The sequence below is a fragment of the Camarhynchus parvulus genome, chromosome 23, assembly GCF_901933205.1.
Source record: "Camarhynchus parvulus chromosome 23, STF_HiC, whole genome shotgun sequence".
In the NCBI taxonomy this organism is placed as follows: domain Eukaryota; kingdom Metazoa; phylum Chordata; class Aves; order Passeriformes; family Thraupidae; genus Camarhynchus; species Camarhynchus parvulus.
The window spans coordinates 1684412-1957713 of NC_044593.1; the positions used below are offsets into that span (position 1 = coordinate 1684412).

Genomic DNA, 273302 nt, shown 5'->3' on the forward strand with positions numbered 1-273302 from the left:
CCAGCCCTGCCCAGGATCCCGGCGGGATGGGGACCTGCGGATCCGCCGGTGACACAGAAAGGGGCCATAAACCCAAGCTCGCCCATAAATCAGGGCTGGGAAGAGCCGGGGCGGGCTGGGGGCTGCGGGCTGGCTGCAGCCCGTCCCTGCGGCTGCCTCTGCCAGGGATGCAGCCAGCCGGGCCTTCCCCGCCCTCCTCCTCCTCCTCCTCCTCCTCCTCCCCGGGGCGGAGGAAGGCAGCGGCCGCAGCTGGCACTGCAGGCGGTGGCCGGGCTGCTCCGGGGAGTCTGATTTCCAGCGCTGTTTATTAATAACCCCTCTCCGCCCCATGCTAAGCCCATGTGCAGCGCAGAGCCGGCGGCGCTGGGCTCCAGGGGAGGAAGGTAAGAGCCCACCCGGGCTGGGCAGGAAGGGGCCGGGGTCCTCCGGGGGGGGTGCGGGATCCTCGGCGAGGTGGGGCAGGGATGGGGTGGGGGGGTCGGGGGTTCAGCGTTCCTGGATCCTCAGGAATGAGCAGGTATGGGGGGGGAAGGTCCCTCTGGGGCACGCAGGAGTTTTTGGGGGCTCTGGCATGAGGGACAGAGCTCTCCTGGCCCTCTGGGCAGGCAGGACACGGTGCCCTCCCCTCCCGTCCCGGCCGTGCCAAGCGGCTCCAAGAACTTCCAAAAACAAGCACGGGCAGCGGGGAGGGCAGGGAAAATCGGGGCAGAGGAGCCTTTTCCCCACCTTTGCAGGGGCTGCCCCTTCTCCAGCCGCCCGGCCGCCGAGTCCGAGGCTGCGATGTGTCAGCAGTGCCGAAAACTGCCTTATTAGGAGAGAAACTATCGGGGAAAATCAGTTCTTTGCTCAAAGCCGTTGCTCCGAGCCGAGGGCTGCCTGTGAGTGCCAGCCTGCGCTCATTCCTCAGGGAATGACGAGACATGAGCTCAGCAGCTTGGCCGAGAGGTGAGAGCATCCTCGCACCGATCCCACCGGCTCCTGGCGGCAGCAGGAAAACCCCGGCTCGTCCCCGAGCTCTGTCAGGTCCATCCTACCCCAAGCAGCAGCCGGGAGAAGGCAGAGAGGGGGTTTGGAGGTGGCAGCCGCAGGTGCCGTGCTGGGGACAATGCCGGGATCGGATGACTCGGCAAAGCGGCTCCTGCTGCAGGCGCTGCCGCTCGCCCCGGGCTCTGCGTGTGGGGTTTGCTCCGTCTCAGTCATCCCGGAGCCTGCCGGGCTTCCAGCAGCGCATTCCCGTGCCGTGAGGTTATGGCACACCGAGAAAATCCCGGCCAGTTTTCCAGGGAGGGCTCGCACGGGGCAGGTCGGTGCCGCTGGGTGGGTTGGTCCTGACAGGAGCAGTTCTTGGGTTTGGGGTCTGCGTTTGCATCCCTCGCTCCTCCTCCGTGGCAGCCAGACACGTTAATAGGGTTTTAATGGGGTTTTCTTTCCTTGTTTTCCGGGCCCAAGTTGTCACCAGAGCGTCGTGTGGGTGACACAGGGATGGTCACAGCAGCAGGGCCATGGTGGGACCGCCTGGCTCGGGGGTCTCTCAGGGTGGGGAGGAAAGGCTGAGACCTGTTACACTCACTGCTCTGGTTCACATCCCCTCTCCTTCCCAGGGACCTGATGGCACAGCCCGAGCCCCCTCCAGAGCTGCAGCTGGATGAAGCCAGAGCATCCCCAGCCCCACAGGCAGCAGCTGAAGGAGCTGCTCCACACCCAGAACGTGCTCACAGCCCGTTGGATCCAGCAGGGGATGGATCTAAACCCCTGCACAGGGGCAGCCCAGACTCCAGGCGGGAGCTGCAGGCTGCCAGCAGAGATCCTTCCTTGGAGATAAACACACCAGGAACTCAGCTGGATGAGGGTGCAGCCGGGGCTGGGATCCCGCTGGATGTGGATGCAGATGGGACAGGAATCCCACTGGACATGGATGCAGACGGGGTAGAGATCCCACTGGATGTGGATGAAGGTGGGACAGGGATCTCAGTGGACGAGGACACAGCAGGAATTCTGCTGGATGTGGATGAAGGCGGGACAGGGATCCCACTGGATGAGGATACATCAGGAATTCTCCTGGACATGGATGAAGGTGGGACAGGGATCCCAGTGGATGAGGACACATCAGGAATTCTCCTGGACATGGATGAAGGTGGGACAGGGATCCCACTGGCCATGGACACAGACAGGGCAGGGATCCCAGACAGTGCAGATGGGGCAGGGATCCCACCGGACATGGACACAGAGGGAGCAGGCGGCCCTGTGGGTGCTGATACCCCAGAGCACCGGTGCCTGAGCCTGGAAGAGCTGGGGAATTATTTCCAGGAGTGCATCGAGGTGGTGGAGGAGCTGGAGAGGGAGAGGGACAGGCTGATCTCGGAGCTGGCGCAGCTGCGCGAGCCGGCGCTGCAGGAGATCCGCCATGCCCACGAGGAGATCCAGGCGGCCTGCAGGCTGCTGGCCAAGGTGGAGCTGGAGAGGGACAACCTGCGCGATGAGATCCGCCAGATCAAGCAGAAACTCTTCAAGGTGACCAAGGAATGCGTGGCCTGCCAGTACCAGCTGGAGAGCCGGCGGCACGACCTCTCCCAGCACGCCGCCTACCAGGGCGAGCTGCAGAGCCAGGCGGGGCAGCTCTCGGGGGAGCTGTCCCAGCTGAAGGAGACCTGCGAGAAGGAGAAGGAAGTTCTGAGGCAGCGCCTGGAGGCTCCTCCCTGCCGCCAGGACAACCTGTACCTGCAGGAGAGCCGCAGGCTGTCGCTGGAATTCGAGAGCTTCGTGGCCCAGAGCCGGCGGGGGCTGGAGGAGCACTACGAGCCGCAGCTGCTGCGGCTGCTGGAGCGGCGTGAGGCCGGGGCCAAGGCTCTGCAGGAGATGCAGGGGGAGATCCAGGGCATGAAGGAAGCCCTGAGGCCCCTGCAGGGCGAGGTCAGCCGGCTGAGGATGCAGAACCGCAGCCTGGAGGAGCAGATCGTGCTGGTCAAGCAGAAAAGGGATGAGGAGGTCGTGCAGTACCGGGTACGTCAGCTCCATCCTCTTGGGAGAGTGGGAGCTGTGCTTGGATCCAGGATTTGATTGTAGGGCCCAGGGAAATGGGGTGGATGAGGATGGGGAGGATGTGGAATATCTCCTGCTGGTTGGAATCAAAGTTATCCCACAGCCTGGCACGGGCCGGGTGAAACACCAGCTCCCGGGCATGAGGCAAACCCAGAGATGTGGTGGGGCTTCACCCAGCTTGGAAAATGGGTTTCTCCTGAATATATTCACTTGGTTTTGGCCCCTCAGAAATGGCTCCAGGGATGAGGTGGAAGGGATGGGGGATTTCCTTCCCAAAGCTCAGCGATGCTGCTGGGCACAGGCACCAGACACTTCCCACAGCTCCTCTGAGCACAGGGCTGAGCCAAGAAAAGCCACTTTTAAATACAGGTGGCTTTTCTTACAAATCCCTCTCCTGCTGGGGCAGGTTCTGCCCTTCCTGCTGCCAGCAAGGGTCTCACCCACGTCCCCACAGCCCCAGGCCAGGCTGCCTCCTGGGAGGGTCATTTGGCTGGGCCAGGCGTCCCCTTGGCCTGAGGGACAAGGCAATCCAATATCTCCAAGAGCACATTTGGCAAAGAGGCTCCACAATTAATCTCCCCCCTTTCAACACTCTCTGTTCTCGGCTCGCAGTCGCTGCCTCCTCCCAGCAGTTTCTGGAAGCTGCCATTGCCCTTCCAGCACAGCTCCTCCCTGCTGGGATGGGGATCAGAGCCCCCAGCACCCACACCATGGCTTGGCCTGGGGTTTTTAGGGTCTTTTGGATCCTTTGTGTGCCTCTCCACATTTTCCTTTGCCCAAATTCCTCATTTATCTCCTTCTGACTCACGGGTTTATACAGCCCTGGCAGCTTCTCAAAACACACACCAAGTGGTTCAGGGGACAAAACCAAGCAGCCAGGAGAAGCCTAAGGACAAAACACAGCCCAGCCCAGCCTAAATCCCCACCTTTGTGTTAAAACAAAAGTTTTTTTTGCAGAGGTTTTTAAAGAGGGTGGTCGGGCAGGGGCAGCCTGGCTGTGCTTGTCCCGAGCAGCAGCATGCACAGGGAGATCCCTGAGGAGAATAATCAGCCCTGCACTCATTTTGCCCCTGCAGGAGCAGGTGGAGGAGCTGGAGGACAGGCTGAAGGAGCTCAAGAACGGGGTCCAGCTCCAGCAACGCAAGAACCAGGAGCTGGAGGAGCTCAGGACCAGCCTCCATCGGGAGCTCTCCATCTACAAGTGAGTTTGGGTCTCATCCCTGCGGGGCAGAGGGGCTGGGAGGAGGAGAGGGATGGTGGGGAGGAACCCACAGTGGGGTCACAGGGCTCAGGGACACCACACGCTCCTGCTCCTTGTCCCCAGCAGCAATTCCAGCTCCTCTGCACAACAGCAAAGAGGGATTTGCTGGAAACTCCCAGGAGGAGTGGAGTGGCTTCCCAAGGAGCAGGTGTGGCAGTTTAAGTGGTGGTTTCCTCAGGAAGATGTGGAGAGGAGCTGAGGTTTGGCTTTGGGAAGCCGGGCTGGGGATGCTGGAGCTGTTCTCTCCTGGTTTTACTCAATGAGTGATGTGCAATGTGAATTTCTAAAGCTCCAAAAATGTCCGTGAGTTTGTGGATTGTTTTACTCACCCAGCTTGGAGCTGCTGTGTTATTCCAGCCTCATCTGGACACACCCTTAACCATTTTTGCAGCCTCACTGCTCCTTCAGCATTCATTTTCCCCCTTCTCCACCCAAATATCTCAGGAGGACATTCCCTAGCCCAAAGGTTTTTTATCCCAGCACAGGGATGAGCTCTCAGCCTGCAAACTGCATTTAGGATTCAGCCCAGACCCCAACACCACACTGCCCTTGCAGCCTGGGGTTCTCCTAAATCACAGCCCAACATTTAATCCCAAATACAGCAGTGGAGCCTCTTAACTCCTGGATTTACAAATTGCCATCCCTGGAGGTGATGACACCTTTAAATGAGCTTTCACATTTGCTCTGGGGAGCTCAAAGTGCAGCTCTGAGCTGCCTTTTCCATGAGCTCCCCTCAAAAATGACATTTCCTTCTGTTAAATCCTGTGTGCCAAGGGCTCTGGAAGGAGGAACACCATGGACTGAGCCCCTTGAAGCGTTTCCCAATTCCTTTTTCTTCCATATTATGAAAATAACTTTTTCCCCCTCTTTTCTCCAGCCAAAGCACTGATGTAAATATTCCACAGCCTGAATTTCCTTTCTCCCCTCACAGGAGCTGCTTAGAAATCTACGGGCACCTCTGCAAATCGGAGGAAAAAGCAGAGCAGGACTCTTAGAACCACAGAATTTTCCTCTTTGTAGCAAAAACCAGTGGACAGAGGATCCAAGGGATGTCTCCTCATGCTGCTTTACCCTGCCTGATGTGCAGCAGCTGCCTGGAGCTGGGAATTCCAACCCTTTCCCTGGGTATTTCCCCAGGTGCTGCTGCTGCTCTTGTAGTAAAACTGCTTTTCCCCAGAGGAGCAGAGCAAACAATCTTTGTCCTGAACAAAGGATATGGATGAGGAATAACTGATTGATGTTTTGCTGTGTTTGGGAAAATCTTGTCTTGTTCAAGCCTGCACAGAAAGTTCTGGAAGCTGGTGTTTAGGGGGTTGACTTTTAAAGTTTACATGCAAGAGAAGCTTTCTCCTTTGAAGAGGATTTTCTTTTGTATTTCAAGAGTTTCTGCTGTACTGGGACATGCTCCACAGAAATGAGGTGGTGGGGAAGAGGTTTCCACTTTATATCGAGTCTCACACTGAAAATAAAAGGTCAGAGTTTAAGGAGCCTTTTCACTCTCAGAGCTGCGTCTCAAAAGCCCAAATTTGTCTGTCAAACTGAGGTGTTTGTGTTAAAGTCCTGCTGCAGGATAACAAAAAACACTTGTGGAAAGGGCTAAAGGCAGAGTTAAAATGCAGAAAGCAGCAGGGCTTGAGGGGAAGAACAATTGTTCGAGTGCCCGTTAATTTATTTCACAAAGCAGCAGAAATGAGAAGGGGAGAAAGAACCGATTTGATGTCTTAAAAATTAAAAAATATCTCTACCAGCACCCAACCTCATGGACACACATAGGCAGAGACCACCCTGAAAATACCCTCAGCAAAGCAGTAAATGCAGAAAAAACCACAAAACTCCTCAACCTTGGCAGTGTTTATGTAGAAAAATTTTATTCCAACTGAAGAACTTACACGGCATTAGTCACGAGGAGATGGAGAGAACAGGCTGCTGGTGGCACTGGACACCCGAGTGGAAGACGTGCAGGACCTTGTGGTCAAGGACTAAACTCCTAAAAAAAGCTGAGTTTATCCACATTTCACTTGTTTTCCACCAGCTGCCAAGGCTGCTGAGGGCACTGGGGTCACCCATTGGTACAAACAAACACCTTTTACGACTTGAGGGCTCCCCCAAGTTTCAAAAACCATTTCACAGAAAGGAAAGAAACATCATGTGAAAACACAGCTCAAGAAACACACAACAGAGCAAAAAACATGGGAGGTGAGAGAGGCTCTGCAGGAATAGCTAAAACCAAATTGCTGGCACCCAGCAGGAGGGAGGAAAGGGAAAGGAAGGAAGGAATGAAAAACCCAGAACTGCCAGGAGAGACAAAAAAAAAAAAAGGAAAAATTTCAGTTCAAGTCAGAACTTGCAAGTCTTGTATCTGCAAAGGCAGAAAAAGCCACAAAGTACAGATAACTAAAGGAATTCCAAGGTTTCTGAGTTGTACTGAGGAGGACAAGACCTTCCACACCATTTCTGAGCTGTCAGGGCATTAACACTTGGATCATCTCTGTTGGCTCAAGCCCACTGGGGCAGCTCTGCCAATTGAACTTTTGTTTAAATTAGGCAAAAGCCTGTGGCTGCAGCAAGCAAAAGAGAGAAAAAAACCTAATCCCAAGCTTGCTGTGTGATGAAAGCAGTAAAAAAGGGACAGCCAGAGCAATAAAGAAGGCAGCTGTAGGAATTTTGGAGCCACAGCAGGGACCTGGCTGAGGGGGCTGAGCCTTTTATTTTTCTTTTTTTTTTGGGTGGTGGGTTCTCAGTGTGTGGGTGGAAAAGCCTGTGATGGGACCTACAGGGGGATGGCTGAACACAAAGCCAACGTGTGTGTCTCAAAACCAGTGTTAAGTCAATCTCAGGGCTGAGAGGGAAGAGAAGGAGAAAGACTAAAACCAGGGGGAAGTTGCCATCTAGGATCCTTGACCTTCTGGATCCACGCTTCCTTCGGGATCTTCATCGTTGTAGATGTTCTCTGCCTGCAAGACAGGGATGGAGACACTCAGGGAGCATTTCCCACCTCTCTGGACAGGATTCCACCCCCAAAAAGTTCTGGGCATTTTTTTAATTTGCAGATATGGATCACCCATCCCTGGTTTACATTAAAACAGCAACACAAACAACCTTATCTATAAATGTAAGAGTGAAAAAATGTCCTGTGAAAAGGGATTTGCTAAAGGAGAGTCAACTGCAAGACTCACAAAAGAGTTTCAAGTATTTGTTTTACTCAGCAGCACTTTCTAGAAGAATTACACAGAAAGCAGCCAAGAACAAAATTTAGAGATAAACAAAAAAAAAATTAGGAAAATGGTCTTGTCAAAGGTCAAGATTGTTTTCCAAAACCTTCAAAAGCTGGGAATGTAGGGGCCAGCAAACTGTTCCTGTTCACCAGCACCCTCTTCATCTTTGGAGAATGAAATCTCAAATATTCTTTAGGACAATAACACAGAAACCTGAATTTCATCCTTGGTTCTCAAACACAGAAGGGAAAAATTTCCTTCTGCACCAGCACTTGCTTTTTTCTTAACATAAAACTTCTCCTGAGTATTTGGAAACCATTGCTCTGGCCAAATCTAAAGGGGATTTCACTGCTACAACCTGGGGAATTCTGAGGGCTGTAAATAAAAGCAGGAATGCTGAAATCCAGGAATTTCAACACCATCACCCAACCCAAAGAACTCACCATTTGCCAGACTTGCATGATATTATCTTCTGATACAGAACAAATGACCCAGGGCTCATTGGGATTCCAGGAGAAATCCGAGATCTTTGCAGTGTGACCACCATGGATAAACTGGGATTGGGGGGAAACAAAAAGGGGAACGGTTTGAAATTTGCACTGCAGGGTGAGTAATAAGTGAAATTAATTAATGAGAGTGAAAAGACTCACCAAGAGCTCTGGGGGACCATCCTCAGCATCCTCAGGGGATTGCTCCTCTCCAATTTTACTGCAAAAAAAAAAAAAAAGGTGAGGGTTGGGGTTTTTTGTTTGTTTGTTTGTTTTTTAAGGTGTGATTGTTAATTAATCAGTAATTAATCAGTAATATTTTGAGGAATTTGGGATTTACCTCAAGTCCCAAACGTTTAGCCTGCGGTCTGTGCCACTGGAGGCCAGGATGGTTTCATTATGAGGAGACCACTGAACCTGCAGACAGGGATAAATTCAAAAGTTTTTTTAATTTCTTAAATTTATTTTAATTTCTTAAATTTATTTTAATAACATACTTATTTATTAAATTTAAAAGTGAGTTTTAAGAAGCTGTAATATTCCCCAACACTTCATTTTGTACCCTAAAAGCTCTACAAGAACTCAAATTGATACCAACACAAATCGTGTAAATAACATTTATCACAGGAAGAACTGTGACTATTCACACACAAAAAAAGGTATTTCACCAGAAAGGTGCCACCTGGAACTTGTCCTCTAACAAAACCCACGTGTTTCCCAGTGCAAACAGCTCCCAAGGGTATTGGCTGCTCCTTATCTTAATCAGGATTGCACAAATAGAACCCACAGACTCCTTCAGCAGCAGGCACAGCTCTCACATGAAAAGAAATCACTGTAATTAAGCTTAACTGCCCAAAAGCTCACATTTACTGCTTCTGCTGGAGATAAAGCTCCCCAGAACACACCACTTATAATAGGATCACAGGATTAGGAAGGAACACAGAATTCTGCCCACTAATGTGGCATTTCAGGATTCTGTAATTTTATTTAGACATAACACAGTCTGAACTGATAATCCCTCCACCAAAAAAAAAAAAAACCTCTACATATTTTTCCTCTGATTAAGGCACGAGTTGGAGATGGAAATATTTAATCTGCTAAGCAGGTGCTGCCCATGGAGTGAACATTCTCTATTTCCAGCAGCAAAATCAGCAATTATCTTTTGTCAGAGAGTGTTAAAGCTTCCTGCAGGACCAGGCTGAGGAGATGCAAACACTGCAGCCATTTCCCTGGGCCTCCTGCTTCAATCTGCTGCCATGAATAATTTAATGCACTCTGCACTGCTACCATTTCATCCTCCTGTTGTGGTTAAAGCTCCAGAGCATTTCCCTGATCCCTTTCTGGACTCTGGGAGCTCTGCAGGTCCACAATAACAACACCCAGAAAAATATAAGCAGATAAAAGAATAAAATATGAGTTTGTAAGTGTAAAAACATTGTGGAAGAACTACTATCCTTTTCCAGGCTGCTGAGTAGAACTATGTCTGTGAGGATAAAAGAGAAATGCTTTTTTTATACCTGAAATATTTCATCTTTATGTGATTCAAAGGAATGCAGCTTCAGTTTTAGGTTCCTCAAGTCCCATAGAGCAACAGTCTAGGAAAAAAAAATATAAAAATATTTTGTTGAAGTAACCAACGTGTACATCCACCCCAGAAAGTGAGCAAGGATGTTCCAAGATGCAGGCAGCAGTACCTTATCAGCTGATCCCGTGGCCAGGATAAACTCACTGTAGGGGTTGAAGGAGAGGCAGTTCACCTCAGCTGTGTGAGCATCCACGGAATGGCTGGGTTTGGAGGTGTTGTTTGACCGGGTGTCCCAGCTGGGAGGGGAAAACATGGAATTAACAAAAGGTTTGTGCCTCATTTCACTCATTATGGGGGCACTGGGGTCACCCATTGGTACAAACAAACACCTTTTATGACTTAAGGGCTCCCCCAAGTTTCAAAAACCATTTCACAGAAAGGAAAGCAACATTACGTGAAAACACAGCTCAAGAAACACACAACAGAGCAAAAAACATGGGAGGTGAGGGGCAGAAACAACTTGTGAAGGGGTTCCCCCACTTACATCATGAGTTTCTGGTCATCAGCAACAGATCCAAAGAGAGATTCATGGAGCAGGTGCCAGGAAACATCTTCCACCACTGCTGTGTGTCCCGTGAAAATGGTCTTGGCATCCACCACTTTGCCTTCTTTGGGAACAGCACTGATATCCCACAAGCAAATGGTCTTTAAAACAAGAAAAATGTAAAAATTTACATCTTCAGACTCTCTCTCCCTCCTCCCCATCAAATCCAGGGTGTATCCCACAAACGTTTTAAAACAAAAAAATTGTAAAATTTCTCTCCTCCTTCCCCACCTCCCAGGGTGTATTCCACAAGCAAATGGTCTTTAAAACAACAAAAATGTAAAAATTTACATCTTCAGACTCCATTTCCCTCCTCCCCATCAACCCAGGGTGTATTCCACAAGCAAATGGTCTTTAAAACAAGAAAATGTAAAAATTTACATCTTCACACTCTCCTTCCCTCCTCCCCATCAAACCCAGGGTGTATCCCACAAGCAAATGGTCTTTAAAACAAGAAGAATGTAAAATATTACATTTTTAGACCCTCTTCACCCCCCAAACCCAGATGTTTTTGCCCCTCCCAGGGCACAGGAGGTGCAGCTTTGCCCCAGGGACTCACGTGGTCATCAGAAGCACTGAGCAGGTGCCCGCTGAGGTTGGGGTTCCAGGACAGCCCATACCCCTCCTTCTGGTGCCCACGCAGGCGCAGGTCGGGGTTGCACTCCCCAGAAGGATCTGCAACAAGGCAGGGTAAGGACTCCAGGGCCTGGAATCATCCTGGAATAGCTGGCATTAAGTTTATTAAATTTACTTTAACCCAGCAGCCATCTCCATGCTTTGGCCTGAGTTCCAGCTGCAGCTCAGCTGTTACTGCTCAAAAAACTCAGAAATACAAAGTGGGATATTTTTCTTTCTCTCATCATCTCCAACTGCACTTCTTAAGTGAAGAAGGCACTTCTGGTCCTCCCCACAAGCAGCAAAAGGAATTATTTTAAACAATCTTGATGAGTTCATAGGTAAAGGACTGTTAATATATTTACAGGATAGCAGGGAACAGCTCAGCTAAGTATCAAAAAATCCACCTTCTACCACCTGAAATACCTCACAGTGAAGTGATAAAAACAGTGGAAGTGCAGGAAAAATTTCCTTTCCCAAGGATGCATTTGGATATATCTGTTTAAACCTCATACAAAATAACCTCTTGAACAAACACCCACACATCCCTAAAATCCCAAATAAGGGGCAACCCACACCATTTTTAACTCTTTTTTGACCTTTGGGGGATGAGCTGGCTGCTCTCTGAGCACAGACCTGGCTTGGAGGGGTGTTTGGTGTAATCAAAGACCAGGACATCGCTGGAGGGAGTCTTGGTGGCAATGATGCAGGGGTTCTGGGGCATGTAACGGGCTCTGTTCACCTCTCCCTCGTGGTTTATCTTGATCTCAATTTCAATTTTTCCACTTACTGAGCCAAAGCCTCCAAACTCTAGGAAAAAGAGAGTTGTGAATAATAAAGTCAGTTTTAGAACAAGGCACAAAGAGTTGGTTCAAGGTTTGCTACCAAGCTCTCAGAATAGACAAAGTTGTGGTAAAAACAAATTGCAATTTTAAGACTGTGATACAATTTGTTAAAGCTGCCTTGCCTTTATACATAAAATAGCTTAATAATCCATAAAACTGCAAAATTTGGGAAAAAAGAATGGGTATTGGATTATTTTAGAATTAATTCAAAATATTTTTGAGAAATACTGAAATAAACACATATTTGTTAGACAAGCCTGTGTGCACAAACAACTTTAAGAAGCCCAAAGATCAAAATACTCATTGCACAACCCAACCTTGCTGTAAAAAGCAGAGCAAACATTGGATCATTAAGGACTTTCACCAGGTGGAAAGACTGATTCAGCCAAGCAAACAGGAGAAATGTCTAACTTGGGACAGCCACAAAGATTACAAAGCATCAACTTCAAGTCTGATACATGGAATAAAACATAATTAAAACATTTCACCCTAAAGGGGTTGGGACAGCAATCAGGCAGCAGAACTCACAGAAAAATGGAGAATGTTTGAAATGTTACACTCCTCTGAAATAAAAAATGTTCTTTTACATGAGTTTGTGTAAAAACGTTTTGTGTGACTTTACATAATGCAAATGTGGTAATAAAAATACCAATTAAAAGCACTGTGTGGGATTCAAGGTCAGCTCCTGAGAAATAGAGAAGGGAGAGGTTTTCCCAAACACAAATATTTTTGCAATTAACCTCTACTGTCTGTTTTCATAATCAGAAATATTAGATTAGTAACACATTAAAGAAACAGAGAATTTGTCTCTTAAGGAGGCACCACTTAGAAATGATTTTTTTTTAGAAGTAAAATCTGAACTTTGCTGCCTGAACTTTAGGGAAAGACAAATTTTCTACTGAGAAAAGAAGGGGAAAATGGTTCAAATCCTCTTTTTTGGGCTCTTACCTCCTTTCTCACTGTCATAGTGGGAAGCATCAAACTGGGCATCGTCGTTGGGCAGCTGCACACTGGCAATCACCAGGTGGTTCTGCTCATCTGAGGTGTGGGTGCCCAGCACCAACCTGTGGATGCTGAAATCTTTGCCTTCAGGTCTGCAGGGGAAGAGGAACAGAACAGGGATCACAAAATCTCCTCCCTGTGAGGATAGGGAGGTGCTGGCACAGGAGAAGTTGTGGCTGTCACATCACTGGAAGTGTCCAAGGCCAGGCTGGCCAGGGCTTGGAGCAACTTGGGATAGTGAGAGTGTCCCTGGATGAGTTTTATGGTCCCTTCCCACCCAAAGCAGTTTGGGATTCTGTGATCTCAACCTAACAGTCAGCCCAATGCTGGATTTGCTGTTTATTCTGCTTTCAAGGGGTCCCTTCACCTTGTGACATCAGGAAGCCACTGAGCAGTCAGGCTGGGCCACTCCAGGGCATGGGTCATCACCAGGTCATAGAGGAAAGGGGTGTTCTTCTTCCATATCTTGTACTCCTCGTTGATCACACGCTCTTCCACGGCATCATCAAAGGCTGCTGAAGTGGTTTTTCAAGAAATACATACAATTAATTATTTATAAATGGATTTACAGGCACACAGCACTGTGGGCAGGCAATGGGTTAGAGTCAGTACATCAATCAAACCCTGGTTTGCTATTTGCTCTGTTGGAGTAGTTACTAAATGGTTAAAAATCCCCTGTTGCACATAATAATAATTTTTTTCTGCATACATGGCTGGGAATTAATAACAACTAAGTCAAATTTCATGCCTGGAAGTGTCCCAGGACAGGCTGGACAGGGCTTGGAGCAACCTGGGATAGTGGAAGGTGTCCCTGGCATGGCAGGGGTGGGATGGGATGAGTTTTCCTTCCAACCCAACCCATTCTGGGATGATTCAATGATGATGATGATGTTAGAGCAGCACAATAAAATCCTGAGACTCAGAGCACAGGGAGGCAAACCCCAGACTTGTAACGATGTTTAAACACAGCAGATCCAACAACTGCTGTTAACAGACCGGTCTGGGCACAGCCTTGAACTACTTATTCCCAAAATCCAGTTTCCCAAGGCTCCTTCTTCTGCCTTGTCACTCTCAAACACTTTCTCAGCCCATCTGTCACCAGCCTCCGGTGCAGAGAAGGCGACGGGCAGAGCTGGGGGAGCTCACTGGCAGAACGGGGACACTCCTGTGGAAACGGGGACACCCCCAGGCAAAGGGGGACGCCCCCAGGGAACCGGAGCTCGCCCACGGGAGGGGAGAACCCCCGCGGGCCCGGAGCTCCCCCATGGAACGGACGCGCCCCGGCCGAACCGGGGCACCCTCAGGGCCGGTGCCACCTCTTTGCCCGCCCGCTCCTCCCGCAGGGCACGGCCCGGCTCTCCCGGCCGCACAAACCCCTCCTAGGCGCACAGGGCCGGGTAGAAGCCCCCGGCCCGGGCCGCTCTCCCCGCTCGGTGCCGCGGGCGCGGGGAGGCAGCGGCGGCCATGACCGGGGGCCCCTCAGGCCCCGCCCCCGCGCGCCCCCTGGCGGCACCGCCCCGCTCCCTTCACACCGTACCGACCGCCGGTGGGGGGGGGCACCCCACGCCTCACGGCGGAGGCCGCGCCGCCCATACGGAGCCTTTACCTTCCTTGTCCGCCATGGCGGGGCCGCGGGGCGCTCGGCGGGGCGGGCTGGGTGAGGCGGGCGGGCGGTTCCGGCGCTCCCTGCTCCGACCCCTCCGGCCGCGGCTCCGTCTATTGTTTCCTGCCCCCGCTGCGTGCGGCTCCCGGCGCCGCGCACCCCTTCGCGCGCCAACGCCGCCCAATCAGCGCCCGCCGCCGGGAGGCGCTGGCCAATCGGAGGAGGGCAAGGAGGCGGGGACGGGAGCGCGCGCGGCGGTCACGTGGGCGGACTCCCCGAGGGAGCCGCCATTTTCCGGAGAGCCCTCAGCGCGCTCTTAAAGGGGCCGCGCCCCGCGCTGAGGGCGGCGGGGTCTCGGTTCGGTCCCGGTTCTCGCTCCCGGTCCCCGGTTTGGAAGAACTGGTGGTTGTCGCTCCTCCGGTCACCACAGACGTGGGCAGAGCGTATCGGGGCGGGGCGGACCGGACCAGTGCGTGTGTGGGCCGAGGCCTCCCTCCAGGGCCGCCCTGACAACATCGGGGATCCTTGGCGTTATTAATTCTCTGTAATCACGAATATTTTCCCTTTTTCCACACTTCAGTGCCGCGGTGAGTTTTAGAGGTGGAGTATTTGCTGGTTCTGCTCGGCTGCTGAGGGTAACTGTCCACAGCTGAGGCTTAACAGGTTTAAAGTCAAATATCAAATCAATTTCTGTGTTTATTCCTCAAGGAAGTTCTCAATTCCTGCCCGAGTTCTCAATTTCGGACTTCTCTTTCTAATGCACATAGATTTTAGCTGGAATTAAAAATTGGAAATGCTACATCTTGTTTCTAAGCCTTAGAGTAAGAAGCAACTCCTGCGTAAAAGTTAAAGGGTGTTTGTAAATTATTTGTGATGTTTGGGTTCAGCTGTGGATGATTCGTATAATGCACAAAAAAATTAAAGAATGGTTATGATGTCGGGAAATCTAGAGAGGAAAATTAATTAACCTGAAGTGACTTGGGTTTTTCAGTTTGTTGAATTTACAAAAGAACAGGAAAACAGCAATTTGTGAGAATCTGACTTTTCAATGGGGGAGTTGATACAGTTTCTTATGTTTGTCTGCTTTATTTAAAGGGGTTTTAAAAATTATTTTAAAATTAATTTTAAAAATAATTAAAAATTTTAAAAAATAATTTTTATTTAAGTTTTAAAAAATATTTTAAAATTTATAAAAAATCAGCCAGAAAAGGAACACAGGAAACCCCTGGCACTTGGGTGACAGCTGGATTTGTGCTTTGAGGTTTGGAGGTTTAAATGTAATCCTTGTCCTAAGAGAACACAACTTTTTTTCCTAAGAAAAACTCTCTGTAAGGTTTTTGGGGGCACTGACACTTCAGGTGTGTGATGTACAATGCGCTGAGCACCTTAAAAAAAATTAATTAGAAAATTAACCTGAAGCATGCAAGTTAAATTCACTTTTACAGCTGTTCCCATCAGCTGTACTTTATAATTTGTGAATGAATGGAATGCTCAGTGTACACAAGGAGGAAATAACGCAATTCTCCCCAGAAAAGGCCAAGGTCCACAATTCCCATGAGGAACATTTTCCCTTGGCTCTGCTGAGTGAACAAACATCATGGATTGAACTCCCAACTTCCTCACTTCCCAGTTTGACACAAACCAGCTGAAATGACACGAATTTAACCCTGAGAGGAACCCTCCCTGTTCTCCACAGGTTGAATCACTCCGTGGGGAAACCAGGAAGGGAGAGAGGAGAATTCTGGCTCTGCCCAGCAGCAGGAAGGGAAGGATTCAATCCCTGTGGAGCCCTCAGCCATGGCAGCTGAGGACAGGGATTACAACCTGACCCAGGAGCAGAAAGCTGTGAAAGACAAGTACCCCCCTCTCTGCAAGAAATATGAATGTGAGTATTTTAATTTTTTAAATTAAAAATTTCAACTAAAATTTTATTTTTATTTCTTTTATTTTAAAATAATTTTAATACAATTTAATTAATTTTAATACTTTTTTAAAAATGCTGCGTGGGTGTGGCAGTGCTGTTGAGAGGGCAAGGAAGATAACAGGAAATTTAGAAATGAGAAACCAATTTTCTTCATTGTGCTTGTCTGGTATGGGCACTTGAAAAAAAAATAAATTACCCAAGTCTCACCCTGAAAACTTTTCCTCTTCTGAGCCATTTCTTAGCAATTGTTCTGCCTCTGGTGTAGGAAGGGACATTCAGAAGTGTGCTGGTTTTGTGTGTGGTGTTTTTACTCTACTTCAAGATGATTATCTCCTTTCCCCACCCCTGATATCTCCTAAGAGGATGGGGGTGGCAGCCCAAGGGCCAGCTCAAGGCAGGGGACATTCCCTGCCTGGTTTTTGTGTCACCAGTGCCTGTCTGGAGGGACAGCCTCTGTTATCTCTGATAGAATTTATATTTTTAGGCTGTGTTCAGGTCTTTATTTGATAGAAGTGCAGGAATTGTGACACATCACAACAGCCATGCAGTTTCCACAACTGCAGGAGGTTTTATCCCTGTTTTGCATCCAGAGGAATTTGTTTGCTTTAGAGACTGTTGTTGAGAACCCTTAAATAGTGTGTGATCTCTTGAAACAGCACCAGAATAATTTTGCATTTGAAGTGAGTATTTCCCAACTTAGTTCTGCTGGAAGTTTGCATTTTCTTTCATTCCTCTGAATAAATAGAAATGAGGTTCATGAGATGTGAATCGTGCTTCATGAGGAAAGTTTGCCTTCTATTTTATATTTCATTCTGTTTTAAATTCTTCTCTTTGCATAATGGCTGCTTTTGGGTGTGGACAGGTAGATTTCCTCACTGAGCTGGAAATATTTGCAAATCTCATCCTCTGCATGAATAACTTCTAGTCCTGTAGACTTTCAGCATAAACTCTTTACTCCTGGTGAAAGTTTCTTTTTGTTGCAGTTAACTTGTTGGGTTTCAGCAGCCTGCACTGCCATAATCACATTAAACAGGGTTTTTTTGGCAGAAATAATCCAAAATTCCACCTGGGCTAAATTTTTCTAATATACTACAAAATAGATTTATCACATCTACAGATGAATGTAAAAATGTTCTGTTAGAAAATCAGGTATTTATGTTATTTCTTTTTTAATCCTCATGTTATAAATACTTTTGGTGACATCATTGCTTTTCTTTTTGCTTCCCCTCAGATTTGGATCACACAGCAGACGTGCAGTAAGTGTGGGCAGCTGGGATTTCTCAGGGTGACAAATAGATTATTTCTTACACTGCTTTAAGCCTGGACTAACAGCCAAGGACACTTTGCAGATGTGGAACTCTGAAATTTCACTCACTGGCTGCTTTGATATGGTCAATTTTGTTGCTGCTTCTGGGACACCATAGAATTATGTTTGGTTTCTTTTTTAGTATTTCAGTGGTGCTTCTGTGGTATTTGGAAATGTCTTTTGAAATCTCCTTTTAAACAAAATTTCTTCTGTGTGGTTTACTTGTATAGACACCAGTTAGCCACATTAGGAAAGAGCTTCCTTGGTGACTGATAAAACATTTATTTTCCATATTCTCCCAAGAAACTCTTCTGACAAACTTCTCCCTTTGGAAAGATGAGGTGGCTTTTTGCTTATTCCATGTTCTGCTTTCTCACCTGCATGTGACTTTGGGGCTGTTTCTTTTTGCTGTGATCCAGAATTTTATTGCAGTGATTATTCCACGTGTGTTTTGATTCCAGTGGTTGTTCCACATGTTTTTTTGATTCCAGTGACTATTCCTTGTGTTTTTAGGCTCCATGCCTGGGGGGACACGTTGGAAGAAGCCTTTGAGCAGTGTGCCATGGCCATGTTTGGCTACATGACAGACACAGGCACTGTGGAACCTGTGGATACAGTGGAGGTAGAAGCAGAAGGTGAGTACTGCACTTCTTCCATGGAGAGCTAAAAGAGGGAGAAAAGCACCAAAAATCTCAATCTTTACACATAGCCTTAGTGCAGCTAATTAAAATGTAAATAAGCATCGTTATCTGAATCTCCTGTACATCTCAGGTGCTCTTAAAAATGTTTTTTGGTTTTTGCTGAGACAATCTCTGCTTCAACCACACAGGGCATGACCTGTTGTCTCTTCTCTTCCACTTCCTGGATGAGTGGCTGTATAAATTCAGTGCTGATGAGTTTTTTATACCCAGGGTGAGTGTTCTGAATTCAGCTTTTTCCATTTCTAGGACAAAGTTGTTCCCTGATAATCCCAGCTCTGAATGCAGTGGTATTTTAGGGGAAAAAGGAACACAAAAAATACAAGGCCAGGCTGGATGGAGCTTGGGGCAAGCTGGGCTGGTGGAAGGTGTCTAAACAGTGGGAAATAACCTTTGTAAGTGGGATTTACTGGGAATTTCTGCCTGAAGGTAGAAGGTGTGACTGACACACTTCTCCTCCCACTCTGCAGGAAGTGAAAGTGCTTCACATCGACCGAAGGCACTTCAAAATAAGATCAATTGGGTGAGCTTAAACCCTTGGCTGGAAATGGATTGTGGAGTTTTCTTGCTTCCTTTGAGGCTTTAAATGAAAATCTCACTCTCCTGTGCTCATCACTGAAACTAATTATAGCATTTGGGAAATATTACCTAAATTACAACACCTCTCTTGTATTTTTTTTTTGCCTTTACAGGTGGGGAGAAGAGTTCTCTTTAGACAAACACCCACAGGTAGGCAGTGGTTCCTCTTTTCCATTTTAGGGGGAGAAGGTGTGGTGTCCTTTAAATCAGACCTCTAAATTCTGCACAGATTGAAATAAAAATGTGGGTGAAGTACCACTGAACTCAGGATCACTTCCTGCATGGTTTGGTGAAACTGTCCCTGAAACTGAGCATGACATTTCCTCAAAACTCAACAAATTAACTCAATTGGCTTCCTTTTTGTGATGGTGATAACACAGAAAATCAATCTATATTTAGAATTTATTGGTACAGATTTCTGCTTAGTTTTTGCTTTTTTCTTCTTTCTTTTTTTCCTAAAGAATTGTTAGAAGCAAAATCTGATGTCTTGCTCTGTGTCATTTTTAGCAGAGCAAATCTTGATGGTCTGTCAGAGGTAAGAGAAGGGATTTGTGATATTAAGAGGAAATAAAATACGAGTTTCCTTTTCACTATTTGACCTGGCCATTAGTGTGGTAACTTCCTTATTCATCAGAATAAATATAGCTGCAGCTTTTTTTTGGGGGGAAAAAATGGATAGCGTGAGAACTGGGGGTTCTGAACTGGTAAAAGGGATAAAATTTATTTCCAAATTCTGGTTTGTGTCTCTTTTCTAGGGCACAGAGGTCAAAGCCATAACTTACTCAGCAATGCAGATCTGTGAAGATGAAAAGCCAGAAGTCTTTGTCATCATTGATATTTAAAGCAAGAACGGTGTGGTTGAGTGGATATTGGTCATCATCTGGCAAAAGCCCCCTAAAATTGTAATCCCTGTGGAAAAAACTCAGGAATTGGCCAGTTAAAATCACAAATTGAAGGGAGTAATGGCAGGGAATGTCAGACTGTTTTCACTGAGACAGAGAATAAGAATTATTTGAGGTTTGGGGGGATGGAGAAGGAGAGGTTTGTACAGGTTGGAGGGGTCCCAGGAATGCTGGCAGCTTTTCAGGCTGGTACACGTGCTAGGGGCTGTATGAAATACAGAAATTGGTGGAGCTGATAACTAAAATACTCCCTTTTTGCAGCGTGGCAGGAGATAATGTTCATCTAGATTGATTTCGTTTGCATATTTCATGTTCTAATTCTGAGCTGACATCCCTCCCCCATATTACATAAATCCAAAATAGCTGCAGTGGCTCAGATGTAATGTGGGGGAAAAAAAAAATCTGAGTGCTTAAAATTAGACACTTAAAAAATGATGCCAATTAAACAAACAAACCACCACATCTTTTAAGCTGCTTTAAAAAGAAGTCGTGCCAGCAGGTGGTGCTGAATTGCTGTAAATAAATTGCCACGTGAAATCTTAAAACATGTGACTGTGTACCTGAAATCCTCTTATCACCTATGATAATTCCAAAAAGTTGGCAGCTTTGCTGCTGTGGTGGAAGGGAATGGAAAGGGATGTCCCAGGTTCTCCCTGGGTTCACTCTCAAATTCTGAAAACTGAGTCTTTTTTAAAAAGCGTGGTTTGGATCAGCCTAATTTTCTTTTAAAAAGAACAATACAGACAATCCTTAAATGTCAAAGGATTATGGACTTGACTGAACGAAAATGAATCAAAAATAATCAAAAGTGTGTTGTTTTTATTTTAAATCACAGGATGGCAAATGTGCATTGCCTGCTGTTTTAATTTAATTTAAATGTGAGGAGCATAGGCCTGGCCTGCTCTGTTACCATAAATGCTCCAAGTGCCTCACTTGTGGTGTCTCATCTTATATAGTTCTGGTTTGATTTCCATGCTGTAAAGACTGAGGGATAAAACCTCTCTCATTTTTTAAGCAAGCCTCAATGCCAAAATAAAACTTGGACTGAAACATTAATGTCTTTGTGAGTGATCTTGACTGGTCAATTCAGACAGAAATGAATTACACTTGTGCTTTGTCCCCTACTAAGGTCAGCAGACTCTTTTTTTATCAGTAGGAATGGCAACATACCAGTTTAATGGTACAAAATAAATGTGATTTTGACAGCTTGGGGTTTCACGCAGAGTCCCAAGGGCAGTGAGGGCACAGCCGCCATTGCAGCCCCTCAGGGGCTGTTCTGCAACCTCATTGGCTGGCTGGGTCACGTGACTTTGCTCGGCCAATCGGGCGTCGAGTTGAGGCGGCTTGCGTTCTCCACAGCCTGAGGGGGCTGAGGGGGGATGGACGTGGACTGAGGGTCAGTGGTGTGGGGAGATGGACACGGACTGAGGGGCAGTGGTGTGGGGAGATGGACACGGACTGAGGGGCAGTGGTGTGGGGAGATGGACACGGACTGAGGGGCTGAGGGTCAGTGGTGTGGGGAGATGGACACGGACTGAGGGGCAGTGGTGTGGGGAGATGGACACGGACTGAGGGGCAGTGGTGTGGGGAGATGGACACGGACTGAGGGGCAGTGGTGTGGGGAGATGGACACGGACTGAAGGACTGAGGGTCAGTGGTGTGGGGAAATGGACACTGGCTGAAGGGCTGTGGGTGAGCAACTGAGGGGAGCTGGGCAAGGATCTGAGCCAGGTCTATGGGGAAATGAGTGAGGACCTGGGGCTATGGGGAGATGGGCAAGGAACTGAGGGGAGATGGGTGTAGGAGCTGAGGGCAGCCTTCCTTTAGCCCGGCTCTCTAAAACATGAGAAAATAAATTTATGTAGTTAAATTTTAACTTTGCAGACAAACGCTGAGCTGCCCCAAGATCAGTCTCAGGCTATAGTAACACACTGAAGTGCTCTACTTATTGAAATGCTGACAGGAGCTTGCTAGGAAAACATTTGGAATTAACTAAGTGTTATTCATCTATTTTTTTTTCAATATTTATTAAGTACTTACTATAAAACAGGCCTTAAATTCACCTTGTTCCATTTGCACAGCTGTGGCAGTGGCAAGTTTCAGCTCACAGTGCTGCTCTCCCAGGGCTTTACAGGAGGCCACTGGAAGTGGGTCATTAAAAAACACCCTTAGACTGCAAACCCTTCTGGGGGTGCCAAAGGATCCTGCCGATATAGGAAATTCATGGATAGAGTGGTGAACTACTTGGAAAAGACCTGCATTGGTGGTTACTAAAGGTACAAATCTCAAGGAGAACTGAAAAAGGCTGGAGATTGGGGGAGCATTAGGGAATTATTACAGAAGCTTGCCCCATTCTCACTTTTGCCAAGGTTAATGGCAGCTGTTGGAGGCAGAACCAGGATGTGCATCAATGTGGCTGTTCTCAAATTCTCTGTGGGGAATTTCTGCTTTCTTGGCAGGAACCTCAGGCTACAGATGCTGCTAACAGGAAAGGAAACCCAGCATCAAATGAGACATGAGACCAAACAGTGGCTCTTTAGCAGGAGTACCCACTGGGAATGCCATTCTCTGCTCTCAGGCAGAAGGTTTCTTCTGTGCACTCCTTGAGCTTTTCTATTTTAATAATTTAATAGTGAGCATTTTTAGTTTCTCTACCAAATGCAGGTTTCTCTGATCCAAGTGACTGGGGAAATAAATATTACTACAAAAGCTTAAAGAGACTCCAAAACTACAAGAGTTGCTTAACCTCTGAGGGAAATTGTGCTATAAAAATGTTTTTATGCTGTTAAGCACCCTAAAATTGTACAAGCAGGAGAGCCTTTCCAAAGTAGCTCCATGATCTTAAGTCACAAATGTCCCACTGAAATTCAAGAGACTTGGCCTCTTTATTCCTAGAGTAAGACAGATGGGTTTTAGCAAATCTTGCATCAATCCTGGGGAAAAAAAAATGGAAAAAACCTGACAACTGCACTTCCAGTGACTGCACTTTTATTTCCTTGGAACCACGTTGGTGTATCTTTCTATAAAATTCACAGTACAAAAAAAAAAGGCAAATTCATACTATCCAAGTGCACTACAGATGCTCTGGTCACCTACTCTACTCTGGCCGTGGGAGTTCCTAAATCATGCTTTTCTCAACCATAAGAAGCTGTAAAGTTCACTGAGAAAACAAAGGTAAAAAGCTTCTTCAACAGGAAGAACTCCACTTGTTTCCCTCGCTCCTTTCTTAGGAGCTTTCTGATGTGTTATGTACAAATTAATTACAGGGAAAAAAAAATGGTTTAACATTTCTCAGCTGCTCACCTCACTAAAAGTTTTTCCAAAGCAAATTAGCAATATTTGGTTTTTAAAAATCTGTATTGTACAGAACCTTCACAGAACTGTAAACTGGTTCACACTTCCACGACGAGCAGGAGCTCTGAGCAAGTCTTTGATTAAATATAAAACAATTCTTCTAAATAATTTCCAGATAATAAGTGAGCAGCTGGACTTCAATGTTCCTTGTGGGTCCCTTTTAACTCAGGCTATTTTATGATCCTCATTTCTGGACGATTTAGAAGCAATTACACTGTTCCATGTCTGCAAAACAACTTGTTTTAGTCCAAATGTTGCCTCTCAGAACAGAATTTTAACAATACTTCATTTTATTAAAAGTAGTATTACCAGCATTGTCATTTAATCTTGAACACAACAATAACAAATCCACAAAGCTCTACCTAAGATTTGGCTTCACCTTTTCCTTCACCTCATCCGGAATATCATCACTGTTGTGTCGGACAACCAAATCATAGGGCTCCTCCTCCCCTGTCTCTTCCTCTGACTTCTGCTCCTCCTCCAAATCCCATTTGGGGCGTTTATTTCCCGTGGAGGAGGCGGGAGAACGTTCAGCTGGATTGAAATCCTCGGGGATGCTGTCGAAATTGGCTTCTGCCAAGCACTTGTGGCACAGTCTGTACCGCCGTGTCCCCTGCTGCACCACGCAGCCCGTCAGCTCCGTCACCTGCCGCTTGCACTTCCTGCAGATCAGCTTGCCAGCCTGGTGGATCTGAAAGGATTTAACATTCGTGTCAGGATCTTTAGCTTGTCAGAAAAAAAGTTAGAAAGTCTCTTTTCCCAGCCCGGCGCTTGAAGAAGGAGTCAGAGCTCTTCATTTCTCACTCTCAAGGTTGTTTATTGTATCTTATCCATAAAATTCTTTCTCCTGCCCTGCCGAGGTCTGCTCAGCAGGACAGTTCCAGGCACTCTGCCTGCCCCCAGGGCAGTGTTGTTATCTTTTTATACTAAAAACTACATGTACAATATTTACAGTTACTTCCCAATACCTATCACCTATGTTAGACAGTGAGCTTCTACTCTAAACCAATCCAAAAGTGCCACCATCACAGCAGAAGATGGAGGCCAAGAAGAAGAAGAAGGAGAAAGGCTGGACACACCCAGTTCCCTCCATCTTGCCTCCTGAACCCCCATACCAAAAACCCCAAAATCTACTTTTCCACCCCGTGATAACTTCACTATTATTCTACCTAAACTGTTGTGGCTTGCAGATCTTCATCTAAGGTTGGTAACTTGCTCCATGGGTCATAATCAAAACCACAGGGGCATTTTGGGCTCTGTGCCAGGGTCTCTGAGACCCCTGGCAGGGGTCTTGGCTGCTCAGTACAGCCAGAGGGATGTACTGGGTTCCAACACATTCAGACATTCACCCTTCATCCATTTATTTTAGACCATAGAAATTGTCACAGAGAGCAGCACAACTTTCCCAGGTGGCATTCCAGGCAAGGCTGTGAGAAGCTCAGAGAACAGAATGAGTAAACAATTCTTAACTTGCTGCACCCGTGGAATGTGCTTTGGAGATTTGTTTACCAAAGGGTGATTTCTTAATTAGCCAATGGTGATGGTGTTTTAATTAGAGGACCAATTAGGTCCACCTGTAGATTATGAGCCTTCTGTAAATGCATGGCGTCTTTGTCAATTATTACCCGCTCCTGGCTTGTTGGGCTGACAGAAAATATGCTGAATTGTGCTAAAAAATCAAAATTTAAATACAAATTGCCACATTAAATAATGAATAATTAAATCATGAATAATTAAACTATGAATAATTAAATAACAAATAATTTAATAATAATAATGAATAATTAAATACTTCAAGCTGACACACTGCTTCTCTGCTGTTGAGTTTGGAGATGCCTACACAGCCGCCACCACCGAATTAATTCACACTTTCACAGCGAGCAGAGTCTTTGCTGAACAACTATAAACCAATTCTCCTAAACGCTTAACCTCTGAGGGAAACCGTGCTATCAAAAAGGTTTGAAGGGGTTTTCCTACCGTTTGGAAGTGGTTGCGGAGGTGCTCCAGGCGGGTGAACCTCTTCCCGCACGCCTCGCAGGGGTAGGGCCGCTCCCCGGTGTGACAGCGCAGGTGGCGCTTCAGGTCCGCCCGGCGCTTCACCGTGTGCGTGCAGAACGGGCACTTGAAACGCATCCGGGGCAGGTCACCTGCAGGGACAGGCCACACGGCACAGCTTTATTCCTGTGCTTTCATCAGTTTGCAGCTTCAAATACGTCACAGCTCGATTTTTCTTTAAATAGGAAAAATCCCCAGTATTTGGGATATTTGGATTATATTATATATTATGTTAATATTATATCATATTATGTTATATTATATCATATAATATCATATTATGTTATATTATATTATATCATATTATATTATATTATATTATATTATATTATTATTATATTATATTATATTATATTATATTATATTATATTATATTATATTATATATATTATATTATATTTGGTCACACATATTATATTATATCAGATTACCTAGACAACACAGCACATTTTATTTACTTTATCATTTCCGCTTATATGTAATGAAATTTTCTTTAAATAGAAAAACTGGATATTTGATTATATAATTACTAATATTATATTATATTATATTATATATATATATTATATTATATTATATTATATTATATTTAATATTATATATATATATCATATTAATATTAATTATCTAATAATTTATATATTATAATACATATTATATCATATTATATCATATTATATTCATGTGGGTGCAGAACACGCACTTGAAACACATCCAGGGCAGGTCACCTGCAGGGACAGGCCACACTGCACAGCTTTATTCCTGTGCTTTCATCAGTTTTAAGTTTAAAATACATGACAGCTCAAATTTTCTTTAAATAGGAAAAATCCCCAATATTTGGATGCTTATATATTATATTATAATTATATTATGCGGGTGCAGAACAGGCACTTGCAACGCATCCAGGGAAGTCACCTGGCACACAGCAGAGCTTTCTCACTGCACTCTCATCGGTTTTCAGCTTAAAATATGTGACAGCTGAAATTTTCTTTAAAGAGGAAAAATCCCCAATATTTGGATGCTTATATATTATATTATAATTATATCATATGGGTGCAAAATGGGCACTTGAAACGCATCCAGGGCAGGTCACCTGCCACACAGCAGAGTCTTCTTGCTGTACTTTCATCAGTTTTAAGTTTAAAATATGTGACAGCTCAAATTTTCTTTAAATACAAAAAATTCCCAATATTGGGGATATTTGGATGCTTGTATATGCATTCTATTATATATAGCATACAACAATACATAAAATACAGGTTTTGGGGGATGTAGGAAATGGATTTATGGAAAATTTTCAAAGTTTGATAGAAGGTTTACATAGTATGTATTTGTATGTAAACTTTGAGATAAGAAATGTTGATTTAGAAATGTTATGGAATAAGACATTGCTGAGAGAGAAATTGAACTAAAAATAAGTTTTAAAAAATTGTTTTATAAATAAGGGGGATATAGATTTGTTAAATACATATCTTGTATATCCCCCAGCTTGCATTTTTATTCTTATTTCACATGTTAATTGACCACTTGATAGCGTTTTCCTCCTGACAACATTTTTTAGATATAAAGGTTATCATAAATATGCAGCTGTTTATACATAGCCATCATATCTGACTCTTCCACCAGCTAATGGTTCATGGCTTTGACATTTATAATCTCTGTGTGATATATAAAGATGTCTTTAGAATATGCAGTTATGATCTACAGATCTGTTCATTTCCAAAGGAATGCACATGGGAATAAACCTGTCAGCTTTGTGCCACCCTCTCAGGCAGGTGATGGCAGAAGTTTGGGCTGGTTGGACCCCAAAACGCAACATCCCAGCAATGCCAGCACCTCTCATGTGAAGGATTTGGATTGGGTTGAGGTTAAACACTTCTGTGATTGCCAGATATTGGAGAAACTCAGTCCTTCAGGTCCCCAAGCCAATTACAGCCCTTAAGGCTTCATTAAACTCCACTTGGGCCCAAATAATCAGGCATGTTTTGGTTGAAATGTACGGAATACCTGAGTCAGTCCCATTCCAATTCCCATGCCCTGTTCTGGCTTCAAAATCTTAGTGTTAGCACTAAAACTGAGCAGATAAAAATCACCTATCATTCCGGGCAGGTTTTTTGTTTCCATGCAGCCATACCAATTCCTTCCAAATCACCACCTGAACTCTCCCAAATAAAACCAAACTTTTCCAAGTGGTTTCTATTGTTTACCTTCATTCCAGCTACTCATTACCCCTAAAATTGTGGGCATTGAGGTGTACAGTTCTTCTGCCTTTAACTCCATGAACTCAGGAGTTCTGGAAAGTTCTTGTTCTAACTGAGCAACCGACCACCTCTTGGCTGCGGCCTCCGCTCCGGGATGATATCCAAAGTCATCCTGATCCACCTCGTTCTCGGCATCAAACTCGGCCTCCTCTCCGCTGCCCTGGGAGATGTGGGTGGGATCCGAGGCTCCGGCTCGCTCGGCTCTGTCCGATTTGCACCCCCCAGCTCCCGGCTCTGCGACAGCCCCAGGTGCTTGCGGCGCTTCCTCGTGGAGCTCTGTTTCCTGCCTCTTTTGGACAGCTGCGTCTCTGCCCGCTGCAGGATCACCTGCGAGGACAGGTAGCTGCTGTAACTGCTCCAGGAGTTCTCGTTCCCGTTGGGTTTTTCATCCGGGATCGAGTAGGAACGCCGCGGGTTGCTCTTTGCTTTCCTTCTGGAGCGATAAAGAGCCGGGCGGGCAGGGGTGGGTTCAGTGCTCGCACTTTTGGCCGAGAGGCTGAGGTAATGATCCTTTTCCTTTTCATTAATATCCAATGAGGACTTAATGAAGGTCTTGCAGACATTGAGGATATCTGTCATCTGCAGATAGCTGGCAGCTGACATGACTTCGATCACATTCTGACCCGTTAAAGACAATATCCCTGAATACACAAAGTCCAGGATGACCATGAACGTCTCTGGAGAGAAGACCTCAAACGTGGCTATTGTTGGCTGACTCGTCTCCTTCGAGCTCTGCGAAAGGAGCATTTTGAAGTAGCCACTGCTGGCAAAGAGCACATTGCGATGGGCTTTGAAGACCTTGCCCTCCACCAGGATGTTGCAGTCACAGAACAAGTCCTGCTTCCGCTGCTCGTTCAGCTGCTCCAGGAGGTGAGACTGGTGGGAAGAAATCTCCATTCCAGGCGGGGAGTAAGAGGAAGGTTTGCTGTAAAGCAAAAAATATCATCATTATCATCTAAATTAATGATGCTCAATCCTAATTTAAAGAGATGAGCTCTCTTTTAAAAAGCGCTATCACATTCCCAAAGTATCTCCAATCTCCCTGCCGTCGCTACTCTGCATAACAAGAGAGAAGAAACTTAACTCCAAAAGAGGTGAAAAAATGTCCCAGCGGGATTACTCCGTATCCCAAAAGAAGGAAAATTATGTCGTCCAAGCCATGATGGTTCTCAGACTCTGCAAAAGAACTCGGCCCTGGCGCCCTGGGCAGAGCCGCGGCTGACGCGGGCGCACGGCGGGCGCAGCCTCCGCACCGGGACCGCTCGAATGCGGCGGCAGCGCCCCGGGGTCGCCGCCCTCCCGTCCCGAGCCCCCCGGCATTGGCCGCGGCCGCCGTCACTCACCCGCCCGCCCGGCCGAATTGGCCGCTCGCTCCCCGGCAGCCCGGGACGCCCGACGGCGCCGGTGCCGCTGCGCCAGCGCGGAGGCGCCTCCCGGTCCCGGTCCGCTCTCGCCTCGGGGACCGCAGCGCCCGCCTGTCCCGGCGGGCTGCACGCTGCCCTCCGCCCGCACGGACCGCCCCGGGCCGGGTGTGCCGCCCGCGGGAACGGAGCCGCGGCCCCGCTCCGCCAGAGCCCGCCGTGTCCCCGCCCGCTGCCGGGCGCCTGTGGTTACCCCGGCCGGTCCCGGTCCCGTTTCGGTCCCGCCGTTCCCGTTCGCCTCCGCCGGCAGCGCCCCGCCGCCCCCTCTCGCCGCCGCCCGCCCCGCGCAGCCCCTTTGTGTCCGCGCCCGGGGCTGCAAATGGCGCCCGCCGGGGGACGCGGCAGCGCCGGCACCGAGCGGCTCCGGGCGGCACCGAGCGGCTCCGGGCGGCACCGAGCGGCTCCGGGCGGCACCGGGGCACCCGCGGCCACTGCGGAGCCCCGCGCCCTCCTCACCGCCGCCCGCTCGCCGCCGCCGCCGCCCGCCCCGACGCCCGCCCGGTCCTTCCCATCCGCGCAAAGCAGAACGGCCACTCACCGGCGGGGAGCTGCGGGCGGCTGCCGCCGAGCCGGGGGGAGCGGGCGGTGGCTGCGGGATCCCCGGCCCCGCCTCGGGGCTCGCCGTGCCTCCAGGCGCCGCGCCGCTGCTCCCGCAGCCCCGAGCCCTGCGAGCCCGAACGGCACCGAAACAAAAGGTATTTGCTGACGTGGGCGTTGGACAGAGACGCCCGAGGGCTGGGGACACAATTAAAGGGGCAACGCAGCGATTGCAGCCGCAGCCCGGCGCCTGCCTCGGCCCCAGCGCCCCGCGGCCGCCGCCGCTCTCCGTTCCCCACACCCACATGCTGCTCCGCTCACACCGGGCTTTGTTGTTGCCACCTTTGTGTGTGTTTGTGGAGGGAAGGCGCCACCTGAACGGGTGAACGGCAGAAATCCGGAGCTCCGCGGTGTAGGATTAATGATGTTATCTCGATTTCGCAGCATTTTTATAACGGGATTTTTGTATTCAAACAATGAGGGTAATCCCAAAGCAAAGCGCTGCACGGAGGAGTGCAGTACACAGATTGTCCTGTTTTCCCTTCTGGGTGGAAAACGGAATTCAGGATGCCTGTTAGAAGGCGAGACACTTTCAAATTGGTGCCTGCTAGATGAGAGTCTTTCAGTATTTTCAGTCTCATTCCTGGAGATCATGGAATAATTTTGAGAAGGAAGCTCTGCAGTCATCGGTACAGTCCCCTCCTCAGAGCAGCCTGCAAGAGCCTGGCAAAGAACAATTCCCATTTCCACAGCAAGCGTCGGGTGAGATCTTCAGTAGTGGTTAATTTATTCCAGCAGCTAAGCCAGGATAGGGAAGGCTCTTTCCAGCCACTCCTCCCAATTTTCCTTACAAAATCTCTTGTTCTGTGTTCTTGCTCTGTTTAAAATTCTTGATGCACCGACTAAGCCTCCTCTTTGCATTTCATGAGTTAAAATAGGATGAAAGGTTACGCCTCCAGTGTAGAAAGGTTTTAAGTTAAACAGTATAGAAAATATTTAACTAAATGATATTATAAGCTTTTCTTAGTGGCTTATCAACTTAAACCCATCACTCAACAGTGTTGGCACGAATTTGTACCTAATGGAAAAATTCTGCAAGGCAAGGGCTGGAGGATTAGAACATCTTTTTCTTCAAAACTCAATCTTTTGGGCAGAATTGGAGATTTTTTTCCTTCTATTTCATTTTTGTACTTGTTGCCTCCAACCAACAGTAACTGAAATATAAGAAAGGTAGACATTGGCATGGCATAACTCTGACAGTGACCAGATGCTTCAGGGAAGAAATGTTAATTCCATCATTTTATATCCAACAGAATTATGTGGGTTTTTTTTTTTTTTTCCCTTACCACTGAAAACTTGAGATGGATCCCAAAATTCTGGAGGGTGGAAAATTCTGCAGAGCCAGGAGTGAGGCAAGGATACCTGTAGCAGTCAGAGTCAGCCCTCTGTGAGATCCGTGGGCTTTCAGGTATTTTCAAAGCCACCCTAAATCAATATTTTTGGGGTGCTTTTCTTAGGTCAGTTCTTTAGAACTGGAATAGAATCCAAACTACAAGAGGTTGGAAAGGGAGATTCATTCAGAAGTCAGTCTTCGAGATTTTTTTTTTTAAGTGGGGCTACCCAACTGTTTAACCTTGAAGATAAGGACAAATTACATTTTTTGGATAGCAAATATGGATGTTTAGGTAATTTAATGGCAATCAAAACATGAAAAAGGGACATGATGTCAAAGAACTAATCAAGCATCACACAAGTCATAGGTTTTTTGGGGCAGAGAGAATTCTGTAAGAAACACCTGAAAAGGAAGAGAGGGAATTTTTTAATTCAGTGTTTCAGCCTTTGAAAGGATGGGAAGATATTGTCAGAAATAAGGATATTTGAGACATTGATCAGAGGATGATGAACTTTGTGTTCACTCTTGACTGCGGTTTTGTGAATACAAAATAAACACAAACCAAGCAAAAATAATCACAGAATTCTTAGAAAAGACCCCCTAAGAACAAGTCCAGCACTAAACCCTGTCCCTAGGAGACATAAAGATGAAAGAAATACAAGGAAATAAATAAATTCAATGGGAACATCCCTGTGTGGTCTTTACTTTCCTCCTTGAAAGGAAATGTTCCTTGAGCTGATGAGGGGCAAGTGATGCTCACAGAAATATGAAAAAGACAATCAGAGGCAATGGAAGGAGACAAAAAGAAAAATACTTTCATTTAGAGAAAAAAAAAAAAGAAAGAAAATACATGAGTGTAAAATGAAGGACGTGGAAAACAGAAGGCACTTAACATTTATCTTGTCTTGCAATACAAAAGGAAGGAAACAACGACCAAAATTAAGACAACAAATGTAAAAATGGTAACTTTTAAAAACCAGAAAAACATCACTGACTGTGGGAATCGCAGCCTTGAGCTAAACCTCCAAGCTTAATATGATACTTGAAAAAATGACTACAGATATCTAGTTATGCTAATGAGAATAACAACATATAAATCCAAAACAAAAGCCCTTATTTGCCCAGCAAATCAACAATTAATCTGTGTTTAAAAAGTAAAAGTCTTCCTATGGATAGATTGCTCCATTTGCCCTTTTAGAGCCACTTCAGATCTCGTCCTGAAGCATCTGCTCCTCAGTATTGTTAGATTTATGATCTCTAATTAAATTGAGTATTGATCCAAAAATCCCTTTGCTTCTAAAAACACCCCCACTATTAAGAAACACTTAATAGTCTGACCTTTGCAGCTGGCAGTTAAGATTTCAGGTCTGGAGAGAACACTTTTATTTTCCCCTCCCCTTCATCCATCCCCAAACAAACCCAGCCCAATTCCAGCCACGTTTTTACCCTGGGACAGCAGGCACTGATACCTGGGATTTGTTGTCAAACTGTTTAATGGAAAGGCAAAGGGAAACATCTATGAAATCTGAGCAAAGTTACTCCATATCCTTTGAAATATTTCTTGTCCTGTGTATTTGATTTAGTCCAGGTTGCTCAGGAATATTTCTTAAGCCATTTAATAACAGGAGTTTTAATTTTAGGAGTTTAAAAGCTCCAAGAAATTAAATGTCTGTTTTCACATCAAGTCCATTTTTGGGCTGCTGACCAAGTGTCCCATAAAATCAAGTGTAAGTCTTGTTTAAGATGTTTTCATCTGGGTCACCACAAAGATTTTTAAGTTGCTCCCTCCCCAAACCTAAGCCAATAAATGATAATTTTTGTAGGAACAATAAAACACCATTTCTTGTGTCCTTGGGATGCTTCCCATGAAAAGGAGGGTGCCTCATGCTTACACTGAATTTAACACGAAGTTCTCAAGTTGTCATTTGTTGGTCAACTGCAGCCTGGAATGAAAATTCTGCACTCTCTGGTCATGATGATACAAGAAAGTTATACAGTTTTTACACAACTAAAAATAAAATAGTGACTTTTTAGCTGTCCCTGGGAAGGGTTATGTAGTATATATTACATATACATATATATTTATATATATGTATGTGGGATTGTTGTGTAAGAAACCCCAGGGTTCAGCCAAACATGCTTACAAAGCTGTAAAAAAGAAAAAAAATAGAGATAGAATTTTCTAAGTCTACAGCCATTGAGTTCCATGATCCCAAGAGCTGGAATAACACTCAGGTGTGTCCAAGGAATGCAGAGCAGCAGGACCCCAGGAGCATCTCCTGCTCCCCTTCTGTTGACAGTGCTGGGTAAGAAAAACTCACCAAGCAGCAAAACCAAGCTTATTTTGTTAGAGAAGTAAAATTTCTTCATCCTTACTCATCTCTGTAGCCTAATTGTGGGTGAAGTGACACAAATATGGTGTCTAGAACTTCCAGTACATGTTGGTTTTACTGGTACAAACTGGAAAAGGTGCACAGAATTCAATATCCTGAGCTGGAGGGGACCCACAAGGATCATCCAAATCCAGCTCCTGGCCCTGCACCCCAACAATCCCACCATGTCTGGGCACTTGTGAGAGGTTTCAAAATATAAAAAAAGAGTATTTTAATAGTGTTGTTAGAACAGCCCAGTCTGAGATCCTAATTTTGAGACTAAAACATCTACTGCCATCAATTAATGATCCAAATTTAAATCAGTTTGTCTCTGATGTGTTAAGCATTTGTGTGCTTATTTTCTTTGAAAGAAATAAGTCTTGAACATATGATCTACTAAAGATTCATCTCATCCTAATAAATTTTACAGAAATCCTTTTCCAGACAAAAGTGCCAAAGCATTTTAAATGCTCTTTCTTAATTAGCTGCTGTTTTCCTTATCATAACAAGAAGATTTCATGACATTTCGTGGATAATTCTCTTCACTTCTGAACACTCAAGAGAGGTTGTCTGGTCTGGGGGGTTTATAATTTGTGATATAAACCCCACCTCTCTACAAGTGTAAAAAATGGGCAATTTACAATAATCTGTGACTTTTTAAAAGTATTTAAACCTCCTTGCAAGAGGCTTTGTGACGTGCCCCATTGCCTACAATAAAAATTATCCACGTAATTCTGCGGTTTCCTTGTTTATCCATAATTTCAGGATGGATCTTTTTGACCAAACAACTCGTGGGGGTTCTGCTATAAAAATTATCCACTCATACTGCAGTTTCCTTGTTTAGCCATAATTTCAGGATGGATCTTTTTGACCAAACAACGCATGGGGGTTCTGCGAACAAACCAGCATGGCCTCAATGACGTGTCCATAAATACATGCAAGTCTGGACCTGTTCAACCACGTGTCTCTGTAGGATCAGCTGGCAGAGGGCATTTGCTCACAGTACATCCTCCCTCTTCCACAAAATTCCCAATCCTCGTCTTCCAACTACCTAATATTTGGTTTCACTTCCTTCTCCTCCGCTTCATCCTCGCTGTCATCCACCTGCTGGATGACCAAGTCGTTCGAGCCATCCTCCACGATTTCCACGTCAGACCTGTTGTCCTCTCCGTAGTGCCACCTGGAATCCTTGTCCCCATCCTGGGGGAACTCCAGAGGCGCCTCAGCCTCCAAGTCAATGCGGATGCTGTCGATGCCAGCCTCGGCCAGGCACTCGTTGCACAGTCTGTAGCGCCGGGTGCCCTCCTGCACCACCTGGCCCGTCAGCTCCGTCACGTGCCGCTTGCACTTCCTGCAGATGGGCTTGCACGCCTGGTGGATCTGGGGGAAGCAGAAGGCGTGGAGTTGTGCTGAGATTTCAAGATTCACCTCAGAAACCTCGTTCCTCCCATGATGATTCCCTGCTGGGTATCAGTCACCTCTCCTTTCCCCTCCCAGCACTGTCTGTCACTCCTGGAATTCCAGAAGGGAGTGATTGGCAGATCCAAAGGATGCCCTCTACCCCCTGGGAGCATTGGGCCATCCAGGTGTCCTTTGTCCCTTTGTCCCTCCCCTCCTGTCCCTGCTTGGTGGCTCCCGCCCCTTCCCCTGCCCCCTCTCCCCCGGGTTCAAAGGAGCAGCAGCCACGGGCTCAGGGAGTTCTGTTGGAGCTGGTGCTGCATTCAGAGGCCTGTGGGCCAGAATAAAGCTCTGGATCCAAACCCTCCATTAGAACCGACTCCTTTCCTTCACCATCGCCTTAAAGCTTCTCTGCCACAGGGAAACCTGAGGAGCAGCCCCTGGTATGGGGGGAAGCTCCATCCCAGCACCACCAGAGCTCCTGCAGGCCTGGACTTGTCTGCAGTGCCCAGTGCAGCACCCAGCCAGCCCAAAGTGTCTGTGGGGTGAAACACCACACACCAGCCAGCCCAAAGTGTCTGTGGGGTGAAACACCACACACCCATAGAGCCCAAAGTGTCTGTGGGGTGAAACACCACACACCAGCCAGCCAAAAGTGTCTGTGGGGTGAAACACCACACACCAGCCAGCCAAAAGTGTCTGTGGGGTGAAACACCACACACCCATAGAGCCAAACGTGTCTGTGGGGTGAAACACCACACACCAGCCAGCCAAAAGTGTCTGTGGGGTGAAACACCACACACCCATAGAGCCAAACGTGTCTGTGGGGTGAAACACCACACACCAGCCAGCCAAAAGTGCCTGTGGGGTGAAACACCACACACCCAGCCAGCCAAAAGTGTCTGTGGGGTGAAACACCACACACCCAGCCAGCCCAAAGTGTCTGTGGGGTGAAACACCACACACCAGCCAGCCAAAAGTGTCTCTGGGGTGAAACACCACAGTTGCTGCTATTTGGTTCAGCAGCAAGGGCCAGAAAAGCTCAGGCACGTCCCGTCCGCAATACTGGCAATATTCCAATAGAGAACTTTGTTTCTTTCTTATGACCAATGGGCAGTGAATGTGTCTGTTAAGTAAATGTAAATATCTTGAAAAACTCTAAAGGCAACGTGTTGCTATAATAAATCTCTCTTATGCACCCCTCTGATGGAGTCTTGGTGCTTTGCGCCATGTCACGCTCCATAGGGACAGACTGTCACTGCCGTATTTCCTGAAAAATAAAAATCCCTTCACCAGGATTTCTTCTCCCGGGAAGTTGAGAAGCCTCAGAGAAAAATGAAAACAATAATTATCTGCTCTGCTTCTCCTGTGTTTTGCTGCTTTGGAATGTGGTTTGGACATTGTTTAGCAAGTGGTCATTGTTTGATTGGTTTCATGTGAATTGTTTTGACTTAATAACCAATCACTGTCCAGATGTCTTGGACTCTGAGGAGAGAGTCATGAGTTTTTCATTATTATCTTTTAGCCTTCTGTCTGTATCCTTTCTCTATTCTTTACTATAGTTTAGTATAATTTTCTTTAATATAATATAATATCATAAAGTAATAAATTGGCCTTCTAAGAACATGGAGTCAGATTCACCATTTCCTCCCTCCTACGGGGGACTCGGAAAATACCACACACAGCATTGCCTCAATTTGAGAGACATCAAACACGGAACTGCACCAGCCCAGGCACAGCAATTGCCCACTGGAGCTCTCACAGGCTGCAGAGAGCAGAACCTCTGCAAGCCATCAATTAGCCAACAAATTCCTCCCCTTTCCTGCAAATTATCCTTCAGTTCAACTGCAACCAAACCAAATTAACTTTCTATTCCCCCCTTCTTTACGGGAGTCATTAGATCAACCAGATACACTCACACTGTGTCTAATTAGCTAGATTTGCACGTTAAATAAATCATGCAGTTGCTAAAAATACTCACGGTTCGAAAATGGCTGCTGAGGTGATCCAGCCTGCTGAATCTCTTCCCACACGCCTCGCAGGGGTACGGCCGCTCTCCCGTGTGACAGCGAAGGTGACGCTTCAGGTCAGCTTTTCTCTTCACCACGTGGCTGCAGAATGGACACTTGAACCTCATCCTGGCCAGGTCATCTGTCAGAAGATAACGGGATTAAAAAAATTCAAAATTGCGTCGTGTAATGCTGTGGGAAAAGGTGTTTTATGAGAAGAATAGCACATCACTTTTATTGAAATAATATTCACGGGTTGTTTGGAGCACAAAGGTTTTGTGTTTGCCTGTAGATTACACAGGAGTGCAACAAAGGAGGAGTGGACCATTGGCTGTATTAACACAGGCCTGGTAAAGGCAGCCTGGACAGGGCTTGGAGCAACCTGGGATAGTGGGAGGTCCTTAAATGAGCTCTAAGGTCCTTTCCAACCCAAACCACTCTGTGATTTCATGAAAACGAGCTTAAAAATATCCCAACTTATATTTATTTTTAAATTTCATACCCCAGCTACTTCAAGAACTCGAAATTATTTCAAGATCATGAGTTCAACCACTCCGATCATACATTTCTGGACAATACATCTGTCTTTTTGGCAGCTGTGCTTTCCTATTGAGCAAGACCTATTTTCTCAGAGCCAGAAGAGAGGATTCACAGGGGTCTCAACCCCACTCACCTTCAGCCCAGTTGCCCATGACTCCCAGGATGGAGGGCATGCTCCCGTACTGCTCCTCAGCTTTGGAGGACTTGGATTTACTGGAGGAGCGGGGTGACTCGTGCTCCTGCTGGGACACAGCCAAGCCCCTGGGCATCACCTCAGCCCCCTGGCTGAACTGGTAGCCCACATGAGGAGCTTCCACCTCGGTGTCAATGTGGACTTGCTCCTCGGGCGGCGCGGCATGGCCGGCGGGCTCGGCAGCCCTGTCCTCCAGCTTGCTTGATTTATAGTGGGGGATGTCTGAAGGCTGCTGCAGCCCCAGGTGCCGGGATTTCTTGATGGAATCCTGCCGCTGCTCGTGTTTGGACAGCTGCTGCTGCTGCTGGGCATTTCTTTGAGAGCTGGGGTAATAGTTGAAATTGCTCCAAGCGTTGCCGCCCATCATGCAAGTCCCAGGGTCTGGGCTGGAGTGGGGATGTGGGGGGCTGCTCTCTGCCCTCCACCCTCCGCTGTACACACAGGAGCGCTCCACGCCGTTGGAGCTCACATCTTTGTCTGACAGGCTGAAGTAGCGATCCTTCTCCTTCTCACTGATGTCCAGCGACGACTTGATGAAGGTTTTACACACGCTGATCACATCGGTCATCTGCAGATAGCTGGCGGCTGACATGACTTCGATCACATTCTGACCAGTGAGGGACAGTTTGCCTGAATACACAAAATCCAGGATAACTGTGAAGGTGTCAGGAGAAAAGGCCTGGAAAGTGGCTGTGGTGGACTGACTCGTCTCCTTCGAGCTCTGCGAAAGGAGCATTTTGAAGTAGCCACTGCTGGCAAACAGCACATTGCGATGGGCTTTGAAGACCTTGCCCTCCACCAGGATGTTGCAGTCACAGAACAAGTCCTGCCTGCGCTGCTCATTTAGTTGCTGCAAGAGGTGAAACTGATGAGAAGAAATCTCCATCCCAGAAAAGGTGAAATGAAACGTTGCTCTAAAAAAATGAAGAAAATTATTACACTCTTGATTTCAATGCCGTGTAACTCAGCCAAAAATGTCAGACCCAATCTTACGGCTGTCTTTAAAAATAAACTAATTTCTTTAAATCTACAAATATATTTAAACCACGGTACGCTCAACCATGGATTCATTTTCCAACAGCACAAGAGGGATGACAAAGCCAAGCCCGCGTTATTTGGCACGGACGGGTGTGCTCCAGCCGGGAGCATCCCCGTGCCCAGGATGCGGGGCTGGATGCGGGGCTGGAGCCGTGCCGCCCGCTGGAGCTGCGCAGCCTTCAGGCAGCTCCGGCAAGACGAGGAGCCAGGAGAAGCTGCGGCTGCGACCGCGGCCGAGCCTCGAACCGGCGCTTCCGCCTCGCCCCGCTCCGCCCGGGCCCCGCCGCCGCCGCCGAAAGCTCCGGGAGCGACGCTGGGCGGCAGCGCCCCGGCCCCCGGCCGCCGTCACTCACCGGCCGGTCCCCGGCAGCCCGGGACGCCCGACGGTGCCGGAGCCGCCCGGCCCCGCTCCCGCCTCGGGGACCGCAGCGCCCGCCAGCCCCGGCCGGGCTGTGCTGCCTTCCGCCCGCTCGGAGCGCCCAGGGCCGGGCGCGCCGCCCGCGGGAACGGAGCCGCGGCTCCGCCAGAGCCCCCCGTGTGTCCCCCCGCCCGGTGCCCGGTGCCCGGCGCCCGGTGCCGCTCCCGGCCCGCCGCCCGCAGCCCCCTCCGCCTGCAGCGCCCCCGCTCCGCCGCCCGCCCCGCGCAGCCCCTTTGTGTCCGCGCCCGGGGCTGCAAATGGCGCCCGCCGGGGACGCGGCAGCGCCGGACCAGCGGCTCCGGCGGCACCGAGCGGCTCCGGGCGGCACCGGGGCACCCGCGGCCACTGCGGAGCCCCGCGCCCTCCTCACCGCCCTCCTCGCAGCCGGGCTGGCTGCGGGGCCCGTTCCGCCCCAATCCCAGCGCCCTGCCCGGCCTACCGGCGTGCGGGAGCCGCCGCTCACCGGCGGGGAGCTGCGGCAGGCTGCCGCCGAGCCGGGGGGAGCGGGCGGTGGCTGCGGGATCCCCGGCCCCGCCTCGGGGCTCGCCGTGCCTCCAGGCGCCGCGCCGCTGCTCCCGCAGCCCCGAGCCCTGCGAGCCCGAACGGCACCGAAACAAAAGGTATTTGCTGACGTGGGCGTTGGACAGAGACGCCCGAGGGCTGGGGACACAATTAAAGGGGCAACGCAGCGATTGCAGCCGCAGCCCAGCGCCTGCCTCGGCCCCAGCGCCCCGCATGCTGCCCGGGAGGGGATGGGATGCCCTAGATGCCTCCTTTTCACACCTTTATCTATAGCAGGGGCCTCGATGACCCAAATCCTTCTCCTTTCTCTTGCAGCATCCTCCAAAGGAGATGTGACATCTTCTTTTCTCTGTTGGTATCTGTTATCTTCTGAAGAAAGCATGGCTGAAAGCGAAACCTGAACCTCTCACCTTCTCTCTCTCGAAGTTTAGTATCTTTCTCCTTCCTCTTCTTACCACCAGGGTCTTTTCCGTGATTTTGACGCCCTAGTTATTTTTCATAAATATTTATTTTCCCATGGAAACCATTCTTCCTTAACCCAGCCCTTTGTGGCGTTTTTGGCCTTCCGTTCTCTAACTTCAGACATTCCACCTTGAAACAATTTCTCTTTCTTTCCCCAGTGTAGCAAAATTGACTAAAGACGTTATCTAAAGATAACAATCCAAAGACTCTTTCCTTTGAGCATTAGAACCATTCTCCCACTAATTCATATACATTTATTCCTCTTCAATTTATATCCATTCTATATATATATGTATATGTAATAATATTATTTTCCAGCTTAGTTCCCCATTTTTCATAAATTTTATTAGTTTTGTAGATTCTCCTTTCAAACCCAGGCCTAAAATCTTCATGAGACCCATTCTGCTTCTGTGAGATTCTAAATTAACCATTCTTGAACATGAAACAACTGGAATTCACCCCAGCTTCTCACAGCTCTTATCACTGAGGAATAAAGAATACAATCAACTAAACAGTCACATTGTTTAATATATAAACCAGAACATTTATTTGTAGTATCAGGTTTTAATCCCATTTGAATTCATTCCTTTAAAGTTTATTTTTGCCTATCAAGCCAAGGAAGTAGCAGCTTTTTTAATTTAACATGGAATCACAGAATCCCAGGACGGTTTGGGCTGGAAAGGACCTTAAAGACCATGGGCAGGGACACCTTGTTGCTCAACATTCTACATTTTTTTTTTCCCCCACATTTCTGCCCAAATTATTTCATCAGCTGAAAGCTTCCCTTGGAAAAGAATTATCTGGAGGTATTTGTTCTGTTTGACTTGCCTGGGTGGTGCTTTCAGTCCTGTCAGTGGGGCTTTGTATCAATGTCAACAGGAGCTCGAGGGTTCTCCTTCTGCCAGGAACAGGCAAGAGAATTTAAAAAATATGGGAGGAAAATTTCAGTGTTATCTGGAGTAGCTTAATTAGAATTTTTGCAGATGCTTTGCTCAGAGCACCTCCTGCTCACTGCTGTGCTGTGGATCACAGGCACAGAACAAACTTTGCTTTTCTCATCCATGGGGCCGATTTGTGCACAGTAATGCATCCCAAACAAGCCCAGACATCAGAGAGGTTTTTTTTTGTTTTTTTAGGTTGTGTTTCTAAATTTTAGAGCTAATTTCAGCTGAGAAAGTTCCACTTGAGGTGTTGTTTGGAGAGTTTATGCAGAGGGAATGTGCTTGGCAGCTGTGTGAAGGAGGTGAAGGAGCTGCTCCTCACAGCCAGAGTGCAAAGAGCCTGCTCTTCAGAGAATAATTACGCTAAAAAATTACATTTTTCTTGCTCATAGAAAAATTAACATACATTCCTCTTTGGGTTTGGTAACCAAATAGGATGAACAATAATAATATATAATGGTATAATGTAACATATTATAATAGTTTAATTAACAGTGGCACCAATTAGAAGATTTCAGTTGTCCTCAAAATAAATATTCCTCATGAATCACAGCCTTCAGTGATGGTGCATCTTCTAACTTTAATTATCCAGGGATATTTTTTACCAAGGAAAACTCAAGAGCCTGTACTAGCACAACTTAAGGAACTGTTCAAAGCCTTGAAATGAATTAGGAATGAGATTACAGTTTTCATGTGATCACTGCCAGCTTGGGATTTTTGGGTTTTCTTCGTTTGTATCATCATCCCTGTCCTCAGCTCTGCCAAGGACCAAACCAGGAGAGTTGAATCACCCAGGGTTTGAGCTGCACCTTTGTGTTCCAGCACGAATCCAAACCTCGAGTACAAACCACGGAGTACCAGGGCATCTCTTCCTTTTCCCAAAGCGAGCAGGAAATCAGAATGTCCTGTCCTAAACCCCCAGGCCAGGGAGGAATTTTCCCTCTGGCTGCACAGTCCAGTTTAGGAAAAGGCTGAGGTTTGGTGGAACCCCAAATCCTGTTCCAGCAGGACAATTAAACCCTCGCTAAACTCTTATCTCACCCAATTTCCCGGAACACCCAAATTTGCATACAGCTCACCTTGATGGCTTAGGGCTGGACCCAAACAATTCTCCTCCCCAAATCATTCCCGAGTTCTCTGACACGCTCTGACCTCTGCTCTCCTCCTCCTTCCCCCACAAAAAATCCTTTTCACCAAGGGTGGGGAGAACCACCCTCATCCCCTCTGAGTTCTTCAGCATCTCACATCTTCCATGGAACAAAAAAAAAAAAAAAAAAGGAGAAATTGTCTATTTGCAGCGAGATTTTTGGTCAAATGTTCAGTATAATTTAAATTTTTCTGGAAGGGATATTTGGGATGTTGTCCTCCCCACATGCATCTCCTCCTAGCTGGGATCAGTGTCTGCTTCCCAGCAAGAAAAATGAGAAGTTTAAAAAGTTGAATTAACATAAAACTGCAAAGACTGTTAAAAAACCAAGCCAGTGTTAATAAAATAAAATATTTTCTAAAAATCTCAGTTGGCTGGGGTTTAAGTGAACAGAATCCTTTTAGTCCTTTCCTTCCAAAAACCTGATTTTTCTTGCAATCTAGCTGTCCCCAAAAGTTGATATGTTGATTTTTAAACCAAATTAATGAAATGGAAACATTAATTATTTAATTTTAATGCCAGAAATTGAAACGTGAGCCTCAATCTAGACACTCTCAGGTTTACTCAGTCAACATTTGAAGGGTAAAAAAAAATCAAAGCAACCCTCTCAGAGAGTTTTATTTTCTAGACAATCAAAAAACTCCAGAATGCTCCAAGATCCACAAATATAGTTCAGTCACTTCCACAAATAAGGGTCAGTTTATAAGAATTTGTCATTGTTACTGGACTAAAGGACTTCAGTTATGAAACCGTCTTACAAAACATCAGGAAATTCAACGACCACATTTGGAGGATTTACAAGGGTTTTGCACCAAGAGGTTAAATGCACTACAAACACCAGTGCAGCATGTATTCCTTCAGTGAAATACAGTGCATTTCTGTGCAAAAATACATTAAAATGTGTATTCCTAAGCAAAGTCAAGTACAACGAGCTAAGTTTTAAGATATATCATCTTCACGGCCTTCAAAAACCTTTGAGAAAGAGATTCTATTAGAAATAACTCCCCTAAAAAGATGATTTTTGACTCTTCATCAAGCACCACAGGAAGGTTTTTTTTCCAAACAGCCAACATCATTTTCTCAAAGCTTGTAGAGGCTGGATCTACAAATGGAAGATTTCAGGAAAAAAAACATCCAGAAAACGAAGTGGAAAAGCACAAGGAAACGGATTTACATGAACACCCCGGCCACAAGCATGTGGATAAATAAACTCCATCCTCTTCTACATCCAAGGGCTGAAAAGACTCCACGGAAAACAAAACAAAGCAGCACAAAATGACAATTGAACAGGAACCACCGAGTTTGGTGGAAGTTTCCCTGTGGAAAATCCTCCCCCCCCCCGCCCCCTGACAGCTCCATTCTCTAGGCACAAACACACAAGGACAATCTCTAAGACCAAAGACAGCAGGGTGAAGGAAAATAGAAGTCTCTGCAGCCATTCCTGCAGCTTCCAAAGGGTTCGTTTTCCCTGCTCCAGGTGTCTCCACAGGCTCGGTCAGCAGAGTTCAGCCACACCAGGAACTTCCCAGCCTCGTGGAGCACGAGCCAGAAGCAGCTCAGCTGATCCTCCAGGTCTTGTGGCTTCTACCGGTATTTACAATGAGGTGGAATCTTCATGATTCTAAATGTTAATTTGATCCCTATTTACATTCCTGCCCCACTTCTATCAGTGAGTTTCCCCCAAAAAAATCTGATTTAGCCATGGCTCTCAAGGCAGAAAGTCCCTCCTTTATCGCCGTGTGGTTTTGGGTGGACTCACCAAAAATCCAGCAGTCCCAAAGACAAGCCCTGGGAGGCTGGAAGGCGCTTTTCCAAACATTCCAGCAAGGTTTACAAACCCCACATTTTGCTCGAGAGCTCCAAAGAGCCAAAAGCACAGCAGGATTTTCAGATTTTCAGATTTTCACCACTCCAAAGGTGGCACCACCACGAGCTGTCCCTTCCATGTCCCTTAATTCAGATTGACTGAACCAGGGGCTCTAGAGCAGGGAATTCTGTAAAGCTCTTGTCCTGTGCTCCAGCTCCTACAAACTCCAATTTCCAGCTGACCTGGAACAGGAATGACTGAAACTCACCCAAATTAAGGGACAGAAAACAAACCCAGCACATTACGTGGTGACACTCATCAGGAACTTAGAGCAGGCCACTCCAGAAGAAGTCTCTTCACCTTCTGCTCTCTGCAGCAGCCACCAATAAAGTGAATTCTTGAAAAAGAACTTTGATTCTTCTTTCCTCATCCTACCTGGTGTGGCAAGGAACCCTTGGCTGCACTTGTGAGAGCAGAATCACCTCTCACAAATAAATCTGACAGCACAGTGGGGCACTGGCACTGCTGGATGAAGCAGAGGGAGAAGCTGAATTGTTCTTTTTCAACGTGTACAAGAAAAGCACGAGGTATGCAGAACAAACCCTGGTTAAATCAGAAGGCTCTTGGGGTTTTTTTAGGTTTGCCAAGTGGAAAATCTTTACACCAAAAAACCCTCAGGGAACAGCACCAAGTGGGAGGAACTGCTCACTCTTTGTCAGCCAAATCTGTCTAAAAATTCTGCTCCAGCCAAAAAGACTCATCAAATTTGCCTTTTCGTGAAACACTTAGGAAGAGCAGAGTGAAGACGCATGAACAGTCTTATTTCACAGTATATTTCAGTTTTGTCCCTTTGTCAGGGAACAGGAGGTCACCCCTAAGCAAACAGGCTTTCTGGTGGTGCTGGGTTTTCTTCTAAAGCTTCCCAGCCTGAGTTTTGATAGCTCTTAAAAACTTGCTGCTGGAAAGGTGACAAAATCTCACCTCCTTTGTAAAGCTTTAGCTGCCCCAGCAAAGAAACAGGAGGTCCACAGTGGAGGTTTTTTTAAAAAAACAAATATTGGATAAAATCACCAAACATAAATCATGAGAGGATCCCTGAATTTGAAAAGAAATTCCAGGAAAAGAGGAAGAAAATTATTCCAAAAGGGCATTCAGAGCTCTTTTATAGCATAGCTCAGGTATTTCACTGCCCCTCAGCTACACCAGGTGTGGGTCTGGTTGTTCAATCTGCCACAGTCAGAATTGCTGCCTGACAGCTTTTAATTCTTATTGTAAAAAGCTGAAAAGAATTTGGGCTTTTCTCTGAGTCCTGGCCACTAAAACACCATTATTTGTGCTTAATATTTAAGCCAAGACTGCTGACTTCTGAGTGACATTAAAGACACAGCTGAAGATCTACAGCCTGAGCTCTCAGGAGAGGAAGATGCAGTAAAAATTCAGAAAGAAAAGCTTGATTTATAAATTATTGCAATTAATTACGTGAAATAGATGGATTCTTCCTGTCTATCCTTTCAGCAGCAGCATATTTTTGTGGGTTTCTTTTTTTTTTTTGTTATCCTGTTTTTTCTGCCCTGGTTTCCAGGTCAAACCCTGTCTCAGCAAACATTTATGGTTCATAATTAGATAACACTGTCCTAAGACAGAAGGATCACAGATTACCTTGGAAAAGTCCCAAGGTAAGAGATGTAAACCACATTTTTGTCATCTTCAGAGAAAGGTGGTGTCCCTTTCAGATCAGGGATTAAGGACCACGACTCATTATTTGAAAACACCCGTCCCCAAAAACAACCCAGAGGTGTTCCACCTGCAAACCCAAAACCAGCAGGCAGAGAAACTGCTCAAGTCCAACCTCTGTGAGCCCCAGACTGAAGATTCTTCACAGATTTCTGGTGCACAGCACTGAAAACTTAAAAAGTATCAAAAAATCCAGTTCTCCTCGCAATTTAATGAAACCCCAGAATAATAAAAACCAGCACAGTGTCACTGATTGAGCAAATGTGCAGTTTTCTGTCACAGACACTGCCAGGGAACCTCTCAGTGCTCCCCCTCTCCTCTCACTGCTACATCAAAGTCTCTCTGTCTGACAAACTCCTGTGGATTTCCTGCTTGTCATCGCCATCCTCATCCTCAGCTGGGTCATTTTCCTCTCCAGACTCCACATAGATGGGCCAATCATTGTCAGCATCTCCTTTTTCCTGCCCTTCTGAGGCCGTTTCCACCAGGCTGAGGTTGATGGGCAGGGAGTCCTCGTGGGTGGTGGTGACACAGGTGCAGCTGTCACAGAGCCCGAAGCGCCGCAGCCCCTGGGACAGGCTGTTGGTGAAGGTCCTCCTGCAGCCCTTGCAGATGATGGGCTTGTTGGAGCGATGCACCTGCAGGGAAAACAGCAAATTTGGGGGGAAAAAGGCAATTTGATGCTTTGGAGAGATTGCCACGACAGGGAAACTGCTGAAGGGCAGGGGAATGCCCATTGTGATTCTGCCACAAAATATTTGGGTGACCCAGGTGTAAGAATCATGGAATGGTTTGGGTTGGATGGATCTTAAAGCTTGTCCAGCCCATGGACACCTTCCACAATTCCAGGTTGCTCCAAGCCCTGTCCAACCTGGCCTGGGACAATTCCAGCAATGGGGAATCCACACCTTCACCACCCTGCAGAATTCCTTCCCAAAATCCAACCTAACAGATTGGGAAAATAAAATGCCCCAGGGACAGGCTGTTGGTGAAGGTCCTCCTGCAGCCCTTGCAGATGATGGGCTTGTTGGAGCGATGCACCTGCAGGGAAAACAGCAAATTTGTGGGGGGAAAAAGGCAATTTGATGCTTTGGAGAGATTGCCACAACAGGGAAACAGCCACAGTGCTGGCTCTGCCTGGATGCTCCAGGATGGAAGCAAAAGAGACCTTGGTCATGAGATCTCACATTTTTATAAGTTTTGGTCCATTTGCATATTCAAGTTAATGATTCAATTACAGCTTCATCCTTATTCAGCCCACATGGTTTCTGCTCTTGGGCCTGAGATTTGGATCATTTGTCCTTGGTCTCCAGCTGGAGCAGGAATTGTTTTGTCTCCTACTCTGTGCAGAGAGCTCACCATCTGTGGTATCCACATGTCCTCTGAACAGAGAGAAGCAGAGAAAAGAATGATCCAATCAATTCCTATCTCATCTGCTGCTCCTGTGTTTTGGCGCACGCGTGGAACGCGCTGGAAGGTTATTTACCTGAAGGAATTTGGTGATTGCATTCTGCTGAGGGCTGTTTTGTTTCCTTGGCCAATCACTCACAGCTGTGTCCTGACTGTCAGCAGACAGCCACGAGTTTTTCAGTAGTAAGTATGATATAGTGTAGTATAGAACAGTATATAGTGTAGTGTAGTATAGAATAGAACAGAATAGAATAGAATAGAATAGTATGGTGTAGTATATAGTGTAATATAGAATAGAATAGAATAGAATAGAATAGAATAGAATAGAATAGAATAGAATAGAATAGAATGGTATAGTACATAGTGTAGTGTAGTATAGTGTAGCATAGTATAGAATAGTATAGTATAGTATAAAATAGTAGTAATATAGTAATAGAATGGTACAGTATGGTATGGTATAGTATAGAAAAGAATAGTATAAAATAGTATATCACAGTGTAGCATAGTATAGTATAAAATAGTAATAGTATAGGAATAGTATAGCATAAATAGTATAAAATAGTATAGCATAGTGTAGTGTAGTATAGAATAGTATCTAGTGTAGTATAGAATAGAATAAAATAGTATAATACAGTATGTAGTGTAGTGCAGTGTAGCATAGTATAGAATAGTATAGTATAAAATAGTAATAGTATAAAATGGTATGGTATAGAATAGAATAGTATAAAATAGTATAGCATAGTGTAGTATAGTGTAGAATAGAATAGAATAGAATAGAATAGAATAGAATAGAATAGAATAGAATAGAATAGAATAGAATAGAATAGTATGGTATAGTCTAGAGTGTAGTGCAGTGTAGCATAGTATAGAATAGAATTGTATAAAATAGTAATAGTAATAGTATAAAATGGTATGGTATGGTATAGAATAGAATAGTATAAAATAGTATAGCATAGTAAAGTATAGAATAGAATAGAATAGAATAGAAGAATAGAATAGAATAGAATAGAATAGTATGGTATAGTCTAGAGTGTAGTGCAGTGTAGCATAGTATAGAATAGAATTGTATAAAATAGTAATAGTAATAGTATAAAATGGTATGGTATGGTATAGAATAGAACAGTATAAAATAGTATAGCATAGTATAGTATAGTATAGTATAGAATAGAATAGAATAGTATGGTATAGTCTATAGAGTAGCATAGCATAGCATTGTATAGTATGGTATAGTATCTCTCTTTAATATAGCTGTAATATAATAAAATATAGTTTTGATAAGGCCACTGTTCAGCACTCCAAAGCCTTGCAGCCAGACGCCCATCACTTCCCAGATTTGGGGTCGCCTTGCAGTTCCAATAACCATCCCCTAGCACCAGCCCCAGACCCACCCACTAAAGAAGCGGCAAACCTAAAACCCGAGGCAGCCTGCCGAGCCTGCCACGGCCTGTGACCCCTCAGGTGGCGTGCAGGTGCGCAGGGTGTGGCAGTGACTCACGCTGAGCGCGTGGCTGCGCAGGTGCTCCTGGCGGGTGAAGCGCTTGCCGCAGGTCTCGCAGGGGTACGGCCGCTCCCCGGTGTGCGAGCGGATGTGCCGCTTCAGGATCCCCTTCTGCTTGGCCGTGTAGGGGCAGAACGGGCACTTGTGCAGCTTGATGGGCACCACCAGCACGTCACCTTGGGGACAAAACACAGCCTGTGAGCTCGGGCACCCGCTGAGCTGCTGCTCGGCCTCCTCGTGCTGCTCGCTGCAAGTCTGGGGTGGGAGCTGCATTTTCCCTCACCTGGGGGTTCCTCGGCTGTGCCCTTGCAGAATTCATGCAGCTGCAGTGCCCTGGAAAATCAGCCTGTCTGTTGTTCAAGACAGCAAAACATTCGTTTTATTTTAGGAAGCCTTTTAGTTAAGTACCGATAATCTGCTTCTAGTCAAGTGGGGTCTCTGCTCCATCTCAACCACTTCCTTTTTTATTTAATTATTAAACCATTAGCATCAGAAACTAAAACCTTTAACATGAACTGCAGGCAGAAATAGCACATTTTGGCTATTCCTTTTTTTTTTTAAATTATTCAACCATTAGCATCAGAAACTAAAACCTTTAACATGAACTGCAGGCAGAAATAGAACATTTTGGCCATGTCCTTTCATATTTATATATGAAAACATGACTCTGTTTTTACTGTCTGTTGGGAATAACGAGGTGAAGGATTCCAATATATTTCCTGACAATATTTTACTGTTCCAAAAACCAAACCACAAGTAATACACAATTTATGGAGTCAGGTGCAAGAACAGAATTAAATTTGAGGATCCCATTTTACAGAAAGGTGGGCATTGCCAAGCTTTTCAGCACCAGCTCCCCTTCCAGGAGACAGGTGGAGATGTGGTGCCAAAGGATTAATTTTCCCTGTTCCAGGCCTTGATTGAGGGAAATGTTTTGTGTGTCAAGCAGGTGAGGCTGCAGAGCACTCTCTGTATTAAAGTTTATCCAACCCACTATCAAAAAAGGTGTGTCTGGTATTAATGACGTGAGTGAGAGTCTTGGAGCTTCCCAAGGGATTGCAAATCCCTGCTGGGCATTTAGAACTTCATTTAAACCCAGTTTTTAATCCTGCCTTGCTTCCAGTGCTCTACAGGTGCCAGTTTTCCCTCCTTCTGTTGTGAAGGATGACTGGAACAGAGGTAGAGACTTGAAAAAAAAAGTGAAATTTATCTCATCTCTTAACCTGAGCGCACCATTCTTCTACCAGGAGTTTGTATTTCTCATTTCTGGTGCCTTGTGAAGAAGCTGAGGCAGCAGCACCACTGAAAGCTGAGAAACTCCCACTCTCCTCACTGCTACCAAGTCCTGTTTTAGCACAGAAGCAGAAGGAATGGAAGGTTTGGTTTCTTTTCCCTCACTCCCACTCAAACCCCATCTCTCGCTAACATTTCTGATACACTGTCAGGACTCCTGATGTTCCCTATCAAACTCTGGAAGCATTTCCCTTTTAATGACTCATGAACAGCCTGGAGATGTTGAGAGAGGAAAAAGAGAAGCGGAATTTGTGTGTTGGATGTTCTTGCCTCGGCACACATCAAAAGGCACCAGCGTGAGTGGTGACAGCCCTGCTCTGAGAGTAAACCTGCAGTTGTGATTTTATCAGTGCCCTGCTCGAGAGGATTTGTCACTTTTTATTGGCTTTAAAGTCACACAGGCAGCTTGAGCTGCAGATGACAGGAAAATAAATTTGCTGGCGACAGTCAGTGCCAGCCCTGTGGCATTTGTCACATCCCCAGCACCTGTGGCACTCACAGTGTGTCAGAGCCACCTCCTGTCCTCACAAAGCTGTTTGGACAAGGCACTTCTGAAAAACCAGATAAAATGCCCAAATCTTTATTGTCCACATCAGGAGGAATGCACGTGGGCATGGTTTTCCTGAGAGTGCTGCCAGGAAATATTCCTGAGATATCCCAGCTGGTGCTGGGCTCGGGGCAGCTGGAAAGTGAAAAAAGCCTCATTTTTATGCCATACCACAGAACTGAAAGCTTTCAGTGCTCCTAAAGGACTTGCAGGAATCCCTCAGTGTTGGATAAAACTGATTGCTGCCCTCTGAAGTTGCAAACAGAGCAGCACTGGCAGGAGCTGGCATGGGATGAGCTCCTCCTGCTGCACCAGGTCCTGCAGCAGATCCCTCCTGCGGCAGCTCAGCTCCTCTTGGATTGTTCTCTGACCACCAGGAGGGAAAAATCCTTTTTCAAAACATTCAACGAGGTCCCAGTGAGTTTGTTTATGAAAGAATAATCACCCCAAGTGGAGCGTGGGGTGATTTGGGAGCTGCAGAGCTGTCAGCAATACTCACCTGCCACGGGCTGCACCAAACAAACAAGTACAGCTGCTTTCAAAGTGCACAACAAGAGTTTATTTCACCGTGCCAAAAATTCAGCAAAATATTCTTGGACAAGAGTAACAAAAGGAGCCCAACAAAGCCGTTCCCTGCTGCACCCCTGAGTCCTCTCACCTGTGTCCTCACCATACCAGTCGCTGTGAATGTCCACCATGGAGCTCATGGGCACTCCAGCATCCTCAGCCCTACCCTCAAATCCCCGGACCAAGTGATGCACCACGTCCTCCTTCCTCGGGGCCGAGCTGGTGCGCAGCAGAGCCTCCAGGAACTGCTTCATGTGCAAATTATTGCAGGCCAGCTCCAGGGGCTGCCCCTCTTCCACGGGCTCCAGCGCGGCCGCCGCCGCGGGCGCGGGCTCGGGCTCAAACTCCACCTTGGGTTCCACCCTCCTGCAGCCATCGGGGGAGCCGCTGCTCTGAGGGTCCCTGGCCGCCACCTCCAGCGGGTGACAGCCACTGCAGTCCCCGCAGGGAGGGTCCCGCTGGCATTCCAGAACCTTCTCCTGCACGGAGGACACGGAGGCAGCGCCCTTGGAGCCCGCGGAGGGGCCCTCCCTGGCCGAGGTGCCGCTGTCAGCCTGGTAGAACACCACGGCCTCCCTCTCCATCTTCCTGCAGATGTCCAGCGAGGACCTGATGTAGCTCTTGCAGAAGTTGACCACGTCGGTCATCTGCAGGTAGCTGGCTGCAGACATCACCTCGATGACGTTGTCGCCGCACAGATCCAGCTTCCCCGAGTAGAGGAAATCCAGGATGACGGAGAAAGCCTCGGAGGTGACGATGTCGAGCGAGGCCGTGCTGTGGCGCCCGCTGTCCTGGATGTAGTGGATGAGCAGCGCTCGGAAGTAGCCGCTGTTGGCGAACAGGATGTTCTTGTGAGCTTTGAAGATCCTGCCCTCCACGATGATGCTGCAGTCGCAGAAGAAATCCCGCTTGCGCTGCTCGTTCAGCTCCCCCAGCAGCTTGGTGTAGTAGGACTGAACCTCCATGGCTGCGGGGACAGACAGAGGGTCAGTGCTGGGACAGGGGACAGCGGGACACCGGGACAGGCGGAGACACCGGGACCACGGGGACACCGGGACAGGCGGGACACCGGGACCACGGGACACCGGGACAGGGGGGACACCGGCACGGGACACCGGGACCACGGGGACACCGCCACTGCCACCCCTTCCCAGCGCTGCGGGGACACCGGGACAGGCGGAGACACCGCCAAGGATCGTCCTGCCCGGCCCATGGGATCCGTCCCGCCCGGTACCGAGGGTCCCGAACCCCGCCAAGGACCGTCCCGCCCGGTACCGGGGGTCCGTCCTGCCCGGTACCCACCGGATGTCCCGGAACACCAAGGACCGTCCTTCCCAGTACCGGCATCCCCTAGAACGCCAAGGGCCACACTGCCCGGTCCCGGGAAGCCCCGCCGCGCCAAGGACCGTCCCACCCGGTACCGGGAGCCCTCCCTGCTGTAAGCACCGCCCTGCCCGGTACCGGGGTGCCCCGGAACGCGTCCCCGCCCGCCCCGGGCAGCGCTCGGTGCCCAGCGCTCACCTCCGCCCGGTCCCGCTCCCGGCCCCGCTCCCGGTCCCGCCCGGCCGCCGTAGCCGGGCCGCGCCCCCGGGGCGGGGCAGGAAATGACGTCAGAGGACCGGCTCCAGGGCGGGGCCCGCGGGGTGAGGGGTCGGTAAATATTGGTGACGTCACACCGCCAAGATGGCGGAGGGGTGAGCGGGGCCCGGTCGGGGGGCGGCGGGACCGGGGGGGGAACGGGAACGGGACAGGGACCCCATGGGCAGGGGGGAACGGCGGGAGCGGACCGGGCAGCGGGGCCGGGCCGGGGCTGCGGTTTGGAGGGTGGGAGCTGGGACCGGGGTCTGGGATGGAATCTGGGGTTGGAATTTGGGGTTGGGGTCTGGGGATGGAGTCTGGGTTTGGGGTCGGGGTGTGGATCTGGGGTCTGGATCTGGGTCTGGGGTTGGGATCCGGGATCGGGGTCTGGAGATAGAATCTGGGGTTGGGGTCTGAATTTGGAGTCGGGATCTGGGATCTGGATTGGGGTTGGGGTTGGGGTTGGGGTCTGGATCTGTGCTCTGGGATCTCTGTACGGGGTTGGCATTTGGGTCTGGGATCAAAATATGGGATCGGGATCTGGTTCTGGATCTGGGGTCGGCATATGGGATCAGGGTCTGGGAGCTCGGTCTGGGATCCTGGTTTGGGGTCGGGATCTGGCTCTGGGCTCAGGCTCTGTGTGTGTGTATGGCCTGTGCTGACCCCGTGCCTGTCCCTTGCAGGGAGGATGGCGGCTGGTGGCGGAGCTGGCTCCAGCAGAGCTACCAGGCCGTCAAGGAGAAGGTGAGAACCGGTGGGAACCGCCGGGAACCACCGGGAACCACCGGGAGCGGGAGGGCGGGGCCCGCGGGCCGGCCCCGGGAGCCCAGCGAGGCTCCGGGAGGGTCTCCCCGAAGCGGGATTGGGGTGGATTTGCTGGGGATCGAGCGAACCCTGGGTCATGCTGGGCTCTGTCATGCAGAGATCACCCCCGGAGCAGGGGGGTTGTGCTTCCAGCCTGGCTCTGTGGTGTGTAACTTCCTGCTGTGACAGCGTTGCCTGTGGTAATTATAGACAAAACTTAAAGCCAGGCTTCTCCCAGCCTGTGTTTTTCCTAGTCCTGGCTTCAGAGCCTCCTGGAATGTGTTTTGGGCAGAGCAGATGCTGTTGTTGTTCAGGTTATTCTGGTTTTATGCATTGCCCAGCTTGGGGTGAGGGCTCAGCTGGGCTCAACTCTCCCACCTGAATTTTCGTAACGTGCTGGGAGCAATCCCAGCTTTGTTGGGGAGCCAAAACCCTGCAGAATCCATCCTCTGTCTCCTTGCAGTCCACGGAGGCTTTGGAGTTCATGAAGAGGGACCTGGCTGAGTTCACACAGGTGGTGCAGCACGACACCGCCTGCACCATCGCCGCCACGGCCAGCGTGGTCAAGGACAGGCTGGCAGTGAGTAGGGGCTGGGAGAGCTTCAGCACCCCCCAGTGCCACCCCTGCCGTGGCAGGGACTCCTTCCACCCTCCCAGGCTGCTCCAAACCCCGTCTGGGATAACTCCAGGCATGGCACAGCCACAGCTTCTCTGGGAATTCCATCCCAGCGCCCTCACAGGGGAGAATTCATTCCCAATGTCTCATCTAACACCACTTCCTACAGATTAAAGCCATTCCTCTTGTCCTGTCACTCCTTGTGGTTCCCTCTCCACTGTGCTGGGCAGGGGGACACTGGCAGTGTCACTGTAGGGGGACACAGACTCTCCACATGAGCTGTGAGCCTCAGCCCTACACAGCTGCTGCTGGGACAGCCCCACCCCACACCAGGCAGCCCCAAACCTGGCTGTGCTTTTCCCACAGAGCCCCAAACCTGGCTGTACTTCTCCCACAAAGCCCCAAACCTGGCTGTGCTTTCCCCACAAAGCCCCAAACCTGGCTGTGCTTCCCCCACAAAGCCCCAAACCTGGCTGTGGTTCCCCCACAAAGCCCCAAACCTGGCTGTGCTTCCCCCACAAAGCCCCAAACCTGGCTGGGCTTCCACCACAAAGCCTCAGCTCAGTTCCCCTCAGGTGCCTCCCACATCATCCTTCCTGAAGGGGCAGATCCTGCTTCCTTAAGGATCCTGCCCAGAAATCCTGGGATGTTACTGAGCCTGTGCTGCCTCTTCCCTTGAAGAGGGCAGAAGGCTCAGGTGCCACTGAGAAGGTGAGGAAGGGCCTCTCTGACTTCCTGGGGGTCATCTCGGACACCTTCGCTCCCTCTCCGGACAAGACCATTGACTGTGACGTTATCACCCTGATGGCAACACCCTCGGGTACCACTGAGCCCTACGACAGTGCCAAGGTCAGTGTGGCACCCTGAGCCCTGTCCCTGGCCCTGCTGCTGTCCCTCCCCTCACAGCTGTCCCTGTGTGTCTCCTCCAGGCTCGTCTCTACAGCCTCCAGTCCGACCCCGCCACCTACTGCAACGAGCCTGATGGTATGGGGGGGTCACGGGGTCCAGGGTGCCCCTCAAGGGGGTTTGGGGGCCAGGGTGCTGTCCTAGGGGGGTTCAGGGAGTCCAGGGTGCTGCCCTTGAGGGTCCAGGGGCTCCTGGGTGCTGCCCTAGGGGGTTTGGGGGCCAGCTGGAATTCCCTGAAGCCTTTGGCCAGCAGGACTTGGCAGTAGAAGAGCAGATCTGGCTCTTACCTCAAGGACCAGCTTAGGCTGAATTTCCTAGCCCAATTTAAACTGGGCCTTGAGCTGGCAGAGCAGTTCTGAGCCCTGTGTCTCCCTCCTCTTCTGCCCCAGCATGTCTCCAGTGAAACCTCCCCAAACTCAAGGGTTCTTATCCCTGTGCTTGTCCCAAACAGGCCCTGCTGAGCTGCTCGAGGCCTGGCTGGCTCAGTTCAGCCTGGAGGAGAAGAAAGGGGAGATTGCAGAGCTGCTGGCCACCAGCCCTTCCATCAGGGCACTCTACACCAAAATGGTGAGGCCCTGCCTGGGCAATTCCTGACGTGGGGAATGCTGCAGGAAAACCCCGAGCTGTTTGTGGGATGGAAACTATGGGAAAATGGATGGAATAAAATGGGAGCTGCAAGCTTTGGGAGGAGAGAGGAGCACAACTCTCCCTCTGAGAGGCACAGCTCTCCCTCTGAGGGGCTCATCCCTTTCCCTGATCCCTTTCCCAGGTGCCTGTGGCTGTTTCCCACCTGGAGTTCTGGCAGCGCTACTTCTACAAACTGCATCGCCTGGAGCAGGTGGGTCAGGCTTGGGGGGTCCCTGAGGGGCTTTTCCTGGGAAAACTGAGATCTGGGCTGAGCCTTGGAGTCAGTGGTGCCTGGGGGAGGAAGGGGACTGGGCGTGTGAGCAGCTGCTGTGTTGGATTCCTGCAGGATGAAGCCCGGAGGGAGGCTCTGAAGCAGCGAGCAGAGCAGAGCATGCAGCAAGAGGAGCCAGGCTGGGAGGAGGATGAAGGTGGGACAGGTTTTGGGGCTTTCATGGGGTGGTGGCTCCTCCTCACTCCCACAAATCACAGTGGGCAGTGAGGGGGCAGCTCTGATCTGTGCTCTGTGGCCAGTGGTGGGATCTGAAGGAATTTCTAGACTGTGTCAGGGTGGTTGAGGTTGGAAATCAGAAAATGTTCTCCCCCCTGAGGGTGCTGGCACTGCCCAGGCTCCCCAGGGAATGGGCATGGCCCCAAAACTGGCAGAGCTCCAGGACAGGGCTCTCAGGGATGCCCAGGGTGGGATTTTTGGGATGTCTATGGAGGGCCAAGGGTTGGACTGGGTGATCTCTGTGGGTCCCTCCCAGCTCAGCACATTCTGTGATTCTGTGAAATCCAGCTCAGCACATTCTGTGATTCTGTGGAATCCAGCTTCCAGCCCAGCTGCTGCTGAAACATCTCTCACTTCTCTTCTGCCTCCCTACAGAGGAGTTCTTGGGGATGTCCCCCCTGCCTTGTGCAAACATCACATTTCCAGGAGCAGCACAGAAAGCACCCAGCTCAGAGGGAAACCATCCTGCTGCCCCCAAGGTTCCCTGTGGGGAGAGCTGGGCTGTGCTGCCCCCAGAGCTGGGGCCAGGGGAGCAGAGCCCCTCGGAGAGCAGCGAGAGCGTGTCCCTTGTGACTCAGATTGCAAACCCTGCCCCTGTGCCTGCCACCCAGCTACAGACTGCAGCTCCAGCCCTGGAACTCTCCCAGAGGCTGGTGGAGGCCACCTTGGAAGAGCAGAGCTCCCTGCCAAAGCCCCCAGAAGCTGCTCAGCCTTGTGCACCTGGCCAGCCATCGGCAGCATCCTCGGAGCTGGCAGCTGGAACAGAGCCCAGAGAGCTGGAGAGCAAAGGGCAGGGCAGGACAGAGACTCTGAGGGAGGAAGGACCCACAGACCTGCGAGTCTTCGAGCTCAACTCGGACAGTGGCAAATCCACCCCCTCCAACAACGGCAAGAAAGGTTTGTGTGGGGCTGGGAGGGGCAGCTCCTGGGGAAAGCTCTGGGTTTATGGTGCTGAGGGAGAGGAAAGGGAAGGGAATCAATGATCTGCTGGCTGAGCAGTGTGAGACGGTGTGCACAGGGGTCTGAGGGCGAGGGAAGAGATGAGGATCTGACTCCATGTTTCAGAAGGCTTGATTTATTGTTTTATGATATATGTTATATAATATTTATCATAAATATTATATATTTATGATGAATATAATGTAATGTAATACAGTATAATGTAATATAATATTACATTATATAATATTACATGATATACTATTACATTGTATTATATCACATTATATTGTATCACATTACATTATGATATATATTATATTATATCATTATATGATATATAGCATATTACTTTATTATATATATGACATTTATGATATATATTACATATTATATTAATATATATTATATATTATTTATTATATACTGTATATTATATTATTTATTATATATTATTTTGTTATGATATTATGATATTTTGATAATTATGATAATTATTATTATAATTATTATGATATTATGATATATTTTATATTAACAATTCTAACAGCTGATAGTTTTGTAACAATGACTTTCTCCAAAACTATAGTAAAAGAATAGAATAAAGGATTTCATCAGAAGGCTGGCTAAGAATAGAAAAAGAATGGAATGATAACAAAGGTTTGTGGCTTGGACTCTCTGTCCGAGCCAGCTGGATTGTGATTGGCCATTAATTAGAAACAACCACATGAGACCAATCACAGATGCACCTGTTGCATTCCACAGCAGCAGATAACCAATGTTTACATTTTGTTCCTGAGGCCTCTCAGCTTCTCAGGGGAAAAATCCTAAGGAAAGGATTTTTCAGAAAAGATGTCTGTGACAGAGCGGAACAGACCTTTGATCCCTGGCTGCCAGGAAAGGCTGTGCTCCTTGCAGGGGATGTGGTGATTCCTCCCCTCTGCCTGTCATCCCTGCTGGCACAATGACAGCCCCCATATCAAAATCCCTCCTGTCATTCCTTATCTCCTGCATTTTCTGTGTGCCTGGAACCTGACACATCCCAGTTCTCCCAGGCCAGAGGAGAAAATCTTTTAGCATCCACCTCTCCCACTGGTTCTGCACCAGCCCTGGCTGTGAGGGGAGCAGGCTCAGCCCGTCCCATCTCTGTTCCTGGGAATGTGGAGCCTCTGAGCCCTGGGAATCCCAGGGCTTTGGGGCCAGCTCTGCTGGCTCAGTGGGGACGTTTGTGCTTGCAGGCTCCAGCACGGATATCAGCGAGGACTGGGAAAAGGACTTTGATCTGGACATGACAGAGGAGGAGGTGCAGCTGGCGCTGTCCAAGGTGGAAATGTCTGGGGAGGTGAGTCAGGGGAGGCAGAACTGTCCCCCTAAAAGCAGCAGCAGCCCCTCAGGGTGTGGTGTTTGTGAGGGTCCCCAGGATGAGGGGAGAGATGAGAATCTGACTCCCAAGTTCTCAGAAGGCTATTATATTATGTTATATAATATTATATAATATTATATTATATTAATAAAATAAATAAAATAAATATGGATATTACATAATATAATATTTATTTTATTTATTTAATATATTATATTATATTATATCAATAAAACATATATAATAAATATAATAAAATAAAGAAAATAAAATAAATATAATATACTATAATATACTATAATATACTATAATATACTATGATAAATATATTATATTATATTATAGTATAGTATATTATAGTATAGTATATTATAGTATATTATATTATATATAGATATCATATAATGTAATATATTTATTGTATTATATTTATTGCATCCATTATATTTATTATATTTATTATATTATATTTATTATATTCAACATATTATATTTTTTTATTATATTATATTTATTATATTGAATGCTATACTAAAACTATACTAAAGAAAGAGAGACATCAGAAAGTTTAACAAGAATGAATAATAAAAACCTGTGACTGACTCAGAGAGTCTGACACAGCTGATGGTGATTGGTCATTAAGTGAAAACAATTTACATGGAACCAATCAAACATTCACCTGTTGGTAAACAATGTCCAAGCCATACTCCAAAGCAGCAAAACAAAGCAGCAGCAATCAGGTAATTCTTGTTTTCATTCCTCTCTGGGGCTTCTCAGCTTCCCAGGAGAAACCACTGGGCAAAGAGGATTTTTCAAAAAATACCATGGTGACACTCAGGGTGCAGAGGGGGTCTGGTGGGGTGAGTGTGCAGCTTTCCCAAGGGGGAATCTGTTGAGTTACAGAAATAACCAGTTGAAACCAGCTCAGAAATGGATTTCCTCTTGTTTGCAGCTGGAAGATGAAGAGTGGGAAGACTGGGAATAAAGCAGCTGCTTGCAGTGTGTGTCACAGGCTCATTCCCGCCATCGAATGTGAATTGAATCTTGGACCAGCTGTTCCTTTGTGTGTGACTGTGCTGGGGTTGCACTCCCAGCCTGGAGGAGTTCCCATTCCTGCAAAAACCTGGGGGCAACTCAAGTGACCCCTCCAGCTCCAGGAGGAGGAAGCAGGAGGTCACTGGCACACAGGAGCCCAACTTCTCCATAGGTCCTAGAGACTGGCCAAGCCAAAACTGACCCTGAGGAGGCAGAGTGAGGGGTCCCTGGTGCCAGCTGGGCCCTCAGAGCCCTGCCAGGTGTGCTGGGTGCTGCCAGGCTGCCAGCTGGCTCCTTCCCTGCTTGTGTGTGCGCGTGGAACCCTCAGCTGAGAGGCTCCTGGACGTGGCTGTGCCTGCTCTGCTCGCTGCTCTGCAATTCCCACCCAGGGAGGGCCTGAGGGCTGGAGGTGCTGCACAAAAAAGCACTTGGCTCGTGGCTTTGACCCTGGAAGGAGCCAAACCCCCTGCCAAACCCTCAGCTTCTGCCTGGCTTTTTGTCTTGGAAGCTTTTTCTCATGGAAATTCCCATTTCCAGCAGTTCCTCGAAGAGCCAAGGCCTGCTGCTCTCCCCCTTTGCAGCTGCACCACCTTCCTGCTCTGGGTTTTGTGTCTTTCTAGTTAAATTCTCCAAGCCAAATCCTCGTGGCTTGCTCTGACTGCTGGGCTGGCAGTGGTTTGGGTCAGCTGGGGACAGAACCCCAATGTTGGTGGCACTGGTTTGGGTCAGCTGGGGACAACCCCAGTGTTGGTGGCACTGGTTTGGGTCAGATGGGGACAGAACCCCTGTGTTGGTGGCACTGGTTTGGGTCATACAGACCCCTGTGTTGGTGGCAGTGCTGGACAAACCCCAGTGTTGGTGGCACTGGTTTGGGTCAGACGGGGACAGAACCCCTGTGTTGGTGGCACTGGTTTGGGTCAGACGGGGACAGAGCCCCAGTGTTGGTGGCACTGGTTTGGGTCAGATGGGGACAGAACCCCTCATGCTGGTGGCCACTTCAGCCCTTGCAAAGGTCCAACCTGGCCCAAACACCACTTCAACCTCAGCTTGGCCAGCCTGGGGGGGACAGAGGCTCCCAAATCGGGGTGTCCCTGCTGGCTGAGGCTGTGTGTCCCCATCTGAGCCCTGTCCCACCCGTGCCAGGCCCTGCAGCCACCACGAGCTTTGGGTTCCTTCACTTCAGCCCCTGGCACTGCTCGCTGCACTTCCTTCGGCCCCACTGCTCCTTTTTTGGGGACAGTTTCATGTCACAACAGGAGATGTTGCTCATGCAGAGTTTTATCCCAAGGGGACAGCGCTCTCCCTGGCCTTTGGGGTGCTGAGGTGACACTTTCTGCCTTTGTCCTGCCCCTTCCAGGGCTGGGGGTTTCCTGCTGGCTTTGGACAGCACTAAACGAGGTGCACTTGGAAGAGTTGGGGTTTTGGGGTTGGGTTTTCTTTCTTTAGGTGGGAGCATCCCTGTCCTGCCAAAGCCCTGGGTCCAGCAGAGCCTCTCCTTGTTGGGCTGGGATTGTGGTGGGGACACAGGGGACACCAGTGGGGACCTGGGGCTGCTGTGAGCCCCAGCTGATCCCACAGCAGAGCTCGAGGGTGCAGCATCCGTGTCACTTTTTCCCTTCTTTAGTGGAATTAACCGTGGGGTTGGTTGTGCAATATTCTCTGTTCTTGAACTATTCCGCATCTCCCTGAGCCTTTTCTAGCTGGGGTGACAGACCAGGAACAATTCTAACAGCTGGTGGTAGTTTTATAACAATGACTTTCTCCAAACCTTTTACAGACTTGCAGTTAACAGCAATTAAAGGAGTTCTCAGAGTCTCTGCCGTGTTCTCATTTCCTCCGGGGGGGGGATGACACAAATTTTCCTTTCCTCCCATTTCCCTCAGGACAGGGAAAGGAGCCCCCACTGCCCCAGGCTCCTCAAGCTCTGAGTGACCCCATAAAACCAGCCAGTCCTCAAACTGTGACCCCATAAAACCAGCCAGTCCTCAAACTCTGCCCCCCCTTTTCAGGGCTCTGTGTGACCCCATAAAACCAGCCAGTCCTCAAACTCTGCCCCCACTTTTCAGGGCTCTGAGTGACCCCATAAATCCACCCAGTGTGCCCCAGAGCTCATCTCTGCCTGGCACAGCTCCCAGGGTGGGTGACAAGCACCACCCCAGTCCCTCCCGGTGGGGACATTCAGGGTTCCAGGGGCTGCTGGCACGGCAGGGTTTGGTCCCGAGGGTTTCTCAGGGATTTGCCTTGGGGCAGTGCTGGGCTGCAGCAGCTCCCTCCCCTTCCTGCAGCCAAGAGAGGGGACACAAGTGACAAAACCCGAGTGACCGGACACGAGTGACAAAACCCGACCGCCCCTGCAGTTCCTCCCGCGCTCGCTGGGGGCATCCTAACGCCGCGGCCACCCCGCACTCCGCGCTCACAGGTTTGGCCCCGCGCGGCCGCCGTCCGGCCCGCGCCCCGCCCGCCGCCGCCATATTTTGGCCGCCGCCGCCACCACCGGAGCCGCCGCCGCAGCCGCCGCGATGGGTGAGGGCCCTGAGGGGCGGGCGCGGCCCGGGGAGTTCCGGGCACGGCCGAGGGGATGGGGTGGAGCCGGAGAAGCCGCCCCGAGGCCGGGCAGCGCGCACGACCCGTCCGCGCCGCGCTGCCGCCGCCCTCGCCTCTCACCGGCGTCCCGGGCGCTGCCGGGGCTGAGGGCGGCGGGGCCGGCGCGGCCGCTGAGTCATCCCGGGGCCGCTCCTGGGGGCGGGGGGGTCTTCGGGGGCTCTCGGTGAGGGTGGCCCGGGGGTTGTGCCCGCTTCGGGCAGCGCCGGCAGCGCCTTTGGGGAGCTGCGGGGGGAGCCGGGGTGGGATACCCCGGGTTTGGGGGGATACCCCGGGTTTGGGGGTGCCAGGGTGGGATACCCCGGGTTTGGGGGTGTTCAGGGTGAGTTACCCCGGGTTTGGGGGTGTTCAGGGCGAGATACCCCGGGTTTGGAGGTATTCAGATTGAAATACCCGGGTATGGGGGTGCCAGGGCTGCAGTGCCCAGGTTTGGGGGTGTCAGGGTTGTAAGAATTCGGGTTTGGGGGTGTTCAAGGTGAGTTACTCTGGATTTGGGGGTGTTAGGGCTGTAAGACACCGGGTTTAGGGGTGTCCAGGCTGCAATGCCCGGGTTTGGGTGGTGGGAGCTGTAAGAGTTCGGGTTTGGGGTTTCAGGGCTGCAGTGCCTGGATTTGGGGGTGTCAGGGCTGTAAGAACCCGGGTTTTGGGGTGTCAGGGCTCCAAGACCCTGGGTTTGGGGTGTGAGAGCTGTCAGAGCCCGGTTTTGGGGTGTCACTGCTGTCACTTTGGGGTGTTTGGGGCCTCACGTGGCTCTCAGATCCCTGCCCCATTTAAATTCTCCCCCAATGCTGGAGTTCAGTTCTGAGCTCCCGCAGAGCTCGGGGTTCAGGGGAGAACCCCACAAACCTCTCCTGGGTTCTGGTAACCCAGAGGGGCTCTGGGTGTTGGGATTTTTATTAAAATCCAGCCTGAGCCCTCAGTGCCACCCTGGGTGACACCACACCAATGGCATCTGTTGCAGGCAGGTCTCTGTCCCCTGCAAATAAATCCCAGCTCTGTATTTCCTCTTCAAAAAGTGTTTTAATTCCAGCAGCTTTTAGTTTTGATGTGCCTCATGTGGGAGGTTCCAGCTCAAGGAGGAGAGGTGGATTTTGTTTTATTTTATTCTTATTTTTTTGAGGATTCCTGTGAGGATCTTGTGGAAATAAAGATTAAAATGTTTCATTTTCCACCTGCAATGTTGTCTTTTAACCAAAGCTGCTTCAGAAGCTTAATGGCTTTAAAGTGGCAAGTTTAGGTTGGGTTTTGGGAAGAAATTCTTCCTTGTGAGGGGTTGGGATGGATTTTCCAGAGAAGCTGTGGCTGGAATTATCCCAGGCCAGGTTGGACAGGGCTTGGAGCAGCCAGGGACAGTGGAAAATGTCCCTGCTCATGGCAGGGGTGGCACTGGATGAGTCTTTAGCTCCTTCCAAGCCAGGGAAGCTTCAAAAATGCTCTGTGATCATTTAAAAATGATCATTTTAAAATGATCTTACTTGTCAGAATCTCACCAGGAACTTTTCTTCCCCCTCCAAACCCTCCTGTGGTGCTTCAGGAGAAGTCAGTGACCAGCTCTGTGTGTGGCTCCTGCACCTCCCAGCCCTGGACAGCTTGGAAAAAAAATTAATTTATGGCTTCAGATGTAAAACCTGGAGTGGCAGCTCTGAGGAGAAAATGTCCTGAGGCCTGGTGGGAATGTCTGGAAATTCTTGGGGCAGTTTTATGTGGAGCTGAAAATTTTAGTTGTATGTTTTGTGTGGAGCTGAGAATTTTAGTTGTATGTTTTGTGTGGAGCTGAGAATTTTAGTTGTATGTTTTGTGTGGAGTTGAGAACTTTATGCACAGGAGCTTCTCCTTCTATCCACCCCTGTAAGAGTTGAATCTCCCCTTGTTTGAATTATCCTCGTGTAACTTTATTATTTTTAAACAAGCTAAGGCTGTTTTTTTTCATTATTTTAATTGAATGATATTGTTGGAAATTGTTATCAGTTCATTCCTTGTTTGCCATGCAAATGACCCCTTTAAATGCCTTTTTTAGTGCTGTTTAACCCACGGAGCAGTGTTAATGCTCAGTTCTCAATAAAACCCCCGTGGCTGATGAATTTCACAGTTAATTGGCTGCTTTGCTTTGTTCGCTTTAGTTCAGCAGAGCAAACATGAACTTTGGCAAGGGGGAGAGTTTGATCATTAAAATCCTGCAAGAGTGAAAGTCCTGATTCCTTCAGGCTTTCAGTCCTGCTGAGCTCCAGGTAAATCTGCTTAGCAAATCACACAGTCCTGCTTGTTTCTGAGGCAAAGCACATGTTGGGAAGGATGGATTTATTGGAATTTCATTTTCCTCTGGAGTTATCTCTGCTTGGTTTTAATCTGGAACTCTCCTGGCTCCAGTTTGAGTGGATGGAGTTGAAGTTTTTCCCTGTTTTAGGGACTGTTCTCAGCTCACACTTGTGCTTGGTCAGTCAATTTTTGAGGGAAATCAGAATGGATAAACCAGCTTGGAGAGAACTTAAAGCCCTCAAATTTTGGGATGAAAAGATCCAATCAGGGGTAGGAAGTTTTGAGAACTGGACTGAGGAGTTGCTGGGTTCTTTTTCCAGCAGGGCAGGGACATTCCAAAAGGATTCCTGTGATCATTTTGAAATGATCATTTAAAATGATCTTGCTTGTCAGGATCTCACCAGGATCCTTATAATAATATCTCTTAATATAATGCTATATTACATATATATAGATATATTATAATATATCCTAATAATCTTCTTTTAACCCTGGGACACGAACCAGCTTGAAGAGAACTTAAAGTCCTCAAGAAAAGATAAATCAGGAGTAAGAAGCTTTGAGAACTGGACTGAGGAGTTGCTGGGTTCCTTTTCCAGCAGGTCAGGGACATTCCAAAAAGGATTCCTAATTTTGTTTTAACCCTGGGACACGAGCAGCAAACTCTGCCTGCCACGGAACTTCCCCCAAAGAGAACTTTCTGCCTGTCCCTTCCCCCTCTCAACGCTGCACATTCCAGGCTGATATCACATCCCCGCCTGCCAGGGGTTATTTGACAGCATTTTTTTTTTGTGGTGTAGCTGATCTTCTGTTTAGTTTCGGTTGTTGTGTCTTCTGAGCAAACAAAGTGAAATTTTCCTTTTATTTCCTTCTATTAATTCACTGCAGAATTATTGGTGACACTAAAGAAAAAGTGGTTTTGACTGATTTGTACCAGCAGCTCAGAGCTGTTGTTTTACACATTAATTCAACTATTTTTATGTAGTTATTAATTTGATTTGTATTTAAGTAGTAAACAGGTTAGTTGTGGTTATTTGATAGGATTTTTTTTTGGTGTAGCTGTTCTCCTGTTTAGCTTTGTTTGTTGTGTCTTCTGAGCAAACAAAGTGAATTTTTTCCTTTTATTTTTTCCCTTTTATTTTTTCCTACTAATAACTACTTCTGTAGTTATTAATATTCAATAATATTTGTATAGTTATTTGATAAATATAGTATATAGGTTAGTTGGAGTTATTTGGCAGGATTTTTTGTGATGTAGCTGTTCTCCTGTTTAGCTTCATTTGCTGTGTCTTCTGAGCAAACAAAGTGAATTTTTCCTTTTATTTTTTTCTCTTAATTCACTGCAAAACTATCAGTGACAGTAAAAAAAGGTGGTTTTGACTGATTTCTGCCAGCAGCTCAGAGCTGTTGTTTTACACATTAATTTAACTATTTTTATGTAGTTATTAATTTGATTTGTATTTAAGTAGTCCAGATGATTTAGTCTTCTTTTTCTAGGGTTTCAATTCACTTAATAAAGTTGTCCCGGACACACTTTTCTTTCTACAAGAGTTCTCTGGAGATGTTAATGATGGGAGGATCCTCTGGGATTTCAGGGAATTGAGATAGATGAGGAATGAGGTGAAATGCAGCACTTCATTCCATTTATTTTACTGCAACTTGTCTAAATTTGTCTAGGAGTTTAAATTCTTTAAAATAAATTTTAAAGTTTAAAATTTTAAAGTTTAATAAAATAAAGAAATAAAATAAATAAATTTTATTTTACTTTAAAGTTGAAAATAAATTTGTCTGGGAGTTTAAATTGTAAATCACCAACTTTATCCCATCCCAAGGGAAAATTTGAGTGGGAAGGTCCTTTGGAGGTCGCCTGAGAGCTGGGAAGGTCCCCATGGGGCACTAATTGGCAGATTTAGTGCTGCTGGAGTTCCTCAAGTGGATTTATTTCCACTTGCATAATTCCCGGGGCAGGGAGCAGCTGTCAGCCCTGCTGGGTGCTCAGAGCCACCTTGGGAAGGTTCCCTGTGGAATATTCCTGGGATATTCCCCCTGGGATGGGACATTTTGGCTCCAAAAGAGCCGGGTCAGGTCTGGCAGTGCCTCAGCAGCACAAGCCCTGCAGTGACTCAGCTCCCAGGGCTGCAGCAGTGAAGAAAAATTTGCTTTCAACATTTTCTTGTCTTGAAAATAAAAAATTCCCCACCCTGGAGCATCCAGAAGGTGTTAAAGTTACAATTCTGGAATTGCAGTTTCCTGCTGAAGCTTGTGCTGCATTTACAGGGATTTGAGGGCCCTGCTGAACCTTCCAAGTTAAACTTTCACCTAATTTTTCCTTTATTTTAAGTGGGAAACACCTTCTCATCCTCCAGTTTATGTGTGGCAGCTTGGGCTTGTATTTTTGACAGCTGGAGGAATTTTTTCCCCTCGGTGAAGACAAAATCCTTCAGTGACTCAGCTGCCAGGGCTTCAGCAGTGAAGAAAACATTGAAAGCAAATTTTTCTTGTCTTGAAAAAAAATTTAAATTTTTCTTGTCTTGAAAAAAATTTTTTAAAGAGTCAAGCTTGGATTTCCCAACCCAGGAGCATCCAGAAGCTGTTAAAGTAACAATTCTGGAATTTCATTTTCCTGCTGAAGCTTGTGCTGCATTTACAGGGATTTGATTTGAGTGCCCTGCTGAGCTTTCAAAATCAAAATTTCACCTCGTTTTTCCCACTTAAAAGAAAGGAAAAATCTTCTCATCCTCCAATTTTTGAGTGAGGCAGCTTGGAATTGTAGTTCTTTGACAGCTGGAGGAATTTTGGAATTTTTTCCCCTCAGTGAAGACAAAATCCTGCAGTGACTCAGCTCCCAGGGCTTCAGCAGTGAAGAAAACATTGAAAGGAAATTTTTCTTGTCTTGAAAAAAAAAATTTAAAAAGAGGAAGGCTTGGATTTCCAAAAGGAGGATTAAGATTCTTAATTTGTTTGGAGAACTGAGCTGTCAGCTCTTCCTCTTCCCTGTGGCTGCATGAGGCACAATGGGGTGGAAATACAAATAAAAACATAACAGTGGTGCTTAAATACATCTTCTGAATGCAAATTGACACCTGGCTAGTGTATGGTCAGATATAAACCCCTAAAACCTGTAGATTTCTCTCTTTTTTGGTGTCTTTTTAGCTGCTTTTGGGAAAGCAAAGAACTGAAAGTGTTTCGTTCCCTCACTTGTTAAAATACTAATTTTTTTCCAGTTTTTTTCTCTCTCCTTAGTAATGAAAAGTTGGATATTTGTATTTAGGTGTTTTTTTCCTTGGGTTGGCTGTGAACTTTCGGGTCTGACACTTCTCCATTGATCTTGGAAGGGCTCCAGAGTGGCTGGAGGTTGTTGATAAGTGGGACTGAAACTTTCTGTGAGCCACAGGGCTGAGGGTGCCTCAGGCATGAAATGAGGAGGAGATAAAACTGCAAACTTCCTCCTTGCAGCTGGGAAAAAACCAAAAATACTGCTTTTCAAATGAGTTCTGAAGGAGTAGCTCGGTTCAGAGCTGGTTGAACCCCTGAGGTTTATCCTGAGCAAGGCAAAAATGTGCAAATAATGTCAGAAATGGGAGAGTTTGGGGAGTTCCTGCCATGCTCAAAGCAGGGGGGACAGCTGGGGCAGTCCATCCTCAGTTACAGCTTGGCCCTGGCTGCCTTCAGCTGTGCCAAAAACTGGAGTGTCCCTTCCCTAGCTGGGAGGGAGAAAATACAAGACTGAGAGGGAAATTCTGTAGGAATCAGGTTGGAATTGCTGCATTTGTCAGAAATAGGTCAGGTCCTGAGCACCTGGTGGGACACAGGGGCTGTCCCTCACCTGCAGCTCTGCTCTGGGGTTGTTATCAACTCCATTCCTTCACTCTGCTCTCTGGGAAGAAATAGCTCAGAAAAATGCTGTGCTGCTAGCAGGGAAATAGGAATTGCTGCTGCAAACCAAGGAGTAAATAAAGATATTCCACCTGGTTATCCCATGGGAAGGACACGCAGAGGCAGTGCAGGAGCCCTGAGGCAGAATTGCAGAATTCCTCCTGTTTTCACAGAAAACTATCGAATGAAGAGCTACAAGAACAAAGCCCTGAACCCCGAGGAGATGCGCAGGAGGAGGGAGGAGGAGGGGATTCAGCTGAGGAAGCAGAAACGGGAGCAGCAGGTAACTCACCCCCCTCAGCAGGCTGGGTCGGCTCTAACTGCTGCAATCTTCAGTGTTCTGTCCTTTAAAATTTGTGTGGAATCATTTTTCCTATTTTGACTGAGATCTTGCAGCAGGTAATTCACGTGGAGAGGTTGGGTCGGCTTTAACTGTTGCAATCTTCAACATTTTGTCCATTAAAGTTTGTTTATAGTCTTTATTTTTTCTGTTCTGACTGAGATCTTTGCAGGTAGCTCACCCCCCTCAGCAGGCTGGGTCAGCCCTAACTGCTGCAAACTTCAAGGATATTTAAAGTTTGTTTATAGTCTTTATTTTCTATTTTGACTGAGATCTTGCCGGTAACTCACCTGGAGAGGCTGGGTCGGCTTTAACTGCTGCAATCTTCAACATTCTGTCCATTGAAATTCGTTTGTAGTCTTTATTTTTTCTGTTTTGACTGAGATCTTGCAGGTAACTCACCTGGGTCAGCTTTAACACAGCAATTTTCCAGGATCTGTGCATTAAACTTTGTTTGGAGTAATTTTTCCTGTTCTATCTGAGATTTTGCTTTTTTTTTCTCTTTTTTTTTTTTCTGGGCCCAGCTCACATGGAGGGCTTTCCAAGCATTTTGTTCTTGGGCTACTCAAGTTGTTTTTTTGTTTGGCTTGGGGGTTTTTTAATTTTGTTTTCGGGGTTTTTTCCCCACAGATCTTTGATTTTAAAAGTTGTGTTGGATTTTTCTTTTTTAGATATAGTTAGTAAATGGGATTATTTCCTGGAGAAACAGGAAGAGCAAGTGAAAGTGTGGCCTTAACCCTGGGTGCATTTCTTTTTTGGAAGCACGAGGTGATTCCCAAGTGATATGTGTGGAACTAAATATTTCCTTTATTAGCACCTTATCCAAGCTACTTTTTCGCCCAATTTTCCTGATTTTGGTCAAATTCTGCACTTGCCTTCCCTGGTGGCTCAGTGATTTAGATATTTTCATATCTGAGGGCAACAATTAACACTTAGTTTGTGTACCAGACCGGCCCTGGGAGTGCAGAGCTGCTATTAATGACCCCTTTTTATTCAGATTACTTCAGTCCAGGAGGGATCTTGGTTGAGGAACAAGAAAATCGAGTTGTGGAGCCTGTTCATGGTTATTTTCTAATAACAATCCCTGTGTTCTGCTCCTCACCAGCTCTTCAAAAGAAGGAATGTGGAGCTGATCAATGAGGATGACTCCATGTTTGACACTCTCCTGGTGGATTCCTATGTCACGTCCACAACGTGTGGGGTAAGATGCAGATGTAATTAATTAAATTTAATTTAATGTTTTGGGGCCCTGCAGAGATTCCCAGAGAAGCTGTGGCTGCTCCATCCCTGAAATTATCCCAGCCTGGATGGGGTTGGAGCACCCTGGGGTAGTAGGAGGTGTCCCTGTCCTTGGACAGGAACTGAATTATTTTTAAGCTCATTCCAACCCAAACCATCCTGGGATTCTGTGCTTGCATGGAACTGCCAAAGTCCAGTGATTTTATTCCTTTACCTTCGAGAATGTTTAAGTTGGTGCAGGCAGCTGGAACAGCTATGAGCCCTTAGCTAAAATGCAAAGAGGAGATTTGTTCCTGAGGGGAAAAATTTATTCCTGAGGGGAAAATTCATTCCTGAGGGGAAAATTCATTCCTGAAGGATGCAGAGGGACACCAATAGAGCCATGAGCCTTGCAAAGCTGAGCCCATGCCAGGAAATCCTCATCCCACAGCTCACTCTGATTTATCAAGGGTTATTCCCAGCTGCAAAATCCTCCTCCAATGTCCTTTTATTCCATTTTATCCCATCTTTCCCTTTTATTCCATTCCCCCAGCATTGCAGATGTGAACTGGGGGATTTCTGCTGTGCTGGGGTGCCCAGGTTTGAATCTTTGGATTTCTGGCTAAGCCCAAATTGTAGGATTTGTGATGCCTGGAGTAATCCCAGTCTGAAATGAAACCATTTCTGTTTCCTCTGCCTCTTTTCAGGAGGGATTGATCACAGGAGAGATGGTGGAGATGCTTTTCTCAGATGACCCTGACCTCCAGCTAGCAACCACTCAAAAATTCAGGAAATTACTCTCCAAAGGTAAAAATAACTCATCCCTGCCCAAGATCCAACAGAGGGATTTGTGCACGAAACTTTGCATGTTGGGGGGAGAAAATATCCATAATTGAGAAATGTGATAATGTTTTGTATTACTGATCATTCCCAGTTGTGATTTGTACAGAAAATAATTCTGCCAAGCTGCCCTGATGAGTTCAGCCCAATTTGAGATAATTTAATTAACATTTCAGTCTTGTTAATCCCCTGCATGAGGCTTGTTCACTGCCTGACACTGCCTTGCTGTTTCAGAGCCAAATCCTCCAATAGATGAGGTGATAAACACTCAGGGAGTGGTGGAGAGGTTCGTGGAATTCCTGAAAAGAAGTGAAAATTGCACATTACAGGTAAAGGAGATTCTGTTATCAGTTCTTCAGGGTGTGGAGCTGTTTATCCTGTGAACCCACAGGTGCTGTGAGGGGAAAATGATATTTTGAACCCTAAAAATGCAGGGTATGTGATCTGTGGGAGAAGACAAAACTAGTCTGTAATGCTCAGGCAAAAAAAGAATTGTAAATTGCTCTGAATTAAATTATTGAAAAAAATTAATTCTGTCAAAAAAAATTAATGCTGTCAAAAATATAATTTAATTTTGGCAAAATCACCTAATTCAGCTGATTTTATTCCTTTGTTTTTCTGAATCAGGCTGACTTTGTTCCTTTATTTTGCTGGATTGGGCTGCTTTTATTTATTTTGCTGGATCAGGCTGTTTTTATTCCAGGCTGATTTTATTCCTTAATTTTTCTGAATGAGGCTGGTTTTATTCCTTTCTTTTTCTGAATCAGGCTGCTTTTATTAATTTATTTTTCTGAATCACACTGATTTTATTCCTTTATTTTCTGGATCAGGCTGATTATATTCCTTTCTTTTTCTGGATCAGGGTGGTTTTATTCCAGGCTGATTTTATTCCTTTATTTTTCTGAATCACACTGATTTCATTCCTTTATTTTTCTGAATCACACTGATTTTATTCCTTTATTTTCTGGATCAGGCTGGTTTTATTCCAGGCTGATTTTATTCCTTTATTTTTCTGAATCACACTGATTTCATTCCTTTATTTTGCTGAATCAGTCTGATTTTATTCCCTTTATCCCTTTTTGCAGTTTGAGGCTGCCTGGGCCCTGACAAACATCGCCTCAGGCACCTCCCAACAAACCAAAATAGTCATCGAGGCTGGGGCAGTTCCCATCTTCATAGAGCTCCTAAACTCTGACTTTGAGGATGTTCAGGAGCAGGTAAGGACCCCTCTCCACTTTGGGATTTTGGGGAGAACAACATATTCAAAATGCAATGTTTAAATGGAGTGATCCCAGCTGCCTGGAGTTGCAGGAAGATTGCTTTTTCAGCACGCTGCCTGTGTCTCCCTGTCAGAAAATGAATGCTGAAGCTGCTGCTGTTTCTTTTCAGGCTGTCTGGGCGTTGGGGAACATTGCTGGAGACAGCTCTGTGTGCAGAGATTATGTCCTGAACTGTGCCATTCTCCCTCCCTTGTTAATGTGAGTAGCCATGAGCAGCTCTGGGAGTGTCCTTGTAGCAGGGAGCAGGGTTGGAGGTGGGCCACGGATTGCCTGGGGGTCAAACCTGCTTCAGAGGGGTGGGATTGTGTGGAGAATATTCCCTACAGAGTCCCTGGGAATCAAACCTTTGGTTTTGAGTGGGATTTTGTGGATAATATTCCCTACAGAGTCCCTGGGAATCAAACTCTGTGAGGATTTTGTTCCTACTATTATCCTGACAGATCCCTGGGAATCAAACCTGGTCTGAGTGTTTTGTGATAACCCTACAAGTCTGGGAACAACCTTTGGTTCTGAGTGGGATTTTGTGGAGAATATTCCCTACAGAGTCCCTGGGAATCAAACCTCTGGTTCTGAGTGGGATTTTGTGGAGAATATTCCTGACAGAGTCCCTGGCAATGTGGGATCCTTGTGAATCAAATCTCTGCCTCAGAGGAGTGGGATTTTGTGGATAACATTCCTTACAGATTCCCTGGCAGTGCTGGGATTTCTGGGAATTAAACCTCTTCCTCAGAGGAGTAAGATTTTGTGGATAACATTCCTGACAGAGTCCCTGGGAATCAAACCTCTGGTTCTGAGTGGGATTTTGTGGAGAACATTCTTTACAGGTTCCCTGATAGTGTGGGATCCTTGAGAATCAAACCTGTGCCTCAGAGGAGTGGGATTCTGTGGCTAAAATTCCTTCATGCTGCTCTGGGGTGCTGCTGCTCCTCCTGGAGTCACAGGGTGTCCCTCAGCTCCTGCTCTCTGCTTGGGCTGTGGATTTTTGGGGTTGGAGCAGGATCAGGTCTCTCACACCACCTCCCTCAGCGTGGTGTTGATGTAGTTGTGTCAGGCCTGGGCTCTTGTTGCTCTGACAAGAATTAATTCCCTGACGAGAATTAATTCCCTGACAAGAATTAATTCCTTGACAAGAATTAATCTTCATCCCACCCTGGAAAAGTGAGGTTTTGTCCCAAATAGTTGATTTTGCTGCTCCTGGTGTCAGCCTGACTGCTCACCCCACAGGGCTCAGGCTGAGCAGTTTGTGTCACTTGGTTTGTGTTGGTGACTGGGAGTGTCCTCCTGGGCTGAACTGGAGCTAAATGGTTTAGTTTTAATTCTTTTGGTTCCCTCTGCTTCCACACCAAGGCCAATAATCCCTGCTAATTCTGTGTTCAGGCTCCTCACCACGTCCACCAGGCTGACAATGACACGAAACGCTGTCTGGGCCTTGTCAAACCTGTGCAGAGGGAAGAGTCCTCCTCCTGAATTTGATAAGGTGAGAAGAAATGCTCTGTTGGCAGCCAGGAGGTGGGGAAAGACCCAGTGAAGAGGTTTGGCTGGGTTATTTTGGGCTGTTGAACTCGAGGAAGGCACAGCATGAGGTTTTTCCTGCTGGGGTTTTTCCTGCGTGTTTCATTTTTCCCAGCCTTTCTGCTGCACCCTTCAAATAAGGGACAGGGCCAGGCTTCCCTAGAAAGTTTCTCTAAACCATTTTCTTATGAACTCTGGAATTTTGAGACTTCAATTACAACCAGCTACTATTCTGAGACCTGGAAATGCTAAAAAGCAGAATCCTGTGAGCTGTGGTATCTTCCCTGTCCAGGGAATCTAACTAAAGGTCCTGCTGGCTTTTCAGGTATCTCATCCTCCTTTGGCAACACAAAAATGTTTTTAAAAAAATGCAAACGTGATTTAAGTGAAACCTCAAATATCAAAGCTGGTGGGGACAAAGTGTTGTTGATTGTCAGCCATGAAAGTTCTTGATTTTCAAATCTGTTCAGGCTGCATTAGGATGTCCTGGGGATCAGTATCAATTGGACATTGCTGATATCAATCTATAAACAGGAAAAGAAAACAGGATAAAACAGTTCTCTCTGCATTGTTTGCAATACAGTCTATTCACTTTGCATACACTTCTGAAATCTGTCTAATTAATCACAGAAGAATTGAAAACTTAAATTATTCCTAGGGACTTTTCTTGTTTGGGTGTTTTGAACAAATGTTTATGAGCTTTTCTCACTGAATTCCTGAACTGAAGAGCTCAAGAAAGAAGATGCTCCTGTGGTGAGGGGTGAAATCTGAATTGAGTGTAAATATAAACCCACTTAAAAATGATTGAGATGAACTTTGAGAGTCAGAAATGGAGCAGAACTCTTTAATAGGAGCTCCCACTGTAACTCCTGAGTGTAAATTAAGTGTAGCAACTAAGCTGAGGTGGCTTTGGTGAGGGGTGAAATCTGAATTGAGTGTAAATATAAACCCACTTAGAAATAACTGAGGTGAACTTTGAGAGTCAGGAATGGAGCAGAAGGAGCTCCCAAAGCTCAGTGTAACTCCTGAGTGTAAATTAAGTGTAGCAACCAAGCTGAGGTGGCTTTGGAGCTGTGCAAGAAGGGATCTGTGGCCATGCAGGGCTTGCCCTGAGCAGTGAGCACGAGCAGGTATCTGATCCTCCTTTGGCAACACAAAAATGTTTTAAAAAAAGTGAAAACGTGATTTAAGTGAAACCTCACATATCAAAGCTGAGAAGCCTTTGGCAAGGGGTGAAATCTGAATTGAGTGTAAATATAAACCCACTTATAAATGATTGAGGTGAACTTGGTCTGAATATTGAGAGTCAGAAATGGAGCAGAGCTCCCAAAGCTCAGTGTAAATTAAGTGTAGCAACCAAGCTGAGGTGGCTTTGGTGAGGGGTGAAATCTGAATTGAGTGTAAATATAAACCCACTTAGAAATAACTGAGATGAACTTTGAGAGTCAGAAATGGAGCAGAGGGATCTCCCAAAGCTCAATGTAACTTTTCAGTGTAAATTAAGTGTAGCAACCAAGCTGAGGCGGCTTTGGAGCTGTGGCAAGAAGGGATCTGTGGCCATGCAGGGCTTGCCCTGAGCAGTGAGCAGGAGCAGGGGGTGTTTTCCTGCAGCTGTGGAGCTCCTGGCCTGCTGACTAACCCTGGGTGGTGGCTGTTGTTGCAGGTGTCCCCCTGCCTGCCAGTGTTGTCCCGATTGTTGTTCAACAGTGACTCTGACCTGCTGGCAGACGCGTGCTGGGCTCTGTCCTACCTGTCCGATGGTCCCAACGAGAAGATCCAGGCTGTGGTGGACTCTGGGGTGTGCAGGAGGCTGGTGGAGCTCTTAATGTGAGTGACAATCCATCTCAATCCATCTAAATCCCACCAAACCTCCCCTGCACACGGGATCCAGGCACCCGAGCTGGCCCACGAGGGTCTGGAGCAGGTTCACAGCTGGAATTTGCTGGCTTGGCTTCCTGAGCTGAAGATTTTCTAGTTCTGCTCTACACTATGAAAAGATATCTGTGTTGGTCTCAATATCTGCCCCAAAAATGACAAATTCACTGATAAAACAAATATTATCCCTATAAATTTCTGAATTCAGCCAATTCTTGAGTGTGGGCCAACTGCACAGACAACTGGGAAGAACTTTCTCCTTTTCCAGATTTCTTAAAAGATTGCAGAGTGTTGTGTGCTCTCAAACTTTAAATGGAAGCCTGGTTATGAGGGAAATAAAAAACAATGGCTAGGAGAAATCAGCTTGGCTTTGTTTCTCCAAAATCTCTGTGAAAAAGGGGATGGAGTCAGGATGCAAAGGGTCAAACTGTGCTGCAGTTTTCAGTTTTATGCTCAGCTTACCCTGTGTTCAGTGTGGCATGGGGTGGAATCCTAAGGAAATCATGCAGATGGGATCATGGGGAGGGAGCATGGTGAATATCCCAGTGATCTGATGGAGCTGGGTTTGTCTCTGCACACTTTTCCTGCAGGCACAACGATTACAAAGTGGCCTCTCCAGCTCTGAGAGCCGTTGGCAACATCGTGACGGGGGATGACATCCAGACCCAGGTGAGAGGAGAGGAATTCCCTGCAGGGAATGCAGTGCCTGCCACTGGGATCTCACCTGTGCTTCCTTTCCCCCCAAAGGTCATTCTAAACTGCTCAGCCCTGCCTTGCCTCCTCCATCTATTGAGCAGTCCCAAGGAATCCATCAGGAAAGAGGCGTGCTGGACCATATCCAACATCACAGCAGGGAACAGAGCACAAATCCAGGTACAGTCTTCTCCAGCCTGCCTGCAGTGATCCCAAATTCCAGGCTCAGCATTAAGGATTTGCAGCTTTTTCCTTTCCCTGACCCTTAGAGGTTGGATTGGTTAATTTCTCCTATTCTGGATCCATTTGCAAATTTACTGCTGCCAAATGAGCTCAAAAATGGGAATAAAAATTGGGAATGGCAGCAGCAGATGGACTGAAGCCCACAGGGTGGATCATTGGAATTAGAGGAGATACAGCTCCTATTTGTCCATCCTCAATCCTTTGGAAGAGCTGGAGTTCCTTGATGTTTAATTATCCTTTTCCTGACCTCCATAGGGAACCAGAAATTTGAGCATTGCTGCAATTCCAGGGTGCTGGTTATGGAATATCTGCTTTTAATAGGATTTGGCTGAGGAACAAACCCTTCAGCTTGGGAAGTTCTTCACATGGGGATATGGAAATGGAAGTTTGTTTCAGGAAGCCTTGTGGGAAGTGCAGTGATCCCACATTCCAAGCTCAGCATTAAGATTTTGCAGCTTTTTCCTTTCCCTGACCCTTAGAGGCTGGATTGGTTCACATCTCTTATTCTGCAGCCATTTGCAAATTTGCTGCTGCCAAATGAGCTAAAAAATGGGAATAAAAATTGGGAATAAAATTGGGAATGGCAGCAGCACATGGATTGAACCCCAGAGGCTGGATCACTGGAATTAGAGGAGATACAGCTCCTGTTTGTCCATCCTCAATCCCTTGGAAGAGCTTAAGAGCTCCTTGCAGTTTAATTATCCTTTTCCTGAACCTACACAAGCAGAGCTTTGAGATTCCCCCAGTGCTGCTGCAATTCCAGGGTGCTGGTTATGGAATATCTGCTTTTAATAGGATTTGGCTGAGGAATAAACCCTTCAGCTTGGGAAGTTGTTGACATGGGGATATGGAAATGAAGGTTTCTTTCAGGAAGCCTTTTGGGAAGTGCTGCCAATGCCAAGGCCTCTCCTGCCCTCTCTTCCCAGGCAGTGATTGATGCCAACATTTTCCCGGTGCTGATCGAGATCCTGCAGAAAGCAGAATTCCGTACCAGGAAAGAGGCAGCCTGGGCCATCACCAACGCCACCTCAGGAGGGACCCCCGAGCAGATCAGGTATTCCTGAGCCTCTGCCTCACTTCCTGGGAGCTTTGCCTGCAGGGGAATTGCCAGGCAAAGGAGGAATTCGGAGGGAATCCGGAGAGTAACTGAGCCAGGCAGAGCTGGGTTGTAATTTGTGATTTCCTTCTGGATAAGGATAATTTAATCCCAAATTTTCTCCATCCTTCTTTGGGTAGTTGAGGCTAAATGTCCAAATTTAATGACAGATAAAATTCCAGTGTGGACTTAATTTGAGCAGCACCTGGATTTCACATGTGGCAGTAGAATAGTTGAGGAAGTTGAGGCTAAATGTCCAAATTTAATGACAAATAAAATTCCAGTGTGGACTTAATTTGAGCAGCACCTGGATTTCACATGTGGCAGTAGAATAGTTGAGGAAGTTGAGGCTAAATGTCCAAATTTAATGACAGATAAAATTCCAGTGTGGATTTGACTTTTTGAGCAGCACCAGGATTCCAGAAGAGGTAGTGGAGGCTAAATGTCCAAATTTAATGACACATAAAATTCCAGTGTGGACTTAATTTGAGCAGCACCTGGATTTCAGAAGTGGCTCCTTTCCTTAAAAAAATATAAAATTCTGAAAATAGGGTTGCATGCAATGCAAATAAATGGATCAAAATGAACCTTGCAGAGCAGTAAATGTGTATTTTGAGGTAAATTTACTCATTTTAGTTGGACTCATCTCCTTTGCTTTCCCATGGAGCGAAGGTGATGCTCCTGGGCAGGCAGTGATGCTGGTGCTGCTCTCTCCCTGCAGGTACCTGGTGAATTTGGGCTGTATCAAACCCCTGTGTGACCTGCTGACTGTCATGGACTCCAAGATAGTTCTGGTGGCCCTGAATGGGCTGGAGAACATCCTGAGGCTGGGAGAGCAGGAAGCCAACCAGAGTGGGACCGGGATCAACCCCTACTGCAGCCTGATTGAGGAGGCCTATGGTAGGTGGGGCTTTGGGCACTGCTTGGGTGATTTTCTGCTCTGTCCAAGGGTTTATTGTATTCCAAAATAGCTAATATTTGTTCCAAAATTTTTCAAACTCATCTGAAAATACTTGGAAGTAAAAACTCTGACCTGGAGGCCAAGCTGAAAATGGTGGCTTGCATCAGGTGGGAATATGAAGCAGAAATGGGCTGAGCTAAGTAAAAAGTGACAGTTCTGGGTCTAAAATTGCTCTGAATCTACCCAGTTTTACACTTTAAATCCAGAGAGACTTTGCTTTTCCCCGGAGTGACTTAATTTGGTGCTGATGGATTTTTTTTTTTTTTGGTCCTGCTCTCGATGCTTTGAGGAGGAACAAGTTCCTATTTTGGTCTGAAGCTCCCTGAGAGCTGACAGTGCCTGCTTCGCCCTCTCATTACTCTGAGTGTCCTTATTCTCCCTGGAAGGACAATTCCTGGAATTCCTGAGGCTGCAGTGTGCCTGGCTGTGCTCACTGCACTGAACTGGGGCAGCTGCAGCCTCCTGGGACACCCCCTGTAGCTCCCAAATCCCTCATTTTAAATCCCACTGGAATTTGGGATCAGCCTGCAGCTGGGAGCACATCTGGATCAGCTAAACCTGAGATCCAGAGCTTTGGCACAGCTGGGTTTGGGTGCTCACAGGGGTCCCAGGATGAGGGAAGAGAGGAGAATCTTGACTCCGTGTTTCAGAAGGCTGATTTATTATTTCATTATAAATATAATATTATATATATATAAAATATACCTTAATAAATAATATATAAATAATATATTTATATAAAATATATTTATATATAAATATCTATAAAAATTCGAAATAATAATTATAAATAATATTATATATCTTAATAAATAATATATAAAAATTATATATGTATATATAAAATATTTTATATAAATATTTATTAAAATTTACAAATAATTCTATATAATATTATATATAATATATCGTAATAAATAATATATATAAATTATATATTTATAGAAAATATATTTATATAAAAGTTAAGATTTAGAAATATTTAGAAATAATAATTCAATATAGTATAATATATATAATATCTTAATAAATAATATATAAATAATATATTTATATATAAATATTTATAAAACTTACATATTTATATATGTTTTCTATATTGTTTATTAATATATCCTATATAAAATATATTTATTAAATAGGTATTTATTATATAGAAATATATATTTATTAGATATATTAAAAGAAAATTATATATTCAAGCTACACTAAAAGAATAAAAGAAAAGGATTTCATCAGGCTAGCAAGGAAAAGAAAGCAATAAAATGATAATAAAATCTTGTGACTGACCAGAGAGTCCGAGCCAGCCGGACTGTGATTGGCCATTAATTAGAAACAACCACATGAGACCAATCACAGATGCACCTGTTGCATTCCACAGCAGCAGATAATCATTGCTTACATTTTGTTCCTGGGACCTCTCAGCTCCTCAGGAGAAAAAGATCTTAGCAAAAGGATTTTTCATAAAATATTGTAGGATTTATTCTGCTCACAGAATTCTTTAGAGGACAGACAGCGAATTCCTTTCTTTCATCCCCTTCCACTTTTTTTTTTTTTTTTCCCTTCCAAAGGTTTGGATAAGATAGAATTCCTGCAGAGCCACGAGAACCAGGAGATCTACCAGAAAGCCTTTGATCTGATCGAGCACTACTTTGGGGTGGAGGAGGACGCAGCCGTGGCTCCGCAGGTGGACGAGAACCAGCAGCAATACATCTTCCAGCAAGCTGAGGCTCCCATGGAAGGGTTCCAGCTATAATCCTGGGGGAAAAAAACTCCACAAAACCCCCCCAAAAAACCCACCACAAACTCTCTGGAAGGTTTAGGAGAGCAGTGCTGGTCCTGGCTGGGAAGGTTGGACACCCACTGCACCTGTTTGGGAAAACTCTGCAGAGCTCCTGGAGAGAAGGGGAATTTCTGCTCCTGGTTCCTTTGGGTGCTGCTCACCTTGGCTTTGGAGGCAGGAAAGACACTGAGGTGACAAGTGGCACCTCTTGGTGGCTTCTTCTTTGTGGTGGTGTCTCCCCAGTGCAGTTTTTACCTCGTTGGGTGAGGACACAGAGAGGAGGGAGCTGTTCTGGCCACAGTAATTCTGCAAAACCTGGCTTGATCTATTTAAATTTTCTTTTTTTTTTTTTTTTTTTTTTTTTTGCACATGTTACTCTTTATTAAAGACTCTTTAATATGCCAAGAGCAAAAATTTAGCCCTGGCCTTCCTCCTTCAGGTGGACAGTCCTGGTGAAGCCAGGACCAGTTCCCTGATGAAAAATACTGAAAATGGACAGAAAAAATGAGAAGTTCTCTCACTGCTGGGAAGTTTATTTTTTTTTTCTGCTGCTTCCCTTTGTCTAGATTTTTTTTTTGTTTATTTTGGTTTTTTTTTTTTTGAAGAACTGCTAGTGGTATTTCCAAGGATTAAAAACAAAACAAAACAAAACAAAAAAAGCAACAAGAGCCCAAAGATGGGAACTGGGGTGGATTATTTTTTTTGGAGCAGGAAGCACAGCTGCTGTTGCACAGGTTTGGTTTGCATTGTACTGACTGATCTGAGAGCTCTGAAATGCTGAAACCCACCTTCATGTTTACTTGAAATACTTTATTTGCCATGAGAAACATGGGCTGAATTCTGGGTTTTTTCCTGCCTTGGGGTGGTTTGGGGTGGAGGAAGATTTGGCTCCACCTGCCAGCGCTGATGGGAGCTCCAGCAGCACCAGGTTTTCAGGTTTACCTCCTGCTCACAGTCAGATAAATGCACATTTTCCTTCCAAAAACAACAAATCTAATGTATTTTTTATATTATAGCTAAGGAGATACTTGTCTAATTGGGCCACAGAGAAAACTCTATATGAAGAAATTCCTGTGATTGCTGGGAATGAGCACTGTGAGGCAGGCACACCTGGAAACCCCCGGGGCTCGGGGCTGCCCCGCTGCTCCTCCCGCGCTGCTCCCGGAGCTCCCCGAGCCCCCGCGGCGATTTTTGGGCCACTTTGCCACGATTTCGGTCAAAGCAGAGGAGCAAAGCCCCGGTTCTGGGGTGTCCCTTGTTGTGGAACGAATAAACTGCACCTGTGCAGGTGTCCGGCTGTGCTGTGCTGAGGGAACCGGGGGTGGTCGGTGACCTTGGGAGGGGCTCCCGGTGCCCGGTAACGGCGGCGGCGCGCGGGGCCTGCTGGGAGTTGTGGTTTCCGGGGTGGGCGTGCGCAGGGCATGCTGGGAGTTGTAGGCCACGCTTTTCCCTCTTCCTCCACCCCCTTCTCTTCGTCTTGCTCCTTTTCCTCCTCATCTCCTTTTTCTTCCAGAGGAGCAGGGCGGGAATTGTCCCCAGAGCAGCCATGCGCCAGGCATGCCGGGAGTTGTAGGCCACAGTTCCCCTTCTTTCTCATCCTCTTCTTCCCCAACCGCAGAGCATGGCGGTAGTTGTAGGATACAGTTTCCTTCCCCCTTCCCTTCCTCCTCCTCTTCCTCATTTTCTTCTCATTTCAGCCCTGCGGAGCAGGCCGGGAGCTGTGGTTCTTATGGCGACCCTCGCGCTGAGCATGCCGGGAGCTGTAGTTCCTTTGGCCGCTCTCTCGCGGAGCATGCCGGGAGCTGTAGTTCCTGCGGCCGCTCTCGCGCTGAGCATGCCGGGAGCTGTAGTCCCCTCAGCGCCTCCCGCCGCGCTTGCCGCGTCTCCCCGGTGCTTCCCGGCAGTCCCCGCGCGGCGGGCGCTGATTGGGCGGCGGCGCGGGCGGGCGCACGCGCGGCCGTTGGAGGCCCCGGGCCGAGCCGCTCCCTCAGCGCCGGTACCGCCGGAACCGCCACAACCGCCGCCACAGCGGCACCGCCCGGGCACCGGCACCCAGCGCCCCGTCGATGCGCCGGGCCCCCGCCGGGCCCTGCGCGCCCGTTGGCTGAGGAGCGAGGCGACACCTGCGTCAGACCGCCGGCGCTGACGTCACGGGGTGCGCGCGTGACGTCACGGCGGTGCGGGGAGGGGGCAGCGCGGGGCCGCTTTAACGGGGGGTGGGGGGGAGGCGGAGGCTTCACCGGGGGCTGAACCGGGGGCTGAGCCGCGCCCGGGGCCATAGCGGGGCTGGGGGGGCCGGGGCTGCCGGTGCCGAGGGAGCCATGGGCCGGGGGTCAGCCCCGTACCCCGGTTGTTATCACCTCCGTACCCCGGTTATCGCCCCCGTAACCTGGTTATCGCTCCCCGGTTGTCGCCCCCGTACCCCGGTTATTATCGCCGCCGTATCCTGGTTCTCGTTCCCCTGCCCCGGGTATCGCCCCCCGGTTCTCGCCCCCGTGCCCGGTTCTGGCCCCGGAGCCGCGCGGGTGCAGCAGCAGCGGGAAAGGAGCGCCCGGGGCGCGGGGCGGGTGCCGGTGAAGGTGAAGGGCGCTGTCCGGACACCCACGCGTGGGTGCTGCCACGGGCCGGGCTCTGCCGCCGCTGTGCCCGCGGGTTTTCCTTCCAGGAGCCCCGGTAACTCCGGGGACTCTTCTTTCCCTCGGGACCGGCAACCCCCAGCTCCTAATAGGGAGATAATGGGAAGGCTGAGGACATCCCAACCCCTCAGGGGGTGAGGATGAGGATGAGCTGGGATTTCAGCCAGGGAATCCAGCAGGAATTGACCTCTGTGCTGTGCCAGCTCTGATTTCTGGGTCAGGTCTGAAATCCCAGACTTGGGAAGGGCTGAGGGGGCTGTGCCCAGTGGGGAAATTCTGTTATCTGTGGGTTGGGAGGTGCTGCCTTGCTCCAGAGGGAGATTCCACCAGGAATTATCCTGACACAAACTGGGAATCGAGAGATGCTTTCCTCAGCACTGAGCTGCTGCTGAGAACAGGCTCCTTCCCCGCCAGCCAGGGCTGATGACTCCAAAAATCCTGCAGATGTCCTCAAAACCTCTCCCTTGTGTCTCTGCAGAGCCTGAGAGGGTGCAAAGGCTGTGATGAAGAACCAGGGAGTGGAGGCCAAGGCAGCTCCACATCCTTCCAGAACGAGCAGCGGGATGGGGCTGGAAGAGGGAGACTCACCTGAGGCTGCAGCTCCCCAAGAAGGTGGGCAGAAAATCCTGGGTTTCCAGGCCAGAAAATCCTGGTTTTATAGGCCAGAAAATCCTGGTTTTCCAGGCAGAAAATTCCGGGTTTCATGAGCAGAAAATCCTGGATTTCTAGGCTAGAAAACCCTAGATTTCCTGGGCAGAAAATTGTGGTTTTTCAAGGGCAGAAAATCCTGGTTTTCCTGGGCAGAGAATCCAGGTTTTCCTGGCCAGAAAATCCTGGTTTTTCCTGGCCAGAAAATCCTGGTTTTCCTGGCCAGAAAATCCTGGCTTTCCTGGCCAGAAAATCCTGGCTTTCCTGGGCAGAAAATCCTGGTTTTCCTGGGCAGAAAATCCTGGTTTTCCTGGGCAGAGAATCCTAGGTTTCTAGGGCAGAAAATCCTGGTTTTCCTGGCCAGAGAATCCTAGGTTTCCAGGGCAGAAAATCCTGGTTTTCCTGGCCATAAAATCCAGGTTTTCTTGGCCATAAAATCCTGGTTTTCCTGGGCAGAAAATTGTGGTTTTCCAGAGCAGAAAATTGTGTTTTTTCCCCTATTTTTGTGTGTGTGCATCCCAGAGGAGTTCCCCTCTGCCTGCTGTCAGGATGTTCTGCCTGCTCCATCCCTGTTTGATCCCAGCTGCTCCTACCCAGGTTTCAAATCCATTGTCATGTTTAAAACCCAGCCCTGAAGCTTCCAATTCCTCTGGGGGAAAGCTCACACACAACCTGCTTTCCTTAAAAAAAAAACCAGAGGGGAGAGGGGGGAATTCTCCTCCTTGACAGATGTCAGGGGCTTGGTCATGCTCTGCTGATCAAAGGAGAGGCTGGTGGGAATGGAACAAAGCAATTTTTCCTGCTGCAAGTCCAGCCAGGAAAAACCTCCCATTCCCTGTAGGGTGAGAGGAGGGGGGAAAGCCTCAATTTATAGGAATGTGCCCCACTGATGGAGAGATAAAACAATCTTTTGTCCCCTTAAAAAGGAAATAAACTCAGAAATTTCTCTTTTTAATTAGGTGGAAAGACACCTCATAGGACTTGGGGGACTTCACCTCAAATTTAAGGATGGACAATTGGACAGAAACCAAAAAATTGCCTGAGTAATTTCATAGAAAAGGAAGAGAACAAAGGAACTAATTGCTTTTGTGAGGTGTTTTACCAGGAGCAAGAGCATTTTGCACCTGGCTGAGTTTTTCTCTGTAAAGAGTTTTGTTATTTTGCCTTTTATTAAATCTGGTTTCCCCCTATTTCTGTGTGTGTGCATCCTGGAGGAGTTCCCCTCTCCTTCCTACTGCCAGGATGTTCTGCCTGCTCCATCCCCAGCTGCTCTTACCCAGGTTTCAAATCCATTCTCATGCTAAAAAGCTCCAAGCTCACACATAAAAAAAAACATAAAGAGGGGAGAGGGGGAATTCTCCCTCTTGACAGATGTCAGGGGCTTGGTTTCCAACCCTCCCACAGAAACCACCCTGCTGATTTTATACCTTCTAAGGCAGCTGAGCTATCTTGTATGTGATATAAACCACCAAGAGCTTATGAGAGCTGGCTGGAGGAGAATAAATCAATTAATGGATTAATTTTTGTGTTCTTTTTCCCCCTCCCAGCTCCGCTGACTCAGGAGGATCCCAAATCCTCGCGCGACGTCTCGGAGGAGCTGAGCCGGCAGCTGGAGGACATCCTGAGCACCTACTGTGTGGATGCCAGCCAGGAGAACCCAGGGGAGGATGTGGGGCACGGGGACACCCCCGAGGAGCCCGACAAGGGCCGCAGTGACTCCCCCAGGAACGGGGAGCAGGAGCCAGGGGGCCCCGAGATCAACGGCGAGAAGGAAAACTCCAAGGGCAGCGAGGAGTTCCGGCCTGGAGAGGAGGCTGGGGACAGGGACCAGAAGAAAGCTCAGGAGAAGAAGAAAGCCAAGGGTTTAGGTGAGACATTTTGAACTCCCCAGGGGTTTAGGTGAGGGATTCCCTGCTCCCCAAGGGTTTAGGTGAGGGATTTTCAACTCCCCAGGGGTTTAGGGGAAGGATTCCCAGCTCCCCAAGGGTTATGGGGAAGGATTCTCTGGTTCCCAAGGGTTTAGATAAGGGATTTCCTGCTTCCCAGGGGTTATGAGGAGGGATTCCCTGCTCCCCAAGGGTTTAAGTGAAGGATTTCCTGGTCCCCAAGGGTTATGGGGAAGGATTCCCAGCTCCCCAAGGGTTTAGGTGAAGGATTCCCTGCTCCCCAGGAGTCGAGGTGAGGGATTCACTGCTCCAAGAATATCAGTGCATGGATAAATTGATTTTATTCCACACTAATCATTCTGGGGGAAATCAGAGCCTTGGATGTGTTTGGGAACATTCTCCTGTTCTGTTCTGCACCCAGTGCAGCCTCTGAATTCTGTGGGTTTCTCTTCTGCTGGCTCCAGCCAGCCCAGGGATGGTTTTCCCCTCCAAAATCAACAAAATCCACCTGCTCCAGTTGTTCTCCCAGGGAAAATCCTGGGAGTGCACTGGGAACCTGCTCAGCCCCTCCTTTTTCCACCTTTCCAAGCCAGATCTCTGTGTAACGCCATTTTTATCCCATTTATTGCATCATTCCCATTCCACGTCCCCTTCCAGGCAAGGAAATCACCCTGCTGATGCAGACCCTGAACACCCTGAGCACATCAGAGGAGAAACTGGCAGCTCTGTGCAAGAAATACGCTGAGCTGGTGAGTGCTGGGGCTGGGGGAGGCAGGAGAGCCCTTTGAGAGGGACATTCCAGGGTCACACTGGGGCTCTGTGCTGTCCTGGGATCCCTGCAGGGCTGGATCCCTGCCCAGGAGAGGGTGGGCGCTGCTGGGTGAAGCGTGACCAGGAGGAATTTTGGCACATCTGGGTGCAGGAGGAGCTCAGTTTCACCCACACAAAGCCTGATCCCACATTTAACCAGAGCCAAGGTGGAATTCCAAGCGTGGATGTGGAGCTGGAGGAGGTTTGGGGCTGCCTGTGCATGTCCAAAGTGCCCCATGGCGGGCTTTTCCCTGTGCTGGGGGAGCGTGGAGCTCCTTCCAATTCCAGCAGGGTGGGAAGTGAGGAAGGAGAAAAGGAAAAGCCCTTGGGCTGTGTGTCACTGCTGATTTGCCCTGGGGTGTCACAAACCTGCTGGCCTTGGGGCACAGGCTGATGGTGTCCCCTCAGGGGGGGAAATGGTGTCCTCTCAGGGGGGTGGATGGTGTCCCCTGAAGGGGGTAAATGGTGTCCCTTCAGGAGACCTGATGGTGTCCCCTCAGGAGGGTGGATGGTGTCACCTCAGGGGGGAAGATGGTGTCACCTCAGGGGGGTAAATGGTGTCCCCTCAGGTGTCCCCTCAGGAGAGAAGATGGTGTCCCCTTGGGGGGCTGATGGTGTCCCCTCAGGTGTCCCCTCAGGAGGGCAGATGGTGTCCCCTCACAGGGCAGATGGTGTCCCCTGAGGAGAGCTGATGGTGTCCCCTCACGTGTCCCCTCAGGTGTCCCCTCAGGAGGGTAAATGGTGTCCCCTCACGTGTCCCTTAGGGGGCAGGTGGTGTCCCCTCAGTGGGGCAGGTGGTGTCCCCTCAGCAGGGCACATGGTGTCCCCTCAGGAGGGTAAATGGTGTCCCCTCAGGTGTCCCCTCAGCAGGGCACATGGTGTCCCCTCAGGAGGGTAAATGGTGTCCCCTCACGTGTCCCTTAGGGGGCAGGTGGTGTCCCCTCAGTGGGGCAGGTGGTGTCCCCTCAGGAGGGTAAATGGTGTCCCCTCAGGTGTCCCCTCAGCAGGGCACATGGTGTCCCCTCAGCAGGGCACACGGTGTCCCCTCAGGGGGGGACACCTCTGCCCTGCTGCCCGCCCAGCCCGTGCTCCCCTGTCGCAGCTGGAGGAGCACAGGACCTCGCAGAAGCAGATGAGGATGCTGCAGAAGAAGCAGAGCCAGCTGGTGCAGGAGAAGGATCACCTGCAGAGCGAGCACAGCAAGGCCATCCTGGCGCGCAGCAAGCTGGAGAGCCTGTGCCGGGAGCTGCAGAGGCACAACCGCACCCTCAAGGTGCCCCTGCCCTTCCTCACCCCTGGAACCCTCCCCAGGAGCCACCTGGGCACCCTCACCTGTGCCAGGGGTGCCCCTGCTCTGGGCCAGGGCGGGGTTTGGGGTTTGGGGTGGGGCCATCATGGCCTGCAGTGCCCAAGCTGTTATCTCAGGGTTTGTGAAGGGAGGGAAGGGGGAGAGCCCAGAGCCCTTTGCTGAGGGATGGAAGGAGTCATGGGAGGCTGAATTCATTGGGAACATAATTTTGGGGAGGTTTCCTGATGGATATTAGGACATAATTTTGGGAAGTTTTTCTTGTGGAGGTGAGGAATAATGGGAGGCTGAATTCATTGCGAACGTAATTTTGGGAAGTTTTCCTGAGGGATATAAGGAATAATGGGAGCCTGGATAGGTTGGGAAAATCATTTGGGAAGTTTTCCTGATGGATATAAGGACATAATTTTGGGAAGTTTTCCTGAGGGATATAAGGAATGGGAGGCTGAATGCGTTGGGAACATTTAGGGAAGTTTTCCTCGTGGATGTAAGAACATCATTTTGGGAAGTTTTTCTTATGGAAATAAGGAATAATGGGAGGCTGAATTAGTTGGAAACATTTAGGGAAGTTTTCCTGGTGGATGTAAGGAATAATGGGAGGCTGAATTCATTGAGAACATAATTTTGGGAAGTTTTCCTGAGGGATAGAAGGAATAATGGGAGGCAGGATAGCTTGGGAACATAATTTTGGGAAGTTTTCCTGATGGAAATAAGGAATAACAGGAGGCTGAATGGGTTGGGAACATCATTTAGGGAAGCTTTCCTCGTGGATGTAAGAACATCATTTAGGGAAGTTTTTCTTATGCATATAAGGAATAATTTTGGGAAGTTTTCCTGATGGAAATTAGGAGTAATGGGAGGCTGAATGGGTTGGGAACACAATTTTAGGAAGGTTTTGTGGTGGATATAAGGACATCATTTTGGGATGGATAGAAGGAATAATGGGAGTCTGGATAGGTTGGGAACATAATTTTGGGAAGTTTTCATGATGGATAGAAGGAGTAACGGGAGGCTGGATAAGTTGGGAACACCATTTAGGGAAGTCCCTCCCTTACCTGCCCCATTCCTGCCGCAGGAGGAGGGCGTCCAGCGTGCCAGGGAGGAGGAGGAGAAGAGGAAGGAGGTGACCTCTCACTTCCAGGTGACCCTGAACGACATCCAGCTGCAGATGGAGCAGCACAACGAGCGCAACTCGAAGCTGCGCCAGGAGAACATGGAGCTGGCCGAGAGGCTCAAGAAGCTCATCGAGCAGTACGAGCTCAGGGAGGAGGTGGGTCAGCTTCTCCCAGAGCCTCTGCTGGCCACAGCGACTCTGAGATACAGAAAACTTCTTTTTCTTAGCTTGGGCAGTCGACAGAGTCAGGGTTCTTTTGTGTTTATTGTTTATTATTTCTTATTTATAACGTTATCTCTCTGACTCGCCCTAGGTCTGTTTGCAGGTCAGGTTGAGGCACACTGGTGTTATCTTTTTACACTAAAAACTACATGTACAATATTTACCATAACTTCCCAATACCTATCACCTATGTTGGACAGTGAGCTTCTACTCTAAACCAATCCAAAAGTGCTACCACCACAGCAGAAGATGGAGGCCAAGAAGGAGAAAGAAGAATCTAAGCATGTCCAGTCTGTCTTGTTTCTTGAACTCTTAATTCTAAAAACTTCAAAAATCAATTTTTCACTCTGTGATTAACTATTATTCTACTTAAACTCTCTTGACTTGTAATTCTTCACAGAAGGGTGGGAATTGTTTTTTCTAAGGGCTAAAATCAAAGTCACAGGTGGTTTTGACTCTGAGGCCTCTGGGCAGGGACTGGAGCCCTTTAGGGCAGCCAGAGGAATTTTCTGGGTTCTGACAGGTCAGGACTGGGAAATTTCCTGCTGCCACAGAGGAGGAGGAAGCTCTGGGTGTGCCCTGAGCTGTGCTGTTCCCCCTGCAGCACATTGACAAGGTGTTCAAGCACAAGGAGCTGCAGCAGCAGCTGGTGGATGCCAAACTGCAGCAGGCCCAGGAGATGCTGAAGGAGGCAGAGGAGAGGCACCAGCGGGAGAAGGATTTTGTAAGTGTTGGAGCAGTTGATTGGGGCCCTTTTTGGGTCTTAGTGTGGGTCCCTGGGTGTTATCCCAGATCTTGGCATGCCCAGGAGCCAGGCTGGAGCTCTGCTGTGCTCCTTGTGCCGCTCCTGAGCAGGGCTGGGCCAGGAGCATCCCCAGATAATTCTTTGCTCTTCTCTCCCAGCTGCTGAAGGAAGCTGTGGAATCACAGAGGATGTGTGAGCTGATGAAGCAGCAGGAGACCCACCTCAAGCAGCAGGTGAGTTCCCTGCTCAGCTTGTTTTGTTTGGGGATTTCCCTCCCTCCCTCCCTGAGCAACCCAAAGTTGCTTAATCTGGAAAACAGAGGGGCAGGATTCCTGCTTGGTTTGGTTTTGTGAGCTTTGTTCAGGGGTTGTTTCCCAGTGCTGGGAGCAGTCATGGGATCAGCCAGGAGGAGTTTTTGGAGCTCTCTGCTCTCAGGATGTTTCCCTGGGACAGAATTTGCCTTTGGCAGAGCAGCTCCTGCTGTGTGTCCTTGTGCCAGGGCAGCAGCTCAGCCCTGGCTGGGCTCTCCCCTCTCCAGGCCCTGGTGCCACGAGCTCCCTGTCTCTCCCCACAGCTGGCTCTGTACACTGAGAAGTTTGAGGAGTTCCAGAACACCCTTTCCAAAAGCAGTGAGGTGTTCACAACGTTCAAACAGGAGATGGAGAAGGTGGGTGATGCTTTTTCTCCCCCAGCTCCAAATTTCAGTTCGTTTTAAGTCTACATCCAAAATTTGGGGTGACACATGAGGACCTGTGGGATGTCACTGCACTGCTCTCCCTGGGATTGGTTTCTTTTGATCCCTGTGGGGATCAGGACATTTTGTGACTCGATTTGTGCCCTCTCTGTGATTCTGTAGATGACCAAGAAAATCAAGAAGCTGGAGAAGGAGACCACCATGTACCGCTCCCGCTGGGAGAGCAGCAACAAGGCCCTGCTGGAGATGGCAGAGGAGGTGAGGGGAGGCTCTGGAGCAGCTGGGCAGGGTGAGATGGGGACAGGACAGGCCCTGCCTCGCTGTTCAGTGAGGGCAAAAGGAGGAGGAAGCTCCTTGGTGCTTTGGGTGCTGAGGGTTTGCTCGGTTTCCCCAGAATCAGTCATGGAATGGTTTGGGTTGGAAGGATCTTAAAGTTCATCCTATTCCAGCCCCTGCCATGGGCAGGGACACCTTCAGTTATCCCAGGTTCCTCCAGGCCTGGCCTTGGACACTGGGGGCTTGGGCACTGTGCAGGGCTCTTACTCACAAGGAATTCCATCCCAATATCCCACCTAACCCTGCCCTCCCTTTTTTTTCAAACCCCCCCCCCCCCCCCCGCTGTCCCTCTGGGGTTCCAGCTCTCCCTCTGTGCCTCTCACCCTGCAGGACAAGGAGCTGGAGCACCGGCCTCTTCACCTTCACAAGGAGGAATTCCATCCCAATATCCCACCTAACCCTGCCCTCCCTGCATCCCTGTTCTCTCCTATCCCTCTGGGGTTCCAGCTCTCTGTGTGCCTCTCTCCCTGCAGAAAACCCTGCGGGACAAGGAGCTGGAGGGGCTGCAGGTGAAGATCCAGCGCCTGGAGAAGCTGTGCCGGGCGCTGCAGACGGAGCGCAACGACCTCAACAAGAAGGTGCAGGACCTGTGCGCCCACACTGAGCTGCTGGAGCCCCTGAAGGAACCACCACGGGACAGCTCTGAGGCTGCTCCAGATTCCCTGAGCCCAGGAAAGGCCCCACAGAGCCCGGATCCCACAGGAACCCTGGCAGAACTGAGCACGGGAGCAGCAGGGCAGAGCGGGACTGAGCAGGGCACTGACTGAGCCCCAGCTGGGTGAGGGAGGGTGACCTGGGAGCTGCTTTAGATTCCACTCTCCCTGTCCTGGGACAGCTGGGAAAGGACAGGACACAGCCCTCCTGGGGATGGGAGATTTCCTAGTTTAGGTTTTTGGAGGGTTTTTTTAAGATTTTTATATATATATATACATATATATATATAAGATATATAAAAATGTGCAGGGCAACACTTTATATCTATGGATATCCATAAGAAGCAGAAGGGCCCAGCTGCCTGCCTGTGTGAATATTGAAAATACGGAGCCTCAGCTGATTGTCCCTCTCACTAAAGGACCTGGTCACTGGCAGGGACAAGCACAGGGACAAGGGACACGCCTCCACCATCACAAGGACTCCACTCTGGAGTGACAGCAGAGCTGGGAGGATTCCAGAACATTCCCAGCACTGGATTCTCCCTCTTCCCCCTGCCAGGCAGGAGGGAGCTCCTGGTCTGGCCCTTGCTGGCAGCTCGTGTGTGAGCTGAGGGCAGAGGAGGCCGTTCCTGCTCTCCGTGTCTGCAGTGGGGACCAGGAGAAGCAGCAAAAGGGGGTGCCTGGTCCCACCCTTGGGAATTTTTTGCTCTTGCCAGGCCCTGCCAATCTCAAAACCGCCTTATAATTCACAGTTGCCTCTTTGCTGAACGCACACGTGCACAAAGTGTATTAAACAGTTATCCCAAAGGTCTCATTCCCAAGTGTTTGCACCGTTGTGCACAGGGATTGGGGAGGTGCCCCCCAGCCCTGGAGGCATCCACGGAGCTGGGACTGCAGGAGGATCAAACCTCAGAGCTGTGTGAGCTCCATGAGCTGTGTGAGCACCTGGAGCTGCTGTTTCAGCCAGGATCAGCTCCTGGATTGCGCCTGGGGCTGCTCCTGGCGGTGCCTGTGCTATCCCAGCCCCACTTCTCCTTTTCCTCTGCTTGAAGAGCATCTCCCCAGTGCTGCCTCACCCCACGGGGTCTGCAAGTGCTGGGAGGGAGTTTAGGGACAGATGTGGCACCTGCTGGCACTGGGTTTTGGGATTTTCCTTGGTTTGTCAGGACTTTGTCTTTTCGCTGATCTTTGGGAAGACTCGGCTCGCTTGGAACCTCGCTGCAGCTTCTGTTTGTGACAGACTTCACTCCCAGCATTGCCTTCCTCGTGCTGGGAGCTCATCCCCACCCTGGATGTATCCAGTGGATCCCTCTGGGATTCTCTTCCGGCACCACAGCTGCTCTCACATCTCCCCTCCATGAAGGACCTGCCTCCACGTCTCCTTTTCCTCCAGGGAATCCAGATCTGAGGAAGGCAGCATGGACAGAGCCCTGCTGGACATCCTCTGGGACAGTCCCTGCAGCTGTCCTGGCTTTGTCTTCCAGCCCCTGCTGGTTCCTCTGGGATGATCCATGAATGTAACCCAGCCAGGCTGAGCAGGGCTGCTGCTGACATCGGGACTGCAGAAAAAGCAAAACTCCTTAGAAATTCACCAAACCCCCCTTTTTTTCTGTCTTTTCCCTGGTAAGGTACAGAAACCTCCTCGTGTGTATCCTGTATCCAATAGAAACACTCCCAACCTCGCTGCTGCCTCTGGTGTCTCTCTGTTCTTCACCACGGGGTGGAGATTTGGGGCTGTGGGGTGGCTCTGTGGGACACAACTTCCCTGTGTCCTGTCACACTTGAGACAGCCACGATACACAGAGTGTCGCCACACAATTTCAGAAAGCTTTAACCCTTACAGAGTAACACCAAACCTCTTCAGAAGGCTGCAAACACCTGCCCTGGTGGTTCTTTACCCAAGTTTCTGTACCACTCACGTTCATGCCTGGTGCCTGTGTGCCCTCTGCTCCCTTTGCTCAGCACAGCTGGGCACTCCCTGGCTCACCTGCTGCTCACAGCTGGGCTCACTGGGGAGCAGCCCCACTGCTAACCCCACAAACTGTGTACCCCACTCCCAATCCCCACAAACTCTATACCTGCACACAGCCCCACTCCCCACAAACTGTGAACCTAACACAGCCCCACTCCCAATTCCCACACAAACTGTGTCCCTACACACAGCCCCACTGCTTAGCCCCACAAACTCTGTACATACACAGCCCCACTCCCCACAAACTGTGTACCCCACTCCCAATCCCCACAAACTGTACCTACACACAGCCCCAAACCCCACAAACTATGTACCCCAAACCCCACAAGCTCTGTTCCTACACACAGCCCCCTTCCCAAACCCCACAAACTCCTCCTGCCGTGTCCCAGAGCTCTGCTCCTCCTTTCCCCTGGCAATGAGCTGGGGGAGGCTGCGAGGGATTGCAGTTTTCCTGCGGTGGGAATGGGATGTCTCTGCTCTGGTGTCCCAGTGTCGCCTGGCACGTCCCTCCCCGGGACGCTGCAGCCACCAAGAGCCACCCGCCCTGAGGGTCCCGGCCCTGGGGGCACCAACCGGGCTGGTCCCTTGTGCCCCCATCCGCTCCAGAATGTCCAAGATGGGTTAAAAATCCTGCCGGGATTTACAGGAGCAGCCGCGCTCGGGCTGGAGAGGGGGGGACGGACGGGATTTGTTAATCCCGGCTCTGCGCCAGGGCTGGAGGCCCTTCCCGGTTCCTTCCAGCAGGGACGGATCCCGCGGCGCTGCGGGGACACCGGAGGGGACTCGGGGTAAAGCCGCGGCCGGGGGGAGGGAGGGGGCGGCGGGAGCGACCCGGGGGCTCCGCGGGCTCGGGGAGCGGATCCCGCCCCGTTCCCGATCTGCGGGATGCTGAGGCCGGCGCCGATCCCGGGGCCGATCCCGGGGCCGATCCCGGGTCACGTCCGCGGATCCTGCGGAGGGAAAGGGAACTCCCGGAGGAAGTTCCCTTTCCCTTTAAATGCAAATCTCGGCTGTGCGGACGGTGTCCATCGGGCGGGGGGCGTCCGGCGGGTTCGGGGTGTCCATCGGGGTGTCCCTCGGGTTCGGGGTGTCCACCGGGTCCCGGAGGCCGGAGCGGGCCTGGCTCAGGTCAGTCCCGGCCGTGGCGCTCCGGACGGCGGCCGGGGGCTGCGGCCAAAGGGGACAAAGGGGACAAAGAGGCTCCGCACCGGAGCTGCCCCGTCCCGGCGCCGCGCGGGGCTCGGGGGGCCCCGGCGGGACAAAGCGGCGACGGTCCCCATGCGGTCCCCTGTGCTCCGCTCTCGCCGGGGTGTTTTGGGGCCGAAATCCTCTTTTCCATCTCGCCGGGGCCCGGCCGGAGCTGCGGCTGCGGTTCAGGGCCCGGCCGAGCTCCTGCGGAGATGCTCCGGGCGCGGGGAGGGAGCGGAGCCCCCCGGGAACGGGCACCGAGCTCCTGCTCCGGTCCTGCCGCTGCCAGCGAGCCCCGGGGCGGCTCGGGGTGCCCGTGGGCGCCACTCCTTAACGCGGGGGTCCCGGTGCCCCTGGCTGTGTCCCCTTGTCCCGGGGCTCCCCCAGCCCCTCCGCAGTGCCCCGGGCAGCCGCATCCTCTCCCCGTTATCTCCGTGCAGGGAAGGAGCCTCCACGCGCCGTGTCCGCCGCACGCCGGGTCCCGGTCCCGGTCCTGATCCCGGTCCCGGTGCCATCGCCCCCATGGAAGAGCGCAGGAAGAAGCGGAGCCCGCAGAGCTGCCTGGCCCAGCCGCCGCCCGCCGGGGCCCCGCGGCCGCTGCCCCCGAGCAAGAGCGCGTCCTTCGCGCTGCCGCTGCCCGCGCTGCCCTCGCCCCGGCAGCGGCCGCGGCCCCGCCGGTCAGTGCGGCCCGGGGACACCGGGGGCAGCGGGGCGGCCCCGAGCGGGCTGTGCCTGTGCCTGTGCCGGTACCGGTGCCGGTGCTGATGCCGGTGCTGATGCCGCGTTCCCCGGCAGGGCCAGCAAGGAGCGGGCGCGGGCGGGCGCGGGGGGCTCCCGGGGGGCCCCGCTGCAGCACAGCTTCCTCACGGATGTGTCCGACGTGTGCGAGATGGAGCGGGGGCTGCTCAGCCTCCTCAGCGACTTCCACTCGGGAAAGCTGCAGGCGTTCGGTGAGGGGGGGTGGGATCCGTGGGGTGGGATGGGATCCATGGGATCCATGGGATGGGATGATTTAGGATGAGATTTCATCCATGGGTTGGGATCCATGGGGTGGGATGGGCACAGGGAAAGAGCAAACTGGGGAATTTTGGGGCTGGGGAATTTTGGATCCACGGGGAAGGGGGTGGGGTGGGGAAAATACTGGATCCAAGGGAAGGAATGGGCTGGGGGATGGATGGATGGATGGATGGATGGATGGATGGATGGATGGATGGATGGATGGATGGATGGATCCATAGATCCATGGATGGATGGATGGATGGATGGATGGATGGATGGATGGATCCATAGATCCATGGATGGATGGATGGATGGATGGGATGGATGGATGGATGGATGGATGGATGGATGGATGGATGGATGGATCCATAGATCCATGGATGGATGGATGGATGGATGGATGGATGGATGGATGGATCCATAGATCCATGGATGGATGGATGGATGGATGGATGGATGATGGATGGATGGATGGATGGATGGATGATGGATGGATCCACAGAGCAGGGACAGGCTGGGGGTTGGGATTGATCCACAGGGAAGGTGCTCTGGGGCTGTGCTGGAGGAGCCTCCCCAGGGATGTTCTGGAAGGTTCTGGAAGGTTCTGGGTGCCCCCAGGGAAGGAGTGCTCCTTCGAGCAGCTGGAGCACGTGCGGGAGATGCAGGAGAAGCTGGCGCGGCTGCACTTCGGGCTGGACGTGTGCGTGGAGGAGCTCCCCGAGGAGCAGAAGAAGGCGGCGGCTGACAGGAACCTGGACCAGCTGCTGGCACACGTGAGTGGCACCCTGTGACACTGTCACACACTGTGACACCCCTGTCCCCCGCCAGGCCTGGCACACCCCGGGGTCCTCTCTGCTCCCTCAGCTCTGCCTTTGCTCCCACAGCTGGAAGAGCTCAGCAGCTCCATGTATCCTTGGCTGGTGACAGTGACAGTAGCAGGGGTGACGATGGCCGTGGTGACAGTGGCATGGGTGGCAGTGATGGTGGTGATGGGTGGCAATGGTGGCAGTGACACTGGTGGCAGTGACAATGGTGACAATGCCAGTAGTGCTGACAGTGACACTGGTGACAGTGACGGTGCTGGCGCTTCCCCTTGACCCGCTCTCAGACAGAAGCTGCACCTGGCCGAGAGCTCGGACCCCGAGGACGCGGGGCCCTGACCCCGGCCCTGTCCCCGCCACCCCCGGGACCCCCGCCCGGCCCTGTCCCCGCCATGGCGGCGGCGGTCGCGGCCCGATGACGCCAGCAGGCGGCGCCGGGGCCATGGCGGCCGCGCCGGGCCCGCGGGCCGGGGCTGAGGCTGAGGGGCGGCGGCGGCTCCTGCGCTCCGTGACCCGGCTGCAGGTGCGGGGCGGGCCCGGGGAACGCGGGGCTGGCGGGGGAGCCGGGAAGGGGAAAGGTGGATGGGGCCTTTGGGGGGCACTTCGGGATGAGACCCCTGGGGTGGCGCATCTGGAGTGCGGGACGTGAGGGCACCTCGGGGCGGGCGGGCACCTCCGTGAGGGCAGGGCACCTCCGTGAGGGCACCTCCGTGAGGGCATCTCCATGAGGGCACCTCCGTGAGGGCATCCCCGGCCAGGCACCCCCGTGAGGGCACCCCCGTGAGGGCACCCGCGGGCGGGGGATGCTGCAGCCGGCGCTGCTGCCGGGGCTCGGCCGCGCTCGGTGCCGGTGCCCGGTTGGGTTGGGTTCGGTTCCAGCGCTGCCCCCCGGCCGTGCCAGGCCTGTGCCAGGGGGTTCCTGCTGCGGCGGCAGCTGCGGAGCGTGCGGGAGGAGTTCGAGGCCGTGGTGCTGGAGATCGAGGGCGACCTGAGGCAGCTGCGCTGGAGCGGCCGCGTTCTGCAGCGGCCGCGCTTCGGCCCCGAGGTCCGTGAGCACCGGGAGCGGGGATTTTCTCATATTTTTCCCCTCTCCCATTTTATTGGGATTTTTTCCCTCTTTTCCTTTTTTTTTTTTTTTTTTCCTGTTTTCCAGCCCTCTCCAGAGAAACCCTCGGATCCAGGCGAGGCTGCAGAGAACAAAAAAAGAAAAACCCGGGAGAAGCGGAATCCTGGTGGAGCAGAGCGGGGTGGGAGCTGTGGGAACATCCCCTCCCTAAACCCCAAAAACCCTAAAACCCCCCCAAACCCCCCAGCTTTGGGGTGTGGTGCTGCAGAGAACAAAACCATTCCCAGAAAAACCTGGGAGAAGCAGAATCCTGGTGGAGCAGAGCGGGCTGGGAACATCCCCCCCTCAGCTCCCCTGCCCTGGGGGACACCCCCAAACCCCAAAAACCCCCAAACCACCCCAAACCCCTCAGATTTGGGGTGTGGTGCTGCTGAAAGCCCCGAGGAGGACGAAGAGGGAGCTCTGGAGTGGGACAGCGACAGCAGCGAGCTGGGAGCCAGCCCAGGTGAGGGCCACCAAATATTTTGGGAATATTTTGGGAAGGCTGGAGCAGCTCCCACAGGGCTGAACTTTGGGGTTTTCTTGGTTTTGGGGCAGAAATCCCAGAGGATTTGGGGTGTGGAGCTGCTGAAAGCCCCTGAGGAGGAGGAGGAGGAGGGAGGAGTGGGGTGGGCCAGGGCCAGCAGCGAGCTGGGAGCCACTGGTGAGGGACACAAGGGACACAAAACCTCAGGTGAGGGACACTAAAACTCAGGGATATTTGGGAATGCTGGAGCAGCTCCCACAGGGCTGAGTTTTGGGGTTTTTTTCCCTTTTTTTTTGCAGGAATCCCAGAGGAGCTGCAGGAGCAGCTCCCACAGGGCTGAGTTTTGGGGTTTTTTTCCCATTTTTTTTCAGGAATCCCAGAGGAGCTGCAGGGGCTGCCCCGCTGGGAGCTGCAGGCCCTCAGGACTCAGCTGCTGCTGGAGCTGCTGTGGGTCCAACAGGCCATTGCCAGCAGGAAACACGTGAGGGATGGGGCTGGGGGGTCTGGAGAGGGGCTTGGAGGGAATGGAAAAGGAAATAGGGAGGAATATCGAAGAAAATATGAAGAAAATATCAAAGAAAATAGAAAGGAAAGCATAAAAAATAGAAAGGAATATCAAGGAAAATGTAAAAAGTATAAAGAAATATCAAGGAAAATATTAAAAAAAATAAAGGAGTATCAAGGAAAATATAAAGGAAAATATCAAAAAAATAGAAAGGAATATCAAGGAAAATATAAAAAATACAAAGGAATAGAAAAGAAAATAGAAAATATAAAAAATATAAAGGAATATCAAAGAAAATATAAAGGAATATCAAAGAAAATAGAAAGGAATATCAAAGAAAATAGAAAGGAAAATATAAAAAGAAAATAGAAAGGATTATCAAAGAAAATATAAAGAAATATAAAATAGAAAGGAGATATCAAAGTAAGTGTAAAGAAAAATATAAAAGAAAATAGAAATGTCAAGGAAAATATAAAAAAATATAAAGGAAATATGAAAGAAAATATAAAGGAAATAGCAGATATCAAAGACAATAGAAAAGGAAATAGAAAATATAAAGAAAATAGAAAATATAAAGAAATATCAAAGACAATATAAAAGAAAATAGAAAATATAAAGAGATATAAAAGCAAATAGAACTAAATGCATAGAAAAAATCAAGAGATATAAAGCAATGTACATCAGGCTGTGTCTCCCTGCAGTTCCTGCTGCTGAAGCAGAAGTTGGGTGTTCCTGACCATCCCAGCAGCATCCCCGAGTTCCTGGCCTGCTGTGGAGAAGCCCTGGAGCTGCAGCAGCAGCAGCAGCAGCAGCCCTGATGGCACAGGGACAGCTGGGGGATGTTTCACTCCAGACAAATGGAACAAAATCCTTCTGTGGATGTTTGGTGTGAGCAGGAGCAGCCATGGGAGTGTCCTGGAGGGATCCATCCCATCCCAGGAGATCCCTGCTGTGCCTGAGCTGGGTGATCCAGGTGGGACATGAGGACTGGCACTCCCAGCAGGTGCTGTGGAGGAGCTGGAGCTGCAGGACTGAGCTCTTCCCACACAACTGTGGGGATTCCACGGGGGAAGCTGGCTTTGGGGTGGCTCTGCACTATCCAGGGTGTCCCAGGGGATTTTTGGGGAGTGCTGAATGGGGAGGGAGACCCAGCCCCTGGTCCTTGGGATGAGGCTCATTCCTGCCCCTGGGAATTCTCTCCTGGGGCAGAGGCAGGAAAAGGACCTGGTGCTTTGGCAATTCCTTCAGCTCAGGGACATCCCACGTCCCTCACAAAGGGACATCCAGGGACATCCCAGGTCCCTCAGAAAGGGACATCCCAGGTCCCTCAGAAGGGACATCCCAGGGACATCCCAGGTCCCTCAGGGACATCCCAGGTCCCTCAGGGACATCCCAAGTCCCTCAGGGACTTCCCCCATGGTGCTGTGCTCCCCTGCCCCAACCCCACTGTAGATGCGGATCCTTCTGCTCTGGAATTCTGGAATTATTTTTATTTTTTGGGAATAAAAAAAAAAAACTTTTCCTGATGCTGAAGCTGTTCTTGCCTGGCTCGCTGGTTTCTCCTGGTGTGTCCATGGCTGAGGGGGAGGTGGCCAGGACAGGACAGGACCTCTGGGACTTCCCAAACCGTGACAGGGATGTGACAGCACCTGGGCAGGGGTGGGACACGAGCTGCTGATCCAGGAATCCTGGTGGGAACCTGCCAGGAACAGATCCTGGGGGATAAATCCTGCAGGATCCAAGAGCCCTGAGGATTTGGGGTGCTCAGGAGGCTGCTCAGGAGGTTTAGTGTTGTCAGAAAGGTTTGGGGTGCCTGGAAGGGTTTGGGATTGTCAGAAGGGTTTGGGGTGGCTGGAAGGGTTTGGTTTGGGCTTGGCAGAAGGGTTTGGGCTCAGTGAGAGGATGCTTGAAAGGGTTTAGGGGTGGTCAGAAGGGTTTAGAAGGATTTGGGTTGGCCAGAAGGGTTTGGGGTGCTCAGGAGGCTGCTCAGGAGGGTTTAGGGGTGGTCAGAAGGGTTTAGGGTGGTTAGGAGGGTTTGGGATTGTCAGAAGGGTTTAGGGTAACTGGAAGAACTTGATTTGGGCTTGGCGGAAGGATTTGGGTTCAGTGAGGGGCTGCTGGAAGGGTTTAGGGGTGCTCAGAAGGATTTGGGCTAATCAAAAACTCCATCAGTGCCAGGAGGTCACACTGGATAATTTATTAACCCTTTCTTACCCCTCCAGTGCTGTCCAAGACAGTTTATTAATCCCTATGGTCTTCAAAGAGGCACCAAGATCCCCTTAAGGCACAAACCTGGCTGCTGTCCCTGCAGTGGGGCCACCCTGGGGGTGCAATCCATGGGTTTTGTTTGGGATCCATCCCAAAACACCTGCCCAGGTGGGGCTGGGCCAGGAGCCCTGGGTCAGCCTCTGCTGCTGCCTCAGGCCCCAGCCAGGCACAGGGACACCCCCAGCATGGTGAGCAGCATTCCTGCCACAGCTCCTGGGGAGGAACAAATCCAGAATCAACAAACGGGGGAAAACTGGGGATCTGCCTCAACCAACAACCTCCAGCTCCTGAGGTTTGAAATTTCCCAATTTCCTGCTTTTTCCTGACCACCTGAGCAGGGCACGTTGATTTTGGGGGCTTTTGGGCCACTCCTTTTCCATGGTGGGCATTTTATTCATGGTTAAACATCTCCTGAGGGAAATTTAAATCCTTTTAGCTTAAAACAGCCAATTCTGGCTTTAAATTCACCAGCCCTGCCAGAAAATCTGTTTCAATTCCCTTTCCCTTTTCCATGGGAATTTTCCATTCCCATTTCAATTCCCTGCAGCCAAAGCTGCTCTGACCCAGTTCAAGCCTTGTGGGGTGTTTGGTGTCTTCAGATTAGATTGTAAATTAAATTATACATTATGAATCAAATCCCCCATATTATAAATCAAATCTACCACATTAAAAATCAAATCCCCCACGTTAAAAATCAAATCATCTCAATCCAATAAAAGCTGATTTCTTGAGGAAATGCTCGAAGTGGGACTCACTTTTCCCCCCAATGTCCTCTCCCAGGATTTTCCCAGTCACCAAGGTCACAACCAAAGCCAGGGAGTTGCAGAGTGGCACTGCCAGGGACAGGTCTGAAATGTAAGATCCAAGTGCAGAAATTCGGTTTATTTGAGATTATTCCAAGGCAGCTGTTTGGCCGAATCACCAACCCACAAAAATCCCATCAAACCACCCCAAAAAAAGCAGCAGGAGCTGACCTGTGGAGGCCAAGGTGAGGTAGAAGAGCAGAGATCCAGCCTGGTTGAGCAGGAAGGGCACCAGGTACTGCAGGAGAACACAGAGCTGCCTGAAGCTCCCACCCTGGCACCCTCTGCTCCAAACTGGTTTCAAGGTGGGGATCAATCTTGGAGGTTTTTCCCATCCTCAGTGATCTCAGGATTCCCCAGATCCCAGAGGGGAGCACTGAAGGGCTGTGGTTTCTCTGGTTTCCCTCCCCTGCAGGTGGTGCTGGGAGGAGGGCAGGAGGCCATGGATGTGACCACAACCTCCACCAGGATTGGCAAATTCGAGGCCAGGTTGGTCCTTTTCCCTCTGGTGGGGAAAATCCTCACCCAGAGCACCCCAAGGATTGCTCTTCCCTTCCCTTTGGGAACTTGGCTGTGCTGGAGAAACCCTGGAGCTCTTTTTTAGTTTTATTTTCTTTTGTTTTTGAGGGTTCTGTGGTTTTGTCAGTGCCAGTGCCAACCCAGGGTCAGGGGGATTGGCCAGGACACCTGGGAGAGGCGGGAACTCTGCAGGAATAACCCCCTGAGGATGGGCAATTGTGGATACTGGAGTTTCAGCATGGATACTAAACTTTCAGCAAAGTTTACTTTTTCTCTTCATGTCCTGGTTCTTGTTACTGCTATTTTATGATTCAAATAAAACAGTCCACAAACACATTGACCTAACAGAGCTATTTTACACTGTTATCTGAGTTAGTTCCACAAATAAAAGTATTCAACAGCACATAGTTTCTACTTTAAGAGTATGAGAAGGTCTAAGCTATATTTATCACACTATTATTTATATAAACTACACGGTGCATACAAAAACTGATATATTGTATTATATTGTATTAGTATTATATTATATTATATTATATTATATTATATTATATTATATTATATTATATTATATTATATTATATTATATTATATTATATTATATTATATTATATTATATTATATTATATTAATTATATATTTATTATTATACCAAAAAGCAGTGAAAAGGGATTACAAAGTGCACTATATCAGGATGTTTGTGATTAACAATAACTTGCAGAAGCCAGCACAGCAATGAGAAAGAACGCCATTAATGATATTTATAATTTCTAATACGCGGGCTCTCACCTGCCAGTTGAGGCTGAGGAATCGCAGCTCCGCCAGCAGCTGCCGCAGGCGGCCCCGGCCCCGCAGCTCCTCCACGCCCGCGGCTGCCGCCCGCAGGAACGGCCCGGTACCGCCCCAGAGCGCGGCCACCAGCGCCAGGGCCAGCGCCTGCCCTGGGGGGAACACCGGGTCAGAGCCGTGGAGCCAGCCCGGCCTTGGGAACACCGGGGTCAGAGCCATGGAGCCAGCCCGGCCTTGGGAACACCGGGGTCAGAGCCATGGAGCCAGCCCGGCCCCTGGAACACCGGGTCAGAGCCATGGAGCCAGCCCGGCCCCTGGAACACCGGGGTCAGAGCCATGGAGCCAGCCCGGCCTTGGGAACACCGGGTCAGAGCCGTGGAGCCAGCCCGGCCCCTGGAACACCGGGGTCAGAGCCATGGAGCCAGCCCGGCCCCTGGAACACCGGGTCAGAGCCGTGGAGCCAGCCCGGCCCCTGGAACACCGGGTCAGAGCCGTGGAGCCAGCCCCTTGATGCCTTCAGTTTTAACTTTCATATTTTCCATACTCTGCAGTGCCTTAGTGTGAGACTCTGAACTCCATATAAAGTGTTCTCCTCACAGCTCAGTCACACAAACAATCAATTTCCAGCCCCAGAACCAAGGGCAACCCTGCAGCTTCAGCCCCAAAAAGTGCAAACAACAGGGAATGGAGGGGAGCAAACTGGGAGGGTGGGACTGCATCACCTGAGCTGGAATTGGACAATGAACCCCAATATGGAAATGGACCAAAACTTATCAAAGTGTGAAAACTCGTGATCTGCTGTCCATCTTGGGTGTAGACACAGGCAGGCTCTTGTACTGCCGCAGGTGCATCCTTTGAAGGCATTTGAATAAATCCCTGCTTTATTCTTTAACTCTGTCCAGCCTCTGTTCCAGGGAGCCCCTCAAGGCATCACCCTCAGCACCGGGCAGTGCCCGAGGCCCGGCCGGGTGGCGCCCGGAGCAGCCCCAGCCGTCCCTGCCCGCGGCACTGACAGCTCCGCTCCATGTTCCCGTCCTGCCACAAGAGCCCGAACCCCCTCCCCAACCTCCTCGCACCCCCATCGGGCCCCCCCAGCCACGTTTCCCCCTTCCCAACCAAACCCTCCCCGCCGCCATCACGCCCTCCTCACCCGCGGTCGCCATGGCAACGCCGCCGCACTTCCTACTTTACCCGGAAGTCTATTGTTGTCATAGAGACAGTGACGTATTTCCGGCGCGCCGCCAGCATCCCGGAAGTGCCGCCCCTGAGGCCTCAGCGTGGCCGCCATGGTGAGAGCGGGATGGCCGCGGGCTCGGTGTGCGCGAGTTTTGGTCCCACCGATGATTTAGCGCCTCCACGCCCCCGGTCCGAGGCTCCTGGGCGTGGGGGGGCGGCTTGGCCGCCCCCCCGCGTCCCAGGAGCCTCGGACCGGGGGCCACGCTCCCCCCCGTTCTCACCCTCATTAATTATTTAATCATTAATTACAGAAGCCCATCCTGCTGCAAGGCCATGAGCGCTCCATCACTCAGATCAAATACAACCGCGAGGGAGACCTGCTCTTCACCGTGGCCAAAGATCCCGTGAGTGCTCCCCACCCCCGCTAATTAACCGTTCATGAATTCATCCTTAATTTTAATCTTTTTTTTTTTTTTTTTTTCTTTCCCCCTCCTCGCAGATTGTCAATGTTTGGTATTCGGTGAACGGCGAGAGGTTGGGGACCTACAATGGGCACACGGGAGCTGTGTGGTGTGTGGATGCCGACTGTATCCTTTGATCCCCAAACCGGTTTTATTCCGTGGTTTAGTGGCTGAATCATCCCCGGTGCTTCCTCCCGGCTGCTCCTCATCTTCCTCTCCAAGAGGAACATTTAAACTCTTCTTTTAAACTGAATCCATTCCTTCTGCTGCCCCCTCTTTTCCCATCTTCTGGGTGTTTCCCCATCTGAAATAACATCCCAATGGATAGCTGGGTTTGTTGTGCCTTTTGCTGCTTCTCTGGATGTTTGGGAAGGTTTTCCACAGGCAGCAGAGATAAAAATGTGGAAAATTCGTTTAAATGCAAAAAAAACCTGACCCTTTTCTTTTAAATTTCATGGGAAAATGATGGGATTTTGCCATGGGAACACTTGAGCTCTGCGTTGCCTTCCCTGGGGCCGATTTTGCCCTGAAAAAAAAAAATTATTCCCATTTTGGCTTCAGAACCGCTCTGTGTGTGGCCAGGCAGTGGAATGTGGGGCTGATTTTCCCTTAATGGTGGCCCAGGGGACACCAGGCACGTCCTCACGGGCTCTGCAGACAACAGCTGCCGCCTGTGGGACTGTGAGACAGGTGAGGCCACCCCAGGTCCCCCTGGGGGACGCTGCTGGGACATCCCTGGGGCTGGGGGGGACATCCCTGGGGCTGGGGGGGACATCCCTGGGACTCTTCCCCTCCTCTGTTAAACTCTGAGGCTGCCCCAAGCAAGGCTGGAATTGACCCAGAGCAGCGACCTGGAACTGAATCCACTCCTAAATTCCCACCCAAAGCATTCCAGATTTCAATTCCAGGTTATTTTTAATGAGGGAATCACTTCCCAGCTCCCTGAAAATTCCTTTTCCCCTCTCTTATTAAAATCTGAAGCTCCCCTGGGCAAGGCTGGAATTGACACAGAGCAGGGACCTGGCACTGAATCCATTCCTAAATTCCCTTCCCACCCAAACCATTCCAGGATTTTATTCTTTGATCTCCCAGGTTGTTTTTAATGAGGAAAACATTTCCCAGCTCCATGAAAATTCATCTTTCCCTGCCTTGGTTAAAATTTGGGGCTCCCCTGAGCGAGGCTGGAACTGACCCAGAGCAGGGACCTGGAACTGAATCCATTCCTAAATTCCTACTCAAAGCATTCCAGGGTTTTATTCCATGCTCTCCCAAGGTGTTTTTAATGAGGGAATCACTTCCCAACTCCCTGAAAATTCCTCTTCCCCTCTTCTGTTTAAATCTGAGGTTCCCCTGAGCAAGGCTGGAATTGACCCAGAGCAGGGACCTGGCACTGAATCCATTCCTAAATTCCCACCCAGAGCATTCCAGGGTTCCATTTGATTCCAGCACCTTCTCCCAATGAGGATGAGTGTTTTTAATGAGGAAATCCCTTCCCAGCTCCCTGAAAATTCCTCTTCCCCTTCCCTGTTAAAATCTGAGGCTGCCCAAGCAACGCTGGAAGCGACACCTCAGTGCAGGGTGTGGAACTGAATTCATGCCTAAATTCCCTTCCAGAGCATTCCAGGATTTTATTCCATGCTCTCCCAGGGTGTTTTTAATGAGGAAATCCCTTCCCAACTCCCTGAAAATTCTTTTTCCCCTCCCCTGATTAAATCTGAGGCTCCCCTGAGCAAGGCTGGAATTGACACAGAGCAGGGACCTGGAACTGAATCCACTCCTAAATTCCTACCCAAAGCATTCCAGGACTTTATTCCATGTTCTCCCAAGGTGTTTTTAATGAGGGAATCACTTCCCAGCTCCCTGAAAATTCCTCTCCCCCTCCCCTTTTTTTAAAATTTGATGTTCCCCTGAGCACGGCTGGAATTGACACATAGAACTGAATCCACGCCTAAATTCCCACCCAGATCATTCCAGCTTCCATTCCATGCCATCCCAGGCTGTTTTTAAGGAGGAAATCCCATCCCAGCTCCCTGAAAACCCCTTTTCCCCTGCTCTGCCCCCCAGGGAAGCAGCTGGCCCTGGTGAAGACCAGCTCTGCCGTGAGGACGTGCGGCTTCGACTTTGGAGGGAACATCATCATGTTTTCCACGGACAAGCAGATGGGCTACCAGTGCTTTGTCAGCTTCTTCGACCTCAGGGACCCCAGCCAGATCGGTGAGGGGCCAGGGGATCCCCCTCTGGGGTCCCACTGTGGGTTTTGGGGTTAAATCTCACCCCATTCCCATGAGCAGGGGCTCCTTTCCCTGCGCCAAGTTGCTCTAACCTGGAATGTTTCCAGGGGTGGAGCAGAGGAGATGATTCCCTAAAAAAATCTCTTTGCTGGATGATTTGGAGTGGTTGGGGTGTGATCACATCAGCAAGGACACAATTCCTTCATCCCCTTCCCTATGGGATTCCAAAAGGCTGCCCCTGGAAAAGCTCCATAAATAAAAATCCACCCTTGAAATGCTGGAAAAGCCCAAATCCAGGCTGAGCATGGGACATAAAAGGATAAATCTTAATTTTATAGGGGATTATAAAGCTCCCTTTTACCACAATTCCTTCATCCCCTTCCCTATGGGATTCCAAAATGCTGCCCCTGAGCCCCCCTGGAAATCTGAGCTCCACAAATAAACATCACCAAGGAATCCACCTTGAAATGGTGGGAAAGCATTTAATTCTGACCCCCCTTCCCTATGGGATTCCAAAATGCTGCCCCTGGAAATCTCCATAAATAAAAATCCACCCTTGAAATGCTGGAAAACCCCAAATCCAGGCTGAGCATGGGCCATAAAAGGATAAATCTTAATTTTATAGGGGATTATAAAGCTCCCTTTTACCTCAGGAGCATCAGGAACAGGGAAATGAAAATTTGTGGGAATGCTGCAGCAGGGAGCTCACCCTGAATTCCTGCACTTGAAATTTGAATTTCCCTTAAAAAATCTCTTTGCTGGATGGCTGGGAGTGATCACATCAGCAAGGACACAATTCCTTCATCCCCTTCCCTATGGGATTCCAAAATGCTGTCCCTGGAAGTCTGAACTCCATAAATAAAAATCCACCCTTGAAATGCTGGAAAACCCCAAATCCAAGCTGAGCATGGGACATAAAAGGATAAATCTTAATTTTATAGGGGATTATAAAGCTCCCAAAGGAGTCCCTCTTACCTCAGGAGCATCAGGAACAGGGAAATGAAAATTTGTGGGAATGCTGCAGCAGGGAGCTCACCCTGAATTCCTGCACTTGAAATTTGAATTTCCTTAAAAAATCTCTTGGCTGGGAGTGCTTGGGGGTGATTTTTTTTCCCTAAAAAATCTCTTTGCTGGGAGGGAGGTGATCACATCAGCAAGGACAAGATTCCTTCATCCCCTTCCCTACGGGATTCCAAAACGCTCCCCCTGGAAATCTGAGCTCCATAAATAAAAATCCACCCCTGAAATGCTGGGAAATCCCAAATCCAGGCTGAGCAGGGGGCACAAAGGGATCAGTGGTGGCTGTGGGTGGCTGATTGCTCCTTCCCTGCCCCAGAGAACAACGAGCCCTACATGAAGATTCCCTGCAGCGACTCCAAGATCACCAGCGCCGTGTGGGGCCCGCTCGGGGAGTTCATCATCGCTGGCCACGAGAACGGGGAGCTCAACCAGTTCAGTGCCAAGGTCAGGGCCTGGGGCAGCGTTCCTGGGGGGATCAGGGCTGGGATGTGGGATCTGGGGGCTCCAAACTGCAGCTCCAGCAAGGATCATTGAAATGTGGGGTGCCCTGAGCGAGGCTGGAGCTGGCACAGCGCAGGGTGAGGAACTGAATCCCTTCCTAAATTCCCTTCCAGGATTTTATTCCATGAGCTCTTCTGTTCCATGTTGTTTTTAATGAGGGAATCATTTCCCAGCTCCCTGAAAATTCCTCTTCCCCTCCCCTTTTTACAATCTGAGGCTCCCCCAAGTGAGACTGGAATTGACACAGAGCAGGGACATGGAACTGAATCCATTCCTAAATTCCCTTCCCACCCAGAGCATTCCAGGATTCTATTCCACGTTATTTTTAATAAGGGAATAATTTCCCAGCTCCCTGAAAATTCCTCTTCCCCTCCCCTGTTAAAATTTGAGGCTGCCCCAAGTAAGGCTGGAACTGACACAGAGCAGGGACCTGGAACTGAATCCATTCCTAAATTCCCTTCCCACCCAAAGCATTCCAGGATTTTATTCACTGATCTCCCAAGTTGTTTTTAATGAGGAAATCACTTCCCAGCTCCATGAAAATTCCTTTTCCCCTCTCTTATTAAAATCTGAAGCTCCCCTGAGCAAGGCTGGAATTGACCCAGAGCAGAGACCTGGCACTGAATCCATTCCTAAATTCCCACTCAAAGCATTCCAGGACTTTATTCCATGATCTCCCAGGCTATTTTTAATGAGGAAATCACTTCCCAGCTCCATGAAAATTCCTCTTCTCCTCCTCTGTTATAATCTGAGGCTGCCCTGAGCAAGGCTGGAATTGACACAGAGCAGGGACCTGGCACTGAATCCACTCCTAAATTCCCACCCAAAGCATTCCATGTGACGTTCCAGGTCACTTTTAATGAGGAAATCCCTTCCAGGATTCCATTCCATGTTATTTTTAATGAGGGAATCACTTCCAGGATTCCATTCCATGTCACTTTTAATGAGGGAATCACTTCCAGGATTCCATTCCAGGTTATTTTTAATGAGGAAATCACTTCCAGGATTCCATTCCATGTCACTTTTAATGAGGAAATCCCTTCCAGGATTCCATTCCATGTCACTTTTAATGAGGGAATCCCTTCCAGGATTCCATTCCAGGTTATTTTTAATGAGGAAATCCCTTCCAGGATTCCATTCCATGTCACTTTTAATGAGGGAATCACTTCCAGGATTCCATTCCAGGTTATTTTTAATGAGGAAATCACTTCCAGGATTCCATTCCATGTTATTTTTAATGAGGGAATCACTACCAGGATTCCATTCCAGGTTATTTTTAATGAGGGAATCACTTCCAGGATTCCATTCCATGTTATTTTTAATGAGGAAATCACTTCCAGGATTCCATTCCATGTTATTTTTAATGAGGGAATCCCTTCCAGGATTCCATTCCAAGTTATTTTTAATGAGGAATCCCTTCCCAGCTCCCTGAAAACTCCTTTTCCCCTCCAGTCAGGCGAGCAGCTCTCCAATATCAAGGAGCACACCAAGCAAATCAACGACATCCAGACCTCCCGGGACATGACCATGTTCATCACTGCCTCCAAGGATAACACAGCCAAGGTGAGCTTTTCCTGCACATTTCCTGGCAGGATCTCTGCTCAGAGAGAGTTTTTCTCCTTGGGAATGTTCAGTGAGAAAGGGAATGAACAGCCAAGCATCGAAAATGAAATATTTGGGTATTCCCGTAGAACGTTTGCGGTTTAAATTCTGGAAGGTGGAAGATTTCCCTTTCTGGGGGGATATTTTTGGGATTCGAGCTTGGGAGAGGGAACATCCATGCAGGTGAGGCTCAGCAGCTGGAGATAGTGAACGAATTTCTCCTTTTTCCCTCAAAGCTCTTTGACTGCACGTCCCTGGAGCACCTGAAGACGTTCCGGACGGAGCGGCCGGTGAACTCTGCTGCCCTTTCCCCCATTTTTGATCACGTAAGGATGAGCTCCCTCAGGCTCTCACTGGTCCTGCCACTCCTGCCTTGTGGCTCTTCCCAGTCCAGCCCAAAACCAGCGCTCTGGAACGAGCCTGGGGAGTTTCTGCTGGCTCAGGCAAAGTTTGGTGTGCTCTGATGGAATCTGGCAGGGAGCTGGGAATTCCTCAGGGGGTTGGAGGCCTGCTCATGGATTTGTGGGATTTGTGGGATTGTTGGGAAGTGCTGGAGGCTGTCACCACCTCTGGAGGTGTCCAGGGAACCTCTGGACCTGGCACTCACTGCTCTAAGCTGCCTTCAAGGTGGGGATCAATCTTGGAGGTTTTTCCCATCCTCAGTGATCTCAGGATTCCCCAGATCCCAGAGGGGAGCACTGAAGGGCTGTGGTTTCTCTGGTTTCCCTCCCCTGCAGGTGGTGCTGGGAGGAGGGCAGGAGGCCATGGATGTGACCACAACCTCCACCAGGATTGGCAAATTCGAGGCCAGGTTGGTCCTTTTCCCTCTGGTGGGGAAAATCCTCACCCAGAGCACCCCAAGGATTGCTCTTCCCTTCCCTTTGGGAGCTTGGCAGTGCTGGAGAAACCCTGGAGCTCTTTTCTTTGTTTTTGAGGGTTCTGTGCTTTTGTCCCTCCTGGGTTTGTGACAATTTCAATCTTCCTCCTCCCAGGTTCTTCCACTTGGCTTTTGAGGAGGAGTTTGGCAGAGTCAAGGGCCACTTTGGGCCCATCAACAGCGTGGCCTTCCACCCTGATGGGAAGAGGTGAGAGCCTTGCAGTGTCCCCAGTCTACCCAACCCCACTTTGGAACTGGGATGTGACCAGACTGGGGGGATTTCTGTGCTGGGAATGGAACCAGCCCCTGAATTCTCCCATTCTGAGCCAGCCCAGGGAGTCACCCGCACCCCGCCCCACGCTTGGGCCATATCCCTCATTTTTTTTTTTCCACTTTGTGATTCCTGTATCAGTTTCAGGAGTGGGTGGGGAGGCCAGACTTTGTATTTTTGCTGCCAGCAGCATTCCTGACTTTGCCATTGCTGACTTTTCCTTTCCTCCCTGCAGCTACAGCAGCGGGGGTGAGGATGGCTACGTGCGCATCCATTACTTCGACCCCCAGTACTTCGAGTTCGAGTTTGAAGCCTGAAGGAGAATTTCCCTCTCCTCTCTTCTTCTTTTCCCTTCTCCAGTGCCTTGCCCAGCCCAGGGGCTCCACCACAGGACTGCAGGAAAGGCCTGAAGTTGTTCTTGGCAGCGATTTTTGGGGAGCTGTGGGAAGTTGGGGAAGTGGGAACTCCAGTGGCTTTTACTGGGACAAGAGTGAAGGGAACTGGGTTGGCTGCCTGCCCTGCTGGGCATATTTATAAACCAGGGGAGGGAAAAAAAGAGGAAATAAATAGAAATCTTTTCTAAACACAAGGAAAAGCACCTCTGTGAGGTTTTTTTTTTAAGGTTGGTTTTCCTCATCTGGACTTAAATTAACGCAAGGACTTTGTTTTGCCAGCTCTGTTGTCATTTGTTCCACACCCATGGAGCAGAGCTGCTCCTCCTGGGACCTCTGCCCATCCATGAACTCCTTCCCAGGGAGGCTCCACAGCCTCAGGCCCTGCCCTGAAGTGTGAAATGCTGCAAGTGCAGCAGCCAGGAATTGTTTTGCACACGCCTGGCCCTGCTGCTGTGTTTGCTGGGCTGACCCTGAACCAGCTCCCTCATGGAACAGATATTACAGATATTTCCTTTTCCTGCCCTGGGAGCTCCTGCTGCAGCTCCTCACCCTCCCACCCTCCTGGCTCTTTTCTTTTTTTCCTTTTTCCTTCCTCCAAACTGGGCTCAAGGGCAGAATTCCCAGGCTGGCTCCAGGCTCGGAGCCGCTGGCACGACAGAGACTGCAGCCTTTGGGATTTTGGGGAGGATGCTGGTTTTGTGTGTCCTGCAGAGGGGTTTTTTGGTGATCTGTTGGGGGTTTTTTTGTGTGATCTTTTGGGGTTTTTTTGGTGTGATCTGCTGGGGTTTTTGTGTGATTATTGGGGATTTTTTTGTGATCTTTTGGGGTTTTTTTTGGTGTGATCTGCTGGGGTTTTTGGTGTGATCTGTTGGGGGTTTCTTCATGTGATCTGCTGGGGTTCTTGGTGTGATTGTTGGGCTTTTTCAGTGTGATCTGCTGGGGGTTTTGGTGTGATCTGGGTTTTTGGTGTGATCTGCTGAGGGTTTTTTTGTGTGATCTATTGGAAGTTTTTCTGTATGATCTGCTGGGTTTTTTTTTGGTGTGATCTCCTGGGTTTTTTGTGTAATCTGCTGGGGTTTTTTGTGTGATCTGCTGGGTTTTTGGTATGATCTGGGTTTTTGGTGTGATCTGCTGCCCTTCATCCCCAGAGCCATCCACGGGCCCTTCTGCAATCCCAGTGGGAAGGAGCAGCTTCCTTACGGAAGAGCAGGACACAGGCAAGGGCTGGGAGAGAGATTTACTAAAACGAGCTCAGGGTGGGCAGCTGAAGGCTGGGAAAGCTCTGCCCCCTGCCCCAGAACTGCCCACGGGGTCTGTGTCCTGCACAGCCCTTCCATGGGACCATCCAGCGTCACCTTGTGCCAAATTTCCCGTTCTCTGTCCCTGCAGGGGGCTCGGGGAGGGGCTGGCTCAGCCTTTCCCCCGTGCTCTCCTGCAGGGAGCAGCTGTTCCCCTGCACCAAGCTCCGGATCTGCCCCCAGGCCTCCTCCAGGTGCTGGGAGGGACGGATCCACCGGAGGAAAAAACCTGGCAGGGAGAAAGGGCTGGGGGTGAGCTGAGCCTTGTCAGAGAGGGAAAAACACAGCACTGGAGGGAAAAACCTGATAGAGAGAAAGGGCTGGGGGTGAGCTGAGCCTTGTCAGAGAGGGAAAAACACAGCACTGGAGGGAAAAACCTGATAGAGAGAAAGGGCTGGGGGTGAGCTGAGCCCTGACAGGGAAGAAAAAACCTGATGAGAGAAAGGGCGGGGTAGCCCCCCTGTAGAAAGGGCACAGCAGCTGCCCCTGAGCTGAGGGTGGATGTTGGGAGGATCCCACTCACCCTGCCACAGCTGGATGCTCTGGGGCTCCACGGAGGGCCAGATCACCAGGGGGTTGTGCGAGTACAGAGGGTTCAGGTACTTGTGCTTCTCCTCAGGCTGGTCCAGCCATGCCCACAGCGAGTGGGTGCTTTCCCTCACCTTACACAGGCTCCTGTGGGGGCACAGGTGGGACACATCCCAGTCCCCAGCGGGGTTTGGTGTCACCTGAGCCGTGACAGGAGGGGTTTGTCCCCGCACCCACCTCTCCCTCTCGTTGTTGCACAGGAAGGTGCCGTAGGCCGAGGCGTAGGCGTTGTCAGAGAGGGTGAGCAGCAGCTGCTCCCCAAATTCCAGCGACAGGGGGAACTGCCGGCTCAGCTGCCACACGCAGTCGAGGAAGAGGAGGAACACCGGAGCCTCCTGCTTGCCCCGGGCGTGCGAGGAGGCGGAGCGGGCGCAGCGCAGCTGGAAGGGGTGCCCGGCCTGTGGGACCCCCATGGTGACCCAGAGTGAGGCCCCCGGCCAGGCTGGGACCCCCACCCTGCTGAGAAATCTCTCACCTGGATCCATTCCCGCTCCAGCAGCCCCTGGAAGCCCTGCAGGGTGCGGCAGGCGGGGTCCAGGATGAGCTGGGCCAGCGCTGTCACCAGCAGCGTGGTGTCCGTGCCCTCGGCGCCGTGCACCAGCACCGTGCAGCCCTCCCTGCGGGGCCGGCCGGCCTTGGGGTCACTCTGGGCGCTCAGAAAGGGGCGAGGTGGGCAAGGTGCACCCCCCGTACCTGTCCAGGCACTGGGCAGCCAGGCAGGCCGTGCTCAGGGCGGCCTTGACGTGGCTGAGCCAGCGGCTGCTGTCCAGGCGGCCCAGCCAGCGCTCCATGGTCACAGCGGGGTCACTGCACAGCTCCACCAGCCTGGAGAAACTGTCCTGCAGCACACGGCCCCTGGCGACACAGGGGACACAGGGGACACGGTGGCACAGTCACACAGGGGACAGCAGCCTGCCCTCACTGTGGTATTTGTGAGGGTCCCCAGGATGAAGGAGAAATTGAGAATATGACTCTGTGTTCTCAGCAGGCTGATTTATTATTGTATTGTGTGGTATAATTTATATTTTATTTTATAGTATATTTTAGAGTATATTTTTAGAGTATATTTTATATTACATTATATTTTACATTACATTACTTTTTATTTTATATGTTATATTTTATTTTATATTTTATGTTATTTGTCATGTTATATTTTGTCATATTTTACATGTTATATATTACATAATATTCTATATTTTGTATTACATTATATTCTATATTGCATATTATATTCTGTATTATAGATTATATTGTATTGTATTACATTTTGTATTATAGATGATATTGTATCATATTATATTTTGTATTATAGATGATATTGTATTCTATTCTATATTCTGTATTATTGCATTATATAATATTGTATTATTATACAATATTACATAATACAATAATATTTCTGTGATATATTTGTAATTATCTATTCATATTATATATTTATATTATAGCATCATATTATATGTTTATGTTATATATTTATTTGTATATTTATATTTATTTGTATATTTATATTATGTGAATGCTGTACTAAACGATACTAAAAAGAATAGAGAGAGGATGCTTACAGAAGGCTTATCAAGAATGATAACACAAGCTGGTGGCTCCTCAGAACCTCGACACATCTGGCCGTGATTGGCCATGAAGTTAAACCAATTCCCATGCTGAATAACCCATGCCCAGAGCCCATCCCAGAGCAGCGCAGCAGGAGAAGGGAATTTCCCAGCAATGCGGCAGCGCCGCCCTCACCTGTCCAGGGCGCGGTGCAGCCGTCCCCAGCCGGGGTAGGCGGATTTGTGCTCGGTGCCGCCGCCGCTGATCCGCGCCTGCTTGGCCGCCTGCGCCGAGCGCGTGTCCAGGACGAAGCCGCGCTCGCCCTCGGCCAGGATTGTCCCCAGGAGCTGCTCGTCCTCACGGCTGCGCCGCCGGTTGGGTCCTGTCAGGGGCTGGCTGCTGCGGAGCAGGGCCTGGGGACAGGGGACAGCTGGGCATGGAGGAGAGAGGGCTCCAGGAGAGGGATTTGGGATAAGGGACTGGGGGACAGGACACAGGGAATGTCCAGCCTGGAGAGGAGAGGGCTCCAGGAGAGGGATTTGGGATAAGGGACTGGGGGACAGGACACAGGGAATGTCCAGCCTGGAGAGGAGAGGGCTCCAGGAGAGGGATTTGGGATAAGGGATGGGGGGACAGGACACAGGGAATGTCCAGCCTGGAGGAGAGAGGGCTCTAGGAGAGGCAGAGAGGGATTTGAGATAGGGATTGCATAGCTGGGAATGACCACCTGCAGGAGAGAGGGCTCCAGAGTGACCTCAGAGAGCCTAAAGGGGCTCCAGGAGAGCTGGAGAGGGATTTGGGATAAGGGATTGGGGGACAGGACACAGGGAATGTCCAGCCTGGAGGAGAGGGCTCCAGGGTGACCTCAGAGAGCCTAAAGGGGCTCCAGGAGAGCTGGAGAGGGATTTGGGAAAAGGGATTGGGGGATTGAACAGCTGGGAATGTCCACTGGAGGAGAGGGGGCTCCAGGAGAGGGATTTGGGATAAGGGACTGGGGGACAGGACACAGGGAATGTCCAGCCTGGAGGAGAGAGGGCTCTAAGAGGGCTGGAGAGGGATTTGGGTTAAGGGACTGGGAGATGGCACAGCTGGGAGAAGAATGTCCACTGGAGGGGAGGGGGCTCCAGGAGAGCTGGAGAGGGATTTGGGGTAAAGGGATTAGGGAACAGGACACAGGGAATGGTTTCCACTAGCAGAGAGCAGGGCTGGATGGGATATTGGGAAGGAATTGTTCCCTGGGAGGGGCTGGAATGGTTTTCCCAGAGAATCTGAGGCTGCCCCTGGATCCCTGGCAGTGCCCGAGGCCAGGCTGGGACACCCTGGGACAGCGGAGGTGTCCCTGCCATGGCAGGGGTGGCACTGGATGAGCTCTAAGATCCCTTCCCACCCAATCCTGGAATCCTCTGCAGATTGAATCCCCCTGCTGAGGGGTAGGGGGGGCGGCAGAGGGGCGGCCCGGACTCACGGTGCCGTTTTTGGGGTGGAAGTAGCTGAGGACGGGGAAGCGCCCGCCCTGCCGGAACCGCGCCGCCCTCGCCACGATGTCATCGGCCACGGCCGCGGGCACCATCACGGCGGGCGGGTACGAGGGGCAGACGCTGAAATCGCTGTTCACGGTGCTCAGCCGCCACCGGCTCGTCTGGGGGAGAAGCGACATCGGCGACATCGGCGACATCGGCGACATCGGCGGCAGAGCGCGGGGAAGGCGGCGGGGCCGGGCCGGGCGGGCTCACCTGCGAGGCCACCCGCTGGAAGTGGCGCTCGGGGACGCGGAGGTGCCAGCCCTGCTGGAGCTGCAGGCTCGGCGGGCGGTAGAAGAACGGGTACAGCATCATCACCGAGTCCACCGAGGAGAGAGCCTGCTCAGGGACACCGGGGCTGCTCAGGGACACCGGGGCTGGCGCTGTCCCCGTGTGCCAGCCCCGTGTGCCAGCGCAGTGTTTACCCAGTTAATGCCGGACCCAGAGCAAACACAGCAGCGCTTTTCCGACCCTTTGGAGGTTGGCAGCGCTTTTCCAACCCTCTTTTGCCCGGCCGGGGCTCACCTCGATGGAGCTGGCGATGTTCAGACACTGCTCCATGCCCGGGATCTCCAGCTGCAGCACCTGCAGGTCCTTGCAGCGCAGCGTGATGGTGCCGGAGGAGCCGCAGACCCTGCGGGAGGGGGGTCAGGGCTGGCTCGGGGACAGTCAGGGCTGCTTTGGGGACAGCACCGAGCCGCCCTCTCCCCCCTCGAGGGCCGTGCCGTGCTTGAGGCTCTCATCTGCCAGCGCAGCCGGGATGGGGCGAGGTGACAGAGAGGCAAAAAGCCAAAGCTGGTGTCCCGCAGGGAGCCGCCACTCCGGGGGGGTTGGTACAGCCTAAATTCTGCACGAGGAAGAGGAGGAGGAGGAGGAGGAGGAGAGGAGGCAATGCCCGCTCTGCCCCCGCCGGGAGGAAGAGGAAGAGGAAGGACAAGGTGCCCGGGTGCAGCGCGGTGCCCGTGGGGTGCCCACCGGGACAGGGGGGATCCTCCAGCTCAGGCACGGGTGACAGGGACAGCGACAGCCTTGGGGACATCCCCACCTTTTCTCCACGGCGTCCACGTTGCGGATGAGCAGCCAGAGCTCCAGCTGGCCGCGGGGGCAGGAGGAGAGCAGCAGGTGGTGGCTGGTGATGCACAGCGTGCCCCGCACCGCGGGCAGCCCCTGTCGCGACAGCAGCACGTCCTCCACTGTCGCCGTCTTGATCAGCTCCGAGAACTCCATGGGCGCCGCCTGGGCCCGGCCGGGGAGGGAGGAAAGGGAAAGAAAGAAAAAAAATTAAAAGGGGAAATCCTGCGGCTCTGGGCCCGCCTGGAAAGCTCTGCCCCGCGCGTCACGCGGCGCGCTGTCCCCTCTCCGTGGTGGCATTGTCACCTCCAGCGCGCGGCAGTGCCACATGGCTCCGCCAGGCAGCGGGGAAACTGAGGCACAGCGGGCTGCGCTGGAGGGGATTTTGGGGGGGGATTTTTGGGATCGCAGGGAGCAGCTCCCGGTCCTACCCCGCCCCGCTGGGCTGCTCCCGTTAGCGAGCCCGACACCACCCGGTCCCCACGGGCTCTGCTGTCCCCAGAGCCACCCCCGGGGCTGGAGGAGGAGGAGGAGGAGGAGGGTGGGTGGCAGTGCTGCTGCCCCGGGCACCCCTCTGCTTACCTGCTCGGGCTGGGGGGCAGGTGGGGACCTGGGGGGACAAGCCGGGTGCGAGCAGGGCACCTCAGAGTGCCAACAGGGACCTGCCGGCCACAAGGAGAGGTTTTTTTGGGGGTGCAAACGGGAATTTTAGGGCGCAAGCAGGGGATTTGGGGGGACAAGGAAGAGTTCAGGGTGCTCGGACGGGGGTTTGGGGGCGCGGAGGGGGAGTTGGGGCACTCGGGGTGGAAGGGGAGGTGGCGATGTCCCCGCACAGCCCGGCCCGGCCCGGCCCGGCCGGCGGATGTCGGGTTTAAGGTGGCCCGGCCCGGCCCGGCTCGGAGAGAGGCGGCGATGCCCGGGGCTGGATTTGGGGCTGGGTTTGGGGTCCCTGCGTGCGGTGCCACAGCGAGGGGACACGGGGGGGGCGCGTGGGAGGGGACACGGGAGGGGACAGCGGGACTGGGGAGCGGCGCAAGGGGAGAACGGGGGGGATTTTGGGGATACTCTGGGGGTCTGGGGGGGACGGCGGTGGGCAGGTGGGACCCCGGAGACGCAGGTGAGACCCCTGAGCCACCCCCGTTGCCCCTGGAGCGCGGCGGGCGCGGGGAGCTGGCGCAGGACACATCCGGACGCGGCTCCACCTTAAGGTCGCGTCCGGGTGCGGGACCCCGGCTGCCCCCCCCCCCCGTTTCTTTTTCCTTCCTCGGGTTTTTTTGGGCCCCCCCAAGAAGCGGGGAAGGGCGGCTGAGGCCGGGGATAAATCATTCAATCATTCCCGCTCCTCCGTGCCCGGTGGTGGCTCCGTCCGGGAACGGGGAGGCTCCTCCCGGGAGGAGACAATGATGTTAAAAAAGAAAAGAAAAGGAAAAAAAAAAAACCCCAACAAAATAAAACAAAAAAAACCAAAACAAAACAAAACAAAAAAAAAAACAACGCAAGAAGCCAAAAATACTCCTCTAGATAAGGAAATTCCTGCCCATCGGATTCGTCCTCGAGGGGTGGATAAATAGCCGGGAACCGGGTGCAGCTGGGGCAGGCAGCGGGTGGGTGGTCGCGGGCAGTGCGGGGGCTTCATTCACCCCTGGGGAGGCGTTGAGGGCGCAGGAATCAGCGGAGCTTTTTGGGACCCGCTCTGCTTCGTCCCACCATGGCTCTCAGCCAGCTGAAATTCAAGGAACTGGGCGAGGAGGAGCCCACCTGGGAGCAGGAGAACCTGGAGAGCCTGAAGGCGCTGGCGGCCAAGCTGAAGCTGCAGACGCGCAGACCCTCGTACCTGGAGTGGGAGGCGCGGGTGAGGGGGCAGCGCTGGGGCACCCCCGGGGCGCTGCAGAGCCCCCCGCAGCCCCGGCAGCCGCAGCCTGGGGGCGTCTGTGGCTTTGCCACCGTGGAGGCGGCTCTGGAGTGGCTCAGGACGGAGCTGGTGAGTGGCACGGGGACAGGGAGTGCTGGGGACCGGGCACGGCGGGGTGCGGGGGTCTGGGGTCCTCTGGGTGCGCAGGGATTTTCCCGAGGTTTTTGCGGCTCTGGGGTGTCACAGCTCTGCCCCTGACCCCTCATGGCACCGGGGGTGGTGGCCTTGTGGCGGTCACCCCCTTGTGACCCCCTGCTGCCGCTCTGGGGGTGGCACAGAGGGCACGGTCTGGCACCGCGGGCGGATCGCGGGGTCTGTGGCCTGGCCGAGCGCCATCCCCGCTGCCCGGGCACCGATCCCGCGGCTCCATGGCTGTTCCCTCCTTCCCCCAGCGGGAGATGCAGGCCCTGGACCAGCGGCTGGCGCAGCAGCTGATGCGGCTGCGGGCGCGGCTGCACCGGCTGAAGGTGGAGCAGGCCTGCCACCAGCACAAGGAGATGCTGGACGACGCCACCTTCGGCCTCGAGGGCTGCGAGGAAGACTCGGATCTGCTGTGCACCATCCCCCCCAAGGCCGCCTTCCTGCTCTCCACGCCGCTCAAGCACATCGGGGTCACCCGCATGAACATCAACTCCCGCCGCTTCTCGCTGTGCTGAGCCCGCCCCGCCCGGGGCACCGCGGGGGTTTGGGGACCCTCGGGACTCGGGGCAGGACCGTGCTGTCCCCAGGGTGGTGACACGCTGCGGTGGCACGGGTGTGTCACCTTCCCTGTGGGTGTCACCATCCCCGAGGGGCACGGGAGTGTCACCATCCCCATGAGTGTCACCATTCCCATGGACATGGGAATGTCACCATCGCCTCCAGGGCACGGCAATGTCACCATCCCCATGGGTGTCACCATCTCCCCTGGGACACAGCAATGTCACTGTCCCTACAGGGCACAGGAGTGTCACCGTCCCCATGGCAATGTCACCATCCCCAGGGCACGGGAATGTCACCATCCCCATGGGTGTCACCATCTCCATGGGCACAGCAATGTCACCATCCCCATGAGCACAGAAGTGTCACCATCCCCGGGGCACGGGAATGTCACCGTCCCTGAGTGTCACCATCCTCACGGGCACGGGATTGTCACCATCCCCCCTGGGGCGTTTTGGGGCCCGGCCCTGGGGATGTTGGGGTTCAGCCCTCTGAGGTGGAATAAAAGGAGCTGAGAGCCGATGGCTTTTCCTTGTCGGTGCCTCCAGATGTGACTCCCGCCCTTTTTTTGGCGGGTGGCACCTCCAGGTGCCACTTGGGGATGCGACATCCACAGACCCCCGGGTGAGGCAGCGCCAGGGGAGCTTTGGGGATCATTTTGGGGGCGGCTCCTCCCTCCCAGGACACGAGCAGAGCCCGAATGTGCCCCCCAAGCTGCCACATCCCCCCGCTCTGTCACCTCCGCGCTTCCTGCCTGTGCCTGCGGCTTCCCGCCCCATCAACGCAGCCAGCACAATGCCGCTGTGGCTGCTGTCCCTAAAACAGCGCTGCCACCTCCCGGGGCCACCGCGGGTCCCCTCCGGTCCTTGTCACCGCGGCTCTCGGGCTGCCCAGGCCGGTGGTGACACGGCGGTGACAGCCCAAGGGGGCTCTGAGCAGCGTCCAGCAGCGCACGGGGGACATTGGGGCACACGGAGGAGGGTGGCAGTGCCAGGAGGGGACAATGGGGTGGAGCAGGGACCGCCAGGGTGGCACAGAGGGGACAGCGCAGACACAGCGGGGACAGCGCGGGGACAGTGCAGGGACAGCACAGGGACAGAGGGGACAGAGGGGACAGAGGGGACAGAGGGGCGCTGGCAGCAGGTGCCACCCCCAGGCGCTCAGCGTGCCCTCGCCAGGGGACCGGCGGTGGCAGGAAGCCATCGGGGTTTGTCACTCGCTGCTCTTGCGGTCGGGGGCGAGCTGAGAACGGCCCCGGGCTCCTCTCGGCTCCGCTCATGAGGCGGAAACCGGGGCGAGGCGGCGACAGCGGCGGCGCAGCCGGGCCGGGGGCTCCGCTGCGCGCCCCGAAACACCCGGGGGGCTCCGCTCCGCACCCCGAAAGGCTCGAGGGACTCTGCTCTGCACCCCACAAGGTTTGAGGGGCTCCTCTCTGCATCCCGCCCGGCTTGAGGGATTCTGCTCTGCGCCCCTAAAGGCTCGGGGGGGCTTCTCTTTGCACCCCAAAAGGAGCGGGGGATCCTCTCCGCACCCCAAAAGGAGCGGGGAGCTCCTCTTTGCATTCCATTACGCTTGAGGGTCTCCTCTCCACACCCCAAAACACCCGGGAGGCTCCACTCTTCACCCCATAAGGCTCGGGGGGAACCTCTCCGCATCCCAAAATGTTCGGGGGGCTCCTCTCTGCACCCCAAAACACCCGGGGGGTTCCACTCTTCACCCTACAAGGCTTAGGGAGCCCCGCTTTGCACCCCACAAGGTTAGAGGGGCTCCTCTCCGCACCCCAAAAGGATCGGGGGGGTCCTCACTGCATCCCACCCGGCTTGAGGGACTCTGCTCTGCACCCCATAAGGATCGGGGGGGCTCCAATCTTCACCCTACAAGGCTCGGGGGGCTCCTCTCCACACCCCATAAGGATCGGGGGGCTCCGCTTTGCACCCCACAAGGCTCGGGGGGCTCCGATCTTCACCCTACAAGGCTCGGGACGCTCCTCTCTGCACCCCAAAAGGCTCGAGGGACTCTGCTTTGCACCCCAAAAGGCTCGGGGGGCTCCTGTGGGGCTGCCGAGGATGAGGAGGATGTGACGGCGCGGGACATGGCTCAGTGAGAGCGGCCGCTCCTCACCCGCCCCGCTGCGCCAGGTGAGAGCCGGGGCAGGGTTTGGGGGGCACCCGGGGGGGGTGGGAGGGATGGAAATGGGGGCTCGGGTTTGTTCCGAGCCGGGCTGGGCTCTGTGTCCCTCTGGGGCACCCTGGGGGGCACAAAGGCGCTGTCCCCATGTCCCCTGCCCGCCTGGGGGGCCTGCCAGGGCATGGGGCCCTCCCCAAACCTCCATCTGCAGTTTTGTCCCCAGGGCTGTGCCCGAGGGACAGGCAGCAGCTCCGTGCTGCTTTCTCAAGGCTGGTGCCCAGTTTGGGGCTCCAGACTCTCAGAAATTCCCATTTTGATGCCCAATTTCCATTTTTTCGGTGCCCAGTTTGGGGCTCCAGGCTCACAGAAATTCCCATTTTTGGTGCCCAATTTCCATTTTTTCGGTGCCCAGTTTGGGGCTTCAGGTGCTCAGAAATTCCCATTTTTGGTGCTTCCATTTTTGGTGCCCAATTCAGGGTTCAGGCTCTCAGAAATTCCCATTTTTGGTGCCCAATTTGGGGTTCAGGCTCTCAGAAATTCCCATTTTTGATGCCCAATTTGGGGCTCCAGGCTCTCAGAAATTCCCATTTTTGGTGCCCAATTTAGGAAATTCCCATTTTTGGTGCCCAATTTGGGGTTCAGGCTCTCAGAAATTCCATTTTTGGTGCCCAATTTGGGCTCCAGGCTCTCAGAAATTCCCATTTTTGCTGCCGGCTCGGTGCCACCCCCTCCCTGCTGCAGTGGCAGCCTTGGGGACACGGCCCTGGTGGCACTGCCAGGCTGTGCCAGCACTGGGTGCCCATGCAGGCCCGGGCACAGCTCAGATTTCAGCTCCTCACCCTGGTGACAAACCAGCAGCGCCGCGTGGGAGGAAGGGACAGCACAGGACAGGACAGGGACCCCAAACCCAGAGAAAAAAAAAAAAACCCAAAAATAGGAGCACACACCTGGCACAGACACCCGTGCCCACCTGCCAGCCCCTTTGGCACAAAGAAATTCGGTTGCATCAAAAAACAAAACAAAAATGACTTCAAACAGCTTTTTTGGGGTTTTTTTTGGTTTTTTTTTTTTCTCGTGAAACGGCTGCTGGGTGGAAATTACTCTGTGGCTTGGGGCTGGGAGAGAAAAGAAAAAAAAAAAAAGCACAATAGTAGCACCTCCCTCCTCAGCCCGGGAGGAAAAAACAGAAAAACAGCTCCTGGAGGGGTTTGAAGAGCTCTGGGCAGCTCCTCCAGGGCCTCAGGGGGTGGGTTTGGGATTTCTCAGCTCTCCTTGAGCTCTGGGTAAGAAATGTGGGCACTTTGCTGCTGTTTTGGTCCTTAAAAGCTGAGTTTGAGCTGGGTCCTGCTCAGAAAAGCCTCAAAATGTTGGTGAATTTTGGATTTTTTACTTTCCTGGCTACCTGGCTAAGAAATGTGGGCACTTTGATGTTGTTTTGGTCCTTAAAAGCTGAACTGGAGATGGGTCCTGCTCAGAAAAACCTCAAAATGTTGGTGAATTTGGAACCCCAAATCCTCCTTGGACAGCGCAAGCGCCCCCTGAGGACCCCAAACCCTCCTCCTTAGGGACCCCAAACCCTCCCTGGGGACCCCAAACCCTCCTTAGGGACCCCAAAACCTTCCCTAGGAATCCCAAACCCTCCTTAGAAATCCCAAACTCTCCTTAGGGACCCCAAACCCTCCTTGGGGAACCCAAACTCTCCTTAGGAACCCCAAACTCTCCTTAGGGACCCCAAACCCTCCTTGGGGAACCCAAACTCTCCTTAGGGACCCCAAACCCTCCTTGGGGACCCCAAACTCTCCTTAGGGATCCCAAACCCTCCTTAGGAACCCCAAACCCTGCCTAGGAATCCCAAACCCTCCTTAGGAATCCCAAACTCTCCTTAGGGACCCCAAACCCTCCCTGGGGACCCCAAATCCTGCCTAGGAAACCCAAACCCTCCTTGGGGAGCCCAAACCCTCCTTAGGAATCCCAAACTCTCCTTAGGGACCCCAAACCCTCCTTGGGGACCTCAAACTCACCTTAGGGACACCAAACCCTGCCTAAGAATCCCAAACCCTCCCTGGGGACCCCAAACCCTCCCTGGGGACCCCCAACTCTCACTGAACGAGCACCACGTGCCCTGGCTGCCAGGTCAGGGGGGCACAGCTGGGGCTGTGACACACCTGGGCTGGCTGGTGGTGACAAAACCCTGCGGAAGTCACAGCCGGGACAGATCCTGGCCCCGTGGGCGTGGGGGATTCTGCAGAAGAGACTTTTCCGGGGCTCACGCGCCGCTGCCGGGGTTTGTGCCACGCTCAGCGTTTTGGGGAGGCCAGAGGTGCCCATGGGGTTTGTGCCAGGTTCAGCACTCTCAGCAAGGCCAGAGGTGCCCGGGTTTGTGCCAATCTCAGTGGTTTTGGGAATCCCAGAAGTGCCCAGGTTTGTGCCACGCTGAGTGTTTTGGGAAGGCCAGAGGTGCCCACGGGGTTTGTGCCACACTCAGCGTTCTCACCCAGAGGTGCCCACGGGGTTTGTGCCATGCTCTGTTTTAGAATGCCAAAGGTCCCAGATTTGTGCATGCTCAGCACTCTCAGCAAGGCCAGGTCCCAGATTTTCCACACCGTTTTTGAAGGCCAGAGGGCGTGGGGTTTTGCCACACTCAGTGTTCTCAGCAAGGCCAGGGTCCCAGATTTTCCACTCAGTGTTTGGGAATCCCAGAGGTGCCCACGGGGTTTGTGCCACACTCAGCGTTCTCACCCAGAGGTGCCCACGGGGTTTGTGCCATGCTCAGTGTTTTTAGGAATGCCAAAGGTGCCCAGATTTGTGCATGCTCAGCACTCTCAGCAAGGCCAGAGGTGCCCAGATTTGTGCCACTCTCAGTGTTTTTGGGAAGGCCAGAGGTGCCCGTGGGGTTTGTGCCACACTCAGTGTTCTCAGCAAGGCCAGAGGTGCCCGGATTTGTGCCACTCTCAGTGGTTTTGGGAATCCCAGAGGTGCCCACGGGGTTTGTGCCATGCTCAGCGCTTTCAGGAAAGGCAGAGGTGCCTGGGTTTGTGCCATGCTCAGCATTTTTGGGAAAGCCAGAGTTGCCCACAGGGTTTGTGCCATGCTCAGGCTCTCAGCAAGGCCAGAGGTGCCCGTGGGGTTTGCAGAGCTCCTGAGAAAGGTGCCCACGCCCTGGTGGCACCGCAGTGACACTGGTGTCACCCTGGCTGAGCCTCGGGGGCATTGCAGGATCGGGGCTTTAGGGACATCGCCGCTGCAGCAGGAACGGGCCTGGGTGTGCAGGGAGGGTGGGAATTTGTAGGAAAAGGAGTTTGGAAGTGCCTCCATCGGGCTGTGAGATGGGTTTAGGGTCAGGGAGGTGCTTGCCCAGCCAGAGCTCGTTAAAGGCGAGCTGCAGGAGTGTGTTAATTAATTGCTAATGGGATGTTAATGAGGAGGCTGTTATGCGCAGGGAGAGCAGAGGGATCAGCCCCAGAGGGGCACAGCGGGGAGGAGCTGGCACAGAGGAGCCTCAGGCTGGGCACTAATTGCCTTCAGTGGCTTTAATTAATGCAGGCAGGATAAATTAGGAGGAAATAACGGCTGGTGAGGGAGTCAGGGAATGCCCCCGGTTCTGCTGGGATGGATGGATGGATGGATGGATGGATGGATGGATGGATGGATGGATGGATGGATGGATGGATGGATGATGGGTGGATGCAGGAATGGGGATGCACTGGAGCATGAGGAGAACCAGCGATGGGTTGCCCTGTGTCACCTGTGTCCCCCACAGCCACCATGGGCTGCTGCTGCAGCTCGGACTACGACGAGGACTGGATCGAGAACATTGACATCTGTGAGCACTGCAACTACCCCATCGAGCCCGACAGCAAGCGCCAGGTGAGCAGGGGTGACAGACCCCGATCCCCGTGCCCAAACACCCCCAGAGGTGCCCAAACCCCACGAGCTGGGGGCTCACGGGGCTCCTGTCCCCTGGCAGAGGCCGATCTGCAACGGCTCCGAGGTCCGAGACCCCCTGGTGTCCTACGAGTCCTCGTCACCTCCGTGCTCCCCCATGCAAGGTGAGGCATGGCTGTGGCCTGGGGGGCGGCTGTGACACCCCCAGACCCTCCACTGCCACCCTGTCCCTGCTCTTGTCCCCACAGACAAGCTGGTGGTGGCCCTGTACAACTACGAGCCCAAGCACGACGGGGACCTGGGGCTGCGCAAGGGGGAGAAGCTGCGAGTGCTGGAAGAGTGAGGAACCCCAGAGGGGCTGGGGGGCTCACTGAGGGGCTGGGGGGCTCACTGGGGGCTTGGGGTTCTCACTGAGCTCTGTCCCTGCAGGAATGGGGAGTGGTGGAAGGCGCAGTCGCTCACCACGGGCCAGGAGGGGCTGATCCCACACAACTTCGTGGCCTTGGTGAACAGCTTGGAGCCCGAGCCGTGAGTGGGGAGGGAGAGGGCGGTGAGGGAGGGATGGATGGAGGGATGGATGGATCCATGACAGATGGATGAATGGATGATGGATGGATGAATCTTTGGATGGATGGATCCATGGATGGATCCATGGATGGATGGATGGATGGATGGATGGATCCATGGAGAGTTGGATGGATGGATCCATGATGGATGGATGGATGGATGCAGGGATGGATGGATGGATCCATGATGGATGGATGGATGGATGGATGGATCCATGGATGTGTCCTGGCGGGATTTGATCTCTGGGAAGGAGCCTGCAGCACCCCACAAATCCCCAGTGGCCGGGTGCCCTGTGCCCTGACCCTACCTTGTGTCCCCAGGTGGTTCTTCAAGAACCTCAGCCGCAAGGATGCCGAGCGGCAGCTCCTGGCCTCGGGCAACACCCACGGCTCCTTCCTCATCCGCGAGAGCGAGACCTCCAAAGGTGCTGCCCACGGGACCCTGGGGCTCGGGGAGCTTGGGAGGGCTCGGGGGTCCCCAGGAGGGCTCGGGGGTCCCACGGGTGTCCCTGTCCCCAGGCTCGTACTCGCTGTCCGTGCGGGACCTGGACGAGAGCCAGGGAGAGACGGTGAAGCACTACAAGATCCGGAACCTGGACAATGGCGGCTTCTACATCTCCCCCCGGGCCCCCTTCGGCAGCCTCAGGGAGCTGGTGCAGCACTACACACGTGGGAACGGGATGGGAACGGGATGGGAATGGGGTGGGGATGGGATGGGATGGGATGGGGCAGGATGATATGGGACAAGATGAAATGGGAATGGAAGAGAATTGGATAGGGTGGAACACGATGGGATGAGAATGGGATAGGATGGGATGGAAATAGGAGAGAATAAGAGGGGATGGTACAGGATGGGATGGGACAGGAGGGGATGGCACCAAACAGGATGGAATGGGATAGGATGGGATAGGAAAGTTGTGGGATGGGACGGGATGGGACGGGATGGGACGGGATGGGATGGGATGGGATGGGATGGGACAAGATAAGATGGGAGTGGAAGAGAAGAAAATTGGATGGGGTGAAACAGGAAGGGATGGGATGGGATGGGATGGGATGGAATGGGATGGAATGGGATGGGATGGGATGGGACAAGATAAGATGGGGGGAAGAGAAGAAAATTGGATGGGGTGAAACAGGAAGGAATGGGAATGGGATGGGATGGGATGGGATGGGATGGGATGGGATGGGATGGGATGGGATGGGATGGGATGGGATGGGATGGGATGGAATGGGATGGGATGGGATGGGACAAGATAAGATGGGAGTGGAAGAGAAGAAAATTGGATGGGGTGAAACAGGAAGGAATGGGAATGGGATGAGATGGGATGGGATGGGATGGGATGGGATGGGATGGGATGGGATGGGATGGGACGGAACGGGATGGGATGGGATGAGCAGGACCTGCTGCTCGCAGTGCCCCAGCCCAGCCCCGGCTCGTGCCGGGTGCCGGCGCTGGCCCAGCTCTGCCTCCCTGTGGCCCAGGCAACTCCGACGGGCTCTGCTGCCGCCTGGGCAAGCCCTGCCGGACGCAGAGGCCGCAGAAGCCGTGGTGGCAGGACGAGTGGGAGGTGCCGCGAGAGTCGCTGAAGCTGGTGGAGAAGCTGGGAGCGGGGCAGTTCGGAGAGGTCTGGATGGGTGAGTCAGGGTGGAACCGGGGCAGCAGAGCGAGCAGCGGGATCCTCCAGCAGGGATCTCCCACTCCGGACAATTAAAGATGTACATTTCACTTAAAATGGATTTCTACTCTAGAAAATTTCTGCTCTGTAGTTTTCAAACTACAGACTTCACTCAAAGATGTACATTTTACCTAAATCAAAATGGATTTCTACTCTAGAAAATTTCTACTCTGTCTCACCCCAAGGTTTCTACAACGGGCACACGAAGGTGGCAGTGAAGAGCCTCAAGGCTGGCAGCATGTCACCCAGCGCCTTCCTGGCCGAGGCCAACCTGATGAAGAAGCTGCAGCACCCGCGGCTGGTGAGGCTCTACGCCGTGGTCACCAAGGAGCCCATCTACATCATCACCGAGTTCATGGAGAAGGGTGAGGCCACCCCGGGGGGCTCCAGGTGCTGCCCCGTCCTCGGGGATGTGGCCACGGAGGTCTGGGGTTTTAAGGTTGGAAAAGGTCTTTGGGATAAAGTTCAAGCTGGGAAAAATTCCCATCTAAACTGGGAGAGTGATGTGTGCTGGGCATTGTCCTGGCAGGGGTGACAGAGCCTGGGGTGGTCCCTGTGGCCCAAAATGGGTCTTGGGCATTGTTCTGGCAGGGGTGACCAATCTTAGGGGGGTCCTTGTGGCCCAGATTGGGTTCTGGGCATTGTCCTGGAAGGCAGGACCAAGCCTGGGGTGGTCCCTGCCACCCAAACTGGATCCTGGGCATTGTCCTGGCAAGGGTGACCAACCCTAGGCTGGTCCCGAAAACCTGGGGGTGACCCAGCTTGAGTCCTGGGCATTGTCCTGGCAGGGGTGACAGAGTCTGGGGTGGTCCCTGTGGCCCAAAGTGGGTCCTGGGCATTGTCCTTGCAGGGGTGACCAAGCCTGGGGTGGTCCCTGCCACCCAAAGTGGGTCCTGGGCATTGCCTCCAGCCCTGGGGAAGCTTTGCCTTTGTTCTCTCCCACTCCAGCTTGGGCAAAAATCCCTTTCTGTGTTCTCCTGGCCACATTCCCAGAGCTTTATTTGGGGGGGGACAGTGTCCTTGTGACCCCCCCGGGAGCTGAGAACTGCTGCTTGCATCTCAGGCAGCCTCTTGGATTTCCTCAAGACCCCGGAAGGAACCAAGCTGAGCATCAACAAACTCCTGGACATGGCAGCTCAGGTGAGCGGGGAGCAGAGAGATGGGGATGGAGCTGGGAGAGCTCTGCGGGGCTGGAGCCGTTCATTAACGACCACAATTCATTAATAATTACAAACCCCAGATTGCTGAAGGCATGGCTTTCATCGAGGCCAAGAATTACATCCACAGGGACCTGAGGGCCGCCAACATCCTGGTCTCGGACACACTGTGCTGCAAAATCGCCGATTTTGGGCTGGCCCGGCTCATCGAGGACAACGAGTACACGGCTCGGGAGGGTGAGCCCCGCTCAGCCCGGGGGTCACAGGGCTTGGGGACATCGGACAGGGACCCTGGATCTCCGGGGAGCGTTTCAAGGATGTTTTTCCCTTTTCCATCCTGCTCCCCGCCGCTGGAGCGAGGCTCCTGCTTTGCGCGGCTGCCACCAAAGCCAGCCTGTCCCCAAGCAGCGACACAGCCCGGCTGGGGACTGTCCCCCGGGATTAACGCCGCGATTCCAGCTCAGCCAGGGCGCTTCATCCCCTCCCTTCCCTTTTCTCCGCTTCGCAGGAGCCAAATTCCCGATTAAGTGGACGGCGCCCGAGGCCATCAACTACGGCACGTTCACCATCAAGTCGGACGTGTGGTCCTTCGGCATCCTGCTCACCGAGATCATCACCTACGGCCGCATCCCGTACCCAGGTCGGGATTCTGGGGCAGCTGCGGGGCTGGCACGCCCTCGGTGTGTGTGTCGGTGTGTCTGTCTGTGTGTCTGTGGGTGTGTGTGTGCGTGCAGCGCTGCACGCACGCCGCTGCCAGCCTGGCTCCCTGCCCAACGGGGCTGCAGCAGGCACCGGAGCCACCTGGGGAGGGGTTACGGGCGTGGGAGGGGGTGGGAGGTGCCCCCCATGTGGGGTTAGGGAGGGTGGGGTGGTAGCTGTGACCCTAAGTGGGTCCTGGGCATTGTCCTTGCAGGGGTGGCCAATCTTAGGGGGGTCCCTGTGGCCCAAAAAGGGTCCTGGACACTGTCCTGGCAAGGATGACCAGCTCCAGGGTGGTCCCTGCCACCTAAACTGGGTCCTGGGCATTGTCCTGGCAGGAATGAGCAATGCTGGAGTGGTCCCTGTGACCCCAAATGGGTCCTGGATGTTGTGGGGCTGAAAGGGTGGCTGAGCCTGGGGTGCTCCCTAAAACCTGGGGTGACCCAAAATGAGTCCTGGGCATTGTCCTGGCAAGGGTGACTGACCCCAGGGTGGCACTGAGGTGACCCAAACCAAGTCCTGGGCATTGTCCTGGCAGGAATGACCAACCCTGGGGTGCTTCCTGTGACCCAGACTGGGTCCTGGCAGGGATGACCAACCCCAGGGTGGTCTCTGTGACATTGGGGTGACCCAAACCGGGTCCGGGGCATTGTCCTCGCAGGGGTGACCAATTCCAGGGTGGCACTGAGGTGACCCAAACCGAGTCCTGGGCATTGTCCTGGCAGGGATTACCAATCCCAGGGTGGTTCCTGTGACCCAGCCTGGGTCCTGGCAGGGATGACCAACCCCAGGGTGTCACCCCCACCACGGGGGTGACCCACCCTGATCCCCACACATCATTCGCCTCCCTCCAGGCATGACGAACCCCGAGGTGATCCAGAACCTGGAGCGGGGTTACCGCATGCCGCAGCCCGAGCAGTGCCCGCCGGAGCTGTACGAGCTGATGAGGCAGTGCTGGAAGGAGAGCCCCGAGGAGCGCCCCACCTTCGACTTCCTCAGGAGTGTCCTCGAGGACTTCTTCACCGCCACCGAGGGCCAGTACCAGCAGCAGCCCTGAGCCTTCGGGGTCCCCACAGGCCCCATGGACACCGCCCCGGCCTGGGGGTGAACTCTGGGAACATTTGCAGCGCTCCAGAGCTTGGGAGCAGCAGATTTGACTCCTGCAGGAGGGGATGAGCAGACCCCCAAGCGCTGGGGGATGGCTCAGGGTGCCCACCCTGCTGTCCCTGCCCTTCCCGGGGCACATCCAGGCCCCAGCCCCTCAGGGCTCCCCTCAGCCCGCTCTGTGCCCTCCTCACCCCCCGGGCATGACCAGAGCAGACCCCCAAATGCTAAGGGATGGCACAGGGCGCCCAGAGGGTGCCCACTCTGCTGTCCGGTGCCCACCCTGCTGTCCCTGCCCTTCTTGGGGCACATCCCGGCCCCAGCCCCTCAGGGCTCCCCTCAGCCCGCTCTGAGGCGCCCCCTTCACCCCTCAGTGATGGCGGGAGCCCCCTCCAGCAGCGCTGCCCACTGCACCCCCCCGGCTGTGGGACGCTCCCTCTCCCCCCAGGGCGTTTGCAGGACCTCTCTCACAATAATTTTGGGGAAATAAAGGCGTTTGCAGCGGCGGGGGCCTCGCAGGGCCGGGCTGCCATGGGGTAGGGTGTGTGGGGTGATGCCCGCGGCGCACGGACCCCACTGGGGGCACACGGACCCCACTCGGACCAACCCAGCCCAGGGAGCCCTCGGGACCCCCCTGACCCCACCCCAGCCCTGGGAGCCCCCCCAGACCCTCCCTCGCCCACCCCCTGCCCTGGGGTCCCCCCTCCCCTGGGATGGTTCAAGCCCCCTCACCCCCCCCCAGGGAATGGTTCCTCCCCGCCCACCCTCTCTTTTGCGCCCCCCAGTGATGGTACATCTTCCCCCCCCGTCCCCCGCCGCAGTGGTACAGCCCAAGCTCCCCCGGCGCTCAGCCTAACTTGCTAGGTGCCGCTGCGGCTTGCGATTGGTCAGCGGGCGGGAGGAGGCGGAACGAAGAGCTGCGACTGGGCGGAACGGCGCGGGAGGCGGGGCCGCGGGCCCGGGGCGGGCAGGGTTGGTTGCGCGGCGCGGCGGCGGGTCGGGCGCTGTGAGGGGAGGCAGGAAAATGGCGCTGACGCAGGGCACGAAGCGCAAAGTCTGCTACTACTACGATGGTGAGGGGCTGCGGGCACCCGCCGGGGCCGCCGGGCCGCGGGGGAGCCGTCCCGGGGCGGGGGGGAGCCGGGGGCTGAGGGGGCGGGGGTGAGGGGAGAATGGGGGGGAGTGAGGGTGAGGGGTCACTGAGGGGGAATGGGGAGGGGGATGAGGGAAATGGGGTCACTGAAGGAGGATGGGGGTGCTGGGGGTGGGATGAGAGGTTGGGAATGGGGGCTCATTGGGGTCATGGAGGTGAGGAGGGGTTTAAAGGTTGTGGGGGTGGATATTGGGGGTGTTGATGGGCAGGGGAGGTCAGGGAATGGGGATCAAGGGTGGTGTGGGGTTTTATGGGGTTGAGGGGCGTAGGAAGCGTGTGGGGGGCATGGCAGGGGTGTGGGGAGCACTGGGGAAGAGAATGGGATGAGGGGGGGAAGATCGAGGGGCTGGGATGGGGAAATGGGGAGATTTAGGGGAAGATCTGGGGGGTGAGGAAATGGGGAATTTGGGGGAAGATCGGGGGGTGAGGAAATGGGGAATTTGGGGGAAGATCAGGGGGGTGACATGAGGAAATGGGAGGATTTGGGAAATTGGGGGAAGATCAGAGGATGGGGAAATGTGAGGATTTGGGAGAAGATCAGGGGGATGAGGAGATGTGGGGATCTGGGAATTTGGGGGAAGATCTGGGGGATGGGATGGGGAAATGTGGGAATTTAGGAGATTGGGGGAAGATCAGGGAGATGGGGAAATTTGGGGATTTGGGAGAAGATCAGGGGGATGAGGAAATTTGGGGATTTGGGAGATGGGAAAGGCAGGGAAGTGTCCAGCTTGGTGAGAGGGGCTTGAAGCCAGGAGAGGCTTTGGGTGCTGAGATGCTGGAGGAGGATTTTGTGGAGCTGCTGGACGGGCTCTGAGGAGGATGAGCCTCTCCTGGGACAGCATTTTGGGGTCAGGAAGGGACAAAAAGGATTTGGGAGCCAGGCTGTGTGTGCAGGGAGCTCCTGGCCAGGAACATCCTTCAGCTCTGGCTCCTTTTGGGGCTGCCTGAGCAGCAGAAAGATCCCAGACCCTTCCCTGGGTGTCCTGTGGGGCTGAGAAATCCCAGTCCTGCCCCTCTCCCTTCCCCTGCTCCTTTTTCACTGGCTCGGTGCTCCCCTTGTGTCAGAGACCTTGTGCAATTCTCTGAAATCAAATAAAAACTTCTTCTTGCTGCTTTTTCACTCTCAAAGGATGTGCCCAGTGCAGGAGCAAATCCTATTCTATTTTTCCCCTCTAAAAATGTGATTTTTTTTCTCCTCTAAAAATGTGATTGTTTCCCTCTAAAAATGTGATTTTTTCTCTCTAAAAATGTGATTTTTTCACTCTAAAAATGTGATTTTTTCACTCTAAAAATGTGATTTTTTTCCCTCTAAAAATGTGATTTTTTCCCCTCTAAAAATGTGATTTTTTTCCCTCTAAAAATGTGATTTTTTCCCCTCTAAAAATGTGATTTTTTCCCCCTCAAATGGGAGGTTTTCAGCCCTGCTGGTTTCTAATTTTTAAAGGCATTTAATTCCATCTGAAATATGAAATAAGCAGTTGTTTTGTTTGAAATGCTGCTGCCCTGCAGGTCTTTGCTGCACAAGAATTTCACAAATTGGGGTTCCTTTTTTAAATTTTTTTTTTAATTTTAGTGCCTTTTAAATTTTTAAGTTTTAGTGCCTTTTTTAAAAATTATTTTTAAATTTTTTTTTTATTTTTCACTGTTCTTTTCTCAGCAGCTTTTGAACATCCACAGCTGAGGGGGTAAAAAAGCTGAGAGGAAAGAAATAATTTGTTCATTTTTTCCATGCTGGGAGGTTGAAACAACCCAACCTGCTGGTGGCAATTCCCTGAATTTTATGGGATGAAGGAATTGGGGTCTGAGGGAAGGTTTGGATGGAATTTCTCCATTCAGAGCTCCCTGTGGAGGGATTTAACCCCAGCAGATCCTGCTAAATTCACTCTCCTTAATCTGCTCTGACGTCCTGGAGCAGCTGAGCTCATCCAGGGATCCACAGGGAACAGGAGCTCAGGCTTGGCCCTTTTAAAAAAAAATGGGGATTTTTTAAAAGCTTCACCGAGTTCTGTGCTTGTATTTTCTCTGCAGAGCCTCAAATATCTCTTGCAAGTTCCCCAAAATCTGGATTTGGAGGTGGTAAAATACATCCCTGAAAGTTGCAGCGTGGATTGGCAAAATTTCAGAAAATGGAATTATTTTCAGTGGGAAAAAAAATGGATTTAATTAAAAAATAAATCTATTTAGTGAAAGAACAGATAGGTCAATTCCAGCAGCAGATTTGCCTGGATGGGGGATTTGCACTTCTGGCATCTCCTGAAAATAGATCCATGTCCAGAGGAGGAAAAGCTGCTTGTGCTGAAGGTGCAGAGTGCTGATGAAATATTAATTCTGCCCTCTGAGTCACTGGCCAGACTGGATTGGAGCTTCCCAAAAGGAGCAGGAACAGCTTGGGCTGGTTCCCCAGGAAAATGAGGCTTGGGAGAGATTCCTGCTCCCTGCAGCCAAATCTGAAATCTGAAAGGGAAATTCCTGTGAATTTCAGGGAAATGAGTGCCCCAGGGAAAGGGGGTGGGGGAAAAACCCCATTTCTCAGTTTGGAGCAGGAAATCCACATGGGGAGGTGACTTTGGTCCCATTCAAGAATTCCTGGAGGGTGGCTGGGAATGCTCTGGGGGATTGGAAGGAATAAAAAGGGGTGAAAAGAAGAGTGGAGCTGTAAAAGCAGAGCTGGGTGGTGTTTGCAGAGTTCAGAGTTCCCTGGATCCCGTTTCCCTTGGGTAAACAGCAGGAAAGTGAGGCTGAGGCTGGGTGTTCCTGGGCTGAGTCACTGTCTGAGCTGGGATTAACTGCAGGGCTCCTGCTGCAGCCCTCCTGGAGCTGGGAAACAGCCCTGGCACTGAGCCCCGAGCTCCTCTGAGCCCAAATCTGGGGGAACAGCCCTGCCACTGAGCCCTGAGCTCCTCTGAGCCCAAATCTGGGGGAACAGCCCTGGCACTGAGCCCTGAGCTCCTCTGAGCCCAAATCTGGGAGATTCCTCCTCTCTACTCCCACAGCCATGGAATGGGTTGGGTTGGGAGATGATCCAGCAGCAAGGATCCAATTCCAGTGACTTTCCAAAGGCAGGGACACCTTGCACTGGTGGCATTCCAAATTCCCTGTCTCAAATTTGAGGGGGAGCCCTGAATCCATGGATTTCCCTGTGCCAGTCTTGGAGATTCTTCCTCTCTACTGCCAGGGAATGGTTTGGGTTGGGAGGTGATCCAGCAGCAATGATCCAATTCCAGCCCCTTTCCAAGGGCTGGTGGCATTCCAAATTCCCTGGCTCAGATTTCTGGGGGTGCCCTGAATCCATGGATATCCCTGTGCCAGTCTTAGAGATTTTTCCTCTGCACAGCCACAGCCGTGCCGTGGTTTGGGTTGGGAGATGATCCAGCAGCAATGATCCAATTCCAGCCCCTTTCCAAGGACTGGTGGCATTCCAAATTCCCTGGCTCAAATTTGAGGATGAACCCTGAATCTCTGGGATATCCCTGTGCCAACCTTGAAAATTCTTCCTCTCTACTGCCACAACCATGGAATGGGTTGGGTTGGGTGATGATCCAGCAGCAATGATCCAGTCCCAGCCCCTTTCCAAGGACTGGTGGCATTGCAAATTCCCTGTCTCAAATTTGAGGGTGGAATTCCATATTCCCTGTCTGAAATTTGAGGATGAGCCCTGAATCCATGGATATCCTTGTGCCAATCTTGGAGATTCCTCCTCTGCACTGCCACAGCCATGGAATGGAATGATTTGGGGTGGGAGATGATCCAGCAGCAATAATCCAATTCCAGTCCCTTTCCAAGACTCCTTCCACTGGTGGAATTCCAAATTCCCTGTCTCAAATTTGAGGATGAACCCTGAATCCATGGATTTCCCTGTGCCAGGGAGGTGGGAAATCCCAGCCACTGCTGGAGGAGAAATAAATCCCAGAGGAGCTGATGATTCCCTCTGCAGGAATTGCTGACAAACTCCTTTCTGCTTCCAGGGGATGTTGGGAATTATTATTATGGCCAAGGACATCCCATGAAACCCCACAGGATCCGCATGACCCACAACCTCCTGCTCAACTATGGGCTCTACAGGAAGATGGAGATCTATGTAAGCTCATTATTGGATGTCATAATTGACGTTTCAGGCTTTATTTCTTCAAGAGGAAAGGAATAAACCCCAATCAGTTGTGTTGGTGTATTTCTGGTTTCTTCTCTGGGGTGAAGTGAGGGGTTCTGTGCTTCAGAGAGGCTTTGCAGACTGCAAATCTGATTTTTATCCTCAAAATTAAATGTATTTCCACGTCTGCCTATGTAACACTCACCAACAGTGCCATTCTTGCCTTTCAAATTCAGATTTTCTTACTTAGCACTGCTGCTTTGATACTTTTCCCAGTTCCTGGGGGTAAATATGGGACTGGAAATGGGGATTGGGAGGGAATAAATCCCAAAGCAACCCTTGCTGTGTTGCTGTCCTTGCAGCGTCCTCACAAGGCCAATGCAGAGGAGATGACCAAGTACCACAGCGATGATTACATCAAATTCCTGAGGTCCATCCGCCCTGACAACATGTCTGAGTACAGCAAGCAGATGCAGAGATGTGAGTGAAAACCTGGAAGTTTGGGATAAACCTCTACCAGCTAGCGTTCTCCTGACTTTGCTTTTTTTTTGGATTTTTCTGGTGAATAAAGAATTTAAAACCAGGTCCCACTCTCAAGCTAAAGGAGCTGAGGGAAATCCTTTGACCTGGTTGTGTTTTGGGTTTGTTTTTTTTTTTAACCCTAAATTTCTTTCCTGACTTGGAGATGACAGAATTGCTCCATTTCTGACCTGTGTGGATTTTGTGTTAGTGCTCATCTTCAACCAGAAGAGTTGGTTTAAAACCAGCAAATTAAAAAGCCCCCAAATCCTCAATTCTACCCCAAATCTGAAGGATTTTCAGGGCAGTGGCAGCATGGAAAGGGGCAGGGTGAGACACTCATCAATACCTGATGATTTTGTAGGTAAATTTCTTGTTCCAACCTCTCCAATCCATGGAAAGTCTCTTTAATGGGACAAAAACCTGGATTTGGTGTCTCAGCCACTCTGAGCTGATGTTTTTATGGCAAAATAAATTTCTGACAACCAGTGGGGAGAGCTCAAGCTTCATCTAAACAACATTTCACTCTTGGAAACCCCCTGAGAGCTGAAGGGGACAGATATTTCTGCACAAGGTTCATGATAAATACACACTGAAAGCCTCCCCCCAGTCCATGATATCCTTTAATCCACCAAATGACATCCAGCAAAATGAATTTTTTACCCAAAGTGACCTGTTTACCCCTGGAGCAGCCACAGCTCATGAACACTCAGCTCTCTCTGGTGCTCAGTGTTTTCTGCACTGTTTTTTTTTTCCTGAAAAAGCCAAATTGTGAAAATGAAACATGCAAAGGGCAGAGCTTTCCTTCAACAAAACCTGCTGGAAAGGGAATGGGCAGTCTCTAATTCCATTTTTACATGCCAGATTTGGGCAGAGTAAATCAAAGAGACTGAAGTTTAATTTCTTGTAATGAGTGGCTATTTTTAATAGTGGAATTAATTACAGCAAAAATTTCTTGAGGCTAAAACTCCAGTTGTGCTGAGAACCCAAAGCTGTGTGATTTGAGATCAAAGGAGTGTGCAAAGTGTCAGCCACGCATTTCCATTGCATCATTTGATCTCAGCATTTTGTTTAACACTTCTGGCCACTTTACAAATCCAAATGTTGGTGTAAAATTCCGATTTTATTTCTGCTTTTATTTGAATGATTCTTTTCCATTCTCTTCCAGTTAATGTAGGGGAGGACTGCCCTGTGTTTGATGGGCTCTTTGAGTTCTGTCAGCTCTCTGCTGGAGGCTCTGTTGGTAAGATCACAAATCCTGTGTGTTTTTTATTGTGTTTTATATTCTCTCTCTGTGAACCTATTGCTGATTTAATAATGAAATCCAGATTTCTCCAAGCTTTGCCTGTTGAATCCTTTTCCATTTGTTAATCACTAATTTGGGTTACCTCACTGAAGGCTCTGTAACAACACCAGTGAGTTAAAACAACAACAAAAAAAAGAGTTAAAAAAACCACAACAGCACAGTTGAACAACAAAAAAAAAATGAACCTGAGCTTTACATTCAAATAAAAGTTGTAAAAGTCTCACTCTGAGCAGGCACAACCTGAAAAGGAAAGACCAAGCTGGCTTAGATGCTGTTTTTAAAAAAAAAACCCACCAACTCTGGATATGAGGCAAAGCAGAAACTGAAAGGTTTGAGAGCTGGAACATTGAAATGGTTTTTGATTTTCTCACAACTCACAGCAGAGCTGTTTGTGTGCACAGCCTGAGAGCTTTGTGGCTGCTGCTGCCACAGTGACACCTCCAGCTTGAATTTCCTGTGCCAGCAGCACCCCAGCGCTGACTGCAGCAGCTTCTGAAGCAGCTCTGTGCTCTCTCTGCTCCCAGGGCTGCAGAATTCCACAGAATTTCTGATTTATTGGGATCCTGGCAGGTTCCAGAACGTGCAGAAAGTTGGTGGAAGGGGCTTGGGGAGGAGAACTTCTGGATGCATTTTCACTCAATGATCTGAACATAGCTCAGCTCAAACCTTGCTCTGCTCTGAGAAACCCAGATTGTCTCAGTGTGACCCCAGGCTGGGTCTTTTGATTCAAACTATTCGGCTCTGAGGCAGATTAGCTGGGGTGTGGGGTTTTCCTGCTCTGGGGAAAAAGTGGGAAAGGATGAGAAATATTTCCCATTTTCCCTTGATTTGTGGGGACACCCTGGAGCAGGAGCCCCCAAAAACCCCGGGGAGGAGCTGGAGCTTCCCCTTAGGCTCTGTTTGAGGTTTTCCCCTCCTGCTTTAACCTGTGTGGGATTTTCTCCCCCAGCCAGTGCTGTGAAGCTGAACAAGCAGCAGACAGACATTGCAGTGAACTGGGCTGGAGGTCTCCACCACGCCAAGAAATCAGAAGCTTCTGGGTTCTGCTACGTCAACGACATCGTGCTGGCCATCCTGGAGCTCCTCAAGTACGGGCAGCACCTCTGCCTCCTCTTCCTCACTGCTTCTCCTCAGCATTTTTAATTTATTCTGGGTTTTTTTCTGGTTTTTTTGGGCTCTGATCCCCTCTCTCTTAAAGGGATTTTGGAGAAAAAAACCCAAAATTTTTGGGAATATAATATATAATATATAATATATAATATATAATATATAATATATAATGTATAATGTATAATGTATAATGTATAATATAATATATGATAGATGATATATGATAAATAATATATAATATAATATAATATAATATAATATAATATAATATAATATAATATAATATAATATAATATAATATAATATAATATAATATAATATAATATAATATAATATAATATAATATAATATAATATAATATAATATAATATAATATATGCAATGACATGATATAATACTATATATAATAATATATAATATATAATATGACATAATGTGATATAATGTAATATATTATAATTTAATAAATATATATACTATAACATAATATACTATAATATTACATAGCATAATATGTAGAAGAATAGATAATAATATATATAATATAAAAGTATATATTATAGCTATTATATTATAATATAATAATTTATATTATAAAATATAGTATATAATTATAATAATTATAATATATTATTATGTAATATAATTACCTACTTTATTAGAAATAATTATGATATTTCTACTATTGCTATAAATATACTCTTTATAATGTTATGATAAATATTATATAATTTTTATTCTGTTTATTATAAATTATTTAAATTCTAAATTTGGGACTATAAAACAGTCCCAGATCCTCTGGGATTTATTTCTCCTCCAGCAGTGACTGGGCTCTCCCACCTTCCTGGCACAGGGAAATCCATGGATTCAGGGCTCCCCTGAAATAAGAGAGGGAATTTGGAATGCCACCAGCGCAGGGCCCAGAGGATTTTTGCAGCTTTTTGGATGTCACATTTTTTTGCTGCTGTTCTCTGTCCCACCCATGGCTGTGTGACAGCCTCTGGCTCCAGGCAAACCTCGCTGTGGGAGGCTTGGGCAGAAAAATGTGCATAAAAATGTGCATAAAAATGTGCATTAAAATGGCTTTTATTGGCTGAATCTGAAACAAACTCAGCAGCAAAAGTCACTTTATTTCCTGTGCCTTCCCTGCAGCTCCTTCCCCTGTAGATGCTGGCCTGAATTCCCTACTCTGGAGTCACTTTTTCCTCGGAATAAATGCAAAATTCTGATTTTTTCCAGGTACCACCAGCGAGTGCTGTACATCGACATCGACATCCACCATGGGGATGGGGTGGAGGAGGCTTTTTACACCACAGACAGGGTCATGACCGTGTCCTTCCACAAATATGGAGAATATTTCCCAGGAACTGGGGACCTGAGGGTGAGAGCCACCAAATTCCCAGGAAATTTGGGGTTTTTTCCCAGTTTTTTGGGGGTTTTTTTTCCAGTTTTTCCACCCTGTCCCTGCGTGACACCCATTTTCTCGGGGCAGAGGAGTGGGTGATCATTTATTAAAGCCAGATCTTTACTCTCAGTCTCTCTGGTGAGGTTGTGCTCACAAAAATGACTCCAAATGTGACATTTTGGTCACTTTGCAGCCCCAGCTTGGTGACACCAACTCTAGGTGAAGGTTTCTGAGGGAGTGGATTTTTATTGGCACTTCCTGCAGTGACTCAGAGTGTCACCTGTGACTTGTGGCTTTACCAGAACTTCTGTTCTCAGGGGTGAAAGGTTCTTCACTTATTTTTAAGGGATTTTTACAAGAATTGTGATTTTTTTGATCTAAATCCTCTCATCTCTCACACAGGATTGGTATTTTTTCAGCCCTACCAAGAGCTTGGTGCTGCACCATAAATGAAGAAATTCTTTTTAATAAACCACTTGGCTGTGAACCAAGTGATAAAATGTTAAAAGATATATGATAAAAATGTTCAAATACATAATATTTTAGTGCAGAATATTTTATTTTTATCGGGAAGTAGAATTCAGTGACTGAATAAATTCAGTGACTGAATAAATTTAGTGACTGAATAAATTCAGTGACTGCTCTGCCCAGCCCAGCCCACTGCTGTGCATGTCGGTAATAAATCATTAATATTTAACAATATGACTTACTCTGGATTAGGCTGGGTTCCAAGCTTCCTTTCCCAGTTTGGGGCAGGATTTGGGGGTTTTTGGTGAGCTCTGTTCTGCTCTCCCACTCCACAGGATATCGGGGCAGGCAAAGGGAAATACTACGCTGTCAATTACCCTCTGCGGGACGGCATCGACGACGAGTCCTACGAAGCCATTTTCAAGCCTGTGAGTGAAACCTCCTCTGCTCAGGGATCCTCTGTGGTCCCACTTTTTCCTTTGGGCCATTCTTTGGGGGATTTTATTGAGTTTTTGGGGGATTTTTTTTTTTTCTGGGACAAGACTCACCAAGGGCTCTGTTCTCACTGAACAATCGGGGTCTGTGTGGGAGCTCGTGGGTGTGAGAGCCCCAGTGTTGGGTGGGGATGGAATTGTGCTGGGGATGGAATTGTGCTGGGGATGGAATTGTACTGGAGGTGGAATTGTGTTGGGAATTGTGCTGGGGATGGAATTGCGCTGGGAATGGAATTGTGCTGGGAAAAGCCCAGAGCTGAGCAGGGTCCTTCATGAGGAGGATGTAGGGTTTCAATCCAAGGATTGAGCCCCCTTGGTTTGTGGGGACATCCAGAGTCAAACCCTCGGGCTGGAGCTTTGTGGATCCCCCAAAATCCTCAGGGAGGGGTTGGAGCTTCACCTCAGGCTCTGTTCCAGCTGTGGCAGCACCAGGGGTGGCCTGACATGCCTGGCTGTCACTGTGCTGTGGGCAGGGGGGTGACAGAGCTTTTGTTTTTCAGGTGATCTCCAAGGTGATGGAGACGTTCCAGCCCAGCGCTGTTGTCCTGCAGTGTGGCTCTGATTCCCTGTCTGGGGACAGGCTGGGCTGCTTCAACCTCACCATCAAAGGTAGGAGCTGAACTGCTGCTCAGCAGGAATTCCATGGAAAAACTGGCATGTTGGGAAGGATGCAAGTTTGACAAGGAAGCCTCACAGGATACGTGTGCTTAGCAGAAAGATTTTTAAATGTAGAGTCTGATGAAGGAATAGAGATGGAAGCAAGTTTTGATATTGAAGAAAAGAATTGCTGGATAACCAAGGAGGCAAAGGGGGTGTTAGTTAGGAGGGGTTTTTATTGATAAACCCACCCCAAACAAGAAGATGTTTTTACCAAGCAGAGAGCACAGGCAAACAAGCCTGCCAATGCTGCAAGTAGAAAAAAGGTCTCAGAATTTTCCACTGCAAGAAAACTGAACAAAAACTTCCAGCTTAAACTGTAATGTCCTAACTTTTAGTGATTGGAGAACAGTAACATGAGTGTGGTAATTACAGTAGTTATGATAGGCTGTAGATAATTCAGGTATAGATTGGTTCTGCTGTATGAAGATGCTCAGCAAAGTATAGAATGCATTGTAACCAAAAGAAAAGTACATAATGCATTGTAACCTGAACCAAAGGGTCTCCAGGCTGCCTGCAGCTGGAGCTGACAGCTGTGGGCACAGCTCTGTCACCCACCACTCTGGACTGCTGTGACACCTTGGATACAATAAACTGCATTTTGGAGAGCAGCCTGCAGTCCCACATCTCTCCTTTAGGCTCTTGCACTGGCATTTATACCACGAGTGACCTTTTTTATTTGCACTGCAGGCCATGCCAAGTGTGTGGAGTTTGTGAAGAGCTTTAACCTGCCCATGCTGATGCTGGGAGGAGGGGGGTACACGATCCGGAACGTGGCTCGCTGCTGGACCTACGAGACTGCTGTGGCTCTGGACACTGAGATCCCCAATGGTAACCCCCCCCTGGAGCCCTGGGGCAGGGCTGGGCTCACTGATACCCCCCTGTGTCAGTTTGGAAAAGCCAGGAGACTGCTAAGGAAGGCAGGAGCCTCCCCTGAAATGGAGAATGTAAACCCTCCCCACCCCTCCGAATTGCTATAAATTTGAAATTAAGGGGCTCTCAGGCAAAAAATATGGGAGCAGGAAATTACAGTTCTTTAATAGGGAAGAAAATGAAAGGATAAAATAAACAATGCAGTGAACTAAACCAACACTGCCAGAGTCAGAACCCAAGCTGACACCCTGTGGGTCAGGGTGCTGGCAGCAGTCCCATTGGAATTGTGGCTCAGCCCTCCTGCAGTGCCAGGGGTGGTTCTGCTGGAGCAGGGATCCTGGAGAAAGGTGCAGTCTCTGCCTCTGGAGATCCAGGGGAAGAGGCTGCTGCTGTTCCTCTGGGGAATCCACTGGAGAAAAGCTGTGCTGGTGTTCCAGAATCTCCAGATTATATCTGGGTAGGAATGTATGAGGCCTCTCAGCTTCTCATGAGCAAAAGATTCTAGCAAAAGGATTTTCCATAAAATGTGTCTGTGACACTCAGGACCATGCTGCTGCTGGGCTTCTGTTACCTCTGCATGATTCCTTTTGGATTCCTGAGTGCCTCATCCTGCTGATAATCTGGTGTTAATTACCATTAATTTCCCCCCAGAACTTCCATACAACGACTACTTTGAGTACTTTGGGCCGGACTTCAAGCTCCACATCAGCCCCTCCAACATGACCAACCAGAACACCAACGAATACCTGGAGAAAATCAAGTGAGCACTGGGGGAATGACCCTTCCATGGGGGCTGGTGGCCTTGGTGGCCCCTGGTGACAAAGTGTCCTTCCCTGGCTGGCTCTAGGCAGCGGCTCTTTGAGAACCTGAGGATGCTCCCTCACGCTCCTGGGGTCCAGATGCAGCCAATTCCTGAGGATGCTGTCCAGGAGGACAGTGGGGATGAGGAGGAGGATGATCCTGAAAAACGCATTTCCAGTAGGTGCTGGGGATGGAATTGTGCAGGGAATTGTGCTGGGGATGGAATTGTGCAGGGAATTGTGCTGGAGATTGAATTGTGCTGGGAATTGTGCTGGGAATGGAATTGTGGTGGGAATGGAATTGTGGTGGGAATGGAATTGTGCTGGGAATTGTGCTGGGGATGGAATTGTGCTGGGAAAAGCCCAGAGCTGAGCAGGATCCATGAGCTCTGCATGAGGAGGATTTAGGGTTTCAATCCAAGGATTGAGCCCCCTTGGTTTGTGGGGACATCCAGAGTCAAACCCTCAGGCTGGAGCTTTGTGGATCCCCCAAAATCCCCAGGGAGGGGTTGGAGCTTCACCTCAGGCTCTGTCCCAGCATTTTCACTCCTGTTTCACCCTCTCTGATGTGAATCCCTTCCCACCTCCCTGCTGGATTTTTTTTTTGTAGGACAGAGCACTGCAGGATCTCTCCTGCCAGGTCATTTCCATAGTGGGAAAAACTTTGATTTTCAAGGGAGAATTCCAGCAGTTGCTGAGGGCTGGGACAGGATCCTTGGCAGAATCCTGGGTGGGAAAAATGGAGTTTTATGTCCAGCTTGGGGTCTGGCAGACAGATTTGGCAGTGGGAAGCTGGTTCTAAACCTGCTGTCAGGTCTGGACATCCCACTGATTTTGGAGCAGGTGGGAAGGGATGAGCTCAAAGATTCATCAGGCACCACAAAAAGTGCTTTTATCATGGCCTAACCCTGATTTCTGTGAGCTCCACTCAGAGGATTAATGCTGGGAACCTCCTGAGGTTGAAAATGTGCTCTGTGCTCTCCCCTTCCAGTCCGAAATTCCAACAAGAGAATCTCCTGTGACGAGGAATTCTCTGACTCCGAGGACGAGGGCGAGGGAGGGCGCAAGAACGTGGCCAACTTCAAGAAAGCCAAACGTGTGAAGGCAGAGGAGGAGAAGGAGGAAGAGGAGAAGAAAGGTGAGCAGCAGAGCTGGCACCTCCTGCCTGGAATTTTTCCTCACGCGCTGCTCTGTGTCTTTAATTAAATTTTAATTTTTTCTTTTTTTTTTTTTTCTCCAGATGAGAAAGAAGAGGAAAAAGCAAAAGAGGAAAAAGCAGCAGCAGCAACAGCAGCAGCAGAACCCAAAGGGTGAGCCTGGCTCTGCCCATGCCCAGGGGGTTTGGGGACATTGAGGGGCTGATGTGACAATTTGGGTGACACTTGGAGTGAATTTGTCACCAATTCCTCATTAGGAGTTTGCAGGCTGAAAAATCAAAATACTGCCCTTCTTCTTTAATATATTAAATTATATTTAATATAGTAAAAAATATATTTTCTAAAAAAATAGTATTTTAATATATTAAATATAATTAATAATACATTTAAATTATAAATTATTAATAGTTAATAAAATTATTTTAATTAATAAATAATTAAAAGAAATAAATAAATAGTATAGAATAAATGAATAAATAATAATAATAATTAAATAATTGAATAATTAAATAATTACTAAACCGAAGAAATTAAATAGTAAAATAATTAAATGAATAAAGAAAATTAATAATGATTAAATTAATAACAATTGAATAACAATATATTTAAATTATTATTAAATATATTGAAATAATAAATAAATAATGAAATAATTGAAATAATAAATACATTATGAAATAAATATGAAATAATAAATTAAATTTTAGCTAAAAATGAACCAAATAAGCAACACTTTTAAGCCTTGTTATTGCATCCAAACCCAAGTTAAATTAAATTTTAGCTGAAAAATGAACCAAATAAGGAACACTTCTAAGCTTTGTTGTTACATCCAAACCCAAATTATTGATTTATGCCAAACCCTTCTCGTTTTTTTGCTTCCCCAGGGTGAAGGAAGAGACAAAATCCACCTGAGTGGCTGCAGCGGCCTGGCTCTTGTAGGTTTAGCTCCTGGGTTGCCTCCTCCCCACAGGATTTCTATTTTATATATGTTTTCTGTATATATTTCTATATAATTGTATAAATGACTGGAGAACTGTAACTTATTCCTTGCTGGCCTCCCCTGGGAGCAGGCAGGGGAGGATTCTGAGCAGCCCAGCTTTGGTGACCAGGGAGTTTCACCCTTTGCCTTCCACTTCCCTCCTTGGTGTGGCTCTAAAAACACAAAAATCACTTCCTCCCCTTTCCCTTTCTCTGAAATAACCTTGGAAAAGAATAATTTAAGTAAGAAGTAGTGTCTGCATTTCAGGAAAGATGGCCATCAATTCTTGGTTTTCCTCGATTTTTTTTTTTTTGGGGTTTTTTTTTGGTGTTTTTAATGGGAGAATTCCCAAATGAAGCCTGGGAGAGACTTTTGTGGTTTCCAGTTGGATTCCACCACGACAAAAAAAAACCAAAATCCTGCCAGCTGGTGCCACTTCTCAGGGTCAGAATTGTGCAGTTCTTGAACAGAGTTGGCTCCTCCCTGCAGCAAACTTGGGGAAAGAGATGAAGCAGCTGAAAAGAAACCTGAAAAATCCCTTTTTCTTTTTTTTTTTTTTGTTGTTGTATTTTTGGTTTAGTTTTTTTAAAGCCAATCAGCCCCAGATCTGGAAAATACAAAATGATAAAATGAAAATCACCCTCAGGGGGTGGTTGAGTTTGCCAAGATGTGGATCCAGGGAGTTTGGCAGCATTTGCTGCACCTCCAAGGAAGGGATGGGATTTTTTACCTGGTTTTTTATTCCCCTCTCTGGGTGGGGAGAAAAATGAAGCCAAAACAGGAGGAATTTTCTCCTGAAACCCCAAAAATCCCCTCAAAGCCAGCCCAGAGCCCAGCTGACATCTTTTCTTCCCTAAAAAAACCCCAATTTTTTCCTGATTTTTAAGCCAACTTTTCCAACTGAATTTCCCTCCCAAGGCCAAGAAATCCCAAATTTTTAATCCTGCTGGAACAGCAGATGGGGCTCTGAGCATTTTCCCAGCTCCTCTCCTTCCTCCCACACATCCTCACCCTCCAATCTCCTTTATGACCTTTTACCTCTCCTTTTTTACAGCGTGGAGTGAAAAAAAAACCCCAAATTTTACAGGGGAAAAATTCAGATTTTTGAAAATTTCTTTTTTCAGGCCGTTCCCACTCGCTGCTCTCCTTTCTCAGGGGGGGGAATCCCTTTGGAATTCTGGAATTTTGGAATTCCAGAGGTTTTGCACCCTCCCACGGGAGCACTGCTGAGGTTTCAACTCCAATAATGCTGCTAAAACTTCACGCAGCTTCTTTTGCAAAGGGTTTATTTTTTTAACTCCTCCTTTTTTTCTTCCCCTTTTTTTTTTTTCCCCCCTTCCTCCTCCTCCTCACCGTGGAGTTTTTTAGTCTCTTTGGAGGTTTTCACTCTGATTTTCAGTGTTTTTATGTGAAACAAGAGAGAGATCAGTGTCACTTTGTGTCTGGGGGGCGGGAGGGGAGGGGAAAAAATCTATTGTGGTTTTTTAAAGAAGCGTTTATTTTGAATTTTCAGAACCTTTGTAATAAAACTGCTCCATTTCTATGCTTGGTCTGCTTTTTTATTTTTTTGCCTAATGAATTCATTCATTTTCAGAGTTTTTTTTTTTTGATTTGATGGAAGATCCCAACAAAAAAGTTAAGAGGTGGAATTAAGATTTTGGGAAGAAAAATAAGGCATTAATAATTAATTAAGATAAGAAAAATAAGGCATTAATAATTAATTAAGATAAGAAAAACAAGGCATTAATTCCCTCCTCCTTTGAAGAACGTTGATTTAATTCCATCCACCAAAACATTTCATTTATTTATTTATCCTCCACTTGAAAAACTGCTTGAATCTCTTTTGTAAATTGATATTTCCTTTGTAAATTATTTGGGGTTTTATTTTTTAAAAAAAAAGCAGCCTTGAGATTCTCCCTCTGTCTGGAAAAATGAACTCAAAACCTGATGGATTTTGGGTGATTTTATTCCCAAATTCCTCACCCCTGACCCTGGTTGGATTTGTGGTTGGAGTGGAGCAATTTGGGAATAATAAACTGATGGGAGAGGATGGATTTAATTCATCTTCGAGCTGAATTTAAATGGTTTTATCCAGAATCCAAAGGGATAAAAATTCCTTTATTTAATTGGGAGCAGCTCCGTTGTGGAGCTCAGTGCTGATCGCACCTGAAACGGCCACAAAACCCCAAATCTGCTCTTTTTGGAGCCAGAAAAAAGCGCAGATTTTTGTGTGTGCCCAGCTCGCTTTGGGTGCTGGAGCAGCCCCATCCTCCCTCCCACCATTTGGGGTTTTTTTGGAACAAAACCTCTGGAATTCCAATGGGATCTCCCCAAATTCCCCTTTTCCAGTGTCCCTAGCCAGGCTGCAGCTCTGCCAGCTGCTCCCAAATCCTTCAAAATTGGGTAAAAATCCATTTATTTCACCACTCTGCTCAAATAAACGAATCAATTTGGAGAGCAGATCCCTGATTTTGGTTTCCCTGCATCAAATATGGAATTTTTTGGGTATTTCCACCTACCTTGAGCCTGGATGCTCCCAAATCCTTCAAAATTGGGTAAAAAAACCCCATTTATTGCACCCTTCAGCTCAAAGAATTGAATCCCTTTGGGAAGCAGATCCCTGATTTTGGTTTTCTTGCACAAAACATGGAATTTTTGAATATTCCCACCTACCTTGAGGCTTGGGAAAAGCCTGGATGTTCCCAAATCCCCTTCAAAATTGGGTAAAAAAATCAATTTATTTCACCCCTCTGCTCAAATAAATTAATCCCTTTGAGGAGCAGATTCCTTATTTTTGTTTCCTTTAATAAAACGTGGAATTTTTGGATATTCCCACCTACCTTGAGCCTGGATGCTCCCAAATCCCCTTCAAAAGTGGGTAAAAATCCATTTATTTCACCCTTCTACTCAAAGAAATGAATCCATTTGGGAAGCAAATCCCTGATTTTGGTTTCCTTGCACAAAACGTGGAATTTTTGGATATTCCCACCTACCTTGAGCCTGGATGCTTTGAAATCCCAATTTCCTCTCAAAATTGGGTTTAAAAACCCATTTATTTCATAATTTTGCTCAAATAAATGAATCTATTCGGGAATCAGATCCCTGATTTTGGCTCCTTTGCACAAAACATGGAATTTTTGAATATTCCCACCTACCTTGAGGCTTGGGAAAAGCCTGGATGTTCCCAATTTCCCTTCAAAATTGGGTAAAAAACCCATTTATTTCACACTTCTGCTCAAATAAATGAATCCCATTGGGAAGCAAATCCCTAATTTTGGTTTCCTTGCACAAAACGTGGAATTTTTGGATATTCCCACCTACCTTGAGCCTGGATGCTTTGAAATCCCAATTTCCTCTCAAAATTGGGTTTAAAAACCCATTTATTTCATAATTCTGCTCAAATAAATGAATCAATTCGGGAAGCAGATCCTTGATTTTGGTTTTCTTGCACAAAACATGGAATTTTTATGGATATTCCCACCTACCTCGAGGCTCAGGAAGTCCCTCCCACTTTCCCTTCAAAATTTGGTTTAAAACCCCATTTATTTCATAATTCTGCTCAAAGAAATTAATCCCATTGGGAAGCAGATCCCTGATTTTGGTTCCTTTGCACAAAACACGGAATTTTTGAATATTCCCACCTACCTTGAGGCTTGGGAAGAGCCTGGATGCTCCCAAATCCCCTTCAAAATTGGGTAAAAAAATCAATTTATTTCACCCCTCTGCTCAAAGAAATGAATCCTTTTGAGGAGCAGATCCTTGATTTTGGCTCCTTTGCACAAAACATGGAATTTTTGAATATTCCCACCTCCCTGAAGCCCGGCTGCTCCTTGCCTTTGCCAGGGTGCCAACAATGCTTTGGGATTTATTTTAATTTTTTTTTTTTGGTTTTTGCTCTTCTCCAGCCAAAACATCAGGAGCGGCAGCTGGGCTGGCAAAATTGGGAGCAAAAGCACAAAATGGAGGAGCTGCCATGGAAAACCATGGACAGGAGCAGCTTCCAGGGGAAAATCCAGCCCGGTGCAGGTGACAGGAGCAGGGGACAGAGGCTCCATTGTCGCCTCCTTGTCCCTTTGTTCAGGAAATCTTTGCTCGCAGCCCTCGCCTTTTGTGCTCCTTTCAACCCAGCTAATCCCACTCTAAACAAAAAAAAAAAAAAAAATTAAATTAAATTAAATTAAACCAAGTTTCAAATCGGGAATTTCGCCTCATCTTGTGTAAAACCCCCCATAATAATAATAATAATAATAAATTATTAATAATTTAAATTTTTAATTGAAAGAATTGATTTTTTTTTTTTTAATTTTTATGGGGAAATAAATAAAAAAAAGGAGAAGGATTGGGAGGAGAAGAGGTGCGGAGCAGGCAGCTGAGCAGCGATGGGGATGGGGAAGCCCTTTGTGGCCGGGGCTGCATCTGCCGCCAGTCAATTAACGGTGAGCGCTGATTAAAGGCAGCAGCTGCCGGCCTCAATCAGCAACTGCCGCCGGCTCTCGGGACAAGAAGGACTCGAGCTCTCCCGAAAAGGGGTCACCATTTATTCTTTTCAAATGTTACAGCTTTTGTTTGGTGGTTTGGTTTGGTTTTTTTTTTTTTTTTCCTTTTTTTTGTTTTTTTTTTTTTTTACAAGTTAGAAAATTGCAAATCAAGCGGGGTTTTTTTTTTTTTGGCCATTAAAAAAATTATTTACAGAGAAAAACAAAACAAAAAAAAAAAACAACGTTGGTTTCACATTTTACAGCTGGCAGGGCCCCCCTCTGACCACCCCACACCCTAAAAGTTCTCCCTTAAAGCAGAATTAAACACAGCGGACTTACAAGCTTTATGGTTTTAAGCCAATAGAAGACATTATTAAAAAAAAAAGAACCAGATTAGCTTTTTAAACCATCGATTTCTATAGAAAAAAAAAAAAAAAAGCACGAAATACTCGAAATGAAAAGTCAGAACCAGGAATGTAAACTGAGAAATAAAGAGGAAAAAAAAAATTAAAAAAAAAAATCAAAAATTCCATGGAACAGTCAGTGGGAGCGGGAGGAGAGGGGACAGTCTGGAGGCTGCAGAGATCCAGAGCAGGATTTGGGATCCGGGTTCTTACAAACTGTAAACTCCAGTGGCGTCCGGGACAAACCTTCCTCCCCAGTTGGTTGAATTTTTTTTGTTGTTGTTATTGTTGTTGGTTTTTTTTTTTCCATTTTCCCAAAGAATTCAGCTCAAACTACTCCAAGTGGCGGCGGTGGTGGGGAATCCAAACCAGCTTTTTCTACCGGGAACGGGGGAGAGAGAGAGAGAGAGAGAGAAAGAGAAAACCCTGCGCGGGTGGGGAGGGTGTGCGGGGCGTGCGGTCAGTCCGGGGCTGCGGGACACACCGGGGCGGTCCCGGAGAGCCCGGGGGCGGTGAGAGAGACCCCGGTGAGGATGCTCAACGATCCGGGCTGCTCAGGGACGGTCCTGGGCGGTGTGAGAGCGCTCCGGGGATCCGGGTTGGTGCGAGAGTCCCCGGCGGTGACGCTCCGGGCTGCTCGGGGAGGGACGGAGGGCGGCGTGAGAGTCCCCGGGCTGCTCGGGGGGGATCCAGGGTGGTGTGAGAGTCCCCGGGGAGGACGATCCGGGCTGCTCGGGGAGGTTCAGGGTCTGTTTAAGAGCCCTCGGTGAGGACGGAGGATCGGGGGCGGTGTGAGACCCCCGGGCTGCTCGGAGAGGGTCGATGTGAGAGCCCCCGGGCTGTTCAGGGAGGGTCGAGGACGATCCGGGCTGCTCGGGAAGGGTTGAGGACGGTGAGAGTCCCCGGTGAGGGCGATCCGGGGATCCGGGCTGCTCGGGGAGGGTCGGGGTCAGTGTGAGAGCCCCCGGGCTGCTCGGGGAGGGTCGGGGTCAGTGTGAGAGCCCCCGGGCTGCTCGGGGAGGGTCCCCGCTGAGGACGATGCCCGAGCGGTCTCTACTCTTCCTTCTGCTCCGCCGGGCTCGCTGCGGGCTCCGGCCCCGCGCCTTTCGAGGGCTCCTCGGCTTTGGCGGTGTCTCCGTGGCTCTCCCCTCCCTGCTGCTGCTGTTTCTCCTCCTCCTCCTCCTCCCGGCTGCCCGCGGCTTCTCCTCCCTGCTCGGGCTCGCCGCCCTCCTGCCCCTCCTCGGGGGGCGCCGAGGGCTGCAGCCCCCCCGGCGGGGTCTCCTCGCTGCTGCCCTGCTCCTCGGTGGGCGAGGAGCCCGAGGAGTCCCCGCCTTCCTTCTTGTTCTTGCGGAAGGAGATCCCGCTCAGCTTGAAGGGTTTCTTGAAGGAGAATTTCTTCTTCTTTTTAGGGCCGTCCTTGGGGGTCGCGGCCCCTTCGCCTTTGGGCTCGGCGGGCTCGGCGGCGGCCGGGGCGGGCTCGATGCTGTCCGCGCCTCCCGCTTCGCCCTCGCTCTCCTCTTTGGGGGGTTCCGCCGAGCCGTTCCCGTTCTGGGGCGCCGCCTCGACCCCCGCCTTGGGCGTCATGTCCCCGTTGGAGATCACATGGCCGTTCTCCTGCGGGGGGAGCGCGTCAGGAACCGCCGGGACCCCGAGACCCCTCCCCAAAACCGCCGCACCCCACAAAGGGAGCCCGGTCCGGAAAACGGGGGGCACCGAGCACGGGGGGGGATCCACCGGGGAAAACGGGGGGCACCGAGCACGGGGGGATCCACCGGGGAAAACGGGGGGCACCGAGCGCGGAGGGACCTACCGGGGGTAGGAGGAACCGAGCACGGGGACAAGGGGCGCTTTGGAGCCGGTGGAAACGGGGAGCACCGGGCATAGAGCGGGGCTCCCCTGAGGGAAAGGAGCCACAACAAGGGGGTGCAAAGAGCCTGGCTCGGGGTCTCACGGGGGGATCCGCTCGGTGTGGGGGGGCCCAGCGCGCCACCACCGGGCGGCGCCCGCGTTCCATTGCCGGTACCGGGGCGCGGCGGCGGCGGACGGGACCCGCCCGGTGCCGAGGGGAGCCCGGGGCGCGGCGCGGGCGGTGCCGCATCCCCCGGTAGCCGCCGGGCTGGAGCGTCCCCCCAGGGGCTGGAAGGTTCCCCGCGGCTCCATCGCGGCTCCATCACCGCGCCCTCCCCGCCGCTCCTTTGTCCGTCCCGCGGCGCGCTCGGAGCCCCCCGGTGCCCGCGGTACCCACCTGCCCGTTGGCTTTGGCGGTGTCGGGGTCGCCGCCCGCCGCCTTGGAGCCCTGGCTGCCCATGGTGCGGCACTCGGGGAGGTGCCGGCCCCGCCGCGGCGGCTGCGCTGGGCGGGAGTGGGGCGAGCCCCCCGCCGGCCGCTGATAAGGCGAGGGGCGGGGGCGGGACGGTGCCGAGCCCGCCCCGGGGGCGGGGGGAGCGCGGTGGAGCCGCCGCCCCGCCCGCACCGGGGGGTTCTGGTGGCCGCCGAGCCCCCTCCCCGCCCGCGCGGCCCCGGAGGTCGGGCCAGGCGGGGTGGGGTGGGGTGGGGGTACCCCCGTTCCTGGGTGGGGTCTCACGGCAGCTCCGTCACCCCCGCGGTGCTGCTCGGCCATCCCTGACAGCTTTGGGGTGCTCTCACCCCATCCCTGTCACCCCTGGGAGGGTCCCACGGCGCCACTTGGCCCCTTCCTGTCCCCTCCCCAGGACTGTCCTGGTGCAGGTGGCCTTGGTGCTGTCACCCATGGGTGTCTCATCCCAGGGTTTTGCTCATTCCAGGGTCCTGCTCATCCCAGTCCCATCATCTCCAGGGTGTCCTGCTGTGGGGACAGGCCCTGCTGTGGGGACAGGCTGTGTTGTCACCCTGTGTCACCCCCCTGAGCAGCCTGGCACACGCACAGGGAGGTTTTTCCCCCTCTGGGTTATTCCTCCTCTCTGATTTCCCGGAATAGGAGAACTGAGGGGAAAGGAAAACGGAATAAAACTCACGGGCTGTTTGCACTGGATCCCTGCCAGGACCCAGCAGCGCCATTCACTCCTTGCAGCACCCAGCCACTGCTGGATTCACTGAGTGCTCCCAAAATCCCTTTTTTTCCCCATCCCCAGCCACCAACACCCCCCGAGGGCAGCTCCCAAGCGCCAAACCCCGAGCTGTGCACTTTTCCTGCACCCTGCTCCCTCCAGGGCTGGCAGCACCCCCTGTCCCCATGGCCCAGCTGTGCCACCAAGGCCAGACTGAGAGGGGAAAACAATGTCCCGCTGTGTGTGAAGCACCAACAAGGTCATGTTTTGTCTCTGGCCTCCCTCCCTCCCCCTCACCCCCGGCAGAGCAAAATTGCTGTTAATTAAAACAGGCGGCATCTTCCTGATTGACTTTTGGGTGCCAGTTGATAAAAAGCCCTTGGCCGGCTGCCGGGCTGGCCCTGAGGGCTCCGAGTGTCCCCAGCAGGGTGTTCCCTGCTGGGAACAGAGCTCTGGGGAGGTTCCTGCTCTGGGAGGAGAGCGGGGGATCAGCGGGCACACGGTGTTTGTTCCCGATCCCAGCTCCGGGCTGGTGTTCCTGGGGGAGGGAAAAGGGCTGGGGAGCTCTTCCTGGTGTCCCAGCAGCCTTGGGAGATATCCACAGTGAATTCACATTTCTCTTCCCACCTTAATTTCATCCTGGAATGCAAACAGGCCTTGTGCTGCTGTGCAATCCCATCCCATCCCATGGTGTTCTACCCCATCCAATTCTCTCCCATTCCCATTTCTTTTTGTCCCATATCATCCTGTCCCATCCCGTCTCATCCCATCCAATCCCATTCCATTCCATCGTGTTCCACCCCATCCAACTCTCTTCCATTCCCATTTCATCTTGTCCCATATTGTTCTGTCCCTATCCCACCCCATTCCCATTTCATCTTGTCCCATAACACCCTGCCCCATTCCGTCCTGTCCCGTCCCATCCCACCCCCCCCCCCCCCCCCCATCCCATCCCATCCCATCCCATCCCATCCCATCCCATCGTGTTTCACCCAAACCAATTCTCTTCCATTCCCATTTCATCTTGTCCCATCCCATCCTGTCCCTATCCCATCCCATCCCCATTTAATCTTGTCCCATAAAACCCTGCCCCATCCCATCCCATCCCATCTCTCCACACCACAGCCCCGAGACATTCCCATCTCCCATCCCAAAGCCCCGGGAACCCCAAATGGGATTGGCACCAGCATCTCATTCCCCTGGACCATTCCCACTTTTGGGGGGTGCTGGTGGCAGCCCCCGTGTGGCTCTGGCTGTCAGGTTGGGGACACCGACGTGTTCCCTGTGCTTGTGGGGAGGAGTTTCCTTGGATTTAAGGGCATTTATGGGGCCGGGATCAGCAGCCACCCCATGGACATTTCACCTTCTCCGTGTTGTGCCAGAGGGGACAGAGAATTCCACCCCAGGCCTCTCCCGTGTCCCAGAGCAGCAGGACAGGGATGTGATGTGCAAAGCAGGGCTGGGCAGGACAGGGGGGGTGGCAGTGACAATCCCCACCCTGCCAGGCCCTGCTGTTCCCAGCTCCTTCCATCCCGAGGAATCCCCGTCCCTCCCCATCCCGGCTTCTCCTGCAGCGCTGCTCCTCTGAGGGCTGTGGTTATAAATAACCAACTCCCCGTGGATCCTCCCCTTCCCGGGCACATCTCTGTCCTTCTGTCCTTCCCTGCTCCTCCCTGCCCAGATCTGCTGCCCCTGCAGTGGCCACGGCAGCCCTGGAGCTCTGGGGGGTGGCCCCGGCTGTCCCCAGGCACATCCACGGCTGCTTTTCCATCTCCCAGCTTTCCCATCTCCCAGCTTTCCCAGCTTTCCCAGCTCCCACCTTTTCCTGCTCCCAGTTTTCCCAGCTTTCCCATCTTCCAGCTTTCCCAGCTTTTCCATCTCCCAGCTTTCCCGGCTTTCCCAGCTCCCACCTTTTCCAGCTCCCACCTTTTCCCAGCTTTCCCATCTTCCAGCTTTCCCAGCTTTTACAGCTCCCAGGTTTCCCAGCTCCCAGCTTTCCCAACACCCAGTTTTTCCAGCTCCCAGCTTTCCCAGCTCCCAGCTCTCCCACTTTTCCCTGCTCCCAGTTTTCCCTGCTCCCAGCTTTCCCATCTCCCAGCTTTCCCATCTCCCAGTTTTTCCAGCTCCCACCTTTCCCACCATTCCCAGTTTTTCCAGCTCCCAATTTTCCCAGCTCCCAGCTTTCCCAGCTCCCAATTTTCCTAACATCCAGTTTTCCCACCATTCCCAATTCCCAACTTTCCCATCTCCCAGCTTTCTCAGCTCCCCCCTTTCCCAGCTTTCCCAATTCCCACCTTTTCCATCTCCCACCTTTCCCCCCTTTCCCTCCTCTCACTTTTCCCGTCTCTCTGCGTGCCTGGGGACACGCGGTGATGGACACGGGACCCACCAGGAACCAGAAACTGCCGAACTCCCCCATAAACCCAACCACCGCCGGCCCCTCCCAGCGCAAACAGCGCCCACCCGCCCCGCGCTGGGTCCCAGCCCGGCCCTGCTGCCTCCTCCGGGGACCCGGCGGTGCTCGGGGGGCTGGAGAGGGGCAGGAGATGCTCCAAATCCAGCAGGAGCTTCGGCAGGGGGCAGGAATTTGCAGGATCCCCGCAGACAGACAGACAGACAGACGGACAGATTAGGGTCTGTCTGCTCCTCCGGCAGATGGACAGGCAGACAAATCTCTGCTGCTCCTGCCCGCCGGGCCAGAGCCTCTCGGATGTTGTTTTCCACTTTCCAGACCTACTTAAACCGCGGCTGATTATTAATTTATTGGGTGTTAAGGAGGCCGCAGGGCAGAGCTGGGAGCTCCGCAGAGGGGCGGGAGGGACCGAACCTGCCCCCAATTCCCCCGGCCCTTAACGAGCAATTAAGGCAATTAATTATTCATGTTCCAGGCTCATCCTCTCCGCGATTTTATCCCGAGTTAAAGGGGCCCAGCCGGGGCCGAGCGACGGCGCTGGGAATAAAAGCAGAGGGATTTCCACGTTGATTTATAAATAGCAAGGGAATTCAACTCATTAGATCTCTGCCGGGGAGAGAATTCCTGCAGGGAGAGTTGGGCTGGAGGGATGGGGGAGGCTTCTGCCACCAGGGCTGGGATGGGGACAGCCCTTGGGGACAGCCCAGGGCTGCTTTAGGGTCTGGGGGTTCTCCTGTAGGGTCTGGGAGCTGCAGGGATGGGGACAGCCCTTGGGGAAAGCTCAAAGATCCTGTAGGGTCTGGAGCTGCCCCTATGTGATCTGGGGGTTCTCCTGTAGGGTCTGGGGGCTGCCCCTGTAGGATTTGGGGGCTGCAGTGATGGGGACAGCCCTTGGGGACAGCCTAGAGCTGATTTAGGGTCTGGGGGCTGCCCTGGAGGGTCTGGGGGTTCTCCTGTAGGGTTTGGGGGCTGCAGTGATGGGAACAGCCCAGAGCTGCTTTAGGTTCTGGGGGCTGCCTCTGTAGGGTCTGGGGGCTGCCCCTTCCATCCTGCTGCATTTTTGGCCTTCCCAGGACGTGGAAATTCACTTGGGGATGTTCCAGATGGGCCGAGCAGGGAATCTCTGCCCCGGGCCGAGCAGAAGCTCTGGGCACAGCGAGCTCTGAGGCGCACCTGGGAAAATCCTCCTGGAGCAAGCACAGCTCTCCTGGGAATGCAGCAGGGTTCCCAAATCCTTCCTGCCCTGGGCAGGGCTCCAGCCCGGGAGGCTGTGCAGAGGCTCTGACTTCCCATAGAAACCATGAAAGGGCCCCTTCTTGTGTTTGCCAGAGCCCCAGCCGTTTTTGGTTGTGCAGATCCCATGGCAACCGGCGCCTTCTGCGCCTGCACTCGCTGCTCCCGGGCTGCTTCTCCTCTCCTGTGGGATCAGCCCATGGGAGCAGCCCGGCCCAGGGCCTTTCCCAGCCCCTCTCCCCCTGCCCTGCTCCTGCCGGGCTGCTGGGGCTGACAGAGCAGGGAAAAGAGAGGAATCTGCTCCGTGGCTTATCTGGGAGCCCATCTGCCCCTCCTTGGGGTCAGGATTGGGATTTTTGCAAATAGAGCCTGGCCCCAAACTCAGAATTGGGATTTTTGCAAACAGAGCCCGGCCCCAAACCCAGAATTGGGATTTTTGCAAACAGAGCCCGGCCCCAAACCCAGAATTGAAATTTATAAATAGCAGGGGAATTAACTAATTAGATCTCTCTGGGGAGAGAATTCCAGCAGGGAGAGTTGGGCTGGAGGGATGGGGGAGGCTTCTGCCACCAGGGCAGGGATGGGGACAGCCCTTGGGGACAGTCCAGGGCTGCTTTAGGGTCTGGGGGCTCTCCTGTAGGGTCTGGGGGCTGCAGGGATGGGGACAGCCCTTGGGGACTGCAAACAGAACCTGGCCCCAAACCCAGGATTGGGATTTTTGCAAACAGAGCCCGGCCCCAAACCCAGGATTGGGATTTTTGCAAACAGAACCCGGCCCCAAACCCAGATTGGGATTTTTGCAAACAGAGCCCGGCTCCAAACCCAAACCCCTCCAGGCTCCCCCTCAGGCCGGGCTGTGCAGCCCAGGGTGACAATGGGGACACCGTGGGACACGTTCTGAGGGAATTTTGGCATTTTGGGGATCAACACCCCCACATGGCCTTTCCCAGCCCTGCAGATCCCTCCTGGCACAGAGCAGGAGCCCCCCCAAGGCCCTGGCCCGGCCATCCCGCTCATCCCACGTTCCTTATCTCCCTCTCCCGGCTGATAAGGGCTGCCTGACCCTGAGCAGAGCTGCAGAAAGCCGGGAATGTTCATCCAGCGGGGCTGGCAGGGCTCTGCTGCCCTGACCCGGGCAGGGACAGCGTCCCGAGCATCCTTCCTGCCCACAGGGAAGTTTATAAAGGGAACAAAGGCCGGGCTCGCCCCAAGCGCAGCTTTTCCCGTGCTGTTTCCTGGCTCCCGCACGCCACGGCGGGAGGGGTGGGTGTGATTCGGGATCCCGATATCCCAGCCAGCCCTGCCCTCCGGCAGCGGGGAACATTCCCGTCCCTCCAGGATTTATCCGAACCCCTGCAGCCCTCTCGGAGGCCCTGGAAGGGGTTTGAGCTTTCCCCTCTCCAGGTGGGCACCCCCAGCTCTCCCCTGGAGCACCCCCGGGCTCTCTCCGGCAATTCCAGACCCTCCCGGTGCCCCCGGGGCTGCCGGCGGCGCTGCAGGTGCGGCCTCACCTGGGCAGGGACACAGGGACAGCGCCGCTCCCGCTGGGTGCCGATCCCACAGATCCCAGAGACCCCAGAGACCCCATGGATCCCAGAGACCCCATGGATCACACAGACCCTGCAGGCCCCACAGATATCACAGACCCCACAGATCCCACAAATCCAACAAACTCCACATGTCCCATGAACCTCATGGAACCCCACAGTTCCCACAGACCCCACAGATCCAACAGGTTCCATAGACCCCACAGACCCCACAGTTCCTACAGACCCCATGGAGCCCACATATCCCACAGGTCCCACAAACAAACCCATGGATCCCATGGAGCCCACAGATCCCACAGACCCCGGAGACCCCACAGGTCCCACAGACTTCACAGACCCCACGGACCCCATGGACCTCACAAATCCAACAAACCCCACAGGTCACACAGACCCCATGGACACCCCATGGACCCCAGAAACCCTCAGAGATCCCACAGGTCGCACAGACCCCACAGGTCCCATTGACCCCACAAACCCCACAGACCCCTCGGCAGCAGGACACCCCACCGCGCCCCTCCCGCCCCCTTTGCCCGGTCCCCGGTGCCGGTGGCCGGGAGTGGGATGGGGACCGGGAGTGGGACCGAGCGGGAGCGGGCGCTGCGGGGCCGCGCTGCCTCCCGCGGGAGCCCCGCGATGTGAGGGCCCCTTTCTGCCCGGCTCTCAATGCGGTTTTTTGTTGCGCTGCCGGGGCCGATAGCGCCGAGCGGGGACAGACAATAGGTGCCATTGTTCCCTTTCAGCGACATCTGACGGGCCCGGGCGCGGAGAAGAGGCCGCTGTGTGCCCGGCGTGAGGGGGGAAGGGACAGCACGACGGACAGGGACACCCAGACCGACGCTGGGTGTCAGCACGGGCAGCACCGGAGGGATGCTGGAGTCGAAAATCACCTCGGTGTGGGTTGGAAGGGAGTTTGAGGAGCGTTCAGGCGATGCGGGTGTTGTTTGTGGTGCTGCGAAATCATCCCCGAGAGCCACGGACTCCCCACCCCGCTCGTCCTGATGGAATATTAATTATCAAATCCAAATTCCTCATCGGGAACCTGCGACATCAGCACCACCAACGCTCCCGCTGCTGCTCCCTCTCCCCCGGGTCCTGCGGGTGCCTGAACCGCCGGGAAATTCGGGGGAAAAACCTCACCCCGAAATCCCACATGGGGTGAGGTGGGGCGGGAGCAGAGCCCGGGGTGGGGAATCCCGGCCGTGCCAGGGCTGGCTGCAACTTCCCAGCAGAAATCCCCTCCTTCCCGCCACCCCGGGCTGTCCCCGGCCGGGATTGCTTCAGCGCCGCCCGCACAATTCCCCCTCGGCCTCCGAGCAAACCGGGACACGCGGAGCTCGGGCTGGGGGGGCTCCGGGGGGGTTTTTGGGGAGCGCTTTGCCCTCCCAGCCGCGCCCCGCGAGCTCCCATCCCCCTGCGGAGGGGTTTAGGACCCTCCGGGGTCAGGCGCTGCTCCCACCCCCCCAATCCCGCTCGGCTTTCAGGGTCGGGGGGGTCCTGGGCAGCCCCCGGTCGCACCGGCTCTGGGTGAGCCCCCGGAGGGGTCTCCAGCCGCTTTTGGGGTCTCTCGGGGCGGGCGGGGGGCAGCGGGGCCGTCCCCGCCCCCACGGCTCGCTGGGATGCAGCGGCGGATGCAGCTCGGGCAGACTTGCATGGCCGTAACCATGGCAACGGCAGCGCGGGGGGATGCGGGGGGTGGGAGGGGATGCGGGGAGCCGGGGGGAGCCGGGGCAGAGCGGGGCTGCAGCGCTGCCATCGCACCCAGGGCCGGCTCGGCCGCGCCTGGGGTCACCCCACATCTGGATTTGCACACATCTGGATCCGGCTTTTATCGGGAATTCACCCATTGCTGGATTCACCCACATCTGGTTTTACCCGGGTCTGGCTTTTCCCAGGTTTGGGCTCGCCCGGGTCTGGATTTGCCCCACATCTGGTTTTTTTTTAACGTGTCCAGATTCACCCCACATCTGGGGTCCCCCCACATCAGGATCCCCCACACATCTGGCTTCTCCCAGGTCTGAGTTCATCCCCCATCTGCCTTTCCCCAGCTCTGGTCTCACCCCACATTTATGTTCCCTCGGGCCTCCCTCCACCCCGCATCTGTCCGCACCCCAAACCTTCCTTGTCCCCTCTCCGTGTCCCCCCAGCTCCGCAGCCGCCCACAGGGGGTTTGCCCCCATCCCGGGGTTCCGGGGGGGTTCCGAGCCCCGGGAGGAGCGGGCAGGGCGCGGGGGGGGCCCGCGGGTGCCACCAAAGCCGCCGCTGTTTGTTTTGGCGCGGCCGCGCTTCGGCTCCTCATTCCCTTTGAACCGCGGCCGTTTTTCCTCTCCGGGACTCTGAACCTCGGGGTGCCGCCCCCCTCAGCCCCCCCAGCACCACGGGGAGGGCTGCAGAGACCCCTCCCCACAACAGGGAACCGGCTCCTCATCCCGTGCCTGGCGGGATCCCGCTCCTGCCCGCGCTGGGGACACCACGGGGACACCGGGGGTGGCCGTGCCCACCGTGCTGCCCACCTGCCCGGCCCCCCCCGGCCCGCCCAGCCCCCGCGCCGCCAGCCCGGCCGCGTTTGGCAGCGCGGCGGCTCAGCTGGAGAAAAGCCTGCGGCGCTGGAGTGACCCACTAACCTTCTTCTCCTTAAAAATGCATGAAATGCAGGCGGCTGCCGCGGGGGCTGGCACACGCACCGGGGCGGGGGCTCGGGTGGGCACCGGGGCGGGCACGGGGGAGCCCCTCAGGGAAGGAAAGGAGGTTGAGAGGGGGTGCGATGCTCTGGCTGCCCAAATTCTCAGCAACATTTTGGGGTGAGGTTTTTCCCCGCGGCTGGCGGGGTTTGAATTGAATTTGGCTGCCGCTGGCAGCAGGGCGCGGGCACGCCGTGGCGGAGCGAAATCCCCCCGGAATGCCAGCAGGAAGCTCCAGGGACATCCCCAAAGAGCCATCCCCGCTCCTCGGTGCCAGCCGAGGGTGGCACGGCGCTGGCAGGCGGGCACAGCCTCGCCCCGGCGCTGCCATCCCAGCCCTGACCTCGTTTCTCGGCTGCTCGCCTCGAACACACCCGGAGCAGATGGCAGCGAGCCGGGGGTGGGGGGGGGGACACAGAGCCCTCTCCCCGCGCTCCCAGCACCCCGTGTCCCCCCCCAGGACACATCCCCGGGCTGGCAAGGGTTAACAGCTCCTGTCGCATGCGGCTGATTGAATTTCGGTCTCGTTTGCATGGCTGATTGCGGCTGCAACACCTCCGTGAAGACGCGCGGATATTTTTAGCTGTTCCGGCTGCGGCGGAGCGGCCCCCGGGCAGCGCCCGGGGCGGGGTCCGACCCCAGCGCCCCCTCGGAGAGGGACAGACACCCGCGGCCATCGCTGGGAAGAGAGGAGGATTTACAGGATTAAAGTTTTGCCTTTGTTTCTGCGGTCACAGCCCTGTCTGGAGAAGGAGAAACGAGCCCAGGGACCGAGAGCAGCGCAAGCTGGATTGAGTAAACAACGGAGCTGCTCCATCCTCAGCCGGATCCGTGTTTCCCATCCTTTTCCCGGCGAAATTCCCAGCCTGGCCGCCGGGTTGCTGCTGCCGTCACCCGAACGGGCTGAGAAATGAATGAGGAAATCGCAGCGCGGGGGTTTCCAGGGCGTTTTGGAAATCCCTGGGGCTTCCTGCGGGGTCTCAGCCCTGACTGAGCTCGGGGAGCTCCGCGCTCCTGCCCTGACACCCCCAGCCCGGTGGCAGAGCCAGCCGTGTCTCCTCCCCCCGCCCCCCATGGCTAATTAACATAAATTGACACTGACTAATTAGTCATTAGAGCCCGGATGAGCATCCCTGGGAGCCGCAGGCGGCCGAGCCCGGCTATCAGCGCGTCCCCCCCGCGCCGGGCACCGGGCACCGCTGTCCCCCCCAGCCCTGTCCCCGTCACTGCCCCCTTGCGAGGCTGCCAGCAGCGATAACGAGATTGGCTCCTAATCCACTTATTCCTGGCTGGAGCAGCCGCTCCCGACACCCACAGGGCGCTGAACCCTCCCGGCCCCGGCCCCGGGGGGAGAACCCGGCTGGGGCCGGCCCCGGAGGGGCGCTGGGACACACGGAGAGCTGAACCCTCGGGGGAAGGCGCCCGGCCCCGGGCAGCGGCAGAACGAGCAAATCTGGCATCAGCTCGGAAGGGACATAAGGGACCCGCCCAGCGCTCGGGCGGAGCCGGGAGGAGCGGCGGGGAGGGGACGCTGCAGCGCAGGGGAAGGTCGCCCCAAGGCGGGGACACGCAGCTCGGCGGGAGGAAGGGAAAGGAAAAATTTTCACTTCCCTGTTCGTGGGGGCCCCGCGCAGGTCCCGTCCTGCCGCTGGCACCGCGGCTGAGTCGCCGCTTTTGTCACCGCGTCCCCCCCGTGCCACCGGTTTGGGGGGGACACCCTGGGGCTCGGCGTGGGAATGTCCCGCCCTCAGCGGCACCCCCGAGCCGGAGCAGCCCCGGGGCTCTCAGCTCCCCAAAATCTGCGCTCTGACGGGGTGGGGATGCTCCGGGAAAAGCTCCCGCTCGTTCCCAGCGCCCTGCGAGCCATTCCCGAGCGGGGAGCAGAAACTGGGGCAGCGGGAGAGCCCCGAAAGTGATTGGGATCGGGAATTGCCGCTCTCTGGGGCGAGCCCCGGGGCAGATCCGCTCCGTTCCGAGCTTTCCCCGCTGAGCTGGGGGGAAGCTGTGGGTGGACCGGGGAGCCCCGGGACGGGGACGGGTCCCACGTGGAGCTCTGGGGACCTGGGACAGAGGCTGGGGACACCCATCGAGGCCGGGTCCCCCTGTGTGGAGCTCGGGAAGGATGGAAAAGCCGGGAATGCTGAGCGCGGAGGAGGCAGCGCCGGCGGGCAGGAAGCGGGGCCGGGGCAGGAAGGCAGCCCCGGCTCCGGGCTCGGCGGAAAAGCGGAGGAAGAGCGGAGGAAAGGCTGGAGGCGGCGGGAGGAAGCCTGGCCCCGGCCAGGAGCTGTCCCGGTGCACGTTGTCCCCGCGGTGGGAGCGAAACTCGCCCGTTCCCGGCTGCAAACGCCCTTCGTGGGCTGGGGTCCCGGCGTGCCGGCCACACCTCGGGACTCGCAGCCTCGTGGGAGATCCCAAAAGTGGGGAACAGAACCCTTGGGACGGCCCTTTGGTGGCCGTGGAGGTGGCGCTGCCACTCGCGGGGTGCCCGGCTGGGGTCTGACCAAGGACTGGAACCTCCTGGGCTTTGGGTGGCTTTGGGTGGCTTTGGGTGGCTTTGGGGGGTTCTTATGTCCCTTTGGAGTTCTGTGAGGACTTTTGGGGCTCAGCCTGGGATGGGGCCACCACAGAGGCGGGCACCCACCTGGGGGGTTGGCGACATTCCTGACACTGCCCCCCCCTTTTCTCCACAACTTTTGGGAAATGGCCCCAAAAACGCCCTCCAGAGCCTCCATTCGCCGCCTTTCAGCACCTCCAGCTCAGATCAGCGGCAATATTCAGCTCAAACCGCCCCGAGGGCCGTGTCCTCATGTCCAGGATGTCCCCGCGGTGTCCCCCAATGCCCAGGACGTCCCCGCGGTGTCCCCAGCCCTGAGCACGGGAGCTGGAGCCGCCGTCCCCGCTCCTGCCGGCTCGGGAGCGGAGCTGTTCGCTATTTCCAGCCGGGGAAAATGGCAGCGGAAGCGGAGGGGGGACCACGGGCCGGAGGGTCCATCTGGCCCCCGCCTCGGAGTCGCCATCTGGTCCCCGCGGGAGCCCCTGGCGCTGTCCCCGCTGCCCTGCACGGGTTTGGTGGCCTCTGGTGATGGGAGAGGCCGGGGAGTCCCCTCCCGCTCCCGGGTCCCCACCGCGGGCTCGTTTGAGCGAGGAAATGAGGACGTGGGTGTAATAGTTAATGAGGATGCGCGGATGCTAATTAAGGGTTTGTAATTACAGCAGGACGGGGCCGTGGTCTGCCCAGGTTTTGGGGGTGTTGTGGCCAGCCCGGCTCGGTGCAGCAGCTCCAAAATTTGGGTGTCCCAAGGCGACCCCGCGGCTCTGGGGGGTGCTCAGGGGTCCCCCAGCCAGGGGCATGCTGACAGGATCAGCTCTGGGATATTTTTCTCTCCCTGATGCTTTTTCCCCTTGGTCTCACCCCAAACCTGGTGCAGTGTGAGTAAATGATTCCCTAATTAGGCACTTTGGGGATTTGGCTTTATTAATCTAAAAAATCTTTATTAGGGAGGAATTAAAGCTGCCGGTCTCTGGGTACAGGGTGGCACAGCTCAGGTGGGGTCACCTTTGGTTCTGGGGGATGTTCCTGTCCCTTCCCACCTTCTTGTCCACATCGGGAGCTGCTGGATGCTGGATTTGGCAGTGAAGCAGCCAGGGATGGGCGGGGGGTTTGGGATGGACGAGGAGGAGCTGGGAGGTCCCCAGTGAGGGGGTTGAGCTGCAGGATCCCCCAGAAATGCGGGGTGCAGCAACCCAGGATCACCCAGAACTCCAGGATCCAGCAATCGTCCATCTGTGCCCGGCTGGGCTGCGACCGGGCAGGAATTGGCTGCTCGGAGGTCCCAGGAACTGGGATAAGGGTGGGAGCCGCGGCCTCGCAGGAACGCTGGGATGAGCTTTTAGGGGAAAACAAGCACTTCCCATCAGCTGCATCCGCTGGGAAGCGGGAGGGGATTCCCGGCGGGCAGCAGGAGGGTGAAGCTTTCCCTTTTTGGAGGGAATTTCTGCCGGGAATTTTGCTCCAGCGCGGCCGTTGTCCTGGGGTTCTGTGCTTGGGGACACCCCAGGATGGGTCCTGGCAGATGTCACCTCCCTGCTGGCCGGGGGACCCCAGGCTCGGGTGGGATTGGCCGCAATTCCTGCGCTTTGATGTCACCAGCTCCTCCCCAGGGATCCTCGCTACCTGCGGCAAACCGGCTCCTGGCATCTGGCTGCTAATCCCGGGATTAGCGGCCGCGGGGAGCGGCAGATGGAGCCCGGGACCCCCCCGGGGGGAGCAGCCCGGGACCCCCGGCGTGACCACGGCAGCTGAGCCCCCAAGCGGAGCCCCCTCCGTGGTGCTGCCGGGGGAATTCCCAGCGGGTTCCCCCCCCCGGGACATCATCCCCGCGCTGGGAAAGCCCCGGTTCACGGGAAATGAGGCGGTGACAGCTCTGCCCGGCTGCGGGAGCGGCGTTTCTGGGAAAGCCAAGAATCCCCGTGTCCAGCCCCCGAGATATCCGCAGCGCTCTCGGGGTGGGAAAAAGGGAAGGAGAGGAGGAAATGGCTGCGTGTCTCCATCCTGTGCCCCCCCGCCCCAAATCCAGCTCCTTCATTCTTGGGGTCGCGGCCAGGCAGAGGGAATAAGGGAGATGCCCCCAGGGTTGTGTCGGGGGGCTCTGCCCCCCAATTCCCAGCCGGCCCCCCGTCCTGTCCTGTGCCCCACGGCTGCGTGCTGACCCCAGGGTCCCCGCTCAATGGGAGGAAGGAAATCCTCATCCTCGGGAAAGGCTGGACACGGCCGTTTCCTCCCGCCGTGCCGGGCCGGGGGCCGGGGCCCCGACATCGCCGGGGTGGAAATCCCGGCCGGACACCGGGCTCGGTCCTCGTGGGGTCACACGGGAAACGGGGACAGGCGGGGGGGCCGCTCTGTGCCCCCAAACCCGCAGGATCTGCCGGGGGGACTCGGGGGGTTCCCGAAGCCGCTCCAAGCAGCGGAGCCCCCCGGTGCCCCCGGGAATGGGGGTCCCGCTCGGTGCCGGTCCCGGTGGGGGTGAGGGAAGGCGCAATCCCACGGGCTCGCCCGCGTCTGGCTCCCCTCCAGCCTTCGCTATTCCCGCTGCTCCTTCCTCCTCCTCGCCCTTTGCCCGCTGACGGCAGCGCTCAGAAACGGCGGCGGCTCCGCTCCGGTCGCCTTTGGTGCCGCCCTGTCCCCGCCGTGTCTCCGCCGTCCCTCGGGGCTCTGCCGGGCACCGACACCCCCTTTCCCCTCCCCAGCGTCACGAATGATGCTGCTACCGGCCCCGGTCCTGTCCTGATCCCGATCCCGGTCCCGGTTCTGCTCCCGGTCCCGGTTTCCCCGGACCCGCTCCGGTGCTTGATCTCCGCTTTAAGCGACAAAAATTCCCCCGGCGTGGTCGGGGCTGAATCGGGAGCGGTGTCGGGGGCGGGACCGGGACCAGCACCGGGACCGGATCAGGATCGGGATGGGAATCGGGACCGGAACTGGGATGGGAATCGGGATCAGAGTCAGGATGGGGATCAGGACCAGGACCGGGACCGGGACCGGGAGCGCGCGCGCCTGGCGCCCCCTGGCGGCCGCGTGGCCCCGCCGGAACAAAGGCCGGAGCCGGGACCCCCCCGAGCCCCCTTTAGGACCCCCCGAGCCCCTTTAGGACCCCCCGAGCCCCTTTAGGACACCCCGGGACCCCTTTTGGGACCCCTCGGGACCCTCCCGCGGGCAGGAGGAACCCGGACCCCCCTCAGCGGCCGCTGCTCGCGGCAGCGGGACGGTCCCCGAGCCGGGGCTCTCGGGGATGCGCGGCGTCCCTTCATCCTCATCCTCATCCCCCTCCTCCTCTTCCTCCTCTCTTCCGCCCCTCCTCCTCCTCCTCCTCCTCCTCCTCCCCCGGCCCTGACGGGCAGGTTGGGCAGGAGGAGCCTGGGAAGAACGCCCGAGCCGCGGGTAAAGGAGCAAAAGGGGCAGCTGGGGGTCCCCAAACCCCCTCAGCTCCCCCCGGGTCCCCACACCCACAGGGGACCCCTCAGAGCAGGGAGCTGCAGCAGCTGGGGCTCAGCGATTTGAAAATAAACATTTCTGAGAAATGACATCGCCTTTCCCTACACAGAGCATGGGGAGGGGGCACAGGAGCTCCTGGGGACCCCCAAAAGGATGGGATGAGGGTTCACCCCCTCCTAAAGGAACCCATCTGGGAGGTTTAACACACCTGTAACTCTCACCTTCCTCCTCCCTCTCCACACCTGTCAAACCTCAGCACCATAAAAAAAACCCCTCCTCACACCCAAACAGCAGCAAACAGTTGGAGGCGGACCCAAACAACAAACACACAAACAACTTGTTGGGAGTAAAAAAATATGTTTTTTTTCCTTTTAATTACATCAGTTATCAAAGAAAACGACAAAAAAAAAAAGCAGTGGTAACAAAAATACAAAGCTCTGAGGGTTTCTCGTTTTTGTTTGTTCTGTAATAGGCTGAGAGCATCAGTGCAATTGTTTTAATTTAACTTCTGCTCTGAGTCCCTGCTGGCAGCATAGGAGTAGGCTTTGCCCAGCACCAGGCGGTCCCGCAGCAGCTTGAAGAAGGCGTAGTAATTGCTGAAAAGGATCAGAGCCAGGGAGATCGTCTGGTGCCACTTCTCCGAGGAAATCAGCGAGTAGAGCTGGTAGAAGATGACAGCTCCTTCCAGCAGGATCAGGATGTTGAGGATTCGCAGTGGTTTGCTGAAAAAGAACTGTGGGAGAGTGGGGTGAGACGCCGGGCGGGAGGTGAAAGCTTTGGGTGAGGATTCCTCTGGCTCTGGATGGAGCCACCCTCGTGGCACGGGGCTGAGATCCCACCCTGGGCACTGAACCCCCCAGCTCCACCAGCCTGAGGTGTCCAGGCCACCAGGAAGGAGCAGGATCCTGCTGGGCTATCCCTGCTGCTAGGAGGGACAGGGGAGCTTACGTGGAATCGGAAGTGCGAGACGTCCGAGGGCACGGCCACGTTGTAGTGGCCCACGGCCTTGTAGACGTTCTTGCTGTGCTTCACCAGCACCCCCTGAGGCCACATGCACTCCTCAGTCCACCTGCAGGGAACAAGAGATGCCTTAACCCCACCTGCAGGGGACAAGAGATACTTTAGTCCCATCTGAAGGGAGCAAGAGATTCTTTAATCCCATCTGCAGGGGACAAGAAATTCCTTAATCCCACCTGCAAGTGGCCAAGAAATTCCTCAATCCCACCTGCAAGTGACCAAGGAATTCCTTAATCCCACCTGCAAGGGACCAAGGAATTCCTTAACCCCACCTGCAAGGGACCAAGAAATTCCTTAATCCCACCTGCAAGGGACCAAGGAATTCCTTAACCCCACCTGCAAGGGACCAAGGAATTCCTTAATCCCACCTGCAAGTGACCAAGGAATTCCTTAATCCCACCTGCAAGGGACCAAGGAATTCCTTAACCCCACCTGCAAGGGACCAAGAAATTCCTTAATCCCACCTGCAAGGGACCAAGAGATGCCTCCATCCCACGTGCATGGGGCTCTGCTGCCTCCCCAGCAGCAGTGAGGAGAATGGGAATTGTGCTCCCAGTTTGGAATTGTCACCACGGCAGTGACAACCTGCAGGTAGCTGTGGCCAGGAGCAGCAGGCACCTTGCCAAAAATCAGCTCTGCCTGGCAGGGACAGTGCCCAGAGTGTTTGTGCTGCTGGATGTGTCAGCCAACAACTCTGCCCTCACTTTTCCCTGGTTTATTTAAGGCTGAGCTCCCCACCCACCCACCCAGCAAAAGAGAATTCCTTACTGATGCTGCAGCACGTTGGAGCAGAGGGCTGGATCCACCTTCTGCCAGCAGCCCAGGTGTGCTGCAGCTTTGTGCAGCAGGTCACAGTAGCGTGCAGGGAGCAGGTACTGCATGAGGATCACCGAGGTGCTGATGGAAACCAGCAGGAAGAGCTCACAGGACCAGCGTTTGTCGTAGTACTGAGTGTTCTGAGGGGGGGACAGCAAGGGGGGACAGTGTTTGGACACTGTGGGACACTTTGGACAGCCTCACCTGCCCAAGGTATCACCACACAAAGCACTCAGGCAGGCAGGTAAAACGAGGGCTCTGTGTGGAGCTGTTGATCCTGCCTGCAAAGGAACCCACGTGGGATGGGGGATGGAGAATTCCTGCAAAATATTTGTGCCAGCACCACCAAAACCAGGGAGGCAGCTCCTGATGCTCAGCTGATGGAGCACCAGCCCCTGAGGGCACAGGGACAGCCTCACCCCGTTCACCACCAGACATTCAGGATTCAATCACCACAAACAAGGACTGTGACCCCTCATTGTGCCACCACACACAAACAACTGTGGCTTTTTGCCACAATACCACAGGGAAGTTCCCTCATTGTGCCACCATCACCACAAACAAGGACTGTGGCCTCTCATTGTGCCACAATGACCACAGGGAAGGACTGTCCTCCCTCATTGTGCCACCATCACCACAAACAAGGACTGTGGCCCCTCACTGTGCCCCAGTGCCACCTCCCAGCCAGGCCTCACCTTGACAAACCACACAGGCACGAAGGCCACGTAGTAGGCACTGAGCATGGAGCTCACCAGCACCTCCTTCATGCGCCAGTTGAAGTCCATCTTCAGGAACTCCACCTCGTTGCGGATCAGGTCCGGGGACAGGCAGCAGGCGTGGCTGGGCATGGCCTCCATGCCGTACATCTGCCTCGTGTGCTGCTTCCAGGTCTCCTTGAGCACTGTCAGGTAGTCCCTGCCCCGGGCTGTCACCTCCCCCGTGTCCCTGGGGCCAATGTTGGTCACCTGGGTGAAGAGCCCGGCCTTCCGAAAGTCACAGTTCAGCTGGAGGAAGGGGATGTACATCCCAAACCTGGAAAGGCACAGAGTACTGGGATCACCATCCCCAATTCCCCTGTGGTGTTCTGGAAAGCACAGAGCTCAGGAGCTGCATCCCATCCCACTGGGATCACCATCCCCAATCCCTGTGGGGTTCTGGATAGCACAGAGCTCAGGAGCTGCATCCCATCCCACTGGGATCACCATCCCAAATTCCCCTGTGGGGTTCTGGATAGCACAGAGCTCAGGAGCTGCATCCCATCCCACTGGGATCCCATCCCAAATCCCCTGTGGGGTTCTGGATAGCACAGAGCTCAGGAGCTGCATCCCATCCCACTGGGATCCCATCCCCAATCCCTGTGGGGTTCTGAGCTGGATGAGTTCAAGGTTTGGAGCAACCTGGGATAGTGGAAAGTGTCCCTGCCACTGCTGAATGATCCCAAACTGGTCTGGGATTCCATCATTCCAAAGGGAAACTCCCAAAAAGAGCTCTGAGCTCAAACACAGGCAGCAAATCCCTGTAGATATTTCCCCCTGCAGCAAATGTCTCCTCCTGCAGCAAATCTCTGGATGTTTCCTCCTGCATCTACCAGGGAGGAGGAAGCCATTTCCACTTCAAACATTTCCTTTTGATAGGTAACAAAAGCCAGGAGCTGTTTGAATCCCTTCACCTGGCAGAGGAGCCCAGGAACAAAGAGAAAACAAAGCCCTGAGTTTTGTGAGCGCCATGGGAAAAGCACACAACCCTTTTAACGAGTAATAATGAATGCTGACATCAAGCTGAAAGGGGGGTGAGTGTCACAGATGTGTCCTGCCACCACGGAATGTGACACAGCAGGAGGGAGAGGTGCAGGATAAACTCTGTGTCCATGGACAAGCCCAGGCTGCTCCAAGCCTTGGAGACTCCCAGCTCAGAACCCCACAGAGCTGCAGGGAGCCCTCCCCTGGATTTGGGGTGGATCTCCCATCCCTGAAGCAAGGATACTCACGGGTAGCACAGGAACAGGAGGTTGAGGAAGGAGTAGGTCCTGAAGAGGTGGATGATGGAGCGACACAAACTCCAGCCCGTGCCCGTGAGCACGGCGAAGCGAGTGAGCACCAGGAAGATGGAGCGTGGCAGGGACACTTTGCCACTCTGGGAAGCCTGTGGGACACAGGGCACAGCTGGGCACAGCTGGGCACTCCCTCTTCTTAAAGGAGAAAATACTGTGTAAAATCATAGCTCAGAAGGAAATGGCAGTGCCCAGCTGACACCAGGACAGGGAGGGTTTCTGTGGAATTTGGGGCAACCGGGTTTTGCTCAGGGGGGGGGAGAGATTCCAGGTAAGGTCTGGAGGGTTTCTGTGGAATCTGGGCACCCCAAAACCTCTGGAATCTGGGCTTCATTGCTCAGGGAGTGAGGAGAGATTCCAGGTAAGGTCTGGAGGGTTTCTGTGGAATCTGGGCTCCCCAAAACCTCTGGAATCTGGGCTTCGTTGCTCAGGGAGTGAGGAGAGATTCCAGGTAAGGTCTGGAAGTCACCAGTGCCCAGCACACTCTCCTGGCACTGCTCACAATGGCATGATTCCACAGTGGGCATCCCTGGCTCTTCCCTGGGGAAAGCTGGAGTGATGGAGAGAGCAGGAAAAGAGCCAAAAGGAAGGAGGGAATCAGCCACTACAGTCTGGCTGAGACAGAAATTCAGAGACAGACCCAGCAGGTCTGGGGAGCTCAGTTCTGCTCTCTGCTCCTCCCACTGGAAACCTCGCCTGGGATTCTGATTTAGGAACAGCACAGAGGTTTTTAGGGGAGGATGGAGGGTTTTGGAATGGCAAAAGGGACCCAGAGCTTTACAAATCTCTGACTTTACCTCCTTGACGACAGCGCCGATGAGGCGCCGTGCCAGGACGATGGTTGTCACCGTCAGCACGTTGAAGTCAATGAGGTGAAAGTTCTGTGGGGACAAAACCAAAATTACTTCATTTCCATCAGCACCAGGAACCCACATCCAACACACAAATAGTCCCAAATTATTCTCTTTGGAGAATCTCTCTTCCAAGAGAATGCCAAGCAGGCAGCCAGAACCCAAAATGTGGGAAATGGGGAGTGGCAGGAGCAACCCTGAAAGGTCAGATGAAGTTTTTATCAAACATTATCTCTAAAACTTTAGATTTAGTGACTCAAGAGACAGCCTGGGAGCTTCAGCTGCCCTTTGGTGCTTACCAGGGAGGTGTGAGAAGGAGGGTGGGAGGGTGGGTACCACCACACTGTCTTGTAGATGTTGATGTAGTGGACGAAGAGGGCGACGAGGTGGCAGAAGAAGAGCTGCAGCTCGAACAGGACGCTCCTCTCCACGGGCAGCTCGGGGATCTTGCAGTGCCGCAGGGGGACCACGGTCTGAGCTGCCAGAGGGGGGCTGGACAGGCCTGTCCCCGAGCCACTCCTGCCAGGGGGAGCCAAAAGTGAGCAGGGCAATGTCCTCCAGCTCCCCTCACAGCTCTGAGATTGATGGGGAAACTCAAGTTATCAGTGGTTGGCATAAATCACAAATCTCAGGCAGATGTGAGCAGGGATTTGCCCACACAAAGGAATATCTGGACCCAGGACATTTGATATTAAATTGTTCAGACCCAGGGGTGAGGAGGGGAATGTCCTCCAGCTCCCCTCCACAGCTCTGAGATTGATTCTCGCTCAGAGAATGGGGTGAGCTTTAAGACTGAGGAATGGGATGAGCTTCAAGGTTGGATAATGGGATGAGCTTTAGGATCAGGGAATGGGATGAGCTTTAAGGTCAGAGAATGGGATGAGTTTTATGGCTGGGGAAGGGGATGAGCTTTAAGAACAGGGAATGGGATGAGCTTGAAGCTCAAGGAATAGGACGAGCTTTAAGGTCAGAGAATGGGATGAGTTTTATGGCTGGGGAAGAGGATGAGCTTTAAGAACAGGGAATGGGATGAGCTTGAAGCTCAAGGAATAGGACGAGCTTTAAGGTCAGAGAATGGGATGAGCTTTAAGAACAGGGAATGGGATGAGCTTTAAGGTCAGGGAATAGGACGAGCTTTAAGGCCAGAGAATGAGATAAGCTTTAAAGCTGGGAAATGGGACAAGCTTTAAGATCAGGGAATGGGATGAGTTTTAAGGTCAAGGAACAGGATGAGCTTTAAGGTTGGGACAAGCTTTTAAGGTCAGAGAACGGGACGAGCTTTAAGAACAAGGACCGGGATGGTCAGAGAATGGGATGAGCTTTAAGATCAGAGAACAGGACAAGCTTTAAGGTCAGCGAATGGGATGAGCTTTAAGGTCAGGGAATGGGATGAGCTTTAAGACCATGGAATGGGACGAGCTTTAAGGTCAGAGAACAGGACGAGCTGTAACACCAAGCTGCAGCCCCCTGCCAGCCCCAGCCGTGCCGTACCTGGTGCGGGAGCGCACGCCGGTGACCGAGGAGCCCGAGGAGTGGCCGGCAGCGCCCGCGGCCCCGGGCTCGCACAGCGGGTTCCGGCAGTAGGAGCTCCTGTTGGGACCCCGGCGTCCCCCGGCCATGCCCGGGACTGAGGGGGGTCCTGGCTGCTCACTGCGGGCTGGGCTCAGCCCCCACCACTGCAGGGACACATGGAGAGGGGCTTGATTAGCAGGGATTCATCAGCGTTTCTTACGGAGCCTCGCTGTCACCACCCCGTCAATCCCAATTTCTCCAGATTTGATTTTTGGAGCTCGTCGCTTCAGGATAATCCCAATTTCTCCACCTGTTTTTTCCTCTGTCTCCCACACTTCTCCAGCTCAACCTCAGGGAGCTCCAGCCTTGCTGAGGTGCTGGAATTCATCACTTTACAAGGAATTCCCTGTGGTGTCATCCCTGTTTTCCATAATAATTAGCATGTATTAATTAGCATTTCTTAAGGAGCGCTGTCACCAGGATAATCCCAATTTCTCCAAATTTAATTTTTGGAGCTCATTGCTCTAAGATAACCCAAATTTCTCAAAATTCAAATTTTGAAGCTCATTGCTCCAGGATAATCCAAATTTCTCCAAATTTAACTTTTGGAGCTCACTGCTCCAAGATAATAGAAATTTCTCCAAATTTAATTTTTGGAGCTCATTGCTCCAGGATAATCCCAATTTCTCCAAATTTAATTTTTGGAGCTCATTGCTTCAAGATAACCCAAATTTCTCCAAATTCAATTTTTGAAGCTCATTGCTCCAAGATAATCCAAATTTCTCCAAATTCAATTTTTGAAGCTCATTGCTCCAAGATAATCCAAATTTCTCCAAATTCAATTTTCGGAGCTCATTGCTCCAAGATAATCGAAATTTCTCCAAATTTAATTTTTACAGCTTGTCACTCCAAGATAATCGAAATTTCTCCAAATTTAATTTTTGGAGCTCGTTGCTCCAGGATAATCCCAATTTCTCCACCTATTTTTTCCCTCTGTCTCCCACATTTCTCCAAGTCAAGGATGCAACCTCAAGGAGGGGTTGAGAATTCATCACTTTACAAGGAATTCATTCTGCATCCCTGTGGTGTCATCCCTGTTTTCTCAAGAAATGCTCAACAACTGGCCCCAAAAATTCAGAAATTTGGGATATTTTGGTATGATTTTGTGTTGGAACGAAAAGTTACACCTTTTAAAAATTGTTATTTTATTTTTGGCTCTTTAGGATGGGAAGAAACGACACATTTTTTGGGTATTTGTTGATTTATGTTTTGATGGCACTGAGGTCAATTTGGGGTGAGCCCAAATTCAGCTTTTCCAGTGCTTGTTTGCCACACACAAAACTCATCCCAAGCTTTTTCAAACTTCCTCAGGATCCTGTTAACCTCAGGAGAATCCACAGCAGCCATAAAAAAAAAAAAATCCCCATTTCCAAGTGAAATCTGAGCTGTGAGGGGAATTCAGGCACATTCCTTCTCCTGGTGGATCATTTCCAGCTTTGGAATTCGCATCTGGAGCCACAAAATGTGCGCTGGAGGTTTAGAAACCGACCCCAAGGGAGTTTTAAAGCTGATGTTTTAAAGCTGAGCTCGGGATTTCTCCAAAATCCCCATCCTGGAGCTGGAGCTGGTGATTTTAGGAGATGCTGGGATGGTTTTGGGGAGCTCTGGGAGCAGTGGAAAGTTTTTGGGAGGTTCTGGAGGAGCGGTGGAAGCTGTGAGAGCAAACAGTGAGGGGGGGGATTTGGGGTCCAGAAAGGAGCCACGAGGTTCCAGGGGAGAAACTGGAAATGTGAGGGGCTGTAAAGGGAAATTTGGGGGTAAAATTTGGGGTCTGGGGGAGCAGCAGGGACCACAGGGGACCCCAGGAGCTGTGAGGGAGAAATTTGGGGGCACAGGTGAGGCTGCAGGAGAACACTGGGAGCCACAGGAGCTGTGAGGGAGAAATCTGGGGGCTCTGAGGAGAGCACTGGGGGAGCTGTGAGGGAGAAATCTGGGGGCTCTGAGGAGAGCACTGGTGGAGCTCTGAGGGAGAAATTTCTGGGGCTGCACAAAAGCTGAGAGGGCCCCTGGCGCTCTGAGGGCGCACCGGGACTCTCAGCGGCTCTGAAAACCCCACCGGGCTACTGAGGACCCGCCCGAGAGCGCCACGGAAGGCTCCGTGAGGGCTCCGTGAGCGCTCCCCGAGCCCGCGGGGCTCTGAGGGGCTCCGGGCGAGGCCGCGGCGCGGGAGCCGCCCCCCTCCCCGCGGCGGGGCGGGGCGAACCGCGGGGCTCTCCCGCGCTCCGCCCGCCGCCCGGGCCGCTCCCCGCCGGCTGCCGGGCGGGTTCCCCCCCCAGCCCGTTCCGCCCGTTCGCCCCCCAGGCCGCGCTACCCCCGGCCCGGCCTCCCTCACCCATCGCCGGCCGCCGCTCCGCCTGCGCCGGGCACAATATGGCGGGCGGGGCGCGACGGCGGCCGGCGTGGGACAAGCTGGTGCGGGGAGAGAACGCGCAGAAAGCCACGCCCCTTTTATGTGTGGCCACGCCCATCGGGCCACGCCCATCGGGGCAGCGCGGTGTCACCTCCCGGTGTCACCTCCCGGTGTCACCGCTGGGAACGGCGGCAATCGCAGCCGCCAGCTGTCCCGGCAGCCCGTTATGGCAGGGGATGAGTAATCCCTGGCACCTGCGCGGCTCCGCCTCCGCTCCTGGAGGGGTTTCAGCATCTCTGCAATTTTGGGGTTTTTTTTCACCAATTATTTGTTCGGATTTGTGGGGTTGGTGCTTCAGCACTGATGGTTACACAAAGATGAGAGGCAGCCCTGCCTAGGGTGAAGGAAAATCGGTCCTGGAATGAACGGACTTGCACAAAGACAAAATTTGCTGGATTTTTGGTGTTTATTTTTTTGGCTGGTTTGGAGTGCTCAGCCCTGGAGGTGTCCAAGGAGCAACTGGTCACAGAGCTTGGAGGGCTTTTCCAACTTAAATTGGTTCTGGGACTGTGCAAAAGCATCAAAAATCAGGAGTGGCCAGAACTGATGTTTAAGAAAATCCTCTAAAGGTACCAAGACATCCCAAAAAACCCAGTCAGGCCAAAAAATGTATCTGGAACGTGATGGATGAACCTTTTTTGGTCCAAAATCGGTGGTAAAATTCCAAATTCAGCAGTAAAATGAACACCTCCATCAGGAAACAGTTTATATTTCAGTTTTCCAACAGGCAGCTGGAGATCCAGGGGAGTTCCCAGGATCCAAGGGAGGCTCTGGTGTTCTCCAACACTTCCCCAAAAAAAAAAAACCTGGCAGATTCCCATTTTCCACTCACAGGAAACAGAGCTTGAACTGATCCTCTGGAATCAGCTCCCTCTTGGCAAAAGGAGCAAAAGGAGCGTGGAAAAACATTCCCATGGAAACATATGGAGGGCTCAGCTGAGCTGTGCTCACACCAGGGAGATTCCTGAGGGGAAAAATGAGGGGAAAACATCTCCATGGCAGCTGGGAGCCTCCTGGACACTGCCCAGCCTGCAGGAATTCCTCCTCCTCACCACCCACGGCTCATCCGAGGTGCTGGAGGCTGATCCATGGAGGAAAAATTCCCTGATCCACAGAGGAGAAATATCCTTAACCATGGAGGAGGAATTCCCTGATCCATGCAGGAGGAATTCCCTGATCCATGGAGGAATTCCCTGATCCATGAGGGAGAAATTCCCTGATCCATGAGGGAGAAATTCTCTGATCCATGGAGGAGAAATTCTCTGATCCATGGAGGAGAAATTCCTTGATCCCTGAGGGAGAAATTCCCTGATCCATGAGGGAGGAATTCCTTGATCCATGGAGGAGCAATTCCTTGATCCATGAGGGAGAAATTCCCTGATCCATGAGGGAGGAATTCCCTGATCCATGGAGGAGAAAATTCCCTGATCCATGAGGGAGAAATTCCCTGATCCATGAGGGAGGAATTCCTTGATCCATGGAGAAGCAATTCCCTGATCCATGAGGGAGGAATTCTCTGATCCATGAGGGAGAAACCCACTGATCCATGGAGGAATTCCCTGATCCATGAGGGAGAAATTCCCTGATCCATGGAGAAAGAATTCCCTGATCCATGAGGGAGGAATTCTCTGATCCATGAGGGAGGAATTCCTTGATCCATGGAGAAGCAATTCCCTGATCCATGAGGGAGGAATTCTCTGATCCATGAGGGAGAAACCCACTGATCCATGGAGGAATTCCCTGATCCATGAGGGAGGAATTCCCTGAGAAATTTTCCTCCCCAGAAGCTCCAGCTGGAGCATTCCCTGCTCTCCTCCTCCTCCTCCAGGATCTCTCCAGGCTGCTGGAATCCCCCTGATCCCAAATTTTCTTTGGGATAGCAGCAGGAGGGATTAAGGAGGTAAAAATGCACACTCCAGCTGTTTTTCCTGGCTCCGCTCGTGGCAGATGCTCTCATCTAAAATTCAGATTTGTTCAGATCTGGACAGGGGAATTCAGCTGTGCTGATCCAAGCTGGAATTTTGGAGGTAAAAGATCAAACCACCGTGCTTTCAGCGAGGCTGGGAGATAAAAAAAACCCCAGAAAAGCTGTGAAATTCCCATCCCTGGAGTGCTGGGATAGTGGAAGTGGCCCTGCCACGGCACTGGAGCAGCTTTAAGGTCCCTCCCACCCCGGAGCATTCCCTGAATCCATGATTCCACCGAATGAAGCTCGGAGCCACTGGCTTTATTGAAATAATGCAAACAGAAAATGGAAAGCAGGGGTAAGGAAGGGGCAGGGGGATGAGGCTCCTTCCAGGAAAAGCTGCTGGGGACACCTCTGGAATTCCAGCTGGAGCGTTTTCCTTGGATTCACTCCTCCCAAAAGACAAAATCCGGGTTTGGGCCAGCTCAGAGCAAGGCCAGGCTGGGGTTTTACACCCCAGGGCTGCACTGGAGGAGCTGCTCCCACCCAGGGAAAAGGCCTGGGTGCCACCATGAAATGTTCTAAAAAATCCCTTTGCCAGGATTTTTCTCCTGAGAAGCCTCAGAAAAGAAATTTAAACAATAATTATCTGATTGCTTGGAATGTGGTCTGGAGGTTGCTTACCAACAAGTGCATCTTTAATTGTTTGTTGTGAATTGTTTTTAATTAATGACCAATCTCAGTCCAGCTGTGTCAGACTCTGGTCAGTCACGAGTTTTTATTATCATTCTTGTTTAGCTTTCTGATGTCTCCTTTATTTTTCTTTAGTATCATTTTAATATATAATTTCTTATATCATATCATATCATATCATAAAATAATAAATCAGCCTTCTGATTATTATTATCTTTTTAGCCCTCTGTAAATATCCTTTCTGTATTCTTTGGTATAGTTTAGTATAGCATTCTTTAATATAATATCATAAAATAATAAATCAGTCTTGTGAGAACAAGGAATCAAATTCTCATCTCTCACCTCGTCCTGAGGACTCTCACAAACACCACAACAACCTGGGAATGCTGAGCCGTGGAGCAGGGGGGTGTTCCCAGCCTGACAAAACCAGGATTTTATTGGGAAACACTCCCAGAGGTGTGAACAGAGCCAAGAACAACAGGGGATTTTCTCTGGGTTGGGATCTTGCCCAAAATCCTACAAATAACAAGAAGTGGATGGGAAAACGGGGAGAGGAGGAGATCCCTGGGATCTGGGAGCAGAATTGCAGCAGGAAAGGGAAGGTTCTGCAGGTAACTGAGGTGACTCAGGCTCCCGGGAATCTCCATCCCTCCCAAATCCCTGCCTCACCCCGGAATGTTTGGCTGCTTCTGAAGCTGAGGGGTTATTTTGGGATCTCAAATGAGCCCTGGCAAGCCTCCAGGGTTAAATCCTGCCTGGAAAAGTGCTGGGAGAGGGAGGGAAGGAGCTGTCTGATCCAAGGGATGTTTGTAAAACACTCCCAGCACGCCCAGTTATTTCAATATTTTCACATTTCCATCCTTTCCCCATCAGCATCCCACAAAAAGCAAGGCACGAGCTGGGTAACTCCACAGGCAGCATCACAAGATCCATTTGGGAATAAATTGCTTGCTAAGAGATGATCTCTATCAAATCTTTTCCACTTGATCTAAAAGCTGGGCCTATTAGGAGAGAAATGGGAAAGATTGGTGCATTGCCATAAAAAAAATTGATGTTCCAATTCCACTGGAAATGAAGATGGATTTGATAACCACAAATCCAGGCCTGTTATCATTTCCCTCCTGGCAGGAGGGAAATTCAATTTTCAGGGAATTCAGCGTGAGCTCCCTGCTGCAGCATTCCCACAAATTGTCATTTCCCTGTTCCTGATGCTCCTGAGGTAAGAGGGAGCTTTATAATCCCCTATAAAATTAAGATTTTTCCTTTTATGTCCCTTGCTCAGCTTGGATTTGGGCTTTTCCAGAATTTCAAGGTGGATTTTTATTTATGGAGATTTCCAGGGGCAGCATTTTGGAATCCCATAGGGAAGGGCATGAAGGAATTGTGTCCTTGCTGATGTGATCACACCCCAACCACTCCAAATCATCCAGAAAAGAGATTTTTTAGGGAATCATCCTCTCTGCTCCATCCCTGAAAATATTCCAGGCCAATTTGGGACAGGGGAAGGAATCCCTGCCCATGGGAATGGGGTGAGATTGATGTAAATCATCAAGCAAAGAACCATCAAATGCTTCCCAAATTCAGATTTCTGGCTCAAAACTGCTTTCAGCAACTTCCAGGGGGTGAAAAACAAATTTTTTTTTGGTCTTTTTCATATTTTTTAAAGCTCAATGAGCTCGAAAATTTTTTGTTTTGGCACGAGAATTAGCAAAAAACCACCATTTTTTAGGGTTTTAAATCCCCAAAAATCACAGAGGGAGATTCCCTGGCAGGATTCCATAAAAACCAATCCCAGCAGCCACATCCCATTCCAGAAAAGAACGAGAAGGATGAGAAGTGAAAGGGGTGGGAAGTGGCAAGGAAAGCTCTGCAGCCTGGAATTTTCCTGGATTGTGGCCTCCTGAGCATGGGGGGAAAAAAAATCCCAAAGTTTGGGAAGCACAGAACCTTCCAGATTTCCCCGTGATCCCATGAAATTCCTGCATCCCAAAACGCCTTAAAATCCCCCCAAAAACTCAGCTCAGGAGCCTCCTCCACGCTGTGACCTCAGGGAAGCAGCTTCCCCTTTGATTTTTTTGGTGTGGATCCAAGGGGAAAAAAAATCAGAATTTAGCAGCTCAGATGGTGCCACCCCCACGTTGGGAACTCAACAAGGGATTGTAAAAAAATTCCCCCCAAAACTCAAAACTCACCCAGCTGGCGCTGGCCCTGCTCTTCTTCCTCCTCCTCCTCCTCACCCTGTTGAGTCAAGGCCCCAAATTCCTGCGAATCAAAGGAAAAAATTGTGAGGATCCTCACAAGGAGATACCAAAAAAAAAAATAGAATTAAAAATCAAATGAAAAAGGAAAAAAAAAAAGAGAGAGATTCCTGCATGCAATTACACATGAAGGAAAAACATGCAACTTCAGCTGAGCTATGGACATTTGACAGGAAACAGCAATTCTGGGGGGGGGGCTAAAAATTGAGATTTTCAAACAACTGAGCAGAATTTGGGTTTTTTTCTTTTTTTGTTTTGGCAGTAGCAGGACTAGCTTGGGTTCATGTTCATTTTACATCTTTTATCCTTTAAAAAAATCCAGGATATTTAAAGATCCCTTTTGGCCCACATTCCATCCCAGTGCATCTGCCAAGGGCACATTATTAAAAGTTATTGCTAATTTATGCCACGTGGGTTGGTTTAAATGTTTATATTTAAAACATAATTTTCTTTTTTTTTCTTTTTCAGGTTTTTGGGTTGTTTTTTTTTTCCCCTTTTACATTAAATTACCATCTGAAGGGTCGGCTGGGTAAGAAGTTTACGTCACAGGTTTATGGAAAAGAGAAATGTGCTGGATTAAAATCAGACATTTAGGGTTTTACCTTTTGGGCTTTGCGGTGCCTGTTCTACACATCCTGAATTCTCCTGCTGATAATTTTCCTTTAAAAGGGGGGGCATAGGCTGAGCTTTTCATCACATTATGCCCTGAAAGCTGACTCCAAACCAGTGTTGAAAATTCAGTTATTTGCATTTTAATAACAATCTACAAATACAACTTTTGTGTGGTTTTTTAAAAATTATTTTTAAATATTCCCCTCGGTTCATGCGCTGCAGTTTTTGGGTTTTTTTTGGTTTTTTTTCCCTAAAATTTTATTTTTCACCCCCGAGCAGTTTAATCCTCTCCCCCTAAAATTCCAAATTCATCTGCTGGATGGGAAATAACAAACCATGAAGCTTTTGCTTTTTTAAAATAGAAATACATTAAATATCTCTACATCCACACCCTCTCAGAAAGGATTTAAGGAGCAGCTGCAGCATCGTCCACCAACAAAAAAAAAAAAAATTCATTTTTAAAGTGGTTTTTTCCAAGGAAAAGCTGCTTGGAAGCATCATCTTAGCCAAGGGGGAGTTACAGAAAGGAAATTCCTTGGAATTCTCAGCATTCCTACTTAATTCAGCTTCTGGAATATTCTCTGAGGCCACCTGAAATCTGAATCACCAAGCAAAGAACCATCCAACGCTTCCCAAATTCAGATTTCTGCCTCAAAACTGCTTTCAGCAACTTCCAGGGGGTGAAAAACAATTTTTTTCTTTTTTTTTTTTGGTATTTTTCATATTTTTTAAAAATAAATTTAAGCTCGACGAGCTCGAAAAATTTTTGTTTTGTCACGAGAATTACCAAAAAACCACCATTTGTTTTAGAAATGCCTCCACGGTTTTTAAATAAATAATAATAATAAAAAAATAAAACTAATAATAATAATAAAAAGACAAATTAAGTTTAGCATGGATTTAAAGTTGTTTGAAGAAAAAAAATAAATAAAAACCTCCAAAAACAAATGACAATTCATCACATTTACTTGGATTAAAAAAGGACTAAACTTTATTGACAGATTGAGACAGACATTTTGACACGTTTTGAGCTACCTAGTTAGGCAGACTTTACACAAAATGTAGCATTTTTCTCTTCCAGAACAGAGTGGGAGGACAGTGTAACAAATCCAATTAGGTTTTATCTTATGTACAAAGTGAGATTTGGGATTGTTGTTTTTTTTGTCTTTTTTTTTTTGTTTTATTTTGTATTTTTTTGTTTTACAGCTGCAGTGTCCCTTTTTATGCAAAGCTCGTGCTGAGATACACTTGAATAAGTGGCTGGGACTGCTTGAAATTGAGATTTTTATTTTTTTTTGGGGGGTGAGGTTGAAATTTTCATCAGATTTTCTGCCCCAATGGGCTACAAAAAAATCAGAATTTTACAGGCCTACACATGGAATATTCTTTGTATCAAACACTGGGTAATTTGAGCCATATTCTGATTTTTTTTCCCTTAAAAATTGTTCATTTAGAATTAAACTAAAACCCCTTTCCACTGGAAAAATATTCCCAAGCATATCTCAACACTGCAGGGGGGGCTAGATTTCAAAATCCACATAAGAAAAGTCAATTTTTTTACCAACCTAATGTTTCTTTTTAAGTCAATTCTCTTTAGAAAATGCTATTTAATTTGTTTGGAGGATCCTTTGGGTTAAAATTTAAACTTCAAGATTCACCAGCAATCTCCTTTTAAAGGTTTGGCATCTGAAGTTATTTTTTGGTTTTTTGGTTTGGTTTTTTTTTTAATGGTGGCAGCCACTACTGTTACATTATGATTTTAATTCTTAAAAAATAACCCTGAATTTTGAAATGTAGCCTACTTTGGGATTCTGCAACTACAACCTTTATGGGTTCCTTTAAAACAAACTTTAAAAGTTTTAACAAAACCTTAATTTCAGAACTAAGCAAAGCATGTCACTTTTGGAAACTAACATTTTTTTTTAACTCGCTTTTTAGGATTTTTTTTTTGTCTTTTTTTTCCTTAAAAAAGGTACAGTTTGTTTGTTTGTTTGTTTTTTTTTAAACCTAAAACGACAAAGAAAGAAAAGCCATCTACACACTGAAAGAAGAAGAAGAAAAAATAAAAATAATAAAAATTAAAAAGTTTGTTTTTTTTTTTCCCCTCTAAATCTATTTAAATTCATCAAGAAATCACTACATACAGAAGCCAAAATGCAGGGTGAGGATGGAGTGGGAGGAAAAAAAGGGGCCAGGAAGAAAAACAGGGAGACAATTACTTGTCTGCTGTGGGTAAAGCAACGGGAATCCCGGGAGATACAAGAACCAGTAACAAGAGTTTGCTCCTAAATTGGGATTTTTGCCCCATTTTTGGGGTCAGTAGCGGCCGTAGGGGTGCTCTCTGTAGCCCCCCTTGACTGGCCGGGCTGGGGGGGCCTTCAGGGAGGGCCGGGTTCCATTCCAGTCATCTTGGCCTGTGGGGAAAAGGAGAGAAAAAAAGGTCAGGGATGGGTGGAGGGAGGTGGGGGAAAGGGACTGGAAATGGGATGGGAGATGCAAAAGGGCAGGTGGTGATGGGGGAGAATGGCTGCTCAAAACAGCTCCCCAAAAACAGGTCCTGATCCCCAAAACAGCTCCTGATTCTCCAAAACAGCTCCTCAAAACAGGTCCCCAAAAACAGCTCCCCAAAAATAGGTGCGGATCCCCAAAACAGCTCCTGATTCTCCAAAGTAGCTCCTCAGAACAGGTCTCCAAAAACAGGTCCTGATCCCCAAAAACAGGTCCCCAAAACCAGGTCCTGATTCTCCAAAACAGCTCCCCAAAAACAGCTCCCCAAAAATAGGTCCGGATCCCCAAAACAGCTCCTGATTCTCCAAAGTAGCTCCTCAGAACAGGTCTCCAAAAACAGGTCCTGATCCCCAAAACAGCTCCTGATTCTCCAAAACAGCTCCTCAAAACAGCTCCCCAAAAACAGCTCCTGATCCCCCAAAACAGCTCCCCCATAAGAGCTCCTGATCCCCAAAACCAGATCCCCCAAAACAGCTCCTGATCACCAAAAACAGCTCCTCAAAACACCTCCCCAAAACCAGGTCCTGATCCCCAAAAACAGGTCCCAATCCCCCAAAACAGCTCTGCAAAACCAGCTCCTGATCTTCCCAAAAGCAGCTCCTGATCCCCAAACAGCTCCTGATCCCCAAACAGCTCCTGATCCCCCAAAGAGCTCCTGATCCCCCAAACAGCTCCTGATCCCCAAACAGCTCCTGATCCCCCAAAATAGCTCCTCAAAACAGCTCCCCAAAAACAGCTCTTGATCCCCAAAACAGCTCCCCCCAAATCCACCTCCTGATCCCCCAAAACAGCTCTGCAAAAACATCTCCTAATCCCCCAAACCAGCGCCCCAAAACCAGCTCCTGATCCCCAAAACAGCTCCCCTATAACAGCTCTGGATCCCCCAAAATCCAGCAAAACAGCTCCACCAAAACAGCTGCTGATCCCCCAAAACAGCTGCTGATCCCCCAAAACAGCTGCTGATCCCCCCAAAACCAGCTCCTGATCCCCCAAAACCAGCTCCTGATCCCCCCAAACCAGCTCCTGATCCCCCCAAACCAGCTCCACCAAAACATCTCCTGATCCCCCAAAACCAGCTCCTGATCCCCCAAACCAGCTCCACCAAACCAGCTGCTGATCCAACAAGGGACTGGTTCCAGCCACGTGGAATTCCACACCTTTAAAAAGAACCTTGGCAATTTGGGATGTCACCTGCTCTGGAAAATTCCTTCCCTCCCAAACTCCCTGTGTGAGGAGCAGGAAAGGTTTTGGATGTGTCTAAGCCCTGCCCAGCAACAACAAAACTCCAGAGTGTGTCCCAGAGCAGCCCTGGGGAGGAAAATGAACTCTGGCCCAGCCCAGAGCTGCTCTGGGGACAGGGGACAATGGTTCCTCCCCAGTGCCACAGCCAGATGCCATTCCCAGCCTGCCCTCAAAAATAAATAAATGCAGCCACAGCTGAGGGCAGCAGGAGGCAGGGAGGGACATCTGGAATGTCTTCCCAAGGAAGCAGGGAATGAATTCCTTGGTTTATTTTGCTTTTCCTGGTGAATTTTATCCCAGCCCATTCATTCCCTCATTTTTACCCTCCCAATTCTCTCCCTGTCCCATGGGTGGGGAGTGAGAGTGGGGTGGGGTTGCCCTTTGGGGTTAAATCACAAAATTTTGGCTCAGCTCAGCCTAAATTGGGAGTTTTACATAATTGAGATTAGCTAAGCTTTGCTTACTGAGTCAAACAGGCTCCAGAGAGCCAAGGAGAGGCTCCCTCATGACATTTAAATCCAATTTTTGAGCAGATCTACAGAGTCAGGCTCTGGGTTTGTGAGGATAAAGGAAGCAGATGGAACCCTATAAAACCCAGCCCATGAAAACCAGACTGCAGCACGAGTGCTGTGGGTGGAAATCCAGACCTCCTGAAATATTCTTAACCTACAAGGAAATTAAAACATTTCCAAAGATAAAAATGGATTTTTTTAAAAAGGAAAAAAAAATCTTGATTTTGAGAAAATCAAGCTTGAGAAGAAGCTAAACCCACAGAGAAGTTGTTCAGGCCTAAATAAAAACACCACAAGGTTCTCCTCAGTTTTTTATATCCAGACATTGGAAAACAGCAAAATTGACCACAAGCAATTCCCAACCCCTCCCTTATCCCAAAATTCCCAGACATACCATAAGCTTCATAGGTTTCCTGTGCCTCCCCATGTCCATAATCATAATATTCTGTATCCCTGCACAAAACAATGAGGTGGTTACACACAGGGAAATCCCATTCCCACAAAAAAATAAGAAAAGACAAGATGCTCCGAGCCTTGGATTCCAGCAGAACTCTGCAGCTCCACTGGCTTCAAATGGGATTAAAAAATGGAAAAGAGGGGAAAAAAGGAGGAAAAAAAGGGGAAAAAGGCCATGCAGGGTTGCTTTGGGAAGGGTGAATCCCACTCACCCTTGGCCCTGGCTGTAGCAGCTCAGGAATGTTTCTATTGGTTTCAAATGGGATTAAAAAAGGGAAAAAAGGCGGGGGGGGAAAGGGGAAAGAGAGGGGAAAAGAGCAGAAAGAGAGGGGAAAAGAGGGGGAAAAGGCCATGCAGGATTGCTTTGGGAAGGGTGAATCCCACTCACCCTCGGCCCTGGCTGTAGTAGCTCAGGAATATTTCCATTGGCTTCAAATGGAATTTTAAAAAAAGGGAAAAGAGGGGAAAAAAGGGAAAAGAGGGGGAAAAGGTCATGCAGGATCCCTTGGGGAACAGGGAATGCCACTCACCCTTGGCCCTGGCTGTAGTAGCCCTCGTAGCCCTCGTAGCTCTGCTCTGCGTACGTGTCATCGTAGCCCTGTGAGGATGGGGACAAAAAAGTGTCACAACCCTAACACCATCCCAATGGTCCCTGGTGATCCCAGAACCATCCTAAAGGTTCCTGGTGATCCCAGAACCATCCTAAAGGCTCCTGGTGATCCCAGAACCATCCTAAAGGCTCCTGGTGATCCCAGAACCATCCCAAAGGCTCCTGGTGATCCCAGAACCATCCCAAAGGCTCCTGGTGATCCCAGAACCATCCCAGGAGTCAGTGGGATCCCAACACCTTTCCCAGCAGTCCTTGGTGATCCCAGCCCCATCCCACTGGTCCCTGGTGAACTCAGAACCATCCCACTGATCCCTGGTGATCCCAGCCCCATCCCACTGATCCCTGATCCATCCCACTGATTCCTGGTGATCCCAGCACCACCTCACTGATTCCTGGTGATCCCAACACTATCCCACTGATCCCTGGTGATCCCAGCTCCATCCCACTGATCCCTGGTGATCCCACTGATCCCTGGTGATCCCTGGTGATCCCAGCTCCATCCCACTGATCCCCCAGTGATCCCCATCCCACCACCCCCCCTCACCCCCGCCATCATTACCCCGTTAATCCCCAACAACAATTAACCCCTGCTTACATATTCCTCGTAGCTCTCTGGCACGGGGGGAAGGGGCAGGGGTATCCTCTGGATGCCAGCCGCCCGTGCCCGGGGGGCAGGGGCTCCCCTGACAGCCGGGGGAGGGGGCACACCCCCGGGCCATGGCAGCCCCCCGGGCCAGGGCCCCGCGCACGGGGGCTCCCCGCACCAGGGCACCCCTGGGAGGAGGAGGAGGAGGAGGGGGACCAACCCCACGGCCCCTGCGGAGACACAGAGAGGTTTGTCAGGAGCTGCGGCTGCTCTGCAGAGCCCCAGGATGGGGACGTGTCATTGTCACATCTTCTGCAGAGCCCCAGGATGGGGACGTGTCACTGTCACATCTTCTGCAGAGCCCCAGGATGGAAACATGGATGAAACTATGGATGAAACCATTGATGGAACCAGTGATGAAACCAGTGATGGAACCACGGATGGAACCACGGATGCAACCATGGATGCAACCATGGACGGAACCATTGATGGAACACTGATGCAACCACTGATGGAACCACGGATGGAAACCATGGATGGAACCATGGATGGAACCATGGATGGAACCACGGATGGAACCACAGATGGAACCACGGATGGAAACCACGGATGGAACCACGGATGGAAACCACGGATGGAAACCACGGATGGAAACCACGGATGGAAACCACGGATGGAAACCATGGATGGAACCATGCATGGAACCACGGATGGAACCACGGATGGAACCACGGATGAAACCACGGATGGAAACCATGGATGGAACCACGGATGGAACCAGCGATGGAACCACGGATGGAACCACGGATGGAACCATGGATGGAACCACAGACGGAACCACGGACGGAACTATTTATGAAAGTATCGATGGAACCATTGATGGAACCATTGATGGAAACCATTGATGGAAACCATTGATGAAACTATTGATGGAACCACGGATGGAACTATTTATGAAACTATTGATGGAACCATTGATGGAAACCATTGATGGAACCCAACCCAAATTCCCCCTAAGCATTGGAAGACACCCCAAACATGGTGCTCTGAGCCAGAACCCCAAAGTCAGGCCTGGCTAAGCAGCAGCTTAACCCCTCTGATGGCGCAGCTGTGGGCGAAGGCAGCATTGCCAGGGCTGGGATTTTGGGAATACCTTGGCACAGGGGGAGGTGGCGCTGCCCCCCGGCCCCGCCCGGGGACGCCTCGGCCGCGGTTGGGCTCCGGGACCCCGTTGAGATAGGAGAGCTCCAGGAACTGCTCCTGGCAGATATCATCCATCATGTCCTGAAATAAGGATAAAAATAAGGATAAATAAGGAGATAAAGGGTCAGCTCCAGAGAACAGCTCTGGGATACCACAGGCTGCTCTGCTGGGATGAAATAACTGCATGGGCCTCAGGAAAATCTGGTTTTAGTGGGATTTGCTGCAGCTTTCTCCAAGAATCCAGCCCTGCAGCTCCAAGTGGTGCTCCCAGAATGCCAGGAGGGTTTATGGGGGAGAGCCCAGGCAGGTCTCAGCCCACAGCTCCTGTTTGAAGGGGCAGTGAGCCCACAGAAGGTGACCCTGCAGTGCTCCCATTCCCAAAGGAAAGGGTTGGGATGCAGACACCCCTTCCCAAACCCGAGGTGGCTTTTCAAATCCTGAGGGGCGCAGAGTGTTCCTGGCAGATCCGCAGATCCCTTCCTTGGGGACTAAAGGGCCAGAGGAGATCACCCAGAACAATTCCCAATGGTCCCCGGAGATCCCAGAACAATCCCAGTGATTCCCAGTGATCCTAGCAGTTCCTGGAGATCCCAGAACCATCCCAGTGCTCCCTGAACCATCCCAGAGCTCCCTGGAGATCCCAGAACCATCCCACTGATTCCCAGTAATCCCAGCAGTTCCTGGAGATCCCAGAACCATCCCAGTGATTCCTGGAGATCCCAGAACCATCCCAGTGATTCCTGAACCATCCCAGTACTCCTGGAGATCCCAGACCCATCTCAGAGCTCCCTGGAGATCCCAGACCCATCTCAGAGCTCCCCAGAGATCCCAGAACCATCCCAGACCCATCTCAGTGCTCCCTGGAGATCCCAAAACCATCCCAGTGGTCCGCGAACCATCCCAGTACTCCTGGAGATCCCAAAACCATTCCAGTGGTTCCCAGTGCTCCCTGGTGATCCCAAAACCATCCCAGTGGTCCCTGGTGATCCCAAAACCATCCCAGTGGTTCCCAGTGATCCCAGAACCACCCCAGTGGTCCCTGGTGATCCCAAAACCATCCCACTGATTCCCAGTGATCCCAGCACCATCCCAGAGCCCCCTGGAGATCTCAGCGATGATCTCCCACCAGATGCGCGAACCTTCCCATTTCCCCCAAATTTACCAACCAATTTTAATTTTAATTTTAATTTTGAGAGAGGCTCCCTCAAGGAGCAGGAAACTCACAGGGACCAGGAACTTCTTGACCTCCTCCATGGCGTGGGCCATGAGGGCGTAGGCCTCGCAGGGGGGCCCGAAGACCTCGATGAACACGTGCAGGTCCATGTGCAGGTGGGCGTACTTGGGATCCCCCCCTTTGCGCAGCTCCTCCTCCTGCAGAAACCCAGCAGAGTTACAAAAAATGGAATTTGGAAAGAGTTCAACGATTTTATAGGAATGAGAACTGATAGGAAACCATTTGATATGGTTTTGTACATCTGTGTGCAAACACTGAGATATAAATATATTTGGGATCCTCCCCTTTGCGCAGCTCCTCCTCCTGCAGAAACCCAGCAGAGTTACAAAAAATGGAATTTGGAAAGAGTTTGACAATGTTATAGGAATTAGGAATGAGAATTGATAGGAAACCATTTGATATGGTTTTGTACATCTGTGTGCAAACACTGAGATGTATTTATATTTGGGATCCCCCCCCCCCTTTGCCCAGCTCTTCCTCCTGCGCGACGGGAAAAATGGGAATTTGGAAAGTTTGAAAATTTTATAGGAATTAGGAATGAGAATTTAAAGATTTCAGAGCAGCTAAAAAAGTGATTTTTATCTTTTTATAGAGGTGAAAAAATCCCTTCAGTGAATGGCTCTTGAGAAGAATCCTTATTTTATCAATTTTACAATTCATATTTAATTGAAGTTTTTTTCTAGTTTAATTTTTCATAAAATACTTGGAGAGCTGCTAATTCTCATCAAAATAAATTAATTTTTTTTTCTCCCTTACCTTTGCTTTATCCCTCATTGAGCCTTTCCCCAGTACAGAGATTTTAGCACCAGTTTCTTCCTGAAGTCTCTTAATGGTGTTACCTTGGGGTCCCAAAATCTTCCCAACAAAGTTGAACTGGAAATTAAGAAAAAAACCAACAAAAAATAAATCAGCTCCAGAGCTCAAAACCTTCAACAAATAATTTTTTGAATGTTCCATTCGTTGACAAAAAAAAAAAAAAATCACATTCCCACAGGAAAATTCAAGTTTTGAAAGGAAAATCCAAGTTTCAAAAGGAAAATCCAAGTTTCAAAAGGAAAATTCAAGTTTCAAAAGGAAAATCCAAGTTTCAAAGGGAAAATTCAAGTTTCAAAGGGAAAATTCAAGTTTCAAAGGGAAAATTCAAGTTTCAAAGGGAAAATTCAAGTTTCAAAGGGAAAATTCAAGTTTCAAAGGGAAAATTCAAGTTTCAAAAGGAAAAATTAAGTTTTCAAAAGAAAATTCAAGCTTTGAAAGGAAAATTCAAGCTTCCAAAAGAAAATCCAAGTTTCGAAAGGAAAATCAAGCTTTGAAAGGAAAATTCAAGTTGTTTCCAAAGGAAAATTCAAGTTTCAAGAGGAAAGTCCAAGTTTTAAAAGGAAAATTCAAGTTTCTAATCTTTCTTTTAATGAAAAAACCCAAATGCTCCAGCAGAAAAATCAAGCTAAATTAAGTTGTTAAATCCCAACATCTGCAGCAGCTTTCCTGCAAATCTTTAAGGAATTAAATGTAAAAAAATATAAAAAAAGCTGCACCCATGGAATTGTCTGTTCCAGCAATCCAAGATCCCAGCTAGGCACCACCACTCATCCCAAATATTCCAAAAATTCAATATATTACAAATAAAAACACTGCAGGGCTGGAAAAAAACCCAAACAACTCCTTGCTTTTCCAAAGAAATCTCTTGAATTTTGGTTTAAAATGAAGATTTAACTCCTGCTGCCACAAAATGCCAGAGAAAAGAAGAAAATCTCAGAGATTTGGTCACTTTTTTCTGGCCTCACCTTGGGGTATTGTTTGACAGGGATCAGAACTCGTTCCTTCAGTTTCATATTCTTGTGGGAAAATAAATCCAGGTAGTTCTCTTCCTCATCCTTCTTTGTTGTCTCACCCTTCTGAATTTTTTCAATTTCTAAATGAAAATAAAGTAGAATTAATAGAAATAATAATACCAAATTAAAACAATAGAAATATATTATAGTAAGTATAAAGAATAGAATTATAAATAATTAATCACATAAGTTAAAGTAATAGAAATATATTATTATAGACATGAATAGTAGAATTATAAATAATGATGTAAAATAATAATATAAAATATAAATAATAATATAAAAATCAAAATTATAGAAATATAATAGTATTATAAATATACTATAAACGTAACAATAAAAATATAAATAATAATATAAAAATAGGGCTGTTTTATATTTTCCTTAAACACACATCAGATCACAGATGGAATCACGAATACCAGAAGGAAATTCCTCTGCCTCCCCCTAAATCTACAAAGAAACCAGCCCAAAATACATTAAAATTCAATATTTTTTTGCTGAACTGGGACAAAAATCAGGAAGAATCTGATGAAAACAAAACAAAATTTAAAAAAGCAGCAGCTCCACGTCTTGAAACGGAACATAAAATAGAAGGGAGGAGAAAGAGTAGCAGAGGAATTCCAAACTTTGGGAATTCCAAGCTTTGGGAATTCCAGACTCTGGGAACTTTGGGAATTCCAAGCTTTGGGAATTCCAAGATCTGGGAAACCCAAGCTTTTGGGAATTTCAATATCTGGGAATTCCAAGCTTTGGGAATTCCAATATCCAGGAACTCCAGGCTCTGGGGAATTCCAAGTTCTGTGAATTCCAAATTTTGGGAATTCCAGGCTCTGGGAAATCCAAGCTTGAGAATGCCAAGCTTTGGGAATTCAAAGCTCAGGAATTCCAAACTTTAGGAATTCCAAGCTTTGGGAATTCTAGGCTCTGAGAATTCAGGGCAGCCCCAGATCCATGGGGGAGTCTGGAAATGGGTGAGGAAGGATAAAATCCTGGCAGTGGTGACACCTGTGGGACACCTGGAGGGCTCCAGGGCCACTCCAGAGGTTTTTTGGGATCAGGTTCCCTGCTTGCCACAGGGAATGTCAGCAGGCTGGAGGCGTGAGGGGCTTTTCCAGGGATTCCTGAGGGGCAGGGATGGGCTCAGCAGGATTCCTAGGGGGCAGGTAAAGGGTTGGGGATGCTGCTGCTCCTGAGCTATTCCTTAATAATCCAAATCCATGGGAATGCTGGCCTGCAGCTCAGCTGTGCTCCGGGAGCACGTTGATTTGTAAAACTGAAAAGCTGGAAAAATAAATAATGCTGACCTCTAAAAAAACCCCAAACCCTAAAGGATTTGGGGGTGGCACCTCTGAGGAAAGCAGAGCCTCCTCCATCCTTCCCTGCTGCCCAGCTGGCTTGATTTCTCAGGAAGGGGGAACAGCTCCTGGCCAGATTCCAAGAATTTGGCAATGCTAATCGCACTGTTTCCCACCCCAAAATCCAGCCCTCAGCCTGGCACTCCTGGGCAGGCACAGCTCTGCTGGGAAGGGAGGGGGGCACTGCCAGGGAAAGGGCACAGGGAGGGAAAGGTGAGATTTGGGATGGGGCACGGGGGGAGAAACTCCTGGGATGGCAACGGGAATGGGAACGGGCACTGAGGTGGGAATGGGAATGGGCACAGAGGTGGGAATGGGAATGGGCACAGAGGTGGGAATGGGAATGGGCACAGAGGTGGGAATGGGAACGGGCACAGAGGTGGGAATGGGAATGGGCACAGAGGTGGGAATGGGAATGGGCACAGAGGGTGGGAATGGGAATGGGCACAGAGGTAGGAAAGGGCACAGATCTGGGAATGGCTACAGAGGTGGGAATGGGAATGGCCACAGAAGCAGGAGTGGCCACAAAGGTGGGAATAGGAATGGCCACTGAGGTGGGAATAGGAATGGTCACAGCAGCAGGAGTGGCCACAGGTCTGGGAATGGCCACAGAGGTGGGAATGGCAATGGCCACAGCTCTGGGAACAGGAATGGCCATTGAGGTAGGAATAGGAGTGGCCACAGCTCTGGGAATGGCCACTGAGTTTGGAATGGCCACTGAGGTGGGAAGGGGAATGGCCACAGCTCTGGGAACAGGAATGGCCACTGAGGTGGGAAGGGGAATGGCCACAGCTCTGGGAACAAGAATGGCCACTGAGGTGGGAAGGGGAATGGCCACAGCTCTGGGAACAAGAATGGCCACTGAGGTGGGAAGGGGAATGGCCACAGCTCTGGGAACAAGAATGGCCACTGAGGTGGGAAGGGGAATGGCCACAGCTCTGGGAACAAGAATGGCCACTGAGGTGGGAATGGGAATGGCCCCACAGCTCTGGGATCGGGAATGGTCACAGCGGTGCCAGCTGTTGAGAACACTGCCATGGTTGAACAAACCAGAAACTGAAAAGTGCAAAGTGAAGTGGTGTCAGGACAATCCAGCCTGAGACAGCAGGGGACAATGTCAGGTGGCAGTTTGGGGACAGGAATTGAGGGAATCTCCATCAGGAGAGCCTGGACTGCAGGTGCAAGGAGCTCCAGGGCGACCCCTCTCACCTCAGTGACCTCAGCCCTCTCCAATCCCTGGTGGGTCCCCAGGAGCCACCACCCACCCCTGGGACATCCCCAAGCATGCACAGCCTGGAGCTGACCTGAATCCAGCAGGGAATTCCCTGGGGGAGTCCCCCAGCACCTCCCTGCTCCCATTCCCACCTCTCCTGGAATGACACAGCTCACACATCCCTGGGAAGCTCAGCTTGGAGCTTTTCCATGAAATAAACCCAGCTGAAATTCCCTTAAAAACCCCAAAACCCACAGCTGGCTGCCACACAGGTGGGATATTTCCCTTTTCCCAAAGCTGGGAAGCAGAGAGGGCTGTGCCCTTCACACCTCCCCTGCTCTTTCCAAAAGAAACAAAAAGGATTTTCTTGTCCCTAGGGAAAAGGAAGGTCACACAGACCCACAAATTCCAGGAGGGAAACGTGGATTATATTTGAAAATGCAAGAAATCCCAGATTTCAGTTTCTCTTTAGGATAACAGAACCCTCAGTGCAGCCACTTCCACACCAGAGTCCATGGAATCAATAAGAATCCCATCACTGCCAGGCCCCTGCTCCCAAAAAAAACCCCAAAAAATTAAAATTTTTTTCCCTCTAAAAATACAGAACCACCAAGGTAGTTTCGACAACTTTAAGATATTGTTTAAAATAAATAAATGCAGAATTTCAGCAGGGTTCCCTCCCTGAGGCAGGCAGCCTGAGCAAATTCCACTTCTGGGAGGGAAAAAAAGGCTGGAATAAGAATTCTGCTCACACTCGGGAGCATTTGTGGCTCTGGAAATGATTTTGCTGGAGTTGTGCAGCACAGCTTTGGCCCAGGCAGAAATTCCAAGGAATCCAGAGCAATCTGGGGTTCATCCAGGCAAAAAAAAATTCACCTAAATCCATCATTTTACCTCAAATTCTTCCTCATTGTTTTCCTGCTCAGCTCACTCTGAACTGGGACTGGGAATTCTTCTTATTGTTATCATCATTATCATTATTATTTCCCAATTATTATTAAAATACAGAAAAATATTCTTTTTAAAAAAGGGATTTTCAAAATACCCACACCTGGAGCTGCTCCAATTTTAAATCCCCCACAGCTGCAATCATTACATTAATAAATTAATAAAAAAATAATTAATTTAAAAAAAACCCTCCTAAATCCTTGTTACACCCCTCAGGCTTTGCAGGATGCTGCTCTTTGTGGGGGAATTTGCAAATTCCTTGGATTTCCTCTGCCTGGGAGGCATCACAGCTGGCTGAAGAATTTTATTCACGAGAACCATGAAAGTGATGGAAAATCAGATTATAAAACTCATTTATTTAGATCAAGGTGCTGCTGGGTGATGCTGTGATGGGTTCTTTGCACAATGGGAGAGATAGCAATTCCCACGAATTATTCCCTGCATAAAACAAGCTCCTAAAACCTCCAGAGCTGCACCAAAACTGCATTTTTAAGCCCTGACAAAATAAAAAATTTTTAAAAATCAGGTAGAGAAAGAAATAATTTTAAAAATCCCAGTTAATAATTTAAAATTATTAAGTAACATAATTTTTAAAATTATTAAAAATAATTGTAAATAAATTCTTTTAAAAATAATTTTAAATAAATTATTTTTAAAATAAATGATTATTGAATGAATTACAGTTGAATAATTTAATTAATTAACATAAAATTTAATAATTTAATTAAAGTAATGTAAACATTCCAATAAATATTTGAAAATCCCAATAAAAAGCAACAAAATTAAATAAATTACTATTAATAATATCAGTTATAGCGATCATATTATTACTAAGAAAATAACAAGAATAAAATAAGAATAATAAAATTAAAGTATGATAATGATAATAATAATTTGAAAAGCAGGTGGAAGAAAAATAATTTCAAAAAGCACCGGTGGAAACAATAATTATAATAATAGCAATAGTAATAATAATAATAGCAATAGTAATCATAATAGCAATAGTAATAATAATAGCAATAGTAATAATAAAAACCATGTGGAAAAAAGAAATATTTTAAATGCACTGATAATATAATAATAATAATAATAATAATAATAATAATAATAATAATAATAATAATAATAATAATAATAATAATAATAATAATTTTTTTAAGCAGGTGGGGAAAAAATTTAAAATCACGGATGGAATCTGAACAGATCCTTGTTCTGGGAACCTCCCAGCTCCCCGAGAAGGAGACAGAGATTGGGAATTTTTGAACTGGGCCCGTTTTTGGAGGTGCCCTGGGAGCTGCAGGGGGAGACCCGGGCAGGGCTGAGCCGGGGAAGGGAAGGGAAGGGAAGGGAAGGGAAGGGAAGGGAAGGGAAGGGAAGGGAAGGGAAGGGAAGGGAAGGGAAGGGAAGGGAAGGGAAGGGAAGGGAAGGGAACGGAAGGGAAGGGAACGGAAGGGAACGGAAGAGAACGGAAGGCTGGGCAAAGAACAAAGGCTGCCATTTCCATTTCCATTTCCAGTCCAGCTCTTCCCCGGCTCTGCATTTCCAGCAGGGAAAGAAATCCCCCGCGTGGCTCTTTGTGGTTCTATTTTAGCTCCCTCTGTCCCCAGGGGTGCGAGGGCTGCCCTGATTTCGGCAGGGACAGAGCTGCTGTTCTTCCCGACAGCTGCTTTTAGGGATTTTTATGGGAATCACGTTTCCAACAGCTTGGTGTGTGTCGGCTGCTCCCGAGCTGCGTTTAACCCTTGTCAGGAAAGGAGAGGAGCTGTCCCCAAAGCAGGACAGGGTCACCCGAAGGGTCCATTCCACCCCCAGGACTGTCACTGCCACCCTGGATCTGCAAGGAGCTCGGGGATGGGGTGGTGAAGAACCGGGCATCGCTTCTTTCTATTCCCTCCCAACCTCAAAATTATTATTTATCAGCGTATTTATTATTACCGTCACGTTTCATTTCAATTATTACACGGTTCTCTCACTGGTTTTCAATTATTAAACGGTTCTCTCACTGCCACCCTGGATCTGGAAGGAGCTCGGGGATGGCGTGGTGAAGAACCGGGCATCGCTTCTTTCTACTCCCTCCCAACATCACAATTATCATTATTAGCAGCGTATTCACTATTATTCCGTCACGTTTTATTTCAATTATTAAACGCTTCTCCCAAGGGGTTTGGATTCTCTTCATTCTCCCATCTGGCTGAGGCCGCACCACAAGAGCTAACACAACACAATGCAACACAACCACCAATAAAACACACACAAAACTCGCGGCTCTGCCATTACTCAGGGAAATATCTCATTTTAACAGGGAAATATCTCTTTTTAGCAGGGAAATATCCCATTTTAACATGGAAATATCTCACTTGAACACGGAAATATCTGATTTTAACGGGGAAATATTTTAACAGGGAAATATCTGACTTTAACAAGGAAATATCTGATTTTAACAGGGAAATATATCATTTTAACCCCGGAGCCAGAACGGCCCCCGGGCCCCGCCGCCCCGCCCGTGCCCGGTGCCGGTACCTGCGGTCAGGAGCTGCATGGCGTGCGTGAAGGACGGGTCCAGGCTGTCCTTCTCAGCCATCAGCTCGGGCAGGTACTTGTTTTCGGGCTCCATCTTACCGGCGCCTGAGGTCCCACCGGCTGCGGCCCCACCGGGCGGCGGCTGCGCTCCGCTGGCGGCTCCGCGGGCCCCTCCGCCACGGGGCGCTCGGCGCGGCGGCGGCGCGCGGCCACCGGGGCCCTGTCCCCGCGATAAGCGACCGGCGGGGTCGTCGCGGCGCTGCATGAGGCAGTGCCGGGGACGGGAAGCGGGGGCCGGGCCGGGCCGGGCCGGGCCGGGCCGGGGACGGCGGCGGCGGCGGCGGGAGCGCAGCGGCCACACCGCCCGCGCAGCGCCGGGCCGGAAGTGCCGCGCCGGAAGCTCCGCCCCCTCCCGGTGTCGGTGTCTCTGTGTGTGTGAGGGGGGATCCGCGGCGGGAGCGCCCCGCGCATGCGCAGTGTGCGGTCCCCCGGCGGGAATGGCGCGGTTGGGAGCGGCGGTGTGAGGGGGGGTGTGCATGATGGAGGCAGGGAATTGTGGCTGTGGGGAGAGAGTAATTCATGCAGTCCGCGCGGCGCTGCTGTTGGAATCCCTCGACCGCGCCTCTAAATGCGGGGACTCCATCGCCTCCTCAAGCAGCCCCTCCCAATGTCTGGCCACCCACGGGGCGAAAAAATATTAATATCTACTGTGAATCTGTTCTGTCTCAGCTTGAGGCCGTTTCCTCTCACTTTTCACACAGTAGAAGAGAGCGGCCCCACCTCACCACAAGCTCCGGGCATTTTGTGCCTGGTTTTGGCAGGTGCTTGTGGAGAGCAATGAGGTTTCCCTTAAGCCTCCTCTTAAGACTAAACCCAGCTCCCCCAGCCAAGGCATTTTCTTCGACCTTTCACGAGCCTTTGGGGGGCCCAAAACTGTAGTAGAGTAAATAGAATCATAAAATCAAAGTTGTGAGGGAGCCGATGATGGCACGGGGAGCGCGGGCGGGATTCGAACCCGCGACCACACGCGAACCGCCGACCGCAGGACTCGAACCGGCGGCTCTGACCGCACTGCGCCCCGACGGTGCCGCGCATGCGCGCTCCGCATTCCCGCCAGGCGGCGGCGCTGAGGTGCGGGAAGGGGCTGAGGGGGAACCGGGAACCGGCACCGGGACCGGGCCGTGGGGACCGGGATTTGGCCTGCCCGGGGCACAGCGCTGCCCTGAGGTACAGGGTAGTGCCGCTCTGAGGGCTCTGCGTGTTCCCCGGCCTCCAGAGTCCAGCAGTGCCCTGTGGGAGCTGAGCCTGCCCTCACGGTGCTATGGGGCACAGCCAGCTCTGGGGACGAGCCCTCGGTGTCCCTGAAGGACGAAGCTGCTCTTATCACAGTGCTGAAGAAGGAAAGGAAAGAGCCCTAAGGCCTATGATTATCACAGTTTATGTGACTCCACTTAGAACTTTGCAGAGCCATTAAACTCAGCAAAGTGGCACTGAGCAGATTCTCTGTGTATTTTGAGGGACAAAGGTTTGTTAGTTCCTTTTTTCTCACCCTCAGTTTTGCCCGTTCATGGATGATTCTTCGAGTTTCTTCCCTGATGGGTTTGGGCAAGGAGTTGAACTTGGTGGCCCTTATGGTTCCCTTCCAACTTGAGGTATTCCATGATTCTATAAATGCAAAAAGGCTTTTTTGCAGGGGTTTCTGTTATTGTGTGTGGAGGCAGCACTTCATTAGCACACATTCCAAGCACTGCAGCTGCTTAAATTAATATAAAACACAGCCCTCTATTAATAATTCGACAGTCAGAGCATGGGAAATGGGAAGACAGCAGTGTTTATAATTGGGGAAATCGCACATCTCCTCCAGCCCGTTCAGGAAGCAAGGGATCCTTATCCCTTATCCCGGTTGCTAGATCCCAATCCCGCTCCCGGTTCCCAAATCCCGGTCCCGGTCCCGCCGCGGGCTCAGGGAAGCGGAAGCCGTGGGAACCCCCCGGGCGGACCGAACCACTGGCGGCAGCGGGGAGGAGCGGGCTGTACCACTGCGCTGGCGGGGGAGGATGCTGGCGTGGAAGGCTCCGTGTGCACGTGCGGTCAGAGGGCCGGTCCAAGTGTGGGAGGGCTGCGGGGGGGTCCGGGATGTACCAAGGGTGACTGGGGACGGTTAGGGCGAGTCGCCCCGGGCTATACCAATGCCCAAAGCGGGGGGAAGAGGCCTATATCATTGGCTATAAGGGGGGTTGCTATAAAAGCAGCGGGATGGAAGGATGTTTGAAGAGGGGGCACCTCCTGCTACAGCGGGTTGCTCAAGGTATTATCTAACCTGGCTTCGAACAATTCTAGGCTCGGGGCATTCCACGCCTTGTGCCAGCGCCTCGGCACGCTCACAGGGAAGAATTTCCTCCTAATACCTAGCCTCTTGTCTTATCACTGCATTACGTGACGAAGGATCTCCCTCCGCTTTCCCTGGAGGCCCCTCCAGACACCCCAAAGTGCTGCGAGTTCCTCACGCAGCCCTCCATTCCCATTCCCCCGGAATGGACGCGCCCAGCGCGCTGCCCCAGGGCGTGTGGGGGCGGACCGTACCACTGTGGCGGCCGTGGGTGTGAGGGGCGGGCCGTACCACGGGGCGGCGGGCTGGGAGGGGGGGGGCGCGGCCTGTGCGCGAGGAGCCGTGTGGCGGCGCGCGGGCTCTCGGTGTCTCCGGCCGGACCGGGCCCAGCGCAGCCCCAGCCCCGTCACGGGCCCCGCCGCCCGCCCGCGACCCTGCCCGACCCCGCCCGGCCCCCGGCCCGCTCAATGCCCACGGTGAGGGGGCAGCCCAGGGGCTTCGGGAGAACGGAGGGGAGCGAGGGGGAGGCCGGAGGCGCCGCCCCGGAGCTGGGGAACGTGGGGGGGAATCCCGGGTGTGTTTGGAGGGGATTCCCTGCTCTGAGGGGGCCTCTTTGGCCTGGAGAGTCTCCTCAGGCCCTTGTGGGTGGTTTGGAGGGGGTTTTGTGCTCTGGGGGCCAGTTTGGGAGGGTTTTAGGGCTGCAGGGAGCTGAGGCGTTGGTTTGGGGTGGGCTTGAGGGTGCAGGAGGCTCCGTGTGGGCTCAGGGGCTCCTTTGGAGGGGGATTTGGGGCTCCACGAGGTTCTGCCTGGGACTCGGGGACTCCTTCCTGTTATGGAGGAAATCCCCGGCCTGTGCGGTTTGTTTGGGGGGCTTTGAGGGCTCCCTGCGTGCGAGGAGGGGCTTTGGGGGCAGCTCAGACCTGTGGGGTCCCTCCTGAGCTTGGGGGGCTGCACTGGGGGTCCAGAGGTTGGGGACAGTGGCCCTGACCCGCAGCTTTGGGGGTCCCATTTCCCTGCAGGGCTGCTTTGGGGGGTCCCCCCTCACCTGTGGGACGTGGGGGTCCCCAAGTCCCCACCTTGCAACGGTTTTGGGGGGATGTTCAGGAAGGGGGGCATTTCTTGGGGGATTGAAACGGGGAGGCTGCAGGAGGGTTGAATTTGGGGGTTGTACTTGGTTTTGGGGGGAATTTGTACCTGGTTTTTGAGGGGTTTGCACCTGGTTTTATGGGGAATTTGGGCCTAGTTTTGGGGGGAATTTATACTTGGTTTTTGAGGGGTTTGTACTTGGTTTTATGGGGAATTTGCACCTGGTTTTAGAGGAGGTTTTACCTAGCTTTGGGGGGAATTTGCACCTGATTTTTGGGGGACTTTGCACCTGGTTTTTGAGGGGGTTGTACCTGACTTTGGGGGGAATTTGCACCTGATTTTTGGGGGCAATTTGCACCTGGTTTGGGGGGGAATTTGCGCCTGGTTTATGAGGGGTTTGCACCTGGTTTTGGGGGGAATTTATACCTGGTTTTAGAGGGATTTGCACCTGGTTTTTGGGAGGAATTTGCCCCTGGTTTTGGGGGATTTTATCTGTTTTTTGGGAGTTTTAACCTGGTGTTAGGGGACATTTTCATCAGTGTTTTGAGGAGAGGGGTGTTACTGATTCCTGTGTGGATGGGGAACAAGTTTGATAAAAGCTGGGGATTTTTTTGGGGTGTGGGAAAGGGAAGCCTCGAGGTGATCTGTAAAGGGTGAAGGGGTTTGTTTTTTTTTGCGTTCAGGGCTGGAAGGAGCAGGGGGCTGCCATTTCTGAGGCTGCAGGAAAGGAAGGGTGTCCAGGATGTGGTGGTTTTCCTGGGGTGGCAATGGGGGCAGGGCTGTGGGGCCGGTTTGTCTGGATAAAGGGCTGCCCTGGGGGATTTGGGGCTGGGGAAAAAATAAAAAAAGGGACAAGCAACGCCTCGGGAAAAGTCCTGCGAGTGACCTGCGGGGAGGTCTGAGTCAGGAGGGGAGGATTTCTGGGCAATGTCAGCTCGGGGCTGTGCTTTGGGTCGAGGAGGAGCTGAGCTTTGGGGATTTGGGGGCTTTGCAGGCCAGGTGAGGCTGCGGGGAAGTGCTGGAAGTGGTTTCCTTCTGTCTCATGATGGTTCCTGGGTGTGATTAGTCATGATCTGCGTTTTCTCCCGGGGCAGTGTGTGCTCTCTGCTGGTTTCGGGGTGAGGAGGAGGAGGAGGAAGGCAGAAATTTGGCTTTGAAAGGCGCCTGTATAAATGGAAACTCGTCTCGAAACTCCCCGAATGAACCAGGCAGGGTCTGACTCAGAACTGCAGTTAGGATTTAAAGGAGAGGAAAAAAAAAATTAGGAAAAAAAAAAATAAAGAGAACCCCACCACTAGCAGCAGCCAGAAAACTCTGTCTCCTTATGACTCAACATGTAGAAATACTTGGATTTAATCAACTCAGCTGGAGTTAAGGTAGGAGTGAGGATGCACAGCGAGGAATGTGCGTCTTACTCGGGGTCTAGTTGTGATTTTTAATGAAAAAAAAAAGTAAAACACCTGATAAACTTCAGAGAGATGAATTCCCTGCAGAGATCCATCCTCCTGTTCCTCGGTGCAGTGCAGGGCAGAGCTCAGGGTGCTCCTGCCTGGACTTTGCCCCCTCTGGAATTCCGGGGCTGCTCCCTGTGGAGCAGATCCAGGGGGTTCAGGGAAAGGAGCAGGGCAAGGGAGTGCCAGGGAGAGAGGGAATGCCAGGGTGAGAGGGAAACCTCCACATCCTGGGCACCCTTCCTTTCCTGCCCCCTCCAGCCTGAGAAATGTCACCCCTCAGTCCTGAACATTTTTCCAGCCCGAAACACAAAAAAAAAACCCTTCAACCTTCACAGACCACCTCGAGGCTTCCTTTTCCCACCCCAAAAATACACTGACAGAAATTTGGAGGTGAGGGAAGAATTCCCTGTGAGGTGATGAGGGATGGAATTCCCAGAGAAGATGTGGAATTAATTCCCAAGGCCACCTAGAGATGCTTTAATCCACCCGAGCCACGCTGTGGTTCCAAATTTATGTTTGTGGGTTGCGTATTTTGGGAGGAAAAAAAAAACCATTTTCAGGGGCAGAGGGGTGTTACTGATTCCTGTGTGGATGGGGAACAAGTTTGATAAAAGCTGGGGATTTTTTGGGGGGTGGAAAAGGAGAGCCTCGAGGTGATCTGTGAAGGTTTTTTTTGTGTGTTCAAGCATGGGGGTGACTTTTCTGAGGGGAAAGGAAGAGTGTCCAGGATGTGCTGGTTTTCCTGGCGTGGGTGCTGTGGGTGCCTCTGGGTTCCTTTGGCAGCTCCTGTGAACATTGGAAATCAGCCCCGTGCCCTGGAGCTTGCTCTTTTTTGGGGGACACCTCTTAAATAAGAAATCTCAAATGCCTGGTATCATCTCACGGCTTTGTGCTGATTTTTGTGAGGGGCCCAGCGAGTGTGAAATGTCCTTTCCCAGCCCTCAGAGCTCTCCAGGTTGGCTCCACTGTTACTTGTAGCTTTTTGTTGCCCCTTGTTTCTCTTAAAAAAAAAATAAAAAAGTTCAGCTCTTTGCTGAAAACCGAGCTGTGCCCCTGAGAATGGGCCGTGCCTGGGAACAATTGGGACTTTGTGGAGGGCAGTGACATTTATCAGTCAGCCCCAGGCTCAGCTGTCAGCCTGCTTTAACTCCTCAGCTCCAAAGCCGGCAGAGCTGCGTGGAAACTCGAATCAGGGAGATGAGCAGGGTGCAAGTGACTCAGCTCTGCAGCTTCTGTGTTTTCTGGGTGATTTCTGAAGTTGCTTTCAAGTCCTGCTCCACTCGTTAATGGGCTTTTGCTGCCGGGTTTGATATTTGGTGTGAGAATGTTTGGGCTGAGCTGTTGATCAGGCAGGACCTTGCTTTCAAAGCCCAGCTTAGACAGCTCAGCCTTCTGGTTTTTAGGAAGGACTTATTGATGTCGCAAACAAATTGCTGAAAGTAATTTTTGATTTCACTTGAATATAATTCCGTGGCTTAAACAGGATTGGAGCTCAAGTTTTAATTTTTTTTTTTTTTTTTTAGCAGAGCTTTTTGCTTTTGACTTCAAACACTTTAAACAACTTTGACTTCAAACACTTTTAACAACTTTCAACTTTTTGGGTACGGAATGCAAATACCATTCAAACATGTCCTTTAAAAACTTAAATGATGGGTGGGGAAGGTTTTTTTTTTAAAGAATAATCCCACTGTTAGAGCAGCATGAACAGGGAAGAGCATGCAGCACTTTCCTAGAAGAATTGTGGCAGTGTCCAGCTATTCCCAGTGTGATTTTTCCCATCCATTCCCGTTCAGCTTCGGGAGCTTTGCCTCCCTCTGTGCAGGTGACAGTTGTCACCATTTCCTGACGTGTCACTCGAGGCTTCTTTGAGGCTTTCTCGTTCCTGCTGGGGCAGATCCGTATCTGCAGAGGAAACGAGTGAGTCAGCCCCGAACTGGGAGGGACTGGGAGGGAGCTGCAGCCGCCCGCGGGGGTGGACAGGGTGGAACAGTGAAATTTTTTTGACCTCACCCCTCTCCAAGGCACGTGTCAGTCTGAGCGAGCTTCCTTCAGCCAGGAGTTCACCCAGAACCGTTTAATTCCAGGGGTTTTTTTTCCTCCTTGAGAGGATGTCTTAGAAAAGATTTTTGGTTTTGCTTCTTGGCTGATTTGTGGTTTAGGTTTGAAAGCTCCTTTTGGAGGTCTCCGGTTTGTTTCGCGTGGAAAATGGTGCAGGTGAAATATTTTTGGTAGTGTAGGGATAGAGAGGGGAATTTTGAGGAAGGGGAAGTAAAACCTGGCATGGGCAGAGCGGCAGGAAAAGCCAAAATCCTGAGGCAGGATGGAAATCTGATGGGATCCGTTTGTGGGGCTGATTTCACGTGTGAAATTCCAGAGATTTCACAGAAAAGGAAAATCCAGCAGCTCGTGGATTCAACGTGGATCCTCCCCTAGGGGAACAGAATGATTTGGGATTGCCTGAGGCCCTTAGAGGATCAAAATGATTTGGGATTGCCCATCCTCCCTTAGAGGAACAGAATGATTTGGGATTGCTCATCCTCCCTTAGAGGAACAGAATGATTTGGGATTTCTCATTCTCCCCTAGAGGAACAGAATGATTTGGGATTGCTTGTCCTCCCTTAGAGGAACAAAATGATTTGGGATTTCTCATTCCCCCTTAGAGGAACAGAATGATTTGGGATTGCCTGAGGCCCTTAGAGGATCAAAATGATTTGGGATTGCCCATCCTCTCTTAGAGGAACAACATGAGTTGGGATTTCTCATTCTCTCCTTAGAGGAACAGAATGATTTGGGATTGCTTCTCTCTCAGAGGAACAAAATGATTTGGGATTGTTCTCTCTCAGAGGAACAGAATGATTTGGGATTTCTCATTCTCCCTCAGAGGAACAGAATGATTTGGGATTTCTCATTCTCCCCTAGAGGAACAGAATGATTTGGGATTGCCTGAGGCCCTCCCAAGGATCCTTTGGATTGAGAGTAACAAATTAGCAGCCGTGCTGTGCATCCTGTGCCCCGGGGCGTTGGAAAGGGGATCCCGGTGCCCTTTCCAGGGGGATCCTGTTCTGCAATCCCTGCAATCCCTGCAGGCTGCAGCTGTTCTGGGCTGTTCCTCTCCCCCTCTCTCCTTTCGGTGGAGCTGGGAATTCCTCACGCTGTCATTCCTTGGGTTTCCTTTCCCCTGGGCTGCTGCTGGCTCTGCTGGAGTCTCAGATTTAGGAATCCTACATTGGGGGTTGTGGATGTTTGGGGTTTCACTCCCAGCCATCTCCAGCTCCTGTCAAGGCCAGGAATTAATTTCTCTCCTGATCAGATGTTACCTTAATTAACGTATGCTGCTTAATGCCTGCCTTTCCCAGAGGTTTGCAGCTTCGTTTTGCCCATTCGAGAAGAAATTCCTCTCAGATTTACCTCGGATCAGGCTGGGAGTGAGGGGAGGGATCTGAGCGTGTGTTCAGTTAAAAAATCCCAAAATCCTTCCCCACCTGCACGGGTGGCACCTGGATGGGGCCGGGGGCACCTGGATTGATCAGGTGGCACCTGGATTGATCAGATCACAGCTGGATTGATCAGATCACAGCTGGATTGATCAGGTGGCACCTGGATGGGGCTGGTGGCACCTGGGTTGATCAGATCACACCTGGATGGGGCAAGTGGGACCAGGATGGGGCAAGTGGCACCTGGATTGATCAGGTGGCCCCTGGATTGCTCAGATCACACCTGGAGTGATCAGGGGGCACCTGGATTGATCATCTCACAGCTGGATTGATCAGATCACAGCTGGATTGATCAGTGACCGCTGGATTGATCAGGGGCCCCTGGATTGATCAGGTGACAGCTGGATTGCTCAGAGCGCCCCTGGATTGATCAGATCACAGCTGGATGGATCAGGTCACCGCTGGATTGATCAGGTGGCCCCTGGATTGATCAGATCACAGCTGGATTGATCAGGAGGCCCCTGGATTGATCAGGTGGCACCTGGATTGCTCAGATCACACCTGGAGTGATCAGGGGGCACCTGGATTGATCAGATCACAGCTGGATTGATCAGGTGGGACCTGGATTGATCAGGTGGCACCTGGATTGCTCAGATCACAGCTGAATTGATCAGGTCACAGCTGGATTGATCAGTTCACACCTGGATTGCTCAGATCACACCTGGGTTGCTCAGATCACACCTGGATTGATTGTAAACAAAATTTTTAATTTTCTTAATTAGAAGCCTGATTTTTCTATTTAAACTCAACATCTGTCAGCAACCCAAAGTTTTAAAATTAGCCTTGTGTGCTACATCAACTCCTTATCCTGCTGGAAATAACTTTATTCAGCCTTAAATACAGTGTTTTATTAAAAACACCTTTTTTAATCACTCCTGAGCTGGGAGCTAATTAAATGCTCCAGGAATATTCCTTTGGGAAGGGGAGCTGGTGTCACTCCTGCTTTTCAGAGGAGCTGCTGACTCCTTCCACAGGTGGAAATGAAATATTCCACTTTTTAATCACTCGGTGAATTTTGTTTGTCCAACCGCCTTTTGAAATGATTGGGGTGAAATTCCCTCTTTGGTTCAAAAATGACCCTGGTTTGATACAACTTCCAGGGCAAAAATAAAGGATGGAACAAAGAACTCTGGATGAGGCTCTTCCAACGAAATCTGGTGCTGAGGAGAAAAATCTAGGAATGGAAATTCTCCTTTCTCCTTATTCTGCCATTCAGTTATTTATAAAAAACATTTTTGTTAGCCTTAATTAGGCTTTCACCTCTTAATTTGCTACGACCTGGGAGAGAATGAATTGATAAATGAATAAATTGATCAAGGTTTGATGTGTTTGGAGGGGATTCTTCCATCCTGTGGATGAAACATTCCAGGATTCCTGGTGGAAATTTGGATTTCAGTCCCTCAGAGCGTGAGGTCAGGGGAGGTGATTGAAAACAGCTTTTCCTTTGCCTCTGGCAAGCGAATTAATATCATTTTTGGCACTCCAAGCTGTGCTTGAAGGGAATAATTGCTGTTCTTGGGGTGATTTTTGACTCTGTGGCAGTGAAAATTTGGTGGTGTTTAATTTACAAGTGAGGCTCTCATTAAACACTGGGCACTCCTGAGCTGGGATGGGGTGGTTTTAATTAATTTATTGCTAATTATCCTCACTCAGCTCTGCCACCTTGACCTTCCCCTCCACTTGTGGCTTTGTGATTTCTGTGATTCCTGCCTGATTCCAGCCTTTTTCCCCTCAAAAAAAAATAAAGAATTGCTCCAGCAGCAATTCCTTGCCTTCGTTATTTTTAAAAGCCCTGAAAAACCACATTGATAATTTAATATTTAATTGAATATTTCACTCCTGCTTTGGGGATAACTCTCATTTTCACCCCCCCTAAATGTCATGGCTTTGTTCCATCCTTTATTGCTGGAATTTTGTATTTGGAATTTTGCCTTTTCAAACTGGGGCTGCTTTTAAAGGCCAGGTCTGTAAATAGAGATAAGGCAGAGAAGAACCCCAAGTTATTACGGTGATAACTGAAATAATTGAGAATAACTAAAAGTTATTGCTGCTCAATGACCATTTGGCCGTCACTTTGATAAATTTCTGGGGGAATATTTCGAGTTGGGTGAAATTTATCTGCTAGCAGGAGCTGAAATACGTGAAAAATTGATTATATGATATTATTTTATTTATTATAGCCTTTCCTTCTGCTCCTGCTGCTGCTTTTGTTCAGAGAGCAGAGGCACAGCAGAATTTGAATTTATTCACAATCTTTATGATTAGACCTATCAGAACTTCCATTTATTTGGGTTTTTTTAAATGATAATTTAAATTTCAGTTCCTCAGGGGGGGATCACTCTGGGCACAGCACCCACCAACCCTTTTCCCTTTGTTTTTCCCCCATTCCAGGAGTGGGAATTACAACAATCCCAAGAGAATATTCACAATATTTACAATTAAACCTATCAAGACTTCAATTTTTTAATTATTATTTTAATTTGAATTTATTCACAATATTTAAGATTAAAGCCTATCAGAACTTTGATTTATTTGGTTTTTTAAAATTATTCTTTTAATTTGGGTTTATTCACAATATTTATGATTAGGCCTATCCAGACATTGATTTATTTGGGTTTTTTTTAATGATAATTTAAATTTCAGTTCCTCAGGGGGGGATCACTCTGGGCACAGCCCTCACCAACCCTTTCCCTGTGTTTTTCCCCCATTCCAGGAATGGGAATTACAAATCCCAAGAGAATATTCACAACATTTATGATTAAACCTATCCGGACTTTGATTTATTTGGTTTTTTTTTAATGATAATTTGAATTTCAGTTCCTCAGGGGGGGATCACTCTGGGCACAGCCCTCACCAACCCTTTCCCTGTGTTTTTCCCCCGTTGCAGGTGTTCTGTTGGAGGATCCTTGGCACATTTATGGCGATTCTGAGCGTCAGGGCAGACTTCTGCCAGGCCCAGCACAGCACCCTGGCTGCCAAGTGAGCTCAGGGGGCTCCCCAACCTCTTTGTGCTGCCACGATTCCCATTTTTTTGGTTTGTGGTTTTTTTTTTTTTTAAATTTTTTTTACCCCTCCCAAGACTCCGGGACCCGGCTCAGATTTATGGGATTTCTCCTGGCCCTTGGCAGCAGATTCCTGGCACCGACTCTGGCCCAGGAACAAACCAAGAGGAGACAGAGCCCTGCCCTCACCTCACCAGTGCCTCCATGTAGGACAGGCTGCCCTGCCTGTGCTCTGCTCTGGGAATTTGGGGAGTCTGAAGGATACCACCCCGCCAGCAACTGAGGATTTGGAAGCAAACCTGCTTTTTTCTAGGAGCAAAAATTGAGGAACAAACCCATCAAAGCAAGCTCTGATCAATCCCAGGCGCATTAGTGCTCTTTTTGATGTTTTCTGCTGTGAAACGTTTCCAAGGTCATTGATTTTTTTTTTTTTTTGTTTGTTTTTATTTTTCCCCCTTTATTTTGATTTTTTTTCTTTTTTTGGGTTGGTTTTTTTTTTTTGGCCCCTCACACAAATTTTTTTTTTGCCATTATGAACCGTCCAGCCCCCGTGGAAATTACTTATGAAAATCTGCGTTTCCTGATCACTCACAACCCAACCAATGCAACCCTCAGCAAGTTCATCGAGGTAAGGAGTCCAAAAAATTCCCAAATCCCTCAAAATTCCTGTCCAAGAATCTGCTGACCACTCCTTCCCCACCTCTGGAAGGAAATTTAAGGTTTTTTTTGTCTTTATTTTTCACATTCTCCTCACAGTATGAGAATCACTGCTGATTTTTTTGTGAATTCCTGCATTTTTTGTCTTGGATGAGCTTCAATTTTGAGATACAAACCTTGCCACCAAGGATTTACTCCTTGGACAAAAATGAGTCCAAAAAAATTCCCAAATCCTTCAAAATTCCTGTCCAAGAATCTGCTGACCACTCCTTCCTCACCTCTGGAAGGAAATTTAAGGATTTTTTTTTTTGATCTTTATTTTTCACATACTCCTCACAGTATCAGGAGAGAATTCACTGGTATTTTATTTTCTGAATTCTTGCATTTTTTGGCTTGGATGAGCTTCAATTTTGGGATATAAACACATCCCCTTTTCCATCAAAGCATCCCTGGACTTAATAATGGGTTCAAACAGAAAGATTTAGGTTAAAAATACAGGGAATTCCTGCCTGGGAGGGAATTCCCTGGATCCCTGGAAATGTCCCAGGTCAGGTTGGTGTCCCCACCCAAACCACCCCATTACAAAAATATTTTGATTTTGTGACTCTAAATGTTCTTTTTCATTAAGCCACACACTGTTTTTAATAAATAAATCAACCATTGCTGGGTTAAGAGTTGGAGCTGAGCTTTCTCCTCCCTCAGAAAATGAAATACAAATTAAGTTTAGGTTCACAGGATGAGTTATTTACCTCCAGTGTCTAATTAAGAAAGGATACTTAGATTTTTTTTTCCTTTTAGCTCAATAATTGATCTTTTGAAGCTTGTAATGTGGATTTGTTTGTCTAATTACAAAACATCACTTAAATCTATGAAGAAGAAGGTAAAGAAAAGCAAATTGCTTCTACCTTAAAACTTCTGTTTTGCTTCATATTTATCTTTATATTCTAAAATCTTAAAGTTTCTTTACTTTGTGATATTGCACACTTGTAATCTTAGTACTATCAATTAATTTTAGAGCAAATTAATTAATTTGTTCTACAACTTTAGGTTCTCCTGTGGGTCTGTGCCTTTGAACACAGAACATTTAAAATTCTCATAATCCAGGATTCTAACACCCCAATTACTGAGAATTTTTATTTAGAATTTCCTCCCTTTTCCAGCACTCTCTGCAATGGATATTCCTGCTAATTCTGAGGTGCAATTCAGCCCCAAACAGCAGTGGAAATTCTGATTTTTGAGCTTTCAGAGTGAGCTGGAGCAGCTTTTGTTTGATCCTCTGGTTCTTTATCTGGCCCCGAGTGCTACTTTTAGTGCATTGCCAGGAGGCTGGAGCGTGGTGGGGCGTGTGTTCTGTTCCTCCCTGCCTCCAAATGTCAACACTGGCTGAAGCAAACAGTCCCAGGCTTCTATTTAAAGAGGAGAAGAAGCTGCATGGAGCATTTAAGCAGCTATTTTAGTACTCTCATAATTGCAATTTTCCTCTCATAATTGTGATTTTCCTCTCATAATTCCAATTTTTTCCCCCCCTCAGAAACATTTCTCATTTTTTTCTGTCCCTTTTAAATTTCCTCACAAATTTTATCCTTCCACGTGCACTCACTTTGGTGCCCTGAAAATGTGGAAAATGTTGATTTTTCTAGCTGATAAAAAGAGATTTCTCATTATTCAGTGCTCAGGTGTTTTATTTTCTCTTCCAAGGAGCTGAAGAAGTACGGGGTGACAACCTTGGTGCGAGTTTGTGATGCCACTTATGATCAAGCTCCAATCGAGAAAGAAGGAATCCAAGTTCTAGTGAGTTGCCTTTAAAACTGGCTAAAAATATGAATTTTTCATCTCTAGAACTTGTGGGGATCTCTTCAGTGCTTGGGGATGGTCCAGCATGGCCAAAAAAAAATTTAGCACCAGGTAAAGGTGGGTTTAAAAAACTCAGTGGGTTTTTGTGTGTTTTTTTGGATTTGTTGAGATATTTTGTGTGGTTTTTAGGGATTATTTTGGTGATATTTGGTGCTCAGCCCCGTGGTTGAAGCTTGGTTTGGTCCTTGTCTCTGGCCCCTCAGCATTTTTTGGCTTTGCTGTTGGTTTTTTCAGCATGAGGATAAAATTCCCTCTCTTTGCTCTTATAGAAAGTGCCACTTTCGAGCCTGTGGGGGACAAATTGCCACAAATTTCTGTGGCAGGAGAGAACCACGGAATCCTGGAATGTTTTGGGTTGGAACCCGTCAATCTCACCCACACCATGGCCAGGGACACTCCCAATTAATTAAAAAACACTCCCAATTAATGAAAAACCACTCCAGATTAATCCAACCTGGCCTTTGGACAGTCCTGGGGCAGCCACAAATTCTCTGGGAAATCCATCCCAAAAACCTTTCCTCACCCTCAGAGGGAAGAATTCCTCCCAAAATTCCTTCTTGAGCCCTGAGTTGCCACAAATCTGTGTGACAGGAGGGAACCATGGAATCCTGGAATGTTTTGGGTTGGAATCCCTGAAGTTCATCCACACCATGGCCAGGGGGGAACTCCCAATAATATCCAGATTAATCCAACCTGGCCTTGAATTCTTTTGGAGCAGCCACAAATTCTCTGGGAAATCCATCCCAAAAACCTCTCCTCACCCTCAGAGGGAAGAATTCCTCCCAAAATCCCCTCCTGAGCCCTGAGTGGAGCTCAGCAGGTGGAATTCCTGCCCTGCTCACTCACATTGCTGTTGTGCAATGGTGTCTGGCTGACCCAGGGAGGTTTTTTTAAGAGGTGTGTGCTCACCCCGAGCTTCCGGGCAGTGTTTTTCCAGGCAATACTTGGGAATTATTAGAGTAACTGATAAAATCAGTTTATTTTGTTGGAGTGAGTAATAACACCCCGGTGTTGTGAGGGCAGAAATTGCACCTCAGCCTTCCTGCAGCTTTTCGTGGCTCAGCTACAGGAAAACTCCTGCAATTTTTCGTGAGGGGAAAAAAAAATTATTGTGGCTTATAAATGAAAATTTCACATCCAGGTCAGTCAGGTTTCTTGGCTTCTACAGGAAAAATGCAGTTTGCCATGAGGAGAAAAAAGTTTTTATCCGGGCATATCAAATTGCACATGCAGGTCAGCCAGGTTTTGTGGCTTCCACAGAAAACTCCTGCAGTTTTTCATGAGGAGAAAAAAAATTTATTGTGGCATATCCATGAAAATTCCACATCCGGATCAGTCAGGTTTCTTGGCTTTTACAGGAAAAATGCAGTTTTCCATGAGGAAAAGAAAATTTTATTGTGGCACATGAGTGAAAATTCCAGGTCCAGGTCAGTCAGGTTTTGTGGCTTCCACAGGAAAACTCCTGCAGTTTTTCATGAGGGGAAAAAAAAATTATTGTGGCTTATCAATGAAAATTTCACATCCAGGTCGGTCAGGTTTCTTGGCTTTTACAGGAAAAGTGCAGTTTTCCATGAGGAAAAGAAAATTTTATTGTGGCACATGAGTGAAAATTCCAGGTCCAGGTCAGTCAGGTTTTGTGGCTTCCACAGGAAAACTCCTGCAGTTTTTCATGAGGGGAAAAAAAAATTATTGTGGCTTATCAATGAAAATTTCACATCCAGGTCAGTCAGGTTTTGTGGCTTCCACGGGAAAAACGCAGTTTTCCATGAGGAGAAAAAATTTTTATCCTGGCATATCAGTGAAAATTCCACATGCAGGTCAGTCAGGTTTTGTGGCAAAACTCCTGCAGTTTTCCATACAGAAAAAAAAAACCCAAAACATGGAAAAATCCTGCAGTTTTGCGAGGAGAAAATAATGTTATTGTGGCATATCAGTGAAAATTCCACGTGCAGGTCAGTCAGGTTTCCTGGCTCCCAGCCCTGCAGAGTTTTTATTCCAGTTCCAGGCAGCCACGTGGTTGGAAAAGTCCCTCCTTGCAGGGCTGCCCTCTGGAATTGTGTTTTTCCTCCTTCCAGAGGACACTGGGACGCTCCTCAGAGGCTGGGAGGATTAAATTAAATTAAATTAAATTTGTGCTGTGCAATCCCTCTGAGCCCTGAGTTAAGCTGGGGCTTGGGAGAGAATTCCTATTCCAGAGGGGAAATTCCTCCCAGGGCAGCCATGGGATGGAATTCCCACCTTCTCCAGGATCTGAGTTTGTGTTTCTAGAATAATTCAGTATTTTTTGCTTCTCAGGAAGAATTAAAACTTCAGTTTTGAACCGAAAGCTGCTCTTTGAGGAAGCTTTGCTTAAAAAAAAAAAACAAAAAAAAACCAAACAAAAAACCAAAACTGGAAATGGGGTTTGCTGCAGCTCTGCCCTGGTGTGGAGAGCAGAATCTCCTGTTTGGAGATATTTCAGCCTAAAAAGCTTCAGGGCACTGCTCCAGGAGGGAGATAAATCCAACTCCTTTTCCCCATGAATTCCTGCTTTTTATTTTCCAGCCAGAAGTCCTCTTGCTGCTCTGAAATAGGATTGAGTAACCCCCAACTGAGAAAATAACACCTCGCTATTTCAAGCTAATATTTGCCTGTGAAAAATAACATTTCAACATTTAAAAACACAGCCTGGGGCAAGATTAGTGCCTCTTTTAGCACCATTTAATGTCTGTTTTAGCACTGCTGAGGTCAAAAATGTGGTGAAACCCCTGAAAATGGAAATGTTTTGGCAGACCCGGGAGTGGGTCATGGGTAAAATGTGGTGGCTCCAGAGTTTTCTTTTTTCCCAGATGGCAGAAAATAGGGAATGAGCTGTTCCTGGGGCTGGGCTGCAATTCCCTGCAGGGATGGATTTAATTCCTTGGGATGCACAAAATTCAGGAGCACAAAATCAGGAAAACCAGGAGGGTTTTGTTTTTTCTGAGAGGATTTTTTGGCACTTTTTGCCTTCCAGAGGTGGCTTTGTTCATCTTCAGTGTTTTCATTTTTTTGAGAGGATTTTTGGGACTTTTTGCCTTCCAGAGGGGCTGTAGTGATTTTGTTCATCTTCAGTATTTTCTTTTTTGAGAGCATTTTGGCACTTTTTGCCTTCCAGAGGCAGCTTTGTTCATCTTCAGTATTTTTTTTTTTGAGAGGATTTTTGGCACTTTTTGGCTTCCACAGGTGGCTTTGTTCATCTTCAGTATTTTTTATATTTTTCCTGAGAGGATTTTTGGTACTTTTTGTCTCCCACAGGTATCTTTGTTCATCTCCATGATCCAAGGGATATTTCCTTGTCTTTTTCTCACTCTTTGATTTATTGGATCAGATTTTTTTTTTACCCTCTGTGCCCCCCAGGAGCCACCACCAGGCTGGCTGCTTGGAATTCCTTGGAGCTCCTAATTCCAGTATTTTTAAAGAAAAACTTCTTTATCCCCTCAAAGTTCTGTCACTTCACCACTCCTGGAGCTGTTGTGCCGTTCCAAATAAAAGGAAAAAAATTGATAAATCCCTTTCCTGCCTCTCCCCCTTTGTGCAATCCTGGTTTTTAATCACTGTGCACCTCAGAATTTGCTTTTTGTTTTTCCCCTGTCCAACAGGAACCCAGAGGTGGCAGAGCTCAAAATAAGGAAAAAATCCTGCAAAACTTTGCTGCATTTCCATCCCCGATGCCAGAATTTTTTTTGTCCCTGTGTTTTATCAGTGCTGCGATTGATTCAGGCCAGCCCAGGAGTTGTGTGGATAGGAAGGAAAAGATTTAATTTCAATTAAACACAGAAAATCCTCTTTGAGAAGCAGCATCCTGCTGTCTGTCCCTCTCTTCCCGGGACAGGGGGTGCCACAGACCTAAAATAACCCAGCAGCACTGTGGGATTGGCTGGAAAATCCCATAAAAACCTTTTATTGGAAAAGAACAAATTTTGATTTGTGATTTTATTCCTGTGGCCTTTCCCTTTGCTGTGTTGTCCCAGATATTTTTAATTTTCCAAGTACTTTAACAAAGGACTCTGCACTCTTCAGGCTCGGTGAATTAATCCCATATAAAATTATATTGGTATTTTTTGGTGTTTTTTTTTACTGAACTCCCACCTCACAGCACATCTCAGAATGAAAACTCTGGTGGTTTGTGCTGTTTTCAGGTTCCAGAGGATTTTATTTCGTCAGAACCTCTTCTTAAAGTGCTCCAGAAAAGAGATTTTTAGTCCTAAAGAGGGGAGAGGGCTCTTTTTAAAGCAATTTCCTTCCATTTTTCAGAGGTTGTGGAATAATACATCACAATAATCTGAAGAAAAGTGCTAAAGAATTACTAAATACTGTTTTTCCCCCTTTACATCCTTTCTCCAGCACTCCCTGCATCCGAGAAAATGATAAACTGTGGGATGTTGTGCTTGGGCCTGAAAGGAAAGTTGTGTGAGGAAAAATGGAAAGCTGCTTCTATGGCAAAAATATCAAATTTTGATTTTTGATTCCTCTGCAATTGGGAATTTTTAGGAGCAGCTTCACCCCCTCAGAATGGGATTTTCTGGAGCACAAATGGGATTTTCAGAGGGTGCCACAGCCGCCAGCACAGCAAAAATATCCATTTTTGATTATTGATATGAAATATAGCCTGGATTTAATGGGGGCTGCCCCTTCAACAGCAAAAAATGTGAATTTCTGCCATAATTTGAGCACCTTTCTGCTCATAAAAGTGGGGTTTTTTTGGTTTTTTTTTTTGTTTTTTTCAAATTAAAAACACACGGGGGATTGGGAACTCCCTGAATTGCTGGAGGAGCTGCTCCTCTGGAATTGAGAATTTTTAGGAGCAGCTTCACCCCCTCAGAGCCTGGAGCACAAATGGGATCTTCAGAGCAAAAATACCAAATTTTGATTTTTGATATTTAATATAGCCTGGATTTAATGGGGGCTACCCCTTCAACAGCAAAAAATGTGAATTTCTGCCATAATTTGAGCACTTTTCTGCTCATATAAGTGGTTTTTTTAAATTAAAACCACCCAGGGGATTGGGAATTCACTGAATTCCTGGAGGAGCTGCTCCTCTGGGATTGGGAATTTTTAGGAGCAGCTTCACCCCCTCAGAGCCTGGGGCACAAATGGGATTTTCAGCCACCAGCAGAGTTCTCCTCACTCCCGTGTTTATCTGAAAATACCTATTGATTTTCACATCTTTTTTTTTTTTTTTAATAAAATGGCATTTCAAGGGCAGGGATTTCTCCTCAAAAACCCCTTTATTGCAGAGGAGTTCACGTGGGGCTGCAGTGCCAAGTGCAATTAAACGGTTGTTAAACATTTAACGTTGCATTTTATCCACCTGCAAACTCCTGTGCCGCCGGAAAAAAAAAAACCCAAAAAATTGTGTTCATTATCCTTTTTTTTATTGACTAAAAGCAGGGTTTGTGTGTCCCTGGTGCAGGCTGTGGGTTTAAAGGATTTTTTCCTCCTCAGGACTGGCCGTTTGATGATGGAGCACCACCCCCCAGCCAGATCGTGGAGGATTGGCTGAACCTTTTGAAAACCAAATTTCGGGAGGAGCCCGGGTGCTGCGTGGCTGTTCACTGTGTGGCAGGGCTGGGAAGGTCAGTGCCTTGAAATTGGCTTACATTATAAATAAATTATAATAAAAATATTAATAAATTACTCTTTATTCCATTATTAAATTTATTACTATTTGTTGTTGTTAATTTATTATATTAAATAATGCGTTTAATTACCAAATTATTATAATTATTAACAATTATATGTTAATCAACCAATATTATTAATTTAATAGTTACTAGTAAATCAACGAATTAATTATATTAAATTTAAAATAAATTTATAAATTGAAATAATTCAATAAATTATTCCATATTAAGTTTATTAATGAATTTAAATACAGAATTAATATAATGATTAACCATTTTATATTAATAAATCAATAGAATTAATATAATAATAGTAAATCAGCTAATTAGCTCATTATATTAAATAATAAAGTTAAATACGAAATTAATAGAATTATCAACAATTTTATATTAATAAATCCATAGAATTAATTTAATAATTAATAGAAAATCAACTAATTATTTAATTATATTAATTCTAAAATACATTTATTAATTAAAATGATTAAATTATTTCATAGTAAGTTTATTAATAAATTTAAGTATGGAACTAATATAATTATTGACAATTTTACATTAATAAATCAATATAATTAATATAATAATAGTAAATCAAGTAATTATTTAATTGTATAAAAGAATAAATTTAGATGCTAGCTTAATATAATATTTAATAATTTATATCAATAAGTCGATATAATTAATATAGTCTTTAATAATAAATAATTATTTGTGTTAATAAGTTTGAATGCTAAATTAATGTAATTATTAATGTTTCTATATTGATAAATTAATATAATTATTAATAGCGAATCAACTAATTATGTAATTGTATTAAAGAATAAATTTAATAAATATAATAATAAGCTTTATTTGGCAGGAAGGTGTTTAACAACCCCAGATTTCTCTGTTTTCTCCCAAATAATTTAAACCAACATCAAATTTGTGTCATGAAAGTAATGGGGACTTAAAAGAGCTTAAAGACATTAATTCATTAATTTTATTATTAATTATGAAATTATTCTAGACATACAATATATTATATTAATACATTATATGAATTAATGGATTACTTTCATAATTGATCAAAAACCTTGGGGGACACGTATGTCAATCATGAATTCAGTGATTTCAAAGTGTCATGAATTGATCAAATTCACCCTTGGAGGATGAATAATTGTATTTATTCAGGTGCAGGGTGACAGTGGGAGTTATTCCTCCTAAATTTTCTTATTTTAGCCACAGGAACTGTCCAATTCTGGCACCTCTTTAATCCTTTACACCCCCTTAGAGGTGCTTCTTGCACTGTGGAGTGGACAAAATTCAATGTATTTGGGGATTCCTGGGTGTTAAAACCCCATTTTTTTACCCTTAACTGACTTCTGAAAGGAAGATCCCAAAGCAGAAAATTCTACTTCTCCCTGCTCCTTGACAGAATTAGTTAAAAAAGAAAAATATATAAATATCTCTAAAGCCATAGCTCAGTGTCTGCACAGCTCACTCCACACTCAAAAGCATTCAGGAGATGTCAAAAACCAGAAAATGAGGTTAAAGTGAGATAACAACCCAGAATTATTCTCATACCCCAACCGCTAAAGAGCTGCTATTGATTTTTTATTTCCTTTGCAAGAAGAATCCCTTCCAAAAAAAGTCATTTTACATCGGGCAAAACACCTTTCTGTAGGAAATGCTGAGAGGAAAAAACCCCTTCAGCTGCTTGTTTGGGGAGAGGAATTGGATGAAATTTGAAGGATTCCATTTATTATTTCTGTGCATCTCCCTGAAATATTGATTTTTCCTGCAGGGCTCCCGTTCTGGTCGCACTTGCTCTCATTGAATGTGGAATGAAGTATGAGGATGCAGTTCAGTTTATAAGGCAGTAAGTGAAAATTCTCTTTTTTTTTTTTTTTTTTTTTTTTCCTCCCCAGGAATCTTTTATTCTGTGGTTTTTGACCTTCCTGAACCTGTTAAGGAAGAGATTTGGGGGTTTTTTGTGAGTTTTATCCTAAAATAAATAATATCTCATTAAAATTTGTGTTAAAATGTGAAGAAAAAGCTCAAATATCTTGAATTTTGTGAGGTGAAAATCTGTCTGAAGTGAGCAAAATAATGGGGTTTTTTTCCCATTGATGTCCAACTTTTCTGTGTTTTTTCTTTTAGGAAAAGGAGGGGAGCTTTCAATAATATTTATTATTTCATCTATTTTGAATATTATTAAATATAAAAATAATTTAAAAATAATAACTAATTAAAATTACAACTAATCTGCCTGAAGTGAGTATAAAGGTGCTTTTTTTTCCCATTGATAGCCACCTTTTTTTGTGATTTTTTTTTTTAGGAAAAGGAGGGGAGCTTTCAATTCCAAACAGCTGCTTTATCTGGAGAAATACCGGCCCAAGATGAGATTACGCTTCAAAGATGCCAACGGTCACTGCTGTGTTCAATAAATAAACACAAAAACCAAAATATTGATCTCAAAAGGAAGGCAGAAGTGAGCGGGGGGCTCTTCTCTGGACTCTTGGCACCTGGAAATGTGAATCTGGAATCAAAAAAAAAGGAAAAAAAAGTCATTAAATTAGTGGTGGAGTCAGTGCTCCTCAACCTCTGTCAAAAAAAAAAGGGTGATGATGATTGAGAGGAAAAAACCCCAAAATTAGAAAAATATATAATAATAATAATAATAATAATAATAATAATAATAAAAAAGCCAATTAAGAGAAACATTTCAGTGAAGGATTGTTTTCTCCTTAAGCTGCAACCTGCAAGGAGAAAAGCAGTTTCTGAACCTTCTGTATTTTTAACTTTTTAAGAAAAGAAATAAAGTCAACTTTATGTCTAAGGAAAAGCAGCAGAGCCTTGCCTTGTGCAGAAAGGATTTTCTGGAGGTGAGAAAAGCACCCCCAGCCAGGAATGTGAATTCCTGAGATGTGAATTCCTTTTTAAACTCTTTAAAAAAAGGAAATTATTTTGGTTTTTAACCAGGGACACGAGGAGGAGCTGACTGGGAACAGCCTGACAGCCTTAAGCCACTTTTTGGGCACATCCCAGGGATTTTGGGGGATGTTTTCCATGGAATTCTGACTCCTGGGGGGCTTGAGCAGGACCCTCACTGCCTAAACCCTGTGGTGAATCTGTATTTTTGAGAGTATGTGTGATTCTCTGCGTGTGTCACTCTGATTTTTCCCAAAGAATTTGGCTGAAATGTTAATTTTAGACAGAAAATCCATCCTGGCACACAAGACTGATGTTCCAGAGTGTCCTGGGTGAGCGAGGGGCGATTCAGACAAGGGTTTAAATTTAATTTCTCTGTCAGAAAGATGGAAAAGGCTTTTTTATTTTAATTTTTTTTCCTGCTGTCCACATTCCCAGCCTTGCTGAGCACAGGAAATTGGGATTTTGAGGGAGGGCCTCACTTGCTGTGAGGGGGAATTTTCTCAGCTGAGCCTCTGATTAACTTCTTTTCTTATATTGGGGTTTTTGGGAGGGAGAATCCCAATTTCCACCCCAAAATCCTGACACCCTTCATCAGCAAACCCTAAAAATTTGGTTTTGTGGGGCTGCCATTGAATAAATGAAGGGATTTTAGGAGCAGGCCAGGCTGCTCCTATCAAACACATTTTTGATTTTGGCTGCCCCAGGAGTTACCTTGAGCACCTTTTCCTGGGTAATTTTCCATAATATCCATATTTTCTTCCATAATATCCATGTTTTTCCCACAATATCCATGTTTAGAAGGGTTTGATCCACCTTGCTGAGCACAGAAGATTGAGATTTTGAGGGAAGGCCTCACTTGCTGTGAGGGGGAATTTTCTCAGCTGAGCCTCTGATTGCCTTCTTCTTTTTTATTGGGGTTTTTGGGAGGGAGAATCCCAATTTCCACCCCAAAATCCTGACACCCTTCATCAGCAAACCCTAAAAATTTGGATTTTGTGGGGCTGCCATTGAATAAATGAAGGGATTTTAGGAGCAGGCCAGGCTGCTCCTATCAAACACATTTTTGATTTTGGCTGCTCCAGGAGTTACCTTGAGCACCTTTTCCTGGATAATTTTCCATAATATCCATATTTTCTTCCATAATATCCATGTTTTTCTCACAATATCCATGTTTAGAAGGGTTTGGATCCACCTTGCTGAGCACAGAAAATTGGGATTTTGAGGGAAGGCCTCACTGGCTGTGAGGGGGAATTTTCTCAGCTGAGCCTCTGATTGACTTCTTTTCTTATATTGGGGTTTTTGGGAGGAAGAGCAAACCCAAAAATGTGGGGTCCTTATAAAATAAATTATATTTTTGGAGCAACTGACACCCTTCATCAGCAAACCCTAAAACTTTGGCTTTTATGGGGCTGCCAGTGAATAAATTAAGGGATTTTAGAAGCAGGCCAGGCTGCTTTTATCAGACACATTTTCGTAGTTCCCTGCCCCAGGAGTGATCTTCGACGTTCTCCTGGGTAAATTTCCATAATAACCATATTTTTTCCATAATATCCGTATTTTTCTCCATAATATCCATATTTTTTCCCAAAATACCCAGCTTTAGAAGGGTTTGGATCCAGGTTTCAGGCCCTGTTCCTTCAGGATATTTTGAAATTTTGTTTTTTGGGCTGTACCTGCAACAGGTGAGGTTTCATCCCCATCCCTTCCTCATCCTCCTTTCCTGGGATTTCTCCTTTTCCCAAACTCCTGCAGGAGCCTTTCCAGAACGCAAGAAATGGATTTTAGGAATTCCAGCCTTGGCAGAGATTTTATAAATTGACCCAGAAAATGTCAGTGCTTGTCAAAGCCCCTCAGGTGAGCTCCCCAAACCCTCCCAGGTGTGTCCCTGCCTCCAGGTTGTGCTGAATTCCCTCCTCCCTGTGGAATATTCCGATTTTTCCATGGATCAAGGAGAGCTGGAAGTGTTTTTTGGGGTGGGTGCTGCCCTGGGGAGGGAGGGAAATGGTGCTGAAATCACAATTCTGCCCTTTGCCTTCCCCTCCCACCCTCAGAGCCTGAGGAGTCAATAACAATGAACCTTTCTGCAAAAAAAAAAAAAATAAATGGAATTTTGAGCCAAAGGTATCCTGGTTTTTAAACCAATTTGACAAATTCTGGAATTCAGATGAGAGGGGAGGGTGCTGAGCTGGATGCAAACCCCAACTCCTCCTGAAGAACAGCAAAATAAACCACATTTTAAATGCTCCGTGTATAACTTCACATTCTTCCCCCTAATTCCCCTCTTGATTTATGATGTCCTAATTATCATATCCAGCCTTAATTAGAGGGGGAAATGCAGATTGTCCCGGTGTCCCCAGGAGCTGGGGGTGTCACTGTGCCCCAGGCGCAGCTCCTGGCTCAGCACTTGAACCTGGTGCAATAAAGTTCTTGCAGTAAAATCTCTTTTTTTTTCCTCTGCCTCTCGATGCATTTATTGCAGCACATTCATGGTCAATAATCACCTTTAATTGGGTTTAATTATCTCCAAGAGTTGGTGCCCCGTGGTTTGGAATTGCTGCTGGGAAAAGCTGATTTTAACGGGGAAAAAGGAACAATTCTCTTCTTTTATCTCTTTAAAAATTCTTTAAAAATTTCTTTAAAATTTCTTTTAAAAACTCTTTGAAATTTCTTTAAAATTTCTCTTAAAATTCTTTCTTTAAAAATTCTTTTATCTCTTAAAAAAAAATAAATAAAGTGGAAACTTACCTTGAACCAACCCAAACAACAGCTCTGACCTTTCCCAGGAGCTGTTGCCAAAACTTTTCTGGACAAAGCTTGACCTGGCAGCACCTGAATGGGGGAATTGTTTTGGGGTAAAAATAGGGGAATTTGGGGGTCCTGAATACCAATATTTCCACCTTTTTTAGCACTGGAATACTGTTGATCTATTTAATTAATTTAAATATTTTCAGGTGCTTTTTTTCCTGGATTTTTTTTTCACAGAAGTTGAGCTGTTTAATTTATTTAAATAATTTTAAGTGTTTCTTTTCCCTGGGTTTTCACTGATAATGATCAGCTCTGCTCTGCTGCCATCAGAGACATCTCCTCCTTGCAAATGGGTTTTGGATTTCCAACATTTATCAGATTTTTCCCACTCCCAGAACAATTTTTTAATCCCTCTTGGCTGTGAAAGAATAAAACCCCAGGGGAGGGGAAGACTGGAAGTTCCAGTTCCTCTTTTTTACCTTTTTTTTTTGGTTTTTAACACCAAACTCTTGTTTGTTTTTCCAAATGTCTGGGTTTTTTTTAATTACCACACCTAAAAGTGAAATGTCCTGCTAATTAAAGGCTATTTAGGAGTAAAATTAGCAGGCCCTTAATTGGAGCTGAGATATTCTTGTGTGATAGGAGTCACTTTTTTCCTCTGGATAATTTTTTTTCCACCAAAATCCAGGCAGCTCCTGGCGCTGGAATTAAATTTATATTATTTTATTTCTATTTAATTTTATCTATTTAATTTTATCTATTTTATTTCTATTTAATTTTATCTATTTTACTTCTATTTAATTTATATTTTATTATAAATTATCTTATTTAATTTACATTTCATATCTTATTTAATTGATATCACTTAAAATGCTGGGTTTGGATACTACTTATTTCTATTTAATTTCTATTATAATTTTTTAAAATTTAATTTCTATTTTATATTGAATTTATATCCCTTAAAATGCTGCTTTTGGAGCAATTAAGGCTGATGAGCACAATGAGAGCTGCAGGAATCACTTCAGAGAATTCCAGGCTGGAATTGGAGGGAGGGAACCATCAGGATCAGCTCATTCCAGAGCCTCCAACCAGCCCAGGACGTTCTGAAATAAAAGATAAGAAATCATTTTATCCAATTTTAACTCTTTAGCAGGTTTGTCCCTCGCTGTCCCAGCCCCGCTGTTTGGGATGGATGCTGTGTGGGCTCTGGAATTGTTCTGGAATTGTCTGGAGCTGCTGGGTGTTTGGGATCAGAGCAGCCGGTGACATTTTCCTCTGGGTTTATCTTGTGGGGACAAAGCCACAAACGGGCGGATTCCTGGAGCAGGGGGCAGAGCTGCCATTGAGCAAGGCCGGGAGAAGGGGAAAGCCCAGGGGATGGGCAGAGTGCTGTGTGTGATGTTCCTGCTCCATCCCTACTACATCCCTGCTCCATCCCTGCTCCTTCCCTGCTCCATCCCTGCTCCTTCTCTGCTCCATCCCTGCTCCTTCTCTGCTCCATCCCTGCTCATTCCCTGCTCCTTCTCTGCTCCATCCCTGCTCCATCCCTGCTCCATCCCTGCTCCTTCCCTGCTCCATCCCTGCTCCTTCTCTGCTCCATCCCTGCTCCATCCCTGCTCCATCCCTGCTCCTTCCCTGCTCCATCCCTGCTCCTTCTCTGCTCCATCCCTGCTCCTTCTCTGCTCCTTCTCTGCTCCATCCCTGCTCCATCCCTGCTCCTTCTCGCTCCTTCCCTGCTCCATCCCTGCTCCATCCCTGCTCCTTCCCTGCTCCATCCCTGCTCCATCCCTGCCCCATCCCTGCTCGCTCCCTGCTCCCTGTGGAGCGTTCCTGGAGCCCCATCCTGCAGGGCTCAAGTCAGCAGGGTGGGAACGGATCCTGAAAAGCTCTGGATGCCGGGGAAGGATCGGCCCGCGTGGGAAGGGGCCTTGGCAGAGCCACAAAAAACTGGGGGGAAAAATGGGAATTTATCATTTGTTTGGCGTTTCCTTCCCGGTTTTCTCACCTCCCTCCCTCTGCCTGACTCATAAACCTGCTGCTCTGCGTTTCTGGGATTCATCCTGGAGCTCTGCATCCTCTCTGGAATTGCTCACCAGGACTGATCCCAGCCCATGGGGAAGTTTTTTTCCCCTTGATTGCTGTTTAATTAACAACAATTCACGCGTTCCTCCAGCCTTGGGAATGGCCCCAGAGGGGCTTTTTTTTCCCAGCTCTCTGCGCTTTATTCCCGAGGCTGGCATGAGTTGATCGTGGGGATTCCCATAACCCCTCAGAATTCCCATAACGCCCTCAGAAAATTCACTTTGGGAAGTGGCCCTGGATAATCCACAGGCACAGAAGGGTCAGGGACAAATCCGGGGCATTTCAGGCAGCGGGGAGAAAACAAAATTTCATCCAAGGGATTTTTGTTCTTTCTTTTTTTTTAATTCCATAGAGAAACTGATAACGAACCTCCCTGCTTCCCAAAGCGTTGCCACGGCAACCGGCGGGATGCAGGGATGGATGGGAAAGTGTCACCCTCGGGGGGGGGGAGTGGGGACAGCTGCTGCCTGTGGGCACCTGGGATGGGGGTTCCAGGTGGGAAAATGGGGTTAAAAAGTGGAATAATGGGGTTACAGGTGGGATAATGGAGTTACAGGTGGGATTATGGGGTTACATAATGGGGTTACAGGGGGGATAATGGGGTTAAAAAGTGGAATAATGGGGTTCCAGGGGGTTAATGGAGTTACAGGTGATTATGGGGGAATAAAGGGGTTCCAGGGGTTGGGGATAAGATTGGGGTTCCAGGTGGGATAATGGGGTTCCAAGGGGAATAATGGGGTTAAAAAGTGGAATAATGGGGTTGCAGGTGGAATATTTGGGTTACAGATGGAATAAAGGGATTAAAGATGGAATAAAGGGGTTAAAGATAGAATAATGGGGATACAGGTAGAATACAGGGGCTACAGATGGGAGAATGGGGGTTCCAGATGGGATAATGGGATTACAGATGGAATAAAGGGGTTCCAGGTGGAATTAAGGGGTTCCAGTTGGAATAAAGGGATTAAAGGTGGAATAAAGGGGTTCCAGGTGGAATAGAGAGGTTACAGATGGAATTAAGGGGTTCCAGGTGGAACAATGTGGTTCCACCTGGAGTGAGGGGTGCTAGCAATGATTCCAGCTGGAGTAAAAGGGTTCCAGGTGGAATAAAAGGGCTGTAGCAGGAAATAAAAGAATTCCAGCTGGAATGAGGGTGTTCCAGGGAGGATTCCAGCTGGGATAAAGGGGTTCTTGTTGGAATAAAGGGGTTCCAGCTGGGATAAGGGGGTTCCAGTAGGAATAAAGGGGTTCTAGTTGGAATAAAGAATTCCAGCTGGGCTGAAGGATTCCAGCTGAAGGACACCTTACAGGGGAGCAGTGCTGATCCCAGTTCCTGCTCCATCTGGGCACGAAGAGGCTCCCTGAGCATCCCCCGAGCCTCTCCTGATATTCAGGATATTTTTGTTTGTTGATTCTTTCCCTACCCCTGGGAGGAGCTTTGGGATCAAACCCAGCGCTTTAAACCATTCTCCCGCGAACCAGAGCCGGCTCCAGGAATCCAGGAGGATGAGGATGGAACCCACTGGGATCCCATCCCAAATCCCTGCTGGCAGTGGGACCGTGCCACTCTCGGCTCTCAGGGCAGTGCCACTGATGGGGACAAGGCAGGAGCCACTCAGGGAGGGCCAGGCCAGGTAAAACATCCAGGAACAGCTTTTTTTTTCCCTGGGAATGGCTGTCAGGAAGCAGCAGGAGATGGAAAGGAGCCAGCCTGGAGCTGCTCAGGGCTGGAGCCAGGCCCGGGAGGCTCCCTGAGAGGGGCAGCAGCTTTTCCCTGGCTCTTGCTTTTCCAGCCTTTCCCTCCCGTTAAACAGGCTGGAAAATTCCTGGAAAATTTTCCTCCAGAGGCTGGAATTGCAGAGTTTGGAAGGGCTGGGGGATCTCCTCTGTGCCTGCTTGCTGCGGGGTGGAAGATGGGAAATAAATCCGGGAATCAGAGCAGGGAAAAACCCCTCCAGGAGCTGGGAACTGGGAATCTCCTGAGGGCTGTGATGGATATTCCTGCTTATCCCACAGCCTGCCAGCATCCCTGCCCTCGTGTCCTTGATTGCCAGGGCTGGAGTGGGAATCTGGGAAACGCTCCTGGGTCTCCTGCAGAGGCAGGAGCTGCTGCTGAGCCAGGGGCTGGAGGCAGAGCAGATGGTGACCTGGTTTGCCAGGGAAGGGATGAGGGTGGGAATCTTGGGAGCAGGATTTGGGATTCATCCCAGCCAGCTCAGCCCCTTGCCTTTTGGAAAAACAAATCCCCTGTGGTCCCTAATTTGTAACCCTCGGGTTGGGTTTGTGGCTTTAATGTGGGCACGTTGATCCATCAGGTGTTAAATGTCCAGGTATTCCCACCAAAAACTCCTGGAGGAGTGGCCCCTCCATAGCCAGGCCCTAATTCCATCCTAGACCCCAATTCTGTATTCTAGACCCCAAATTTCACATTCCAGACCCTAATTCCACATTCCAGACCCCAATTCCACATTCCAGACCCCAATTCCATGTTCCAGATCCCAAATTTTACATTCCAAACCCAAATTGCACATTCCAGACCCTAATTCCATATTCCTGACCCCAATTCCACGTTCCAGATCCCAAATTTTACATTCCAAACCCAAATTCCACATTCCAGACCCCAATTTCACACTCCATTCCTCGATTTCCCATTCCAGACCCCAAATTTCCCATTCCATTCCCTGATTTCCCATTCCAGACCCCAAATTTCCCATTCCATTCCCCAGTTTCCCATTCCAGACCCCAAATTTCCCATTCCATTCCCTGATTTCCCATTCCAGACCCCAAATTTCCCATTCCATTCCCCAGTTTCCCATTCCAGACCCCCCAAATTTTTTTGGGGAGGTAATAATGGGAGGCAGGGAAAATTCACGGATCTAGGAAAACAGGAACACTCTGGAATGTTCTGCTGGAAAATGGGGATTTTTGGGGAGAGGCAGTGAACATTCCCAGGTGTGGAGAAGCAGGAATAGTCAGGAATGTTCTTCTGGAAAACAGGGATTTGTGGGGTAATAATGAGAGGCAAGGAGTTTTCCCGGGTCTGGAGAAGCAGGAAAAATCTGGAATGTTCTGCTGGAAAATTGGGGATTTTTTGGGAGGTAATAATGGGAGGCAGGGAATGTTCCCAGATCTAGGAAAGCAGGAAAACTTGGCAATGTTCTGCTGGAAAATGAGGATTTTTTTGGGGGGTATTAAGGGAGGCAAAGAGCATTGCCAGGTGCAGAGAAGTAGGAATAGTCAGGAATTTTTCTTCTGGAAAACGGGGATTTTTTGGGAGGTTATAATGGGAGATAGGGATGGGAAAAACAGGAAAATTTGGGAATTTTCTGCTGGAAAGCAGGGAGAGAGCAGAGGCTGAGGAGGGCTGTGGTAATTAGGGCAGGGATGGGGCAGCAGATGAGTCACTCAGGGATTAGGGAAATCTCGGCAGGATTATTCCAAAGGAAAATCCGGCAGCTGCTGGGTCTGGGCAGCCTCAGGGCAGGGACACCTTCCCCTGTCCCAGCTCCTTCCAAACCCTCCAGCCCGGCCCTGGACACTTCTGTCAGGAAAATCCATCCACAAACACCAGAGGTTTGTGTCCAAAAAGGAGACAGAGGAGCCCTGGAACTTCATTCCAATCAAGGCAGAGGCCATGGGGCATTCCCCTGGGATCTCTCCAATTTTTGGAGGACGCAGCCTCCTTTTTATCCCAATTTCCCAGCTGCATTTCCCTTCTCTCTTTCCCCATTTCTGAGGTACTTGAGAGGTTCAGACTTCCCAGAACGCCTGATCCCAAAGATTCCCCTCTAATGCACAACCCTGCCTTCCAATTTTTAATTTTTATGGAATTTAGGGGTTTTTCTTCCCCGTTGTTTCTTTCATCTTTCAATGTCTAATTTATCAGCAAACCTAAATTTTATCTGTAAAATCAAATCTCTTTTTCCATTCACCAATCAGTGGAACCCTTCCCGTTGTTTCTTTCATCTCCCAGTGCTGGTTTTATCCACCAGCAGACCCACAGCTGGTTTGGAAAGACAAATCCACCACTCCTCTCCCTCCCAGGGATGTTTGCAGGGCTGGAGGGGACAATTCCTGCATCCCCACCCTCCTCATCCCATTGGCACCTCCCAAAAAACCCCATCCCTCATTCCAGAGGGATTTTCCTGTGCCTTTTATCCCTGCCTGGGGTGGTGGCACTTGGCGATGTCCCCTTGTGCTGGTGTCCCCAAAGTGTCACCTCCTGTGCCCTTTGCCCAGCAGACATTTCCCGTGACTGTGTAAATAATACAAATTAATTAAAAGGGGAAATCAAATCTAGCCTCGCTCGCTTATAATTAGATCATCCACGGGCTTAATTAATTATGTTAATAGGGCCTGGGGAGACGTGCAGGGATGGGAACAGCGGGATTTGGAGCAGAGGGAATTGGGGATGTGTGGATGGGGGTGGTGGGCCCCACATGGGGGTGTCACCGGTCCTGTCCTTGCTGTGGGGACTGGTGGGGACCGGTGGGGACTGGTGGGGACTGGTGTCCTTTTCCCACTCGTGGAATGAGGCTCGTGCCCTCAGCTGAAGGAGTTTCCCACCCCCACGGGGTTTTGGGTCTTTCCTCGTGCTCCACCCCCCCCCCGGACCCCTCGCTGTGTCCCTGCGCCCCAGTTCTGCCTCTCCTGGCACTGGGAGAGTCCCAGGACATGGATCCCACCTGCAGCTCCTGCAGAGCATCCCTTGGCTGGGGTGGGGAGCAGCCTTGTCCTGGGAGCCAGAGCAGCCTGATCCTAAATCCCAGAGCAGCCTGATCCTAAATCCCAGAGCAGCCTTGTCCTGAGATCCAGAGCAGCCTGATCCTAAATCCCAGAGCAGCCTTGTCCTGGGATCCCAGATCATCCTTGTCCTGCAGCGTGGGACATCCCTGGCCCTGGATCCCAGAGCAGCCTTGTCCTAAGGTCTGGAACATCTCTGATCCTGGAATGCAGGGCATCCCTGTCCTTGGGTCAAGAATATTTTTGTCCTGAAGTCCAGAACATCCTTGTCCTGGGGTGTGGAACATTCTTGACCCTGGACCCCAGAGCATCCTGACCCCGGATCCGAGAACATCCTTGTCCTGGGATCTAGAGCATCCCGGACCACAGGACATCCCAGTCCTGGGGTTAAAAACTTCCTTGTCCTGAGATCCAGAGCAGCCTGAGATCCAGAGCAGCCGATCCATGGATCCCAGAGCATCCCTGACCCCGGGATCCAGAGCAGCCTCATCCTGGGATCCAGAGCAGCCTTGTCCTGGGGTCTGGAACATGCCTGACCCTGGGATCGAGAGCATCCTGGACCCTGGACCACACGACATCCCTCTCCTGGGGCCAAGAACATCCTTGTCCTGGGATCCAGAGCATCCCTGACCCTGGATCCCACAGCATCCTTGTCCTGGGATCCTTTGTTTAGGGTGCAGAGCCCGCCCATGATTCCCACAGCAGCTGAGCCCGTCCTGAGGAGCTCGGTCCCGTCAGGAGCCTTTCCCAGAGCAGCGGCATTCCCGGGAGGAGCAGTGAATTCCCAGAGCTGTGGCATTCCCGGGAGGAGCAGTGAATTCCCTGGCTGCAGCATTCCCGGGAGGAGCAGTGAATTCCCTGGCTACAGCCTCCCCGCGGCAGAGGGCAGCAGCGGCCTGGGCACGGCGGGCGGCCGGAGCCTTTGCGGCGGCTTTGGGGGCTCTGGGACACGGCATGGACACCCCAGGATGGGGTTTGGATTCCCAGAGGGGGATTTGTGGCAGGGGGAAACTCAGGGCCTGCAGTAGAACAGGGGCTGAGCTTCCCTCTGCTCCTCCTGGGCTCGGATCTGTCCCCTCCTGTCCTAGGAGAGGCGTGGGCACAGCAGGATGTGATCCTTTCCTTTCCTTTCCTTTCCTTTCCTTTCCTTTCCTTTCCTTTCCTTTCCTTTCCTTTCCTTTCCTTTCCTTTCCTTTCCTTTCCTTTCCTTTCCTTTCCTTTCCTTTCCTTTCCTTTCCCTTCCCTTCTTCCTTCCCTTCTTCCTTCCCTTCTCCCTTCCCTTCCCTTCTCTTCCCAACTTTATAGCCCAAAACTCCATAAAAGCAGAGCCAGAATTACCTCGTTCTCCTTGGGAAACAATTCCAGGTTTTATCTGCGGATAATAAAAGGAGATGATTGTTCCGTGTAGTTAAATATATATTTTTTATATATATTATTTAATCTTTATGGATCTGGGCCGCTCTGGCAGCCTCCCTGGGATGGGAGAAAGGATTGGGAAAGGATTTTGGGGTTGTGATAAGGAGCTGGAGACCCTCCCCAGTTAGGCAGGAAAAAGGGGATGGGGAGAAGGATTTTGGGGGGATTTGGGGCTGTAATAACGAGCTGGAGACTTTCCCATTTTTCCTCATCCCGGCAGGAGAAAAGGCATGGGGAGAAGGGTTTTGGGGCTGTGATAAGGAGCTGGAGACCTTCCCAGCTTTCCTCTCCAGAAAAGGACCGGGATAAAGTTTAAAGTTTAAGGAGTGGGAAGGACCCTGGCGTGGCCGCTCCCACTCGCGGGGCCGCGGCGCTGCTCTAATCCCAGGTAATTGGATTTACAGGCAGCGCTGTATCCAATTACGGGGCCCTAATTAGCGGCCCGCGGTTACAAGCGCGCCGTGCCTCGCTCGCAGCAGTTGGGATGAATTCTTCCAGGATCCACAGGCGGCCGCTGAGGCGGGATCCGAGCGGAATGCGGAAAATCCAGCAGCAGGAGGCACAGACACTGCCAGGGGTGATGGGCACAGCCCTGGAATTGCAGGATCCTGCTGGCTCCTCGCTGGAGTGAGGAGGATGTGGAATTGCTGGAGCAAACCCAGGGAATGTTCCCCTGGAGAGGAGAAGGATCCAGGGAGAGCTCAGGACCTGAAGGGGCTCCAGGAGAGCTGGAGAGGGACTGGGGACAAGGAATGGAGGGACAGGACACAGGGAATGGCTTCAAACTGGGAAAGGGGAGATTGGGGAGGAATTCCTGGAAAAGCTGCGGCTGCCCCATCCCTGGGAGGGTCCAAGGCCAGCCTGGAGCAGCCTGGGGCATTGGGAGGTGTCCCTGCCCATGGAAGGAGATGGGTTTTAGGATCCTTTCCAACCCATTTAGGGTCCTGTCCAAACCATTCCACAGTTCTACGATGAAGCCCTGGAATTCCCAGAGAGCCCCTGGGATATTCCCATGCTGGGACACACCAGATTCCAGTGTGGGGCACCCCCTTTTCCTGCTCTTCCCAGCCCCTTTCCAGCATTCCCCACCTTTCCTGGGAGTGTTTATTCCTTATCCCTCCATGCTGGATTGAGCCATTCCCAGGAAAAGGCCGAAATTTGGGAATTGCTTTATTCCATGGCAATCCTTGGCTGTGGAGCTGCTCAGCAGTGCTGGTATTCATCCTCTGGGGGAAAAAAAATAAAATCCCAAAGTTACAAGAGCCCGAGGAATCTTCATCACTCCAGCACTCCCTGGGGTTTTCCTGCATCCCAAGGGGCAGCAGGGCTCTGGGATTCCCTGCCAGGCATCTGTTGCCCCATCTCTGGGTCAGGAAAAGGGAATTGTCTGACAATCCTGGAGTTCCTGGCCCTGGAAAAGCAGTGGGATCACTTCTCTGTTTGCAGCTCCTCATTAGGATGTTCCCAAGCATCCTCCAGCTCCCAGCTCGGGACACGAATCCAGCACAAGCCAGAGGCTTATCCAAACAGGGAATCTTCCTTGGTGGTTTCAAACTAAACTCGATAAATCCTTCACAAAAAGAAGAAGGGATTTCATCTCCAAAGGGTCCACGAGGAGCGGGGGAGGGATGAGGAGCTGCTCCCCCGAGCTGCACGTTCCCTCCTGTTCCCAATGGAGATTTTCCCAGCTGCTGGAGAAATCCCAGCCTGGGGACTGTCCCCAAGGCTCCTGGCTTTGGTGTCCCACGGGAGCTGGGATTTGGTGCTGGATCTTGGGGATTTGCGGGATGCACTGATGGACTTTAGGTTGTCCCTTACCGGGATCATCCCACCAGCGTGACAAGTGGGGACATCTGCCCATCCCGAGCCCTCTATTCCTGGATTTGGGAGCGGCAGGACGGGAAAAGCAGCGAATTTGGCGACAGGGACATTCCTTGGCTGCTCTGGTGGCTCTGCCCACCCTCGTGTCCCCCCGCCGTGCTCCGGGAAGCTCCAGCAGATCCCTCAAATCCGCATCTCCGGCCTCTCCATCTTTTTATTCCCAACCTTCATTCCCTTCCTCTCCCTCCCCGAGCCCCCCCAGCTCCTCAGGCAGGACTTTGATCTCCGCCAAGCCCCTTCCTCTCTCTCGGAACCCTCTGGAATGCTCATTAAAATGGATGAGGCTCCCTTTGATCGCCGCGGTGCTCGCAGGACCTTCCCCAGCTCAGCTCTTCCCTTTCATCCCCGCTCCGGGCTGGGGAGCCGGAGCTGCTCCTCATTCCCGGGAAATCCGGGCGATCCCGGCCCTTGGGGAGCCCACCCGGGTGGGGCAGGGTCCTGCTGGATCCCTGGAAGCTCGGCAGGGAAAAGCTGCAGGGATTCTGGGGAGCTTGGCAAGGACGCACGGAGGTGGTGCTGGAACTCCGGGGAAAACGGGAAAGGGGAGGATAAAAACGATCCTGGGGAGAAAAAAAATGTAAAGGTTGGGAGGGAAAATGAAGAGGAGGCCAAGGGCAGCTGCTCCCTCAGGGCAAAGCTCGTCAGGCCTTTGGCTGGGTTGGATAAATCAGGAATAATTAATTAATTAATTAATTAATCATCTTCCTGTTCCCATCCCTGGATTGGGGTCTGTGCGCTCCCTGCTCTGAGAGGGGCTGTGGGAGCTGGGATGGGAATGGGGCTGGGAATGGGGGAGATGGGGTGTGAGAGTGCAGGACACGGGGATTTGGGGGTGCAGGGATGCAGGGAATGAGGGGTGCAGCTGCCCGGGTTTGTGGACACAGGGATGCAGGGATGGGGATGTGGGATGCAGGGAATGGGGATGTGAGGGTGCGGGTGACATTCCTTTGTCCCACCACGGTCCCTCTGTCCCTCCAGGGTCCCCTTATCCCACCCTGGTCCTTTGTCCCATCATTGTCCCACCATTGTCTCAATATTGTCCCATCATTGTCCCAACATTGTCCCTTGTCCTACCATTGTCCCTTGTCCCATCATTGTCCCATCATTGTCCCACCATTGTCCCTTGTCCCATCATTTTCCCAATATTGTCCCTTGTCCCACCATTGTCCTTTGTCCCATCATTGTCCCTTGTCCCATCACGGTCCCTTGTCCCCTCATTGTCCCACCATTGTCTCAATATTGTCCCATCATTGTCCCAATATTGTCCCTTGTCCCATCATTGTCCCTTGTCCCATCACGGTCCCTTGTCCCATCATTGTCCCACCATTGTCCCCTCAATATTGTCCCACCATTGTCCTTTGTCCCATCACGGTCCCTTGTCCCATCGTTGTCCCAATATCATCCCAGTATTGTCCCCTCATTGTCCCACCATTGTCCCTCTGTCCCAGCACGGTCCCGGCTGGCAGATCCCGCGCCGAGCCCTTAATAAGCCGTGATTCACACCCCGTGCTTAATTAGCAATTCAGTTAACGGTTTGTAATTCAGGCACGACCCTGATTGCATCCGAACGCTGCTTTATTTCTTCTCTGCCGCTCGCATTCTGAGCACTAATTACGCCTCTTTGGATGCTAATTGCTTCCCAGCCCTCTGCCGCCGTCTTTCCTCGGCAACATTTATTTTTCATGCGTCCGTGTGTTTAAACTGAGAGGAGCCGGGAGGGAGGTGGGAGGAGGGAACGCTCCGAGGCTTCTCCGGGATCAAACGTGCCAGGGAAGGTGAGCTGGGAAGGGAGGAGCGTGGGAAAGAGAGGGATTCCTCCTCCTCTTCCTCCTCCTCCTCCTCCTCCTCTTCCTCTGCTCCCAACCCCTCTGTGCCCCGCGGGATGGGGGCCCGGGGCCGGCAGGGATTCACCGGGGATTTATCGGGGATTTATCGGGTTCCTTTGGGACATCCCAGCGTGGGGAGGGTTCATCCCACAGCGATGGAGCCCTGGGGGATCGGGAGGGGGACCTGGATTAGGGAGGAAATTTTGGGGGATCAGGATGGGGTGCTGGATTAGGGATAGAAATTTGAGGGGATCAGGATGGGGTGCTGGATTAAGGATGAAACCTTGGAGGGGTCAGGATGGGTGCAGGATTAGGGATGGAATTTTGGGGGGATCAGGATGGGGTGCTGGATTAGGGATAGAAATTTTGGGGGATCAGAATGGGGTGCTGGATTAGGGATGAAACCTTGGAGGGGTCAGGATGGGTGCAGGATTAGGGATAGAAATTTTGGGGGATGAGGATGGAGCGCAGGATTAGGGAGGAAATTTCGGGGGATAAGAATGGGGTGCAGGATTTGGGATGGAGCCCTTGAGGATCAGGATGAGGCGCTGCATTAGGGACAGAACCTATGAGGTCATCGGTGCATGTTGGGGATGAAACCTTGGGGAATAAAACTTGGGTGCAGGATAGAATGGCCTTGGGGAGCCCAGCCTGAGGCACTGGATTAGAGGTTAAACCTGGGGAGATCAGGATGGGGTGCAGGATTCGCGGGGAAATTCTGGGGAGATCAGGATGGGGTCTGGATTTGGGGTGAAACCCTGGAGAGGGTTCAAATTTGGGGTCTGGATTTGGGATGAAGCCCTGAAGGGCTATTTGGGGTATAAATTTGGGATGAAGGCCTAGGAATGGGCATTGGGGGAGCCAAGCCTGGTGGCTTATATTGGGTTAGATTGGGTTAAGCCTGGGGGTTCAGATTTTGGGTCTGGATTTTGGGTGAAGACCCGGAGTTGTGGTGTTGGATTCGGGACAAATCCCTGGTGCGTTCAAATTTGGGATCTGGATTTGGGGTAAAGCCCTGAAGGGAGTTCAGATTTTGGGTCTGGATTTGGGGTGAAGCCTCAGAGACTCAGATTGTAGTGTTGAATTCTGGACAAATCCCTGGTGGGTTCAAATTTGGGTCTGATTTGGGGTGAAGACCTGGAGACTCAGGCTGGGATATTGGATTTGGGGTGAAGCCCTGGGAGGCTTCATATTTCGGGTCTGGTTTTGGGGTGAAGCCCGGGAAGGGGGGGTGTGGGGGGGGCTGGTTTTGGGAGCGAGGGGTTCAGATTTTGGGTCTGGATTTGGGATGAAGCCCTGGAGAGGGTTCAGATTTCGGGTCTGGTTTTTGGGATAAGGCCCTGGAGAGGGTTCAAATTTGGGGTCTGGATTTGGGATGAAGCCCTGAAGGGGTTCAGATTTTGGGTCTGGATTTGGGGTGAAGCCCTGGAGAGGGTTCAGATTTTGTGTTGAATTTGGGATAAAGCCCTGGGAGGGTTCATATTTGGGTCTGGTTTTGGGATGAAGCCCTGGGGGGGTTCTGATTTTGGGGGGGGTTGGGGTGAAGCCCTGGAGAGGTTCAGATTTTGGGTATTGGATTTGGGGTGAAGCCCTGGAGAAGGTTCAGATTTCGGGTCTGGTTTTGGGGTGAGGCCCTGGAGAGGGTTCAGATTTCGGGTCTGGTTTTGGGGTGAAGCCCTGGAGAGGGTTCAGATTTCGGGTCTGGTTTTGGGGTGAAGCCCTGGAGAGGGTTCAGATTTTGGGTCTGGTTTTGGGGTGAAGCCCTGGGAGCTCAGGCTCAGGAGATGCCAGGGAGGGAGGGGACAGCTGGGGACAGTGACCCCTCGGGTGACCCTCCCGGGATTCCCATTCCCTCCTGCTGTCCCCGAGCCACCCCAGCAGGTGGAAAAAACCTCTCTTGCATTTTCCCAGCTGGGAAATCCCGACCCCGCAGCCCCGGGGCCTTTTGATGGGCCTCGCTAATGAGTGGATCATTAACAGAGGTTTAATTAGCTCAGCCACTCAGTGACGCCGCCGTGGTGAAGCGGTGCCAGCTCCGAGTGCCACCGACAGCCGGAGCTGGCGGTGTCACCTCCCTGTCCCGCTCCGTGCCTCAGTTTCCCCGCTCAGAGCCGGGCACGGCGGGGAAACTGAGGCGCGGAAAGAGACAGAGAGATGACAGTGCCAGTTCTGGAATATTCCAGGGAAATTCCAGAGAAATTCCAGGGAAATTCAGGGATATTCCCGTGGGGCTGAGGATTGTGACTGCCCAAGGTCACACCCTGGGTGTCCCGGTGTCCCTGGGACCCCAAAATCTGGGAAGATGAAGGCACAAATCCATTTTTTTCTGCCTTTTCCAGCGCTTTCTGCACCTGGCGCGGCTCGGGAGGATCGGGGTGGTCCATGCCAGGCCTGCAGGTGCCATTCCCGGGCCAAACCCCCCGGAATTTGCATTTTCCTGGCGTTCAGTGAATAGTTAATGGTGCGAAGCCACAGGAGGGTCCCGCAGCAGCGGGAAAACATTCCATGAATATTCAACTGCGGCCGGAGACGGCTTTGAGTGACAGCTGTCAATCACCCGGCCCTGGGCACCCCTGCGGGGAGGACGTGCCTGGAACGGGGATGTGGGGGGTTCTGGAATGGGGATTTGGGGGATCTGGGCTTGGGGATTTGGGGTCTTGGCAATGGGGTTTGGGGGGTCCGGGCACTGAGGTTTTTGGGGTCCTGTAATGCGGATTTGGGGGGTCTTGGAACGGGGTATTTGTGGGATCCTGGCTTGGGGGTTTGGGGGGTCCTGGAGCGGGGATTTGGGGGATCCTGGAATGGGGTTTTGGGGGTCCTGGCACTGGGATTTGGAGGATCTTGGCACTCGGATTTGGGGGGTCTTGGCATGGGGGTTTGGGATCCGGGCACTGGGATTTGGGGGATACAGGTACTAGGATTTTTGGGGTCCTGGCACGGGGATTTGGGCAGTCCTGGTGCTGAGGTTTTTGGGGTTTTGGCACTGGGATTTGGGGGATCCTGGTACGGGGGTTTGGACCGTCCTGGCACAGGAGTTTCAGGTTCTGGTAAGGGGATTTGGGGGGTCCTGGCACAGGGGTTTTGGATCTGGGCACAGGGGATCCTGGCACGGGGGTTTGGGGGGTCCTGGGATGGGAGTTTGGGGGATCCTGGCACTGGGGTGTGGGATCTGGGCACGGGGATTTGGGGTTCCTGGAATGGGGATTTGGGGGATCCCGGCACGGGGGTTTTTGGGGTCCTGGCACGGGGATTTGGGGGTTCAGAAAGCTGCACCAACCTTCCAGCGGTGGGATTTGGGATTTAGGATCTCCGTGAGAGGCCGGGCAGAGCCCGGGAATGGTTAAAATCCAGGATGGAGGTGGGAGATGGGAACAGCATCCATTAATTAGCGCCTGCATTGCGGGTCATTAACGCAAAGCTTTATTAAGCCGCTCATTCCCGGCTTTTCTAGGACCGAGCTCGGGCTCATCCCGCCGTGTTCGGGCCGGCGCTGGGGCTGGAGCGCACCTGCGAGGCTCCCGCTGCTCTCCATTGACGCAATCGTGTTGATTTATTTAAAATATTTGGCAGCGGCCGAGGGAGCCGGGGAAGGAGAAAATCCCATTTGCAATGGATTCCTGCGGAACGCGCCCCGCCACCCTGGCGGGCTCTGGCCAATTAAAAATCCATCAGGAGCGAGGAAAACAAACTCCTGGATGCACGGGAAAAGTTAATAACAGAGGCGGCTCCTGCAGCGGGAGAGGGGAGCTCGGAGCAGGGCAGGGAATGGAGGAGGGAGCGATTAACGGGCAGGAAAAATGAGGGGGAGCGATTAGGAGGGGAATCGTGGAATGGTTTGGGGTGGGAAGGGATAGAAAACTCGTCCCGGGCAACCCCTGCCGAGATTTCAGCATCCCCAGAGCCCGATCCCAAAATCCTGGGATCTTTGGAGCCTGATCCCAAAATCCCAGCATCTCCAGAGCCTGATCCCAAAATCTCCACAGCTCAATCCCAAAATCTTGGGATCTCCAGAGCCCAATCCCAAAACTTCCAGAGCCCAATCCCAAAATCTTGGGATCCCCAGAGCCTGATCCTGAAATCCCCAGAATCTGATCCCAGAACTCTGGGATTCCCGGAGCCTGATCCCAAAATCCAGGCTCTCCAGAGCCTGATCCCAAAATCTCCAGAGCCCAATCCCAAAATCTTGGGATCTCCAGAGCCTGATCCCAAAGCTCTGGGAGCTCCAGAGCCTGATCCCAAAATTTCAGCATCCTCAGAGCCTGATTCCAAAATCCCAGGATCCCCAGAACCTCATCCCAAAATATTGGGATCTACAGAGCCTGATCCCAAAATTTCCAGAGCCTGATCCTAAAATCCCCAGAATCTGATCCCAAAATTTCATCATCCCCAGAGCTTGAAACCAAAATCCCAGGATCTCCAGAGCCTGATCCCAAAGTCTCCAGAGCCCAATCCCAAAATCTTGGGATCTCCAGAGCCTGATCTCAAAACTTCCAGAACCTCATCCCAAAATCCCCAGAACCTGATCCCAAAACTCTGGGAGCTCCAGAGCCCGATCCCAAAATTTCAGCATCCCCAGAGCCTGATTCCAAAATCCTGATGTCCCCAGAGCCTGATCTCAAAATCTCCAGATCCCAATCCCAAAACTCTGGGATTCCCGGGATTCCCACCCCGCAGGAAGGGAGAGATAAATTAGACTCAGTTTTAGCAAAGCCAGGCTCATTTCTAATCAAGGCCAGAGCGATTTTTCTCCGGCCTCTTCATGTGGAGCGGATTTCCCCTGAAAAATGGGGGAATTTTCATCTCCCACGGCTGGAAATGAATTAATTCCTGCCAGCCCTGGTGCTTAATGGGGATAAAAACCCCATTAATTCTGCCCCAGACAGTTCCCTCCAGGCTGGATTATCCCAAATCCTTCCCCCGGGAGAGGAGGGGATGGGGATTCTCTGCCCCTTTCCCATCCCTGAGTGGGGAAATGTGGGGTTTGGGGTGGATCCAAATCCCAAATTTGGGTGGGCAAATCTGGGATTTGGGGTGGATCCAAAATCCAAATTTGGTGGGCAAAATGTGGGATTTGGGGTTGGATCCAAAATCCAAATTTGGTGGGGAAAATGTGGGATTTGGGGCTGGATCCAAAATCCAAATTTGGTGTAGGAAATGTGGGATTTGGGGCTGGATCCAAAATCCAAATTTGGTGGGCAAAATGTGGGATTTGGGGTTGGATCCAAAATCCAAGTTTGGTGGGGAAAATGTGGGATTTGGGGCTGGATCCAAAATCCAAATTTGGGTGGGAAAATGTGGGATTTGGGGCTGGATCCAAAATCCAAATTTGGTGGGGGAAATGTGGGACTTGGGGTTGGATCCAAACCCTGAATTTGGAGGGGAAAATGTGGGATTTTGAGCTGGATCTGTGTTTTGGTGCCTCCAAAACCCAAATTTGGGTGCGAAAATGTGGGATTTGGGGGTGGATCCATATTTTGGTGGTTTCAAACCCCAGATTTGGGTGGGGAAAATATGGGATTTGGTGATGGATCCAAATTCAAATTCGTGTGCGAAAATGTGGGTTTTTTTTCTTTTAAACTTAGAAAAACACCCCCAAACCTCTTTTATTTTTATTTTCAATATTTTTCAAAGCTCCTCTGCCCCCCCTGGGGTGGGGGCTCCTCACCCCCCGACTGCTGCCGGGAAAGGTTCCTTTAATCAGGGCTAATTTGATGCCTCATTAATTGCAGGGCCTTGATTAGAGGGAAGGAAAGTTCAGCTGAGGGGAAGATGAAAGGAGGAGGCGGTTGGGGAAGGGGGTTTGGGGTTTTTTTGGGGGAGTTTTGGGGCATTTTGGAGGTTTTGGGGGTTTTTTTGGGGGGGGATTTTTGGGAGGGTTTTTTGGGGCATTTTGGGGTTTTTTTGAGGTTTTTTTTGGAGGGATTTTCTGGGGTTTTTTTTGAGAGGGGTTTGGGGTTTTCTTGGTTTTGTTTGGGGGGGATTTTGGGGTGTTTTGAGGGTTTTTTGGGGTTTTTTTGGGGAGGGTAAAACCCTGATAAAAGGGGTTTTATAGGGTAAAATCCAATATAAAAGCAGGGGTAAAACCCCTGATAAAAACCCCGATAAAAGGGGTTTTATAGGGTAAAATCCCATACAAAAACAGGGTAAAACCCCTGATAAAAATAGGGTAAAATCCCTCATAAAAACCCCGATAAAAAGGGTTTTATAGGGTAAAATCCAATATAGAAACAGGGGTAAAATCCCTAATAAAAACCCCGATAAAAGGGGTTTTATAGGGTAAAACCCCTCTAAAAATAGGTTAAAGCCCAATAAAAAGGGTTTTATAGGGAGCGATGCCCGTTGTCACCTCTGTCACCTCTGTCACTGGGTGGGCTTGGAAATGTCACAGGAGTTAAGAGGCGGATGTTTAATTAAATCCCATTTTCCCCCTCCCATCATCCCCTTCCCTCGGCCTGGTATCCATCCAGCGCCAGCTCCAAACTTGGATTAAAAATGAAATAAAAATAAAATAATAAAATAAAATAAAATAAACCCCAAAACTTTATAAAAATATAGAATAAAATAAAATCCCCAAAAGTTTTTTAAAAAATAATAAAATAAAAACTCCGAAAGTTTATACAATTATAAAATAAAATAACCCCCAAAAGTTTATAAACATATAAAATAAATTAAACCCCAAAACTTTATAAAAATATCAATTAAAATAACCCCCGAAAGTTTATAAAAATATAAAATAACCCCAAAAAATTCATAAAAGTATAAGGTAAAATAAAATAAATTAACGCCCAAAAGTTTATAAAAATATCAATTAAAATAACCCCCAAAAGTTTATAAAATTATAATATAAAATGAACCCCAATATTTGTAAAAATACAAGATGTGCTATCTTTCTGCTTGGTAAAAACATCTTCTTGTTTGGGGTGGGTTTATCCTTTGCTCTAAGCCATAAAAACCCCTTCTAACTAACACCCCTGTGCCTCCTTGGTTAGCCAGCGAGACTGGCTCAGCGATTCTTTTCTTCTATATCAAAACTTGCTTCCATCTCCCATGGATCCCATGGATCCCATCCCATCCCATTCCATGGATCCCATTCCATGGATCCCATTCCATGGATCCCATCCCATTCCATGGATCCCATCCCATCCCATCCCATGGATCCCATCCCATCCCATTCCATGGATCCCATTCCATGGATCCCATTCCATGGATCCCATCCCATTCCATGGATCCCATCCCATCCCATCCCATGGATCCCATCCCATCCCATCCCATCCCATCCCATCCCATTCCATGGATCCCATTCCATGAATCCCATCCCATCCCATGGATCCCATCCCATCCCATCCCATCCCATCCCATCCCATCCCATCCCATCCCATCCCATCCCATCCCATCCCATGGATCCCATCCCATCCCATCCCATTCCATGGATCCCATCCCATGGATCCCATCCCATCCCATGGATCCCATGATCCGATCATCCCATCCCATCCCATCCCATCCCATCCCATTCTCCCTTTTAACCCCCCACTTTTTATTCCCCTTTTTTATCCCCCTCACCCCATTCCCACACATTATTCCCCCATTCCCTGAATTCTGGACATTTCCTGCACCCCAGGAATTTGGGGGCTCCACCTCAGCCCCATCATCCTGGAATCCCAAAACCTCCTCTGGAATTTTCTCGGCCCATCAAGGCTTTGTCCCAGCCCCGTTAATGTCCCAAAGGACCCTCGAGAGCAATTCCCAGCCTTTTTCCATGGAATGACCCGGCACTTTGAGCCACGGAGGCCTTTTTAAAACAGGAAATAACCCATAAATCCAAATATTTCAGAACACAATTGCCTTTTTTCCCCTCCAAACCGTCCAGCCTCATAAATATGCATTTTCCCATTTTCCCTTCCTACAAATCTATTATTGTTTTTTTTTGCCGGCTGCGGGAGGCCGCGGTTGGCATTGGGAGTGCGTAATTTATCATTAAAATGTAATTTATAACGTCGAGAGTGGAGCATAATAAAGTCTGGATGGGGTGATGGATGGTTGGGAAGCATGTGTTTAAAGAGAATCGTGTTTACATCCTTGTAGGTCTGCACGGAAAAGGGAATGGGATGGTTGGGAAATAATTACCGAGGGTTTTTTTAATTAAAAAAAATAAATTATTGTGGGCTCCTGCCGGTGCTCTCTTCCCTGGAGAGCACCTGGGAGAGATGGAGGAGGGCTTGGGGATGGAATTGCTGGGGTTTGTAGGGGTTTGGGGGAGAAGGGAGAGGATCCAGGGATGAGGATCCAGGGAAAGGTGAGGATCCAGGGAAAGGTGAGGATCCGGGGGGGAGAGGATCTGGGGAAAGGAGGAGATCCAGGCAGGGAGAGGGTCCAGGGAGAGATGGGGATCCAGGGAAGGAGAGGATTCAGGAAAGGGAGAGGATCCAGTGATGGGGATCCAGGGAAAGGGAGAGGATCCAGGGAAGGATGGGGATCCAAGGGGGGAGAGGGTCCAGGAATGGAGAAGATCCAGGGAAAGGAGGAGATCCAGGGAAAGGTGAGGATCCAGGGATGAGGATCCAGGGAAGGATGGGGATCCAGGCAGGGAGAGGATTCAGGGAGCAAGAAGATCCAGGGAAAGGAGGAGATCCAGGGAAGGAGAGGATCCCGGGATGGGGATCCAGGCAGGGAGAGGATCCAGGGAGCGAGAAGATCCAGGGGGCGAGAGGATCTGGGGAAAGGAGGAGATCCAGGGAGGGAGAAGATCTGGGGAAAGGAGGAGATCCAGGGAGGGAGAAGATCCAGGGAAAGGTGAGGATCCAGGGAGGGTGAGGATCTAGGGAAAGGTGAGCACCCAGGGAAAACGAGAGCCCAGGGAAGAGAAGGCACCAAGGGAAGGGAGAATCCAGGGAAGGAAGAGCATCCAAGGGAGGGAGAGAATCCAGAGAAGGGAGAGCATCCTAGGAAGGGAAAGTAGCCTGGAAAAGGCGAGAACATCCAGGGGAAAGAGAGAATCCAGGGAAGAGAGAACATCCAGGGGAGGGAAAGTAGACTGGGAAAGATGAGCAGCCAGGAGAAGAGAAGGATTCGTCGAAGGAGGAACATCCAGAGAAAAGAGAGAATCTGGGGGACGAAGAAGATTCAAGGAAGGGAGAGAATCCTGGGAATGTGAACACCCAGGGAAAGGCGAGGGTCCAGGAAAGGGAGCCCCAGCATTTGGCAGCAGCTCAGTTTTTTATGGAAACCAGGAAAATCATCCTTTGTAAATCCCTGGATGCTGCTCCAGCTCATTGCACCCTCTGCCTCCTCTTGTCTAAAAAATAAACTCCAGCATGTGGGAGCAGAGTGTGCCAGGTGAGTCCCTCTGCTTTCTCTTCCCTAAAAATTAAATCACCTCCAGGGATGCAGCAGCAGGATGGGCCCATCCAGGAAGGTGCTGAAAGAAGAAATTTGGGAATCCTGTGAGAAACACCCACTGGAACAGACTCCCCAGGGACTGCTCAGGGTGGGGTTTTTGGGGCTGGGATACTTGTGGGTCCCTTCCAAGTGGGAATATCCACCGGGATGCTCCTCCCCTCGGGCCGGGGCATCCCCTGAGCGCTGCCTTTGGCAATTCCAGGCTCTCCATCCCCGGCTCGGGAATCCCGCAGGGCCCAGCTGATCCCGCCGGGATCCTGGCGGCATTCCCGAGCCGAATCCGGCCCATTGTTTTCCATCCGTCTGCCTTCAAATTGCTCCTAAATAACACAGTTTATCTTTGGCTGATTGAGCCGAAGAATTTTGCAATTACCCACAAACAAGGACATTCAGCAGCCCATGTTATTTGCATTTTTAAGGACCGAGGATTTTTTTTTTTTGATCATCCCTCTCCACGGGATTTTAGCTAATGATGTTTTGGGTTGGAAAGCAGGATTTCTAACATTTCAAACATTTCAAACATTTCAAACGTGATCACCTGCGTGGCTCCTCTCCCTCAGACCCCAAAAACTCCCCCCAGCCCCATCCCATGAGCCTTCAGGCAGCTGGGGGAGAAAATTTAATCCTAAATTCTGCATTTTTGGGCTGTTTCCCCATTATTTCCAGCTCCAAACTGCATTTAGGAGGGAAGAGCATCTTTGGAGCCAGCAGCAAACCCAGCACTGGTGGAATTGGTCCCAGTTTCCCTCGGGTGCACTCAGCCAGGGGTCAGCGGCCGCGTTTGGGCTTTTATTCCCTTTTTATCCTTTTTTTATTTCCTTTTTTTATTCCCTTTTTTTCTCCCCCGACCTCCCGCCCGGCTGCTCCATTAGGCCGGGCCGCCTCCTCCGGGCCCCTTTTTCTGCTCCAATTCCCTCCCCTCATTGATCTCCTTGTCCAAACTTCTGCGGGGCCGAGGCGGGCGAGGAAGAGGAGCTGGAGAGGAGCGGAGAGGTTTAATTACTGCCTGCGCTGGCTGCCGGGGGTCCCAGAGCTGTATAAATGATTAATTACAGCCCGGCTGCAGCGCTGCTAATGCACTGAGCGCTCTCCCCTGCGAAATACCTGCGGGGAGAGGGGGAATTGCGGGGAAAACGCCTGGAACAGACCCGGCCCTGCCCCAGTTCTGAGTTTGCAGGAGTTTCTCAAGTTTCCTGTGAGAGGAAAAGCGAAATTGTCTTTCTAAGATGTTGGGAAGGATGAAAGTTTGACAAGAAGGTCTCACAGATGTGTGTGCTTGGCAGAAAGAAATCGGGATTTCAAACGCTTCAAATTGAAATCGGGATTTCAAACGCTTCAAATTGAAATCAGGATTTCAAACACTCCAAATTGAAATCGGGATTTCAAACACTTCGAATTGAAATCAGGATTTCAAACACTTCGAATTGAAATCGGGATCTCAAACGCTTCAAATTGAAATCAGGATTTCAAACACTCCAAATTGAAATCGGGATTTCAAACACTTCGAATTGAAATCAGGATTTCAAACACTTCGAATTGAAATCGGGATCTCAAACGCTTCAAATTGAAATCAGGATTTCAAACATTTCAAATTGAAATCGGGATTTCAAACACTTCGAATTGAAATCGGGATTTCAAACGCTTCAAGTTGAAATCGGGATCTCAAACGCTTCAAGTTGAAATCAGGATTTCAAACACTCCAAATTGAAATCGGGATTTCAAACGCTTCAAGTTGAAATCGGGATTTCAAACGCTTCAAGTTGAAATCAGGATTTCAAACACTCCAAATTGAAATCGGGATTTCAAACACTTCGAATTGAAATCAGGATTTCAAACACTTCGAATTGAAATCGGGATCTCAAACGCTTCAAATTGAAATCAGGATTTCAAACACTCCAAATTGAAATCGGGATTTCAAACACTTCGAATTGAAATCGGGATTTCAAACGCTTCAAGTTGAAATCGGGATCTCAAACGCTTCAAGTTGAAATCAGGATTTCAAACACTTCGAATTGAAATCGGGATTTCAAACGCTTCAAGTTGAAATCGGGATTTCAAACGCTTCAAGTTGAAATCAGGATTTCAAACGCTTCAAATTGAAATCGGGTTTTCAAACGCTTCAAGTTGAAATCGGGATTTCAAACATTTCAAGTTGAAATCGGGATTTCAAACGCTTCAAATTGAAATCAGGATTTCAAACATTTCAAACATGATCACCTGCGTGGCTCCTCTCCCTCAGACCCCTAAACTCCCTCCGGCCCCATCCCATGAGCCCTCAGGCAGCTGGGGGAGAAAATTTAATCCTAAATTCTGCTCTTTTTGGGCTGTTTCCCCATTGTTAATGTGGGGAATGTAGAATCTGAAAATTTAAATGTAGAATCTGAAAAGGGATGGGATCCATGGGATGGGGGTGTGGGATGAAAAAGGGATTAAAAAGGGGAATGTTATGGGATGGGGATGGGATGGAGGGATCTAAAAGGAGAATCTGATGGGGGGATGAGTGTGGGAATATTATGGGATATGATGGGATATTATGGGATGGGATGGGATGGGATGGGATGGGATGGGATGGGATGGGATGGGATGGGATGGGATGGGATGGGATGGGATGGGATGGGGAATACTGGTGGATGCCATGTGGGGGATGAGGTGGGGATGCGGTGTGGGATTGATGGGCTGTGCCAAGAGGGGATTTGATGAGGATGAGGATGTGATTGAGGGATAAGTTGTGCGGGGATATTATGGGATGCGATGCAGGGCCAGCACACGGCAGGATTTAGAGCAGAACGAGCAGCAGGACGCGCCCATGGGGACACCTGGCCGGGGGGGGGACACTGCGGTGCCGCAGGGACAGGGAGGGCTCGGCGCCCCTCCACCCCCGCGCTGCCGAGCCGGCGCTTTTGTGTGCGCATCCATTACCCGAGCAGCTTTGGGCTGGAGCGGGGATCGCCTCTCTGGCCTTCAGCAAATGGCTTTTTCAAGGTGAACATCAGCTTTCTGCCAGAGCCAGAGCTTTTGGGAGCTTTTCAATGAGCTGCCTTTATTCGGCAGCTGCGCTCCCTGAGCGGGATCGGGGCGAGCAAATCCCTGGCAGGAGGAGCGGGGGGGAAAGGGGGAAAAACCCAGGCAGGGGAAAGGGAGGAGAGGGAAAAGGGGAAAAACCCGGGCAGGGGAATGAGAGGAGAGGGGCAGGAGGAGGAAAAAAAGGGGAAAATCCCAGCCAGGGGAAAGGGAGGAGAGGGGCAGGAGGAGCAGGGGAAAAAGGGGAAAATCCAGGCAGGGGAATGAGAGGACAAGGAAAAAGGGAAAATCCCAGCCAGGGGAATGAGAGAAGAAGGATAAGGGGAAAATCCCAGGCAGGGGAACGAGAGGAGAGGGGCAGGAGCAGGGAAGGCCCTGGGCGTGCATCCCCGGGGATGCCCCGCGCTGTGGAGCTGTGCAGGGAGGTCGCACACGATGCAGGGAAGAGAATTTTGGAGAGAGGGAAGGAAGGAGTGGAATCGCTGCTGGGTAGGGACAAGGACAGAGCCAGTCGGTGGCCAAGAGGCTGCTCCGGTGTCTGGAGTTCGCTCCATTCGCAGCTCTTGGGGTGAACGAGAGGTGAGAACAAAACGCGGAGATCAAAAGGGCAGCGAGCGCAGGAGGGAGGAAGAGCTGCCAAGGAGGAAGAGCTGCCAGGGAGGAAGGGCTGACGCTGGCGCTGACATCGGTGCCACCTCCCCGCTGCCCTGCGGGCCGTGCCCATCCCGTGCCCGCTCTCTGCGGAGCCGGGGCAGGAGGAGCCCGAGCGTTTCCGCGTGAGCGGCGCCACGGCTCACGCACAAGTGCCCGATTATCGCCTGCATGGGCGGCCAAGCGAGCCCAGCCGGCCCCGAGGGTGCCCCAGAGCCGCCCCCAGCCCCTGCTGTGCCCCGCGGAGGTGTTGGTGCGCCCGGGTGGGGCTCGGATCCTGCCCTGGGAGCTCCCTTAGGGGTTTCACCTCGGGATTGCAGAAATGCAGAATTTCTGGGTGGTTTGGGATGCTGGGGAAGGGAAGGGCTGGCGGGGAGCTGGGATTTCTGCAGGAGGTGCGAAACTGAGGTGAGGGAGGTGCCTGGCTGTGTCCCCAGAGTGCCACCAGCCCCTCGGCCCTGCTGTCACAAGCAGGGTGGGAGAGGTGGGGTCAGCATTCCTGCATCACCCCAGTATCACCCCAATATGATCCCAGCACCATCCCAGCATCACCCAGCATCATCTCAGCATCAGCCCCAGCATCACCCAGCACCATCCCACACACCACATCATTCACATCATCCAGTATCACAGTATAAAACACACCACCCCAACCATCACTATACAACCCCATATATCCACACACACAAACATCCCCTCCCATCACTCACCCCTCCCCTACCCCCAATATCCCACACACCCACACCCCATCATCTCAGCATCACCCAGCACCATCCCAGTATGATTCCAGCATCCCAGCGTCACCCAGCACTACCCCAGCATCCCAGCCCCACCCCAGTGCCATCCCAGCACCACCCATCCACACCCGGTTGCTCCATTTCATTTAGGGCTATATTTAGGAGGAATGTAGGGCAGGCTGGAGCATCCCAGGCCATCCCCTCCCCGCACGGAGCGCGGCATGTGAGGGCTGGGCCGGGCGCAGGGGGGCCCGAGGGGGCTGCTGCCCATCCGTGTGTGCCGGCACGCTCCCGCTCCCGCTCCGGCCAGCTGGGCCAGGGCTCGGCAGGTTTCTCCCAATGATTTTTGCCGTGGATGAGCGGTTAAAAGGCTGTGAAGCACCCAGGATGAGCCCCAAATCTCCGGGGGTGCGCGGTGCCCCCCACCCCGCTGCTCCTCCTTCCTGCTCCTGCTCCAGGGTTTGTTATTCCAGCTCGGTCACGCTGATCTCCTCTCAACAGAGGCCTTTGTTCAGCTGCTCCCGAGAGGTTTAATTCCCATTGTTGTCATTAGCATAGGAGTACAATGAAAGGCGAAGGGAGAAAATGGCTCTTGTCCCCTCAATTCCCTGGATCTCTGCAGTGGAGAGCAGGAGGGAGGTGCCAGCCCGGGGTCGGGAAGGATTTGGCACCCGGGAGGGTGCTGGGAATCCCAGCTGAGCCAGGGGAGCAGGAGGTGCCACCCCGCCAGCTTCAGTCCTGAGTGCTCCACATGCACACACTGCCCTCGGCTGGGCATGGTGGGAGCCCTTGGCTGCATCCCAGCAGCTCCCAGATCGCTGGGAAACTGCTCTGGCCTTGTCTGCATCTTTGTGTTCATCCTCTATTCCTTATGTTCATCTCATTCCCTGTGCTTATCCCATTCTTTGTGCTCATTCTTGTGCTCATCCCATTCCTGCCCTCGGCCCATTCCCTGTGCTCATTCTCATCCCTGTGCCCATCCCATCCCCGTTACCCATCCCCATTCCCTGTCCTCACTCCATTCCTTGTGCCCATCCCCATTCCCTGTGTTCATCCCATTCTTTGTGCTCATCCTTATCCTTGTGCCCATTCCCATTCCTTGTGCCCATCTCATTCCCCGTGCTCATTCCCATTCCCTGTCCTCATCCCTGTTCCCTGTGTCCATCCCCATCCCTGTGCCCACCCCATTCCCTCTGTTCATCCCATTCCTTGTGCCCATCCCCATCCCTGTGCCCATTCCCTGTGCCCATCCCCATTCCTATGCCCATCCCTGTTCCCATTCCCATCCCTGTGCCCACCCCAGCACCTCCCTTTTTTTTTTTTGGAGCTTCTGGCTGCTACAAACAACTCCAGCCTCGAAATCCTGAAATTCCAGCGAGGGATTTCCCCTCTCCCGCCGCCCTCCAGCCCCGCGGGCCCGGCCGGGGCGGAGTGGCCGCCGCAGATGGAGCCGATTGGGGCATTAAATTTAAAGAGCTGATTAAGTGCAATGAAAACCGTGTCAGCTCCTTGTCAGCCGGGAGAATGCGCCAGGGTTGCGGATTAGAGGCTGAGCGACGGCCGGGGATTGCAGGCAGACGGGCGATCCATCAGCCGGGGAGATCAGAGGGAAGCATTCCTGATCCTGGCATCCCCCATCCTGGCATTCCCCATCCTGGCATTCCCTGCTGCTCCCTGGTCTCTGTCCCTGCCCTCTGTCACAGGTGTGGTGGCACCAGGCTGAGCTGCCAGCATGGATGGAAAGAGGGAAGAGCCAGAGGTTCTCAAAAGGATAATTCCTGCCCTTTGCTGAGCCCAAAAATGCCCCAAAAATCCCTTTATGGGATTCACCTGCCCGTGTTCCCCCAGTCCCTGACCGGCAGAGATGAGGGGACAATGCGACAATGGGGACACATGGGGGTGGTGACAGAGGAAGCCCAGGTGAGGCAGATCCACAGCATTTCCATCTCCCCATTTCCATCTCCCCATTTCCATCTCTCTCCCCCATTTCCTTCTCTCCCCATTTCCATCTCTCCCAATTTCCATCTCTCCCCATTCCCACTTTTCCATTTTTCCACCTGGCTGCTCCTTCCCCTGCTAAATTCATCCCCAAATCTGTCCCAGATTCCCAGGGAAGGCTCCAAGGATGCCCAGCTCGTGGTGCCAACACTCCCCACACCCAAACAGCCGAGCCGGGCTTGGATTTGGTGACAAACCCAGAGGGATCTGCCCACGCCGAGCTCTCCCTCCAATCCAGGGGCTCATCCTGCGCCTGCGGCTGCTCCTGGCAGCGCTCCTGGATCGTCACCACTTCACACCTCCCCGGAATTCTCAGCCGGGAAAACAGGGATGGGCGCGGGGCCCTCCCACCCATCCCGTGGAAATGCAGATCCCAGCAGCAGCTGCTGCTCTTTTCCTGCTCTATTCCCCACCTGGAACATCTGGAGAAGCAGAGGTTGGGGTGAAGGCTCCGCCCTTTCCTGGTGGATTCATGGATTTGTGGAGCACAGCTGGGCTGGCAGCCCCTGGAGCTGACCTGCCCTGAATCCGGGTATTATTTATAACAGAAAATAAGAAATAATAAAAATCAACCTCTCTGTTCTTCACGGGGGCTCCAGCCCTTTCCCTCTCTTTCCCTCGGTTAATTAATTTAATGGCTTTTTGATTGCGGAGGGATTAGCTGGGAGCTATAGAATCTATATATAGAGGGGAACTATAGATAGCTCAGCAAAGTGAGAACAGCCCCCACTCCCCTGGAATTGGGGAGTTTGTGTCAGGAAAATTAATCCACAAACACCAGAGGTTTATGGCCAAAAAGAGAGAAAGGAGTCACGGAATTTTATTCCAATAAAGGAAGAGGCCATGGGGTCTCTCCAATTTTTGGAGGACGCAGCCTCCTTTTTATCCCAATTTCCCAGCTGCATTTCCCTTCTCTCTTTCCCCATTTCTGAGGTATTTGAGAGGTTCAGACTTCCCAGAATGCCTGATCCCAAAGATTTCCTGAAGATTCCCTTCTAATCTATAACCTTCATTTTTAATTATTAATTCTTATGGAATATAGGGGTTTTTCCCCATTTCTGAGGTACTTGAGAGATTCAGACTTCCCAGAACACCTGATCCCAAAGATTCCCCTCTAATGTACAACCTTCCCTTTTAATTTTTAATTCTTACAGAATTTAGGGCTTTTTCCCCATTTCTGAGGTACTTGAGAGGTTCAGACTTCCCAGAACCCCTGATCCCAAAGATTTCCTGAAGATTTCCCTCTAATCTAAAACCTTCATTTTTAATTATTAATTCTTATGGAATTTAGGGGTTTTTCCCCATTTCTGAGGTACTTGAGAGATTCAGACTTCCCAGAACACCTGATCCCAAAGATTTCCCTCTAATGTACAACCTTCCTTTTAATTTTTAATTATCAAATTTGGGGTTTTCCCCATTTCTGAGGTATTTGAGAGGCACAACTCCCAATACCCTGATACCAAAATTCCGAAATTCCCTCTAATCTATAACCTTCATTTTTAATTTTTAATTCTTACAGAATTTAGGGCTTTTTCCCCATTTCTGAGGTACTTGAGAGGTTCAGACTTCCCAGAACCCCTGATCCCAAAGATTTCCCGAAGATTCCCCTCTGATATATAACCTTCATTTTTAATTATTAATTCTTATAGAATTTAGGGGTTTTTCTTCCCAAGAATCTGCACAATTTAGGGGCGGGCTGGAGGTGCCGGGGCCACCCCGGAGCGCTGCCGCTGAGCTCGCTCGGATGCCGCGATCCCGGCCGGAACCTCCGGGGGCATCGAGCCGCAGATCGACTTTGACGAGCACGGCCCGGGAGCTGCGTCCTGGCGGATGCAAATTATTCAGCAGCTCCCGGGAAAAACGCGCTGTGACAGCCCGTGCCGGGGGGGAAGGGGCTGTGACACCCTGTCACATCCCCTGTCAGATCCCCTGTCACATCCCCTGTCACATCCCCTGTCACATCCCCTGTCACATCCCCTGCCGCATCCCCTGCCAGCCGCAGCTGTGCTGTGCCCCCGCCCCCGGCACAAAGAGAGGGGGGGACGGGACCCCAAAGGAGAGGCTGGGAGGTGACAAAAAGGGGGTTTGGCCAAAGGATGGAGCCGTCGGAGGTGGCGGCAGATCCAGGGACAGCGAGGGCGCTGGGGAGGTCGTGTGCGTGGCCAGGCAGGATGGGGAGAGACCCAGAGCATCCCAGTACATCCCAGTTCATCCCAGTGCATCCCAGAGCATCCCAGTGCATCCCAGTTCAGCCCAGAGCATCCCAGAGCTTCCCAGTTCATCCCAGAGCATCCCAGAGCATCCCAGATCCTCCCAGTGCATCCCAGTTCATCCCAGAGCATCCCAGTGCATCCCAGTTCATCCCAGACATCCCATCATCCCAGTTCCAGTGCATCCCAGTGCATTCCAGTGTACCAGTGCATCCCAGTTCCAGTGCATCCCAGAGCATCCCAGTGCATCCCAGTTCATCCCAGAGCATCCCAGTTCATCCCAGAGCATCCCAGAGCATCCCAGAGCATCCCAGTTCATCCCAGTGCATTCCAGTGCATCCCAGTGCATTCCAGTGTATTCCAGTGCATCCCAGTTCAGTCCAGTGCATCCCAGAGCATCCCAGTGCATCCCAGAGCTTCCCAGAGCATCCTAAAGTATCCCAGTTCATCCCAGAGCATCCCAGTTCATCCCAGTGCATCCCAGTTCATCCCAGTGCATTCCAGTGCATCCCAGTGCATCCCAGTGTATTCCAGTGCATCCCAGTTCAGTCCAGTGCATCCCAGAGCATCCCAGTGCAGCATCCCAGTGCATCCCAGTGCATCCCAGTGCATCCCAGTGCATCCCAGGCTTCCCTCTCCCTCAGGGCCGAGTTTGGAGTCAGGAGAGAGGGCTGAGATGGGATGAAGGTGGCATCACCCCAAATCTCCTCTGAAAACCCAGATTTTCCCAGGGAACTGTGCTGTCCCTGCTGCCCTACAAGGGGGGGATCCTTTTTTTTTCCCATCCCCGTTCCTATTTTGGCAGCGCTGGAGTCAAGTAGCTCAATTAAGCAATAACTGCCTCTGTACAGCTGCCCACACAGCCTACAGTAAATAATTAAATGCTGAAATAATCCAGCAGATGGGAAGCAGCATGGAGAGGGATCCGGGAGGAATCCTGCCTCATCCCCGGCCCTGCCACATCCCCGGGACACAGAAATATGGGGGGACACCTGGAGGGGGAAAAATCACAACTCCCACCACGTGTCCCCCTCCCCGAGGCGGGCAGCAGGAGAAGGAGAACGTGAGGAGAACGTGATGGAAAATTTTCACCCAGCCCTGGAATTGATCTGGAGGCGAAGCACATCCCCGAGCCAGCCCGTGGCTCCTCTCGCTCATCACCCGCATTTCATCAGCTCCAACGCAGGGCAGGAGCGTCGTTGAGAGGCCTAATTAGCACTACTGATGGATAAATATTAATTACAAACCCTCAGGAATGAGAATCCAGCTTGGAGAGTCGAGGGTTTGGCACAGGAGCCCATCCTGAGCGTGGTGCAGCCATCAGAGTGGTTCTGCTATCCTGGTAATTCCTGGCATGGAGTTGGCATCACCCCTGTGCCACCTTCCCTGTCTGCTTTCCAAAGGCTGCTCCAGCCCCATCCACCTCCCAAAAAAACAAAGAGAACCCCACAAAACCTACCCAAAAGCCCTGTGGTCCCACCAGGTGGTTGCTGTCCTGGATTCTGGCACAGAATTGGCCGCCCCTGTGCCACCTTCCCTGTCTGCTTTCCAAAGGCTGCTCCAGCCCCATCCACCTCCCAAAAAAACAAAGAGAACCCCACAAAAACCATTTAATTGTCCCTAAAATCAGCTCCTGCCTTTCCAAAGGGCCGTCAGGAGGAGCTGGCTGGGGGAGGGATGTTGTTCCAGGGAGATCCCAGCTCGCAGCAGGCAGCCAGAGCCGCCTCTCCATATTCACATTTCCATCACATCCTCCTCAGACAGCTCCACTCCACTCCACTCCACTCCACTCCTCCATCTGCTTAAATGCCACCTCGGAGAGGGATTGGCTCGGAACAGCTTCCCCCCTCCTCGCTCTCCTCCTCAGGATTTGCATCCTTGATCCCGGGAATTCGCCAGGCCTTCGGATTTTGTGGGGCCAGGCAAAACGGGGATGGGGCAAGGGGCAGGGGATGGCCTCAAAACCTGGATTTCTTCATGGGAACAGAGGATTTTTGGGTCCAGAACAGCCTGGGGAAGGCTGAGGTGTCCGATCCCAATGTCACCCGCTTGGGGACATCCTTGGGGAGGATCGAGGCCAGGAGAGATTGATTTATTTTCTGAGTGTGAGTGGAATCTGGGCTGGGAACAGATTTTCCTGCCAGATCCACCTGCCTGGCACCTGGTGAATCAGATGGGGAAAGTGATCCTGGGAATTAGATCAGGAAAGTGATCCTGGGAATCAAATGGGGAAAGTGATCCCAGGAGACGCCTTCCAGATCCTTATCTCCGTTATCAGCTCCCGGCCAATTCCCCAACAACCCTGAGCTTAATCCTGCGCTCAGCCTGGCCCCATGGGGCAAAGCACAGTCCTGGGATGAACTGGGATGAACTGGGATGCACTGGGAAGCTCTGGGATGAACTGGGATGCACTGGGAAGCGCTTGGATTCTCTGGGAAGGTCTGGGAAGCTCTGGGATGCACTGGGATGAACTGGGATGCTCTGGGAAGCTCTGGGTCTCTCCCCGGCCTGCCTGGCCATGCACACGAGCTCCTCAGCCCCAGGCTGTCCCCGCCCCTCGCAGCTCTGTGACCTCCGCATCTGTCACCCGAGCCCGGTGTCCCCAGGACCGCCCCGGCTCCATCCATCTCCATTTCCCCGGGAACGCAGAGCTCCGTGGATGAAAGCTCGGGATAATTGATGTTATTATGGGATCCAGCAGGATGCGGGTTGGCACCGAGCAAACATCTGCCTGCTGCTGCTCGGGGAGCCCGGGGGGGCAGGAGGGAGAGGGGCTGATCCCGTTTTTCCTCTGCAGTGCTGTGGGAAGGAGGATGAAGTGGGGAAACCCATGAGAGTTCTGGGATGTGAGCGGGTGCAGCCCCCGGGGTGTGGGATTTGGGGTGGGCTCAGGGGGGTTGGCACATCCCCCTGAGGATGCACAAGGGGTGAGCGACACTGAGCTGCCACCCCCCTGGGAATCTGGGGTGTCACAGAGCCCGTGGTGACCCCAGCTCCACCCCCGGTCCTTTATGGATCCCTGTCCCCTCAACGTTTTGGGGTTCAGAGCAGGGAGAGTGACCCCAGTATGGGGTGATCCCGTTTAGGGTCAGCACGAAGTGTTGGGACCCTAATGAGACCCTAATGAAGGTAATGAGCAGGACTGGGTGGGTTGGGGTGGATTTGCGGCCCATCCACAGGCCCAGCTGTGCTGCCTGGGAGGAGGATGAGGATGAGGATGATTAGGATGGGGCAGGAGGAATTTCCTGTTTGGGGAAGGTCCGGCATATGGTGGGAAGCTCAGAGCAGCTCCCATCCATGGAGGATGAGGATGATTAGGATGGGGCTGGAGGAATTTCCTGCCCTGTTTGGGGAAGCTCAGAGCAGCTCTCTCCCTGCTTGGCACCAACCTGGGCCACCAAACTGGGCCACTGGGCCAGGCCATGGGCATCTGGGGACGTGAGGATGAGGATGATGGGAGCCAGGTTGTGCTTGGGGTCCCCGAGGAGCACTGAGCTGCGTGTGCAGCAATAAATTAATTAAAGCCATCAAATAAAGGCTCACAACAGCCCCAGAGGGATCGGTGCTGGTTATGTTTAGGGATTAATGCCCTGCCGGGATGAGTTCGAATTCCCAACCTTTAATCCCGGTTTTCTCCTCCCCGGGAGCGGCGCTGTCAGCTCGCATCGCTCTCCGGAGCATCCGGGCAGCGTCCCCAGGCCTGTCCCACTGCCCCCGCTCCGCCGGGACCCCGCGGGGCCGGGATCGAACGGAATCAGCGGGGAAAATCCAGGGAAAACCGAGAGATCCCTGCCGGAACCCCGCCGGAGAGCCGGGCATGGGGAGCAGGGAGAGCGCGGCGGGGAAAGATTTGGAGTTTTATAAATTATTGATTGTGCTGCGGTTTTTGATAAATTGTCGATCGCGTTGTGGTTTTTGATAAATTGTTTATCATGTTGATAAATTGTTGATACTCGTGGCTGCTCCATGAGCTGGCGGGATCCTTGGCTCGATGCAGGGAAAGGAGGAATCCCGAATCCCGCAGCTCCGAGGAGGGTTTTGGTGGGATTGAGGATGGGAATGGCGGGGTGGTGCTGCTGGGGTGTGTCCCCAATCCTGGTTTGTGTCCCAGTCCATCGCCGGGCTCAAATCCACCTCTGGAAAAGGGAATTTCCCAGGAAATCCCCGCGCGATGTCACCGAGCCCGGCTGGCCCTGTCCCCTCCCGCCAGGATGGCATCCAGGGAAGGACAAGGACGATTTATTGGGATATTGCAGCTTAATGACTCGTTAATTGGGAATTTAGGGATTGGGAGTGGGAAACCAAACCAGGGAAGGGAAGGGAAGGGAAGGGAAGGGAAGGGAAGGGAAGGGAAGGGAAGGGAAGGGGAAGGGAAGGGAAGGGAAGGGAAGGGAAGGGGGAAAAGGGGAAAAGGGGAAAAGGGGGAAAGGGGGAAAAGGGGGAAAAGGAAGGAAGTGGGGGAAAAAGGAAGGAAGTGTAAGAGAATGGAAGGAATGTGGAAAAAAGGAAGGGAAGGGGAAAACAGGAAGGAAAGGGAAAGAGAACGGGGAAGAAACGGGGAAGGAAAGGGGGAAAGAGGAAGGGATGGGAAATAAAGGAAGGGAAGGGAACGGGGAAAGGAAAAAAAGGGAAGGGAAGGGAAAAAAGGAAGAAGGGAAGGGGAAAAGAGGAAGGGAAGGGAAAGGGCGAAAAGGAAGGAAAGGGAAAGAGAATGGGGAAGGAATGGGGAAAACAGGAAGGGGTGGGGAAAAAAAGGAAGGGAAAGGGAAAAAAGGAAGGAAAGGGAAATAAAGAAGAGAAAGGAAAAAAAAAGGAAGAAGGGAAGGGTGTGGTGGAGCAGCTCCAGCGCTGTTTCTGTGCCGGGAGCGCAGCTGGAGTTTCCCAGCCCCAGGATCTCCGAATCCCCATCGGGAGAATCCATCCCGCCGGGAAGGGATGGCGAGTTTGTCTCGCTGCCAGCTCCTGCTCGTCGCTCCCGCGCGGCAGCTTGTGCTGCTAATTGTCTGTTAATTGTAATGGAGCTGTAGTCAGGGGTGCTTTAATTAGCGCTGCGCCTCATCCAGGGAGCGGAGCTCCGGAGGCGCTCGGGGATGGAGATGGGATGCTGTGGGGAGGAACTGGCATGGAAAGGGCAAGGAATTCTCAAGGAAAAGCGTTGGGTGGCGGATTGGGCCTTTTTCTGACCCAGGGATGGGACAACAGAGAGGCGTTTTAAAAACTGGGTTTTTTTTGTAATAAAAAAGGAGCTGGGATGGCTGGATCTGCACAGGAGATTCTCTCCCAGCATCCCCCAAAAACAGTTTTCAGGGCTGCTTTGTGCTTCCCCGTATTTTCCCACCCGTAAAACTCCCGATAACTGCAATTATCCCGTTTTTTATCTTTACGGCCCTGGAGATGTTGGATCCATATCGGAGCGCAGGAGGACATGAAAAAAGCTCCTAAAGCCGAGAGGAGATCACTCACGGGGCTTTGATTAAGCATCCTCAGCTAACCCGGGTGGAATTTATGGCCCTTAGAATGCGTTTCACCCGGAGCCAGCAGCTGGATCCCGGGACTGGAGTAATGGGGAGTGGGAGCATCCCCAGGGACCCCCCAAAAATCCCCTCAGGATTCGGTTCTGGGAGGGTGAGAGGCGATTTGGTTGTGCTGGGATGGAGGGAGGTGACAACGAGTGGCAGAGGAGGATTCCAGGAGCTGGGATTTAATTCCTGCTGGGGGCACGATCCGTGTCCTGTGGCTGTGGGGACGCTGTCACCCCCTGAGCCCACCCGGGCGTGTTTTGGGGTGGTTTTAGGGCTGATGTCCAACCCTTTTCTTGCTATAATGCTCAGTGTCCCTTTCCCATTTATCCTGGGATGTTTTATGCTCCTCATCCCTTCCCTGTGCTTATCCAGGTATTTGATTTTTTAAAAAAAAAGGCATTTTTGGGGTGTTTTTAGGGCTGATGTCCAACCCCTATCTTTCTGGAACCCTCAATGTGCCTTTCCCATTTTTCCCAGGGATGTTTTATGCTCCTCATGCATTCCCTGAGCTGATCCAGATGTTTGATTTTTAATATTTAAAAAAAGTGGATTTTGGGGTGGTTTTAGGGCTGATGTCCAACCCCTATCTTGTCGGAACGCTCAGTGTCCCTTTTCCATTTATCCCAGAGATGTTTCATGCTCCTCATCCCTTCCCCGTGCTAATCCAAGTGTTTGATTTGTAAAATAAAAAAGGCATTTTTGGGGTGGTTTTAGGGCTGATGTCCAACCCTTTTCTTGCTGTAACGCTCAGTGTCCCTTTTCCATTTATCCTGGGGATGTTTTATGCCCCTCATCCATTCCCTGCGCTGATCCAAGTGTTTGATTTTTAATATAAAAAAAGTGGATTTTGGGGTGGTTTTAGGGCTGATGTCCAACCCCCTGTCTTCCTGGAGTGCTCAGTGTCCCTTTTCCATTTTTCACAGGGATGTTTTATGCCCCTCATCCATTCCCTGTGCTGATCCAGGTGTTTGCGATCCCGCCAGGGTTATGATGTGTATTAAAATAAAAAAAAATAAAAAAGTCAATAGGAAAGGGCCAGCGGGGATGGCAGCGCTCATCCATCACCGTCACCACGGCCCAGGATTATCCTGGGAAAAGGAGCCTGGAGCTGCTCGGCTCCTCCTGGGAAGGGGGGTTTGGTCACCCCCTGGCCATCCGTCACCCGGATGGATGGGTTTGGGATTTGTGGGGAGGACGGAACGAGGCCTTGGGAGGGATGAGGGGGATTTGGGATTGGGGGCAGTGTGGATGGGGCTCCGACCCCACTGCAACCCCAATGCTGCTGCCCTAGGAGGGGCTGGGGGACAGTGGGGAGGGTGGGAGGGTGGGGTATTGGTGGGTGTTGATGATTATTGATGGGTATCCATGGGTATTGATGGGTATTGGTGGATATTGGTGGGCATTGGTGGGTGTCGATGGGTATTAGTGGGTATTGATGGATATTGGTGGGTATTAGTGGTTATTGGTGGGTATTGGTGGGTATTGGTGGGTATTGGTGTATATTGGTGAGTGTTGGTGGATATTGATTGGTATTGGTGAGTGTTGGTGGATATTGGTGGGTATTGGTGGATATCCATAGATATCTATGGTAATTGATGGATATCCATGGGTATTGATGGATATTGATGGGTATTGATGGGTATTGGTGGGTATTGGTGGGTATTGATGAGTATTGGTGGATGTTGGTGGGTATTGATGGGTATTGGTGGGTATTGGTGGAGATTGATGGGTATTGGTGGGTATCGATAATTATTGATGGGTATTGGTGGGTATTGATGGATATCCATGGATATTGGTGGGTATTGATGGGTATTGGTGGATGTTGGTGGGTATTGATGGGTGTTGGTGGGTATTGATGGGTATTGATGGGTATTGGTGGGTATTGATGGGTATTGATGGATATCCATGGATATTGATGGGTATTGGTGGATATTGATGGATATTGGTGGATATTGATGGGTATTGGTGGATGTTGGTGGGTATTGGTGGGTATTGATGGGTATTGATGGGTATTGGTGGATGTTGGTGGGTATTGATGGATATCCATAGATATCGATGGTAATTGATGGATATCCATGGATACCAATGGTTATTGGTGGATATTGATGGAAATTGATGGATATTGATGATTATTGATGGATGTCCATGGATACTGATGAATATTGATGGATATCAATGGATACCGATGGTTATTGGTGGATACTGATGGTTATTGATGGATACTGATGGATATCCATGGTTATTGATGGATATCCATGGATATCTATGTATATCAATGGATATCGATGGATATTGATGGATATTGGTGGATATCAATGGATATCAATAGATGGAGGCCACTGGGACTCGGGCCCAGGTGACCCCCCAGCCCCTGGGTGCTGAGGGTGAGGGGCTGCTGCCTCTGTTCCTGGGTGCCCTGGGAGGAGGATTCAGGAATTTTCCTGAATTTTTCCAGAAAAGTGGCATTGCAAAAGCTCTGATGCCGCTTGGGATGTCCCCCAGAGCTTGGTGGCTCTGACTTTGTCACTCCCCACCCATTTTTTGGGGAGCTTTGGGGCTCTTTGCTTTGGGTTGCTGCCTCCATTTTAGGGTGAGCAGGGAGGCAGGATGAGGAAAAGCAGCCGGGATTGTCCCCAAGCGGCGCTGGCAGCCCGGCACCTCTGGTTTATCCCAAATCCCACCCGGGAGAGGCTGGAATGTGCTTTCCTGGTGGGCAAAGAGCCACCCCTGCTGCGCTCCGGGGGTGGGGACTGTCACTTACCAGCGCTTAATGAGCACTTCCAGCTTTATGGAAATTCGCTCTTCACCCCGAGGAATCCGAACAAGAGCGGGCGCCTTTCTTTTTTTTTTTTTTTTTTTTTTTTTTTTGGTCCTTTTTCCCTTTAATCTCTTTTCTTTTCTCCTCTCTGCTCCCTTTTCATTTAGCAGCAAAGCAGGCGGGAGATCACGATTCCAGCGGGGACCTGCACATTCCAGAGGCAGGCACCACCCGGATACCTGATTCCCCCACACGAGGCCTTTCCTTCATTCCTGATCCTTTAAATCCCACCCCAACCCCATCAACACCTTGGGCACGAACACCAGGAAACGCTGGAGAAGCTTCTGGACCCTCAGGATCCGCAGCTCCAGGAAAAATCCTGCATGTCCCATCCTTGGAATTCCCCAAGGCTGGGTTGGATGGGGCTTGGAGCAACCTGGGATGGTGAAAGGTGAAACCAGATGGGTTTTGAGGCCTCTCCCAACCTAAAATTATCCCTGAAAAGCCCCAAAATCCCACCCTGTGGATCTGAGCACGCACGTGCTGGATCAACCCCCTGGAAAAACACTTGGCTTCGCGCACATCCGCCTCCTGGAAATACTTTTAGCTCCTTCCCTTTGTAATTATTCCCGGGATGAGCAGGCAGCTCCAAGACCTGCGAGGAAATTTGTCAGTCACTCGATGATTTCCTTGAGGGTTTTTTATCTTTTTTTTCCCCCCCTCTCCCCACTCCCCCTTTCAAATGAAAGTTGGCTAATGGCTCGTTATGAAAAAAATAATTGCCACTGATTTCTCCAAATTGCAGAAAATGTATTAATGACGCTTTTTTTTTTTTTTTTTTTTTTTTTTTCCCGAGACAGAAATAACGCAATTTGCATTTAAATGCGGCCGAACTTTGGATGTTTTCTTATACGAAAATACGGAGCGATTTCAGCGCAGGTGCCGGGGGTGGGGACAGCGGGCGGTTTCAGCTGGAGGTGGTGGCACTGCCAGCCCCGGCGCCACCGGGATTTTGGGATTGCAGCAGGAATTCACCTGGGAATCCCCGTGCTGCCAGAAGGGAGCTGCTTCTCTTCATTAATAACTTCACCCATCATTTTGTTGCTGCTTTATTAGCCAGAGCCCCCAGGGAAGGGTAAAACCTCTGATTTACGGAGTGGGACACGAATCCTTTGGGATGGGGAAGCTCCAGGAGCGGCCCCATAACACGGGGTGAGGATTTTGCGGTTTTTTGGTATCTGGGGGTGAGCAGGTGAGGGGGTTTGGGGTCACCAGGCCCCTTTCCTGCATTTCTACCCCTCTGGGGTCCCACTGGAGGGGTGGCGTGGGAGCGGCGCAGGGATTTGGGAACATCCCCTGCACCCCCGTCCGCCCCTCCGTCGCCGCTGCCGTGATTTAATTCCTGATCAGGCAGAAAATCGCTCGGTTTTAGGAGATCAGGACGGGCTCAGAACTGTGGAAATTGGGCTTTTCCCTGGATTTGGCAGGGCTGAGGAGCTGAGAGTGGAATCCTCCCCCCCAGCAGCTCCAGTGGGAAATGAAGAGGAGCCGAGCGATGAGGATGAATCCTCGCTCTAATCTTCCTCCTCCCGAGCTCCTCGTGCCCAGCTGGGCGGGGAAACTGAGGCACAGACCCTTGGGGAGGATTTGGGGGTTTAAGAGAAGATTTCCCTCTTGTTCAGGATCTCCCTGGGATTCCTCCCTCCCACCCCTTCTTGCGGGATAAACACTTCTTTCTGGAGAAGGGAAATATTTGCTTTATCCATGGAAAAAGAGCTCGGTTTTCCCCACCTGTGGGGTCCCTGTTTGTGCCCCTTCCTGGGGAATGATTTCCTGGGAATTCCTGGCTCTGCCTTGAAAGGAAAAGCAGAAAGGAGAAATTCCAGGTGGGCCAGGAGGGATTTGCCTGGCTGGGAGCTGGTGATCCCCTTCCATCCAAGAGGGTTCCCAGGATCTGCTCCATCCCAGGAGGAGCAGATTTGGGGTGCAGGATGCTGGGAAGTGCTGGGAATTCCGGGGAATTCCGGCTGCCCTAGGGGTGGGGGAGGTTTGATTCACCCGGTTGTGTTTGATGTGCAGCTCCATAAAAAGCAAACTGCTGCCCTAAAAGCTGAAAAGGAGGAGGAAAAGCATTCCCTGCTTCATTCCCTGCCCTCTCCTGCCTGGATCTTTCCAACAGCTTTTTCTCTTCTCCCTCCTCCTCCTCCTCCTCCTCGTGGGGTTGCAAAACCTATGGAGAGGCCAAAAAAAAAAGAGGCCGAAAAAATCCCTCTTGGAGTTGGTTTTGGGATCATTCCTGAGCTTCCCAACATCCTGGGCTCAGGGCTCATCCCGGGTGCTCCCATTCCTTGGAGGGCAGAGGATGCCCCAGCCCATGATGTGTTTCCACGGTGTGCACGATATTCCCTGGAAAAAGGATCTGGAGGCAATTCCAAGGTTTTTGTTTTGCAGCCCCCGTGCCCTCGGCGTGTCCCCGTGGCAGGGAGGGACCTCTCCAGCCTCTCTCTCCTCCCCAAGTTCTCCCTCCCTTCTCTCCCCTTCTGTTTTCCTTGCAAACAGCCTCGCCTTTGAAATTCAAATGTTGCCGTGGCCCTTTCCTCACCCTCCGCAGGAATATCTCCCTTTTCATCTGAAAATAATTAACAAATGAACAAAACTCCAGTGTGAAATTAAAATTCATGCCCAGAGGTGACCTTTGAAGCCCAGCACTGCTGCTGGCTTGGGTTGGGTTTTTATATTTTCCCTTCTCTCTTTTTTAAAAAAATTTTTATTTCTCACGCTCTCTGCAGCTCCAAAGGGCTCCTTTCCACCTCCTTTTCCCCTTTCTTTTTATAAATTTGCCATAAATTGCATTTCTCCAGGGATTCTCCAGCCCTGGATGTCCCCATCAGCTCCAAAATCTGCCCCAGGAGGGGGAGCTGCTCCTGCAGGGCTCGTGTGGGATTTCTTTGGGATCAATAAGGTCCTTAAATCCCACACCACGAGGTCGGGGTCAGCTGAGGGAGGTTAATTGTTTGTAATTAATTACAGAGAGATTTGCGCTGGAGCCCTGCCCTGAGCAGGGAACTCCAATGGGGATGGAGATGTCTCGTCCCCGTTCCTTGGATACTCAAGGGTTTGCCGGGATTCACTTTGGGATCCTCTTGTCTTCTGGGATGGAGTTTTCCAGTGTTCCCCATGGAGAATCCAACCCCAGACTGGTTTCCTCATGGAAGAGGGGGAAATGTTGAGCTGGGAACGGTTCCGGGTGCAGGGGATGGATGGATGGATGGATGGATGGATGGATGGATGGATGGATGGATGGATGGATGGATGGATGGATGGATGGAATCCATGGATGGATGGATGGATGAGAGAAGGATGGAGGGATGGAGCAGAGAAGGAGCAGGGATGGAGCAGGGAAGGAACACGATGGAGCAGGGAAGGAGCAGGGAATGAGCAGGGAAGGAGCAGGGAAAGAGCAGGGAAAGAGCAGGGAGGGAGCGGGGAAGGAGCAGGGATGGAGCAGAGATGGAGCAGGGAAGGAGCAGGGATGGAACAGGGATGGAACAGGGATGGGGATGGAGCAGAGATGGAGCAGAGATGGAGCAGGGAGGGAGCAGAAAAGGAGCAGGGATGGGGATGGAGCAGGGATGGAGCAGGGAAGGAGCAGGGATGGAACACGATGGAGCAGAGATGGAGCAGACCCCCGGCCCCCCCGCGGAGGCGCAGCCGGCTCTGTAATTAAGCCAAGTGGGAAAGGTTGCCATGGCACCAAGAGCAAAGAAACGAAGCTGCACCTTTGTGGCTGCTCGGGAGCCTCGGGGCGTTTGCAGCCCCTCTGCCCGGGGCTCAGGGAGGCCGCGGGGCGCAGGGGGCCCTGTGCCAGCCCCTGGGCGCTGCCCTGCGCGGGTGGAGGGGCAGAGGCGCTGCCATGTGCCAGCGGGGCCCCGCGGCTGTGCCTTGGCTGATGCTGCGGGATCTGAGCCTGTCCCGGCGGGTTCCATCCCGCTCTTCCCCCTCTGTGCCCCGTGCCCGTGTCCCTGCCCGTGCCCGCTGGGTGCAGGTGGCACTTGGGGGGTTCTCCTATAGATCTGAGACTTAGGGGGCTCCCCCAGCACCCCAAACCTGCCGCCTGCTGCCGGCCCCACATCCCACCACCCCGGAGCCGGCCCTGCTGGAGGAGGAGGAGGAGGAGGTGGCTCCATCACATCCTGTTGTCCTGGCAACAGGCGAGGATGCTGCGGAGCCGGGCCTGGCCTGTCCCCTCCGGCTCCGGGAATGTCCCCCCGGCTCTGCTTTTCCCAGCCGGGCAGCGAGGGGAAGCCGGGATGTGCTGATTGTCCCCACACCGCACACGGGACTGGGGTGTTTGGGGACATTTGTGTCCCTTTGTCCCGCCCAGCTGAGGAGCAAAGCAGAGCCAGGGGCTGTGACAAAGCAGGACAGAGCCATTCCCGTGCCCAGGGTTTATTTTCCTCCCTCTGTCCCACATTCCGAGCCGTTCCTTGCCCTTTCTCTGGCCTTGCACTCCTGTTGTGTTTCTGCCGCGACAGAAATAGCCCGGGAGGTGCTAAAATAGAATTAAGGATATGTAAATGCTGTTTGTGCTCGCCCTGTTGCCTCCTTCTTTTCAGCAGCAATGATGATTTTCCTGCCAACCTCAGCCCGGGGAGGCGTTTGGGATCAGGGAATGCCGGGACACCGAGCTTTGCCCGAGGGTGGGATGGATTTGTGAACTCCCCTTGGCACCATTGACCCTTTTCCCGAAGCTCCTCTAAATCCTGGGGTTTTCCACCCAAATTTGGCCAAGCGCCATCACCAGCTCCCTTTGGTCACCCTGGGGGGAACTCGACATTCCACATCAGGGGAGGCTCTGAACTCAGGATCTTCCTGGCAGGAATTTGGGGGGGATCAGGCTTTGCACTCAACATTTTCCTGGCAGGAATTTGGGGGGATAAGGTTCTGCACTCAGGATATTCCCAGCAGGAATTTTGGGGGAATAAGGTTCTGCACTCAGGATCTTCCCAGCAAGAATTTGGGGGGATCAGGCTCTGCACTCAAAATATTCCCAGCAGGAATTTGGGGAAGATCTTCCCAGCAGGAATTTTGGGGGGTCAGGCTCTGCCCCGAGGCACGGGTTGGATTTTGGCGGAGGCAGAAGCTTCGCAGCTCCCTCGGCGCCTCCTCACGCGGCGAGGGAAGGATAACTCGGGAGCGCTGCCATGAATCTCCGCTGCTCCCGCGGCTGCCGAGGGGAAGGAATTAAGGGGAAGGAATTAAGCACTTTGAGAAACTGGCAAAGATCCCTCTGGGAGCCCTGCGGCGGCTTCTTCAAACCCATCCTCCCCTCAGAAGTTACAACACGCGGCCCGCTCCTCTCCCACATCCCCGGCTCCAGGGGCGCGTTATCCCCTCCCGGAGACCCGGCAGAGCCCCGAATTCCTGTCAAAACCTCCTGTCCCCCTTCCCCCGGCCTGGTGGGTCGCGCTGGGGAGGCTGGCAGGGCTCGGGGCCACGGGTGTGAGCTCTGCCAGCCGGCGCAGATGCCGGGCTCGCTCACACCACAGCTCCGCTTCCCCTCTCCAGATTTTTGCCCTGGGAAAGTAGGGCACAGCCACGGCTGCCCACGTCCTCCTCATCCTCCCTCCATCCCTGGCATCTGCTGCTCCTTGTGCTGTGGGGATGGGATTTGTGGGGTTGGATTTGGGATGAGACCCAAAAGTGGCTCCTCCTCATCCTCCCCATCCCTGGCATCTGCTGCTCCTCATGCTGTGGGGATGGGATTTGGGGTTTGGATTTGGGATGAGACCCAAAAGTGGCTCCTCCTCATCCTCCCCACCGCTCCTCCGTGGCACTCTCGCTCGTGCTGGGGATGGGATTTGGGGTTTGGATTTGGGATGAGACCCAAAAGTGGCTCCTCCTCATCCTCCCCATCCCTGGCATCTTTTGCTCCTTGTGCTGGGGATGGAGTTTGTGGGGTTGGATTTGGGATGAGACCGAAAAGCGGCTCCTCCTCATCCTCCCCGTCCCTGGCATCTGCTGCTCCTCGTGCTGGGGATGGGAATGGGATTTGGGGGCTTGGATATGGGATGAGACTCAAAAGCGGCTCCCTCGGCTGGCAGGGTGGCACTCCCTGGCAGTGCCACCGCTCTGTGTCACCTGCCAGCTTGGGAAGGAGCATCAGGGACCTGCAGGTGCTCTGTGGGGACAGGACGAGGTCCCAGCACGGCCCCGCGGCCACCCCCGGGCTCGGCAGCAGGCTGGTGCAGGGAGGCAGCACCATCTGCATGGAAATGGGGATATTTAAAGCCGGAGCCGGGTGGGAAGCGAAGGAATCAATTTCCCAAGTGGGAGGGCGGGGTGTTATTTTTACATAGCGCTGGATACGCAGCTTAAATCTGGCCCTGGAAGATGGAGGGGAAGCGGGGCGGGTGGGGAAGGAGAATCGCGTCCCTTTAGCGGAGCTGCCATCGCTGCCAGCCCCTCTGGGAGGTGGCAGGAGGGGACAGGGAGCTCCGCGCGCTCTTTTTTGGCGTCCCCGTTGGGTCTCCAGCTCCTTTTGTGTCACCGCTGGGCACGGCCTGGATCCGTGGGCGTCCTCACGGAGCCGCGGCTGCTCTTCCAGCAGCGCCGCCGGCTTTGGAGGTGGGCAGGGGCTCCTTTTGTGCTGGTGGTTAATTAAGAGGATCATTCAGAGCCACTCGTAGTGTAGTGTGTTGTCTTCTAATAGTTGCGATTCTGTCCCTGTGCCAGCTTCCATTAGCAACAAAACCCACTTATCTTGTTCTTCCCTATCTCTTCCCTTTATATTTTTATCCTCCCCTCTCCCTGCAAGTCTCTCTCTCTCTCCTCTTTTTTCCCCCAGCCCCGGCACCGCAGCAATAATTCCACCAGTCGTCATCTCGCTTGACAAAACACGGCTGATGTGACAGCTCCGAGCTATGAAATCTCCCTCGCCACTCGATAATTAATTTACTAATTGCGTGCTCTGCATGGCCCCGGGCCAGCTCCGAGGGCAGCGGTGCCACCCTGACCCCGCCGTGCCCGGGGTGTCCCCTGGGGTGTCCCCAGTGTCACCAGTGCCACCCAGAATGGGGAATTGGGATGGAGGGAAATGTCCCCAGTGCCACCAGAGACACCAGAGACACCTGGAATGGGGGAACTGGGGTGGAGGGAAGGGGGTGGGATGCAGGGAAGTGTCCCCAGTGCCACCAGGGCCACCAGTGCGACCTGGAATGGTGGAATTGGGATGCAAGGAAGTGTCCCCAGTGCCACCAGTGCCACCTGGAATGGGGAATTGGGGTGGAGGGAAGGGGATGGGATGCAGGGAAGTGTCCCCAGTGTCACCAGTGCCACCATTGCCACCAGTTCCACCTGGAATGGGGAATTGGGGTGGAGGGAAAGGGATGGGATGCAGGGAAGTGTGAAGTGTCCCCAGTGTCACCAGTGCCACCCAGAATGGGGAATTGGGATACATGGAAGTGTCCCCAGTGTCACCAGTGCCACCCAGTGCCACCTGGAATGGGGAATTGAGTTGGAGGGAAGTGCCCCCAGTGCCACCAGTGCCACCCAGGATGGGGGAATTGGGGTGGAGGGAAAGGGGTGGGATGCAGGGAAATGTCCCCAGTGTCACCAGTGCCACCCAGAATGGTGGAATTGGGATGCAAGGAAGTGTCCCCAGTACCACCATTGCCACCAGAGACACCCAGAGCGGGGGAATTGGGATGGAGGGAAGGGGATGGGATGCAGGGAAATGTCCCCAGTGCCACCAGTGCCACCGGTGCCACCAGTGCCACCCAGGATGGGGGAATTGGGTTGGAGGGAAGGGGTTGGGATGTCATGCAGGGAAGTGTCCCCAGTGCCACCAGTGCCACCCAGAATGGGGGAATTGGGGTGGAGGAAAGGGGTTGGCATGCAGGGGGTGCTGGGAAAGGCTGAGCGCCCCCAGTGCCACCCAGTTTTCTGCCCGGCTGAGCTGCCAGCCACGCTTGGGTGACTGAACGTGTCACCTCCATTGTGCCTCACTGCAGAGAAGGTTTCAAAACTGCTCCATCAGCTGGGAAAAAAAAAAAAAAAACACCTCAAAACCACCAAACCGACCCTTTTCTGCCTCTATCCCAGGGATAAATGAGATTTTCCTGGGCCCAGTGTGGGATGGGATTTGCCACTGCGTCCCCAAACCCCTGCTGAGCTGGATTCTCACCCCGCGCCTCCTCCTGTAGCTTTGGAGAGTTGATGGAGGGAGATCCGAGGTTTTTCCCTCCTTCCCAAACCCCTCCCATTCCCACCCGGCGGTTCCAGCAGAATGTTTGGATTTGCTGTGATCGCAGGAGTCAGGATGAGCAAACTCTGCCCTGCCCGGTGACATCTCTCGCTGCGACACCGCATTCCTGCAGGGAAATGTTGGGTTTTCCCTTGTTTTGCTGGTTTTTCTTGGTGTTCTTTTCCCCCTCCCTATTTGGGATTAACCCTGGGGTTAAAACTTCATATTTGAGGTTAAACCCCCCTATTTGGGGCTAAAATCTCCATATTTGGGGTTAACCCAGAGGTAACCCCCCATATTTGGGGTTAACCCCCAATTTGGGGTTAAAATCTCCCTATTTGGGGTTAACCATGGGGTTAAACCCTGATATTTGGGGTTAACCCCCCTTATTTGGGGTTAACCCAGAGGTAACCCCCCATATTTGGGGTTAACCCCCCAAATTGGGGTTAAAATCTCCCTATTTGGGGTTAACCATGGGGTTAAACCCTGATATTTGGGGTTAACCCCCCTTATTTGGGGTTAACCCAGGGGTTTAAACTCCATATTTAGAATTAACTCAGGGGTTACAACTCCATATTTGGGGTTAAACTCCCCCTATTTGGAGTTAGCCCAAGGGTTAAAACTTCATATTTGGGCTTAAACTCCTTTATTTGGGGTTAACCCAGGGGTTACACCCCTATATTTGGGGTTGTCTCCTCCTGTTTGGGGTTGAGTGAGGAGGATGGACCCCACTGTCCCCAACCCACAGAAAATCCACCACGGGATGATTTCAGGAAGGGCTGGAACTTTTTTCTCCTCGAGCTTTGCATCCAGCGAGGCATCAGGAGCTGGGATCATTGGGAAAAGGGAAACTGAGGCACGGCCAGTGAAAAATCGATGTTCCGGCCCTTGGCCACGGCGCTGGCTGTGCCGAGTGTCACCGTCAAGGCCACTTGATGGGGGGTTAAGCAGCGTTCCAGGGCTGCCACCTTCTCGGCGAATAAATAAATAACGTGTCGCCTCCGCCGCCGCGGGGCTGCCGGAGCCCTAACTCGGTAATTGCTTTTTGGGAGCCGCAATTACCGGGCAATGTTGCGGAACGTGTCGGGTGCCTGCGGGACCGGAGCGCGCTCCCGCCGGCATCCGAGCCTGGCCGAGCCTTGGTGGCAGCTGGTGACATCCCCGAGGGCACCGAGGGCACGGCCCTGCTCTGAGCTGGGCACCCCAATCCTCACCCCAGGTGGATTTTCCCCCCATAAGAGGAGGAAAGGGAGCTGGCAGGAGCACCCCAATCTTCTCCTTGCGGCATTTGACCCCCTGAAGATATGGGAAGGGATCTGGAAGAAGATGGGGACTGTGATTCTGAGCATCCCAATCCTCTCCTTGTGGGATTTGACCCCCTTCAGATGCGGGAAGAGATTTGGGAGAGGATGGGGACCGTGATCCTGAAAATCCCAATCCTCTCCTGACCCCATTCCGGATGGGTTTTGCCCCATAAGAGGAGGGAAAGGAGCTGGGAGGAAATGGAGACTCTGATCCTGGGCATCTCAATCCTCTCCCTGTGGGCTTTGACTCCCTGAAGATGTGAGAAGGGATCTGGGAGAAGACGAGGACTGTGATCCTGAGCATCCCAATCTTGTCCTGACCTCACTCCAGGTTGATTTTCCCCCCAGAAGAAGAGGGAAGGGAGCTGGGAGGAAATGGAAATTGTGATCCTGGGCATCCAAATCTTCTCCTTGTGGGCCTTGACCCCCTGAAGATGTGAGAAGGGATTTAGGAGAGTACGGGGACTGTGACCCTGAGCATCCCAATCCTCTCCTGACCTCACTCCAGGTGGATTTTCCCCCATAAGAGAAGGGAAGGGACCCAGGAGAAGATGGGCACTGTGATCCTGAGCATCCCAATCCCCTCCTGGCCTCACCCCAGACGGGCCTTGCCCCTCTCAGAAACGAGCAGGGAGCTGGCAGGAGATGGGGACAGCGGTGTTGAGAGTTCAGATCATCCCAGTCCTCCCTTATTTCCCAAAAACCGCTTTCCCCACAGCCCGGGTGGGACCTGGGAGAGCTCAGGCAAAACCCAGAACCCCAAAACCCAGAATCCCAAAACCCAGAATCCCAAAACCCAGAACCCCAAAACCCAGAATCCCATTACGGACGATAGACTCGGAGCGGAGGGGAAGTGAGTGACAAACGACAAACGGCGCCGTTTTTGATGTCCTCACAAAAGCCCCGGCTGCGAGCGGGGCTCTGCATGAGTAATCCCATACATTTTTAACGGCGCGCCCTGGGGGAAAATCCATCACAACATCGAGTTTCCCTCATGCCAGCGAGCACAAAGGGATTGGGGTGGAGCAGGCAGCGCTCCAGAGGCGCCTCTTCCCCCCGTTTCCCTGGGAAACTCCCCCTGAGGGAAGGAATTTGGGAAAGGATGGGGACTCTGATTCCGAGCACCCCAATCCTCTCCTTGTGGGATTTCACCCCCTTCGGATGCGGGAAGGGATCTGGGAGAGGGAAAATCCGCGCTCAGAGCCACAGTGCCCATCCTTTCCCAAATTTAAAATATTTTTGTATTTTAAATATTGTTAACATTTTAATGGTTTTCAATAGTTTTGATTTTTAATAAAAATATCGAGATAAACAATAAAATTAAAATAATAAAAATATTTTAATATTTTTCAATGTTTTTATTCCTGATCATCCCAGCTCCATTCATCTCCCGTGGCAGGACGCTCACTATGGATTAGCAGAGCTAATTTGGGGATTTGGGGTCTCACCTCCCTGCAGGGCTCCGGGTTTTTGGGATCATTCAGTGGGAATCACCTCAAGATTCCCAGAGAATCCAGCCCAGCTGGGGAGAGGGAGAGTGACAGATCCTGCCTGGAATGTTTTTTTTTTGGGGGGAAAAATTCCCCAAAATTTTCATAATTTTTAAAATTTTTCAATATTTTATTTGTAATAAAAATATTAAAATAAACAATACAATTAAAATAATATAAACATTGTAATATTTTGATAGTTTTGTTTTAAATAAAAATATTGAAATAAATAATGAAATTAAGATAAAAATATTTCAATATTTAAAAAATATTTTTCAATATTTTTATTCCTGATCATCCCAGCTCCATTCATCCCCCAACTCACTATGGATTAGCAGAGCTTCCCTATGGATGCAGCACCCCCTGCCCAGCAGGACGGTGACACTTGGGGACCTGGGACAACTTGGGGACACCTCAGCATCCTCTTCCTCCCCTGGCAGAGGCGGCAGGAGCCTGGGGAAGCAGCAGGAGGGGATTTTTGGGACGGAGCTGTGTCCCAGGGGCTCTGGGGAGCAGCTCCAACCTGTGCCAGGGATCTGGAACACCTCATTTACCGGGATATTTCTTCTGCCGGAACGGGGGAGGAAGCAGCTGCTATCTGTACAAACAAAATTAGGCCAAAGGAGGAAAGTAATTTTGTCAAAGAAATAAGGAGATGCGGGGCGAGATGGAGAGGAGACAGATGAATAAACACAATCTACATAGGAACTGATAAAAATTCAATTTCTGCTCACACACGTCCCGGTCTCACTCACACCCTTCCTCTCCTCCTCTCCACGCGCTCCCCGGCGTTGTCTGCATCCATCTGGGATGTGGGAGGCAAACACAATGATCCTCTTCTGTCTTCAGCGTGCTGGAAAATTTTTCCCCTTTAATTATGGCGCTTGAATTCCCATCCAGCTCCAGCTTTCTATCCCGCACTTTGCCCCGCTGAGCAGGGCCAGCCTGGCAGAGGGGATGGCCCCGGGATGGGGGGTCCTGCGGGGGTGACCCCATTCCCACCGGGATCCCAGGATGGGCATCTGGGATTGGGGATGAGAGAGCTGGAAGGAATTGGAGCTTCCTGGGAGTTATCCCGGTTCTCCCTGTGGATTCCTGGAGCACAAAGAGCTCTCCTGGATGGGTTTTTAGGGCATTTTGATATGGTTTATACCAAAAACAACACTTCCAAAATCTTCATGGGGTCACTTGTGCCCCATGGTTTGTGTGGAAGGTGGGATGGTGCGCTCAGAGAAGGAAAGGTGTTCAGAGGGAAGGACCTTGGGTCCATCAGGGAAATCCGCCTGGAAAATCATCCATG

The 273302-nt window shown here is 50.7% G+C and overlaps 20 protein-coding genes across 34 annotated transcripts; 11 read left to right on the top strand and 9 right to left on the bottom strand.

Annotated features, from left to right (window-relative positions):
- The first annotated feature begins 261 nt into the window (after positions 1-261).
- On the top strand, positions 262-5784 carry SYNC (syncoilin, intermediate filament protein). Of its 2 annotated transcripts, none has more exons than XM_030964640.1 (4): positions 262-383; positions 1602-3000; positions 4116-4240; positions 5232-5784. In XM_030964640.1, the coding sequence occupies exons 1-4, from the start codon at positions 340-342 to the stop codon at positions 5293-5295; spliced, it is 1632 nt and encodes a 543-aa protein (XP_030820500.1). In that variant the 5' UTR covers positions 262-339; the 3' UTR covers positions 5296-5784. The 2 variants fall into 2 exon arrangements, with proteins under 2 accessions (XP_030820500.1, XP_030820501.1); XM_030964641.1 differs by lacking the exon at positions 262-383 and adding an exon at positions 818-945.
- Positions 5785-6142: 358 nt separating this feature from the next.
- RBBP4 (RB binding protein 4, chromatin remodeling factor) lies at positions 6143-14367 on the bottom strand. Of its 2 annotated transcripts, none has more exons than XM_030964643.1 (12): positions 14201-14367; positions 12962-13106; positions 12541-12686; positions 11384-11557; positions 10692-10807; positions 10073-10233; positions 9698-9824; positions 9521-9598; positions 8344-8420; positions 8166-8223; positions 7959-8069; positions 6143-7254 (listed from the first exon to the last, which is right to left on the bottom strand). In XM_030964643.1, exons 1-12 carry the CDS (start codon positions 14214-14216, stop codon positions 7189-7191), a joined length of 1275 nt encoding a protein of 424 aa, XP_030820503.1. In that variant the 5' UTR covers positions 14217-14367; the 3' UTR covers positions 6143-7188. The 2 variants fall into 2 exon arrangements, with proteins under 2 accessions (XP_030820503.1, XP_030820502.1); XM_030964642.1 differs by having other exon boundaries at positions 12962-13109; positions 14201-14366.
- A 116-nt stretch (positions 14368-14483) lies between these two features.
- On the top strand, positions 14484-20656 carry ZBTB8OS (zinc finger and BTB domain containing 8 opposite strand). The gene is made up of 8 exons (XM_030964755.1): positions 14484-14784; positions 15894-16082; positions 17353-17377; positions 17941-18062; positions 18257-18339; positions 18596-18648; positions 18818-18854; positions 19460-20656. The coding sequence occupies exons 2-8, from the start codon at positions 15995-15997 to the stop codon at positions 19544-19546; spliced, it is 495 nt and encodes a 164-aa protein (XP_030820615.1). The 5' UTR covers positions 14484-14784; positions 15894-15994; the 3' UTR covers positions 19547-20656.
- Positions 20657-23232: 2576 nt separating this feature from the next.
- On the bottom strand, positions 23233-28934 carry LOC115912955 (zinc finger and BTB domain-containing protein 8A-like). Its single transcript, XM_030964768.1, is given in 5 exon segments — positions 23233-23651; positions 24938-25107; positions 27223-27498; positions 27501-28201; positions 28891-28934. Coding segments are annotated over 4 exon segments (1452 nt in total). The 5' UTR covers positions 28174-28201; positions 28891-28934; the 3' UTR covers positions 23233-23318.
- Positions 28935-31418: 2484 nt separating this feature from the next.
- Positions 31419-39548, bottom strand: LOC115912920 (zinc finger and BTB domain-containing protein 8A-like). Of its 5 annotated transcripts, none has more exons than XM_030964723.1 (4): positions 39528-39548; positions 37080-38053; positions 36379-36548; positions 31419-34379 (listed from the first exon to the last, which is right to left on the bottom strand). In XM_030964723.1, the coding sequence occupies exons 2-4, from the start codon at positions 38023-38025 to the stop codon at positions 34047-34049; spliced, it is 1449 nt and encodes a 482-aa protein (XP_030820583.1). In that variant the 5' UTR covers positions 38026-38053; positions 39528-39548; the 3' UTR covers positions 31419-34046. The 5 variants fall into 5 exon arrangements, with proteins under 5 accessions (XP_030820583.1, XP_030820582.1, XP_030820579.1 ...); XM_030964722.1 differs by lacking the exon at positions 39528-39548 and adding an exon at positions 39379-39519; XM_030964719.1 differs by lacking the exon at positions 39528-39548 and adding an exon at positions 39035-39262.
- A 5986-nt stretch (positions 39549-45534) lies between these two features.
- On the bottom strand, positions 45535-52078 carry ZBTB8B (zinc finger and BTB domain containing 8B). 3 transcript variants are annotated; one of them, XM_030964515.1, is made up of 4 exons: positions 52045-52078; positions 50615-51490; positions 48114-48292; positions 45535-45846 (listed from the first exon to the last, which is right to left on the bottom strand). In XM_030964515.1, exons 2-4 carry the CDS (start codon positions 51486-51488, stop codon positions 45535-45537), a joined length of 1365 nt encoding a protein of 454 aa, XP_030820375.1. In that variant the 5' UTR covers positions 51489-51490; positions 52045-52078. The 3 variants fall into 3 exon arrangements, with proteins under 3 accessions (XP_030820375.1, XP_030820376.1, XP_030820377.1); XM_030964516.1 differs by lacking the exon at positions 52045-52078 and adding an exon at positions 51826-51881; XM_030964517.1 differs by having other exon boundaries at positions 45718-45846; positions 48027-48292.
- Positions 52079-52160: 82 nt separating this feature from the next.
- On the top strand, positions 52161-59705 carry BSDC1 (BSD domain containing 1). The gene is made up of 11 exons (XM_030964518.1): positions 52161-52217; positions 52785-52845; positions 53369-53485; positions 54203-54370; positions 54451-54505; positions 54879-54994; positions 55197-55265; positions 55401-55482; positions 55938-56459; positions 57740-57843; positions 58817-59705. The coding sequence occupies exons 1-11, from the start codon at positions 52207-52209 to the stop codon at positions 58847-58849; spliced, it is 1338 nt and encodes a 445-aa protein (XP_030820378.1). The 5' UTR covers positions 52161-52206; the 3' UTR covers positions 58850-59705.
- Positions 59706-61385: 1680 nt separating this feature from the next.
- KPNA6 (karyopherin subunit alpha 6) lies at positions 61386-80762 on the top strand. Of its 2 annotated transcripts, none has more exons than XM_030964512.1 (14): positions 61386-61422; positions 67806-67915; positions 69078-69173; positions 69898-69997; positions 70265-70359; positions 71116-71247; positions 71420-71508; positions 72688-72787; positions 74486-74649; positions 75288-75366; positions 75445-75570; positions 76560-76687; positions 77451-77629; positions 79262-80762. In XM_030964512.1, the coding sequence occupies exons 1-14, from the start codon at positions 61419-61421 to the stop codon at positions 79444-79446; spliced, it is 1587 nt and encodes a 528-aa protein (XP_030820372.1). In that variant the 5' UTR covers positions 61386-61418; the 3' UTR covers positions 79447-80762. The 2 variants fall into 2 exon arrangements, with proteins under 2 accessions (XP_030820372.1, XP_030820374.1); XM_030964514.1 differs by lacking the exon at positions 61386-61422 and adding an exon at positions 63709-63728.
- Positions 80763-81410: 648 nt separating this feature from the next.
- TXLNA (taxilin alpha) lies at positions 81411-92200 on the top strand. Its single transcript, XM_030964741.1, has 11 exons — positions 81411-81628; positions 82588-82721; positions 84305-84625; positions 85301-85392; positions 86556-86726; positions 87835-88029; positions 88700-88819; positions 88999-89073; positions 89415-89507; positions 89697-89792; positions 90344-92200. Exons 2-11 carry the CDS (start codon positions 82613-82615, stop codon positions 90635-90637), a joined length of 1566 nt encoding a protein of 521 aa, XP_030820601.1. The 5' UTR covers positions 81411-81628; positions 82588-82612; the 3' UTR covers positions 90638-92200.
- Positions 92201-93432: 1232 nt separating this feature from the next.
- Positions 93433-97444, top strand: LOC115912889 (coiled-coil domain-containing protein 28B-like). 2 transcript variants are annotated; one of them, XM_030964677.1, is made up of 7 exons: positions 94510-94633; positions 95301-95455; positions 95567-95589; positions 95791-96026; positions 96405-96548; positions 96657-97074; positions 97395-97444. In XM_030964677.1, the coding sequence occupies exons 1-7, from the start codon at positions 94553-94555 to the stop codon at positions 97433-97435; spliced, it is 1098 nt and encodes a 365-aa protein (XP_030820537.1). In that variant the 5' UTR covers positions 94510-94552; the 3' UTR covers positions 97436-97444. The 2 variants fall into 2 exon arrangements, with proteins under 2 accessions (XP_030820538.1, XP_030820537.1); XM_030964678.1 differs by lacking the exons at positions 96405-96548; positions 96657-97074; positions 97395-97444 and adding an exon at positions 93433-94360 and having other exon boundaries at positions 94479-94633; positions 95791-95948.
- A 1659-nt stretch (positions 97445-99103) lies between these two features.
- Positions 99104-103153, bottom strand: TMEM234 (transmembrane protein 234). 2 transcript variants are annotated; one of them, XR_004061351.1, is made up of 6 exons: positions 103130-103153; positions 101980-102131; positions 100843-100909; positions 100624-100716; positions 99893-100081; positions 99104-99249 (listed from the first exon to the last, which is right to left on the bottom strand). XR_004061351.1 is itself a non-coding variant. In XM_030964679.1 (5 exons), exons 1-5 carry the CDS (start codon positions 103140-103142, stop codon positions 100020-100022), a joined length of 387 nt encoding a protein of 128 aa, XP_030820539.1. In that variant the 5' UTR covers positions 103143-103153; the 3' UTR covers positions 99780-100019. The 2 variants fall into 2 exon arrangements, 1 of the variants encoding a protein (XP_030820539.1); XM_030964679.1 differs by lacking the exon at positions 99104-99249 and having other exon boundaries at positions 99780-100081.
- Positions 103141-110713, top strand: EIF3I (eukaryotic translation initiation factor 3 subunit I). The gene is given in 13 exon segments (XM_030964676.1): positions 103141-103178; positions 103180-103249; positions 103251-103268; positions 103467-103559; positions 103655-103742; positions 104241-104306; positions 105681-105830; positions 107184-107311; positions 108821-108931; positions 109207-109296; positions 109708-109781; positions 109963-110055; positions 110354-110713. Coding segments are annotated over 13 exon segments (1101 nt in total). The 3' UTR covers positions 110436-110713.
- Positions 110714-111743: 1030 nt separating this feature from the next.
- Positions 111744-116072, bottom strand: LOC115912874 (myotubularin-related protein 9-like). The gene is made up of 8 exons (XM_030964658.1): positions 115999-116072; positions 115687-115812; positions 115419-115592; positions 114149-114366; positions 113093-113254; positions 112875-113016; positions 112335-112797; positions 111744-112040 (listed from the first exon to the last, which is right to left on the bottom strand). Exons 1-8 carry the CDS (start codon positions 116032-116034, stop codon positions 111865-111867), a joined length of 1497 nt encoding a protein of 498 aa, XP_030820518.1. The 5' UTR covers positions 116035-116072; the 3' UTR covers positions 111744-111864.
- A 2147-nt stretch (positions 116073-118219) lies between these two features.
- FAM167B (family with sequence similarity 167 member B) lies at positions 118220-119132 on the top strand. The gene is made up of 2 exons (XM_030964704.1): positions 118220-118525; positions 118849-119132. Exons 1-2 carry the CDS (start codon positions 118253-118255, stop codon positions 119110-119112), a joined length of 537 nt encoding a protein of 178 aa, XP_030820564.1. The 5' UTR covers positions 118220-118252; the 3' UTR covers positions 119113-119132.
- A 5915-nt stretch (positions 119133-125047) lies between these two features.
- Positions 125048-130442, top strand: LCK (LCK proto-oncogene, Src family tyrosine kinase). Of its 3 annotated transcripts, none has more exons than XM_030964549.1 (12): positions 125048-125159; positions 125281-125331; positions 125416-125506; positions 125597-125695; positions 126055-126158; positions 126253-126402; positions 127216-127368; positions 127595-127774; positions 128473-128549; positions 128650-128803; positions 129075-129206; positions 130120-130442. In XM_030964549.1, exons 1-12 carry the CDS (start codon positions 125048-125050, stop codon positions 130320-130322), a joined length of 1506 nt encoding a protein of 501 aa, XP_030820409.1. In that variant the 3' UTR covers positions 130323-130442. The 3 variants fall into 3 exon arrangements, with proteins under 3 accessions (XP_030820409.1, XP_030820408.1, XP_030820410.1); XM_030964548.1 differs by having other exon boundaries at positions 125048-125149; positions 125250-125331; XM_030964550.1 differs by lacking the exon at positions 127216-127368 and having other exon boundaries at positions 125048-125149; positions 125250-125331.
- Positions 130443-131329: 887 nt separating this feature from the next.
- Positions 131330-146844, top strand: HDAC1 (histone deacetylase 1). Its single transcript, XM_030964649.1, has 14 exons — positions 131330-131442; positions 135488-135600; positions 135972-136089; positions 137297-137371; positions 138384-138522; positions 139784-139925; positions 140753-140845; positions 141412-141520; positions 142259-142399; positions 143093-143201; positions 143289-143419; positions 144233-144379; positions 144482-144551; positions 145283-146844. Exons 1-14 carry the CDS (start codon positions 131394-131396, stop codon positions 145308-145310), a joined length of 1464 nt encoding a protein of 487 aa, XP_030820509.1. The 5' UTR covers positions 131330-131393; the 3' UTR covers positions 145311-146844.
- A 3203-nt stretch (positions 146845-150047) lies between these two features.
- On the bottom strand, positions 150048-152658 carry MARCKSL1 (MARCKS like 1). Of its 2 annotated transcripts, XM_030964729.1 has the most exons (3): positions 152505-152658; positions 151285-151873; positions 150048-151244 (listed from the first exon to the last, which is right to left on the bottom strand). In XM_030964729.1, the coding sequence occupies exons 1-2, from the start codon at positions 152565-152567 to the stop codon at positions 151313-151315; spliced, it is 624 nt and encodes a 207-aa protein (XP_030820589.1). In that variant the 5' UTR covers positions 152568-152658; the 3' UTR covers positions 150048-151244; positions 151285-151312. The 2 variants fall into 2 exon arrangements, with proteins under 2 accessions (XP_030820589.1, XP_030820588.1); XM_030964728.1 differs by having other exon boundaries at positions 150048-151873.
- Positions 152659-167485: 14827 nt separating this feature from the next.
- Positions 167486-175824, bottom strand: TMEM39B (transmembrane protein 39B). The gene is made up of 9 exons (XM_030964552.1): positions 175784-175824; positions 173371-173555; positions 172179-172398; positions 171826-171909; positions 170966-171120; positions 169674-170010; positions 168931-169118; positions 168094-168214; positions 167486-167878 (listed from the first exon to the last, which is right to left on the bottom strand). Exons 2-9 carry the CDS (start codon positions 173496-173498, stop codon positions 167642-167644), a joined length of 1470 nt encoding a protein of 489 aa, XP_030820412.1. The 5' UTR covers positions 173499-173555; positions 175784-175824; the 3' UTR covers positions 167486-167641.
- A 6474-nt stretch (positions 175825-182298) lies between these two features.
- KHDRBS1 (KH RNA binding domain containing, signal transduction associated 1) lies at positions 182299-197868 on the bottom strand. The gene is given in 10 exon segments (XM_030964696.1): positions 182299-183744; positions 185987-186045; positions 186579-186646; positions 187254-187367; positions 187369-187474; positions 188398-188528; positions 189672-189818; positions 190438-190554; positions 191463-191590; positions 197550-197868. Coding segments are annotated over 10 exon segments (1233 nt in total). The 5' UTR covers positions 197815-197868; the 3' UTR covers positions 182299-183646.
- Positions 197869-200200: 2332 nt separating this feature from the next.
- On the top strand, positions 200201-219715 carry PTP4A2 (protein tyrosine phosphatase 4A2). The gene is made up of 6 exons (XM_030964694.1): positions 200201-200354; positions 208800-209542; positions 211270-211362; positions 216889-217019; positions 218851-218925; positions 219385-219715. The coding sequence occupies exons 2-6, from the start codon at positions 209447-209449 to the stop codon at positions 219491-219493; spliced, it is 504 nt and encodes a 167-aa protein (XP_030820554.1). The 5' UTR covers positions 200201-200354; positions 208800-209446; the 3' UTR covers positions 219494-219715.
- The last annotated feature ends 53587 nt before the right edge of the window (positions 219716-273302 follow it).

Coding starts and splice junctions, on each gene's coding strand:
- TXLNA (XM_030964741.1), top strand. CDS start 82,613: ATGAAGAACCAGGGAGTGGAGGCCAAGGCAGCTCCACATCCTTCCAGA. Junction 88,030..88,699: donor AGTACGAGCTCAGGGAGGAG/GTGGGTCAGCTT, acceptor TTCCCCCTGCAG/CACATTGACAAGGTGTTCAA. Junction 89,074..89,414: donor AGACCCACCTCAAGCAGCAG/GTGAGTTCCCTG, acceptor CTCTCCCCACAG/CTGGCTCTGTACACTGAGAA.
- RBBP4 (XM_030964642.1), bottom strand. Junction 9,599..9,697: donor CCACGGGATCAGCTGATAAG/GTACTGCTGCCT, acceptor TTTTTTTCCTAG/ACTGTTGCTCTATGGGACTT. Junction 8,224..8,343: donor CTAAACGTTTGGGACTTGAG/GTAAATCCCAAA, acceptor TTTTTTTTGCAG/TAAAATTGGAGAGGAGCAAT.
- LOC115912889 (XM_030964677.1), top strand. CDS start 94,553: ATGTGTCCGACGTGTGCGAGATGGAGCGGGGGCTGCTCAGCCTCCTCA. Junction 95,456..95,566: donor TGGACCAGCTGCTGGCACAC/GTGAGTGGCACC, acceptor TTGCTCCCACAG/CTGGAAGAGCTCAGCAGCTC. Junction 96,027..96,404: donor GCTCCGTGACCCGGCTGCAG/GTGCGGGGCGGG, acceptor CGGCCGTGCCAG/GCCTGTGCCAGGGGGTTCCT.
- KPNA6 (XM_030964512.1), top strand. Junction 67,916..69,077: donor AGCAGAAACGGGAGCAGCAG/GTAACTCACCCC, acceptor GCTCCTCACCAG/CTCTTCAAAAGAAGGAATGT. Junction 69,998..70,264: donor CAGGAAATTACTCTCCAAAG/GTAAAAATAACT, acceptor TTGCTGTTTCAG/AGCCAAATCCTCCAATAGAT.
- SYNC (XM_030964640.1), top strand. CDS start 340: ATGTGCAGCGCAGAGCCGGCGGCGCTGGGCTCCAGGGGAGGAAG. Junction 3,001..4,115: donor AGGAGGTCGTGCAGTACCGG/GTACGTCAGCTC, acceptor TTGCCCCTGCAG/GAGCAGGTGGAGGAGCTGGA. Junction 4,241..5,231: donor CGGGAGCTCTCCATCTACAA/GTGAGTTTGGGT, acceptor CTCCCCTCACAG/GAGCTGCTTAGAAATCTACG.
- ZBTB8OS (XM_030964755.1), top strand. CDS start 15,995: ATGGCAGCTGAGGACAGGGATTACAACCTGACCCAGGAGCAGAAAGCT. Junction 18,063..18,256: donor AGTGGAGGTAGAAGCAGAAG/GTGAGTACTGCA, acceptor TCAACCACACAG/GGCATGACCTGTTGTCTCTT. Junction 18,855..19,459: donor CTTTAGACAAACACCCACAG/GTAGGCAGTGGT, acceptor TCTCTTTTCTAG/GGCACAGAGGTCAAAGCCAT.
- HDAC1 (XM_030964649.1), top strand. CDS start 131,394: ATGGCGCTGACGCAGGGCACGAAGCGCAAAGTCTGCTACTACTACGAT. Junction 135,601..135,971: donor ACAGGAAGATGGAGATCTAT/GTAAGCTCATTA, acceptor CTGTCCTTGCAG/CGTCCTCACAAGGCCAATGC. Junction 139,926..140,752: donor CAGGAACTGGGGACCTGAGG/GTGAGAGCCACC, acceptor CCCACTCCACAG/GATATCGGGGCAGGCAAAGG.
- PTP4A2 (XM_030964694.1), top strand. CDS start 209,447: ATGAACCGTCCAGCCCCCGTGGAAATTACTTATGAAAATCTGCGTTTC. Junction 211,363..216,888: donor AAGAAGGAATCCAAGTTCTA/GTGAGTTGCCTT, acceptor TTTCCTCCTCAG/GACTGGCCGTTTGATGATGG. Junction 217,020..218,850: donor TGTGTGGCAGGGCTGGGAAG/GTCAGTGCCTTG, acceptor TTTTTCCTGCAG/GGCTCCCGTTCTGGTCGCAC.
- BSDC1 (XM_030964518.1), top strand. Junction 54,371..54,450: donor AGCCCTACGACAGTGCCAAG/GTCAGTGTGGCA, acceptor TGTCTCCTCCAG/GCTCGTCTCTACAGCCTCCA. Junction 56,460..57,739: donor CTCCAACAACGGCAAGAAAG/GTTTGTGTGGGG, acceptor TTGTGCTTGCAG/GCTCCAGCACGGATATCAGC.
- ZBTB8B (XM_030964515.1), bottom strand. CDS start 51,488: ATGGAGGTTCAGTCCTACTACACCAAGCTGCTGGGGGAGCTGAACGAG. Junction 48,293..50,614: donor CTGGTATGGTGAGGACACAG/GTGAGAGGACTC, acceptor TTTGTCCCCAAG/GTGACGTGCTGGTGGTGCCC. Junction 45,847..48,113: donor TGCGCAGCCACGCGCTCAGC/GTGAGTCACTGC, acceptor TTTTCCCTGCAG/GTGCATCGCTCCAACAAGCC.
- TMEM234 (XM_030964679.1), bottom strand. Junction 100,717..100,842: donor CCTCACCTTGGCCTCCACAG/GTCAGCTCCTGC, acceptor CTTACATTTCAG/ACCTGTCCCTGGCAGTGCCA. Junction 100,082..100,623: donor AGAGGACATTGGGGGGAAAA/GTGAGTCCCACT, acceptor GTTCCTCCCCAG/GAGCTGTGGCAGGAATGCTG.
- MARCKSL1 (XM_030964729.1), bottom strand. CDS start 152,567: ATGGGCAGCCAGGGCTCCAAGGCGGCGGGCGGCGACCCCGACACCGCC. Junction 151,874..152,504: donor CCGCCAAAGCCAACGGGCAG/GTGGGTACCGCG, acceptor CTCCCCCCGCAG/GAGAACGGCCATGTGATCTC.
- LCK (XM_030964548.1), top strand. CDS start 125,048: ATGGGCTGCTGCTGCAGCTCGGACTACGACGAGGACTGGATCGAGAAC. Junction 125,696..126,054: donor AACAGCTTGGAGCCCGAGCC/GTGAGTGGGGAG, acceptor TTGTGTCCCCAG/GTGGTTCTTCAAGAACCTCA. Junction 129,207..130,119: donor CGGCCGCATCCCGTACCCAG/GTCGGGATTCTG, acceptor GCCTCCCTCCAG/GCATGACGAACCCCGAGGTG.
- FAM167B (XM_030964704.1), top strand. CDS start 118,253: ATGGCTCTCAGCCAGCTGAAATTCAAGGAACTGGGCGAGGAGGAGCCC. Junction 118,526..118,848: donor AGTGGCTCAGGACGGAGCTG/GTGAGTGGCACG, acceptor TCCTTCCCCCAG/CGGGAGATGCAGGCCCTGGA.
- LOC115912920 (XM_030964723.1), bottom strand. CDS start 38,025: ATGGAGATTTCTTCTCATCAGTTTCACCTCTTGCAGCAACTAAATGAG. Junction 36,549..37,079: donor CATGGGCAACTGGGCTGAAG/GTGAGTGGGGTT, acceptor ATCTTCTGACAG/ATGACCTGGCCAGGATGAGG. Junction 34,380..36,378: donor TCAGCAGCCATTTTCGAACC/GTGAGTATTTTT, acceptor TGCTTCCCCCAG/ATCCACCAGGCGTGCAAGCC.
- LOC115912874 (XM_030964658.1), bottom strand. CDS start 116,034: ATGGAGCAGTGTCTGAACATCGCCAGCTCCATCGAG. Junction 115,593..115,686: donor TCCAGCGGGTGGCCTCGCAG/GTGAGCCCGCCC, acceptor CTTCTCCCCCAG/ACGAGCCGGTGGCGGCTGAG. Junction 112,041..112,334: donor GAGCATCCAGCTGTGGCAGG/GTGAGTGGGATC, acceptor TCTCCCTGCCAG/GTTTTTTCCTCCGGTGGATC.
- TMEM39B (XM_030964552.1), bottom strand. CDS start 173,498: ATGGCCGGGGGACGCCGGGGTCCCAACAGGAGCTCCTACTGCCGGAAC. Junction 172,399..173,370: donor GGCGTGCGCTCCCGCACCAG/GTACGGCACGGC, acceptor TCCCCCTGGCAG/GAGTGGCTCGGGGACAGGCC. Junction 167,879..168,093: donor TCTCGCACTTCCGATTCCAC/GTAAGCTCCCCT, acceptor ACTCTCCCACAG/TTCTTTTTCAGCAAACCACT.